Here is a 288,358-nt window from a genome sequence, read left to right as displayed (position 1 = left end):
AGTTATCTTTGCTTGAGCAGGGCTATCAGTTGGAGGGGAGGGATAGCTCAGTGGTTTGAGCATTGGCCTGCTTAACACAGGATTTTAAGTTTAATCCTTGAGGGGGCCACTTAGGGATCTAGGGCAAAATCAGTACTTGGTCCTGCTAGTGAAGGCAGGGGGCTGGACTCAATGACCTTTCAGGGTCCCTTCCAGTTCTATGATAGATAGATAGATAGATAGACACACACACACACATATATGTGTGGAGATATACCTATATTTTGGTAAATTTGTCCTTTGAAGAACCTCTGCATTGGTGACTTTATCCTGCTATTTGGTGTTGAGTATGCGGCATAAACAACATAGGTGGAAACTGTTCAACCTGATCTCCTGATGAGCATAAGTTGTCCATGTTTCCCCACCATACATGAGAGTGCTGAGGACACAAGCTTGGTACACTAGCATTTTGATCTTTATGGTCAGCTTTGAGTTGTTCCATGCTCTTTTAGTTAGTCTGCTAAAGGTGGTGGCAGCCTTTCCAATGCAAACATTTCGGTCTTCATCCAGTGAGAGGTTGGTGGTCACTGTAGAACCTAATAGCTGAACTACTTCTAGCTGGTTTGCATTTAAGGATCTTGTGGAACCCCCTGTCCTAATACAACTGTTAGTTGGAAAGTCAAAACCATTAGGTCATGTTAGAATTGAAAACCTGCTACCATTATGACCATAAGTGGTACAACCTGTACTGGTCAATGCCGAGTGCTGGGTGGTGGTTAATTAACCCAGAAACCTCAGGAAGCACCAATGGCTTTGGGCTGATGAGCACCTGATGAGGCTAGTGGAACCCTTGATGGAGGAAATGTGATCAGAAGGCAGATGAGCAAATTCACTCAGTTTTTGCCAACTACATCCACACAGGACAGATTGAGTCCTTCAGCTGTGACTGATAACCAATCTAGAAGTGGAGCCCTGAAAGGCAGGCAGATGGAAGATCACCACTACTCTAGCAACTCCTGCAGTGTAGCCGGTTCCAAATGTATCGACGCCTGTCCTTCCTTTGGTCCAAACCAGTTAAGTCAGAGGGGGACACTGACACATTGGCAAAGCAGTGCCTCCACATCAACTACCCAGGCTATTGTAGCTACATCACATAGAGAGGCTATTGCAGACCTGCAAGGATGGAGTGTCCTCTCCATGTGATGTGAGTTGGAAGGCTGGACAAGTGAGAATAAAGGGAGGTGTGTTGAGGAATGTACAGCTAGTGGAACTGTGACTACATGCATACACCAGACAATTATTCCAAACCTCTTGGAGAGAGTAGAGAGACACAGATGCCAGAAAGGTTGCTCTAGCCATAATAGAATGTTCAGTTCTCTGCCCTGTAACAAGCACATGTTAAAGAAAGAGCTGTCAGTGTTGCAATCCCTATTTCCAAAGGAAGGAAGGAAAGGATTAAATGTGTTGTCCATGGCTGGAACAAGACAGCCGAAGTCAGTTTTCTTGTGAGTAACACTCAGCTGATTCAGCTATTTTTTCATGTAATTAGTAGGGCACTTTTGTAATAGATCAATTAATTGCATTAGCAAGCAGCTGGTGAGACGGTCAAAGAGCACACAGGTGTGTTCTATATTTTACTGTTATTATGGAATTTCTATCCGCCCAAAACACCTTTCATGCTAATAGCGACTCATTCCTTTGTGTTATTTTGTTCCACTGTTTTCATTTTGGTTTTGTTCCACTTCTCCCCGAGTTTCCTTCTTAGAAGTGAGAGAATGTTGATGAATAAAGCTGGTACTGGAACAATAGCATGGACTCTACCTGACTGACAGGTTGAGTAAAACCAGTGCTTAAATGGCACACACATTCCACTCATTCATTGACATCTCAAGAGTCTGAGGCAGTGATTTTGTTTTCTAACTTATGCCCTAACCAGGCTGGAAATGTCTACAACTGAGGAAAAAAAATCTGCCAGTTGGTGGAAGGCAGCAGAGTGTACTTTCTAGTAGGTCACTGCATTCAGGATAAGGAATGCAGGTACTTAGTAGTTTCTCAAGAGGCAATTTTATCAGCCATTTGAACAACTGTTTTCATAGAATGGATAGCTATAACATAGCGATCCAGAGGTGCTTAGCACCTTTGGAGGAGGAAAAAAATAATTCAGCCAAAGGCTACAGTGAAGATGCTAAGCAGTCAGATACCATACACTATTATGGGAGAGCCTAGCTCAGAGTTTTCAAAAGTCATTGCACGGTGACCCACTTCTGACAACAAAATTCTACATGACCCGGTGGGGAGTGAAGCTCAGGCTTCCGCCTCAGCCATGGGTCCCAGCAAGTGTAAAGCAGGCCCTGGCAACCCCATTAAAATGGGGTCACAACCCACCGTTTGAGAATCACTAAAATTACCACTACAAACTGAAGTGGAGGCGGAGTGGTTTCTCTGCCCCCAAAGGAAATCACAATCTCCCCCCCCACCCCCACCCGATACTGCTAAGTCATTCCTACCGAATAGGTCTTACCACAAGGGCTCCTAAAAATACTTCACAGGAGCGCATCTCTTTTGTCTTTAGAATGGACCAGATTATCCCAAATGGCAGGTATCTTTAAAACAAACCGTTTACAGACAGCATAAATACAAGGCCTTTATACAAATAAAGGCACCTCACTTCAAATTATACAAATTTAACAGTTTAAGTTCAGTATTCTTAGTGCAACTTCCAAGAACAAAGCATAAACATTTCCAACTAATAAACTTAATACAAGTTTGTTTGCCCAGTACTTTCTTAAACCATAACGAATGAAGAAGGCGAAAGCATTTTCCTTTAAGTGGGGAAACAAATGAATAGATTCCCCAGCCCATTAGTTCTCCTGTCTATGCAGTCACACCCTAGGGATGCTAAGATTTATCCCAGGCTAAAAGGAAATTATGGAGAGCCCTTTGTTAAAACACTGGCAGCACATCAATCCCTGAAGCAGACCAATGAAAGAGTGGATGGGAACACAAAACACCTCCTGCCTAGAGTGTCATTAATGTCAAACCTAATATTCGCAATTCAGTCAGTGACTGAAAAGGGGAGGGAGAAGAAGAGAGAAAACTTTTGTTTTTATTTTTATAAAACCAGATATAGTGCTGTCCATCAGATCTGGTACCTTTACCAATAGTTACTACAATGTGTTGGTACCTGAGGGACCCATTTAGAATGGTACTTCAAATATGTAAACAGTGAAAGCCTCAAAAATGGGAGGAGCTAAGGAAGAGTTTAAGTTAAATACCAGGAGAAGTTCCTAATTGCTATAAGAGAAATTGGGCAGAAGAATAGATTCCAAAGGGAGGTTGATGTGGCACAATTACTACATGTATCTAAAAACACAGAAGATATTTTAACAGGAATTACGTACTAAGCAGCCACACTAGATAGCCCAAATAGTCTTTTTGACCCTAGTATTCCTGGGTCAAATCCTCATGTGTTCTCAGCATGTACAACTTCTGTTTGCATCAGTGTGAAGTGTGACTGCTCGATACCTCAAGATTTGGCCCTATATGCTGTTCCTTCCCCCCACCCCATAAGAAAAATTTTTATATATATATATATATACACACACACACACACACACACACACACACACACACACACACACATATACATATACACACACACACACACACACACAGCACCCAAATTCTTGTTTGTATGCCCCTGTTTTTTTTTGTTTTTTTTGTTTTTTTAAATCAAGGCCACGATGTCTGGTTTTTGAATATCATTTTGTATTCACAGTAGTGAGCAGCTGTTCTGTTGCCTAAAGTTGGAGAAATGAGGAGGGTGGCTACTAACAAGAAGCATTTAAATAAAAAGTTCTATTTCAGCTTCTGTTTCTAGCCAGAAGGGTAAGTGTGTAATTCTCAATCCAGCTTGCTAGTGTAAAAGAATATTAAAACAATCTGATCAGATGTAGGAAGAGGATTCAGAGTAGGGGACAGACACTTCGAGAGAAGCAAAGTGTAACAAAATAAGTTCAGCATCAAAAATAACCCTTTATGAACAGGAGGCACAAGGATGACTGAACAGTGATGCTGAGAAAATAGCTGCAAGCAGAGCTGGTGGTATAGGGAGAAATAGTAGGGATGTTTGTCACATATGGGATGTATTTGATCTCTCCAGCCTTAGCTGCAAATCCATTTGTATCACTACTGGGCAGCCAAATACAAGGCTTTTTGAATTAGGAAAAAAGCCATATTGATCATTCTGTAATAACAGCAGATGACAGTTGTATGGTCTCCTTGTAAGGTGCCATACTGTAAATGCATTTTAAAAAACAACAGATCCATATTCAAAAGCAACATGCCCACTTTGGGTCTGGGATTTTAATAAAAAAGAAAAATCCCTTTTCTGCTGACATTAAGAGGAGACAAGAGTATTTTTTAAAAAGTGGAGAAATAACCACTCTGAGTCAGATGGGGCTTACTATCACCTCCCACACTTCCTTACACTCCAGAGGGGCAGACCAGACACCGGCTTCCCAGTTTTGTTGTCATGACAAAACTATGATTAGTACTTGCCACCTTTACATTTTATTAAGACACAACTTTGCAAAAAGCTGTTATCGTCTACAGAAAATGGTGAGGCCCTGACCTACTACAAAGCCAAAATGAAGGTATGTGTAGTGAGTACTTTTGCTATTAAGCCACAGTTACCTCATGTTTTACTGCTATCTGTTTTTGCCAAAGGTCTCAACAGCTGGGTCACTTTATAATTAACAATAGGTCTTCCAGTCTATCAGGGAAAGAAGAAGATTAATTTATTTCTTCTTTCCCTATACAGCTTTGGGGGGAAAGAACCGGGGCAAAAAAAATAAGCCAATGACATACCTTAGGTTATCATCTACCACCATCTGCAGAGCCAGTACTGAGACAGTACTCACACTCTACATCCCCATTCAATTAGCTAGGCTTCTGGTCTACCTTTATAAAGTTTCCTCATGCCTTGGTAAGTTGTTAACTTGGTGCAGCTGAAACTCTTCCAGCTCTCAGTCATTAGTAGTCTTTGGCAACCAGCATCTAGTTCTCAGGTGCATGTATGTAGGCATAACTACCCAGATCCCCTCTTAAGGCACCCAAATGCCCTGTCACATGTAGCTAGCATTAACAGTCATGAAAAGGACAAATGTCCTTTACCAAGAGACTAAAGGTCACATTGTACCCTCAATCTTTTGTGCAAAACACCCCAGGACATCACTGAGGAGGGTAGAATCTAAATTTATGCTTTGGTTGAAGTGCTTGCGTGAGACAGGCAGAAGGAAGAGAGTGGTGTATAATGAAAGTACAGAGTCATTGGTCTGGGATAGCAGATGCTGGGGCTCAGGGCCCAATCCTGAAAGGTGATGAGGATCCTCAACTTCCACTGAAGCTTCTGGCTGAGGAAGGCATTGAGCCTCACCTTGCTGGATCATGTCCCACATCCCAAAGATCTTGCTCAGACAAAACTCTCACTAAGATAAGTGGATGCTTTGCTTGAATAAGGATTGAGCCAAGACTTTAGGATTTGGCCTGGGGAGAGCTGAGAGGTTAAAAAGCTATTGCCTTTAGTTTGCTTAAATAAGTTTTTAGTCGTTCATTTCAGTTTGATTCGGTGGATTGGTTTCAATTTTAATGTTTCACTGAGCTGTGATTACCATGAAAAACATGAGTTTAAAACTGCAGTTGCATGGTCCCTAATAGTATTACAGCTTGTTCCTCTAGAAGTCTGAGATATTATATTTCATAACAGTTGTGAAGGAGATTAGGGGAGAGGGAAGGCATGGGTGACAGTGCGGGCACACTCTCTCTCTCTCCCACTGCTTAGATAGAAAGTGACATGGGGCCTGATTCTCCAACCTGTTATACTTATTTTACCTTGGTGTAACACCATTGAAATCAGTGGAGTAATACGGATGTAACACAGTGGAGAATCAGGCCATAGTATTTAGAAGGTGCCCATCACTCATGTATTTCAGTAGGGAATGTACCAGCTGCTTGGCCAGCATTCTTCCTTGTTGTATACATGAAAGTGAATGGCAGAGCTGCAGTGTCTCTATATTCCTTTAGGGGCAGAACTGAGCCCAGATTTCAGCAGACCCCTTTTGAATAATGACATGCAGATTATAGTAGCCCACATAGCACCATGTTCTTTGAGGAGTTATGGAAGGGTTAGGCAGCAGGGGTGGCTAAGGTAGTTTGCCAGTAATAGATGCAGGGCTTTGTTATCCTGGAAGGGAATCAGGAAATTTGTTACTGGGAAGCTTAGGGGGTTTCCACAATAGGTGGGGAAGGATCTGGGAAATTATCAGTAGTGGGATTGAGAAAGGTTGAGTCCCCAAATTCATCTTTCAATGTGTCTGTCTAGAGTCAGAACAGACTTACAGGCAAGGGATTGTATAGATTTATTCCAGGACAGGTTGCTATCATATACTCAGCATATAGCTCCATTCTGGAGGATTGAGGGGGCTCAAACTGTTCTCAGTGGATACCCAGACATCTCTAAGACTTGCTGTGGCAGGAGACCCCTGCTTACTCTTACAAGGAATCACAGTTTCTTAAGGTGAATTCTTTGGGACACATTTTGTTCTGTGCTCATGCAGCGCCTTGCATAATGGGTTCCTGGTCCATGACAGGGACTCCTAAGAATCATAGAATCATAGAATATCAGGGTTGGAAGGGACCTCAAGAGGTCATCTAGTCCAACCCCCTGCTCAAAGCAAGACCAATTCCCAACTAAATCATCCCAGCCGGGGCTTTGTCAAGCCGGCCTTAAAAACCTCCAAGGAAGGAGACTTCACCACCTCCCTAGGTAACGCATTCCAGTGTTTCACCACCCTCCTAGTGAAATAGTTTTTCCTAATATCCAACCTGGACCTCCCCCACTGCAACTTGAGACCATTGCTCCTTGTTCTGTCATCTACCACCACTGAGAACAGCCGAGCTCCATGCTATCACAGTACTCCTAATACTGGCCTGTGTATTAAACGTGAATCCTGTAGTCTCAGTACTGTGTATTGCATGGATCACAGTAGTCAGGGGGGGAATATAAGTAGTTACATGTGTGTATCCACAGGAATGCCTTATATGACAGTGAACTGGATATGGTCAGATATATTCAGGGAGCAGAACAATCCCACCCATTCTATAAGAAGTTTGTTTTAATAATAATTACACACACACACACACTTCATTCCATCTTGCAGGGTCAGAAATCCTTGCAGCTCAACTGGACTTCACAATATAACAGTTCTCTCTCTTTTCAGAGAAGTAACAGATCTCCTTCCCTAACATACTCTGGAGTAGTGTAGTTTTAGCACTAAATACAGGGGTTTAATTTAATCTGCACAACTACCATGAAATTTGGCCTGTTGGGACAGAATGTGAATTAAGTGCATTCTACTATGAATATACTTTCTCTAGCTTCCTGTATCAATCAATCTGAATCTCTCTATGAACAAGTAGGCTCTCTCTCTCTCTCTTTTTTGTATTTTACTCTGTGGCAATTTTCTGCTGTTAAATCCTCACACACTACAAGTAGAACTACTGCTAAGTCTGAACAAAAGCCTTTGTACTCCATGTACTCAAAAGAAACTGCCCTGAAAAGCAATGCATGGATTTGTTCCAGTTGAGAAAATAAGCTAATATTTCCCTTGCTGTTAAAGGAAATCAGATGTATAATCTTTGTTCAAGAGTTAATCATAAATTCCTTTGAAAATACCACCACTTAGCAAAACGGTGCTGATTTGTAACCATTTAAAGGTATGTGCTTTTCCCATTCTTCTCTTGACACCCTTTTAAGATAGAAACTGTAATTATGCTTACATTTTAACTGTTTTACCATATTTCCAACTCCCTCAATGTCATTGTTAGTGTTGAATTCAACAACAGGAGTTTAATGTCTCTCTGTAGGCTTAAGTGCTCTCTTGAACTGAGGCCTAAGTACCTTCTCTAGAGTCACAGGAAATGAGTGGCTTCATACAGCTCAGAAACTCCTGACTCCTAGCCCTGTGCTTTCACCGTACTCTTCAGTGAACCTTGCAAGCCACTGAGAGCTCCTGGGATCACAACTTTTTTGGCACAACATACAGCTCTACGCAATAGTATTTTCAAGTTTGGGCACATTTTGCTGTCTTACCTTGCAATTACAAACATAAAGTAGGGAGGCCCTTGAAGTTTCTTACATCTAGCCTCTTGGGAGTTACATACAGCATAGCCCTAGGAAACACGAAACACAAGGTAATTGGAGACAAGATGAAAAATGACTAGGAGAGCAAATTTAAAAAATACAAAGGGGCTAGGGGACACAAAGGTTTCCTTAAAAACCTAAGTTCAGATTTGCCTTAGGTCATGACTGAAATTTTTTATGTGGTTTCAGTTGAGTCCCATGTGGAAGAGTTCTGGTAAGATAGTAATATGGACACAGAGAAATGTTCAGAACTGCTAGTCTCTGCTCCAGAGAGAAGGCAGTAGTTAAAAAGCAGGGTAGGATAAGGTGCATTGGCAGATATGGACCATCTTGAAAAAAACCTGTGTGTGTGAAACTAAGCAGTGCTAGCACTAGTCATGATCATGAGCAATAGCAATTCACCAGAACTAGTAAATACAGTTTATAATTGAACAAACAGAATGAATCTCCCTCGAAGGGAAGCAAAAACCCTGGATCAAACATTCCCTCCCTGTTCTGCTGCTTGCAGAATGGAGGGGAAGGGAACAAAGGTGCACATGTACTGAGTGGCATGTGTAAACAGTGTAAATAAACTAGACATCCAGAAGCTCTCATTGTTCAACTGACTGTTGGGCACTTTTAAAAATCTGACCACTTCATGTACGCACCTAAATAGGAACTGAGTTCTTTTGAAAATCTGACCTCAGCTGTGGGTGCAGACGACTTCTGAAAATCTTCGCATTTACTGTGAACAAACAGCCATTCTAGGGATTTTTTCACAAAGGAAAAATGTTTGTATAATCAGCTATGTTGGCAAGATTTTTATAAGTGTCACTAAAATGTAAATTACCGCACTGACTCAGGGCAGCAAGACTGAAAAAGGAGACAGAACTTTCTTATTTGCATTTAGCAGGGGAAGACAAATGTTGCTCTCGCTCTTCCTCTTAGGCTGAAATTGTTGGCTCAGTGGCAGGAGCACTAGGATGCATTTCTGCTTCTTGGGACCAATGGGTTAGTGCCAACAGGATGAAATTTGCATCTTGAGCTTGTCAGTGAGCTAGTTGTTTTGGATTAGTGCAGTGTACATTGCTCCAGGAAATTCTAATTCTGGATAGGAAGGGGTTTATGGATGGAAGTTCGCAATTGGAGGTAGTCAATGAAAAACAAAGGGTGGACTCATTACTTTAATAAAAGAAAGGGAGGTTAGTTGCTGAGCTCAATTCCCACAAGTAGAGCCCTGAAAATCTGCAGCTGTCCGTAGACCATTTTTGCGGATCGCAGATCAGATGCAGATAAAAATTTTGTATTCACGCAGGGCTCTACACACAAGTTTTGGTTGCGCTCCAGACGTTTTCTCTCCAAGCTAGCATTGCTAACAAGAGCATATGCAAAGTACTCATCTCTTTTTGCAAACACACTATAGAACTTGAAAGCTAAAGGGAAGGACATAAGGCTAATCTGGTGATGGAAATGAATAAATTAGAGAAGCAGGTTAAAACCCCTTAACCTCTGCAGACTGGGAAAAAGGGACGTCATTGGGATAAAACCAAACTAAAAAAAATCTAAGAAATGTTAGCTGGTGTTCGCAGGTTTGAGGGAATATAAACCAAAGTAAGAAGAAAAATCAGAACAGATACCGTATTTCATGATAAACTAAAACTACTACAGAGGTTGTTGTGGAAGAAATAAAACACTAACAATCCCTAATGAAAATATCGGGGGGGAATCCTTGTCTACATTATAAATGTGTTCTTTTCTGTTTTAATTGTGTTTTCCTTTTTTAATACAACCCATGTAATATTAATCAAAAATGTCTTAGCTTAAGGAAACAGATACAATGTTGATAATTCAAAAGATCAGGAAAGGCGCAGCAGAGAAATAAATGTATGCAGAAGCAATACATTGCCGCATAACATAAAGCAGAGCGTCGGGCAGAGATGATGCAATGTAGCAGAATATCAACTGTGTCGTTTTCTTTGGAATCACAAAACAAATAGATGATTGCAAGGAGTTAGAAGTTGTCTGTATCGTGTTTGTTGTTTTAGAAAAGTCATGTTTATTTGAAACAAAATGATAACCTCACCCCGATCTATCCGAATTCACTGGCTTGTTGGCTCACCAACTCAGTAGGCCAACAGAACCATTTGTTTTCAGGAGACTGCAGTGCAATTAGCACATTGCCGGTCTTTTCAGCAACCACAAAATAAAGTATATGACTGACAGCATTTTGCCAGGCTGGTTCTAACAGAGGTCAACATGGGATTCCATGACTGAACAAGCCAAACAGTGTCACTGTCTGAGGTGCATGTACACTGGTTTTTTTTCTGCTTGCAGGAGGGATTTTTGTTTTGTATTGATACTAACATCATAATGGTTTGATGTTCAGAAAATTACCGTGTGATAACTGGTAGCACTAATACCATGCTCTCACACAAACGAGCCCACAGGGAGGGTACAGATAGGCCGATAGGCATGGACTTCTTCTCTATCCGGAGGTACTTGACCTCCCCTCCGCCCCAGGCCTGCCCCCACTCCACCCCTTCCTCTAAGCCCGCGCTCCTGCCCCACCTCTTCCTGCCCCTGCTCCGTCCCAACCCCCACTCCATCCCTTCCCCCAAGGCCCCACTTCTACCCCGCCTCTTCCCGTCCCCACTCTGCCCCAGGCCTCACACCCACTCCACCCCTTCTCCCAAGCCCCCACCCTTGCCCCCATTCCACGCCCCATCCCCTGAACACCTGATCCAGGTGTGCAGAAGGCACTAGGAGGGAGGAGGCGAGTTTGGGTGCTGGTGGGTGCTAAGCACCCACTAATTTTTTTCCGTGGAGCACCCACAGAATTGGCGGCTAGGGTTAGACCTTGAACTCTGTAAGTTCCCAATGCATTATCTAGTCAAGGGAAGGGGGCAGGGTTAGCAGTATTGTGTCGGAGATGGGCTTCCAACCATAGGGATATCCCATGATTCATTGCAAAATCCAGGAAGGGACATGTCCTCCTGGTCTTTAGCTGTATGACTCCACTTCCCTTGAGACAGCCCTTATTCTCCAGCATGGGGTTTTAGCACCATGGAGCAGGGCTCCACAGAATTTCTCTCTTGCCTGAGCCAGCTCCATGAACCTCTAAACAGAGGAGCCACAAAGTTCATGTCAGGGCGTATTCACCGAGAGGGGCTACTGTGGGATTAAAGATATGAGGGGGAGGGGAAGGAAATGCTGTTTTGATTCTGCTTTCTTCTAGTCTCATCCCATCTGTGTTTTGTCTTGGAGGAGCTTTAGTTTCTACACTGTTGAAGAAACAGAGAACAAAACAGAATATTTATTGAACAGCATCTTCTTCTACCACTTCATGTCCACATGTCAGCCTTGTCGCAACATGCAGCTTGCAATGAGAAAGCCTTGTTCTGACAGAACTGGCTGCATTAGAAATGGCAACTGCTCTTTATTAAAGGATGGCAAGTTAAAGTTAAGATGAAGGCTGGGGTGAAGCAATCCAGCTTCCGATCCATCTTGATTTGGGAACACAGTACAGCAACTAGTTGTGATAATATATGCACATAAACATGTATTTGCAGGAGGCAGAACAGGGTTTGATACATTTATGTTAAATTAGCTTGAATATATATAGTAATTAATAATAATAAGGGCCAAAAGACAGTAATTAAGGAGTAAACCTGAGTGTGAAAGAGTCATAGGGTATAACATTGAGCCAGCAGAGGTGTCCATTGTAAATGCCATCAACATTTTCACATGAATGTTCTGCCATTCAAGGGTCCTGGACACTGAAATACTCTGCTTATCCGCAGGGCAGGTACAGCGCAGGCCTCCCTCATGGCCCCACACACATACTGCAACCATGCCCTTGAAGTAACTGCCTCTAAGCATAAGAGAGGTTAATTCTCTCAACCCGGTCAGGCTTAACTGTGCTGAGACACCCAATCAATACTATGGTGTTCTTTGTGGTGTGGATGTTCTTTCCTTTGGGAACTGCTGGGAACTTCCCCACCTCTGTGGACGGGTGTGGGGTGGTGGAAGATTCTGCCTGCTCCCCATCCCAGCAGGAGAGTACAGAGACAGCAGCACCAGGGCTCCCTTGAATGCAAGGACTGCTGTTGTGCCAGACCTTTATGCAGGCCTAACAAGTGGAGGGGAAGGCCCCTGCTCATTGCACACCTGTGCAAGAGTTAGGCCCACTCTGGCCCAAAGAGAGGGATGGGCTGTGGTGCAATTTAAATAAATTTAAATGTGAAACAAACACAAACCACAAGTGAATATTCAACCATTCATCATTCATTAGCTCATTCCTTCCCTCACTAATTCATTTGCTCCCATAGTAATGTTCTGTGTCAGTGAGTATTCTTGAGTTGAAGAGACACTGCTCATTGACTCAAGAGCACCAGCTAATAAACATATAATTTCTATTCATGACACAAATTTAGCAGGAATAGGAGCCGTTATAAATAACCTGGCTGTTTATAAATGCTGTGGGGTGTTCATGAAAAATGAAAGCAGCAGAAACAAACACAGAAAGAAATGTCACAAATGATTGTACATGGACAGCTGCCATATTCCATTTATGCTGAGTAGAAATACTATGAGGCAGTCATGTCACCATGTTAAGTGGGGAGGTGTGGGGGCAGCCTCAGGAAGAAAGTGTGTTTGGAGCACTCCTGTTCTGAGAGATGCCCCTTCTTACACTAAGACTCAGATGGTCTTAGTCACAATATTATATACCGAAAACACAGGATCTTCTGGTCATTCACGTCTGATTGTATCTGAACCTGCCTCTCCCTTGTCAGCATCGCCAAGAAAAGAGGTTGTGCAGTCAGAATCTGCTAGAATATGGTAAGTAATTCAGATTCCCAGAGTGCCTTGGAAGAGAAATTGCAATCTATCCCAGTTAAAGTTACTAATTAATAATAAGGTTTGTCTAGATCAGGGGTCGGCAACGTTCGGCACGTGGCTCGCCAGGGTAAGCACCCTAGCGGGCCGGGCCACTTTATTTACCTGCTGACATGGCAGGTTTGGCCAATCGCAGCCCCCACTCGCCGCGGTTTGCTGTCCCGGGCCAATGGGGGCGGCGAGAAGCGGCGCAGGCCGAGGGATGTGCTGTAGTGAGTAGGGAGAAAGTAGCCATTGCATTCCCAGAGTAAATGGATTGCAATTCTGCCTGGTACTTATGCAGGCCAGGCTAGGGGGATAGGAAGGTCCCTTCTCTCAAAACCGCACACCTTTGTATAGCCCAAGTAAAATCTGGCCTTTAAGAATTAATCTTCTGGTCAGTTCCTTAGCTTTCCTGGATGCTGTAAATTAGGCTATATGTCCCCCACCCAGCTTAGCACTGCAGTTCTATCCGGGGTTGCCTTGCAAAGGGCAAGGCAGTTCATTAAAAAAAGAATACTCGTTGGATCAACTTTCTTTATATGTTCTTAGAATGATAATGAACAGCTGGAAAAACAAATAAAATGCTGAGCCAGATTAAAACAGAAGGACTGTCTGCCCTTTATTAAGAACTCCCACCATCAGGTCTCCTAGCTATACTGCAGTTTTACTGCTAAGAAGAATTTCAAAATACAACATGGTAGGAAAATTAGAAGTAATATTACCTCAAATAGTGTAAACATCTATTGAAATTTAATCTTGATGCATTTATGACAGGGTTTTTAAGTAAGCTTGCAACTGTTTCTGTCACTATGAAAGTAAAGCTGCATGGGAAAATACAAACATAATAAAAACGCAGAAGTCTCAAACTGTTTTATCTAGTCTCTATTTGGGTTAGACAATCTATTATAAACAACATAACAAAACAGACAATTTTTACAAAACTCAAACTCCTGAGAGTTTTCTTTGCTTACCAAATGTTGGCACCATTGGGAATTATACTCTTTGGTTCAGAGACATTAATAAGCAGTTTGTTGCATGCCTGAATCATTTCTGCAATGCTGCTTTTGTATGAAGTGTAATATTATTGATCTACATCATGATTGCACTAAGCTGATAAAATCTGAAAGCTACTGAAGATGCAGATTTGCCATCCCCGCCCCCCACACACACACTTTTGAATATTATATTTAATGAGCATTTTCATTAAAAGACAAAGTGAAAAATAAGATGATGGTAGTGGTCACTTACGACATAACACCTGCGCCACCCGCCCTCCCCCCCCCCAACACACACACCTTAGGATTTCAAATAATGTTTCCCCATTCTGAAAAATAAGAAACGCTATTTAATGGCCTACTCCTTCCACTTTTACTCATATTGAGTTGCACCTTTCTTCAACAGGCCCAATGAAATCACAACTCAGAGCATGTATGGGGATGAGACTCTTACCCATAAGCATTAAGGCCCGATTCTTATACCACTTTTACACTGTTGTATATCCGTTTACTTCAAGGAGGGTGCTCTTGATGAAATGAGAATACATGAAATACATGAAATGAGACTCAGGCCCTAAGTCAGAAAACATATGAGAGATGTAAATATTACAGAGGAGGTAACAATACATGAGGCAACATAAGAGGGGGGAAAGAACATATAAATTGTTTAGTATTCAATAATTATGGTAAGAATTTGAAGTCACCCTCAATCTCTCTATAGTTAAAAAGAGTATAATTCACTATAGTGTAGACTAAGACCCTCAAAATGGTAACTTCTGTCATGTATGATTCCCACTCCTACAAAGCTGCTCGGAAAGCCAAAAGTGCTTAGCCCCCATTGATGTCAACAACATTCCACTCCTTTTGATCTTTATAAATAGTTTGCATTTCACTAACCCCAGCCATAAAATACATTTTAGAGAGAGTTAGATACCAAGAGGCCTGAAGCACTATTCATTTTATCATGAATTTGCCTCCACAGAGGCTAAAATCCCAGACATGACCATGTCTGGTAGGACAATTGAATCATTCATGCCTTCAACTCCCATTACTAGGTTTCAGCCTCTGTGGCTGTAACACCCAACCCAAATTACATCATTTGGGGAGAGCTGATATCCTTGCCTGGCAAGTCTACTAGAGTCAGTGGACAGTGTTCCCTGCCACGTAACATGGGTATTTTGTAACCCTGACCCATGTCAGGTGATACGATTATTACATGGACAGGGTCTCCTTGGCTGATTGACGGCTAAGGAGACAGTGAAGTCAACAAACTCCACATTCTACCAATTCCAACCTGTAGAAAAACACACAGCCTTGCAAATAAGAGATTGCGCTTTATTTCCTGGCCCTCATCACTTGACATGGTGTTATAGAAGTATTATTATTATAGAAGAGAAGGAGAGAATGTTTTCCAAAGCCAGCATCTATTGAATTTCTTTTGCATACACTACATTTTTAGAACTGATGAAATAACAAGATTAGATATTAAATCTTCATTATTGGTAACTGAAATTCCACAGGTCTATGAATTTTTGATGTACTCATCATACTTTACATGTGGCATCAATACTCAATAAACATATAGGGGAAAGTTTTAACAGCACAGAGAACTCCGGTCATTCTCCATTTGTTTTTCTGAATTCATTCTATCCCACTGGCATTTATAAGCTAGCCACCATCCTTTGAGAAAGCCCCAAACAGCCAAGAATCTGATGCAAAGCTTAAATACAAACCCAATAATGTTTTCAATAACAAAGTCAATCAGGACATATAATAATTTAATTAAAAAAAAATCAGTAAAAATGCCCATCTGGATTCAAGGCTAAGGGCCAACTTCATCCCTACTGCAACTCTGCTGTCTTAGTGGGGTTGCACCAGGGTTGAATCTGGGCTTAAATACCTTATATTTTGACATAGAGAATAAAAGCCTTATTAATTTCTCTTCAAGCATAAGTGGCACACTGGCCTTTAACACATATGCTGCTCTTCTTTCTGCTCCTCTTATTTTTCCATGTGTTGTTTATTTTACCACATGTTGCATAAAGATTGTTGCATTATGTAAAAACTGTACTAAGCTGGAGTAGTCTTCAGGGGGAGCACAAAAGGATCTATTTAAGCAGAAAGGTTTTGTAGTCTAACTATTGTAGGAATCACTAAAAGCTGTCACACTCCCCACAATGAACACAGGCTATCATATGGAAGCTTTTAAGGAAGCTTCAGACAGGTCTCCTCTTCGTTTCATCTTGCAAAAAAACCAAAAAGTTTATTTAGCTCTTTTCAGTAACTAAGAGCTTTGAAGTACTCCAATGTACACAGTCTTTTAATTGAAGCCTTTTCATTTTTAGGGCTACAAATATATCCTCAGGCTTCTGTATCCCAGAGTTTTAAACTTTCTATTGCATCCAAGTATTATGCTGTGAGACTTAACTATTCCCCCTCACACCCCGATCTTCCTCATTCTTTGTATTCATTTGTATCCCCTGCAGTTCCAAAGGTTTGAACTGGATTCAGTCATGCAACTCCCATTAAAGTCAAGAAGAAAAGTCAATGGAAGTCATGTGGCTAAATCCCATGCACCTCTTTTAACTGGGGTATATGTCCTTTGTACTGTACATTCCTGTTTATAAATGTTTTTCTCCCTCACCTCAGTACCAAATATACCTATCTGTTCAATTCCATAAGTCAATTGTCTGTGCATATTCCTGATCCATCCTATTACTCCTGATCCTGCTTCCCTTTCAAAGTTTGCTTCCTTCCAAGTTAGTGTTGTACAATAATAAATAAAATTAGATAATAACAATAATAATAAAACTAAATCCTGGTCCTTGAGGCTTTTCTGCCATCTCCATGCGTAATTCAGTGTTTAGATTGCTAAATTGTCAATTCCCCAACCTAGTTCCTTATCCACTTTAGCAGCTCTTCCCCTAGAGCTAACTTGAACCTTGCAGATTAGTCTTGGGTGCGGAACTGTTTCAATAGCATTTTGAAGTCCAGGTTAATTATGTTCACATTTTAACACCCCTGTCAATTCTCTATGTTCCAGAACTTCCATCTGGCTTGCTAGTTTAGCATGATGTTCATTTTGGGAGTCCAGGTTCTCTTTGGTCAGTTCTGTATACATGTTCCTTCATCGTGGCAGCTCTCAATCTTGGGGCCACAGGCTCAAAATTGATCTGGGGAGTAGCGGATAAGTTGGAGGGTTACAGCCAAAATTGTCTCATACCCAAACAATTGGAGACAGCTGCTAGCACACAGGGAGAAAAGAAATTATTCTTTCCTTCTCCTGCAGCTATCCAATCCCCACTGTTGTTTCTTGTGCCTCCTCCTCTCCTTTTATTTTTTCCCCATAGTAATATAGCTCCTGCCGTATCCCAGTCCCAGCTCTGGTGTCATTAATCCAAACTAACTGGTCTGTTTATTGGAATAGTTACCATGTATGTATGTGTGAGAGAGACTGGCAGGCAGACACAGACCCTCCCTTATTCTTTTGTAATTTCATTTAACATCCAGGGGTTTACTCTGTTTCTAATGACTAGTTGTAGCTCTCAGATGTAGGCCATCCATCTTTGCTGAATTCCACACGGAACTCTGGGATGGAGCCCTCTTGGCTCTGCTGCCTTAGCAATCATCAAAAATGCAGCAAGGTCGATGAGGTGATAATGCACCAACAAATAATTTGTGCTACACGAGCACTTAGTTCGAAAATATACCTTTTCTATACAGCCAGTTAGCCAAAGCTTGAACGTTATAGATTATTTGCTGGTCCCATTAAAGCAGTCACATCATCTACTTTGATTCCTTTTTCTTAAGGACTAATATTACAAGTAGTTTTGTGTATCAATCATTAACCCTAGCTTCTTTATTAGAAATCATACACCTAGGGTGCTATCAGCCCCTCTGTTTTTGTAAGTGGAGAGGAGATGCTGGGGAATAGAAAAGAGCAGTGTCATCCGTGCTGCAGCATCCTTCTGCCTCATAACTCTGAAGAACCTGCTCTGTGCAAGGACCACATGGAGAGTGGGAAGTTGTGCTGGGGACAGGAGGATGAGGGGCTGTTGTTTGCAGTGTCCTCCACTCCAGGTGCAATAGCCACTTGGATGTCCCCGCACAAGTTAATGCTACTCAGAGAGAGAGAGAGAGAGAGAGAGAGAGAGAGAGAGTGTGTGTGTGTGTGTGTGTGTGTGTGTGTGTGTGTGTGTGTGTGTGTGTGTGTGTGTGTGTGTGAGAGAGAGAGAGAGACAAGGCAAAGGAGAGCCAACTGTGCCAGACTGGGGTTCCCATACCATCTCTTTCATGGCAAGCTTAGTCCTTTCACGCTGTCTTCCATTCTCACCCCAGAAGGAAAGATCTAAGGGAAATGCCACAAAGTCAAACTCACAGAAGTATGCTGAGCTCTGTGTCTCCATCTGCACATGTTTCTGCGAGAGGGTTCAATATGATTCCTAATTTGCTTGTAATTTAGTGTAATGATGAGCGCTAAGAGAACTGTACTGATTTGCATAAACTAACCACAATACTAAATTGTTTTAAATTTCAAGAAAACGTAGGTTTAACCACAAAGGAAGAGCATTTTTGCCTCCCTTTACTTGTTTCAATTACTAAAACAACATGTTACCATGATAAATAGCTTGCCAAGATCCTAATACAGCAATTGGTTGAAAAATTAAAAGACGAACAAATAGGGCCCCAATTTAAAAATAAAATGCTGTTGTTTACATAAGAAGATGAATGAAGTTGCTTGCCTAATTTGCAGATGTTTGCATGGCCAATCCAATGTATTAATGCAAAAATGTCACTTTTTCATCTAATTGTGTGTGCGCAAATACCTAATCTGTGACTACAACTTTAGTAATCATGTAAATAAATTAGGCGTATATCTGCAAACACAGTTTTACATGCGCAATTGTATGCATACAGTTTTGAAAATCAATTCTGTAACACAACCTATTAGCATCCTTGCCATTTGGAATATTATGGAACTGTATCATCTGCCTCTCTGCAATTTATGTTTGTAAATAATTGTGAAACTTAAAGATGAACAGATAATGAAAACACTGGACAATGATAATTTGCTTGAACATTCAAGTATTGATTGCTCCTACCAGGATCAGTAGCTGGTGAATAATGGAAGCTTTTTCAGATATTATGAAGGCAGTGTGAAAGAAATTACAGAGAGCACATCTTTCACTGATGATATCCATTTCATATGAAGTGGAGTAGTAAAAATGCCATATTATGCCAGATTCATCAGAGGAAATGGGGCCATAACTAATGTAGTCAGCAATCAATCATAAATTAATGTATTATGCTTCCTTTGTCACTTTATGTTTCAGCCACTGTAACTTTCTAGGCTTGGTTGATATTTGTTTCTGTTTTGTAAATGAGTTTCTGGATAATCTAACACTTGACAAAGTAGAACATTAGGAATAAACATACATTCATTAGAGATACCCTAATCTTCCTTAACAGATTTTGTTTATCCTGTACTAACACAAAAGATGAATGGAGGCAAAGATCTTATTTTGAGCCCTATCTTGCAATGTGTTAAATCAGTAAGAGCGGAGAACTGCTCAGCACCTCAAGTAAGTTTTCAGTGCCTTGCAAGATCAGATTTATTTTCAGCAAAGTCACAATCCGTACCCATCACAGATACTGCCTTTCTTGACCCTGCCCTTAAATCTGGTGTTTTATGAGATTATGAGATAGCCTCTTGGTTGGCTGAATCTGTGAACTCATCCCCAGAACAGGGTGTTTGTATCAGAAAGAATGAGACAGTAAATAAGAAAATACTAATCTACAGAATCCACCCAAAAATGTGAAATGTTCTTTATTTCTTGCATTCTATGCCATATCAGTGCATTAATGAACAGAGATAAGTTGTAAAGTAATACTCCTTGACCCATGTAATATCCAGTTGGACCCCAGAAAAGCCAGTTTTAAAAAGACACTGTAATAAATCTCTATACAAAGCATAAACATTTAGCATGTGTGTTCAGTCCTATGCTATGTAGTGAACAACTGATAATATTTGATAGCACAGATCTCCAAATGATGACAGCGCATCTGGCTATCTGAGAGGGCAGAAGTTCAAACAAAATTTTATATCTGCATCATATTCACTAGGGGACAGATTATGACACCCTTATTCACAGTGAACAGTAAAATTACTCTGGATGCATTTCCATTCACTTCAATGAGACAGCCTATAGAAGAAAGCAGGGGCTCTCGTGACCCCATGTTAGAGTAGAAAGAAATGTTAGGACTCCCCTTATGGAGTAGCCATCAAGCAAGGGAGGGTGTTCATGACCCGCTGAAACTGTTTGTGACACCCCAAGTTAAGAGCGAGTCGTGTAAGAAACTATTTGACATGAATAAAGAATGTATAACCATTCCTAAAAGAGGTTTTAATGTTTTGTTCTAAGTTAAGGACTGTGTGTGCCTTTAATAAAAACTGGCAATTACATCACCAACTATCCATCCAAGAAGGCATTTTCCTGCACAGCTGGATTTACAATGTACTGCAGAGTTCATGGATCTGTAAATTCTGATAAATACCTGTTTGGCCACCACATCTATTTAATGCTGTGTATACCACATCTGCTTGAAGGCCATAGGATGGTTGTGAGTTTATATGCTACTGCTTTGTTCCTCTCTCTTTTAAGCAGAGCCAGAAAGTGCTGCTGGTTTCTTAATTAAAATGGTGCTTAATGTGTTGGTTTCTTTCCTGGAGATACTGTGCGGTGTTTCAGTGCCCATTATGATACGGTGAGTTCTTGCTGCCAGTAAAGTGAAGCTGTTTTTAGTAAAAGCGAGTGGACTATTTTTAGTCAATTGAACAGTCAAACCAGTCATTACAGTGCTCTCACATGTAATCCTTTTGGAGTTGTAGATTTGTAAGTCCACATTCTCCTAAGCATTCATTTGGCTGCTGTTCTGGAATATGCAAGTGCCCTAAGGCACAGATTCTGAATTCCTAAACTGGGGCCTATTAAATAGGCTTTATACAGGAGATCTATAGAGAATTTTATGGCAGAAGGATCAATTACAGCCCCTAGACTTAGCTCTTGTTTCTGGTTTTGATAAATGGATCTTGGTAGTTGCAGATCTAGTGGCCATATACCTTCCAACAACATATACCTGTCCACCCTGCCACAAAGGCAACCACCATACAGAATGGCATTTCCACTGCATTTAGGGTTTTCAATGGCTCCAGTGCTCCTGGAAGGATTTCTTCATAAGAGCATAAATACATGATATGCTAAGCAGTGGATTTCCCAATCTTCTGCAAGGATTCACAGGGAGATCAGAGTCACAAAAAGTTGCCACCAGTATTGCTGAGAGAATAGACCCCATTGTATTTTGTTGAGGTGTAGGGTGACCATATTTCCCAAAGAGAAAACAGGACACAGCACAGGACTGGCCTGAACTGCTCGCCCAAGCCCTGCCTCCCCCTCTGCGCGAAGCTGGTATCACTTCTCGCCCCCTGCATGTTCCTCCACACCCCACTTTTTGACAAAAGTGGGCATTTGTCCCATTTGCTCTTGCCAACTGATCAAGTTGGGAACAGCAAATGGGACAAATGCCCACTTTTGCAAAAGAAGTCAGGACAGCCCGGATAGGGCTTTAAAAAAAGGGACTGTCCTGGCCAAAACGGGATGTATGGTCACCCTACTGAGACAGAGAGTACTGCAGGCATACTGAATTTTATTTTTACCTTTTACTCCTGAGGCTTTGCACCAGTCTCATCAATGGTATCAGCAGGGATGAGTGCCCCTCAAGGAGCAGCATTTGCTTGTTAACACTCACACACTATATTTCTGGCATGTCACATAAAAAAGGTGTCTATTTCTCAGCTATAATTGTATTTAGCTGGTGATAACTTAATGGAATTTTTAAAATATAAGGGAGTTGACACTCCACATTTTTAACCTGCTTCTAATTTAGGAATGTATCTTTGAAGCCTGAACTTGCTTGTGCATAAAACGTTGAGTTGTTCTGCACACACCAAGCCAAGTTGTAATACATGCAAGTATCTAATTTGCTTGCATGAATATCCATTTACCTACTATGTGCATACATGTTTGTGCACACTTCATATACAAATTTAGAGACCATCTTGACCCAGCTATAAATCTGGTTCAACGGGAATCTTTCATACAGTTCTAGTATTGAAGCACATTCTGAATTGCCCTGTGTTATAGAACTCCTTAGAAAGAGGCTATGTTTAGTTAATTTGAATAGGTGTACTTTATTGTTTGAGATAAGTGGATCTGTTGACCCCTTTATGAATGTAAGAGTGTAAATCTTATCTTCCAGCACTTACCGGTAGATAAAATGTATCATTAAGACAGATAAGGGGGAACATTGAAGAGAGGGTTCAGCAATTTCTTTTCTAAGCCATTTTTTGTATTGTATTTTGTTAATCTGCGATTGTGGAAGCCCTTGCTGTTAAAAACTGAGGATGGAAATCAAATTTGCCTTAATGTACATTAAGGAAAGCCAGGGTGGAAGTAACCTACTTCTGTTACAAAATTGTTTAATGTAGCTCAGTCCAAATGTACTTGTCCAGGCACTTGAAAGTAACTAGAGCAAGGCCGTTCTCCCTATCAGTTTAGAGGTCAGCATGTCATCCTTATCAAGAGACAGACACTCTGGATTGGCTCCTACCCCCATAGTCTGCTCCCTCTGCAGCTCTCTGCCAGTCTGAAAAACCCTTGGCATTCCCCCCAGCGTGGAGAAGTCCTCAATGGACTTTACCACTACCAGTCTGTCGCAGCCCTCCGTGTATAGAGGATATGTTAAGGGAACATTGTGGAAAGAGAAGAGATGCAAACCAGACATGCCAAACCCGTGGGGAAAAAAACATGCAGAAATTGGGCTTGTTTTTGGCTTAATTGGCTTGTGAGTTGCTTGTTGGTTAGTTTTTGGCTTGTAGCTTGTTGCCTTTTTTTTTTTTTGGATCGGCTCCCAGCAAGCAGGGGCAAGTGGGGTAAGCAGGGGCAAGAGGGGGAAGAGAGTCAGGGGTGCACAGCGGACCCACCACCGTCTCAGACCGCACGCCGGGGAGGAGATCTAGTCACATAGAGTGTTGGGGTTCATGGGGATTGGCTTTTTTTGGCCTTGCTTTGAAATGGGATTTTGAAAGCTTGATTTTCGGCTTATTGTGAAAGTCGGGGTGCTTATTTACCACGTGAAAGTTGGCAACTGTGATGCAGACATAGCATGTTGTGCTTGGATATCTCCAGCTGGCAGACAGCTCAGTGGGAGCTGCTACCGTCTGGCATGCTGCTTTAATCTCCCACATGATGACTTAATCTCCACCATGCCCAATATAAAAGCAGCCTAACAACCAATGGGGTGTACCAATTCCCTGCCATACCCTGTGGTACCCCCCCAGAGACTGTGTACAGCAGAGGATCTGGGCCTTTGATACAAATGGTGTTTTAGGATTAGGTGTCCACTAATCATACAGAATTGCAGTGTTGCCAACTTCCAGCTGTGATATTTGGCATTTTTCTTAAATCCCCAGGTCCTGGAATCACACGAGAATCTCAGCTTTTATTTTTAAGACATTTCTAGCCCTTATGGTTTCAGAAAAAAAGTTTAAAAGTGTGACTCAGGTGCCCCCTAAAAAAGTTCAAAAACCAGAAGGTAAATAAAAAGAAGCCAAAGTGTATTTTGAAACCTCATCATTTTTAAATCTGTCTCATGATTCTGGGGCATCTGATATGATTTTTGAACTCTTGGTGTTGGCAATATTGGAACCATCATGGCCAAAATTATACTATAATCTGCACGCAGTGCTAGGAATCATGAATTTAAGAATGTGAACTATAAAAACCTTACAAAGGTCAGTTCCTTATTCATTCAAGGTCATTGGGGAGACTTTCAGGGACACATGCAAAATACAAAGCATACTACACAGGGGTGGGCAAACTACAGCCCGCGGGCCGCATCCACCTGCCAGCCAGCCATTTTAAGCCAACCCTCGAGCTCCCACTGGGGAAGGGGTCTGGGGCTTGCCCCACTAAGGTGCTGCAGCCACCTTAGTATAGCGCAGGGTCGGGGCTGCCCAACGCAGCTCCCAGAAGCTGCGGCATGGCCCCCATCCGGCTCCTACACGCTCCAATGGCACCCTCCGGTGCTCCAATGGGAGCTGCAGGGGCGGTGCCTGTGGACAGGGCAGCACGCAGAGGCCCCTGGCTACACCTCCACATAGGAGCCGCTTGAGGTAAGTGCCGCCTGGAGCTGCATCCCTGAGCCTCTCCCCACACCCCAACCTCCTGCCCCAGCCCTGATCCCCCACCTGCCCTCCGAACCCCTCGATCCCAGCCTGGAGCACCTCCTACACCCTAAACTCCTCATCCCTAGCCCCCCCCCACACACACCCCACTCCAGTGCCCGCTCCCGCATCCTGAACTCATTTCTGACCCCACCCCAGAGCCCACACCCCCAACTACAGCCCTCACCCCCTCCCGCACCCCAACCCCAATTTTTGTGAGCATTCATCACCCGCCATACAATTTCTATTCCCAGATGTGGCCCTTGGGCCAAAAAGTTTGCCCATCCCTGGCATAAAGGGTCATGGTTGGCCTACATTAATGAGTTTCCCACAGTTAAACCCGGGCCTATGTTTACCTGAATAATATGTTATCCTTCTATTCAAGGATCTCCAAGCACTTTCTAGGTGTTCATTAACCTCATGACACCCTAGGGAATAGTTTGATTTTATTAGCCCCATTTTCCACAGGAAGTAACTGAGATAAAGAGGTGTTATGCGACTTGCCCAAAGTAACGTTTTCTGTTAGGGAGCTGGGGGCAAACAATCCAGACCATCTGAACACTGGATCAGAACCCAAAGGTCCTTCTTCCCTAGCTGAACTATTGTTGAATTACTTGCATATGTATGAAATGACTACCATGCAGTATCATTAGATCAAAAACTGACCTTTAACATTAGACTAAACCAAAAACATGTCTCTTTGATGTGCATAACACCAGGGAGAAGAGCTGCATGCTATTTCTCTCTCTTTGTTGTTGCAAACAGTATCATTTAAACACCTCTTATTTATGTCTTCTCATTAGATTCATCCCTGTACTGCATGTTAATTTATTTTTCATTAAACAATGGCCTGTTTTGTTCAAAATGCCCTATAGGGTTGCAGTGTTCGGAAAATATTCTGTATTTCATTTCAGATTTTGTCAAGTGTGCTATGTGAGTACGGCTATAACAGGAGTTCAAACACATACGGAACGCCATTCATTATGAAAGGATTATACATCTTTTGTCCATCCTAATGTAATTAACTTCCCTTAGACACAAAAATATTTAAATAGGACCAAATCTCAGAAACAATGTGCTCACAAGGGAAGGTTCTATTTGCAGGCTTATTCTGTATTTTGCTTGCTGGTCTCCATTATATTCTCTCTCACTCTAGTTCAGCAGCAGTGATGTCAGATCTGATCAGTACACACTGCCATTTCCTATTGCTTTTATAAGATGGCATAACTAAAAAACAATCCTGTTCTAGGTTCCACCTAACCTGGTGCAGGGAGGAGAAATTTACAACCAGACTGGACTGGGGTCCAGCACAGTCAGCAGGTGGTGCTGCCAGTGCACTCTCCTCAGGGCATTCACAAATGCAGTCAGTCTCTCAGCCACCCCTGCACAAGTCCCGTCTTCAGCCATCATCACTTCCTATTTTGTGTCTCCCACCGGGAGAGTAAATCACAGACATTTCTCTGCAAACTGGACTCTCAGCAGATTTTGTGCCAATGGGGATCTCTGAAGTTGTCAACATAAATCCTAGTGAAACCGGGCTTTAGCTGGGAACAGACACACACACAATATATGTATGTTTTAGGAATTTCATTACTTTAAGAAATCTCTCTACTGTTCCTATAATACTGGATATTCCATGCCTACATCCCACTATTCATTGAGTTTGAGGCAGACTGAACTTGTAAGATTAGCCCTGTGCAATAGCAAGTATCTGTGCCATCCCAAGAGAAACAATTCTTGTCCCTGCCTTCCCCTTGCTCCCAGGAGAAAGTAGCTTTCTGCAGCTCTTTAGTGGTTACAGCTTACTTCCTTTATGAACTAGCTCAGCTCTGCTGGCCAGTGCATTCGGGGAAGAGGTGGAGCCAATGCTCTGCCCACTCCCAGGCCCCAGGCCAACCATCCACTCATGGGTGAATGTATTGCATGCAGAGAACCTACTTCTCCTCTTCCTTTCCTGTCAAAAATCATACAATGGGAAGAGCCCTAGAACAAGGGTTAAGTCGGGTTACTCTCCTGCAAGACCGCATGAAGGCCACTTACCATCTGACCCTAAACTCAGTTGAAATCAAGCTGTTCTATTGTTACCAAGAAGGACATACAGTAATTCAACAAATAAAAATCATGAGCCAGGCCAGTTGGCCCTCAACATCATACCTTTCCTCAGTGGTGCACAAGGATACAGAAGTTAAATGGTCAAATATTATAAAGGGTTCTGGGGGTTGGGGGGAGAAGCCACAGAGGGATTCAGACAGGGCATGGTACTCTGCAGTGAGACTCCATAACTGAGAAGAACTCGTCCCTTGCTCCATTCAAGGAGTTATTTTTGCCCCACCTGCCAAGTGCATGTGGAATGATATTTTGCTCCTGGTAAGTCCGGTATTCCTGTTCACAACACAGAACACTTTAAGGGCAGATTTCTTTCCAGTCCTGAAATTATTCACAGCCATCATCATTTCAATTTCTGCAGGAGACCTTAAAGTATCCTTAAGTTTTGGTGACTCCAACTAAGGGTGGGTGATGGCAAACCCATGTGAGTTTCAGTATTACTTAATGAAAGGTTTCAGAGTAGCAGCCGTGTTAGTCTGTATCCGCAAAAAGAAGAACAGGAGGACTTGTGGCACCTTAGAGACTAACAAATTTATTAGAGCATAAGCTTTTGTGGACTACAGCCCACTTCTTCGGATCCGAAGAAGTGGGCTGTAGTCCACGAAAGCTTATGCTCTAATAAATTTGTTAGTCTCTAAGGTGCCACAAGTCCTCCTGTTCTTCTTTTTTCAGTATTACTGAAATTCCTGCAGCTCTCAACCAAAGTCAAGGTGCTATTGATACAAAAGCTGAATGAATGAAATAAATTCCTAAGTTTTCATAGCATTAGGAGAAGGCTGACCTATTCTACTCCTGTTTTATGCTAGGTATGCAGTTGGATGTTGGCATTGCTCTTTCATGCTTGTGAGGTACTAAATGTTGATTTATTGCTCTCTGTCACCAGTAATAATGACTCACATGACAGTACATAGTTTCAAAGTCATTTTAATCCGAGCATAAGTTTCAAATCTCGGAGCTGGAAATAAAAAAAGATTCACTGTCTTGAGAGAGAAAGATGTGTAGATTCAGACACTTGCTAGTGAGCTGTCTGCCTGCTCGTAGCTGCTTCCACAACCAACTAGCATAATATTTCTACTGCTACTAAATTTTCTGTTAAGTAGTAAGGAACTAAAAGGTAGAAATGTCAATCATATCTTCATGATTTTCCCCTCAGTGCTTGTCACCCTTAAACACCAGGGGGTTGGGAGTAATGAGGGGGTGGATAAGGGGAAGGCACAAGGCAGCAGCAATCCAAGAGAAGCCCAGGGAAGAAATTGTGACTCAGGAGTTGTCATGTGGACACTTGTCCCCTGGAAAGAGGTTTGAGGCCACTAAACAGTATTGTCAACTCTCGTGATTTCATTGCAAGTCTTACAATATTTGATGTTTTTCTAATAGCCACCATTCATGGAATCATACTCATAGGAGAGAATTTCAGCTTTTAATAAAATAAGTTTTCTACCCCTCATATTTGCAGAAAGAAGCTGAAAAATGTGAACCTAAATGTCTCAAACAACAGAAGGCAAGTAAAACAATCCAAAAACATTTTTAAAGCTCATAATTTTGAAGCCAAGCATATGATTTTGGAGGGGGAGGCTAAACCCCTGATTTTTCAATGCATGGGGCTGGCAATAATGCACTAGCAAGCCGACAGCTGGTAACTACTGGGCACTCCTAGAGCTGGTTGGGAATTTTGAGACAAATGTTTGTTTGGTTTAAATGAAAAATGCAATGTCTGCAAAATCAGACTTTTACATGTGAAAATTTAGATTTTGCAGAATTTTTTCAATAGGAATTGGGCTCCCTGGCTGGCCTACATTTCCCATGATGCATCACTGTCTCTCCTCTGGCTGAACCACCATGTGTATCAGATGTAGTCAAGCCAGGGAGCCCAGCACACAGAGGAAAATGAGGGCATGAGGCACCTGAACTACAGTGCCCACAAGGCACCACAGCAATGGAGATAATTCAGTGTTGAATCAAGATGAAACTAAGGCCTGGTCCACACTAACCCCCCAGTTCAGACTAAGGTACGCAAATTCAGCTATGTTAATAACGTAGATGAATACGAAGTACCTTAGTCCAAACTTACCGCGGGTCCAGACGCGGCAGGGAGGCTCCCCGTCGATGCCGCGTACTCCTCTGCCGAGCTGGAGTACCAGCGTCGACGGCAAGCACTTCCGGGATCGATCCGGGATCGATTTATCGCGTCTAGACCAGACGCGATAAATCGATCCCAGAACATCGATTCCCTGCCGCTGGACCCGGAGGTAAGTGTAGACGTACCCTAAATGTTTCAACAACTTTCCGTCCCCTCCAAAACCCCCCACATTATTTTGATTTTTGGGGGGCTGAATCAGGACGAAAACAAAATGTCAAAATAGCAATTTCCCATGGGATAGAGATTCCAATTTTTGACAAGCTCTGGGCTGGATTTAATCTGGTGATGCTAATTTATTTTAGCTGGTTAACAGACTGATATAACATCTTACCTATTTCTAAGACCTAATATGGTTTATGGAAAGAAGAAATAGTAGGCTCAAGTCCTGTTTATAAAACTGCATTAGCTCAAAGTTGTTTTAGTAGGAGAAAAATATATATATTCTCCACCATAAGGTGAGCTGCTTTGCCTCCAGAGTGATTTGTTTCACTGTGGTGGTATTTATCATGTTGATAAAAGAGGCCATGGTTCTGAAAATTGGAAGATTTTTCCTGTTAATTTGAAACAGCACCTATACATGCTGCTGTGACATCAACATAATACCTTAAAGCCAGGAGCTCTGAAAAGATTTATTTTCTGAGCCCTTATATGCAGCTGCAGTCTCTTTGCTTCTGACATTCTCAATTTGCAGGCTGCTGGTGATCCAATCTTATTCATTCTGGCTCTATAATAAGGATGTCAATGCAAGAAGAGAAAAGTCATTATCTGATAGCTAGCAGACATGATAAAAAAGGCAGTGTTAGATATCTCAGAGGGTGGACCACCTTTGTGGTGTTGGATGAGCTTCTCAAGGTCACTGGTAGCTTTTGTACCTGCAAGTATGCAGCAAATTCACTTAAAGCTATCTGTACCGAGTGCATCTGATAAACCTGTAATGCTCCTAATACTCTCAGTCGCATGTTTTGAATTAGATATTGATTTGTTGGTTACTACACAGTGGCAAAGTTTTAATTATAATTAGAACATATAAACGAAGAGGTGTGCCAAACAGGTGGTGGTTCTATGTGGAGCAGGTTTATTTTAAATTTAGGGGTTCTGTCCAGTTCATGGCTATGGTTCACGTTTTGATTATACAATGCTGAAATCTCTCCTCAAATAAAGCAGAACTCTTATGCAAACAGCTGCTTTTCTAAGTAGTGATTTTTACCACATCCTATCCCAAATTGAAAAATAATAAACGTGCCTCAGAGCTGGAAGGAGTGCACATTTAATGTCCCAGTTGTGGTCCACCACTAGTAAAAAGCATGGAACTGCAGTACAGTCATTGTAAGAATATTGTTTAGGGTGCTCAAAACCTAAGATGAAGCATGTAGGTAGATGAGACATAGGGGGATTTTCAAAAAGGACCCTAATACTGTTGACTATTAATGAGTGTTGGATGCTTAACTCGCTTTTGCTCCTTTAAGAATATCAGCCTAACCTCTTTGGAGGTGGGTATTTTCCCTTTCAGCTAACATAGCTTGCACCCTTATGATTTTTCAAATTTCTTTTTTCTCTTTCAGTGTCAGGGATTTAGAGGTATTTATTTCTCTTCTACTAGTCATAACTGCCATACCCAAGACTTGCACAAATGGGCTCTGATGTTCATATCAAATTAGTTTGCATGAAAGCACTGTGGGAAAAGCCTGCAAGATTCTTGTTCTAAGAACTGAATGGCACTTGAAGGCAAAGATCTTATACTTGAACCTCCTGTTGATTTCTATATCACTCATGTGATTATGAAACAAACAAAGAGGAATACATAAAATTGATCAACAGTCAGGACAAATGCCAATCAGTGCATTAGGGGAGCTTGCTCCTACCAAGCTATTGTGCATTATTTCCCTCCCCTTCAGTCATGCCTCAAATATTATAAAGTATCTTGTGGGAACATTGTTTACCATTAAAAACCTGATCCTATGATCCTTTTGAGCACACAATTCCTACTAATACCAATGGGAATTTAATGACAGGCTGGACTCACTACTGGAGTGCCTCCTTGTGGCTGAGCATGGCGTAGTCTCGCTCTCCTCTGGTCCTCCAACGGCCTGCCTTTTCCTCTGACTCAGCCAAGGTCATAATTTATGTCCATTCCTTCTGGGGTATTAAAATCCAGAAGTAAAGTAATATTATGAACTCAAAACCAGGGTCATCTAAGGAGTCTGCAGCAGGAGCCCACCCTTCTACTTAGGGCTTGTCTTTATGCAGCCAGCCCTTTCAGTCTGCCTGGGCCCAGTCGTACCACACATTGGGAGATTCAGCTAGGCAGCAAGCTGTCTCACTCTCTTGGTTGAAACCCAGTTTCCATCAGCAAGACAATCAGAGCTCTGCTGTCCTTCCTGGTCAGCCCCAAACTGATCTCCCCTCTCCACTCCCGATATATGCTACAGGTTTAGTGGGGCGGGGCCAATTGGGTCCACCGGCCCACATTAACCCCTTCATTTCCAGTGTGCTCCATCATCACACAGGGCCCAAATAAGCTGATCCTCCTGTAAAGTCCTAGATGCGAGTACATGGGCCCCTTCTGAAGTAGGGTATTAATTTGATCCCACTTTTACAAAAAAAATTAAAATATCAAGCTGAGTCCCTGTCAGTGCAGGCGAGTGACCAGCACAGAGAAAGTCCAGGGCCCAGCTGGAAGAATGGATCCACCCAGCGGGTGTGTTTGAGGCTGGTTTATATCAGGATGTTTGTAGCAGGGTGATGGGTATGAGGCTGTGACGCTGGAGACACCAATGAGCCCAGCTCAGTCCATGATGGGATCCGAGACTATGGCTCCAGTCACTACCCAAGCTTTGAGGCAAAATTCCTGCAGCTGTAGGATGGGATTGGATTGGTCTGCAGCTCCCCCACAGAGGCCCAGCAGCACAGACCCAGTCATGCTTGGGGGCTGGATACAGAAGAGGTCACTCCATGGCTAAGGGGAACCCCCAGATGGACAGGGCCAAGTCTATTCGTACTGCCTTCTAGTGGCAATTAGGAGTGGGAGAAGATTTGGAGGAATGATTTTACTTCTGAATGTGGTTGAGATTATACGGGGGAGGGATAGCTCAGTGGTTTGAGTATTGGCCTGCTAAACCCAGGGTTGTGAGTTTAATCCTTGAGTGGGGCCACTTAGGTATCTGGGGCAAAAATCAGTACTTGGTCCTGCTAGTGAAGGCAGGGGGCTGGACTCAATGACCTTTCAGGGTCCCTTCCAGTTCTAGGAGATAGGTGTATCGCCATATATTAAATTACTGGAATACTGCATCCAGTTCAGGTGTCCATGTTTTTTAAAAGGACATGGAAAAAATTGGAGACAGTACAAAAGAGCCACAAAAAATATTTGGGGGGATGGAGAAAATGCCTGACAGTGAGACAAAGAGCTCACTCTGTTTAGCTTATCAAAAAGAAGATTGAGATCTGATGTCTTCGGATCAAGACCTAGTCAAATACAAGTTATTGGGCTCAATCCACAGGTAACTGGGTGAAATTCTATGGCCTGCTTTATACAAGAGGTCAGACTAGATGATCTAGTTGTCCCTTCTGGCCTTAAAAAAAAAAAAATCTATTAATTATCTAGAGATATACATACACAATACAGGAAATAAGTAAAGCTTGAAGCAGTCTGATGGTGCACCCCATAAGGCTTTATGGAAATATGCTTATTAATGTATATGACATAACTTGAATATGTTTTATGCTACATATGCCATGTAACATCTCTCTGTAAAGGCTATGTTCATCATATTTGCATGTATGTGTCATTGTTGTATTCAAAGTTATGAATATTGGCTGTGTACTTGCTGGATTTCTAAGTAGTCTTAGTAAAACATTTGGTCAGCTTCTTGGGAAAGGAATGTGCAAATTAAGTGCCCAGTCAAGAAACACTTAAAGGCTCCAATCCATATAAGAAGTCTACCTGAGGACATTCAGGGTAGCATGTAAACAATGACTCCTGCCTGTAAAAACTGAGTCATTTATGGACATGTGAATTGCCCATGTGACTCCAAAACTCCATCTTGGAGCTGGACTTTGCATAGGAGAGAGGAGAGGGTCACCACCCACAAGAGAAAGTCTATTTATACCCCTGGGAGGCCCCTCCATTTTGTCTTCAGCTGGCTCAAGAGATAGGTATCATTGGAGGTGGAGAGGCTGAGAGAAACTGGAACAAAGGACAGTAACTACAGGGGGTGTGAATGATTGCTGGACCCAGACTAGAAGGAGATTAGTCTGTAAAAGGAAGCTTGCTAGAACACTTCTGAGGGTGAGGTTCTCTCTCTATTCAGTTTTCTTACTGTATTAGACAGACTTGTGTGTTATTTTATTTTGCTTGGTAATTCACTTTGTTCTGTCTGTCACTACTTGGAACCACTTAAATCCTATTTTCTGTATTTAATAAAATCACTTTTGACTTATTAATTAACCCAGAGTATGTATTAATACCTGGGGGGGGGTCAAACAGCTGTGCATGTCTCTATCAGTGTTATAGAGGGCGAACAATTTATGAATTTACCCTAAGCTTTATACAGGGTAAAACGGATTTATTTGGGGTTTGGACCCAATTGGGAGTTGGGCAGCTGAGTGTTAAAAACAGGAACACTTCTTAAGTTGCTTTCAGTTAAGTCCGCAGCTTTGGGGCACGTAGTTCAGACCCTGGGTCTGTGTTGTTGAGCCAGACACGCCAGTCTGCTCCAAGACAGGGTGCTAGAGTCCCAAGCTGGCAGGGAAAGCAGGAGCAGAGGTAGTCTTGGCACATCAGTTGGCAGTTCCCAAGGGGGTTTCTGTGATCCAACCCGTCACAGAGTCTATGTACAGTAATTATTGAGTGTGGGTTATAAGCTTAAGAAACAGATGGCTTTTCAGCTGTTTCATTTTAAAGGTACCTGTGTGTGAAAGAGAGGTTAGATCAGCTCTTAGACATCCTGAGCTGGGAATTCCTATTCCCAAACTATTTTCTGACACTTGTTAAGCTGATTTATACTGGACAGTTTCCAGATGATTCTATTTTTCCACCAATTTACTCAGCTTTGCTGGCAGATAATGAGTACAAAGGCATAGGGACCAGCAGAAGCAAATATGCCTGACAATGGAGGGAGCCTTCAGGTCACAAGTTCACAGGATCAAAGATCTTTTATTCCTTCTTTAGATATTAGGCATCTTGAGACAGTAGTTATCTGCCGTGTGTGTGTTAAGATTAATACATAGGATTATTGTGTTGCATGCTGCTCCTATTGCAGAATTAGTAGCTTTTTGAACTGCAGATGAACTGTATATTGAGGCACTGTTATTCACACCACCATAGCTGTGTCACTGCTAGTGACAAGTAAATCTCAAAGTTCAAGGGGTTGTCTGGTTAAGCATCCAAATGTTGCACAAACTTACAAGGGCACTACCCATCAGTCTCACTCCACAGAACCCCCTGCTTTAACCAGATCTGCAAGACCTTTTCTCTCATTTTCCCCCACTGATTAGCAGATCTTCCGCCCCCCAGATTCCCATAATAGCTGGTACCTCCCCATGAAATCCTCATTCTCTACTTCCAAACCCCTCTGGCCTCTTGTTCTCCCCACCTTTGACCTCTCACACGGAGGCTGCACTAGATGTCCGAGGTCCCTTGCCACCCTACATTTCTATAATCAAGCACACTCAGTAGACTGGCATATGCCAGACAGTATTGTGTGTCCATTGCCCAACCAGGAGGAGAGTCTCTTGGCAGGAGAAAGCACTGGTCAGTGGGATTGGGGAGGTACCTATATGGTTATTTAGCAGCAAGGGGCTGGGAATAGCTGCCCATGGGCATAAAATTCAGACCTAATTTTCTCCATGTCCTGTTATTAAAATAAACACAGGTGGTTTTAGGGTCCAGTTAATATCACTATCAGGTTATTTATTACTGAGCAGCGCTCCAAGCGTCCCTTAGTAGAAACGTGCATGCAGAAAACTCTCAAACATTCACTCTGATCTACAATTTAGGAAAGACTAGTATAAAAACTAAAGTTTTTCTGCTTTATGAATGGCAAAAGCAGCGTTGCGCCTTTTAGGCAATTTATGAGCCCTCTAATGCAGTCGTTCACAAACTAGGGCCGCTGCTTGTTCAGGGAAAGCCCCTGGCGGGCCAGGCCGGTTTGTTTACCTGCCGCGTCCGCAGGTTCGGCCGATCGCGGCTCCCAGTGGCCACGGTTCACTGCTCCAGACCAATGGGGGCTGCAGGAAGCGGTGCGGGCCGAGAGACGTGCTGGCCACCCTTCCTGCAGCCGCCATTGGCCTGGAGCAGCGAACCATGGCCAGTGGGAGCCACGATCGGCCGAACCTGCAGACGCAGCAGGTAAACAAACTGGCCCGGCCTGCCAGGGGCTTTCCCTGAACAAGCGGCAGCCTAGTTTGAGAACCACTGCTCTAATGGCACCATCACACATGACTCCAAAATATCATGAAAATATTTTAAATGCTTTCACTACAATTCAAGATCTGAAAGATTACTAAGAAGGTTTGTCTTTTTAAATTGCCAGCTTGGTTTAAAAACCTCTGCTTGAATACAAAAATGCACCCCAGAGCTCCATTTTGGATTTTAAATTCAACTAGCAACCTGTTCTGGCACACAAGTGAAACAATAGGCCAATTATAGTCATAAATCAAATATAAGCCTCTCTGGATTTACACTTAGTATAGCAGAGGGCCCATGGACTCTGCTGGACAGGAGACCTCTTGGCATGTCTGGCCTTATGGACAAGACCAGTCTTTCTTTCTGATCCAAGGTGTAGTGTCTTGGAAATCAACAGACATATTTTTCTAAGATCTAGCCCTGATGTGGCCATTGCATGAATGAGTTAAATCATATCACTTCACCTGCGACAGTGCTACTTGGCACACAGCCAGTTCGCTGCAGTTTGAAGTGTCAGATTATTTTTGTAATGCACCTACTCTGCTTATTTTGTGGTTTCCTGCATGGAAGCTATAGGAATAAACAGCGTGATAGCAGTCTGATAGCTGCGGTAGCCAGAGGTTTATTTCACAGTCCAGCAGAGAACACAGAATCCAATTGGTCACTCTTGACCGAACTAAATCATCACTGAACAAGAACTGCTCATAAAGCAGGAGCAACAAAATCTTTATCAGTTCTGCTAATTTGCCTTATCTATCATTCCTTCTTTACCATCTGTCAGTCTTCTCCCCTTGATTAAAAGGCTGCATATTCAGTGGTCTGTCTCATTCCTAAAAAAAGTAATTTATCCTAGCTAGAGAAAATGAGGTTCTTGAAATATACTTTGAATAGCTTACACACGATGCACCTTATTGTGTTAAATATGGCACCTACTTACATTGTTTATACAATGTTCAGTCCTATAGGGGTTTATTCAATATATTTAAAGCTCATGGAAAGTGCTGGATTTATAGTCCTAGTGGATGAACTTTTCTATTAATCCACAAAACAAATTCAGCATGGGCAGTGTCAATGCAGTATTGTCTCAATATGCTTTAACTCTGAACAGGGAAGCTCTCTAGGATAAGAGATTTGCTTTCCATGATCATTCAGTCCTTTACCTTCTTAACTGACATTGGCAACAATTGTGGCAGTCGTGGTTTTTATGATGTGTTCATTACTTTTTCAGGGGCTTTTTTCCCCAGTCACGCCACACAGAAAGAAGACATTCTAGCCAGCCCAGTAAAGCAAGATCTGCTGTTGCCTACATTCCTGGCCCCATTCCTGCCTTAGTTGTCCGACTGGGAAGAAATGCCAAGGAGGCCAGCAGGAAGAGCTCACCTCTATATGCCAACCTGCAAAGGCAGAGGAGGCCAAGGAACAAGTCTCTAGACAGTGACTGGCCTAGCCCCTCCACCTGGCCCAGGCTGACAAAGGCGCTCTCTCGTGTGATGTCACTGCCCTCGTGTGCGGAACTGACGACAAGGCAGAGGCCGTTGGCAGTAAGAGGATTCCTGCACAGCAGGGAAAGGCCATGTTTCTGCCTAGTTTTGAACAGAGGACTTAGTGCATGTTAGGTAAACATGAAAACCACAACACTACATAAATCTTGACCAGCTACTCTCCCTTTCTCCTCATTGTCTATCCACTTGGCAACCAACTCATTGCTTATCGGGTTGGCTAGATCTTCTTTTAAGGTTCCACATAAAACAAAGATTATGCCCTTCAGCACAAATTCTGGATACACGTTACTCTAAAGTGGACATGCATTCAGGAAATAATTTCAGTATGGCCTCTATTCTGCCCCAATGACAATACGAACTGCAAGAAGGGGAAAGCCAGTTTAAGCCCTGTTAAAGGGCTATATCCTGTGAGGTGTGAGGAGCCTCACCATCCATTGAAGCCTTGGGAAGTAAGTGTCCAATACTATGCTAGAGATGCTGTGTACCAGGTTAGGATCAGATTCTAAGTGACCCAGAATAGCTGCATTTCCTTCCCTCAGGTAAATTGGAACAGTGTAAAAAGGTTTCTCTTCAAAAGAGATTCATGGTAGGGGAAAATGGCACCACGTGATAAAGTTTCCAAAAGAGTTGCATCTCCCCCAGCAGAATGGAGTTGGGTGTATTATAAACAGTCTGTTAAGAGTGGTGCAAGGGCTGTGGTATTAGAGAGGTTTTGCAGAAAGATGTTGCTGTCTAGAGTCTAGAATAGGCAATTTTCCACCAATATTCGTTCTCATTCTAAAGCAAGCTTCACCGAGTCTGCCGCATTTGCCCTCATTTCAGGTTTGTTTTCTGTGGCTCTGAAAGTGGCTGAGCTTTGCTAGCACCAAAAAAAAAAAAAAAAGAGTCCAGCTCAAATGCTTGAATAGTCAAATGGTGTATTTTGCTGTGTAATAGGCTTGGTCTCCCACAATGCCCCCCAAGGGTGTGAGGGAGCCCTGTACTCACCATGTCAGCAGCCTCCCACACTCAGGTAGTTGTCAGCACAGGCCAGGTGTGGGAGATTCAGCCCTCAGTCTGAGTCCATAGGAATCTATCCCTTCTGGGACTATCAAAGGCCGCTCCCAAGCGCCAAAGAAAGAAAAGAAAAGCAGAAGCTGACAGCAGGCCTCTGGCTTTGAAAGGGCTCCAACTACTTGTAGTCCAGTTCAACACCCTCACAAGAATCACTCCTAGCAAGTGTGGCCCACCCAGGGCCGGCTCCAGCATTTCTGCCGCCCCAAGCAAAAAAAGCCACGATCGGCGGCGGCAGTTCAGCGGCAGGTCCTTTGCTCCTAGAGGGAGTGAGGGACCTGGCGCCCCCAAATTGCCGCAGGTGCTGCCCCTCTCCCTTGGCCACCCTAAGCACCTGCTTCTTAAGCTGGTACCTGGAGCCGGCCCTGGGCCCGCCTTCCCTCCAAGGGGCTCAGACTGGCAGTGCTCGGGGGAACAGTCCCAGATCCTCTTTGGGAGCTGAAATTTGAAGGTGTGTTCCGCTCCTCAGCCAGATGCTACCGGAGCCAAGTTTCCCATGTTAGGCCTTTCTTGTAGGCTCGACATGCTTGCACATGTGACAAGGTAAGGCTGCTTGAGCCCAGAGCCGTTCATTAACCCTTGGCTGCCTGGTATGGAGTTTGCACATTTTGGCTATTACAGCCTGAGCTGGGATGTGCAATTTGCCCCATTATCAAATAGAAGTAATTTGATGTGATTTTTGTAATCAACAAGGTGCAAAATTTTGAAGGACTAATATGGAATATTCACAATGAAGTATTTACAAGCTACAGAACAACAACTGGATGAAAACATTTACAAACAGTTTCGCATAATGGAATAACTAGGAACTTGGTTACAGATATTTGTGGGTTCAACGCAAGTATCCATATTCCTAATAATTATGAAAGGGGAAGTTAGTTATTTTGCCATGCATAAATATGCAGATTACCAACTGAGAGGAATTTGGTAAGAGAAAAATATAGAAGGTTGACTTTATTCTTTGCTCTGAGTAGTACGAATATATTTTGTTTTCTGAGATTGTTAATAGAAATTCTTAATTTTCAGAAATAAGAGGTCTCATTCTGTCACTCACTCTCTTGAGTGCTCCCATTGAACTCAGTGCTATTCAGGAAGTATAGTCTAGAGGATTAGGCTCAGAATTTAATACTGTAAAAGAAAGATTATCAACTGCATATTGTTTTAGAAGCTGGGCTAAGGGCAATTCATTCCTTTTAATAACAGTAATATATCGTGCTTCTGCCAGAGACTGGGTTCAACTAGATTAATATGTATATAAAAGGGGGAAGATTCATGAATATGAGTAACAGGAGATAAAAGGATGAGAGTTTGAACAGCTTGGGCATCTTCAAAGCTCTGAGGGAGTGCTAGATAAATGGGCTCTTTGTCTAACAAGAAGAAATGCTTCTTTGGGTACAAAATGGGAATGTAAAGTTCAGAAATGATTTCTTTTTCCACTCCTTGCCAATGAGATTTAAACTCCTATAAACAAAAATAGGGCCAGATTCTGATACCCTTACTTTGACTTTAGTGGGGATACTCATTGACAAAAGTGCTATGCAACATGAGTAAGGATATAAGAATCTGATCTGTGGCTTGTATAGCTAAATTTCTAAAGGTTGTACAACGCCAACCCATCCTTTACTTTGATAAACACTTTCTTTACTAGTGAGGGCAGCTATTAAACTTATTGGGGCTAATAGTAATTCTAGTAGCCATTTTTCTTTTAGAAAGAATCAAACACACACACACACATATAGATATATAGAGAGAGCGCGCTCAGACTTTTCCAGATCTACAGTTATTTAAAAAAACAGAGCATCACAGTTTATGAAATAGTTCTGCACCATAGTCAATACATTGTACACCCAAATAATGGTTTGTGTTCTTCAGTTACCCATTAGGGTAAGTGAAATATTTTGGTGAAAGGAAATGGTCAGTGCTTCTCATTTATTCTTAAACGTTGACCAAACGAGTCACAGAATTTTGTTCGGTTAGGCATAACGATGGTGGGACCCAACACCAAAATTAGAATGCTCTGTAAAGGCTGTATATTCTAATTTGGCTATTGGAATTATTGGAATAAATTCCACCTCCATAAAATTGGTCAGAACCCTCTCTCAGGAGGCATCTACGGATGCAGCATTTCCGTTACACATAGAAATATAAAATTTCTCACTTGCAGTAATCTTCTGAGCTTGTTTAGCTGATAAAGAAAATTATGCGAGAGGAAAGAAAAGAAGTTTTTAGATATTCAAAATAGTCCACTCTACCTATATTCTTAAACTAATGCAAATCCTTAGGTCATGATCCTTCCAATGATCCCAGCTCAGTACTCTGCATATTTTTTCCATATCCTTATCACAAGACTTTGTATGCCTTTTCCCTTGTACTTTTTACTACTCTATGATAGTGATTAATGTGTACATATTTACAATGAGGAGCCAGGTTTGTTTAAAACTCATCCTGAGCATGTGAAAGGGAATAGACTGTCACATAGGGCAGGATTTTCAAAACGGCTCACCGTAGTCAGTTTTGAAGTCTATGGTAAAATTCCCATTCAGTTCAATGGGAGCAGTGGTAAGCCAACAATGAGTGCTTTTGAAAGTCCCACCCATAAGCCTCTCCTGGGAAGTCCACAAAAGTTAATCCATGTCATCCAAAATTCTGTAACCCACTCACTCCCAAAAAGAAGAACAGTATTAACCTGGGGCCTTCTTCTGGATCTCCCAGTAGGTTTCTAAGTAAACAAAAAGGGCGAAAGTAGGTCTAGGACATGTGTCAATCTCATTCAAATTCACTAGCGTTACTTCTGGTTTACACCAGCATAAGTGAAAGCAGAATCGGTCCACTTCTTTCAGGGTCTGGAAAGAATCAGGCACATTATTATTTACTGGTTAAGCACAAGCAAATAGATCAAAGACTTGGCCATGAAGTTTAAATCTAATCTCACTCTGAATCCTGCACCAATTACAAACGAAAAAAATCAATCTAATGAAAAGCCTTTGACATATTCTTGTGGACTTGCCTAGCATTCAGTGAAATTCTAGCACAATTAATTCTAGCTCTGTGCATTATGCCAGTTTTTCAAATGTGAAACATCTTCAGAGGGCTGACATTTTTTATCACCAACCTGCTGTATAATATCAATATTACCAGTGCCACACCTAATGTGAAAGTATTAAACTTGCCTTATGAAACAATTGACTGATAAAACGAAGGCATCAAGGACAAGTTGCAAGTCTGTAACTCTCTCCTGACCTTCTCATTTCTGCCATCAGAGAACATTGCTTTTATAAGATCTCTTAAATGGTTGGCAGTTGATTATAGTAAGTTGCTTTTAGCCAAACTGACAGTAGAATCTCTGCTTTAGTAATGGCATATTCCCATTTGCCAATTGGTTAAAATAAATATTTGGAGGTCAATGTGCCAATGTCTGTGTGGTTTTAATTCTGTTCTGCTTCAAATGGCAGACAGTCTACCTGGTATTGTCTGTTGCCACATCAAGACTCAATCTCATGTCGTTATGGTGGATACTACATTAACACCTTCCTTTCATCTTTGAAAGCTTGCAGAACATTTGTGCAAATCTGGCTGCATATACCTTGGCCTGATTGTCAGAGCGGGACTTTCCAGGGTTTGGCTCTTGTGAAAATGCTTTTCATTTTTGCTATTCAATCCTGCAAGAATTTAGGTAGTGTGTATTAGGGAGAACAAAGTCATTGCAATCCAGTGTAACCTATACACCTTCTGGGTGTGGTGTTCTGTCCCATCTAGTGGCACAGAGAACACGTACTTCGAGAGAGAGAAAATGAGTCTGCTTTACAGCCTTAGTTAACAGCCAGTTGGTTTTTAGCTCATACAGGAGAGCAGTGGTTCTTAACCTTTACTGCAGCCTGCACCCCTTTGGTTCTCAAAATATGTTCTCGCACCCCTTATCAAAAATCATTGAAGTAGGTCAGTTCTTTAAACCTAGATAGATCATAACTATAGAATGAAAGATATATAATTCTATTTATTTTAATTTTGCAGTAAAATTAAGAATATATGAAAAAAATCACACACTTTTTTTTTTAGTTTACCGGCACAGTGACTTCTGCTGTTGCTTTTGTTCAATGATGTTCAAGAAACGAGGAACTTTTGAAATAGTCACACGCATGTCACCACTCGCATTTAGGTGGTTTCTGGCCTTTGTTTTGATGTGTAAGAGTAATGAAAATCCTATCTCACAAGTATGTTTCGCACCCCCAGAAAGGGCATCTCACACGCCCAGGGGTGCATGCACCCCAGATTAAGAACCACTGCAGTAGAGGCTCATGCACTAAGCTTCAGAGGCCCCAGGTTCGATCCCGCCCACCAACAACCGGAGTCTGTCAGCGTTACGCCAGCTTGTTGGAAATGTTGCAAAGTACTGCTGGTTTAACAACAAAAAGTTCCTGCTTTTTTAAACAATTTCAAAATTTTATTTTCAATCAAAACATTAACATTTTACCAGCTTCAAAGGGTGTGGGGGGGGAGGGGGGGGGGGAAAAAATCACTCAAAAAAAGTTATACATCTTTGTTCTAGTGTAGTGCCAGATTTTACTTTATTCCACCTGAAAAGGTAATAGCAGGAAAGCTACATTGTAAAAATCAATCCTCATTTTCTGTGAGCTTCTTATCATTGCTAGCCTTTAAAGCTTTCATATAATCAGTAGCCTATGGAAATTACTAGAGGTGAGATCTCAATCTTCAGGAAAGTTTGGTGCAAATCTGGATTCAAACTTTGCAGCTGGCTCCTATCTTTACAATCAGGGCCAGCTCTAGGTTTTTTGCTCCCCCAAGCAAAAAAAAAAAAAAAAAAAAAAAAAAAAAAACACACCACACCACACACCTCCAAGAGCGCCCGGAATGCCAGCCCCAAGCACGTGATTGGTTTGCTGGTGCCTAGAGCTGGTTCTGTTTACAATGAGCCTGTGGTTCAGAAACAGATCCAAACTTTGCACTGTGCACCCATCTTTAGAAGTGATATTTATGAACTGGCTCCTAATGCAACATCCACAATCTCAACTAAACCCAAATGCATGTTACATACTGAGAAAGTGGTGAGCCAAGAGTTTTCATTAGTGTAAAATTAGGATAGAATTAAAGACACAAACACACTAAGGCACCAACTTGCATACCAAAAGTTGCATTATCCTAAAGAGTAAGGCTTCTTAAGAGCTCCGTTAAGTTTTTTGGAAAGCGGTCTTAGATGCCCATGAAGATTCTCAGTCAGCCAAGTGCTGCTAAAATTAACAAACACACTGCACGCAAATTCCCAAGGGTTTTTTTTCCCCTAATAAACGGAGCATCAAGCTTTCGTCACTGATGGCGTGAAGCCATCATGTAGTATTGCTCCTCTTTGCAAGCTCAATGTGGCTGCAAGACACTAAGAGTATCATACAGTAGCAAGAATTTGATAAATACTGCAGAAAATTATCTGTTGACATCCATTCCAATAAAAAGTGCATATATACCTTTACGGGACTCACCCAGCATGTTTTATTTGCTTTACAGGAATATTTGTAGGAGCAAAGTTTTGTTAGCAAGAATGACTACAGAAAGGGAATATGCCAGAAAGGGAATCGCCCATTGGTACATAGAAATGGTGCATACACAAATTTTAAGTGTGCACATCAGCCTGTACCATTTTTGAAAGTTTGTCCCAATGGGTACACCTGCAAAAATGTAAGTTGCACTTTCTGCAGCCAGAAAGCCCTGCATGGCCCCTCCTTCCCAGAGACAGCCTGATCCAAAACCCATTACCGTCAACTGGGTTTTTTCTGCGGATCAAGGCAATATGGGGTAATAGGCTATGAAAACAAATGCCTGCTACAGCTAGCTTTAAAACTTTGTCCCTGAAATGTTGACAGTTTTATTTTATGTCCCACTTCCCCCCACAGCTTTACTTAGTAGAGGACCCTATCAAGTTAAGTGCTATGCCCGTTATCCAAGCCCATCATTTCTAACACTTTCCATTTTTTAAGTATCACAGTGCTTTGAAGATCAACTCTGTTCAACACATGCCCATCCACATGACACCAGTAGAAGCTCTAGGGGAACCCAAGGTTAAACTTCTGGTACAGTCTCCCTAGATTGTCTCTGAATGAGATTTGCATTGAAAACAATTGCAGTCATTCTAGCGCTTCAGATTTGTTGTTTTATTCAACTTTTCTGTTAATTATGTCTCTGGGTGTGCTGTTGGAGGTAAATAATCTAGAAATGGAGTTGGAAGATGCAGAGGTTTTTTTTAAAATAACTTTTCCTATATTTGGTGAGAAATCATTTTTTAATTGAAAAAAATCATAGTAGGAAGGAAATGTACCAGAGACAGTGCTTTCTCAAGGGGTAGCCAACACTGTGGAACAAACTCCCGCGGGAACTAAAAATTACCACAAGTCTCACCACTTCCGCCTTAAGTGCAAGGTACATTTCTTTGACCTCGTCTTCTGGTACATAAACATATAGGGGTGTGTGTGTAAGTAATATATCCACAACACTGCACACACTTCTCCCCCAGGGAGATGAGGAGCACTCGTGGTATAAAAGCCTATGTAGAATAATTGTATCCTATCTGGAAATTTTTTAAGAACATTAAAGTAAATATACATCCTGAAAAATTTCAGAAATTAAAAGTTTCTCAAATAATAAACATGTAAAGCCAGAAATGCATTTATTTACACTGTTTTCAAAGTCACACAGTAGTTTCAACATGAAATAAGAATGAAAGAAGTGCTCAGAAAATACACTAGGGGGAAAAAAAACAAAAAGCAACTCCCTGCATGACTGTTTAGTAGACTTGTTCATGGTATTGGAAAGCTTTTGTTACTGGTAAAGACAAACGATAAACATAATACTTATATTCACCCAATATTGTTAGTCCTCACTTGACCTCTAGCCAGTTTGACTTCCCAGCCAAAAGCAAACCTAGGGTCTCAGTTCTGCAGCTTACACCAGGATGGTGGCCAATGTGTTTGAAAGCTCTATACCTGTCCCCGCCATATCATGAATTAGAGCTGCTGAGATAGAGTGAGGCCCAGAGACCCCAGCTTTCATATGGGCTAGGAGAGCAGTAGCTGCTTGGAGTGAAAGGAGAGTGGGACTAATTAGTACATAAAGCTTAATATGCTGAAATCCAATTGTATGTAGGAATCCATGCAAAGTTTGTAAGTCCTCCAGGAGGCTTGGTGGATCTTTTAAACCTCACAGGCACCTATGGAGAACTGGGTTAGGGAAGTTCACAGAAGTAAAGTTTAGGTACATTGAACATTTTATTTGAATTATTTTCAGCATATAAATACCTCTGCTGATGCCTATTATATAACATCTGTATAGACATGTTCATGGCTGAAATTTTAAAAAAAATAGGAAATTCCCAGGGAGGAAAAAAAATAGTTTGAGGTTTTGGTTTGGTTTTTGATTGTGCAATGTGATGTATTTGTACTTCAGGCATTTCATAGAATTTAAGGGCAAAAGGGGGCATTATGACTATCTTGTCTGAACTCCAGCATAACAAAGACCACAGATTCATCAATTGCTTCTAGCCCACTGCTCCTTATAAATTTGTTTTAGAAACTGTATGAATTATGAGGGTATTTATCTTCCTTTCACTATTCATTGCCATAGTTTAAATACTTAGATTTCCCTTAAACTGTAAAGTTACTTATACATATATTTTAAATGTAATGTTAAAGTAATCCTTATAATGTAACATTGTTTGTTAATGGGGTGGGTATTAATGTAGGACTTGTCTAGGTAATAAGGTCACTCTTCATAGCACATGTTCCTTGAAGCCATACCGAAGATTGGGCAGGAGAAGACAACCTTGTGCTGTTAAACGGACATGCTTAATGACTAGATAATCAGGACTGCTAAGTTAGAAGAGATACTGCAGTACAGGCGCACTACCATTAATTGCTGCAGAAAGAGTAGGCTAGCTGGCTGATTTTATTAATTATTTTAATATTTAACATACCATACCAGGCTGACCAAGCGCCCATATTCAATTATATGTCCACCAATATTGAGAGAGAACTCATCTCTCAGACGAGCCAAAAAGGTTTATCCAAGTATCACAGGCGGACAAATTATTCAGATTCATGGCAGTTATTTCCATTGTAGAGATCATTGGAACTTGTATTATTTGCTACCAGAATAACAGAAATAATAGAAATAAAATAACTATAATCTTGTGAAGATGATGAAGCAATAATCAGGAGGGGGGTGTACACATACATGACAGATAGCGTTTAGCCTTTGAAGTGAGTATGTGCATCGCTACACAGGAAGTTTTACTGGCTGGGAGCCAGGACATTCTTACTCTTCAAAGATCTTTTGAAAAAATATTAACTATTTCACAAGGAGATCTTTGGGGCAAGATGTAATCTGTACAAACAACTGTCCACGTTGAAATCCATTTGTAACTTGTTGCTCTGGATATCTGTTGCTTATGCAGCAGCTTTAATCAACACAGTCTGTTCCTTTCAGGATCATTTATGCACTCTCTCCTCTCTCTCTCCTGTGTAGAAGTTCACTTGAACCAGAGCAGCCCTATCGGTGAGTTTCCCGGCTACAGTGAAAACGGCAATGACACCAGCTTGCTGGTCTCCCCCCTCCTGGTAGCTGGAGTAGTGATTGGACTTGTGCTGTTTCTATCCTGTGTGACCATCATTGTTGGCAGCCTGAGAAAGGATGGACGCTTAAGACACCCACACCTGAGGAGAGAAGCTAATTATGGTGAGATAGTGCTTACGTGCCTTGTTGCACTGCTCCTCCGGATAGTGAGAGCAGGCCGCGCAGAAATTGCAAAGCAAACATTAAAAAGACAAAGGAGGCTACAACTGGCTTTCTTGTTTAGTTGCATCTCTGTGCTGGCACTGAAGTAAAGTAATGAAAGCTACATTTAATATTTTAAGGGGTCAAAATGAATGTGTGAAAGCCAACTGCATAGCTCCTGTTTGCCAGGCTGCTTAGTCTTCTTTGGTATTGTACACATTTGTGTCTCCCTCCCTATAGTCTCCTAATTTCCTGCTGCACTCTGTTGAAATCCCATTACTGCCATTGGTCTGTGGGCCCAGTTGAATTTCTCTCTGCTAGATAGCCAGCATATAGTAGTTTCTAGAACAGGAAATAATGGAGTTATCAGTCTTCAAATCTGTACCAACTTGAAAATTGCCCCTTTGTTTTCTATAGAAGTGAAGCGTTCCACGTAATGGTGCTGCGCTGGCAACACGGCAGGACATCTGGTTACATTAGACTTTAAGCTCCTTCCCAGCAGCACTAGTCATCCCACCCCCTACCACCCAAAAGTGTCCCCATTTTTTCTTCCTGTGACCAAAATCTTTTATGAATTCAAAGTATATGAGATATGAAGGGGCCCAGGATGACTTTTTGGGCCATTTTGAGGCTGCAGATCAGAAACGCTTGAGAGCCAATTACACTAGAAAAACCGACAGAAGATGCGCTTCTGTAGTTAAAAAGGGAAAATATTAGGGATGGATATAAAAAGTGATCCCATTGGCCAAATCTTCCACTGCTGCAAAGCACTGTAGCTCCACTGAAGTTGAGGATCCTTTAATTTAAATGGTGCATTGGCAATTTACACCAGCGAAGGATCTAGCCCCACAAGTTTGCAGTTTGTCATAAGACAGTTAATTTATACATTTTTTAATTTTAGTTATTCTCAAGGGGTTGTTCATTTAGGATTTTACAAGAAAAAAAATCCTCTAAATGTTATAATTTGGAGGAAAAGCCACTTACCAAAAACAAATATACCCTGTTTTTGGAAGATGCCTCTCAGGCCACTTAAAAGTACATTGGACCAAAACTTGAGCCTACTGGGGTAATTTACAAAGCTCCCATTGAAATCAATGGGGCTTCAATCTGGGGCAGTATTTCTCATCTTCATTTTAATAATTATTCATTTTATGTTTGATTTGTGTTTAATAGAGAAGTGTCTACAGTCAGCTTCTTCAAATAATTCAAAAATTGTCAAGGTTTTTGGACCCCATCTTAGAGTCACATTTTTCACCTCTTTTAGAATTGCTATATTTAATAAATAACCAACCTTAGTCCACTGGAGATAAATTACAAGCAATGTCTACTGTTTTCGTAAGACCTATTTTTTTTTCTGCTCTTTTTTCTGGCTTTGCAGTAATTAGAGCGCTAATCCCTGAGCTGTACAGTTACTGTATCATCAGTAAAGCTGGTACACAGAGGTTTTGGAATTATAAGGTGTTGTATATTATATAAGATGAAGTTGTCATTGTTTAAACAAAAATGCCTATGTTAATATTTGAGCTTCATACCAACACAGAAGGTGGGAGGTGGCAAAGCCCCCAGAGAAAAGGACAATCTAAAGAAGAAAGCTATTCCCCCCCCCCCAATCTACCACCTGATTATTAGAAATAAGTGTCAAGTTGTACGAAAGAGCTTAGCAGCATCTTTTAAGAAAACAATCAAAATAATAATCATGAGCTCAGTAGTGCTCATCTGCCTATCTTAAAGGTTTTACCTTAGCAGCCATCACCATAGCATCTGGGCATATTTCCATTGGCTCCAGTGGTAGCACCAGGAAGCACTGTGAATTTGGCTGACTAAGTTTACGAGATGTTTAGTAAACAGGGGCAGCTCCAGGCACCAGTGCATCAAGTGCGTGCCAGGGGCGGCCTGCCGGTTGCCATGAGGGCGGCAGTCAGGCAGCCTTTGGCGGCATGCCTGCGGGAGGTCCGCCAGTCCCATGGCTTCCGTGGCGGGTACGCCGAAGGTGCGGGACCAGCGGACCTCCTGCAGGCATGCCGCCAAAAGCCGCCTGACTGCCATGCTTGGGGTGGCAAAATACATAGAGCCGCCCCTCATAGTAAACATGGTGCCCTGAATTAATCCCTGGTGGAGTTCCACCAGTAATAAGTTAGCCTATTAAAATGACCCTGAACAATGAATTGAAAATGTACACACAGATGAAAACTGCTTGAGGAAGGCACAAACAGTCCCCAACTTGTTGAAGTATGTCCCAACCCCTATCCAAAAAGATCACTACTCTGACAGAGACCTCCCTCAAAATAAAAGAAAAATATTGATCCCTATATACAGTCACAGCCCTAATTCATGGATCTATGGTGATTTGCTTCATTAGAGGGCACAAATTATATTCTTATCTTTTCTATCTACAGCTCAGAACACCTTTAGGAAGTTTACATCACTATTTTGAGTTTCAGACAAGTCTTCTCAGGGTAACCCATAGCTATGAAGATTTGCAGAATGTGTTTTTGGTAAAGAAAAGCCTAATTTAAATCTGATATCAAAGCAGTGGTGCCAGCAATGAGCGCAGACTCCAGGGCCAGATCCTCAACCAGTGTAAACTGGAATAGTTCCACTGGCTCTGATAGAGCTATGCAAGTTGATATCAGCTGCAGATCTGGCCCTTAACTGAGTAATCATTGCAAGTAACCACTTTGCAGTGCACCTTATAGATATCTTAACAAATGGGAAGCAGGCACACAGTTCACAGTAGCTACTTTTTATTCACAAATGAATTTTTATCCACACTATTTTTCTACATCAGTGAGTTAAACCGCCTCTGTGAAACATGACTGCCCTTGTCAGCTCACAAAAAAAAACCAGGCCTAGCCTGCCTCTGAGTAATGCTGACATTCCATGAAGTGCACCTGGTTGTGGAGTAACCACCTGCAAAAAATCACATTGTGGATGATGTCTCTGACATAATACCAGACAGGCAATAAAATCATCATCTTGTTAGCTCCTTAAGGGAATTGGGGACAATTTGTCCTGGTTATTTTTGTTCCTATAGAAAAGCCATAGGAAAACTACAGAAGATTTTGAAAGCTCTGTCTGCAGCATTTGTGGTGCTATTGTACATGAAATTGTGACTAGCTTTACTGGTAACTCTTACAGGACAAGAAGGGAGGTCTGACAACTACCATTAGAGCTGGGGAAAGAATACAGAAGTTCTTTATTAGATTGATTTTGCCTCTGTTCACGAAGGGGCGGGCTGGAGTTGGAGCTGTGTGGGGTGGAAGCATCAGGTCACTGGAGACCTGCTGTTGTATTCAATTTCCTACTTAGTCCCCGGGAACTCCCTTCATTCTAGCTGCCACATGAGCTGAGCTGCTAGGAAAAGCTGCAGGGGGTCCTGGATAGGTGCATAGACCACCTGCAAACACTCCCCCCTTAATAGAAAAGTCTGGAAAAGACACCCCCAGGGGAATCTTATAGTTTACCTCCCTCTGTAACAAGCCCTATCCCATTTATACCTAACACAATCCATTCGTTTTCACTCTACCTCACCCTTCATATTCGTACCAGAATTTTTTAATGACACCCTGGCCTCTCCTAAACTAGTGGTTAAGCAGTGTTCTTACAAATGTCCGATTTTTTAGATAAGGCTAGGTATGCATTAGGCAATATTGAGAGGAAAACAGCTTAAAAAATTATGCACCTTGTAGGCCTACTGTTCCCTCCCCTTCCCCCCACAATCTTATTTTAGTGCATTGATTATATATATTTGCTGAGGCTAAGATCAGACCTTATTGCTCTGAGTAACTCTCCTTCAACAGAACATGGTGCTTTTAACAATAGCTATGTATTTCTTGGCTCACTATATTGATCAGATGCTTCATTATTAAAAACACGTGGCCGTTCTGCCTAAAAATTGACTTGACCTTTCATCACTGATCCCTTCATGCTATGGATTGCAGGGAGTAGGTATTTTTAATAGATGTTACTCTGATGCCATCACTTCAAACTTTTACACACCCACGCTCCAAAAGAAACACAGTCTTAGCTTTCAACAGCAGGAGGAATAACTGCATAATTTACAAATTACAACCCTGGTGTTCACTTTTCATTTTGTGGGACCTTTCATGTGAGCTGCCTATTCAACCCAAGTCTTATTTTACTACCTACCAAAAAAGAAACCCCCACTTTTGTTTTTACTTTCAAACTACAATTATGCAAAACAGTGTTTTATGAAGCAGCTCCCTACAAAATCTCTAGAAAGCCGTTAGCATTGTACTTTTTGAAGTTACACACAAATATACTTACTGTGGGAGTAAAACAAATGAATTGTGTAATCAGTTACCAATGGAAGTAGGTGCAGGGAGGGGGAGGAGGGCTACTGTCTAGGCACTGGTGGGTTTGGGGAAAGAGTCCCTGACTAGGCTTCTCTGGGCACCAGGTTGCCCCCAATACAGTTAAGTTAATTCAGACCAGATGAACTCTCCCCTACAGTTCAGTTACATTTAGCCATCTGCTGGGCTCCACAGCTGTGGCCCCACAGAGGTGCTGGCTGCTAGCTCCTCCTCTTCTCCCCTCCCATCTGTGGAGCAGAGAGGATCCCAAGCTGCTCAAGAACAGACTGTTTTCCATAAGGGAGGGAGGGGGTTGTAGGGCAGCCAGCCAGTGAAGCCTCCTAGCATCTCAGGGCCTGCTCCCCCTTCCCTTCCAAGAGTAGCCTCCTCACCCTTGCCCTACCAAAAACAACATCAGCTTCAGACTCCCCTCCCTATGGGCCTCTCTCTGGTGCTTGAAGAAAAAGGGAGAGGGGCCAGGAGCCTGGAACTGCTGGAGGAGAATCATCTCCCTTTTTTTCAGCCAGCCAGTCACTGCTGCTGCTCCTCTGGCCCTGTGGGACACAGCCAGAGAAGCAGAGGCCATGCACAAAGTGGTGCAGCTGAGAAGTCTGGGTGTAGGCCCTTCACCTGCCCACACAGTCTATGCTGGTATTCTCTCAGTTATGCTACTAACCCGACTCAGGGACAGCCTATGTGCAGGCAAGCCCAACACTGACTGCAGAGAAGAAAGTGCCACCAGTTTCTCTCTTGCCTCTTTAGATTTTGGCACACCCTGAGGTGTGTCAAACTTCCAATGGAAGACTACACCCCTTTACACAGCACTCCCTGCTTGTACCCTGCTCGAACCAGTTTCCTGATATCTCTGTGGGAGCCACATACTGACTGCAGCTCTTCTTTTCTTTTTTCAGTCCCGTTCTCCAGTTTCTTTTCCTCTGCGAGTCCTAGTGTTAAGGACTCAAATTAAGGGTATGTCTACATTGCAATCAAAAGTGTGACTGCAGCACATGTTGACATACTCATGCTGACTTTGATCTAGCTAGTTCAAACCATAGCAGTCAAGCCATGGCAGCATGGGCAGCCACACAGGTTTTACAAGCCCATTCAGGACCCAGGATGTGTACTTAAGTGGCTACCCCTGTGCTGATGCAGCTTTTCTGCTAGTGTTATTCAAGCTAGCTAGATCAAACTAGTCAGATGTGTACCTATTCTGCAGTCACACCTCCAACCACAGTGTAGACATACCCACAGGTGCCTAAAGTTAGGCACCTAGCCCCTTATTTAGGCACCTACATAGAAGTGATCTGGTTTTCAGAGGTGCTGAATATATGCAGCTCCCCAATAACTTCAGTGGTTATGAAGAAGCAGTGCTAACATTTGAGATTGTGTGCAGACCTTGTATTCTATTTGGGTAGAGCACTGATGACACTGACAGTTTGGGGAGTTGCATGGGGTGTATATTCCTAGCTCCACACCATGATACACAGTAGCTTGAATTTAGTTGGCAGCCATCCCTGACAGGGAATTGTTTTATTTCCTTAAGACCTGCTTACCATAAAACCCTAACAATCCTGCTGTCTCATTTGTGGACTATAGGTATAAATTATGGCAGATCAGCAGAGAAGCCACCATGGAGAAAAGACTCAGTATTAATTGCTTGTTTTATAGCTCCAGATGGCTTCTCCTACGGTGGCTCAATTGGAGAACTGAGATCCACCTGCACAGAGGAGTTCCCACCAGCTTTTGACTTTGGTTCCTACATGGAGACTCTCTCTCAGGTCAATGTCATGTATCCTGACTCACCTCCATGGTAAGCACATTTCTGGGTTTCTGCCAGCCCTTTTTATGGTTATTTACATATTATAGGTACAGGAGTGGTAGTTCTTTTTGAAAAAAAAAAAGTTGATTATATTTGTATTTTGCTGCCTGAGCCTCTGTGAAAAGGGACTGTTCCCTAGTCGTAAGTAAATACTCTTTTTAAGTACTCCAAAAGAGGCAGAATAAATATATTTGGATAATAGTCTTTAGTATAAGGTAATAAAATTAACAAGGACAAATAAAAACTTGTAAACAGAATGTTTTGGCCACCCTGTTGTGTATAGTAGCTCAATATCCTCAAATTGTGTTTGAGAAGACCTTCCTGGGAGTTCTTGGGGCCACCAGAACTAACCAGACACATTCCAAGATGGAGAGAATTGGATCAATGGCAGAGAAAATGAGCCATGATCGGACATCTTCAGTTGCAAGTCCATAAAACTTATAAGTCCATAAAATGGAAATATGCAAGAACCTGGTAAATAGGTACCACTAAGTCAGAAGATAGATAAGGTGAATAGACACGTAGATAGACATACAGCAATACAATCAATGTGCAAGACAGCTCCATGATTAGTACATGATTTGACCAGCGTTTTGCCTGCTGGCACTGCACTTGTTATCTGCTCTGATTGTGCTATGGGGGAAGGAGGGAGAAGCAAACAGCCAGCTTTATCCCATAAACCTGTTTTACAGTGGTTAGGTCCCTATTGCTTCTGGCTCTGGCACCCATTTTGCCATTTGTTGATCCCTCCAAAGGAGCTATTAACTATCTCAAAGCCATACCAAGCAAGAAATGCTTGTTTCCTGATACGTTTTTTTCAAAACACTTATACTAGAAGTGTGAAATCAACCAGAACCCTGCATCTAAATCCACAGAACTGTACATAAATCCACTTACAAGTATACATTGCTCTAGGGCTCACTCCTGAAAACCCTTACTGATCAAAGCATATCCACTGACAGCAATGGGACAACTTATATGTGTAAGGTTAGCTGTTTAGTTTGAACCAGCTCAGTACAAGGAAGAGAGGGTTTTTTTATTAGCAGATAGTTTGCACAGCATTGGAAGTGCCATCCTCCACTGTCAGAAAGCTTCTTAACTGGCCCCTCAAGATATCCCTTGCATAAGGGGAATTGCCAGGTGACACACAGTTGCCATAATAGTTCTACACCATCCCTTTGGCACAGGGGTGCATGGCAGGAATCTCTCTGAGCTTTGGCAATCCCCAGCTGCATTTGGGCTCCTGGGGCCAAGAGCAACTTTGTATCGTTTAGAGCAGCCCTCAGGGTACTCTACACTAATCTACATTGTACTTGGGGACCAGCCAGCACCTTGATAGACCAGGATCAGAGAGGCAGAAAAGTGGCTAACAACCACTTTCCCATTCCCTATCCCAGTCCTGAGCTGTACGAAGTGCAGCTGTTGTGTGGCCCAGTCTCACTATCACAATAGTTAAATATTCAAAGCAGAAAACACTGAATAGTTCTGACAAATATTCAAAAACTTAAATTTTATATCTTAGCAACATGGTTGCGGCCAAATCTCAGGAAAAATAGAGTTTAGCAGATAGTTCAAAGTAAAATGTGGAGAATTATGTAGTGAGGCATTTAAGCTTTCACTGAATGCATTATATATTGCTGTGTAAACTTCAGTTCACAAAAGGGTTGCAATACAGAATACAAAAATATTAGTATGATGGGTAAGTGTGACAGGGAGCAACTCACCTCCGCAGCACCCCCTGCTGCCCATCCTGGGAATTAGTTCGCGGGGGAGGGGGTGCCAGTATGCCCTCCTCAGGTGGTGTCTCGGCCGTCGTCTCAGCTGTCTCCACCTTTAAGACTCACGTCGCTTCCCGGACAACAGCATCTTCTTCTGGGCACAGCCCTTCGGGGGAAACCAGCTATCTAGTCCATCCACTTGCCACTGTGGTCTACTGCAGCCTTCGGTCTAGCCCGTCACCTGCAGTCCGAATACTGGCCACCCCCTCTGTGGCAAGTGGGGGGAAAAGGGTGGTCTCGCCCGCTACCTCAGGCCCCGACCCAAAGGTCCTATAGCTGGCAGCCACGTCCTGCTGCTCCTCCAACTCCCACGCCTATTTCCCTGTAGCCCTAGCATCTTCCTGGCCCTTTGTATCAGGGGCCTCAGTCTGGCAGTCCTCAGGCTGGAGCACCCTATTGTTCCCCTGACCAGCACTGCTCTATCTAAGGTGCTCAGTGCTTCTCCCTTGCACTCCAGGGAGAGGCTGCCCCTGTTTTGTTGAGCAGCCCATCTTATATGGGCCAGCCTGGCCCTGATTGGCTGTTCCAAAAAAGCTTCTCCTGATTGGCTGGCACGATAAGCCTTTTCCTCATTGGCTGCCTCCCACGCAGCCTCCCCAAGGTGGCTTTACCCCTTTACCTACCTGTGAGGGGCAGCCACCCCATCACAGTAAGATTCAGTATAGCTACTTTCATACCATGGCCACATGGCATAATGGTCAAGTGTCTATTTTCTGACTAGTAGAGAGTGTTAGAACCTGCCAAGTTATTGTGATTTGGATTGAGGGCTGTTCTCCAAGACAATGTGTACTGAGAGATGCTGTGTTCTACTGGGTTAGGGCTGGGCCTGCGAGCCAGGGGAAGAGAGTTCTAGGTCTAACTTTTATTTACTGTTTGTCCTTGTGCAAGTCCCAATAAAATTTAAAATATTAAGCACAAACTTTGCTATGTACTAAATAAAAATTTTTAATAATAGGTATAGCAAAATGTCAGGTTAGCTGAATTACTGGAGTTTCTCCTTCTAATTCATAGAGGAACATGTCATGTAAAACTAATCTAGGGCACCAACAAATATATAATGATGTTGTGGCCTAAGCATGAGGGGAAAGGGATGAGGAACAGAAATAAATGGCAGCCCAGACTAGATGTCATTGCATTAATAGCAGTGATAAATTAAAACCTCCCTAGCACATACCTGAAGCAAGAGGCTTCTACGGGTGTTCTAATGCCATGGGCAAGCACCAGAAAAGTTTGTTTCAGTTCACAATGTTCTAATGTTTTGTCCTGTCAGAGGCAGAAGTGCTACATCACCCCCACATGTCAGTTGCCACTGAGTTGAGCATTCTTGAGCATATTATTTTTTTCTAAAAACATCCATCTGAAAAAAGTCCTGGGAGCAAGAGTAAAGCCACTCTATGCCCAAGGGGAGGGATAGCTCAGTGGTTTGAGTATTGGCCTGCTAAACCCAGGGTTGTGAGTTCAATCCTTGAGGGAGCCACTTGGGAATCTGGGGCAAAATCAGTACTTGGTCCTGCAAGTGAGGGCAGGGGGCTGGACTCAATGACCTTTCAAGGTCTCTTCCAGTTCTAGGAGATAGGATATCTCCATTTAAAAAAAAAAAAGTGATTATAATTGTTTCAGACTATCATTTTCATTAGGTTTTGTACTCAGGTCTTAAACCAGAGAGAGAGCGGGATTAGGTAGTTTGGTTGGAGAAAACCAAGAACATAAGATAGATTTCCCTTTTTTCTGCAATTAGGGGAGGGGTAAATGTTGTGCTAATCAATCATGAGCTGGAGGAGACATTAACAGCCTCTGCAATGGGTGCATCATTTGTAATCCCAAAGCTAGACAGCATCCCAGGATCCCGGTGTGCCTGAAGTAGGAGAGATGTGACTTCCAAAAGCCACAGCACTCAGATTATACAAAAAAGCTCTCTGGTATTGCAGGTGAATTTGTAAAGCCATGGCATTATTCAGATATGAAAGCATACCCTGAGGACCAATCCTACAAGCCCTTACCCATGCAGATAGCTCTGTTGAAGTCAATGGGACTGCTCATCTCAGTAAGATTTTGCACGATCTGGCCCATGCTACTGGCACCAGGGCAGCAAGCAGGACAATTTCCCTGGGCCCCATGCCACAGGGGGGCCCACGAAGCTAAGTTATTTCAAACATACAGAGTCGCTGTGGGTAAATGTAATGTGAGTATTACTGTAATTTAATCTCTAAAAATGGAAATAAATCACACTTAGAGGTTTTCAAACTGGAGCACGGCTCAGGCTTGGGCCCCACATGGGGTGGGGGCCTGCTCCTTAGTTTTCACCCTGGGCCCCAGCGAGTCTAACGCCAGCCCTGACGGACGCCCATTCTGAGGTTAATTTGCACCAGTCTGAGGGAAGACAACTTCCACATGAGGCAAGGGAAAGGGTTGCTTTGTGAGCAGAGCACAACTTTCCCTAAAAAACAAGACTAGTTCAGCCAAAGAGAACAAGGATCTTGAGGAATTAAACCAAAAACAAAGGTGCCCCGAGCAACCAAGAAAAATTACAACTATATACAAGGTAAAAAGTGTTTGCATGTAAGCAGGTAGGAATAAAATTGTACAGCTGCCTACAGCCCCTGAGAGCTGTAGCTCAGGATTGCCAGGGCAGCGGGACAGCCCAGCCATGCCCTTTCTCCTGACTATGCCATCTGCCTGGCATAGGAGTAACTAACCTGAGAATCCCACTGCATAAGAGAGATCCTCCTGGGGCCAGCTCAGGCAGCACAAAGCTGTCCTGATGCAGAAGAGTATCTGGCATTGTATATTTAGCTCAAGATCAGAAGAGGAGCATTAGTAGGGAAAAAACAGAACCGAAATACCTGTATATGCAATCTGACCTTTCTCTACATCTCATGAATCTTTCACAGAAAGACAAAGTTCCACTTGATATCTCAGCTCAAACTGAGCAGTGAAGAGCACAACACCCTAGATTTCCTAGGGGAACAGTCCACAAAAATCAATCTACACTTTGCTATAGTTATGCAAGGTGCCGCATCCACACATAGCTCTCCAGTAGGATGTCCAGTGAAGAATACTATTTATATAACCTCTAATTGGGAAATTTATGAAAAATGCCTTGGGATGTTAATAATTTAATTGCTTTGATGTCTGAGCTGCAAATCTCATTTAGGGCTCAATTTGATTATCGCTATAGATGCTTTTTCTAATCATTTCTTACATTAGATTTAGAGGAATACCAGGCACTCGGTTTTGTCATAGTCCTGCCACACTCACGGGGCAGTTAAACAGAAGCAGTTTGGTCAATTTGCCTTGACAGCCCTAAATATATGGTGCTCATATCCATAAACATCCCTTCAGGAGATGTAATGACTTGCTAATGAATCTGAGAGCTGCGTGAATGTCTGTCAAATTGATTTTACGTGAGAAGAAAAAAACTGACAGGTCTTAAACGAAAGAATCAAAATGGTACTTGGATGCACTTCATAGCCTGTTCCTATCATATACAAATAAGATTTACAATGCTGGGGCAGTTTTATATGGTGTTAGGGCATCCTAAAACATTTGAAGCCTCTGTTACAAAAGAGGGCAAGATATTTACTTCCAAGAACGTGAGCCATTATTGCTGAGAAAGAAGATCCATGCCACTTGGCACAAAGAATCCAGAGCATGGAATTCTCTTCCACAAGAGTTACAAAAAAAGAAACATAACCAAACACCATCAGGATAAAATGCAAGATCCAGCCCTTTGCCAGAGGTCACCCATCACCATAATATGAATTTGCAGTGTACAGCAGCAGTTGAAAAAGCTAACAACGGGGCCAGCTCCAGCTTTTTTGCTGCCCCAAGCAGTGAAGGGGGGGGGGGGGGGGGATGGGAAACAAAAAAAAATAAAATGAAAAGATAAAGCCACGATCGGCGGCTGCTGTACTGTGCCGGTTCATTCTTCAGCAGCAATTCGGCGGCCGGTCATTCCCTCTGAGAGGGACTGAGGGACTCGCCGCCGAAGACCCAGACGTGCCACCCCTTTCCATTGGCCGCCCCAAGCACCTGCTTCCTGCGCTGGTGCCTGGAGCCGGCCCTGGCTAACAATGTTAATAACCATTAGAAGAGGGATATATAATAAGACAGAAAATATGATTATGCCACTATATAAATCCATGGTATGTCCACACCTTGAATACTGCATGCAGTTCTGGTAACCTCCTCTCAAAAAAGATATACCAGAATTGGAAAAGATACAGAAAAGGACAACAAAAATAATAAGGGGTATGGAACAGCTTCCATGCAAGGACAGATTAAAAAGATAGGGATTGTTCAGCTTAAAAAAAAAGAGATGACTAAAGGGGGATGTAATAGAGGTCTATAAAATCATGAATGGTGTGCAGAAAGTGAGTAAGTGACTTCAGTGGGCTTTGAACCAGATCCTTTGCCTCTGTTTCACAATTTCTCCTGTAAAATGAGTCTAATAATATCTACCTCAAATAGAGGCTGAGAGATGTCATTAACGTTTGAAATTCAGCGATAAAAGGCACACTGTGGGTGTGAAACTCAGAATCAGCCTAACTCTGCTCCTATTTGAGTAAAATGGTAAAATTCCCATTGACTGCCTAACTCTGATCATATTGATAACACGGAGCAGTTTTTCAAAACTGCACCATAGAAGTGCCAATTATTATTAAATGCAATATGCTGCAGCACTAAAAGCAGCAGTACCTCATAACCCACTGGCACCCCAAGATTTTCTAGCCAGAAATCCATTGCACTATGCAGTATGGCCACAATAAAGTTAAGAGGCCCTTGAAAGTCAGAACTGAAAAAAGTAAGATAGTTACCCTCCTAGGAAAAAAAAATCCTTGCTGAGTTCTCCTCTGGTTTTCCACTGGCTAAAACATGTTACCTACCAAACTGGATATTTCTGTCACCAGCTGGAAAACTCATTTTTAAATTAATCAAAACAAAGCCCTTTCCTATAAGCATGATCCTATTCAGAACTTTACACACTCACCCATCATAATGTGGGTTATTTTTCAGAGGTCCTCAGATATGAGAGGACACTAACTACCACAGTGATGATATATTAAAATGAATATTGGTGTCTCTTAGGATGTTTATATCCCCATGTGAGGCCTGGAAGTTCTAATGGAGGTAAATGCATAATGGATTATTTTAAGAAGGCACAATTTTCTTAATTGGTTTTGATTACTGTAGCAGTGCCCATAGCTTCACTGTCATTTATAATGGTAATGCAGACACTCACTAAACACTGCTTATCAAGGGTTTATCATTTGTATGTAAAAAAATTCTTTCCAGGCTGAAATTTATCACACAAAATTTTCATCACAAAATGATTGATTTTCTTTGGAACATATTTATTTTAATTGCTTTGATAATTTTAAAGCTGCATGACAATATACAAAATAGCAATTTATCTAGTTAAGCTACTGGCTTGCATGTGCTTCCATTGCATTTAAAAGCTCTCATTTGACAAACAATTTTTATAAAAATTTTAAATGTCCATGAGCCATAACTGTTTTCTGCAAGACTTTTTTCCCCCTTCCATGCATATTGCAAAGTAAGGCCTCAGTCCTGCAGCTTTTAGTCATCCAGATAATCCCACTGAAAACACGAGCCTAATACTATTTGTTAGACTCCAATAATATACTACACACCTCCCCCAGGATTGGAGGACTGGAACCCAAGTACAGTGCTTTGTCAGTATGACTGTTCTAACTACATCTTGAATGAAAAATGTCTACAATCAACTTCAATTTTCAAGAAGAGAAGTATTTTAGCTGATTATTAACTATGAGAGAACAGAGACACAGAAAACTTAAGTGACTTACACAGGACCAGTCTTTTGCAGAGATGGGAACAGAACCCATACTCAGGTATCTGCTTGCCCTATACCTCCCACATCTTTCTACTCTTCAGAGTCCTGGACAGTCTAAAATGGGAATTACCATCATTATTTGGTTTTGGTCACTGCCAAGATGTGATCAGCACTTTCTAAACAGAGATCAGGTACAGTTCCTGCCCTGAGGAGTTCAGAATCTAGACAGTGCACACACTTACCACAACACCAAGTTTCACAGTCAATTTCCTGTAAGTAGGATCAGAGTTTAACTTGCAGGTTGCCTCCTCCCCTCACCCTTAACATTCATGGATTCTCTCACTGTTTAGTATCAGAGGGGTAGCCGTGTTAGTCTGAATCTGTAAAAAGCAAGAGAGGGTCCTGTGGCACCTTTAAGACTAACTGTTAGTCTTAAAGGTGCCACAGGACCCTCTATTGCTTCTCACTGTTTAGATTCCTTTTCTCTGAATATTCTATGTTCTCTAAGATCTATAACAGCTGCTGTTTATAATACTATTTTGTAAAAAAAAGACACCAAAAGTCAAAAGAAGGGGACTCATTACCCAGGGCCGGCTCCAGGGTTTTGGCCGCCCCAAGCAGCCAAAAAAAAAAAAAAAAAAGCCGCGATCTGCGGCGGCAATTCGGTGGGAGGTCCTTCACTCCAAGCGGGAGTGAGGGACCGTCCGCCGAATAGCTGGACGTGCCGCCCCTCTCCGGAGCGGCCACCCCAAGCACCTGCTTGCCAGGCTGGTGCCTGGAGCTGGCCCTGTCATTACCAACAAGGCTAAAGAAACAGCCATTTTCCCACACTGCTCTGCATTTAACTGCTCTTTGTTTTTCTGATTTATTTTTCTTTCAAGTGTCTATTTTCCCACCTGTGAGGATTGGGGCTCTCCTGAGTCTCTACCAGACCCCAATTCAGGTTGTTTGTAATGTCCATCCCATTTGTAGCATACAAGGGATTTTCCCAAACAAAACAAAACAAAACAAAAGGAAGATCCTAGTCTGTCTCTTTCCCTTGAGAGAGGGGGTAAATCAGAGTAAAAGAAAAGCAAAGGTGGTCTGTCCCTCAGGCAGTCCTTTGGGGCTTGGCTTATCAGCTAGTACAGTGTCTTTAATTAGGGTTTACCTCCAGCCCCTCCTCTTGGAGTACCTGCTTTATAGCTGATCCATGCCATTTCAGGGGCAGCAAGGCCTACAACTGTCTCCTTCTTTGCTGATCTGATTCAAACAATCAATAGTACAAAGGTCTTCCAGTTCAAACTCCCCTCACCATGGGGGGGGGGGTCCCTCTTTAAGCTCTCCGCCCTCCAGGCAGTGCAAGCCTTACAGGTGTGCCTGATTAGTGCTAAACCAGCCCAGAAGAGCTAATTAGTCTCTTCTCTACTAGAGTGAGAGTGCACCTTCACACCACCTTTTTATTTGACTTCAGTTAAGCTTTCCAAAAGTCTCTTGAGTCTCACAAGCTTATTCACTCAGAGGAGATAGCTAGTTTCTCCCAGTTCTAGAAAAGAGAGTCAGTATTCCTTAAAGGAGAATTTTCGGTTTGGTTATAGCCACCTGTGTTGTGCATGTGTGGCCAGCTTATTGAGAAATTGATCTGACTGCCAATAGAAGAACACCCATTGATTTTAGTGAGTGCTGGATCAGTTTCTCAAGCCTCAATACTGCATGGCTGGGCATACTATCAGTTCTTGTTGAAATCAACGTGGATTGAGAGATCTAATACCTTATTGGCTGGCACTCGTCATTCCCAAACCTTTACAGCATGCTGACAATGGCATTGCATTAGAGTCACACTATCATGATTCAACCTTTTTAAGTCAGAGGATCATCATATCCCTGGAACCATCAACAGAACTGGAAGGACAAGTCATTGATTCACCTCTAATTGAAGTCTTATGTATCCTGCTCTTGCTTCACAGTTTTCCTTTGTTTACAGTTTGTCTTTCACTCAACTTCTGGGTCTAGCATTAGTGAGACTGTGTTACTAGATGTCTCTAAGTCATGGTACATGAATGTCTGTGCCCTGTCGAAGGGTGCTGTAGATTTGCTGGAAATGAGGTAATGGCAGAATAATGACACTGTTAATTATCACTTCTTTTTTTCCCTGCTTCAGGGCCAATCATACTAAAAATCCTGACCTATTATTATTGAATCTCAGAGAAAGATGGATATTAATATGATGAGGCTGTAGCTGGGAGGGCAGAAGCAACATGAGTATATTACAAAGGTGCATGTTACAGGTGTTATGTCAATGGATACTGATATCTCCAGAAAGGGATCAAATAGTTATTCGAATAAAATAGACTTTCATGACTTCATTATAGACTAAAGTTTGATAATTAAATCAGGTGGATGGTGACGCAGAATCCATAACTGCTATGGTTTACATCAAGTGGCACAGGCGGGTGATGACTTTTAATATGGCCAGCACTTCCAATGGATGCAGCACTCCACAAGCACCTGAAATCTGTCCATGTGGAGTGGATTTTTTTAAAACTTCCTTTGCATTTGAGAAAATAGTACGTTAATGCTTACTCAATCACCAGCAAAATAGAAGCCTATACTAAAAACAAGATCAAAATACATTTAATAGATTTTTTTAAATCACTCAGACATCTCAGGTGTAGATTGTCTCTATTTAAAAATATGGACAACTAGGAAAAAGCCACAGTCCAATAGCATAAAAAGTTTCACTGATAGGTAAGAGCAATGCTATCACAAATTGACATTTCCTTTCCTATCATGATCAATAGCCCCCCAGCACGCCTTTCAAGATCCATAAGTCCTACACATGCCTATCACAACCTGTGGTGTACTTCAGTGGTTCTCAACCAGACGGCCGGGGCCCCTGGGAGGACACGAACAGGTTTCAGGGGGGCCGCCAAGCAGGGCCAGCATTAGACTCGCTGGGGCCCAGGGCAGAAGGCTGAAGCCCAGGGCCCTGAGCCCCACCACCCGGAGCTGAAGCCAAAGCCTGAGCAATGTAGCTTCACGGGGGCCCCAGGCAATTGCCTGGCTTGCTACCCCCTAACGCTGGCCCCGACTTTTATATGCAGAAAATCAGTTATTGTGGCACAGGTGACGTTTTTATAATATGTTGGGGGGAAGAAAGAAAAAGGTTGAGAACCCCTGTACCTTATGCAGTAACTCAAATGCCCCAACAACAAGTATGTGGGTGAAACCAGACAATCACTATGCTCTCAAATGAATTCACACAGGAAACTGATAAAAGACGAAGAGCTCTATCCAGGGGTGAACACTTTTCACAAAGTGATCGCTCCGCATCTGACCTCTCAGTCCTTGTCCTCAACAGAAACCTGCACAACACCTTCAAAAGACAACTCTGGGAAATTAAATTCATAACTCTGCTGAACACTAAAAACCATGGACTTAACAGAGACACTGGTTTTATACCTCATTACAACAAGTTGTAACATACTGTACTGCCTGCTAACCCTTAACTGTACACTTCATTCTGAGTGATCTCCAACAGTATGTATGACCCCATTTGCTTAACACTGTCCCGCTTTATATTTAGTTTGAACACTCTGGTTATCTTCTCCAGACCTGAGGAAGAGCTCAGTGAAGCTCGAAAGCTTATCCCGTCCACCAACAGAAATTGGTCCAATAAAAAATATTACCTCACCTACCTTGTCTCTCTCATATCTTGGGACCAACATGGCTACAATAACGCTGCAAACATTTCCTCATGACAGTTACACATAACAAAACTGTATATCAATTTTAAGAAGAAACACCCAAGAGGAAATAATGACATTGATTTTCAAGCCACTGTCCTTCAAACCCAAGGAGTTATAAAATCAGATGAAGCACCATCACCATCCAGACCATTCAGGTTAGCATCAGTCACATTACAGCTTTTCTTTTCATGTTCATTTTAGGAAGTTACAGCATTTTCAATCGAGATTCAGCTTTCCTTTATTAGGCAGCAACATCATGTAGACCTCCTTTATTTTGAGCTTAATGTTGTTAACAGAATTATTATCTAGGCATGGGTGTGTGGTTCTGTTTACTAGATTTTAAAAGAAAAGAGTGGATCTCCAGCTAAGTTACACTAATATGACACAAGTAACTTCAGTGGATTTATGCCAATGTACTGGAGTGGAGAATCAGGCCCAGTGTAAGCTAACAAGGAGCCCTGTATATTTCATAAATTTTTAATCCTTTTTGAAGCACCCCTTCCTCCCCCATCACCAGATTATTTTAATCAGTTTGTTTGTTTCTTAACAAATTCTGCTAGCAGAACCCTCTTCTCTTCCTAGTGAGAAGATCATAATTTATGAATGACAACCAGTTAAATAAGCTCTTTTGTGTTTCCTTGGCAACAAACCTATCTTAATACTTATTTCAATAAGACCTGACAAAATCATGGAGTGATTCCTTCCCCCCCCCCCCCTCCCGCCGCCCCCGCCCTTTAGAACAACTACAACATTTGGAGTTAACGGGGTCAGCTTAGAGATCCACTGCATTTTTTTTTTAAATCAGAAAGTGATATTTTTCCTTTGGAGAATAAATTTGCTTCTGCTAAGGATGGAGGTACCAGAAATCATCCACCTTTCCTCTCCTTATGATGAATAAGATATCATCTCTTAAAAGATGATGGCAAAGAGAAGGCTAAAAGAAGAATGAAATTATCATTCTGTCAGAAACCAGGCCAGAGAAATATAGATTAAAGCGTGCTTCAAGGTCAGTGACCCACTTGCCCAGTCCGGAAAGCCTTGTACTGTATCTTAATGTGCTGCAATTAAGAAAATAATGGATTAAAGTAAATGCTTCATAAAATGCTGTAACTGAGGAGTCAGGAAACGAACGATTAACTGATTCTGCAAATTCTTTCAGGGAGGACAACAGCAGCATTCAGGAGAGATGCATGTGTAATAAATTCCCATGATCCCAATTCATTATGTTGCAATAACACAGTCATTCCCAGAAGTATATCCTTTTTTGCTTAGAAGGATTTCTCTGTATGTATGCAACATTGAACCTCACGTGCAGACTATGTTTTTAAAGGTACAATAACTTTGAAATGTTCGTAAATTAACAAAACTTTAGGGTTGTTCTTTCAAAAGTTTACAACTGAACATTGTCTTAATACAGCTCTGAAACTTTACTATGCAGAAGCAAAATGCCTTTTAACCACCTTAATTTAAATGAAACAAGCACCAAAAGTTTCCCTACCTTGTCAAATCTTGTTTTTAAATTTTCCCTTATTTTTTAGTAGTTTAAGTTTAACACAGTACTGTACTGTACAATATTTCCTTTATTATTATTATTAGTCTCTGCTGCATGATTGCGTACTTCCGCTTCCAAATGAGGTGTGTGGTTGACGAGTCAGTTCGTAACTCTGGTGTTCATAACACTGAAGTTCTACTGTAGTAGTCTGAAGCATGAATGTCCAGATAAAAGATCATAGGAGTTAGGGCGACCAGACAGCAAGTGTGAAAAATCGTGACGGGGAGAGGGGTAGGTAATAGGAGCCTATATAAGAAAAAGACTCAAAAATCAGGACTGTCCCTATAAAATCAGGACATCTGGTCACCCTAATAGGAGCATGAAAAATCTGAGTAGAATGTTAACAAATATTATTGGTCCCCGGCCAGGGCCGGCTCCAGGCACCAGCGCAGGAAGCAGGTGCTTGGGGCGGCCAACGGAAAGGGGTCTGGGTCTCCAGCAGCAGTTCGGCAGCGGGTCCCTCAGTCCCTCTCGGAACGAAGGACCCGCCGCCGAATTGCCGCCGAAGAATGAAGCGGCAGCAGTAGAGCTGCTGCCAAAGTGCCGCCGATCGCGGCTTCATCTTTTTTTTTTTTTTTTTTTTCCCACTTCACCGCTTGGGGCAGCAAAAAAGCTGGAGCCAGCTCTGTCCCCAGCTAATGTCAAATGACACAAGTTTCATCTTCCTAATATCAAATTATGTCTCCGAATGCTCACTACTTTAGGCATTGTGCACTTAAGTCCAATCCTGCCAACACTTACATTCATGCTTAGCTTCACTATTGTAAGTAGTCCCATTGAAATTGATGGGGCTATTCATGGTAGTAAAGTTAAGCACGTGCGTGTTTGCCAGATTGGGACCCTCCTTTGTAGAATTTTACACCTTTTGACATCTATTTTCCCCTTTCCCCTTATTTAAAAGGAGAATAGACATTTTTTTCTTTTATACTGTCCTTTAACAAGGTGTGTAGGATGTCACTGATGTGGTACACATTGACTTTTTTTTCCCCTGTGGTAGCCACTGTAGAATGCAAACACAGTCCAGTGGGGTATTTCCACTTTGAATCCCAGGGAAAAGCAGGAAGTGCAAAGGAACACAAAAATGAAAACAACCAGGAAAAATATTAACCACCCTTTTTAATCAACACCAGGTTCCATTTTCTAAGGGTCAGTCTGGTTTTTATTCTATTCAAGCCAGTTCAACCCTTCCCTAGTTAGACTGCTAGGCTGTTGACATTTCTGTTTAACCTGAATGTTGTAAAACATTTTACGCTACAAAATAAATGGAACAAGAGCACCAAGAATAATGTGACTTTTGTTGCTAACATTTAAAAAACCAATTTAAATGCTGGCTGTAGGTGAACTCTGGGGAGAACAAACAAGAACCTTGACACTGATTCAGGCAGAAAAGTGAGTTGGAATGCATGGCATGACTGAGGTCTGAGTGAACTGAGCTCTTGACAAATCCTACACACCATCTCAAGTTTAGTTAAGATATAGAACTGGCAGCTAATATCAAGAACGGGCACTGACTCAGCTTAGTATAGTTAATTAGATGGCTGTAAAATGAAATGTATACTGTCTTACTAGGGAAGTAAAAGGATAAATAGAGCCAAGCTTGAGAATGCTAATTATAATGTAGAGAGACAAGGTGGGTGACATTATATCTTTTATTACACCAACTTCTGTTGGTGAGAGACATGCTTTCACAGAGCTCTTAAAGCTTGGTTCTCTCCCCAACAGAAGTTGGTCCAATAAAAGATATTACCTCACTCACCTTTGCTCTCTAATATCTGGGACCAACATGGCTATAATTACACTGCAAACAACAATGGAAGATTTTAATGTAGTCCTTCCCCAATCCCACCACAGCGACCCACATGCTTGTACCAAACTAATGAAAATAAATTTGTAAACATCCTCTGTGTGCTGTCCACTAATGCAGTGTAGCTGTTTAATAAACTGCAGAAGCTACTATGCACCTTTGACCACCACATCTACCCTCTGCCCATGGATCCATCTCCCAAGGACTTGCTGTGCCATTCCAACACACCCCACCCACCCATCAGCTTCAAACCACCACCAATTTTTAATCAACCTGACATAGAAGTATTTGCATCTCATACCCTCAGCCTCCAAAACATCCAGTGTGTAACACAAGTCATCAAAATGTGTGACCAGTGACCAAAATGTGACACCTGAGTTTTAGTGTATGTTCCACCATAATTGACTTATTATAGTGTTTTTTTTAAATGCAAAGCCTGGTTTTAAGGGTGTTTTCTCACCAATGTGAATCAATTAAACCAGTTTTGTGAGTTGTAGCAGCCTTCCTCCCCAAAAATCAACCTCTTAGAGACTGCAAAACTGAATTCACACACTGAGAAAACAAGTTTCACACTTTAAAAACATTGTAATCTGTCAGTTATAGCAAGACAGGCAACAGTGCACAGGGGTCCCACATGAGCGTTTGGAGCCCTTGCCTAGGCTGCCCCAGTTCAGTAATGCAGCAGTCCTATTCCCTCCCCCCCTTCACACAAACACACACACACAAACACAAACTGGTGCCCACTTTCCTCCTCAGTTACTGCAGCTACACATGCATACACAATATGTCAGCTATTATTAATGCAAACCCGTCCCTTGACACACACACACACACAAAGATGCCCATTCCTCACCCCAACCCAATTAATACCACTCCAGCACACACATTCATGCCATTCCTCCCCCAGTTACTGCTGCTTGAGTCTCCGTACCTTGCTGCTGTACACCCACTGTCTTCTTGGACCTAGAAGCACCATATGCCTCTCTGTCCCAGAGCCAATCCACTCCATGGAGCAAAGAGACTAGGGCAAGGAGCAGAGTAGGAGCCAAGCAATTTCAGTTGGAGGCAAATGGAGCCAATGCCATTGTCACAGGTGCATAAAAAGACTCCCCCCAGCTCAAGGCTGGCCCTTCTCATGTCCCTCCACACCTCTCTGGTGTGATGAACAATGTATCAGCCCAGTAACTTCATGCCTCTTTGCCCCACCCCTATTTAAAATGCCTTGGTGGCTGGGCAGCTCCCCTCCTTCCTCTGTGGGTCTGTCTGCTGGAGTGCAGGAAGCGAGGAGCCAAGGAGCAGGTGGCCCAGAGGTGCAAGCTAGCAGGGCCTACCCTGACAATGCCAGGCAGCCTTCAGTACAGTGGAGGGGTCTGTTCCATTTTCTGTCTCCAAATGTAGAACTTCACCCCACAATTACCCCAGCCAGAGGCCAAGAATAGGGGAAGATTCAGCCCAGGGCCACTGACAGCCTTTGCATACATAAATACTTCATGGCTTTAAAACACATCATCTCACAACCTCTGCAGGGCTGTTGGGAAAGGCAGCTTTCCAATAGGACCCAGTGCTCAGTTCTAACCCTGGAAGAGCCTGATAGATCTGACTTTAAAACTGTGACCTTTCGATGTATTAAAAAAAGCTCGTTAAGATCATATTTAGAGGAGTTTGTTACTCTGTGCCATGTACAGTGTGACTGATGGTAACTAAGGCACTGGCTTTGCAGGTGGAAAGATGCAAGAAATAATCCCTATTCAATTGCTTTAAACTCCCTAAAAACTCTTTGTGGAGGAATGGTTTGTGAAACACACGAGGCATACCCAAAAAATATGACTGTGTGGAGTGGAATAAATGTGTTAGCAACACTCATTTGAGATGATCTATTACTCCTGTAAGTAAGGACTACTCTCATGACTAAGGGTTTGCAGAATGACGTTCATATAGTGTGAGTTCTTTAGAGCGGGGGCTGTGTGTTAGTGTGTGTAAAGAATGAGTCAGACCTGTGATATTGCATACATTAGTACAGGGGTCGGCAACCTTTCAGAAGTGGTGGGCCGAGTCTTCATTTATTCACTCTAATTTAAGGTTTCACATGCCGGTAATACATTTTAACGTTTCTAGACAGTCTCTTTCTATAAGTCTATATTACAGAATTAAACTATTGTATTTAAAGTAAACAAGGTTTTCAAAATGTTTAAGAAGCTTCATTTAAAATTTAAAATTAAATTAAAATGCTGATCTTACGCCACCAGCCTGCTCAGCTCGCTGCCAGCCTGGGGTTCCGATCACCTAAGCCGGCAGAGGGTTGATCAGGGCCTGTGGCCGGGACCCCAGACTTGGGGGGGGATTCAGGGGTCAGGGCAGAGGGCTGGGGGGGGTGCAGGGCAGAAGGCTGGGGTGTGTGGGGGGGTTCAGAGATCAGGGCAGAGGGCTGGGGGCTGCGGGGGGTGCAGGGCAGAAGGCTGGGTGTGTGTTGGGGTGTGGGGGGTTCAGGGCAGAAGGCTGAGTATGTGGGGGGGGTTCAGGGCAGAGGGATGGGGCTGTGGGGGTGCAGGGCAGAAGGCTGGGTGTGTGTTGGAGTGTGGGGGGTTCAGGGCAGAAGGCTGAATGTGTGCGAGGGGTTCAGGGCAGAGGGATGGGGCTGTGGGGGTGCAGGGCGGAAGGCTGGGTGTGTTTGGGTGGGGGGGTTCAGGGCAGAGGGCTGGGGACATGGGGTGCAGGGCAGAAGGCTGAGTGTGGGGGGGTTCAGGGCAGAGGGATGGGGCTGTGGGGGTGCAGGGCAGAAGGCTGGGTATGTGTTGGGGTGTGGGGGGTTCAGGGCAGAAGGCTGAATGTGTGTGGGGGGTTCAGGGCAGAGGGATGGGGCTGTGGGGGTGCAAGACAAAGGGATGACTGTGTGTTGGGGTGGGAGGTTCAGGGCAGAGGGGTGGGGGGTGCAGGCCAGAAGGCTCGGCTCTGGGGGTGCTCCCAGCCCCCTGCCCTGAGTGGCTCATGGCAGGGGGCTGGGAGGGATATGCCCTGTTCCACCGCCTTCCTCCAGGCTCCATCCCTACCTCTCTCTGCATCCTCTACGGAGCTGTGTGCACGCTGCCGCTCTTCCACCTCCCCCTTGCTAGGGCCATCAGCTGATTGGCGCAGGAACGGAGAGGAGGAGGGGCAGGAAAGCACCACACTGGGGGAAGAAGAGGGGGAGGGGGAAGCTTGGCTGCCGCAGAACCAAGCTTCTGCCTCCTGCCCCCACAGGGGAGAGCGGTGGGCGGGGGGGCTGAGTGGGGCTGGGGGCCGAGTGGGGCTGAGGGCCGGGACCGCAGCAGGGAGCTGCGTGCCACTCAAAATCGGCTCGTGTGCCTGTTTGGCATGCGTGCCGTAGGTTGCCAACCCCTGCTTTATTATATGTATTACTGCAGTACCTCAATACAGCCCCCCCCCCCCAAAAAAAACTGCATGAGAAGAAAGTTATGGTTGCAAAGTCAAGCACTCAAAAGTTAGGAAATGCCTGTGTAATCTTTGTTTGGCCCTCTTGTGCATAAAGCATGTACTGTTCTTTCCTCAAAACCCTGCCTCATTCAGTGCACAGGACAGATGGTGCTCAGTGAATGGGTAGCTATTCAATATTTCTCTTTATTCTCGGCATCCAATAATAGAAAATTATGGGCATTCAATTATTGGCATCACTACCTGCGCCACCTATGATAAATAATAATTATAGCTGTTTGCAGGGTTAATTGTGCATTGTAAGCTAATGAAGCACCATCATTAGCCAAGAACAATTTATATACTGAACACTTACAAATTTTCAGAGAAGACTAATTCAACATTAATATCAAGACCCTGAAATGCAAATGAAACACAACAATGTATTTCTAGCTTCCAGAGTAAAAACACACTCTTTGAATGATTTATAGTTGCCTGCGTTGCAATGATAATCTGCGAATTCAGCATTGAGAGTGCCAAAATGATATTTAATTGAAAAACCTGGCAAATGTTCCCTATTAGATTTTTAAAATGTAATCCTGATTACAAAAAAAAAAGCAAGTTGATTGAATCTGCAGTGGTGGTTTGTTTGTTTGTTTTTAATTTCTCCAGAGCATATATAGCGAAACAACATATTGCTATTTTACATAAAATACACTGAAAAGCAAGTGTTGGCTATGGTCATTTTGTTTCTGTTTCATTTTGATGGTTAAAAGCCTGCTTAAAGTCTACTTCACAAAGGACCATTTTGATGTTTATCCCACTCAGCATTTTAGTTTTACGGAGCTGCGCTACAATCCATCACAGATATTAAAAGAGATGATTTTGAATCCTAGCAAAGGAATTTTGATGATCAGATAATAGCAATGACTAGGGCCTTGATCCTGTGCCCTGTCCCATTTTAGTCAATGTCAGAATTCACAATGACTTCAGTCAGGCACTAGAACTGCTGCTTTCTCCTCTCTGTCTGGTCAGTAGCATGTAAACCTTTCCCTCACTGCCCTGATCCGACCTGTCCTCAGCACTGCAATCCACTCTACCTTGCACTGCAGTGAAAACTGAGGCAACCTTCTTGCTAAACCAAGTCTCTCACTACGGGACACCCATGCTCTGTGATCGGCATTAGCTGCCTCTTGGTTTCTGGGTAGGATTTCAGGGGTTGGTTTTGACTATAAAGTTGTAACTATCTTGGGACCCACTTATTTGGGAGGCTGCCTCTTCCTGTGCAATACTGACAGTTATAACAGTGGAGGATCAGCCAGAAGGTGGTTCGCTGGGAAAGGTCCTCAACCTGATTATTCATCCCCCCCCTTGCACGGCTGCTTTGAAATAACTCAAACATACCCCCTGCAAAGGCTGTCTGTTTTCCCTTATGCAGAGGGCTGAGATACTGGGGCTGGTGGAGAGTGAGAGTAGACTTTGGATGGGCTCCAGATGACTTCTTGTGACATGAGTTGAGATATGCGGTTGGAGAAGCTATTGGGCTCGATAGCTCTTGTAAATCAGTGTAACCCAATTGAAATCTATGGAGCTGTGTCAATTTACAGTCAGGTAGTATCCTGGAGCTATTCTTTGCTTCGTGGATTGTGTTTTAGAAGCTGTTCAAACACCTGCAGCTGGATAGAAACTCTATCAGCCCCATCAAGTCCATTGCAATCAAAAATCAGAGGGGTAGCCGTGTTAGTCTGGATCTGTAAAAAGCATATGTCTGACGAAGTGGGTATTCACCCACAAAAGCTTATGCTCCAATACATCTGTTAGTCTTAAAGGTGCCACAGGACTCTCTGTTGCTTATTGCAATCAAAAAGACTCCCATTCACTTCAAGGGCTTTGATTCAGGCTCTGTATCCTTCAAAATAAACATGCTGTTCTAAATACCTGTAAAAAAGTCCAACCTTGCAAGGTGCTGAGTAGCTTTCACTTCCATTGACTTAACTGGGAGTTGGCATTTTGCAGCATCAGATTCTTAATCTTTAGCTCAAGGTCTGATTTTATTGAACGGAAAATCAAATACATTGGGAAGCTTCAGTGGGATTAATAAGGAATGGACCAAGTTGGTTTCCAAGTGACATATGAAAAGAACTCAACCTTTTATCTGCTCGGCTTTGTTTCTGAAAAAAAAAAAAACAGAATTTTTGCTCAAGGTGTAAAGATCACAAGTTAAAACAAAACAATTATTTTCTTATAGGGAAATCTGAATTTCAGAGTTTAAAGGCATTTGCCTCTTCTTAAAGGGACAATCCATGAAGCTAAAAACAGAAACATCCACTGGATTTATGAGCTGTTTGTTAACCAGATATATTAGCAATGCAGGCTGCATTTTTTTCACTCCATCCTTTGTCTGCTGCAGCCAGTTTTGCCACCCTTGTTCATTCTGAATAGGATACGTACACCCGCAAGCAGTTTCATTGAAATCAACAAGACTACTCATGGACAAAAGTATTCTTCACCATGAGTAAATGTGGCAGAATCAAGCCCCTTCTAAATATTACATAGTTCAGGAAGTGGCCTGTGACATCTCTCAGATGCTAATATGATTGAGGAAATAGATTCTTAATGTTTCTGGCTCCAGCAAAACTGGCTGACAATTCAGTTGAGCAGGATGGGGTTTGGACAGGAAATTTCAGCCTATTTATTTGGGGACAGATTGCAATTGACCCTCAAGCAGTCAGGCACGGGATTAAGGGGGAGTAAGACACCGAACCCCAGCATGGTCACACTAGAAATTCATGCGTGATGCTCTCCTTCCTCTACACAAGCAGGTGGGCAGGGAAGAGAGACAGAATGGCTGGAGGTTTAACCTCTGCACCTCCAGGCCAGCACAAATGAGCTAGTCCAATGGGGAAAATAAAGAGAGGAAGGATATTCTTGTGGTTATGGCACTGGACTATGACTCAAGAGGCCAGCATTCAATTCCTGGCTGTGATACAGACTCTGTGTGCCTGACTTTCTCTGCCTCAAGTCCCTGTTTGTAAAATGGGCATACTTCTTTTCCCGCCACCCATTATCTGCTTTGCCTGTTTAGATTGCAAGCTATTCAAGGCAGGGTCTGTCTCTTACTGTGTATATGTACAGTTACTATCACATAAAACAAAAAATAGGCTGCATAATTCTCAGGGCTGCGGTAAGTTGTTGGCTCATGCCACGCGAGGTGTTACTATGTGCTACCACTACCAGAAAGGGTTGGGCCTGAACACTCATTGAGACTCTGCTGCTTAGCTTGACTTTTTCCACTACCTCTTTGCAGACATGCATTTAAGTTTTCATGCTCTTAAGTTTCCAAAGTGGCAGGTCGAGGATGCAGCCTGGAGGAGGGAATATCAAATAATCGCTTCCCCTTTATTTTACCTGCCTCTTTTACATTGAACACAACTGTCTGATATATTCTGCCCACACACCTAATATTGAATTTGTTTTCTTTCAGCTACGATGAGTGCATTGGGCCTGGAGCGACACAAATCTATATTCCTACAGATGATCCTCCACCGTATTCTCTGACAGATCCTTGTCAAAGGAATGAATTGTCTATAAACATTAGCTTGGAAGAGGAGGCAGCCTCTGGGACTACAGGAAGATCTTCTAATTATCCAGTCAGACTGCAGGACTTGCAGCAGCCCATCTCATCAATTTCTTTGACAGCACTCACTTTTGAGGCTGCCCCCCCATATGAGACGGTTGTGTGCGAACAAAATAGCCCCATTCCGCTGGTTCCAATGGATGTGCTGAAAAATTCTTCAACTGACTGTCAAACCCTTCTCAACCAAATCATCTAAATGAAAGTGGCCCTTTCCACCCACTCTTTAGGAGGAGTCTGTCAGGATGAGAAAATGGGGTTTAAACAGATGAATAAAACCCATAAAACTTTTATCTATTTTATATCTTTAAATGAGGCTGGATTTTTTTAACAGTGAATTTTGAAAGTTTAGGGAAACTTTTATCTTTGGGCTTTGAATTATTCCCTGGTGTCTCATATAAACAACTGCAGAATAAAACAACAGCAACTGAAGCAGTGCATCCAACCTTTTTGAAGCATCTGAAAACACATTCAAGTCAGCCACTGTTAATGTAGATACATGTTAGCCAATTGACACTATTTGTCAATGTTACGGTATTTGCATGTTGTAGAGCAAAAAGAGGAAGAAGAGTTTTTTGTTGTTTGTGTACGTCATTGGTACATTATAACAAATATCTTAGAAATAAGAAAAAAACTATAATTTATAAAGCATTTTTTATTTAAATATATTTCAAGTAGACAGGCTGGATAGTATCTGGAAAATGTGGTTATCATAACTACTCATCTACTCAAAGGTGATGAAAGACGGTATTTTGCTATTCTTAACCTTTACATATATTGGCTACCATGATTTTGATGCCATTCCAAAAAGTGCCAATCCCACCTCAAAATAAAAAAAATATAGGAGTGCTAGAAATGTCAATGGAGTCTCAGAAATGCTCATTGGCTAGACAGCAATGGATTTCCAGAATTGCTAATTGATGAGGAAGGCCTATGACAGTCTTCCTAGAAGCTCTTCCTGGTGGGGTTGGTACCTGTGAAAAGTCCATCACAGCATGGTGGCTTGGCATAGCCATGGCGGGAAAGGTGTTTTGAAATACTAGCAGGTAGGTTAGGCCTGGTTCTCGTGGTACAAAGCTGCATTTCCAGGCATTAGCTAGTTGTCTTTCTCAATTATAAGCCTACAGTACGTTCAAGGGATCATGACCTTTCCCTGCAGTAATTGCCAAAGTGCAAAGTAAATAATAGATGCCAGGACTTGGCATGCACAATGACATAGTGAATCTTATTTTGCAAAAACCCCTTTAATCATTCATGATCTCTTTCACTGCAATTTAGCTGTCCATAAATCTTGTATCTGTTCTTAGATCTCTATTACTCATATATCTGAGAGAAATTGACTCATTCTACCAATAACAACAGAGGTAAACTCTGTAAATATGAAGACTTGACCTTACTTGGTATAGTGAGCATACACCCTCTGTAGTCCAGATCCTCAACTGGTGTAAATCAATGTAGCACCTTTGAAGCCAATGGATCTAGCCCATTTTGGTAAATCTCTTGCATAGTTCTTCAGTTTTCACATGGGCAGAAAGGACCTCAGTTTAATATCTCCTCTGAAGGACATGTAATTACTTCTTATGAAAACGAATACAGTACATATGTTATCATTGCTTTATGTTTTCTTCCAGATCATTGATGAAAATGATGATCCCCCATTTACAGTTACATTTTGAGACTATCAGTTAACCAGTTTTTAATGTGTGCCATGTTAATTTTATATTAGTCTAGTTTTTAATCAAAAATGTCATGTCATACCAATTCAAATGCTCTACAGAAGTCTAAGTATATTACATCAACACTATTACCTTTATCAACCAAACTTGTAAGATCTATTTTCCATAAGCCCACGTAGAGCTGTATAAATTTCATTTCCCGCCTCTAGTTCCTTACTAATCCATCGCTGACAAGATTTAAATCAAGGGTGGATGTTTTTCTAAAGTATCTGCTGTAAGAATTATTTTGGGGGCAGTTCTATGGCCTGGGCTAAACAGATCAGCCTGGATGTGCACACTAGCCCCTTCTGGCTTTAGCATCTATGAATTTAGTAGGACCTTACCCCATGAATAGTCCTACTGGAATCAGTGGGACTACCTGCAGAATAAGGTACTAGTCAAGTAAGGGTGACAGAATCTGACCCATAAATATTAGAAAGTAAATGAGAGTTTAGAAAATTCTTTCCTTTGTAACTATAAAATTGTGGTGCTGGGAGTGTCTCTTGAAGCTGAGAGCACTTTGCACCTCAGAGGATCAGGCCCCCAATCTGTTGTTAGGACCATACAGCTAAGAAATTACTTTTTAAATATTATTTTTAACCTGACAGTGTCCCTTTAATTTATTTCATTCCCCTCCATTAATTTTCCACGTATGGTGAAGGGCTAAGATTTTCCCCCCAAAAAATCTCATTTTGATGAAGGCAGTGGTGAGAACGGCAGATTTGTATTTTGTCTAGTGAGGGAGATGTTACCAGCGCTGAAACTGTAGATATCTAATCAAACTCTCTGTTCAGACACTAGAGCTAAAACGTTCTTAGTATTGTAATCTGGATTACAGGTAGCAGGATTGTTCACAAATAGCTGTCTGCTCCCCCTTATGGTGTATTGTTTAATAAAATAAACTCATCTGTTTATCATACTATGTAGACATCATTCAAAGGGCCCAATCCATCAAAAATATGTCCAGCTTGTTTGTCAGAGAGGGACACAGTAGCCAACTAGAACATCATCTTCCATACTCACATTTGGCATAAAAGCCAGGCACATACTTCTGCTGGTTTGGGCCTTAACAATGATTAATTGTTTATATGTTTTAAGTAAAATAAATACTACTAACAATAATGTAGTACTTCTATAGGTAATTTAGCACTGAGTGCACAGGTATGTTATCTTGTCATATACTTACTATAAAGGAATACTTGCTTTCTGAACAGTGACCAATGAAAAAGTGCTTCTTTTAGTAAATAGTATTTAACTGATTTTTTTAATGTCCTCCAAATTAGAATTAAAAGTAAAAGTATGTTATTAATTGTACTAAGTAACTTTGCAATTAGTATTTCACTAAAATGAATTGCTGGAGTGACTTTTTAAAACTTTGTTGGTAATTCTTTTTAAACATGTGAAAGCTAGACATTATGTGGGAATAGTTGGACAGGTCTGAATGGAAGTGACCCAGATACTATTCAGGACAGAGAATACCATTAACAGACATTTGTATGCAACTATAACCTCTCTCCAGTAGATTTTTACTACCACCACCAGAGTAAGAAGCGTTGACTATAGTTCTTTTTAATTATGTAATAGAGAAATCTAATTTCTTAGAGAACACAGGACTATTTAAAGGTCCAATCTAACCCCTACTTACTGAAGTCAACAGGATTCTTTCTCCAGAGTTTAATGGGAGTTGGGTTAGACCCTAAGAGAACTATATCCTGCTATCAGGTTTTGCCCCAGACACTCTCTTAACTTCAAAGGGTGCCCTATGGGCAGCTGAGTGCAGGACATGGCCTTTTGTTTATCTCACTATTGTCAGGAAGAACAGTTTGGACACAATGTTTCTTGCTGTTAACATTGGCACATGTCTGTATTCATCTCCTTTATTTGGGGTATTTTTAGTATACTGACCTTTGCAGACTGAACTTTTAGTAAAGAACATAAATGTAAATCATAGAACTCCTGTGCTTTTTGTTGCATCTGTACTGATTTTGGACCACTCGTTATTTTCTTCAGTTGTCTGCCAATTGACTAGGTTAATTCAGGGCAAGATTATGGCTCCCTCTACACATCTTCTGTGGGAACTAAGGGGGAGAAGCCTATCCTCAGGCTACTCACACTGTCAGAGCACAGGGGAGGGCAGTTTCCAAAGAGTCACTCCTCCTCCTTCTGCACAGTTGGGCGGGGATTGTGGGTGGAGCTTTGATTCTATTTCCCTACCCCCAGTGTACTGGCCAAGGCTGCAGATTACTTCACCTGCGCAGCAAAGGGGGAGGATCAATTTCCTCCCTTGTCTGTTCCTGGGGCAGTGCAGATACATGCTACTCTTCGGAAATAAACAGACTAACCCTTACGTTTATGTCTGAGTATTCGCCGACTGCCAGACTCAGGCGTATGATAGTTTTTCATCTAACCCCTACAAATAATGAGTGGCCCTCATCTAAACCAGTCTCTGCCCACCCCCTTAAATAAATGGCCTCTTCAGCAGCTGGATCTAATTCCCACTGAAGTAAACTGTAGCCTTTCCATTGACTTCACTGAGAGCTAGATCCGTCTCAAAACATGTAAGAGCTACAATTACAGCCCCTATAGGAAATGAACATCTTATCAAAACCACAACATGGTCCTAGTCTTATAGGATCCACAAATGTAGATGTTTCCAGCTGGGCACTAGGGAAGCCTGTTCTTTGTGAAGAGAAGCAGTATCTTGGTCTCCATTCCACGAATAACAATGGAATTAGCGGTGCCTTTTCTCTTCCCCAACTCGTGTATGAACCGACTCCCTCAGAAATTATGTTGAAAGCATGACATACAGTTGAGAGTCAACAGCAGCACAGAGAGTCCCTTCTTGCCAGTAATGTTTAATTTCAGTAAATGTGTTTCCTTCATCAGAAAAAGTGTTATCCCAGTGCACATTTGATAGTAATTAACTACTGATTGCTTCATTCTTAAGTAGCTAAACTCACCAGTTATAGCACTGAAATGTGTTTGAGCTGTCCTCTATTACTCTGTTTCTCAAACACAGATTTTTCACAACTGCAACTATTTTCATAGAAACTATGCACAAATAAATATGGTGACATTTGTAGCATCTGCACAACACTAATGTATATTCACCTTGAATTTTACACTTTTTCCTAGATCTTTGGTTTTCATGCATTTAAATAACTGAAATGTGCAATATATTTCACCACATTTGTTGTTAAGCATCTGTTCAAATGCCTTCCCATTATGATATGGAGTATTATTCTACACAATGGTACATTTCAGGCTTCTTCTAAGCAAAATATATCCTGTGCTGTCACAGGTTCAGAATGAGGCACACACAAGAAAAGCTTCCACATGTTGTTAGTTATCCATTGTCCCTTTTTTGAATCACTGTGAAAGAGGACAAAGTGTGGAGTAAAACAGATTGTTTAGGTAGGATACATTTTGAGGCAGCAAAGTAGTTCTGCATGCTCATGACTAGAACGTTTTCATTTGCCTGTAGGTCAAGTTGCTTACTGTCAAATCATTTAAAAGGTGTCTTTCTTTTAACTCCTCTGCAAACAGGTGAGGGCATCAGTGATGTACATGCTCGGAACTGCTTTCTCCTTACACGTTTATCAGGTCAACTTTATTAATAGCGATGCTCTGTGTTAACCAATGTTCTAGTTCTTAGAGGAGATGAATGAAGAAATAGATCCTAATGAAGAATAAGTGCAGGTGTAAACATCCCAGTCCCATTCTACCCTTCTGGAAAAGCCCTAGAATGTAACAGAAAATTATAAATTTGCTATAGCTTTTTTTTTTTAAGACAAACAATTCCATTTAATAGAGAATTATATCCCTGCTTTAGAATTCTAGAGTATGGTTCAAAAAAACCCATAGACAGGACAGGATCCTTTGATCAATTCTACAGGACTTTCCCAGAAGGCCAACAATAGAACAATTTACAAGAACCTCTTGCTATCCCAGCCATGCCTTCAAAGTAAAAATGTCAAGCCAGTCACCTTACAATTGTCGATTATTTTTTGCTATTCATTGTAAAGTGCCAGCTGTGTAGACCTAGCCTAAATTTAGTCACTTGCCATTGGCCAGACAGGAAGTCTGTTGCTGAGTCAGAAATTGAACCAAAGTCTCCCAAATCGCAGCCCAATGTCCTGTCCACTAAGCCACCTTTCCTAGCCTTACAGAGAACAGATCCAAGTTCAGACCCTTACTACTTGACTTTGCTGTTCTATAGGCAGCTCGCTTCCTCGCATGCCTGAGCATTCGTTAGTTTTTCAGTATATACAGCAATAGGCATCTCTCATACAGCAACGTCAAACTCTACATCCCGGCCCAATTTCAGACAGGTCCGTTTCGGTGTAAGCATTCTCACTTCACCACAGAGAGACAGAACGAGCAGGAGTGATGAAAAGGCACATTGGCTTCAACGTTCAGTATGGCCAGAGATAAGGATGGTATTTAAGGGTGTCTGGAGTGAGCAGACAATTTGCTCCCAGCTCGTTTTTAGGGCCTGATTCCCCCCCACTTTACACTAGTTTTACTCCTGATAAATCCATAAAGCCACTGATTTTAATAACATCCCTCTGCTGGCAGAGACTGGCCTGATGAAGAAAAGAATCAGGCCTGCAGGGCCAGATTCACAAAGGGACTTAGGCACCTAACTGCCTCTTTAACTGCCGCTGACATTCTCAGTATCACCACTCAGCTGTTGCCTAACCCTGTGGGCATGCACAGAGCCACTAAATCCTGATGCCACCGCACAGCCAAGCAGCTTGGAGCCCTCGCTCATGTAGGCATCTCCCCTACCTCTCTTCCCATCAGGGCCCAATCCTGGAGGTGTTCTCGGCGCACACAGACAGGATCAGGTCCCATACAAAAGATAGCCCATGCAAGCAGGTTGAGAATTGTGTGCCTAGTTGTCCCTGGAATAGCCAATAGCCCAGCATTCAGAGCACTCACCAGGGATGAAGGAAACCCAATTTCAAATCCCTAAGTACCTTTGTGAATCTAAACCTTAGTCACCAGGTTCAGTTCAGCTCTGGTGTAGGTGGGCACAATACCTCTTGGATTCCATGGGAATTGTGCTTGCTTATGCAAGAGCTGAATTTGGTCCTCAGTTTCCTCAGAATCATCATTCTTTCTCTCTTGGAACTGCTAACCAGGTTTTTGCTTAGTTGCAGTCTTTGGAACATAAATATTACACTAATCATCCCAGCAGTGACAAGCACTTGTTTACCGCTATATATCTGGTGAGCTCTCTCTACTCTTTTGCTCTGAATGAATCCAATAAATTCAAGGTGGAGAGGCACTTTTTGCCAAGTTAGATGCCAACAAAGATGAAGCAATGAAAGATCCCTGTAAAAACAAGATCGTTGTGTCACAGCTTTGCTCCCAACGAGATATTTTATGTTGGCGTGAGGTTAAAGCCAGATTTATTTCTGTGTCACAAACGGTAAAAGAAACGGAGGAAAGAGCAAAGCACGGACTGAGCAACAAACTCTTTCATGTGCTTTTGATTAAAAAAAAAAAAAAGGATGCATCTAATGGGAGTCTGTTTGGCTTAAGGAATTGTAAATGGACTATTGCACCTTGCACAGCTAAGTCACCGGCACAAACCCAGGCCATGTTGGGAGTGAGAGCTGGCATCAACCAAGTACCATCTTGTGTTTTGCGGTGGTGATCTCAGAAATGTTTTTGGAGGCCAGATTTCTAAGCCTTTGGAACAATCTGTGGAGACCTTTAAAGAGACAACAGTAGAAAATATAGTTCAGGGAACACCTCTCAACCAATGCAAGACTGGACTAGGTGACTGTCAGCATGTTGTGTGCATGCAAACACCCACACCCACACCCAGCATTACTGCAAAGTAAATCTGGCCGCTTGGCGCAACAACAAAGCAAGAGTCTACCTCCTGCCCTGCTAGAGTACTTCAATCCTGACCAAAAAGCACCACCTCTGTCTAGGAGAATGTAATACAGGAGTTAGAATAAGGGACCTGCTTTTTATCTTCCAGCTCTAGCTCTGATCCCCATAACTGGACGTCAGCCTCTCTCTGCCACACTCATTCATACTCCATCACATCAACTCTCAGTCCTGGCTGCTTCCCCTCTCCTCCCTCCCACCAGTCTTTAACGCTCTGTCACAATCCAGAGCGCACCTCAGCATAATGGTGGGGGAATGAGCAGCAACATGGACACTGGACCCCAGTTTGGGTCAATAGCTGTCTGCATATGGCGATGGTGCAGCAGAGCTGCCTGTAGGCTCCAGCGGTGCCATGTCTCTGACTCCAGGGGTTGGGAAAAGGGGTATTGAAATAGTGCAGCAGATGGCCAGCTGGCCTCATTCTGACATGTCTTTATTCCTAGCTAAATCAGCAATTTCTATATAGCAATTATCCATGCATGATTTCTACATAAGAAATTCTCAATGACATTTCACTTGGAATGATTATCAAGGCACATGTTTCTAGGAAGCCTGAGAAGTCAGATTCAAAACTGGTTCGATTGCAATAGAGCACAGCTGTCTTGTGCATGAGAAGATAGAGCAGCAAATGACTGTGTTCATGTGAATCTGGGATTTGGCACAAAATTAATCAAGGGGAACCATTTATTCAAAGGGATTAACAAGAAAATGGTGTTTAAAAATGAATAGCTATCTTGTAACTGGGATAATCGATTATGAGTGACGTCATTAAGAATTTATGGAGCCAAATTCAGACCTGGAATCAGCAGGTGCAGTTCCAAGGCCATCAGTGCAGTAAGGCTGAATTACACTCTCTCTGATTTGTTCTTAATATAAATGGCAGTCCTACAAGACCACTAAAAGAATAAGGAGAGCAGACATTAACATTTGGGAGAAGACTGGCACAAACACTGTGCTGGCCAAAGAGAAGGCAGCCCAAATCCAGATTCCAAATGCAAACACCACTGAATTTGGGAAGTGTTTGGATCCAGATCTGAATCAGTCTTCTAGGTCAGGGATCTCAAAGTCCCGGCCCGCAGGCCATCTGTGGCCCAAGAACCTCCCCACTGCTGCAGGCCCGGCTCCAGCTTTTTGCCACCCCAAGCGGCGAAGCAAAAAAAAAAAAAAAGCTGTGATCGGCAGCACCTCAATCGTGCTGCTCCACTCTTCGGCAGCACTTCGGCAGCAGCTCAAGGAGGAAGAGAGGGACTGAGGGACCTGCCGCCGAATTGCCGCCGAAGACCTGGACATGCCGCCCCTTTCTATTGGCCGCCCCAAGCATCTGCTTCCTTCGCTGGTGCCTGGAGCCAGCTCTGCACTGCAGCCCGCGGAGAAGAGACGCATGCAGCCACACTGCTGGCAATGTCTGCTGCAGGCACCGCCCCCCACAGCTCCCATTGGCTGGGGGAAAGGGACAGAGATACCATCACTAGTCGCCAGGCAGAGTCAGCCATGGAGGCAGCATCATTAGTTGCCGGGCAGAGTCAGCCATGGAAGCAGCGTCACTTTTTTCCACATTGAATATAAATAAGTCAAAATACCAAACACAACTACCTGACGCACACCTTGCTGCAATCCTGAAGGTTTCAACTGCTCAGTCACTGAGCCAAACATCAGCAGCCTGACAGAACTGAGCGCTGCCAGGTGTCTGGCAAACACTAAAAACTCTCTGGCAGGCGAAGAACTGTATAAAGTCATATGATAGTTTTATTATTTCTAAGAAATTCGAAATAAAAAATACAACAAACGTTTTCTTTTCTGAACACCTTCTTCGATGACATTATTGGCCTGAGGGGAGGATTTGAGGACTGGCCCTAAGGTAAATTGAGTTTGAGACCCCTGTTCTAGGTGTTGCATCCACAATCCAGATTACAAAACTACCCCACCAAAGAAGGTGAGAGGGAGAAGGGACTCCTAAATCGAGACACTGCTCACATTTGAATCCTGGCAATGTAGAGGCAGAGTAAAATAAACTGAATGTAATGTCAAAGTAAATAGCACAAAGAATAGGCTGCATTATTCACTATTTCATTCAGACCCTCCGGTCTTTAACGTACCTAAAGCTGCTGGAGAGTTTCTGGTCTGCTGCTGAAACCCAGGGCATCCTGTAGAATGAAGGTCTAGCTTGGCATGGAACTCACGTGACCTTGTTCAGACATATCCACTGAGCTGGGGACAGGCCCAGTAGCTTCTTGCTATGGAATTTTGGATCTGGATATTTAGTCCGACCTATCAGGAGTGATGACACCGCTTCCCAATTGGTGTGACCCCTTAGATTAAAACAGCAACAGGTTCCTCTTCCTGTTGGGAATAAAAGTAAACAGTGAAGGCAGGTTTCTAATGCAACAGCTGCTTTTATGATATAAAGGATGAAAAATAAAATGAATAAATAAAGGTAACAGAACTTTACCCTTCCTGCTGCAAACTACTCAATATTTTGTGGGCTGCGCTAATGACATTGTCCAGTCCACTTGCATCCCACCCCAGCCATCCAATCCTGCACCAAATAAAGTCAACAGGAGTTTTGCCTGCGGCACTGGCTCAAAATGCTGCAGTCACTGCTGCAAACTGTATTCCTCTGGACTATCTGCACTATTGTAGAATACTGCAGTGTTCAGAAGGGGAAAAGTGCAACAACTTTAGTGTTGCCAATTTTGGTTAGACATATTCCTGGAGGTTTCGTCACGTGTCAATCAGTCTTTAATAAAGAGTAATCTTTAATTCCTGGAGACTCCAGGACAATCCTGGAGGGTTGGCAACTGTAGCTTCAGGTATGTTATTGATTGGAGGTCTGAATGAACTATTATGAATAACGCCGCCTATTCCTTGCGCTGTTTATTGTGTCATTACATTCAGTTTGTTTTACCGGGCCCCTACATTTCCAGGAGTATCCCATTATTGTGAGTAATCACAGTGAGGAAGCTGTAGGCACAAATGGTGAACAGCCGGAAAGCAAGTTTCACTTTTGCTTTGGACTTGTGTTTTTACTTCCTGATTCCCCAAGAGCTGTCCTTGTAATTTGAGCCTTGACTGACACACAATGTGACCACTTAATTGTTAGCAGTGCCATCGAGAAGCCAATACCGGATTAGACAGAAGAGACTCAAGCAAAGGTAAAGCAGGATAGCAACTTCCTCATTTACAATTCCATAACGTGCTTGAAATTTAAAGAGCAACATTTGCTAGTGTGGGACTCCTGCAAACTATGAAGGAGCTTAAAGCAGCAGCACCAGCCAAACAAGACATTTTAAGAGACTATGTTGCATTCTATGGCACGAAGTGGTCGGAAGGAAAACTTCTGATCTGCAACGAGACAACGATAAAAGCAAAAGCTAAACACTTCCTGGAGTCTGGTGCCTGCCCTGCTGAGAGATTTAGCAGGTTTAGCTTCTACAGCATTGCAGAAAATTGTTTAAAGATGAAAAAGCAACAAGGAGGCAATGTTTTCAAAAACCTCATCCAAGCTTTCGAGTTCCTGGAGCTGCTCTGCATCAACCTGTTCCTCTCTCCTTGGAGAAAAGAAATAAAGTCGCTGAAGGTAGGATATGAGATGAAAACAGTGGCATAGCAACAGGATCAGAAAGCTATAAATCAAATCCTCAGGGTAGTGCTTTATTCCCAGTGTGCTGCACCTTTAATGAAATTAATGATTTACAGCTTGATCCCAAGTCCCCTGAAGTCAAGGGGAAAATTTCTATTGATGTCAGTGGGCTTTCAATCAGGTCCATTATGCGCAAGTGATAAAATTTTAAAAAGTGCCTAAGGATATGTCTATATTGCAATAAAACATCAGTGGCTGGCCGATGTCAGCTGACTTGGGCATGTGGGCTTGGGGTGTGCGGGGCTATAAAATTACAATTAGACCTTCAGGCTTGGGCTGGAGCCCAAGATCTGGGACCCTCCCTCCTTGGGGATGTCCCAGAGCCCGGATGTCTATGCTATAATTTTATAGCCCCATAGCCTGAGCCCCATGTGCCCAAGTCAGATGACATGGGCCAGCTGCTGGTGTTTTATTGCATGTAGACCTAGGTGACTTAGGGCCAGATTTTCAAAGGTAGCTAGTTGCCTAAAGATGCAGCTAGGTGCCTTGTCAGATTTTAAAAAGGACCTGAGCAGGTTAGCCTTTTGGGAACCAGGTGCCTAACCGACACAGGTCCTTTTTAAAATTCACGTGGGTGCATAGCTGCATCTTTAGGTGACTAAATATCTTTGAAAATATGGTCCTTAGGAGCCCAAGACTTTCAATGAGACTTCAACAAAGTGCCTAAGTCACTTTTGAAAACAAGTTTTAGGTGCGTTTGAAAAACGTTGCTTACGTAGCCTGCCTTGCTAGAGGGGAGCAGCATGCTTTGCACTATACTGGTGAGCAAAAGCGATGTGCAGTCTGTTTATTCTCTTCTTTGTGAATGGACTGTTTGTCCTTTGTACGTCAGCCACATTGCAGTAATGTTCTAACGTAGAAAGCATAAACATTAAAACAAGCTACATGAACATTACAGCTCTTCCTTGGCTACTTTTAATGCAAATTGGGTTCTCTACAGATCAGACAAAATGAAGCAATTCTACATAATGTCATCATTCTAAAAGTGTGGGTCCCAGAGCATGAGCTGTGAAATGCCATTTAAACCCTGCATGGCTGCCAGTTTGGATTCATTCTAATGCTCAAATAAATATCACACAAGACAAATCAGTGCACAGACTCAGAGGGACGTGGCATGGTGGGTGAGCCAGCCCCACTCCAGAGCTAGGAGGGGGCTGGAGGAAGGATGTGGAGGGGCATCAGCTCTGTGCAGGGCTTGAGCCACAGTTTTCAGCAGTTCTGTGCCCTATACAGATCTTGCTTACTCTGTTCCCTGCTCATTCCACCATACGGTGCAGACACTGGCCTGATCCATGGAAGGTGATGATATGGGCAGAGTCAAACAGTTCCCGAAGAAGTGGGAACTATCAACCACGGAATCCACAGAGATGGGCTGGCCTGACTTTGCTAAGCACGAAGCCTTTTAGCACATGTTGTTTTCGACTGTCACACCCTTGATTGTGGATTAATTACCCAGCCTATGGACTATGCCCCTCCTCCACAACCTGTTGCTCATCTGTCCATATTGTTCTCCAGGCAAATATATAACATAAACTATCAAAAGGCAGGGGATAAGGAAAAGCTAAACAAACGAAGAGGAAAATAAATGCCACCCTGAGGGAATGGAAACTTTTGATGAGGGAAAGAGAGTCTGAGGAATATGGAGCCTGGAACAGACTGACGTAAAATGAATACAGAGAGTATCCTCTGCAAGACAGTTGCACAGGAGTTTGCTTGACCAGAGCGACTACTCCAGCTACATAATGCTATGATCTTTGAACAACCTTTCTAAATATTTGTCACAATTTTGAGTCGCCACCTCAGCTCATTGGAGCTCTTTGTTATATCTTTAGACTAGGTTCAGGGGAAATGAGGGAAATCTAGTGTTCTAACACCAAGGAAGCTCCAGAAACAGACGCACATATATTCATACGACTCATTTAAATGAACCCAACAATGGCATTATGATTTGTATCAACATAGCCCCTCACAGCCCCAGTCATGGACCAGGAGTCCATTGTGCCAGGCAGCATGCAAAGGCAGAACAAAAAAAACCAGCCCCTTCCCCAAGCAGTTTACAATGGGAGTATAAGGCAGGAGACAGGCAGATACAGGTAATGGAAGGGATTATCAATAATGTTTACATGTAAGGCTTTAAACCGAGATTTTCAAAAGTAACTACTGATTTTGGGCCCCATTTGGCACACTTAAAAGAGGCCTGATTTCCAGAAAGGGTTGAGCACCCGGTGATGCTTTCTCAGGGGACCCAGAACTGTAAGCCACTGGGATATCCCTCTGCCTCAGCAAGGGAGTTTTGCTGGAGTTTAACTATGTCTCAGCTCCCTGCCACACCCGCCTGTCCGCCTCACCAGCAAACACCTCAAGACTCTGCCAGTCTTAACCTTGCCTTGCAGGTAACATTCAGTAACCCCCCTACAAGCTCCTCTGCAGTACCCTGTCCCTATCACTGCAGAGTCTCCGAAATTACCAAAGTTTGCTGCCTCCAAAGAGACAGTGCACACACCAGCTTGTTTGTTTTGCTGAGGACTCATGCTTTACTGTAACACACAGCACTGAGATGACTTTATGGTAAAACCAAAAATAAGTTTATTACTAAAGAACAGATTTAAGTGATAAGCAGAGACAATAGAAACTGAAAATGGGTACAGATAAACCATAAATAAAATACACTTTCTGGTGTCTAAAATTTAACAGATTACAAGCCTGGTATGGGGCAATTTCTCACTCACACTCAGTTCTCAGTGTCCTTAATCCACATGGCTGCAAAATACACCTTTCACAGATTCCAGAAGTGCTGGCCCTTTTGTCCCTTAAGTGATGTCTTTTTCCTCTTCCTTATAACTCAGAAAAATCTTTGAAACGTTTTTTTTTTTTTAAAGTAACCCCATACAAAGTTCTTCCCTACTGCTTGTTCCGCAGGGTGCAGAGCATGTCCCTTTTTTGTCCTCTTGTTAATTAACTCTTTCTGGTGGGTTGATTACTTTGTTTACCTTAGATGCAAATATACTCATTGTCTCTAGCTTACAAAGTTAGACTCAGGCAGATGGGCAAATCCATATTCCTTTGTATAAGACAAGCCTGTTTTTCCACTCTACTCAGATGGTTTGGTCTGAACATATTTTAGGCCACATCTACACTACAGACCTAAATCGGTATAAATGCGTCACTCAAGGTTGTGAAAAATCCACACCCCTGAGCGACACAGTTATACTAACCAACCACCCACACACCCCCATGTAGACAGCGCTGCGTCGATGGGAGAGTTTCAGTGTTCAAGGGGTTTCTATTTTTTAAATTGAAAAAGACTTTGCTCTTGAATGGAACACAAGAAAAGGTGTTTGATAGTTTTATACTATCCTAGTCTGGCCACGAAGATCTTCTGCTGCTGCCACTGTCCTTTTCAATTAGTGAGGTAACAGGCCATATCCTCAGCTGGTGGAAATTGGCGTAGCTCCACTGAAGTTATTGCACTTGAGCAAAACAATCATTTTCAGGAGGCTCCCAATAATGCTGGTATAAAACCTCAAAATTCAAAACTCAGTGACACCAGTTTGGGGAAATAGTTGTTAAAAATTAAATAGTTATGAACTTGTTTAAAAAGCCCCTTCCCCTGCATGATTTCCCTCAATGCCCATCTTAATGTTTCTTTTTTTTCCCCCAGACGTTTACAGGTAATTTTGTCTACTGTGTTCAATCAGTGCTCCCAGAAAACGTAGTAAAAACAATACTGGAGAAAATAGGTTACATTGCAACAACAGCAACAGAGTATTCACTTGTCAGAAAGATAAATGAGGAGGAAACAAAAGAGACTGCATTTGAAATATTTCTTGCAAGAATAGAGTGTGAAACCATCCTTGAAATGATAAACGAAGTACAACACAGTGATTTGGGAGATATCCTACAGAAGAGAGCACAAAAGCATTGGTATCATGAAGAGAACAAGGAGAGAGAGAGTCAACCCTTCCAGAGAGAGGACCCTGAAAATCTGGAAAACAAAGAAAATAATGAGATTTCTTCATGCCTTGGTGCTCAACAGAAGTCCTCAACAAAGAGTGAGAAATCCTTTGAAACTGCTGGAAATAGTAAGATCAAAGATGAATCCCATTTTAAACCTCCTGCTGATGTGCCTCAGTTAGCATCTACTCAATCCACTAGCAGGCTTCAAGTACACCAGAGGCAAGTGAGTGAGTCAGCACACTCTCATGGCAAATGCTCAGATAGCGAAGACTTCTTGAACAAATACAGTGACATTGTCATAGGACAAAAGCCTATCTTCAGTGAGAATTCTTCTCAGAAAGTGTTTGAAGAGAAGCTAAGAGGCGATCAGCGTGAAGAATGTGTTTTGGTGATCTCAACACCGTTGACAGCAAACGAAGCTGGCCCCAAACCACTCTCACCAGGTGCAAGCGGCCCACAGGCCTTTGCAATATTTACTGACGCTATTCCTGAAAGCAGAAATGCCCTTGATAAATACAGAGCCCAAGAGGTCCCTGAAGAAACCATCGAAGCAAAAATCAGTGATGCCATGAATTGCATAGGCACCTCCACAAATCCTGCAGATCAACCCCAGGAGCTGAAGCCCCTGTCTCATGGCAATACAGTTGTTACAGAATGTAATTTAACCAGAGAAGACAAAGTTTGTGAAATGTCTTTATCTTTTAGCAAACTAAAAATCCAGGAAGCCAGTGATGAAGAGCTTATGTATCCAGTAGAGGAAACTGCACAACCTGAGTGTATAACGAATGTAAATACAAGTGATAAAGACATCAGAGAATGGAATCACTCCAAGATGAAATATATATATCCAGCTAGGATTCAGACAACAAATAAAGCACCTTTCAGTGTTGGTCAGTCTTCCTCAAACCTACTTGGTAATGCCACTGGGGGCCCCGAGTGTCCTACCACTGGCTCGGATAACAAGAGACTATTAACAGATACTCCTGGTACACATGCAACTTCGGAGGGTTTCAGACACATCAGAGAGCCACCTAATCTCACTTACATCCCTCCCAGAAGTATTTATGATCCACCTTCAGGCCATAGCGCCACCACCGTGAATTGTAGGAAGAGCCACTTACAGCCTGAAGGAGGCTCGCTTGAGTCCTCTTCATCTACAGAAGTGAATGAAATTAACCAAGAGGACTATGTAATTATCAGCACGGATGGTGAATAAGGAATGCCAGGCCCATATGAGTCTGAAAATGCCCTTCACCATTGGTCTACAACATACATGTATTTCCAGGCTGGTCTTGGTCCTCTCTTGAGCAAAGATTCGTCATACCAAAGCACGTGCTGCTTTTGGGTAGTGAAGAAAGGGTCCATTAGTCTGCTCTAACTATTTGTCTTCAGTGATCACACTGATACTCAGGTGCTCAGACCTGAATGGTCACCTGTCTTTAATTTGTGTGTATTAAAAATGAGGATAAATTCACAAATGTATTTGATATGATGTATAAGTTAGACACCAGGGCCTGCTGTATTTGGCTTCTGACAGGTTTTTCATATACATATACTGCCACTTTTTCTCTCTCTCTCTCTCTAACAAGTTATTCTTGCAGCAAGGCAGCAAATTTACCTCAAAGAATGAAATAAAGTCTAAAATGTTATGCAATGGGAAAAATAGATAAATGATTCCAAATGAAGGTTCACTGTTTATAGCCTCTCCCATGCCTCATTAAAGTTAAATTTGAAGCTCATCTCCAGTTGCGCATAACATTTCAGTGAAGTTAACTTTTGAGCTAATATTCCTTTTGCTTGTACTCAGTCCTAAGATTGATTTAGAAAGTTTGGTAAAATTCTGTTTGGACGTTCGGGGAAAAAAAAAAAAAACGGAGGTAAAACGCACTCTGCCAAGACATTTTCAGATGTATTTTTGCGTTAGAATAATCCTGTGGGTCTTCTAAATATACTTGATTCTGTACAATTATAGGTTTTGATACTTCCCTCTGTTTGCTACCACCAAATAATACCAAAAGAAAAAAATGTTTTGTCTTAAGCCCCAGTTCTGAAATTTGACTCTCTCAAACAAACCCTTATGTCTGTACAAAATCCTGTTGAACTCCCTTTGCAGGAAAAGGGATGGCTGGCTTGGGGCCTTAATGAGGACTAGTGCCTTTAACCAATATGACAAAAATTGTTTATTAATGAAGTTATAACCTTTTGAAAACTACATGCTTTTCTTGCACTATACATTGTTTTCTACTAACTTTTTAGCAATATAATGAAGTTCCATACTCCAGATATACTCTCATGTACATATACACCAAGATTTTCAAAAATACACGCTAAAGTTAAAACCAAAGGTAAGCTCCTAAATAAGTAGCCTGAGTGCTGACCAGCAACTGACTTCAATGGGAGTTGGTTTTGGTCACTTATTCGGGAGCCCTCTGTTGTCAAACTTAAGCATTTAAAAATCATGATTCAGGCCCAAACGAATAATGGAATTTTTGTGTGTATATATTTCAGTTTCTTGCCTTGTCTTCTGGGTTTTGATTCTTTAGGGTTCACATTTTCATTTTTTTCTCCATGAGGGCTAGAAACACACTTTAACCCCCCACTCCCACCCCCAAAGGACAAGACAGAAAGTTGAGATTCTTACTTAACCACATGACTTCAGGGGCTGCGGATTTAAGAAAAACACCAACTATTGGGAATATTGCAACAAAATAACAAGAATTGGCAACTCTGTGAGACTAACTTTAAGTTCCTTATATGGAAAATCTTGGCTATTAAGTGTAAATACAAACATGTGCCTGAAGCAGTATGCAAATATTACATTTATTTGAATTGTTGTTCATTTAGATACACATGCTCTTATCTGATATTGCATGTTAACAGTACATTTGACTGCTGAAAGTATCTTTTTTCCAAAATAGTGCTTAGATATTTCCAATACCAATTCTTTCCTAGAGTTGCTTATTTGTATATAGAGAAATATTTGCTGATCATTTCTTCAAGTTCTTTATAATGTCACCATCTGGATTGTAAAACGGTAGTTCTGTGCCAAGAGAAAAAGAAAAACAGGATTCTTATGGGGTGAAAGAAAGAGTGGGGCTATCAGGAAAGCTGAAGAACTCACACAGGGAAAGCTCTGTACTTTGAAAAAGTCACTGGAGAATCCCTGCAATAAAGCTCTTAGAAGTCTTAACAGTAGCGGGTGTAAAACCCGGACTCCATTGAAGTCAATGGCAGGATTGCACCTAAGGTTTGAGGGAAGTTTATGTTACACACACGAGCAGATATTCCTGTGTGCATATATGTCTTCCAAGTCCACATTCATGTTCTTGCTAAACTTTGTTTCGTTTATTGTGTTTTTATAAGATGCAATTCCCCCCTCACCCCCCATTGGGGATTATTAAAGTTCCTCTTCTGTTTTAAGCTTTGTGTCTAGCAAAAGTTATTAGGGGAGCTCTGACTGGGAAGTTGCAAAAGCCGTCCCCACCACACATGAGAATATGTACTGTAGACACATATGGTACATCTCTACGGCAGCTGGGAGTAGGCTTCAGCCTGGATAGACAGACTCACGCTAGCAGGGCTTGAGTGGCCATGTGGACATTGTGGCATGGCCTGGAGCTTGGGCTCTTAAACCTTCGGGGGTTGCAACATCCACAAAGATTTTTTTAGCATGCTACTTTGGGCCCTGCTAGCAGAAGTCTGTCTACCTGAGTTGGGAGGCTGGGTCTTGGGTGCGGTGTAGAGATACCTAGAGAGGTGTAGAGATAATGCTGCTGGGAGAGAGTGGGCCTGAGTGGGCCAGGTTGGCTGAGGGAGATGACTGTGATAAAGACAATAGAAAAAGTTACCTGTTCCGTAACTGGCGTTCTTCGAGATGTGTTGCTCAGGTGTATTCCACTATAGGTGTGCGTGCTCGCCACATGCACCGGTGCTGGAAGTTTTTCCCTTAGCAGTATCCATAGAGGGGGAGCACCGCTGCGACCCCTGGAGTGGTGCCAACATATCGTGCCATAAAGGGGGCTGCGTGCTCCCCCACCCTCAGTTCCTTCTTGACAGACAACTCCGACAGAGGGGAAGGAGGGCGGGACGTGGAATACACCTGAACAACACATCTCAAAGAACGCCAGTTACGGAACAGGTAACTGTCCTTTCTTCTTCGAGTGATTGCTCATGTGTATTTCACTATAGGTGACTCCAAGCTATCCCTGATGGAGGCGGGTAGGAGTTTAAAGAAAAAGATTTATGGGTTACCCGGGCGGAGCACCACCCTACCAAACCCGGCGTCATCCCTTGTTTGGGAGATGATCGCATAGTGCAATGAAAAAGTGTGGCCAGAGGACCACGTAGCAGCCCTACAGATGTCCTGGATAGGGGGCATGAGCCACATAGGCCGCAGACGAGGCCTGGGCTCTTGTCGAATGCGCCTTCACTATAAGAGGCGGGGGAACCTCTGCCAGGTCGTAACAGGTGCAAATGCACGAGGTGATCCATCATGAGATCTGTTGGGTGGACACCGGGCGTCCCCTCATGCACTCGGCCGAGCAATAAAAAGCTGGGGGGACTTCCTAAATGACCTGATTCTGTCCAGGTAAAAGGCCAGCGCTCTGCGCATGTCTAACATTCCTCATTGGAGGAATGGGGCTTAGGACAGAGGACCGGAAGGAAAATATCCTGATCCATGTGGAAAGCCAAGACTACCTTCGGCAAAAAGGAGGGGTGAGGGCGGAGCTGAACCTTGTCCTTATGAAAGACCGTATACGGCGGTTCAGAGGTCAGGGCCCTGAGCTCGAAGACCCGGTGGGCTGAGGTGATTGCCACTAAGAACGCCACCTTTCACGACAGGTGGGACTACGAACAAGTGGCTAAGGGCTCAAAAGGTGGCCCTGTGAGGCGGGAAAGTACTAGGTTCAGGTCCCAGAGCGGGACCGGGGGTCTGGCGTAAGGGAATGCCTGATCTAACCCTTTCAGAAACCGGGCCGTCATGTGATGCGAGAATATAGACAGGCCCTGCACCGGGGGATGGAAAGCCGAAATGGCCGCCAGGTGCACTCTGATGGAGGCAGGCGCCAGCCCTTGGGTCCAAAGGGACAGGAGGTAATCAAGGACAAGCTGGATAGACGCGGAGGAGGGAGAGAAACCTCTATCCCTCGCCCACATAGAGAACCTATACCACTTAGCCAGGTAGGTTCGACGAGTGGAGGGTTTCCTACTCTCCAGCAGGACCCTTCTCACATCCTCAGAACACCTCCCCTCCTCCTCATTTAACCACGAAGCAGCCACGCTGTCAGGTGGAGCGCGGCTAGGTTGGGATGGAGGAGATGACCTTCCTCCTGGGAGAGGAGGTCTGGGCATAGCGGCAGCCTGCAAGGAGGGGCTGCTAAGAGTTGCAGCAGGGACCCGTACCAATGCTGACGGGCCCAATCCGGGGCTATGAGGATAATCCTCACCCCGTCTGACTTCACCTTCTGTAGGACCCTGCCTATTAAGGGGAAGGGCGGGAAGGCATACAACAGGGGCCCCGACCATGGGAGCAGGAACGCATCTGATAGCGCCCCGTCGCCCTCTCCCGCTTTGGAGCAGAATTGAGGACACTGACGATTCTGGGCGGTGGCAAACAGGTCTACCTGGGGAGCACCCCACTGTAGGAAGATCCACCTGGCCACCTCCTTGTGCAGGGACCACTCGTGCTGTTGTAAGAATACCCTGCTCAGGCGGTCCGCGAGCGTGTTGCTCTTGCCGGGCAGGTAAAAGGCCCGCAGGAGTATATTGTGGGCTATACAGAACTCCCACAGGAGTTGGGCTTCCTGGCATAAGGCCCGGGAACGCGTGCCCCCGTTTGTTGATGTAATACATGGCGGTCATGTTGTCTGTGAGGACTCTGACCACCTTCCCTTGTATGTGCTGGCGAAATGCCACGCACACCCGGCGTACGGCACTGAGCTCCCTGACATTTATGTGCAGGGTTAGTTCCTCTGGTGACCACATGCCCTGGGTCCTGAAATCCCCCACGTGGGCTCCCCAACCCAGGTCTGAGGCATCCGACATTAGATGTAGTGAGGGAGGGGGCTCTCGGAAAGGAATACCCTGAAGCATGTTGCTCGGGAGGGACCACCATTGGAGGTCTGCCACCACCTTGGGCGGCACCGTGACCACCTTGTCCAGGCCATCCCTGGCCTGGGAATACCGGGAGGCCAGCCAGAGCTGAAGGGGCCTCATCCGAAGCCTGGCGTGTCGCACCACATAGGTGCATGCTGCCATGTGGCCTAGAATTTGAAGGCACACCCGTGCCGTGGTTAACGGAAAGGCCGTGACCGAGGCGATGAGAGCTTTGAGCGTCTCGAATCTGTCCCGTGGGAGGGAGGCCATGGCCACCCGGGAATCTAACAGCGCCCCTATAAAGCTTATGCACTGAACCAGAATTAACGTAGATTTCTCCTCGTTTACCAGTAGGCCTAGAGCCGCGCAGGTGTCTAGCAGGAAGCTCGTCTGCTGCTGCACCAGAGAGCGATACTGGCCCTTGAGCAGCCAGTCATCGAGGTAGGAGAAGATCTGCAGTCCATTCCTCCTGAGGTGGGCTGCCACCACCGCCATACACTTTGTAAATACCCTGGGGGCAGTAGAAAGGCCAAAGGGGAGGACCGTAAACTGGAAGTGGTCCTGACCCACTAGGAAACAGAGGAAGCGCCTGTGACCCTCGAAAATATGGATGTGAATGTACGCATCCTGGAGATCCAGCGCAGTAAACCAATCCCCTTGGTCTAGGAATGGAATAATAGAGGCCAGGGACACCATGCGGAATTTGCAACGCACCAGGAACTGGTTGATATTCCGCAGGTCGAGGATGGGCTGAAGCCTGCCCTTCGCCTTGGGGATGAGGAAATACCTGGAGTAAAAATCCCTGCCCTGGTATTCCCAAGGTACCCTTCCCACCGCTCCCAAAGAGAAGAGGTGCTCTACCTCCTGGCAAAGGAGGAGGGCATGCTCCAGGACCCCGGCTGGCTGCCCGGATGGGGGACAGTTGGGAGGGGTTGAAACAAACTGCAGCCTGTACCCTTGGGAGATGGTGCTGAGGACCCATTGGTCTGACGTTATGCGGGATCACTGCAGTTGGAAGTCCTTTAAATGGTTTATAAAAGGCAACTTTATTAACTGGGTGGGGGGTACACTGGCAACAGGCCCGGTGACCCCCCCTCAATGAGTCAAAACCGCCGTTTTCCCAGCTGTTTGGCCTTTGAGGCCCCAGGCCGTGGGGCCGAGCGGGATTGGCATTGGGACCGACGCCTTTGTTCCCTCTGCCACTTACGTGGGGGTTCATATCTGCCCCTAGCTTGCGGAGCAGAGGGTTGAGGCCTGGGCTTGTCCTTGGCAGGCGGGACATACAGGCCTAGCATCTGCAGGGTGGTGTGGGAGTCCTTCATCCCATGCAGACAGGTGTCTATCTGGTCCGCAAAAAGGGCCTTGCCATCAAACAGCAGGTCCTGCATTATGGACTGGGGTTCTGACGACAGCCCCAAAAGCGAGAGCCACGACGCCCGTCGCATGGAAACCGCGGAAGCCATCGAACAAGCCGCTGTGTCCGCCGCATCCGAAGCCGCCTGGAGAGCAGCTTTGGTGGCAGCCGCACCCTCCTCAATCAGCACCCGGAACTCCTTCGCATCCTTGTCAGGAATGAGGGGCTCAAACTTGGGGAGGGATCCCCAGAGTTTAAACTCATAACGGCTCAGAAGCGCCTGATGGTTGGCCACTCTGAGCTGGAAACTCGCTGACAAATAAACCTTTTTTCCAAAGGTATCAAGTCTACGAGCGTCCTTGTCCTTTGGCGTGGGCGCGGACTGGCCATTCCGCTCACGGTGGTGAACCGACTCTACCACCAGGGAGTTTGGAGCTGGGTGGGTGTAAAGTTACTCGAGACCCCTCACGGGGATGAAGTACTTCCTCTCGGCCTTCTTGGAAACAGGCACAAGAGAGGCCGGGGTCTGCCAAAGGCCAGTGGTGATATTGGTGACTCCCTGATGGAAAGGGAGCGCCACACGCCCCGGTACCGAGGAGGCGAGGACATTGAAGAGAGTATCGGAGGGCTCCTCCATCTCCTCGGCCCGGAGCTCGAGGTTGGCTGCCACCCTCCGAAGCAGCTCTTGATGTGCTTTAAAGTCCTCTTGGGAAGAGGGAGGCGGTACCGCAACCGAATCGCCCTGTGCTGAAGAGGTGGAAGGTGCGGTGCCTTCGGTGGCCAACAGCATCGTGGGCTCTGGGTTCGGTGCCGGAGTCGGTGCCGGGGGTTCGGCGCCCACGGCCTGATCCCGGTGCTGGGGAGGTGACGCAGGGTGGCCCCAAGAGGCTCCCGCCACGGAGCGAGGTCCTGGCTGCGCAGATGCCTGAGGCCACGGTGCCCACTGGCACCATTGTCCCTGCCAGGGCACAGTCTGGAACGGAGGCGTATCAGGTGGCAGGACTGGTTGCTCTTGCGGCACGGTGCAGCCCAGGGACAGACGGCTGCGTATCAAAGCCGAAGTCCTGGAAGAGTGCACAGTGCCATAGGAACGACTGGAGCGGTCTCTATTGTGATGGCTCCTGCCCCGAGACTTTGACCGGGACGATGTTGACAGGTAGATGTCCAAGGAACTGTCTCTGGATTCCCTGCGGTGCCTGTGGCCACGGGGCCGCAGTGCCGGGGACTCTCAGGACACGTGATGGGCATGGCCTCTGCGATGGCGGACGCTCGAGTACGAGCGCCGGTGCCGACGGCGTTGAGACCTGTTCCTCTCGGAGCAGCTGGAAGAGGAACAGCACCGTCTCTTGTCACCTCCGCGACGGTGTCTGAGAGCAGAGGAGTGGGATCGGCTCATCAAAGTGTCCGGACGCGGAGTCGACGTACGTCTCGACCTCTGACACCTATGGGGAGGGCTGATGGGTGTCCAAAGGCGGCTTCCCACGAGACCGGGGGCCCGACTGAGGCAGCACTCCCGGCACAGGAAGCGCTAAGATGTCACGCGCGGCCTGAGCTGCCTCTGGCGTCGAAGGCATGCGTACCTCCGGAGAGGCTTGTGCAGACGGGACTGGACTACTCCGCTCAGCCCGAGTCGGAGGTCTCTGTCCCGATGGGGATCGCGGGCTGCCCAACTCAGGTCTGGCCTCACCCGTCCTTCTCTCGGCACCGCTGAGACTTCCCTGGCTTCTTAGCTGGGGAGCGGTGCCAGGACGTCGACAGCGCCTCGCTGCGCACCGAAGACGCGGTACTGGGTGCTGCTTCGGAACGGCGCATCGGAGGCGCTTTGCCACGCGCCGAAGACGCGGAGCCCGGCGCGGTGTCGGCTCGACGCGCCGGTGCCGGGGCCAATGACGACTCCATTAACAGAGCTCAGAGTCGGATCTCACGCTCCTTCTTTGTCCGTGGCTTGAAGGAGCGGCAGATCTTGCACTTGTCACTAATGTGAGACTCGCCCAGACAGCAAAGACACTGATTGTGTGGATCGCTTCTGGGCATGGAGTTGCGACAGGAGTTGCAAAACTTGAAGCCTGGGCCACGGGGCCTGCCCCGAGCCAGGCACTCTCGAAAAAGTTCAGCAAGGAAGTGATCAGTGAAACTGGATACCACTAAGGCTAGAAATGCTGCAGCTAAGCTAAGCTGGAGCAAGTTCCGACTACCTTCACTGGCGGCAAGAAGGAACTGAGGGTGGGGGGAGCACGCAGGCCCCTTTATGGCGTGGTATGTCGGCGCCACTCCAGGGGTTGCAGCGGTGCTCCCCCTCTACGGATACTGCTAAGGGAAAAACTTCCGGCACCGGTGCACGTGGTGAGCACGCACACCTATAGTGGAATACACCTGAGCAATCACTCGAAGAACTTAAATTATTATTTGGAAAAAGAGGCAAGGCTTAAAGGAGTCCAAACAGAAAGCATAAAAAAAGGGTTGTCTCAGCTCAGCGACAGCAGCCCCAGAACACTACATCGGGTCACCAAATCATATCACTGAATTTGCTTCAATAATAAAACTAAAGTGAAACTCATTTTGAACACATACCTCAATTACACATAACCCAGCAGATCTAAAGTGGCCATATTTTGAGATTTGAACATTTGATGACATTTGTGCGATTTGGGGCACAGCTTTAAACCACATAAGCCACATTTTTATATGGGCCTTGAACTGTGTTCCATTTGTGTGCATGCAACTTCATGTGTATTCTCACTGCACCTGTGGAATTGCTGAGATGGCCAAGTAGCAGCTACACAGACCGGACAGAGGCCGTCTGTAATTCTATTTTATAAATGGACAGAAAGAGAGGCAATGCCTGGGGCAGGGGGAGCATGGGGTCGTGTGCCCCCAACCCCCTGATTTCTACCAGGGTTTATATGCCCTGCCCTGAACCCCGCTGCATACCACCAGAACGTTTAAATCAAAGGTTTTCCAACTGTGGGGCATGCTCCCTATGGGGGCACAGAAGAACATTCAGGGGGCAAGCAGTGGCTCAGGCTTCAGCCCCACATGGCAGGGCTCAGGGAGCACCAGCTCTACCCCCTGTTTCACCTATTTTTGTCTGGGTTGGGGTGGGTGGGACACAACCAAAAATTGTTACTTGGTGGGGAAGGGGAGGGCTCAGCTCAAAAAGTTTGAAAACCTCTGCTTTAAATTGTGCCCCCTACTATCAACAGTTATGCATCATCTCTGGACAGAAACTGAGGACAGACTGCAAGGGAGGTTTCTAAAGGGCCAAGCAATTTATGATCCCATCGGCCAATGTCCTCCTGCATACAAGTTCTAATGAATGCTGCACCTCTCTTTGCTTAGTTAAATTACATCACAGTCAGCACCTGAACTTAGCTGACAACAATACCAGGGCTGCACATGTCTCTTGCTAAAGGGGGGGGTCTATTTGTTTTGGTAAAATGTGTGCATATCTTCTTGCGAGCAGCTGACTTTAATTGTGCTACAGCTGGTACTGATTGTCTGCGGATTAAATGGGGATTTACTTACTGACTGGATATCTTTCTGTCACAAATTTGAGTCCCAGCCTATTCCCAAAGTGACATGCTACACAGAGCTAGCCCCTTTGAATGGCTCCACTCCCTTGCCCTGGATTACCACATTCTCTTTTGATGCCTACAGAAGCGGCTCTTAGGCTGTGGAATCTGGTAGTTGGCGATACTACTCACTCACTCACTCACGCTCTCCCTTTGGGTGTCTTGAGCTAGTCATTTTTCCCCACTTAACATTCATATCACACCCATGACCCTGCACTGTTTAGAATTAAGGGTGCTGAAGAAGCATAGGTTAGCTTTAGAACAAATGTTCTTGAAAAGGTAAGAATCAAGAAAATTGAATTTCAGTGCAAGGAAGATTAAAACACATTAACCAAAGACAATAGGGGAACACTAAATTAGAATTTGTTTAGGGATATTAAGCATAGGTTTAGAAAGCAGGAGATTATGAAACAAAATGTTTGAGGGAGAAACAAAAAAGAATTGACAGGGATTTAGGAGAGCTTGTGATACTGTCTGATAGAGAGATTTAGGCTTCCAGTGCCCAACCAAGTCAGTTTTTAATAACACTCAAAATAGTAGTTCCTAAAACACACTACTCTGATTGCCAATGTTCAGAGAAAAAAATATGACAGAGTAACCACCAATAATTTGAGCAAATAACCGAAACAATGCCATTCTGCTGCAATATTTTAATTTACACAGTGAATTTGGAATCAAGACTGAAAGGAGTAAAAACTTCCCTGCTCACGAAAGGGTTTCTATTAAGGAAATATATATATATATATATATATATATATATATATATATATATATATATATATATATATAATTGAACATTTCAAACATATGGGACAATCTCCAAGGAGTTGGCTGTTTTTGGTCTCTCTTTGGTCAGCTTGTGTGTTTTCAAGAAACATTCAAAGACTTTTCCTTTACATTTAAAATCTTTAATTAATATACTTAAGCAGTTAGAAATGTTGGATCTTATTGTTCAGCTAGTACTAAAGCTTTAGAACAGAACCACTGAACCTAGGCACTGCATTCACATAATTTAGAAAATGAATTTAGTGTTGCACTCAGAAACTCTTTCTGCACGACTACCAGCATTGGTTCTCTGTATAAACAGAACAAAAATCTTGTTTGATGTTAAAAAAAAAAAAACTAGAAGAAAAATCAAGGGTGTGATGGGTGTTCTCCTCACCCTTAACTGACAGGGTTAAGGTAGTTGGGAAGCAGTTAATTAACCTGACAGCTACACCCGGGAGAGAATTAGGCTGGAGAGGCAAGCCCTAATTAAAGCATGGCGCCCAGCTGGAAAGGAACAGAGTGGGCTAGTGTAAAGCCAGGAAATTGGCAACAGAAAAAGACTGTAGTGAGGGAGCCTCTAGTCACTTTCTGGATGTTAGAGAGGGAGGGAAGGAAGGAAATTCAGGGAGAAAGTAGAAACCCCAGGGGATCAAGGCCCAGAAGGAAGGAAGGGTTTATCCAGAAGGGTGGTGGCTCAGAGAAACAGCAGCAAGATTTAAGATGGTACAGACCTTAGCATCTAAGTAGAGGCGCTCTGAGTTAGAACCTGGAGTAGAGGGTGGGCCCGGGTTCCTCTACCAGCCACTGGAAAGTGGCACAATCTGGGTAGTGATGGAGAAGGCTGCTGGAGACAGTTTGCTATGGAATGACTTTGATACCCCAGAAATGGGAAAACACAGTGACCTGACTGGAGGAACAAGCCATGAAGGGAGAGTATCTGGAGTCAGAGGGAGAGAGACACAGCAGGGGATGCAAACAAGCATATGTTGGACCTGGAAAGAGCTATTCCCTATAGCAGCCAGGAGGAGGCGCCCTAGTAGTGAGTGGACCCCATGACACAGGGCCTCCTCTCTTAGCAGCAGTCCAATTCAAGTAGAAACTGAATAAATAAAAGACTACAATGAAACTATAAATTAACTACACATAATTACAATGAAAATTAAAGATACACCTTTGTGTAGTATCTGATTGTTGTTATTCTTAACCAAAATGACGTACACAACAGAATTCTGTATTTGAAAGTTACTATCCTCTGTGTTTCTAACACGTTATAGACACTGATCACTGCATATTTAAATTTATGAAAACATCTTAGCTGAGCTAAACACTGAGCTAGTTTTAAGACTATACAGTTATGACACATGCCAGTGAAGTAAATGCTTTTTTTGCTATGTTGTTTTAAGCAGAGGTGTTCCTGGAAGAATTTTTAATTTTTCTGGCACCAGTTCAAACAACCCAAACTTTTATAGAATAAACAAAGAACCATCCCTTCCAATTTAAAGAGAAAATAAAGTGCAAGTAGTCCTAAGACTGCGCCGTTAAAAGTGCCAACATGAGGACAGCACTCGAGAGGGTAAATAATAAGTGATCTATAAAAACACCACAGAGAAGTTTAAGAATTAAAGTGAGAATTTAACTTTCACTAGATGGTCTCTGCTCTCTTCTTGATGTCTGCAGCCAGGAGAAGCTGTGATCAAGGTGACCGTATGTACCGCCCCCTCACATGTTCTTAAAAAACTTACACATGAGGCAAACATCTATTAGAACATAATAAAAAGTTCAAGATATCAAATAATCAGTATCAGAATTATTACCCAATTTCAATGCATACTAAGAAAAATTCTGGCACATGATAGAAAAAGTTTTAGGGACAGATTTTCAAAAGAGATTTTAATTTGGAGTCAGAATTTCATTGAGAGCGGCTAGATGCTGAACTCTTCTGAAAATCTGGGCCAGAGAGCCTTAGACCACAAATTCTTATAAAGCCTGGGTAACTTTATGTACCTGAGTTGTTCCATTTAATTCAATAGGACTATTCAGATGCATAAGTATTTGCAGAATTGGGGCTTGATTCTGATCTCATTTAAATCAGAAATGACTTCAGTAAAGCCAATGAAGTTACATTGGTGCAAGTGAGATTAGAATCAGGTCCATAATTAAGAAATGAACTGTTTAGTTTTCCTATTTTAAGTGCAATTAAAGATATTTTGTGAAAATGGTGGTTGAGAACAGTAGCATAATTAGTTATTTCATTGCTTTTCCATTGAAAATTGTTACAAAATTGGATTGAATTTGCTCACTTACTGACTACATAAGCTTGACTTATTCACAGCCTTCGAATTACATGAGAGGACATATATGGGGCTATTTGGAGTGAATGAAAGCACATTATCATGAGAAAATGCAATATCAGAAAGGTATTTATACAATGCAGAAGTGAAGTAGGGAAATGAGATACAGCAGCTTCCTGTCAGAGGTAGTCTGAGATCAGTAAAGCTGCACTGGAACTTAAAAATGCAAGAAGCTGAAGGTAAACAGGATATGGCCTGTTTGTGGCCTTTTCCTAGCTAAAGTCATTGATACTTTACAAGACAAAATCTCAACCAAGAGACCACATCATAAAAAGAGTTGGGAATGTTGATCAGAATTCCCCTGATGGACATGTTTTTTAAAGCATGACCATAAAACTGGATTTCTACAGACAGTGTTGTATATTGTACGGGGTTAATATTCGGTCCCGATTTTCTTCATACTTTTCTATCATTTTCTGCATGTCATTGTCAGCTGGAATCACCTAGAAAACAAGAAAATGAAAATTAGAACAAGAGACCCTATAAAAATCTGTATATTCTTTCCAAAAATCATTAATTTTGCTAGCATTTGAAAAGCAAGAAATACTACCACTAATCCCAAAATGAACTACTCCTAGGCACTTGGTCAATTTGTTTTCAGTGCAGGGTTTGGGATGGGTTTTTACAAGCAATGGGTCAGATTCTGCAAACACTTACAGACAAGCATAATGCTTACTACTGTAAATAGCCCCTTGGGTGATGAAGTAAGAGTCATTTGCAAGATCAAACTCTAAAGCTGTATCCTATTGAGAGTCATGAACACTTCTTGAAATTTTTCTTCTCCAAATCATATTAGAAAAATAGATTTTGCCTTTACAACTAAAGTGACATTTGAGAATTGAAATTTTCTCTGTGTGTGCGCGCGCTTACCTGGTTACAATTGATAAATATATACTTACAAGCACTGGAGAAGGAACTTTAAACAGTGTTTGTTTAATAAGCCACTCCTCATAGAGCTGATGGATAGCTTCTAAATATTCCTATAAAAAGCCATTCAAAACAAATGTTTACGGAGGTGAAACACATACTGCGGTTTCTGTACTTATATTTTTTAAAGTAAACCAAATCAGCTAAGAGGTCAATGACTTCAACCAACTGTGTATAAATAAGAAAGCTACCATGAAACACTTGATACTAAAATCCAGGTTTCAGACATGGTTTGACAAATAAGGCAGGTCCTTATTATACATTGCATTGTGACTACAGAATACAGTACATCAGAAACTTTCACCCAACATTTCATTTGACTGAAGTCAGATACTTTAAGGCCAAAAGGGATCATTGTGATCATCTAGTCTGACATCCTGTATAGCACAGGCCAGAGAGCTTCCCTAAAATAATTCCTGTGAAGCATTTCTATTATTCCCCTAGCTCCAGTCTATCATCCAAGCTCCACTAGCACCATCATTCCCATGGGATGCCATCAGGGCCGGCGCAACCCATTAGGCGACCTAGGCAGTCGCCTAGGGTGCTGTGATTTGGGGGGCGGTGACCGCGGCAGTATTTCCGCTGCCTCTGTGGGGAGCAGCATTTCGGGACAGGACCTTCTGCCGCCTAGGGCGGCGGAAAAGCTGGCGGCGCTCCTGGATGCCATTGCCACTTCATGGCGAATCCACACAGACTGGGCAAGTGGAATCTTTGAATTTCTTCCTACTGGCAATGGCCACAATTTATCACTGGTGTTAGGATTTAACCTATGCTGGATCTAATCCACTGAGTCAATGGGACTAGAGAGCTCTCAGCACCTTGCAGGATCAAGATCTTTGTTTTAATTCCCATGGGAGGAGTCTGACTTAAACCTTACACAGAGATGAATAGACAGAAGAGGAAAGAACAAACGGGAAAACTGAAATGAACACTGACTTCAGAGATGCTTTTTATGTGGATACGTTTTTTCTACATTCCCAGTTGATTTTCTTCAACTTCCACTCACGTCCTTTAAAAGCATTTTTGCTTGTCAGCAGCTATTAGATTTTCATGAAGAGGACTTAACCTTTTTCATTCACTATAGGTTTTTTCCTCAGTAACAGAGAAAGACACTGCAAAGTGCAACACATGATGTCTCTTCAAAGCCAGTGTAGTAAAATAATAGCTAGGGCTTATTCACCTAGGGGACATTTCACATGGCTCAGGATTTAGCTCTTGGCTTTTATCTCACCATATATGTTCAACCTACCCAACTGCTCTTACTAAATCACCTTACAATAGAGGCACTTTAATAATAGGCAGCACATTCCTTCTATTACCCCATTTATTTCTGGCTTAGGGATTTATTTAAAAAGACCTGTTTGAGGCAGGGCCGTCACATAAACTATTGTTTAGGAGATGTAGTAATCTAATTGTACAACTTATTTTTATTAGGTTCCTGTATCACTGCGTGCTTGATTTTTCAAACAGTGCCTTCTTTTGGGGCACAGGCAAACACCTGCAAGGGCATTTTTCAAGCCCAAACACCTCTGCATACAGCTGATGAAGTTTGCACATGTAAATTCTATTGCCCGCATGCATAGGGGCTCATACTCAAGAAGTGCATGCGGAAAAGGAGAGCAGGCAGACACCCTTTGAAAATTTTGGTGGTGAATATCGTTTTCTTCCCCATGTTCACTGAATTGTATTGTACTGACCTACCAGAACTGCAAACATGTAGAACTTGGGGTAGTCACTGTCCAAAATTATTTTGATTTTTAAATAAATAAGGATTAACTTGTCTTTACTAGACTATAAAGCTACAATGAACCTTACACACTCTTCCTAATACTAAGTTGAACCCATCAGTGGAAACAGGTGGATTACATTGTGGCAAGACCCTGACTTTTATTAACTGACTACAGTACAAAATTTTTATTTAGAGGGAGAGGAGCTACAGATTAAAAGCTATGAAGATACAAGCACATGATGCCCTGAAAGGCTCTACTATGATGAAAGATTTCCTTACCATAGCAATGATCTTTTCCTCTTCTCTGCATCTGTTCTTTAATCTCTCATAACAAGTTTCAGGAGAAGTCTGTAGATAAACTGCCATTAACAAAACATTGGAATAGTTATTTTCAGGGGTCAGGTTAGAAAGCAACGTAGAGCAGAAATCTCCTCCACAACCAACAGAAAAGCAATCTGTGGTAGACAGATGGATGGATGTCATGGATCTGACATGGATATCAGCCACAAACATCCACAGTGGCTCCACTGCTGGTCAATCTATCGGAGGAAGGTAGCCACCTCCAAACGTCATGGATATATATAGATGAAGTATGGCAATGTAACAACAGCACCAAATCTTCCAAAGGCATGACTACTGTTTAACGTGTACACTAGAAGGTATTTCTTATGTCACAGAAATTTAGGACACAGGAAATAGAAATAAGAAAACATTTTTTCTCCTTTTTCATAATACAATACATAAAAAATACTCAATTTAAAAAGGGACCAGTGTCAAAGAAGAACATGTTTTACCTATCAAATCAACTGAAACATCAGTGTTCTTCGTGATCCATTCAAACCATTCAGTTAGCACTACGTAATCCACTTCTGGCATTCTCCCACTGCAACGATCAATAAGAAAATGATTTTTTATTACCTCTTTTACTACAAAATCATACAGTGTACAAGAGGGCCTGATTCTGATCTCTCAAATGATTTGCACCAGTATACCTTTGACCTCACTAGAATTACTCCCGATTTACACCAGCATAAGTGAACTCTCAAGACCCATAATGCCTCTAATCATACAGAAATATCTTTCATGGGTCAGACATATGAAAAACGTTATAAAAAGAAATACTGGCTAATATAACCCTCAGTTTTAACAGTTTTTGTAACACAAATTAGTATTTTATGCTATTTCACAAAAACACAGTTACTTGGTGAACTAAGTAGGAAAATGTTACAACATCAATATCTATACTGTAGATACAGTAAATTAGCATCAATTATATTTCTAACATTTTTCACAGTGGGACTGTTACGAATGTATTTAAACTGTTGCACGCCATGCTGCCATGAACATTTGATTGACTAAGCAACATCGACAATTTGTTACGGTTGCCAAAAGAAAGAGCAAGAATAATAATGGCATAATGTAAATTACACTTTACTTTCCATGTGAGAAGTATTTATTAGGATAGAGGATTGTTGAAATATTCAGGAAGGTTAATTTGAGCTCTGCATTCCATCATATAGAATAAGCAATATTATAGACAACTATCCCAAAATGATCCCCTGTGGGTCCGGGGACAGAATAGGCCCACTGCTCCTCCTGCATGTCATAAGAGGCAATTAAAAGGGGGCTGCCTGGAGGGATGGGCTGTGCCAGGTTAGAAATTTGCCCGAGACACACCATATGATGAGCAATTCACCCATGTCCATACCGCATTGGTCGCAACCCGGGTTAATAATGACCGCGCCATCCATCTCCCACCAGGGCGGACGTGACAAGTATACTACTGGTGTAACCCCAACAAAGAGGATCCATGGAAGAGATGATATCACTATAGCCACATGGAATGTAAGGACACTGAGACAAACAGGGAGGTTGAAAAAATTCACGTCGAAATGGAACAATACACCTGGCACCTCCTAGAAATCTCTGAGGTCAGATGGAAGAACTTTGGAGAGGCACTAACGGAAGAAAGCCATGTACTTTATTACAGTGGAGAGGACAAACGTGTCAACGACGTAGGATTTCTACTGCATAAAGATATCAAGAATTCAGTATTAGAATGCCGCCCAATATCCAGCAGGCTTATTTCCATCCATCTAAAGGCAGTCCTGTTTAATGTCACAGTGGTACAAGCCTACGCCTCTACAACAGACTATGACAATGAGCAAATTGAAGATTTTTACAATCAGCTCCAAGACATCGTTGATAAGGTACACAAGAAAGATATCCTGGTTGTACAGGGAGATTGGAATGCTAAAGTGAGTACTGACGCACAGGCAGATTGGCAAATTTATTGTGGCCCTTTCTGTAATGCGGTAGCCAATGAGAGAGGATTGAGACTTTTGGAGTTTTCCAGCTATAAACTATCTGGTTCTTGCAAACACATTAGGAGCACATAAAGCATCCAGACAATCAATGTGACATGCACCTGATGGTCTACATCACAGCCAGATTGACTACATCGTGGTGCAAAACTGATTTTGTTCTGGGATTAACAGAGCTAAAACAAGGAGCTTCACCGGTACTGATGTTGAAAGTGATCACGACCTTGTAATGCTAAACTTTTGGCTGCGGCTAAGGAAAATCGTCAGGCCAAAGTTCACCAGAACCAAGTTTGACTTAGAAAGACTCAGAGACTGAAACATTGCAGTCATTTCAAGCAATGATTGACGGAAAATTTGCCCCACTGTTTGCACTAGAGAAAGACGTAGAAACAATGACGAACAATTTCATGAGGCAGCAATGGACGTCCTTGGGAAACACCGTAAGAAGACAAAACTCTGGGTCGCAAATGAAATACTACAAATGTGTGGCATTAGAAGAAAACTCAAGAGAGACAGGAACAGCACTAAGGGAGCTGATAAATACAGAGCGATTGGCAGAAAGACCAAGAAAGGAATGAAGGTGGCCAAGGAGATATGGATTGAAAAACAATGCTCTAAAATTGAAGAGTGTATCAAAAATAAAACTAGCAAACAAGCCTTCCGGTTGTAAAAGATCTGATGAAGGAAAGATGGACCAAAGCTAATGCAATTCAAGACAAAGAAGGGAATAGTCTTACAGAAGAAAGGGACATCATCAATAGGTGGACAAACTACTGCTCTGATCTATACAACCACCAGACAAATGGAGATCTTAGTGTTATAGACAGACCAGATTCAACAGAGGAGGATGACTTTCCAATAATGCGTGAAGAAGTGGAGACAGCTGTGAAATCACTCAAGATCGGAAAGGCTACAGGTATTGACAACATCCCTGTCGAACTGATGAAATTTGGAGGAGAAATAGTAATAGATGCACTCAACAAGATCTGCAACAAGATCTGGCAAACCGGTGAGTGGCCCTTCACATGGACACAGTCACTAATCATCACTCTGCCAAAGAAAGGCAACCTGCAATTGTGTCAAAATTACCAGACCATAAGCTTAATTAGCCATCCCAGCAAAGTGATGTTGAAAGTCATATTGAACACATTGAAGCCACAAGCGGAGAATATCATCACTGAAGAACAGGTTGGCTTTCGTGCTGGAAGAAGTACCACAGAACAGATTTTCAACCTTCGTGTTCTATGTGAGACGTACTTACAACACCAGCAGGACATCTACCACGTCTTCGTTGACTTCAAGAAGGTGTTTGACAGAGTATGGCACAAAGCTCTCTGTGCAACCATAACGAAGTAAAATGTTGGTCGTAAGCTTATTCTTACCATTAAACAACTGTATGCCAAGGCCAGCAGTGCAGTTCTCATCAATGGCACAATAGGAGAGTGGTTTTGCACCACTGTTGGGAGTCGGGCAAGGCTGCCTTCTTTCGCTCACACTGTTCAACATCTACTTGGAGCGCATAATGACTGATGCCCTAGAAGATCACATATGCACAGTCAGCACTGGGAGTGAACAATCTCAAATTTTCAGTTCACTGATGACACTGATGGCCTGGCAGGCAGCGAAGATGAACCTCCCAACCTTGTGAAATGATTGGATGAAACCTTCATAAAATACGGCATGGAAATCAGTGCAGAGAAAACCAAGCAGATGACAAATAAACATGACGGAATTAGCTCACATATCACTGTCAGTGGACAAGAACTGGAGACAGTGAAACAGCACAAGTATTTGGGGGCAATCATTACTGATGAAGGATCAAAGGCAGAAATTCTGGCAAGAACTGCGCAAACAACTGCAGCAGTGGAAAAGCTAAAGCCAATCTGGAGGAATAAGAACATCTTCCTGGAATCCAAACTGAAACTGCTGCACACATTGGTCATCTCCATTTTTCTATACGTGTGTGAGACATGGACCATTACGGCAAAACTTGAATGGAAAATACAGATAGTAGAGATGAGATACTTCCATAAAATCCTGGGCATCTCCTACTTTGACCACGTCACTAATGAAGAGATCCGCAACATCATCACCCAATGCGCTGGATCATATGAAGACCGTGAAGAAGCGCAAGCTGAAGTGGTACGGCTATATAACATGATCATCTGGCCTATCCAAGATCATCCTCCAAGGGACAGTACAGGGGAAGAAAAGAAGAGGTAGAGAGAAGAAGAGATGGACTGACAACATAAAAGAGTGGACAGGAATGGATTTCGCAGAGACTCAAGCACTGACACACAATCGTCAGGGGTGGAGACAATTGGCTGATTGCTCATCAGTGATGGTACCCCAACGACCAGTGGGGTTATGGGAGTGATGATGGTGATGATCCCAAAATGATCATCTTGATAAGAACAAACAGTAAAATATTAAACATGTAAATGAGTACAAGAAGTACTGATGTGTAGAACTCCTAGTAGACCTATGACCATTTGCAGCTTTCAGATGAGTTTAAAAGAGACAGACTTCTCTGCCATTCTTTTGGCAACATGTTTGGGTCGTCACCAGGGTGGAGACAGCAGCATATAAAGATATTTGCAATATCTATATTGGAGTTAAGAAAGAAAAAGAGCAAAAGCTTGCAGAAATTATACTACCCCCATTCCTTGTCTGCCATCCAAATTAACAGCTTGCCTCCACAATTTGGAGAAAGACAAAGGGAAGGGTAACAATTCATTGTGAACAAACAACTGTTGTTTTTCAAATACCCGTAATTAGCAAATGTTTTTCCGTGTCACCATCCATAATGATTTTATATTTTAACTGCACAAGCCAAGGGAAAAACAAACAAACCAAGGTTGATTCTGCCACTTTTCCCCCAAGACATATGAGAAAAGGAGGAGTGGCAAGGTTGGATAGAAATGGAAGTACAAAACAAAAACAACAACAAAACCCAGAATTAAATATATACTGCAATTGAGAGCCAATCCTGAAAACCTCTCATGTGCAGGCAGTCTGTGCTTATGTGAGCAGGGCCATTGAAATCAATGGGAATACTTTACATGAGCATCTGGAACAGGCTCATGGAAAATACAGGTCATGTGTAAGAATCAAAGCAGAAGTCCCTCTATCTCAGCTGAAATCTTGCTGACGAGGACATGACTCTTCCGAAGTAAAAGTTCTCATTGCCAAGGTTATATAGGACTGGGAGCAACTTCCTAACCCAACTACTAATCTGATTTCAAATGGAAAAATTAACTTAATTATGGTTTAGTCATAAAAATCATACACATTCAAATGCATATGTCTAAAATTGCTAAAAACCAAACACATGCTTCTATTTCAATGCTAAATATAGAGTTGTAATAATGATAAGAATGCAGAATCATTTGCATTTCTGTGGCGACTTTCATCATAGAATCTCATGGCAAATGCAAATGAATGGAGCCTTGCAACATCCCTGTAAATATTCTTCAGTTTTTTGCTGACAGGAGTGCTGAAGCACCGAGAGTTAAAGTGACTTTGAAAGCCCACACCTGGAGTCAATGGCACCACTGGGAACAGCACCCAGAATTTTTTATCTCCCAGTCCCTTGCTCTAACAATGAGAAAAGGAAGGAACTATGTTGAGATTAGAGATATGGACCTCCGCTTGCTCCATGGCTTTGAGTCAGGAACTCATACTATACCCTGTTTCTATAAGCAAAGTCTAACCTCTGTTCTGATACAGAATGCCTATCCACCTCTGAGCAGCCTGGGTCTTTATTTCAAAACATTCAAGGTCCCCTTTTTTAACACAGTTTTTAACAAAAATGCCCGTTTCTTGTAATTGATAGCAAACCCCTTAAATAAATATCCCCTTGCACTGATATTAAACTAAAACTCCTCTTCTGCCATCCAGTTTTTATACTAGGTAAACAATCTTTGCTGGAAAGGTTAGTTGAATAGCTTGGATCTGGACCTCTCAGTAAAATTCCAGCAGCCTGAACCTGAAGATGTCACTCCAGTTGGTCTGGTTTTTTGGAAGCTCATCATTCTGTTGATATACTCTTGGCAACTACTGTTGGATTCCCTTTATGGCCCTTGGTCGGTTTACTTACGACAGCTGATTTATGATTTGCCTAGGGATAAGGATCTTTAAGCCTATCTGACCTGAATATGAGAATCCCCCAGGGAGTAGCTAAAGGCAGAAGAAATTGTTCCTTTGGCTCCCACTTGGAAAATGAGGTATACTTCTTTATGAAGACTATTAGTTAAGTAAATGGTTACACTCCAGACCAGTTAAGATGGAGCTTTACAAATTCCAAAAGTTCAATGATTTTCTTTAATCTCACTAACTCTCATACAGAGGTTGAAAGGACCCCCATTAACTGAAACTACAGCATAACTCATCAATGCAGCTAAAGAACAAGGGCCGACTTCCAATCACGTACCCCACACTGCATTATTGAAAAGCAATTTGTTTTATACCTTCGGGCAACCAATGAAAGTAGCCATACTGCTAACAACACACAGCTCAAGCTCTCCATTAAACGATCTAGAATTGTGCTAAAAGCTTCCACAGCAAGGACTTCATTCTAGCTAATACAATAATGTATATATCTCAGTGCAACACGCAGGTCATGACTCTCAGAGCTAATCAATACAGAACAACCCTCAGAACTCTCTCTTCCAGGATATCTAGTGCAGGGGTCGACAACCTTTCAGAAGTGGTGTGCCGAGTCTTCATTTATTCACTCTAATTTAAGGTTTTGTGTGCCAGTAATACATTTTAATGTTTTTAGAAGGTCTCTTTCTATGTCTATAATATATAACTAAACTATTGTTGTATGTAAAGTAAATAAGGTTTTTAAAATGTTTAAGAAGCTTCATTTAAAATTAAATTAAAATGCAGAGCCCCCTGGACCAGTGGCCAGGAACCGGGCAGTGTGAGTGCCACTGAAAATCAGCTCATGTGCCGCCTTTGGCACGCGTGCCATAGGTTGTCTACCCCTGATCTAGTGTATCGCTTATTGTTTATCTACTGAACATGAGTCGGAATTCTTCTTCACATCTCTGGCTAATGCCACTGCACCAAAAAATGAGTTCACATGTCACACAAAATGGGGCAAGGAGAATGGACAAACCACTGGTCTTAAAAGCATTAAAATAAACGAAAGTCTTAGAACAAAACAAACAAAAATCTTCTCTGCATTGTTGTGCAGTGTGCTATGCAGCAGTTAGCTACCACCCTCCACTAGAAGTGGCTGCATTTCCAGATTGCGGTGGGCTATACAGTAACTGAGGATCTTTCTGGACGAAAAGGTGCTATCTAATAAACGTAAGATATTGTCATTATATCTTTGTAGAATGGGTCTTCAAGAAGTAATTTAGTTACTCCCTGGGAAGGAATTAACAGAGAACAAGGTTCCAGGAAGAAATAAAGACAGAATATACAGTACAGACCCATTTACGCACGAATCCACTTAACACGCGGTAGCGCCATGCCTCCCAGTGCTACCTATTTAACATGCAAGACTCGTTAGCATGCGGTACAGGAACTTGCTATGTAGGGCTACAGATTTCCTCACTAACTCACTGACATAGAAATCGACAGGAAGTGCGGAGCGGAAACGTGTTGTACATCTTTACCGCCGGCAGGGGTGGGGCAGCAATGTAAAGCGCTGCCGCGGTAAAGGACCCTGTAGCGTTTTAAGGTCCCTGCCCCTTTTGCCCCCCCTCAGCCGCCAACAGGCGGGGAGGGGCAGCAAAGGGAGCAGCTGCCCCAGGGCCGGCGATTTAAAAGGGCCCGGCGCTCCAGACACCGCTACCGCAGCAACGGTATCCAGAGCCCCGGGCCCTTTAAATCACCACGGGAACCCCGGGCAGCACAGACCAGGCAGTCCGGAAGGGGAATGCTGACCCTCTAGCCCCACCCATTCCACCTGAGCCCCCGCCCCTTCCAGAGACCAGAGCGGCCCCTACCCCGTACTGGTAAGTGTCCTGAGTTACTTTCACCCCTGTGTAGTAATAATAATGGTTTTATTAGATTACACATTTGAATTTATATTCTTGCAAAGCACAGTTAACAGATAGGCCTGCAGTATTTGAGACGCTGTGAATACATATGTAATCCTAGATAATTATACATGTATATATAGATATTTTAAGGTATTTCAGCATGGCCTTCTTAACCCGCAGTCCTTTAACACGCGGTTGTGACGGCTTGACTCCCGACATCCGCGCATGAACGGGTCTGTACTGTACTTCAATATCCCACCAGTACACCAGATTCACCAGTGCAAGAACAGTCTCTCTTCACATGCATGCTCACAGGCCACTAAACTCTCAGCATTATGAAGTGACAGTCCTCGGGCTACCCAAGCCTGCGAGCCACCTTGTTACCCCTGCCTCCAGTGAGAGGGAGTCTTCCTTGTGGTAGCTGGGTGGCAGCTCACAGACACCACAGATAACCATCAGACACCATCAGCCCTTCAGCCACTCAAGCACTGCTCTCTGGGCTTATGCCAGCCCTAACTTCCCCTTGCAAGTTAACAACAGCTCCACCGCAATCCCAGAGTCCCTTTGAATTGTTCTCCCGTGACATCCAGTCCCTGACACTGGCTATTCGCACAATTTCCAGATCCTCTGCACACAAAGGTGCAGTTGACCCTATTTTACTGGTTCTTCCTTAAACCACCGTCCCTATTACCCACACAGCACTTATAATAAAACAAAAGGAAGTTTACTTAAGGAAGAATAAAGATTTAACTAGAACCAAGAGTGTGGAAACAGGTGATTACAGTACAAAATAAAATCATGGACCGTGAACCTGGGCCTATACTTATCAATAGTTACCTTTCCTATCTAATAAGTACTTTAAGGAGTTTGTCAGGTCTGAGGTGAGAGCAGTTTATTAAGACAGAGACCTCTTGGCAAAGAGTCCCCTGTTGTCACACATGTAAATAGAGAATGCCTATAGAATTAATATTCCCCATGTCTCAGAACCATAACAGTAGCAATACCTATTTAGTGTGGGGAAGATTTTCAAGGTAATGACGGCAGTTGTGTGTCTAACTCCCACTGATGCCTCTGAAAATCTCCTCTTATCAAGACCCAGAATAAGCAATATGATTGCCATGCAAACTTGGTAAGTAACACACCTATGTCAGGTCAAAGCATAGCTTTATTTTCTTGATATTTGTAGGGAAGAAACCATTTTGTGGTAGCAATTTCAGTGCAACTACTGCACATCTCAGATGGTTTAAAATCATCAGGGCTTTGGTTTCATGCCTCAGGCTTATTCCCCTCTGAAGTGTTTTATAATCTTGCCTCAGTGAGGGGGGAGGGACTAAATGACCTCTTAAGGCCAGCCCTATAATTCTAGGATTCTACAAGAAAACAGAAATACACATCTTGGTGTATCTTAGAGTTGAAAACTAGTTACACTGGCTATGTAATACAAACATTTCCTTAGTCATAATCACATATGCACTAAGTAATAAGATTGCCTGTGGTTACAACATGCCCCATTTTAGGAGATCCAAAGTAGGTCCTAAACTACATATAACGTCATCTATTAACTGTCAAACCACATCTATTGATTATAAAAGACCAACCACTTTTTGTCCCTCTACCTCACTTGTCATGTCTCCTTTTCCATATTCTATGAGTTCATTTCCCAAACACCTAAATATCCATTCACAGACTCTGACTCGTTTGTTTAATTTGCAACCAATTTTGCAGTAATGAGGCACAAAGTAAATACCTGATCCCCAACACTAAAAAAGATACAAAAACAGAAATGCCAAGAGCCATAGCTGCCTGTAGAAAATACATTACAAAGTCAAGAAATAAAAGTCATTGCACGTTATACTTAGCCTTTTAGCAGTAGGCAAGATTTTCAATCCTTATGACACAAGCCTTTGGTCCAATAAGAAAAGAACTAAGTATAGTCTTCCGAATACAGACTATGATAAACAGTGACTCTTACTATTTTCCACTGTTTTTACATGCCTTACATCTTAGCTTATCACTTATGTAAACATTCAAAGTAACTCAGTAACAAACACAATTGAAGAGTTTGTGTAGCATGGATGCCATCTTGTGGATCTACTGGCAAGCAGCTGTTTTCCCCACAGATTTGGGCAAGAAACATTTTTCCTATAACCAGTCTGAGGTTTCACAAATTATAACCCATTACAGATTGTTTCAAATATATTAAAAAGCCAGCATAGAATCACAGAATTGGAAGGGACCCCAAGAGGTCATAGTCCCCTGCACTCAAGGAAGGACTAAGTATTATCTAGACCGGGGTGGGCAAACTTATTGGCCTGAGGGCCACATCGGGGTTGCAAAACTGTATGGAGGGCCGGGTAGGGAAGGCTGTGCCTCCCCAAACAGCCTGGCCCCCGCCCCCTATCTGCCCCCTCCCACTTCCCGCCCCCGACTGCCCCCCTCAGAATTCCCAACCCATCCAACCCCCCCTGCTCTTGTCCCCTAACCACCACCCTGGGACCCCATCCTCTATTTAACCTCCCCTGCTCTCTGTCCCCTGACTGCCCCGCCCCCTATCCACACCCTCGCCCCGACAGGCCCCCCGGGACTCCCACGCCTATCCAACCCCCTCATTCCCCGTCCCCTGACTGCCCCCCCCAGAACCTCCGCCCCATCCAACTGCCCCCTGCTCCCTGTCCCCTAACTCTCCCCCTCTCCAGACCCTGGCCAAATCTAGTTTGTGTAATTAACGTACATTGTATCTACTTAATTTCCCTGTTCCAATTGCCTATAGTTTTATTCTTCGTGTCCTGTCCTAAATGGTAGTGTATCTTTCTGAATACTACTAAACAGCTATTTTGTTTCAGCCAAAAGAAGACTGGATTGAATGTGTATGTGTGTGTTTGTGTGTGTGTGTATATATACGGCAGCACTGACTGAGTAAAGAACCACTAGCTCTCTAATACACTTCGACAGGTTTCATGGATTACTGAAATGCAAATTATCATAGAAAACTAAGATGATCAGTTTATTTAAAAAACTCTACAGTTAAAACAAGACACTAAAGTAGTAAACCATGTACTGTACCTTCGATACAAGTTTTCTACAAAAATGTGTTTTGCACTGTGAATTGACCTCTCCATCATTCTTAGCGGGGAAATCTACAAGATAAAAACAACAGCCGTTCACTAGTTTTGCATTTTCCAATGTTCTTAGTTTCTTTCACCCCCTAATGCTGCATAGCATGTCCTTTTACCTCCATTTTTTATTAATCTTCTTCATGGTCACTACATTATTAAACTCCTACTAAACTATGCTGATTGTAACACAGACTAATTGTTTGGGCAGAGAGAAAAAATTACTCTTACTCAGGAAACATTTCTGACAGGTTTCAGAATGGTAGCAGTGTTAGTCTGTATCAGCAAAAAGAACGAGGAGTACTTGTGGCACCTGAGAGACTAACAAATTTATTTGGGCATAAGCTTTCGTGGGCTAAAACCCACATTATGTATAGAAACCTGGGATTCCAGAACCAGGAGTTTCCTGACACACTAGACTTATGGAAGATGTCTGAAAGCTAACTGCAGGAGCACCAAACCCACCAATACCAAGAAGTTAATCACTAGATACTTGACTAAAAATAAACTGCAGTCCATTAGAATGTGCAGAGCAATGGGAACTGTTACTGCCTGAAGTGGTGCCTCCTCAGATATGTTACTGAGCTTATTACATAGGGCACCGATCAGAGACACTATAGAAAGAAAACAGGATTTTAGAATTGTCTCAAGTGTGCTACTCCTCCTTCACGGGGGCCAAAGCAGTCACTGTAATTGGCAAAGTATCTCAGCTTCATCTGATCTACCACCCAAATGGGCTTCAATTTTGGTGAGTGAGGATTTCCTGCCATTGTTTAAGCTTTTCTCCCTGGTCTCTAAAGAATCAGGTAGTGCTTGAGGAGTTCTTTCCAATCAGCTATTCTGCACAGAGTTAACGGTCACACAGTCACAATTGCTACTGCAAGGTTGACACAGGAACTGGCAGCAGAGTACAGATTAGAATGCAGGGGAATTCTTGGGAGCTTTTAATGAGCTCTTAAGAGACACTGGGACTTTTAACATTTTGCAAATCAAACAAAAGAACTCTCTGCACTTTCAAACACATCCAAACCTTTTGGGTATTTTCCACAGCTGTGCTAGGAAATACAAAGAAACTGAAAAGGCCTTCTGGGTACTGAGCACCCCCAGTTGTCTGCTACTCAATATGCTCCTTTGCATGGCAGCTCTTTCATCTCACAACTTTCACAGAAGTGATGGTGCATGGAGCACTTTTCAAGGTGCTTTGCAAGACAGAGCTCTGGAAGGCTTCCTGCCTCTTTAGCCTCCTCTATATCTACAGGGAAGATTGAGAGAGAGAGAAAAGTTCCATCCACCCTGAAGCTGGACAACACATGGGACTCTTCTGTGGCTGTGAGAGCCAGAGCAGTGCTACAGGGCATGGGGCACAGAGGGGTAGAAGTGGAAGGCATTTTGCCCATGGAACACAGAAACAGACTGAAGAAACACCTGAGGATGGGGAGGGAACATGCTCAGAAGTGGAAATGATGACACCCTCTAAATGGGTGAAGCACGCACTCTCCCAGTGCTCACTGTTAACAGTGCAGAGGAGAATGGGATGTGGATTTCACCCCACTCAGCCATGCTCCCCTGTGGAGTGCCTCTGGCCACACTAACCCACCTCCCTCATACTCACTTAGCACAAGACCAATGTGCTAGCTGCCTCCTTCATTAATGCACAAGATGGAGAAAGGTCTCCCTGTGACTTCTCTTCCCTGTGTATCTGTGCAAAAACAGCCACAATCTGGTATGTTCTGTTACTGCTTTAATCCAGACTAGGGACATGGCCATTATAAAAGGCTACTGTCTGCTCATTTTAGGAGACTAGTGTCTCAGCATCTTTTTATTGAAGCTATCAATCATATCCTGTTTCCCTCTTTACATGCCAGCCAGGATACAGGTATAATTTTTATTTGTGTTTTCATCCAAGAAGAACCCAGCATTATGGTGCAATAGTCTCATAACACACACTGAATAGAAAGTTAACAGGATCTGTCCAAATCTTCAAGAGTGCAGAGAAACGAGAACTGGGCATACTTCAAAACTGGAACTTGTAAAATGTCACTTTTCTGAGAAGGAAAGGAAAAACTATTTCCAGAAAGCCTCAAGCCACAGCCTTATATAACTATTTTGTCAAATTACTATTAATCATTTTCATTGGACCATAACCTTACATGGGACTTTACAAAGAAACACCCCTACCCCAAAGCAAAGTCAGACAATATGATACAATAACAAACAGTTCAGGTATAGGAGTAACTGGAGATGCTATCAAGTGGGAAGGAAACAATAAATGAAGACTCCAAGGCAACAACAAAGGAGTTTCAAGGGGGGATGAGAAAGGGAAAAGGGAGGATCCAGCCCAAAGAGTGCACATAGGAGAGGACTGGGAAGAATGTGAAAAGGGAGCAGAAGGAAAACGGATGAGGAGAAAGAAGTGTAGACAATCCAAAAGGAAGAGGTAGATAATCTTTGCAGAAGTATTTTGGATGGGTTAGAGTGGGAAGAGGTGAGAAGCAGGAAGCTGCATTTGTGTTTAGATTACATGAATCAGCAGGAGGTATTCTGAGTGACACCGGCCAATGTGTGATTTTGAATAGTCACCTTTAAGATTACCATATGTGAACCCAGAGTTTGAGGTTCCAACAATTCACATACCCCAAAAAATAAATAAAAAGGCAAAGATAACAATCAAGCTGAGAGATGACCAATGCATGAGCCAACATTTAACAGTAAGCAATACTTGATATGGGAATGAAACACATGTAAATATAGGAGGTAAATGCCCCAGCCCCCACTGAGCATTGACTTGAATATATCAGTATTGCCTTTTCACATGGAAAGTCCTACTAGCTTAGGAACACAGAATGAAAGTCAACCTAGGGTCTTATCTTCTGGATGCAGGGTTATCAAATTATTTTGATCGATAAATGCACCTTAATATCTCTGCTTCAGATTAAAAGAAAAAATCTTTAAATTACCATTGGCCTGGTATGCTGATCCAACATGGTAAGCTGTATGTATGTCTGCAACGTTATCCCCCACCGTGATGAATCTTGATACATTAAACCCTGGTGTTGGGGATGGGGGCAGAAGAGTGAGAGAGAAATAAAACCACTTTGACTATACCAATTAGTAACAAATAAAGCTAAGCTATATATTTTATACCTGCTCAGAGTTACCGAAATAATGGCATTAAGGTAGCAGAGACCAGCATTATTACTCCTGGGGGCATTCTGCGCCAAAACATTAAAAATTCTGCACCAAAACATTAAAATTTCTGTGCACAATATTTTAAAATTCTGCAAATTTTATTTGTCAAAATAACACTACATAATCACACCAGTTTCAATTATTTTGGAAATTTATTTCAAAATACCTGTCAGCAAGTATGTCTGTCAGCAAGTATGTATGCCAGGGGACCAGATACTAATCCCCCCTCCCCCGCAGTGCACAGGCGCCAACTTCTCCTGGTGCCGGTGGGTGCTCAACCCCCCCCCAGGGCCCTGCCCCTGCCCCAACTCCACTCCTGCCCCATCCTATCCCCATTCCAACCCCCTCCCCAAAGTCCCCGCCCCAACTCCGCCCCTCCCTGCCCCTATTGGACTCCTTCCCCGAATCCCTTACCCGCCTCCATCCCACAGCTTGTTACGCCGCAAAACAGCTGTTTTGCAGCAGCAAGCACTGGGAGGAGAAGCGGGGATGCGGCGCACTCAGGGGAGGAGGCGAATGGAAGGAGAGGGGAGGGGCGGGGAGCTTGGCTGTCGGTGAGTGCAGAGCAAGTGGGCTGTAGTCCACGAAAGCTTATGCTCTAATAAATTTGTTAGTCTCTAAGGTGCCACAAGTCCTCCTGTTCTTCTTTTTGCGGATACAGACTAACACGGCTGCTACTCTGAAACCTTTCAATTTTTCCCTGTGGGTGCTCCAACTCCGGAGCACCCATGGAGTCAGCACCTATGCCACAGAACCCAGCTGTGGCCCACCCCCCTGCAAAGCATTTCTCTAATCTCCAGGACTCCCACCCCGCTTCAATTCTTTACACCAGTAAATATCAGCCTGTACCATAAACCCAAAGAATAACACTTGATCCTAAAAACTCCCTTTTTACTGTAAAGTGTTGGTTTGCAAAACGGCTTAATAGCAAACATCAGGGTTTAATGATCTGAATTGCCTGCGGACACAGACTTGGCCTCTCCCCCCACCTCAAAGAGAGCTGTGAGGCAGGTGGTCTACTGCTGAAGATGTTGGTGACACAACAAGGCTTGAAGCGGGGCATCCCCCTGCTACACTGCCAATGGAAAAACAGAAAGCGGAACATCAGTAACCTCCACCCAAGGGAATTTGCTTTCCTCAGGACACACTGCTACTAGTAATGGAGCCAAAATGCATATTGTGAGTACAAAAGTGCAGGTACTTTGAACAGGTTGTTTGTGCAATTTAGGCTGGAAGTGAAATTTATTCATTTACTTTTATTTCTGACACACACACACCTCCGTTTTTTTCTTACCCCACCCCCGGCCCCGCCTCAACTCCGCCCCTTCCCCAAATCCCCAGCCCTGCCTCCTCCCCCCAGGCTCTCAAACCTCGGAGGGAAGGGGAGATCCTAAGCGGCCGCGGCGCGCGAATCAGCTGTTTCACACGCCGCAGCTGCTCGGGGTCTCCCCCTTCCTCCCAGGCTCTCAAACCCGGGAGGGAGGGGGAGATCCCGAGTGGCCACAGCACGCGAATCAGCTATTGCGCGCGCCGCGGCCGCTCGAGATCTCCCCCTCCCTTACGGGTTTGAGAGCCTGGGAGGGAGGGAGGGCGAGCAGCAGTGCGCGAGCAGCAGCAGCGGAGGTGAGTTAGGGCGGCCGGGGCACATTTTTAGGGGCGGCATGACCCGCGCCAGAATGCCGCCCCTAAAAATGTGCCGCCCCAAGCACCAGCTTGTTTTGCTGGTGCCTAGAGCCAGCCCTGGCTGCATCACTGCATTAAAAGTGTCTGATTCTGTGAGGTGAGGATGACCCTCAACTCTCCCCATAGTCAATGAAGGCACTCAACATCTTGCAGGACATTGTCTCAGCAGTCCCTGACTGTCAAATCAAACTCCTTTCACCTTACTACACACTCTACCTGTATTGTATTGTTTAGTATTAAAAAACACTTTGAAGGAGCTGTCCTAGCTTTAGTTTGTTTATGAACTAAAGAACTCACTGCCAGGTAGTAACAGACCCATTGTGTCTCTGAGATCACTTTAAGACTCCAATCCTGCAACCTGCTCCATGCAGACAGACCTTTATGCCTGCACATAGCTCACTGATTTCAAAATGTGACTCACTGTGGGTGCAGTGGCCATCAGCATGGAGCTGCTTGAAAGATCGGAGCCCAAGTCCTTCTCAGGACTACATTTTGCACACAATAGGTTTAATGCCCATTCCTCAATAAGAGAAAAAAAACAATCACCATCATGATATTCATGTTCGGTTACATAAGATTGTGAACATATCCTTGCTAGGGACTTCAATGCATCTAAACCTTCACACAGGACTTTGAGAACATCAAGGTCCATATTTTTAACAGAACATAAATCACAGGATTAGTTCCTGCCACTTACCAGAAGATTGTGACCACGTACATTTCTCCACTTAGGCACAGGTTCCGTCAAAACCTTAATTAAAAAATGACATTCATTCCATGTGACACAAGCAATTTCAATTTTTTTATTTTATTTATCTGAATCTATCAACATATTCATTTATAAAAATGGTCTTGAATAATAAAGTGTCTGTACTGGAGGATCTATCCCCCTTTTTTTTTTTTAAAGGACTGATTTAATGAACTACACAATTTAATATTTAAGAGCTATTATAAAAATGAAAAAGATGCATTTAATTACAAAATGTGATGGTTGGTAGTTTTATTATTATTATTTTTATCAGCCCACCAAAACAAAGCAATGGCTGACTAATCCCACGTAGAAGGCTGTCATTTATCAGTAACGGTGTAAAGAGAGAAGAACTGACAGCTGAATGTAGAGGGTATTTCATGCGAAAGATCTGCTCACAAATTAAATTCCCATAGGACAAAACAGAGTGGCAAAGGAATAAAAGCTGAAGATCAATATGCCATTATACATAACTCTCATTTTATTTCTGTGGATCAAAAAGAAATGCAGTTAGAACTTTAATAATAATCAAAATTAGACAGAAAAAGAAGGTCTATTCTGCCCTAAGTAGCTAAAACCACAAGAGTCTCCAGGGGGGGTCTCCATGTGGGCATGAGGATCCACCAAACTACATGATCAGGGCATAAAGGACTTTTAAGATCTTAGTGTGAGTTTGAGATTAGCTAGCTAAACTACATGCATTTACTTTTTAAATTTTTGCACTGTATACATATTTAAAAAAACATTTTGGGCTACTGGCTAGTTATTCAACTCAATTCATTCCTTTTAAATTACCAAGGACCCTCTTAATACTAAGTATCCCTACGAAGAATCCTAGATTTTTGTATTAATATTCTTCTTAGCAGATCTATCAACACCTTTAAGATTTTATGTACACATAAATAAATGCTTCCTGAAGTTTATTCTGAATTTGTTTTGGTTAAAGCAATTACAGTATTAACAATAGGTTTGTGTTTTCCTCATCCAAAAGCATTTTGCCTATGGAATATGGGATCAAATCTCATGTTTGTTTGACAAACTTCCAAAAAGGAATTCTACAAATGTATTTTTCCCAACTAACCAGCATATCTTTACCTGAATTATTTTAGTTATATGGGACTAATACCTTTTAGCTTCATTACGTGAATTGTCTCTGACTTTGCTTATTATGAGATCCATTTAAGATTTTTTAAAACGCAGTGAATAAAAATGGTAGTTCTATTGATTATTGTTAGTTTATTGAGGGACAACATTTGATCTACAGAATATACTATCAGAGGGGTAGCCGTGTTATAGTCTGAATCTGTAAAAAGCAACAGAGGGTCCTGTGGCACCTTTAAGACTAACGGAAGCATTGGAGCATAAGCTTTCGTGGGTAAATGCTCACTTCTTCAGCGTCTGATGAAGCGGGCATTTACCCACGAAAGCTTATGCTCCAATGCTTCTGTTAGTCTTAAAGGTGCCACAGGACCCTCTGTTGCTTTTTACAGAATATACTATGTTCCATTGTTGAATATTTTTGAATTGTATATATTTTATATCTGCCACTCAACAACTAAGAATTTTCCTAAAATATATACTGCTTCTTCCACTGATTGTAGCAGCAGTTTACAATATTCCAAGAAACTAATACTAACTTAGACTTTGATTATGGAAACACTCACAAATATATATTTAATCAAGTAGGCAGACCCAGTGCAGTCAATAGCCTATTTTACATGAGCAAAGCTATGCATGTGTGTGATTGTAGGATCGAGGCAACAATTAAACTGAGCACAAATGTAGTAAAAAATACAATACATCATACTGGCTTCCATTCCATTAACTAAAAACCAAGGAAAATTATTGGTTGCCAAATGAAAAAGGGCAACATCAAGAAAGAAAAGTATTGTTTTTAAACTTCTGAGACTATTGCTAAGAGTTTTAAAAACTAGAAAATGTTTGACAGTGTGCCTTTAAATATATCTTACTCACATTTAATCTTGGGAAATACTGCAGTAGACTCAAATACTGTCAATGTTATAAATAGAAAAACTCTTGCTGACTTGATTGAACATTAAGACGTTTCAAGCCCCATACCTCAATGCTGGTAGTTTTGGCAAAATAATCCAGGCATGTTGTTTTTCCACTTGCAATATTCCCCTCAACGCAGATCTGGGGAAAGAGGACACCAACCTTTCAATACTAAATGAATGCTACTGCAAAGAAATAACTGACAGCAAATGTAGAAACACATACTTATAGTCTAAAAATAATCCATTAGCATTATAAATACATTAGAGCAAATTCTAGTGTCAATATAGCTAAGGCATTTCCAAGAGAACTTCAAGAGTTCGGGTCTTGATTCACTATTGCATTGTACAAGCTTTACAATGGAGTGACATGTTGAAAGGAATGGAGTTTTATGCTGGAATAAATACGGAACAACACAGTTGGGAATCAGACCTTTAATATCTAAAGATATAAGTTGCCAGTAGAGTTTTGGGCCTTACTTGTGCAAACTGATACATGTTGGCTTCAACTGGCCAGATTTTCAAAACCATGTTTGCAAATGCACATCTGCACCCAGTCCCATATGCCCTGTTACAGTTAGTGTGGCTATTAAAATAATAAGAGTTTGATTCAATGCCTGCAGGCTTTGGGCTACTGGATCTGCACCATCCAATCCTAACTCCCCACCACAACATCCTTTTCAGAAGTGCAGAACCCTTTCCATGGCACGCAGGGTTGCAGAGGTTTCCCTGCAGTGCTGCTGCACCTTTTACAGCACCCATTACACAGCCAGCCACACTGTGTTAAATTTCACCCCGAAAGGCTTTAAGCTTACTTTGAATACAATTTACTGTACATTAAATGTTATCATGTCTACACCCATAAATAGATTTTTCTCAGGCAAATTAAAATTTCTTTTAGCCATCTAGGTTTCTAAAATGAGTGAAAAGTATTTTGTCCAACCATCTACTAATAGTTCGTAAAATAATTAGATTTAAAACACCATGAACTGAGTACAGTACTTAGAATTTACAGCCAAAATACATGTCATGTAAATGAAGGAGGCTACATTCAGAATGCTGACTATTACTTCTGTGGCCCTGATCAAGCGACGTGTGTTCCACACGAGCAGCCCCTGCATGAAACCCTCCTGATTTTCTTTTAAGTTACCTCAATGATTTCAGCAAGGGTCTGCCTGCCTGCCTGGAACAAAATGCAGGATAAGACGCTAGATTTGTGCACCAGCTCACACCAAGACCCAGTCATTAGCCTGTGGACATTTCCATAATATAATTATATTGCAATAATAATATACTAAATACATTTTTCTGAGCAAAATATTATACTTACAACTGTCTTTTTCTCTCCTTCATTAATGAGGTGTTTATCTAGAACAGGAAGAAACACTGTTAGAAGAACTAGGAAACTGCTCTTAGATTGTATATCCAAGCCACTATCAGGACGCTTGTAAGAATGAATATATTAATGAGTTTTAGATTTAGGAGTTATAGGGTACAGTAAACATGTTACATTAAACTCCCATGGCTATAATTCATATGCTTTACTTTATATTATTATACACTACAAGTAGTCAAATGGCTGGTTCCTACCTTCATTGAGTAGGATTATTTATTATGTATGGTTGTTTCTTTGTTAGCTCTTATTTTCACGGTAAGAAAATAGGCCCCAAATCTGCAATGAATTATTGGCAGATCCCTGTGCCTGAACAAAGCACCATTGACTTCACAGTCAGCAGAGCTCTCTGCAGGATCAGGAACTTGGATACTAAGGAGTCAGTTTCAATTTAAAAGTCACTCGACCATCTAAAAATTTGTACCTACTATTGTTACAAATAACATCTAAGATAAACTATCACTGAAAAGAGTAGAGAAAAACAGATACTATGCACCTTTGACAGAACTTTGTGTGCAGAATGACAAATCACAGTTCCACAATTCAAACTGGTAGTGCAGACTCCAGAGCCTGTGCAAAGTCAGGTTCTCTCTATTTGTTTGGGCCTCTCTCACAGTGGAGGGAAACCATATTAAAAACAGGGAATTTTGTGATTGTAAAAAAAAAAAAATTAAACTGACAGGAGACTCAGAACAGGTATAATTAAAACTACACCTCTACCCCGATACAACGCTGTCCTCGGGAGCCAAAAAAAATCTTACCGTGTTATAGATGAAACCGTGTTATATTGAACTTGCTTTGATCTGCCGGAGCATGCCGCCCCCCCTCACCTCCCACACTCCCCCGGAGCGCTGCTTTACCGCGTTATATCTGAATTTGTGTTATATCTGGTCGCGTTATATCGGGGTAGAGGTGTACTTTTAACTCATTTTCTGAAATTGACTGGATTGCAATTTGATAATGTCCCTTTACAATGCACCTTGGTTCACTGTGTATAGCTGAGCAAGGACTCAGGGCATTTAATTACAGTATATTGTTCATGTGTGCATTTTAATAAAGAAGTAGAGATGGGTACTTGTTTTACAAGTACTGACTAGTGCCATAAAAGGGTTTTGAAAGTTCCTGATTGCTCAACCTTTCAAAAACTGCCTCTTCCTTTCTACTGGGGGGGAAAAACACCATAGTTCATCCTGTTCTCTAAAACTGAAGAGTGGGGGATATATTTGCAAGGCGTGACACTTTTTCAATATATTGCATTTTTTTTTAACTTCCCCATTTGGCAGATGGGTTCCTTCTTCGTAATAGCATGAGTAATTTGCGGGAGGGCAAACACTGAATAGAGGCTGCCTATTGCGATCAGCAGATTTAATGTACATACAGCTACATACTTCAGAAAAGATAAATCAAGGACCACAGCAACAATGTTTAATAAACTACCACCACCATAGCCACTAGATCAAATGCATTTTCTCAAATACCTTCAAATAAGCATCAGCTACTTCTTTGTGAAAAGCAATAACCATCAACCTATTTCGGGGAATGAAGTGGTGTTCGCTTTTTCTCTCTCTCTACAGTACTTTCATCTCGAATAACAAACCTATTGAGAGACAGCGCGAGAGATTCCTGATGCTACAAATACCAGGGCGCAAGGGTGGCATCAATAATCTTTTTAAACAAAACTAAACGGTTCATGCTGCAGAAGTACCAGACGTACATGAGGCGTCCTGGGAGCAGCCGGCCATGCAGAGGCTGCGATTAGCCATCAGTGGATGTAGCAATTGCTTCCGCTGGCGCTTCCAGCTACAAAACCCGAAGCCAGATTGAGCGCCCCTGGTACATTGAAGGCCTAGGAGAGGCCGGATCCATAACGATTTCAATAACCACATGGCCCATCTCCGGTAGCTCCGAGCTCTAAGATTTAGGTACAAGACTCGAGCCGCATTGAGCTTCCTGGATCCCAACAGGTCGCATTTCCGCTGCTGTAATGTTTTGCTTCCTGTATGATCCCACTTCCGCTACTGTATTAAGCACTGAGCAATGCATTGAGCAACCACGCTTGGCAAACTACTGCCCCAGAAGCCTTCCAGCGTGGCCCTTAAAGACACAGTGCACTCTAATAATGCTCCTGTTTTACAAGTTTATTTCTTATGTTTTGGCAGATGCTCATTCATTCATTCAAGAAGGTGGTTGCATAAAAAATTCTGCTTAAGTTAAAAACACCAACAGAGGCTATTCAAACTAAGAACTGGCATGCTGTTCACCCTGCTTGGAGCTTCTTTACTTTTTTGCAACTTAGGCTGGACAATGAAAATAAATTAATCAGTTTCATTTTTGTTGCTAGTCAATTACACGTTCTAGTTTTCTTACAGTGCGGCAATGTTTCGATTGCAGGGCCTGCAGGGGAACCTTTCTGCGTTTGTTTCCAAGTCACTTGTTTTGTTCCCCGTCTGCTAATGGAACCTATATACAGTACCTGATAAATGGTGAACGCAATGCAGTTGCAGGAAGTTGGCGCTAACCGGGAGGGGATTGTTTATACAGGAGGTGGAGGGTTGTAGGAAGTTGGCCGGAGGGGTGGGGATGGAGGGGGTTAGCTACACACGGGAGGGGGGCTGGAATGTTGCAGGGGGTTGTTTATACAGGAGGTGGAGTTGGCTCTATGCGGGGGGCTGAAGGGGGTTAGCTATACAGAGGTGGGGTTCTGGAGAGTTGGGGGGTTAGCTATACAGGAGGTGGAGGGTTGTGGGAAGCTGGCTCTGCGGGGGGCTGGAGAGTGGGAGGGGGTTAGCTATACAGGGGTGGGGTCTGGAGGCTGGGTTGTATGAAGTTGGCTCTATGGGGATGGGGGCCTGGAGAGTGGGAGGGGTTAGCTATACAGGGGTGGGGGTCTGGAGGCTGGGTTGTATGAAGTTGGCTCTATGGGGCTGGGGGCCTGGAGAGTGGGAGGGGATTAGCTATACAGGGGTGGGGGGCTGGAGGCTGGGTTGTATGAAATTGGCTCTATGGGGATGGGGGCCTGGAGAGTGGGAGGGGTTAGCTATACAGGGGTGGGGGTCTGGAGGCTGGGTTGTATGAAATTGGCTCTATGGAGCTGGGGGGGCTGGAGAGTGGGAGGGGTTAGCTCTACAGGGGTGGGCTGGAGAGTGGGAGGGGTTAGCTATACATGGGTGGGGCTAGAAAGTGGGAGGGGATTAGCTATACAGGGGTGGGGGTCTGGAGGCGGGGTTGTATGAAGTTGGCTCTATGGAGATGGAGAGTTGGGGCGTTAGCTATACAGGAGGTGGAGGGTTGTGGGAAGCTGGCTCTGCGTGGGGGCTGGAGAGTAGGAGGGGGTTAGCTATACAGGGGTGGGGGTCTGGAGGCGGGGTTGTATGAAGTTGGCTCTATGGGGATGGGGGCCTGGAGAGTGGGAGGGGATTAGCTACACAGGGGTGGGGCTGGAGGCGGGGTTGTATGAAGTTGGCTCTATGGAGCTGGAGGGCTGGAGAGTGGGAGGGGTTAGCTATACAGGGATGGGGCTAGAGAGTGGGAGGGGATTAGCGATACAGGAGGTGGAGGATTGTGGGAAGCTGGCTGGGGGGGATGGAGAGTGGGAGGGGATTAGCTATACAGGGGTGGGGCTAGAGAGTGGGAGGGGATTAGCTATACAGGAGGTGGAGGGTTGTGGGAAGCTGCCTCGGGGTGGGGGGGGATGGAGAGTGGGAGGGATTAGCGATACAGGGAGGGGGCTGGAGAGTGGGGGGGGCTCTATGAAGTTGGCATACAGAGGTGGGGGCTGGCGAGGTGGGCGGCAGCAGGCTGGCTGTGCCTCAGGGCTGGGTTTAGGTGACGCTGGATGCACAAGGAGTGGGGCGTGCACGGGACGCGCTCCACGAGCGACCCTGGCCTCCCCTGCCCAGCCCCTTCCGTGCGCGCGGGCCAGAGCGAGCCCCTCCCGCGCGGGCCGCTAGACGCGCGCGTGCCCAACGGCCGCTTCAGTTAGTTCCGGCACCGCCCCGCCGCGAAGGCTGCACAGCGGTACTGTCCCGCGCGCCATGGTGGAGGTGAACACCGGCTACCCCCGCTCCCTGCCGGGAGCGCTGAAAATCGCCCGCCTGGTACGAGGACAGGCTGGCTGGGCCGAGGCGCCGGGCGAGCCCCTGGGGCGCGGGCGGGGCGAAGCGAGGCGGGACGGGGCGGGCTGAGGGTCCGCAGCGCCCCACTGGTCGGAGCGCCGTCCGCTAAAGCCCACTGTAGTAAATGAAGTGCCCTAGTGGCTTTAATGGGCTTTGGGTCAGTCCTTGAATGAGCAGAGACGGGGCCGATGCGTGGGGGCAGGGCAGCGGGGAGTTTTGCAGAAGTACATTTCGGCACGGAGCACAATACAGAGCAACATGTTGACCACCTGCTAAAATGACATTGGAGGACATTAGTAAATACTGTCGTTATTCTTTCAGGTTGTTGCATTTGTAACATTCATCTGTTTTGCTGCCTCGAAATCCCATGAAGCCTTTATAGCACTTGCAATCATGGAATTTGTCATCACTTTGTTATTCTTTGTGCTATACTTGCTAAAACTAGATAAAAAGATGAAATTCTTATTTTGGCCTTTAGCTGTAAGTATTGATTTGTATCTTTTAAAATGCAAGTGTATGTATGTATTCTGTGACTTATGCATAAAAACAAGTGTTGTGCTAGTGCCTTCTTAATTAACAGTTGTGGACAGGCTCCATGTTATTTCAAAACAATGTAAGCACAGGTTCTGCAAAGGTAAGATGCAGCTACAATTCTGCCTATGGAAAAAAGATCATAATTGCTCTTGTATTAATTCTTTTGTTTTAAATTGAGCTAGTCTTTTAAATAATGAATACATTGGAATTACAAAAACTCTCACTACTAACAATATCAAATGAAAAAAGAACAGGAGTACTTGTGGTACCTTAGAGACTAACAAATTTATTAGAGCATAAGCTTTCGTGGACTACAGCCCACTTCTTCGGATGCATACCCGAAGAAGTGGGCTGTAGTCCACGAAAGTTTATGCTCTAATAAATTTGTTAGTCTCTAAGGTGCCACAAGTACTCCTGTTCTTTTTGCGGATACAGACTAACACGGCTGCTTCTCTGAAAAATATCAAATGAATAAAACACCCAGGCGTAAATTCATAGTGTAGACCAGGGCTCAGACAAAGGGGATTATTTCAGGAATGCAATTTTTAGCATCATGCCACTTGGTGTCACTCTAGATCAGATTTGGACATTACCTTAATCCCATTTCAGTGGCAAAAAGATTTTGTTTCTTGGCAGGTAATAATAATGTTGGGAATATTTGCAATCATTTAATGTTTTTCAGCTTGACAAATATATTTTGTTTTCACTGACTTCCTTCAAGGAGTAAAATAAGACTGCTATATGCTACAAGTATTCACATTTCAGTATTTGTTAGCCATGTACTTTAATGAAAGTTAATTATGTTTTATAATACATTTTCAGGATATTTTCAACTCATTGATTGCAGTTTTGTTCTTTATCATTGTGTGCCTGTGTGCAATAATAATCAAGACCACGACTGGGACTCTGGTTGGAGGAGTAAGTAGGGGAATTTATAGTATTAATAATAAATTAGACCATTAAAATTGAGATGGCTTAAATGTTTAAATATTTAGTTATCATTCTCATGTAACAAATATTACTGTTCTTTTTTCCTCAAAATAAATCTGTCCTAATTTTTGACACTTTAAAATATGTCAAACAATAAAAACCGGAACTCACACTATGACTTTATACATACAGCTATGAGCCATAGTGTGCAAAGCTATCATTTTGTTCCAGTGCTGACAACTGAAGCAAATTAAAAGAGCTTTTACAAATATTCCAAAATAAGTGACTGACTGTGCTGGATTAAATATTGTCTCCTGTGTGAGCAATTTCTAGAATTTAAAGTTGAGTTAAAAGCTATAGCAGGAGAAAACACTGCACATATTCAGGATAAAAAGATTGAGGACTTATTATTGGCTGCCACAATGCAGGAGATTTAAAGCCAAGCCTAATAAAACTGATATTTGGGCAAAATGAATAAGGATATTAAGATTGCCAGGAGGAAGAGAAGCAGATTCTCTCTCCCCACCCCTTACACACTTGAGAAATTGGTTTTACAAATCTGGATTTAGTCATGTCTGAAGACCCAGTTCATCCTATAATGAGCAGGTCATTTACTAAAACAACAAACTCCCATTCTAAAAGAAATTAAATCTTCACTACTACACTTAAGACAAGTAATGCATTTTAGCAGCAACCGTGTCACAGAAAGGTGGTGCACTTAAGAAAACACACCAGATTCTTTTCAGAACTGAGTCCAGGCACTCAAGCCAAGTGATATACACTAGAAATAGTAAAGGATAGTTTCCTCCTGGGTGACAGCTAAGACGCAGTCATTCTTTTTCTATCTAACAGAGAATGACCATGTCAAAGAAATCTTGGGGGAGTGAACATTCTGAAGAAAAACTGAAAAAGGCCCAAATTGCATAATATAAATAATGGTTGTGCACGACTTGCTAAGAGTGAACTATTAGAGCAATTGAAAAAGGTTCTTGGATTGTTTTGTCTTTGAGAACATGAGAACCTATAATTTTTAGTCAGAAGTGTTTAACTTGTTTCTCTGGCATTTGCTTTCCAAATGTCTCTCATGATTAAATATAAAGGGCCAGATTCTTAGCTGATGTTAATTAGCATAGCTAGTTACCAATTTTAACCATCTGAAGTTCTTGCCTACATTCAAGAAAGAGGAATGAGGTAAATTGTCTCCTTCAGATAATGTTCACCAATGATTTATTATTACTAAATTACTATTATTTTGAAACTGTTCATATTGTGTAGCAAATAGCATTGAGTTGAAAAGTTAGAATTCTAGATGACAAATATGTTTTAGAATGCATCTCGTTTAAACTGCATTTGCTAAATTACCTTCACTAACATAAATATTAGACATCCCGTGTGTTATTATTTGATAAAGGAACATCTGAGTTAAGAGTCAGTACTTCTCCCCTCCTTCCAAGTACAAATGGAGGACTGTCACAAAGAAATGAGTAATAAGCAAATAAAGTGTAAAAGCAGAGCAAATCTTAATATATAGCTTTAAGATTATCACATTTAGCTAATTTATTTGCAAAAGAATACTTAGTTTTTTTGTTTTTGCTAAAGATGACGACAAAACAGTTTTTAAAGCATGCTTGTGATCATGGTCCATTCCAGTGTTTATAACTAAAATTAGAGAAAATACTGCCACTCAAAGAACATATTATCTAGAAGTAATTTATGTAACTTTGTAGTCTAGCACACAAAGCATCTAACAGGACTTCAAGTGATACTGAGAATACATGTGCCCCTAGCTGGAGAAGTAATTTCCAGCTCGAGTAGATGTATGTGCATTAGCTGTGAGACCACTGTTGTAGCCACAGTGGTACAAGCTGTGGCATAGGCTAGCTGCCCAAGTACCTAGGATCTGGCGGGATCGTTCTTGGGATGGCTAGCCCATCACACTGTCCACACGGGTGCAGCTACACTATTGTTAGCATGCTAGCACACGTATGCTACACCTCTAGCTCAAGTATAGATGTGGTCTTAAATTGCTAATACACAGTAACAAACAGGTGCTAAGTGCTGCTAGTTGGGTTGGTGATTGAAGGGTACCTGTTCACTGCAGAGTTAACTTGAGTGATTGCTGCCTAGATATGAGCAGCCACACTGCAAACCCCGACTCAAGTTACTGCATATTTCTACCCAGCAGCTGGGAGGTGTGATTCTCAGCATGGGTAAATGCACGCATTCTAACTCAGCTCCAATTAACACCTAAAATTAGCAGCGTGGTTGCGGTGGCACAGGCAGTGCCTCAGGCTAGCCACCCGAGTATGTACCCATGGAGATTGTACTTGCTGGGTTAGCCTGAGCTGCTACCTGTGCTGCTGTGGGTACACTACTAGTTGTAGTGCACTAGTTCAGAGCTAATATGTATATCTACCCTCACTGGTACCCCACTCATCCACATGTGTTGCTAGACCTCTGTGGAGTATATCCCAAGGTTGCTGTGATAAGCAGAGCTGCTCCATGATTCTTCCCCAGTGAATTGTGGGAGAACTTGTCTTGCCTTCTGGGCACATGGAAATTGTGGGAAGGCACTGAAAGAGCTATCATCACTTGAGGGATTTGGCTTGCTTCTTCACTGAAACTTGGGTGGGTTACCAGCCCAAGTTAAAGTGGCACCCGAGGTCTAGCCTGTACACCCAGCCAGACCACCTAGCACAGGTTTAAAGCATCACCAAACTTTGGTGCTTTATGTATGGACAGGGAGGGGCTTAGGGCAACACCCACATAAGAACCCAAGTTAACTCTGCAGCAAAGACATTGCTAAACAGGACTCTTAGGTGACACTTATTTTGCTTCCTTGTGACTGAAATTTTATAATGAGTTAGCCCCACATTTTAATAACAAGTATTCACATTTTAAACATTAAATAAGGTAACTTCCTGTCAATTCAGTGTTTTTCATTTCAAAACTTCTGAAAGAGAAAAAAATCTTTTTCTTCTAGCCTTGCATCTGCAAACACTGAGTTTACTGCAGTCCAAAACCATTAAGTAGATCATCCCTTACACAGACATAAGAGATTTGGTTCTGGAGGAAAGCATAATCTCACATAAAGAAGCATGTCTGTAGTCTGGTTTCCATGGAGACTGAGTCACTTCCTATTCTGAGATGACAGATGAAGGGCAAGCAAGGTCAGGGTGAAGATGATTGCCAGAGCATAAGGGGAAAGTCATTTTATGAGAGATTGCAGCATATCTGACCTAAAGTATGGAGAACACTGAATTTCTCAATCATCACAAATCAAATATTCATCCATAAATATTTAGAAGGGCAGGACCAATTTAGTGATCTGTAGCAACTGCATCTGCTCAGAATTGGTAATGAATGAGTTATTACAATGAAAGGTAAAGACGATAAACAACTAACTGTGATGTGCATAGGAGGAAACAGAGTTTTCTTTTTATTTGCAGGTCTTTGGTCTTCTGTTGGTTGTTCTTTGTATTGCAGATTCTGTCCTTCTTTTCAAGAAGATTACATTTAATAAGCCAAGAGGAAGGAATGTTATTACCAGATAAGAATGACCAATTTACCAAAAGACTGATTTATTCTCCACTTTAAATGCCTATTGATTGATAGGATACTTGTTTCATTCTTAGCCTATGTATTTTTCTTAAAGGGTTTAACATGTTCATCTTAGAATTACAATATTTTCCTGTGTGTTTTTTTTTAATTAGTTTACTTTTTCACACATTAACATTCTTTAAATTCCTATGTATTTTTCTAGACCACACATTTTTACCAGTGTTGACTTTAAATATTGTCCTATGTGTTTTAATAAACTTGATACATTTTCACTTGTTAAAAAATCTAATTTTCTACAGAAGTGCTTATATAATAAAATTGAAAATACAAATGGATCTAAATGTATTATTTCAGTAGGTAAGTAGTAACTGTACTTCAAGCAAGAATTATTTGAATTAACACGAGTCTTTTCCTGCCAAATTTATTTAGGGACTGATTTTGACAACCATAGTCATGCTGAATAGCATCTTACTCTACAGGTGGGCCAGTTAATGGGATCACTGTGAAGTAAAGTATTATTTGTTGTGAGTAAAGGTATCAGAATCTGACCCTTAGAATTTGTCTTATTTCTCATTGGACGAGTACAGCTCCAGTTTGATGCTATGTAACCCAAAACAGACTTTGAAATACCATTCCTTTTCTTAACTAAAGATTTAATGATTGTGTTCTTTACAATTTCTGTAAACTCAGGAGTTTTGTTCACTGAGACTGGATGTTTTTCCATCTGGATAAGTGCAACAAGTATGTTCATTTCTTGCCTCTGTGCATGGTTGCAATATAGTTTAATTTTTTTTCAGCATTCTCAATAGTTTTGCCTTCCTTCTCTAGCAATGATGAGCTATGCTTTCAGAAGTACTTGTATGTTTGAGCCGCTGTTTCCACAACCTACATTAATATCTTGTTCCATTCTCTTATTCTTACAAATATAAAGTTATCTTCTGGTATTCCCATACTTGACTCCTAGTCAATCAGCACTTAATCTGCCAGTTTTTACTACTTCTAGTGAGGGTTCTGTTGCTATTCCATCCACTAAAATAATAATACCCTGATTATTATTTTTGACCAAAATAACAAATAAATATATAAAGACTGAAATGTGAATTTCACAACTTAAATGGTGGTCAGTAATGGAACATCTCAGGTAAGAGCAGGGGTCGGCAACTTACAGCACACATGCCAAAGGCAGCACATGGGCTGATTTTTAGTGGCATGCTGCTGCCAGCCAGGGACCCAGCTGCCAGCCCCGCTCAGCCCACTAGCGGCCTGGATGGACAGAAGCAGCGGGCTGAGCGAGGCTGGCAGCCGGGACGCCGGCTGGCAGGGGCCAGTGGACGGAACCCCAGACTGGCAGCGGGATGATTGGCTCAGCCTGCTGCCGGTCTGGGGTTCCGGCTGCTGCCCCCGCTGCCGGTCTGGCACGCGAAACCTTAAATTAATGAAGACTTGGCACACCACGTCTCAAAGGTTGCCGACCCCTGGGTAGAGAATAGTTTCCAGCACTTTAGCTGTATGTACTTTGAACTAATTAAGTTTACTGCTGTGTCAATGGTATGGTTAGTGTTGCATGTAATGGAAGGAACTTGAAATATGCATTGCGATCTTGTTGATGGTGTTTTGCAGCAATGTTGTACCATGATGTACTGGAATTGGGATTATTCTGGGGGCACAAGAGAAGTTGCATAGATACTAAATTTAGATGGTAAAGACTGGGAGGCTATGCAGCCAAAATTAGCGAGTTTGAGGAACTAGCTCTGGGGTTTTGTAATGCTGTGGCACCAGGATACATTGGCGTTCAACTCTGTGCGGAGGAACAACTACATTTGTTTTCTATTTATTTTAGACATTGGGATTTGTGGAGTTGGGCCAAAAATTAGCTGGGTCCAGATGTTTCCAGCACTGTCATGCCACGGAGCATCAAAGTCTGGGTTTAATGTCATAGGAGCCACTACACTTTTCTATTTGGCGTTACCTGCTTGGGAGGAGGGGAGAATAGCCGGATCCAGGTGCTGGCGCGAGGTTTTTGCACCGGGATGTATCAGGAAGTGGAAGTTTGGGGGCGCAGAGACAGTACAGAGGGGTGGAGCTGGGGTGCAAACCTTGGCTGCCTGCCAGCCCAGCGCCCAGAAGGCGGCTCCATGCAGCAGGCCGGGCAGGGGGCGGAGGCGCTCGGGCCGGGCACTCCCTAGATTTGCAGATGTTAAAAGTTTTTTTTCACATTTCCGCAGTGTCACGATTTCCGTTTCCCTCCTTACAAAAAAAAAAAAAATCCAAGTCCCCAGGCGCTCAGCAGCAGCCCGAGCCGCCCAGGCGAGCCCCGCTCCGCTCCCGGCCATGGACCTGCCCGCTTCGGAAGATCCCGATGCCCAAGCGCCTCCGCCTGGCCTCCGCACGCTCCTGCCCTCCAGGGAGTTCCTCTGCTCCCGCAAAGGGCAGCTCCTGCTGGCCGAGTCGGTAAGGGCTCCTCCGCAGCGTGGTAGGCACGGCCCGGGGGGGAGGGACCACAGCGGTTCTGCGGTGGCTCCGCGCGGGCCTGGAACGGCTTCCCCCCGCTGCTCATTTAAACAATGGGAACTCACCCACTCACCCACCGGCGGCTCCGGGCTCTGCCCCAACTCTCCCCCGCCCCGCCAGCTTCCATACTCCGGCCAGGGGGGCCGCAAGCTGCGCTCCCTCCCGCCGCAACCCTGCAAAGTAGCTTAGTGCCTTGTCCAGTAGCAGCAACAGCCTTGGCTCCAGCCCCCTAGCTCGCCCGAAAGAGCTCAGCAGATCGCGAGCCCCGAGGCTGGCAACACACTCACTCAAGGAAATGGGAACCAGCTGACAGGCCCATTTGAATGGGTATAGAGGGGGGAGGAAGAGGCTCTGCTTGCAAACAGAGGACATGCCCGCTTCCATTCTCAGCTCCCCCCTCACTCCAGTGAGTGACTCTAATGGATTTACTCCAGTGTAAACGAGAGCAGGATTTGACTCTGTATTTGGCTTTGTTTGTAAGTTAAGTAGGAGAAATTTCTCCCAGTAAAATGCACGTCCTTTTGCTAGCAAAAGGCACACTAGGGATGACGGGCAGACGCGCACACACTGAAGTGAAAACATAGCACACAATGCCAAAGCTAGGTACAATGGGGAACCTCAGGATTAGAAGTCTGAGGTACTGTGCCTGGGCACGATGGTGTTTCCACCTTCCCAATGTAATTTCCTTTTGTAATTTTTCATTAACGTCTTGTGACTGTTTCATAAGCTTCCACTGTTTACATGTTTTTATGTGTGCACATTTATTTGGGAGTGATCCCTTTTTCAGTTTAAAAATCATCATTGATTTCTAGCTCATAGCATAACTTGTGGTGAAGTTCCATTTATTGCTAATAAATAAAGAAGTTTGCAGAGACAAGGCCAGATACCCATTTTATGCTAAGGGAAGGATGCATTTGATCTCCTTTACAGAGACACCATTTAGTCTGCTGCCAAATCAGCATGAGCATGTAGTGACTAAGAATGAGGTTATGGTATCCATTGAAAATACAAAAGTGTTTGTTCATTTTCCCAAAATTATACTGTAGTCTTTCTCCAGCTCAAGATTTGAGAGCTGTGTTGGGTGTGAATCTAGAACTTCAGGTTTTGGTACTGTCTATCTGACACTATACTTACTTATTTTTAAGTTTGACAGATGGAACAGCACCACATTGGTTAAGCAGGAAAAAAGCATTAAGATTGTTAATCATATACTCTCTTGCAATGAAAGAAATTAACATATTTGAATCTCTATTTTCAATCAGTTACTCCGGAAATAGCCAGAAATTTAAGCACCAAGCTCTTTCTGATTTTTTTCCTATTGAGTTTAGGTAAAAGCATCACACTTGAAAAATAAATTTTTCTTCTTGCGGGGAAAAATACTGCTTTTTATTTTTTAGATAGAATAGGCCAAGAATGGGAACCTATCTACCATCTTTCATGCCATCAGGAAAAAGGTGTTTCTAAAAGAAACCCTCATTCTATACTGACAGAGCACATCAGAAATGTGATGCTGGAATGAGTTATAATCCCCTTTTTTCACACACTCACAACTCACAAAACATTCACCTTTGGACCTGAAATATTCCATGCTTGGATCCCAATCCTGCACCCAGATGTGCAAGCAAAGAGCCCTGTGCTCACATGGAGTTCCATTGGCTTTAGGGAGAACCTTTGCATATGCAGGGGTCCATGTTAGCAGATCTCAAGGCAGGATGAGTTCCGTAGTTTTTTCCCAAAAGTAAATTGTTTTGAAAAGTGAGGAAAATTCTTTCAGCAGTTTTTGCATTGCAAGAGGATTAAACACTACACTTCTCCAGTTGTAAAAACGTTCTTCATTTTTTCTTCAAAACAGATGATCCTTTATATTTAAAATATTAATGTTAACTGGAGTTGTGAGAACTCAGCAGCAGGTGCTCAACCACTGAGGCACCCAAAATCAGTCGGCATTAAATATATAGATCATCGCTGCATGTGAACTCACCCACTAGATCAGCTTAGGGGAAGGAAACTCATACAAGGAAAAGGAAGTTGGTTTGTAGAGCAGCAACATGCAGCAGGACATCACACTCTGGCTGTATTGTTTCCAGAAATCTCACACTGTGAATGAAAAGGGTAATAAGACAAATGGCTGACAGCATCTCTCTTTCCTGTGGGTTTATGGTCTCTGCCGCTGGGGTTAGCGTGCTGTCTGGTATAGGGAAAACAGAGGCAGAGAGAGGCAAGAGATTTGGTTGGATAGGTGGAAAATGTCATTAGGAAATAGGGTTTGGTTTTGTAGCGTGTACCAGCTCCATTGATAATTCTCATCCCTTTACCTTCTTTAAAAATTCCAGGCAAAAACCTAACCTTAAGGCAACATTTCAGGATGAGCGATCTCAAGCATTTAAATTTGCTCCCTTGAGCATATGACTTAAAATATTCTCTCTCTATCATTATAAATTGTTACATAACACAATGTAAACTGGACTTTTCTATACCTCCCTACATGTAATGAATTGCAGTCTTGAGACAACATGGCTTTTATGTCTGCAAAAGACATGTGTAAGGCATATTGTTTCAGTCATGGGGCCAGATTCACTCTTCTTTGGAGGTTAGTTGGGTGAAGACAGCTTTAAATCCTATCAGTGAAGGCTGCAGCCTGAATTTACTAGCCACGCTCCTTCCCTAGCCAACCCACATTTTGGGCTGCATTGGCCCATGGGAGAGGGCAGGTTGCAGTAGCTATCCCTCCATTCCGGTTGGTCTTTGCCACCAAGGCTCTGTTCTTTGATCTATCCTGGCAGAAGCCAACAGACCCCCAAATGAATCTGTTCTGTGAATGATTATAGTTTTTATATGGCCAAGTTTAAGATGGTCCCATGCTTTCACATTTCAGATGAGGCCAGTGTGAAAATAGTTGAGAGATTGAGACCATCTGTCATGCAAGCCAGCTCAGAAACTATGTTGCTACATTTAAAACAATCCTAACTTTGAGGCACCTGACACTATGTTGCTCCAGTTGTAAAATGATCTAAAAAAAAAAAAAAGGATGAAAATGTTTCAGCTTGCTAGCTTTGGGTGTTCCAAGCTTCAAAATAATTGAATTGAATTCAGACATCTCAGACTTAAAAATCAAGCTGTCTCCAGAGTGTATGTGCTGCAATTTACTGGATACAAGGAGATAATAAAATCCCATCCCACATTACATTCTATATAGTATTAATTCACAAGTAATGTCAAATAGCACAAGGCCATAATTTATGGTGTACACACAAATGGGGAAAGTTAAGACTGAGCTTTCAGCCATAACTCTGCATTTCCTGTCCAGAGTGCTTGATCTCTCTGCCTCAGTATTCCATTCATATTAAGAGGGATTTCTGCATGGAATATGTAAATAAATTAAAGGTGGGATGTTTCAGAATAGGAGTTTGAATAAAATGAGACTCTCAGTGCTATAACTGAATAGTAGTGTCGCGTTATTCAGTGGCTTGGTAAATTGCGGAAATCTATTCAGTTTGTGAGGATTCAAAGCCATGTAGTTACTAGCATGTCTCAGCGTAGACTAGAATTTCTCTGTTTAGTTATAGTGAGTGTATCTCACGGCTCTTTCAAAACACTCAAAACCTAAACTGAAAAGTTGAAAGTGATCAACACCATAGAAAACGAATGTTAACAACAGACCTTGAAGAAGTTGGATGTGCCGGAGTTACACAAAGGGGGCCAAAGCTGGCCACAATTGTCAGTTTGCAATTCCATCCAGTGCAGCTCCTATCTCAACCATTGCCCACATCTCAGTATAGGAGGGCTGGAACACAGCCTCATTGCACCAATCTGCAGCTGGTATATGGTCAATAAGTTAGAATAGCCCCTCAGCAACTCTTAACTTACATCAGGGCTGGGGCCATTTGAAAATCATAGAATCTCAGGGTTGGAAGGGACCTCAGGAGGTTCTAGTCCAACTCCCCGCTCAAAGCAGGACCAATCCTGAGACAGATTTTTGCCCCATCCCTAAATGGCCCCCTCAAGGATTGAGCTCACAACCCTGGGTTTAGCAGGCCAATGCTCAAACCACTGAGCTATCCCTCCCCCCTGGGGAGCCATAACTGCTTCCCCCCCCCTCCTTTGCTAGCATTGCTCAGATCTCAGCACAGGAGAGAATCTGGCCTTTAAGGTGGCTAAAAGGCACTCAGTCTTTAGTCTAGTACAGCATAATGGGCACACAAGTTTGCAGTTGCCATACATCCTGCTGTGAGTTACAAAGTGAATCACATCACTAGCAGTTTAGAGAGGACCATTGTGAGCTCTGCTCTGCTAGCGAGCTGCATGCTATTCATATTGAATGAAACAAATGCTCATCATGGCTATTTACATTCATTTTTTAATAAACAGGTTTCATTTCCACTCTTTGGCTGTAATTTCTCTGTCAGAGGCAGCAAAGTGGAACATACTTTGAGAGTTCCCAGCTTTGGGGAAATCCATTACTCCATTTAGCAGAAGTTAGGCTAGTGCTGAAGCTAATTACTGCCAGAAGATAATTACTATCCTAAATTTTATTCACATAATGAGTTTCCCCCCTGCTCTGTCTCTTTCGGTCTTATCTTCTTATTTTGATTCCACCTGGAATAACTGCATAGCCACTAAGAAGCAATAATGAGGTACATGAATTCAGATACATGAGTTTTGCCTTCTCCCCCGATCCTGCTCACTCTTACTGCCTCTCCTCTCACCCTTCAATCAATCACTTATTCTCTGTTTAATTATTTTAATAATCTTCCCCTTTTAATTGCTCCTTTTCCCCTGTTCCTGTTTGCTTTCCTTTTTCTCTATCCGTTATATTTTCCAGTATTTTCCGTTCAGTTTTTCTGCAAACCATTGTCCCTTCCCTATCGAAGATTTTGGAATCTTTTCTAAGCTCTGTTTTGCCCCCCTCTATCCCCCATACACACACCCAAAAAAGACATGCCAGGAAATCATGTAACAGACAGCGCTGCTGCTGACTTCCCTAGCACTGACCCAGGCAAGATTCCTTCTCATCCATTCTGCTCCCCACTCCAAATATTTAAGTCAAACCTTCATGGCTGTCTTGGTCACTGCTTCTCTATTAAAATTAAGTGGTGCATCCCAACTCCTGTATGCCTGATGTCCCCCCTCTGGGAGGCACTATAGATTTTTGTAGGAACACCAGACAAATACTGCGAATTGCCCCTTCACAAATATGGTGGATGTTGCGACACAAAGGATGCAGAAAAGGTGATGTTTGTTTTTCTTGTCTGCTGTCTTTCTTCTCTCTTTTCAGTCTTCTTCTCTGAAGTGAGCCCTATAACTGAAACTTCCAGCTGAAAAGGTTGTGTAATCAGTGCCTCTTCTGGAGAAGACCCCTACGACTTTCTGTGACTCAGTAAATAGAAGATGACCTCTGCAGCTAAATCTCTGGGGACAGAACTTCATTTCTGTGTCAAATATGGTGGAGAATTAGTAACTGAGTACCATCAAGTCCACTCTGTGTATTTGTTTCTCCCTTTGCATGAAGTGTGTAGACAAGATGAAATAGGGAAAATTAGAGCCGCCGGTGTTTACCCGCTGACTAAAGGAGATCTTCCTTGACCATACTCAACAAGCAATGTGAATATGCAAGGCAGCTCTTTCCCATGAAAAGGGAAGATAACATGTGTTTGAACATTCAGGCTGGTGGATGGTGGCCAGTGAGCCTATGTATCACTGTGCAAAGCTCTAAACTATTGCCTGGCCCTCAGTATGATCCCTGATTAACTGCAGTGGAGGGTGTACTCAGTACAGAGAGGCTAGAAATGTCCTCACTCTGCTCGTGACCTTCATTAATAGCAGCATAATCCACTAACCTTTTAAATTATATTTTATACCTGTAACTGAATGACATAACTCTAAGAGGTAGGAATTATTACTGATAACAACTTAGGAGCCTCAGGCACATAAGATTAAGAAAGTTTCACATAGAAGAAAAATATCTTTCGGAATGCAATAATAAAAAATAAAATTAGGCTCCTTAATGAAGGGACTGCTATTTAATATTAGCTGTTTAGCCTGTTCCCTTATGGTGGGACCCTTTTTACAACAGGATATTGTTGTTGTTGCGGTCCTGTCTATGGACTGTTATGCTAGAATTGTCAGCACACAAGTACTCCCACACAGTGGAAGGGGCAGCAACCTGGCTAAACTCTCAACAGCAATTTTAGGCGCAATAAGCGTTCTAAGTGATCTCAGTACTAATAAGGAGTGATCCCAGAAGTCAATCTTGTATTTTGGGGGTTATCATGACTCCCGCTATGCAGAATACGTCTTCTCTATGAAAATGTTCTACCTTTGCTTGCTCTGATTAAGGACAATTTGAATAACTTTCAGGAGCAGTTGAGCTTTCAATGGTTGAATGTCTTAGAACAGGGACTTGTGAACTCTTCTCTGGCTAGAACAAACACCCTCTCTCTATTTTTAGCATAGAAATAGAAAACAGAAATTTTTAGAAAAATTGACCAGTTACGACCCCTTGGCCCCACTCCCAAAGCAATGGTTAAAGATGGGACTTCAGAGAAGGGATGAGTATTACATAAGGTGTCTAACTATGAAACATTCAGGTACAAAAATCACAGGCATCTCAATATACTCAGTGGCATTACAACAAAACATACTGGCTGTCCAAATCCTTTTGCAAAATGAGATCAGGTTGTGGCCAGGATAAAAGTCAGTCCCTGAATTTTATTGTCCTTTTGGATAAGTAAGACAAGCCAAGTAAGAGTGAAGCAGATAGAAAACCCCTAGTTGCATTTGCAAACTTTGTCAGCAAATAAAAAAATGGTTAGATTACAATGGTTTCCATTTCCTTTCTGCTTTCTTCTGAACGTCTCTCTTTCTCATTAAAGTCCCCAGCTATGTGCATTGGAAGTTAATATGAGTCTTTCCATTGACTTCAATGGCCGTTGGATCAGGCCCATATCCATTATAACCACTTCCTTAATATGACAGTAGAGCACAGCACAGTGGGGGCCTATTTACCATGAAAGAACTGGCATCTCTCCCCAGTTGGGGGAGGCATTAACGTTGCACAAAGAACTATTACATAATCCTATAATTTGTGCCAAATTTTGCTTCTTACAGCTAATTAAATGGGTCACTTTAACCCAGATGAATACATTTTCTATAGTCATAAACTATTAGAGAATTACCCTCAGGCATGTTAGCATAAATATAGGACCGTTTTTTCTGCCAAAGCACACACACTGCTCTCTTTTCCCCTCCGTGAGTTTGGACTATGGATCATTGTAAGGCGTCTACTATGACGTTATTTGTTAGAACTGTCCTGGTTGGAATCTAAAGAACAAAGCTTTCTGTTAAAAGTTGGAAGCCAAGAGTTTGTTCCTATATTATAAGCAATTGTACTGGCTGATGTTAAAACTGGTAAAACCATCACCTACCTTAGTGGAAAGAATTATTTATAGTATCTACTGGGAGTGTGCTGGTGATGCTGCTAATATTATCAAATGTAATAACTTGACAGGGCTGCAGAGTTCATAGAATTCAAATCTCTGTCAGACCCAACATTTACATCACTAAAAACAAGAGACAAGTAGCATTTCACATTCCATTAGTAATACCGACAAAATTCTTCAAGTTATAAAACACTGAATAACTCAGAGTCCACCCAGCAGTTACTTTTTTTAAAAGCCCGTTCTTTCCTGCTTTGTTTGACACTTTTGCTGGAGTCCCGAGATGCTGGGAAAACCCCATCTGACGATCTTTTTCTGTTTTGAAGTTCCCACATCAAAAGAATATAATTAGCATCAACAGAAATCTGAAGATAGAATGAGGCCAACATAGGAAAAGTGCATCTATATGGTTATTTCAAAACAAAATTCCTAGTGGATTTTGCCAGCATAAGGCAGACAATGTTGGTGATTTCATATATGCCTCTACCCAGATATAACACGAATTTGGATATAACATGGTAAAGCAGCTCGTGGGGGTGGGGAGCTGCGCACTCTGGCAGATCAAAGCAAGTTCAATATAATGTGGTTTCACCTATAATGCGGTAAGATTTTTTGGCTCCCGAGGACAGCGTTATATCAGGGTAGAGGTGTATTAATAGAATTTAAAGCTAGGAGGGATCATTAGATAATCTAATCCAACTTCCTGTATATCACAGGCCATTACGTTTCACCCAGTTACCCTTGTATTGAGCCCAATAACTTATGTTTGACTTGGATTTCAATCCAAGCACATACTGCCACTGTGTCACACACACACTAGTTTTGTGCCTGAAGGTTCAGAATCTCTGCTGATATTTGCAAAGGTCTCACTGAAAACAAGCTCTCTCTCCGTATATTCCTCATTTTATTCCTATGACTTCGTATCCTTGACTTTGTGGATTTTAAAGTACACTCCACTTCATTTGCCTCAAAGTGGGTTGCTATTTGCCTTAACTGTTGCCAAAAGGTTGATCTTAAGAGAATGCAAAGGCTACTCTATATGTCGAATCCACCTGAATTAGCTCATGCCTTTGATGGAGAAACTCTGCTCTGCTGGCGGGAATGACAAATGTGCACAATAAAATCTGGTGTCGATATGCTAAATGAATAGAGTCTGGTATAGAAGCTCTCTGTTATTTTCCTCCATTTTTATGGACCACACCTCTGAATTAGGACTTTTTGCTTTTTCTTCTACGTTCGTTATAGTATAATTCAGTTCTTAAATTGTGCTTAATACTTTTTGATAAGCCTAAGATATGAAGTACAGTTTGGGTCTAACTCTTCCATTATTTGGATTCGGAGGGCCCATCTTTTCTGCACCTATTTATTCTTGATTTGTTTGTCCTCATGCCCATACCTGCACCTTTCCCCATCCCCTCTGCCCTGCCTTCAGCCAGAAAAAGGACAGGAGATTTTAAAGAAGAGCAGTGAGAAATAATACTTCTCAGATTCTCAATATTATGGACCTTCCAACCAACTCCAAGCGAAACAGTGGGTCCAGCAAATGCAAGTGCAGCAGATATGCTTATAACACAAAGTTATGGGATTTTCTATTTCCTAGCCAGAGATCAGTGGCCAGATTTATCTTGGAGGAGAAGGGGGATAGGGGAACGAAATCAGCACTTTTCAATTTGTACTTCTACGGGGTATGTCATTTCTCATATTCCTCTGCACCCTCCCATAATCCGCAAAACAAAGACTTTGTCCTTCACTATCAAATGTGCACCCCTAACTTGAGTCACAAGAATCATCCACCACCTACGAACAGTATCAGTTTCTTATAACAGGTTCCTAAGATGAAACAAGAACAAAGTCATATACATATTTACCTACATCTTCCTAGGAATTTCATACCACCCCTCCAAGTCTACCAGCACAATTCTAACACACCAAGATATGTTCCATCAGAAACTGCCATCTTCCAGGCCCCAGAAACTATTATTCCTTCCATAAAAATCTCAGCACTCACTTGTCTATACTCATTAGGATCAGAGTAAGGTTGCACATTTGTGACAAAAGAAGCCTACAAGTAGAGGGTGGTGGATGGGAGTAGGAGAGTATCAGAAGTGACATATTCCGGGAGAGAAGGAACATAACTGGGGATATCCCAGGGATTATTTTAGGGATTGCATAGTTAGTCATTGAATTTAGCAACCTTAATTCTAAATTAACCTTTGTGTGAAGCCTCCAAATCTTCCTCTACGACAACTTCAGTGCTAGCTGGAGTTAGAATCTCTAATTGTGTCCCCCGCCCAACTTGGTTCTGTGTTCCTCATTAATCTTTACTATAGCACCCACCTCAATCTTTCATATTCACTGCTTAAAGTGGGCATGTGGAGGGAAGGGGCAGTTACAAGTGGCCACACACCTGGCCAAAAAAAAAAAAAAAAAAAAATCAAGCTAGGTCATTGAGGGGTGTACCTTAAGCACTGTCTTACGTGAGGTATTGTTCCCAGATGATGACAGATCCCTCACTTTTTTCAGACCACTTTAAGCACTGATTGTATCATTATAAATAACAAACATACCAAAAAAGCCAGCAGCTGAAACAGGGAATGAGATTACTAACAGTGTCTTCCATGGTATTCTGGAGGATGGGCTGAGTCCGTTAGATACATGAGAATCAAATGGAATATTATACACAGAGCATGAGGTTGAGCCATCACACAGCAGAACTGGATACAGGAGTAAGCCATAAGTATTACACACCAAATCATCCACTCCTTTATAAATCTGAACAAACCCATCTGATATTAAATGCATGGGATGATTTATTGCTCTCAATTATTACTTTCCCTCTACATCTGGTCACAGATGGAACAATCTAATAAGGCACTTAGCAATCAGTATGAAGGTTTGTTAGTTTAATAAATTAGTAAATAATCTCAACAAGATTAAACTGCTGAGCACTCTCTCAACCTAATGTGCTTTTCAGGTATATGTATTTGAGGGCACTGAATGACCTCTCACAGGAGCAATTAGTGACTTATATAGCAAATGTAACACTTCTTAATTGATGTACAACTGGGTGCAGGGAATATGTTGTAGCTGCAGACAGCCAAACCAATAGATCTGAAATTCAATGAGGCAAATGCATTGACCCAGGGCCGGCTTCAGGTTTTTTGCTGCCCCAAGCAAAAAAAAAAAAAAAAAAAAAAAAAAAAAGGCCCTTTGAAAAGTGCTGCCCACAAAGGGCCGGAATGCTGCCCCCTTGAAAAGGGCCACCCCAAGCACATGCTTGGAACGCTGGTGCCTAGAACTGGCCCTGCATTGACCCCTCCAATCTAAACACTTTCTGTTTTCAAGAAGCAGTGTCTCCTTTTCGGAAAGGGCCATCTTAACAAACAAACATGTACGCTCCTCACTTCTCTGACACTAAAGATGGGCTTGAAAACCTCCACATTTAGGAGGGGGAATTTGAACTCATATATTCTGATTTGACTTTTGTGGCTTGCCTATCGCTGTAATGATCTAGAAACATCACTGACCTATGCTGGGTTCAATATTTGGCTCTGTAAAGAAAGTCTGGACCCATCTGTATCAGACACCTGCAAATGCAGAAATTCTAAGCATAATTGGATAGAATCATGTTCCAAGGCTGTTCCATAGCATAATCACACTTCTGAGATTAAATGAACATTTCAAGAGTGCATTCCAATTAGATTTCCATTCAAAAAGCAGCCCCTTGTGCCCATACGTTTTTATGTTTGACTAATAAATAATAAACTGCCATTTAATTAAAACAAGACAGCTGTGGAGTAGTTTCTTCAAGCACAGACCACACTCAAACACAGCACAGACCTGTAACCCAGGACCAGAACCTAGCATACAGCATTTGTGAACTTTACTGATATCCTATTTTCCAGCTAGTGAATAAAATAATAATGAAGAAGGAGCACATTTGCTTCATTCTGTTTGAAAAGGAAGCTAGTGAAATACCAGTGATAATACCACCTATGACTATCTGAGTAGCAAATCTAAAATTTTGCATTTGGGAATGGTTCAGAAGAGGTGTGGCTTGCTGGGCAACTCAGTATGTAAATGTTGTGGCTTGGCATGCAAATCATTTTTTTTAATGACTATGCTAGAGATTTTTGTTATTAGATTTTGAAACCCACAAGTCAATTTGATCCAGAGAGAAGCCAGCAGTGCCACTCACCGCTAAATGGTGCCATCTTGGAATTCTGGGAGTGGAGTCCGGGCGTGCTGCTGCTTTATTGGCTTCCCATCAGTGCAGAAATGTTGTCTTGCAGCTTCCCATTGAGTTGCATTCAACAATTGCCAAATATTGCTTTATACTTGGTTTGATTGTTATGGCAGGTATGTCCTCTTCTTGTGGTTGGCCAGAGCAGGCTGAGAGAGAGAGAGAGAATGAATGTTGGTTTGGGGGTGAGGGGAGATTGTTTTAATGGTTTTAATTAACACACATCCTATGGGGGAAAATTAAAGGCGGAGAGGCTGACTGGCTACAGCTAAAGACAGACAGAGCCAGAGGTCCATAAAGTTGGTCTCCAACCCTTAGACAAGTATGTCAGGCTAGAACTTCTCAAAACAAACTAGGGGGTTGGGCGGGGAGTTATTTCTCAAAATGGGTGATTTAATTCATTTTTCACATGTAAAGGTAAATAAAATTTAAGTTTTAAAAGTATATACTAGACTCCATCTGTCCTTCCTCCCCTCACTGAAGTAAGAGTGTACAACCCATCTGTAAAACTAAAATGACAGACACTTTACTTACCCTCACAGGTGTGTCGTATTCGCGGCAGTCCAGTCCAACATTCTTTATATCTATTTTGGGGCTGCGATTCAGGTTGTGCTGTATTTTTTTTTAGTCACATCTCCATTGTAGAGCTTTCCTTTTTGAGCCATACTATAGCAATGCCTTTCCTTGCAGCTAGAGCATTGCTGAGAAAGTATCCATTTCTGTTGTTTTGGGGGTTTAAGGCAGAGTGGGATAAATACCCTTATACAACACACATAGTAGGTTCATTTTAGGTGAACCACCACCATCTCCTTCCTGAGAAAAATCTTATTCAAGTCTGTTTTTACCAAAGCAAAGCAGTCAGTACTGGAAGAAAAACAAGAACCTTTGACTCATGGGAACCTTTGAACATTAGCAACTGTCAAAGGTTGTGGGTGTGTGTTTTTTTTTTTTTTTTTTTATCATCATCAACAGAAGAAATTATATATTTTTTTCTTTTAATTTTACTGACAAGACTAGTACCTCTGGGCTATATGAGCAATGACTTGGATTTCAAATGGGAACTGCTTTGCCATGATTGAAATCTTAGAATTTATAAATTCATTTTCCAGCTTGATCACTTAATTATGTTCCCAGAATTGTTTACAAATCAGGGCCAAATGATAGGTGTAAATCTGGAGTGGCTCCCCAGAAGCCAACTTCAGAGCCATTGGAATGGATGGAGTTATTTTAAATTTACACAATTCTAAGCAAGAGGAGCATGTAGAAAGTAGCATTTGCCATCAGTCACTGGATTGACTGAAATATGCACAAGAAATCTCTCTTCAAAGCCTCTCAGAACTGACCTGGACTCTGTCTCTGCTGTACCATGTGAATAATAAGCTATGTTTTCCCTTGTACTCTAGGTGCTGTCATTTATCACCTTTATCTGTTACATTGCATCTTCAGCTGCATCTTTCATGATGGCACCACTCATAGAATTTCTGCTGGCACTGTTTCTTTTCTTTGCATACTCCTCTAAGCTTAATGAGAAGTTTAAAGGAATCTACTGGCCTTTGTCGGTAAGTGGGATGTGAAATTCACACACAACTTCAATTGTACAGTATGAAAGTAGATGATAAAAGGGATAGAGCTGCATTCTACACTAATTGCTAACAACTTGACCTTTATTATTAATACATTCTTTCTAGTGCCTTTCATCCCACAGGACCCAAAGTCACGTTACAAACGGCAAGAGATTATACACTATAACTTTGTAGCTACCATTTTTTATGGGAGGTAACATTGTAGTTGGAGCCCAGGCCTAGGGCCTACTGACTCTGCTGTGTAACTTTAAGGTTGTATTCTCAAAAGCACCCAGCCTCAGCCTAACTGAGCTTTGGGCCAGCACGAGGCACTTTTGAAAAATTCAACCCTTAATCTCTGTGCCTTAGTTTCCCCATTTTGTGATGTGAGGGTAAAAATATCACCTTGCTAAAATACTTTGAGATTCTCAGTTGGAATGTGCTATGTAAGTGCAGTCAGAGTAGCAGTTGCCCCGACAACACAGGACTAATGTATTTGTTGTGTGATGGCGGGAGGAGCTCTCTGACCCTTCTGGCAGTTGATACCCAATTTGTATGAAGAAAATCACCTTTAAACTGAAAAGCAGTGTATGTGATCTATAGGAAGTCTGCAGAAAGAGTTGCAGGTTATTACTCACACTGACCACTGGATGGCTCTGTTGCTCCAAACACTCTCACTACAGGGAACATTTATCTAGCAGGACAATTTATTTTTGCTTAGGAAAAAATCCCAACCTAGTTCAGTTTGGATTCCTTATTAGTGCAACGTAGGGATAGTTGGTCTTAATGAGTTTTGAGTTAAATATCGGTAGAGTCTTTGGTGGATAAAACTGTAGCAGTAACTTCATCCTCTCAGGGACAATGTACATGCTTTTAGAGCTTGTGCTCTCAGTTCCAATCTCAAGAGCCCTCTCTCCCCGCCCCCCCCCCCACCCCTTTTCAAATAAATGCTTGTCTTTTACTGTTTTATAGCACCCTTTACAAAACCATCTAAAAAAAATCAATTGCATATTTATTGTGTCCATTACGGTAATGTGTACCAACCTCAGAATTCAGATTGCTGACCACTATTTGACCTCAAAGGAATTCAATTTCCTTGAGGATTTGTGTCTTATGACAACATCTGAGTTGTCCATCTGTTTAGAAAAGACAAAAGAAGTGAATAGAGGTCAAGATATCAGTCCCGGCATCTCAGAACGTTTACAAGTGTATTAGCAAATCATTGTTTTTATTTGATGTACTATTTAGAGATGCCATTTCCACTGCACATTACAAACACTGATATGACATGTTCCCTGCCCCCAAAGAGCCTACAATGTCAACCATATACACAGCACATTTTACCTAGAAGAATGAAATATTTCATCTCCCTCCATCAATTCCTTGGTAGCTTGGATACTCTACATTTCATAGACTGAACAATTCTCTCTCAACCTTTCATCCTTTACTTGTCAGTACACATTTAGTATAAACTATAGCTTAAGCTCTAGGCAAACATTTCTGATCAGGTACTGAAGATAATGTTTTCATTTATACAGTGGGAAATATTTAAGTACATTGTTGTGCACTTGCTGTGCCACTCAGTCTCCTGGCTGGTACAATTGTTGCCTGGGGAGAAAATAATCACATTGATTTGGACACAGTTTCTTGTAATGTAATTAGATTCTCAGCTGTATAATTTATTCTTATTACCATCTAAGGAAATCACTGCATACAAGATAGAACCAGCGGAATGGAGGCACTAGAAATATTTACAAGTAGAATAGGTAATCCAGTGCATGGCCCAGCCTATACGCTATGTGCTCTTGTCCTTTGGCCATCTAGTTGGTGTCTCAAGTGGCAGGGCTTTCATAATTTCCATTATTAGGCTATCGGCAGTCTAAATTGATTCCAGTTGGAAAGCTTCTGTTAATCATTTCTAGCTGTCAAACAATCATGTTCCATGCACAATCATTGACGACAAAGCACCAATTTCTGATCTCAGGAACAGTAGCATAAATCCAAAGTAATGCCTCTGTTCCTAAGTGAACTCAGTGGAAAGATATCCTTCTCGATCCAATGTAAGGTTTGCATTGATTTCCGTAGGCTAGCTCTGGATTTGTAATATCACTGAGATCAGATTCTAGCTACTGGAGTCAGGATCCCAGGCACATTAAAAAAAAATTAATTTATTTTTTATTTTGATTTCTCAGATATATCAAGAAAATAGCAGGTCTACATGCAGATACTAAAATAGTTATAACTATATAATCTTGAAATTCTGATGACAAAAATATTTTTAAAGTCCTCATTTTAAAAGCAATGGTAATAGGACTTTAATGTGTTACAATAATTTGACTATTTAAATCAGCACTGCATTGTGTTATACAGGATTTCTTGCGCTGTGTCACTGCCGCCATTATATATTTTGCCATCTCAATCGCTGCAGTCTCAAAATATTCTGATGGAGCATCCAAAGCAGCTGGAGTAAGTACTAAAAGGAGAAAAGCGATTTCCACTTCTGCATCTTGGTGAACTGTACTTCAATATATTTGAGAAATAGCCTCATCTTGATCTCATTGAAATCCATGGACCTTTTGCCATTGAATTAATTTAGGCCAGGATTCGGCCCAAAGAGAGGAAAAGCGATTTATTGTTTAGAACAAGGAACTGGGAATCAGGGGATCTGGGATCTGTTCCTGATGTTGCCACTCACTCATTGGGTGACCTCGCTTACTCTTGCCTCTGTTTCCCCATCTGTAAAATGAAGATAGTAATACCCATTTCTGTAAAAAGCACTGAGATCCTTGGATGAAAAGCCCTATATAGTGACCAAGGGTTGTAATTCTATTTAATAAAATATGATCCATGATGCAAATAGTTTCAGACTTGTGTCTTTGCTGCCTGTTTTTGCACCGAGCAGCTAAGACAAAAGCAATGGCATTTTCCCCTTTAAACACCATGTCACCAGCACATGGACTGTGAAGTGCTTTTCCCAGGGAGATCAGTGTCAGCATTTTGTGCTCAGAACCAAAACACACTCTCTTTCCATTTGTAACTTGAAGCCAAAAAGATATAAATATTTTATGCAACATAAATAATATAAATCAAATTTGCATAATAATTTAAAAGCTATCTTGGATTCTTTACTCCCTGTCAGCCAGACACCTTAACCAAATAATTGGAAAGTAAATACAATTTCATAATAAGGATTTGATTTTCAATCTACCTTTGTCACTATTTTTATGCATGGGAGGTATCATATATGCTAGATTCTTAGTTTGCTTAGCTACAACGGCCTCCTTATCCTGTTAATCTAAACAGGCAGCTCCAGAGACGCTGCACCCAGCACAGCTCATTCAACAGCAGATGAGTAGCCTGGCAGAAGGCCTTGCAAAAAGGCAAAAACTATGGAGACTGGAAAGGATCTTGATCTCCCAGATGGGAATTCCTTCAATACAAAGGGGTTTCCAGAGTCATGCTGGGTCCCGTGGGACACCTTTTGTATCTCCAGACATAGGGGCATGCCAGGTGCTCAATGGTGCATGTGGCTAGCGCATTCTGGCTGTTCTGAACTATAGAATGACCCAGAAGTGACTGGGGGAAGCCTCCTTTTAGATCTTCCTCACAAGTTGTTAGGCCCTCAAATACGCTCCTAAGCCACCTTTGCCTCACCACCACCCTCCAGTTGCCCCATGTTTCCGCAACAATTTGCCTATTGTTAGTTCAGATTAGCCCATTTTTGTCCTTGATGGTTGACATGAACTGCTGATGAAGAGACTATCCTTCTGTTGTATAGGTATTTGGCTTTATAGCCACAATAGTGTTTGCTGTTGATTTCTACATTACCTTTAATGACCTGGTCACGTTTCTCAAACAAGGCGGTTCCGAAAATGCCACTGAAGCACAAAAGTCAGAAGGTAGGTAAATGCCTCCCTTATGTTTTACAAGTGATCATGCAAAACCTCTAGCTCTTATTTGACAGATATGTGAGAGTTCCCAGCATTAACTAGTCTACACAGACTCAGTTCATGATGACCCAGAACTCGTGTGTGTTAACTATTCTATGGTACGAAGCCATTGCAGTCAATAACATAGTAACTAAGGCTTATTGATTAGAGAAAGTTAAGTCTCCACCCTGTTTTAAAAAAAAAATGCATTCCCCTGTGTTTTGTCTAGTCAAATTTTAAATGTGTCTACTGATGATGCTTTCTCTGGGAGACTATTCCATAGACTAATAGATCTGACTGCCACGGAGTTTCTTCCTTGCACCCAAAGGACTGTTTTAATAGCTAATACCCGTTAGCCTTAAAGATTTTCATGCCATGCATTCCCATGGGCTTTCTAATTCTTTGCCTTCAAATAAACTCACGTACTGTATTGACAATATGAATAGGAGCCGAGCCATCTAGGAAGACAAGGGACTACCATAAAAGCAAGAAATGGGTACTCTCGTTGGCAAAATACAAGGTCTATAAAAGACAGCGCAAAATTTTATAGAAGGTCTTTAATCAAACTCACGTCTTTTGTGAAGGCTTCCTTTTCGCAGTGACCTTGCCAATGATATCTCCACAACTTCTTTCGCTTGAACTGTTGTCCTTTGTATTGTATTTGTCTGAGACTAACTCCTGGGCAGGACTTTGAAGCACCACAATCATTTGCAATGGTATGGAAATAAAAGCTGTAATGAAAGAAATCCTCATAAGACCCTATTTTCTTTGAAGCAGCCCCCTAAAATAGAGCAAGAAGTCTATTTGAACAGGAGTGAAAGGTGACACTGCAGCTTCAAGCAACAGAGGGTCCTGTGGCACCTTTGAGACTAACAGAAGTAAACAGAGGGTCCTGTGGCACCTTTGAGACTAACAGAAGTACTGGGAGCATAAGCTTTCGTGGGTAAGAACCTCACGGTTCTTACCCACGAAAGCTTATGCTCCCAGTACTTCTGTTAGTCTCAAAGGTGCCACAGGACCCTCTGTTGCTTTTTACAGATTCAGACTAACACGGCTACCCCTCTGATACTTAACTGCAGCTTCAATTTACTCACTGCCCCCCCCTTTTTTTTAGATGAGGCCTCTGATTCGGATTCGGACTGAAGAACAGCGCACCTACGGATTGTGAAGTCAAAGGGAAGAGATGACCTAGTTCTTTCCTATTTGCTAAATGCACTGCCAGTTGAAATGTTTCCCTTTCTTGTTTTGGTCTCAGTCACCAGTACGTTCTCTCTCTTTTTCCATCACTGTTTACAGAGTTACAAAACCAGTGACACAGTGATGTGGGGGAAAGAATATTTCAGTGTCACAGAACATTTCTTTGGAAACTGGCCATTTTGTAGGTGTGCAATCTTGTACCTAGATATTATCTTTTAATACGCGTTATTTCAAACTTTACACTAGATTTCTGAGTCTGAGCTTTCTTACTACTTTTTCCCTCCCCAGATTAAGACGCCAATAGTATTCCTTTAGATAAAGTCTCACTACCTCTATCTCAAGCATTTGAAGGCACAGGTTATATTGGATGTGTAGGTTTCAGAAGGCATTTAACTGTATGTCTGCAGCCTATGTGTGACCATGAAAATGGCAGCCGGACATCCGCAACATGAGCAAATCTGAAAATGCCTCAGGTTAGCTGGTTTAGTGGACATTCAATTTTCTGTCATTTTGTAAGATTTTCTGAGGAGAAATCACCCTCTTTCTAATCTGCTTCTGTGGGGGCACATCACGCCCTTCAAATTTTATGGCAAAAACGAGGCTGAGCATGAGACACATTGTTTTAACCTTCCCTTCCTACCACCAGGGCAGAAGCCTCTACGTGCAGTCTGCACATTTAGCTCCAGTTTCAGGGGGCATGGCCAGATGGGCCTGGCTCAGAGCCATCCACATGACATCTCCTACCACATCAAGCCTGTAAGGATTTCTGCACGAGAGACCACTGCACCATTTCTTGCTCTATGCTTTTAACATCAGTCCTCCAGTCAATAGTGTTTACCCCAGGTAGGAAACCACAGGGCTTACAGCTCCTGATAAAGCCAGAGAATGGAGGAAACAACCTTATCTATGCTTTTGTGGTACAGAAGGGCCATACCACTGTGGAGATGCAAACCCAGCCTCCTGACAGAAATCTCAGTGCAGCAAGTCGCACTTTCCCAGCCCTCTCTGGTTTTTCTGAGAGGGCAGATTTGTCCCTTCGTGTGGAGTTTCTAGGAAAAACTTCTGCATTTCAAAGGGTTCTCTTTAGAGAGAGGGTAACATAACCTGTCTGCAGTAGTCGCACCTTCTGACAATGTCTATATACATCCCAAACAATAACTTAGTTAAAAGAATGGCAAACTCCATGTATGGCATTTGATATGCTTGTTTCAAAGAAACTCATATGTTAACAAGTATTTCATATAGTCACAGGACTGGTGGCTTTTCTTCTTTCTCTCTCTCTCTCTTTTTTTTTTTTTTTTTTTTTAAAGACCTCATGACATAGCAGATGGTACCAATAGAGTAAATGAAAACAGAGCTAAAACAATAAAAGCAGTTTTCGCTGGGAATAAACATATCCCACTGGTGTTTCAATGACCTGCTAGCAGCTGGCTGTTAGCCGTCCAGAAGCAAGGTACCGATTAGCAGCGTAGAGGTGTTTCAGACAGAATGGTCTGGCTTAATAAGAGGATATCTGAAAGACAACCTTCCCATTCTCCACAATCCCCATTTCCAGACCACTGAAGGAGTAACAACAATGAATGTGAGAAGTAATCAGCACTTATCTCAGGAAAGAGCCCTTTGGACTTTTTCCAGTGTGGAATTCTGCATTTCCGTCATGCTTCTCTTTTACTGTAATACGTTTACTGGCGTTTACTGTGATGTTAGGCGACCTGTGGTAATTTTTACACTTTTTGTAATTTTAAATTCTTTTTTACAATTTTTTAAAAATGTACTGCATGTGAAACCCTGGAAACTAGCCCAAGATTAACATTTATAAATGACCCTGGATTATACCCTCTTTAACAGAAGCTGAGTTTTGTGTTTTCCTTTACATGTTTTTTATTTTACAATCTCATTTTATAACCTTTCACTCTTTAAACCAGATACAATAATACGGTTTGGATTAATCATGCACAGAGCATTGTAAGGGGCAGTGAGAAACGTGCTGCCTCAGCACTCGGAGATTGCAGGCTCACTGCTATATCTTTAAAAGCAGCAAGTTAGGCACCTTATAGACTAACAGACATATTGGAGCATGAGCTTTCGTGGGTGAATACCCACTTCGTCGGATGCTGTATCTTTGTAGAGTATAGCACACTCCTCTAACCCATGCATAAAAGGGATGTCACCATAAATGTTATGATCTCTTCAGCAGTTTTTGGAAGTAAATAAGCTGCTGTGTGTTTTGGGATCTGATACTGTCATTCTTGTACACAAATCTGCCCTTTAGATTTGCAATTTATTCACACACTATTTCTGGAATTCAGGAATTATTCCTCAAATAAAATGAAAATAGTGGTTTTTATGCTGATGTTCTCAAAATCAAGAGATGCATACAAAAATACTAAGAGATTTCAGTATTACTTCAATAATATATTGTGTTGCTTGCTGTCACGATTTTATATTTATTGTTGAGATATTTGGTGTTTTTCTTTAGCCTCAGCTCATGGAGTCACATGATTATGTGAGACTGTCAGCTGTCATTTACAAAATTTCTAGCTCCTATAGTGGCTGGAAAAAAACAACCACCACCAACTGAAAAAAATCTAACTCTGAAAACCCAGGAGTCAGATAAAGGGAACCCAAATTTTATTATTTTTGAAGTCAAGTGATTTTAAAGCCAATCATGATTTTTTGGGGCCTGACTCAAGATTTTTGAATGCTTGGGACTAGCCATGCTGCACTAAAGTCCTGAGTTTTTGACACGTTCAAGTCAATGAGACCTCTGGTTGCTCAGGACCCCTGAAAAAAAAATCAGACCTTGAGGGAATCAGCTGTTATTCTGAGTGCAGTTTTCTTCTACTGAAATTGTCAGTGCAACAGCTTGTTATGATCAGGGTCGGCTCCAGCTTTTCTGCCATCCCACGCGGAAAAGAAAAGGGAAAAAAGAAAAAAAAAAGCGGCAGCACTTCGGCGGCAGCTCAATCGCGCTGCTTCTTCTGCGACAGTTTGGCAGTGGGTCCTCCTTCCTCTTCAGCGGCACTTCAATGGCGGGTCCTCCCTCTCTTTCTCTTCAGCAGCAATTCGGCGGCAGCTCAAAGAGGAAGAGAGGGAATGAGGGACCCGCCACCGAATTCCCGCCGAAACCCCGGACGTGCCGCCTCGATACCGGACGGACTGCCGCCCCTTTGAATTGGCCGCCCCAAGCACCGGCTTCCTATGCTGGTGCTTGGAACCAGCCCTGGTTATGATCATACTGCTGTTTTCTGCATTTTTAACCCCCATACATTTTAGTTCAATAACAATAATTAAGGTCCAAGCATTTACAAGCTGATATAGGTATCACTTCACCTACAACTGAAATGTAGCTATCTAGTGTGAATTTCCAGAATTCTGGAGCAGCACTTAGCAACAATACACAACAAATGAGGCTAGGAAGAGAAGCAAGCTTCCAATAGCAAGTGCAGAGTGAACTTACATGTAAATTTAAAACACCACTCACAGGATTATCAAAGTTATAGGTAAGGAGAAAAAGAAAGTCTCCTTTTATACCACATTTGGATGAATTCACAAGGCACTCTCACTGTTTTATCTCTGCACCTTATTCCTTTGTTCCAGTCTCCTGAGTCATTGTTGTACAAGTGATAGCATAAGAATATTACCTGGCATGGAACTCAAACCCTTTGTAGAGAGCCTTTTTAGACTGTCAGTTAACTTACAGGCTTGCCAGCTGTGTGACACTAAATAAGTGTTTAAGGAAACATTTAGAAGACTCTTGTCAGTTACACCCAGGAATTTCACGTTTCATGGCAAGAAAATTGAGCTATGATGATCACAACTCTAGAAGTCCATCTGTGATTTGTATCTCAACTCTCCACCCAAGGGGGCATGTCCAATACATTAAGTGAGAAACAATGTTTCTTCAGACTGCTGTATTTGAGAACCACAACCCCACTAATCTGGGACCTTTGAAAGCAGCAGGCAATTTAGAGTTCCGGATAAAGAGCAGACAAACTGGTTTTACTATGCCCTTGATCACGTTCATTGGTTAGTCACAGATTTCAAAGCCTGTATTTATGTCCTGTGCTTTGCTGGATACAACAGTGGACAGTGCCATTGAACCCTGGTGTTGGATGGGATCCTTATAAGAACTTGCAATGTTAATAGTAATAGTGGATGCTTCTGGTAGCCCCAGCCTCAACACTCCCTGGAAACGTAGGGTTATACACTGTACAGGGAATTCAAACAAGTTTAATAAGGGTTTTTATTTTCAAGGTGTTCCTTTACACCAATGCAAACATATGTTTAAAAACATGACAAATGAAAAGATGTTTCCTTTGAGCAGGGGGCTGATTGTGCAGTTTGACAGCATCCAAAAATGAAAATCAAATGAGTCAGGTATTCCGTTAATCTGTTTTACTAAACCAGAAGTCAACTTTTCCCCGGGGCGAAGGGGGATGGTTAGAAGAATTTAAATTAAGACTATAAATTGCACTTTTTCTGCACAACAGCCAGGCAAGACCTCTTGTGGTGATCACCACACCCTGCAGGTTACAATACCAGCAGCAATCTGCCCATTGCCCAGCATTAAATCTCTTTGTTCTTTTTGTACCGCATCTAGCACGATGGATCATGATCTGTGCCTGAGGCTCCTACATGCTACAGCAATACAAACAAAAACCCATTGCTGACCTCATCCTTGCCCAGCTATCACATCTCTAGCTCCCGTTACCTGTGAAGCCCAGACAGAAATTGCAACTGGTCTATCTTATAGTAGGCCATATTTTAAGTGGTATATTTTGGAAAAAAGCACATCACACCAGTGCTTAACACTCTTCAGTGAGTCCCTCCCCAAGAGATTCATCCAGCTTAGCAGGCTGTGATGGATAAAGGGCTTAAAAAAAGAGCTCCCAACCACCTGTCACTCTATAAGGTATCTGTGAGGGATTGCTTGAAGGTGCCTCCTAAGCGTCCCAGAGTTTTTCACAACATTCATTCAATGAGCAGATCCCCCAAGAGGTGTCCTACCGCTAGCTTCTTGCTTTCAGAGATTCAATGCCTTCATTTCATGCCTGAAGCATCTAAGCAATAAAGAAATTCATCTTCCCACTTCCCAGGATAATATCTCATGCCACTTACACTCTGAGGTGGCAGAAAGTTATCCATTTCCTCTAAGATTTCAGTCTCAGGCTTATTTACAATTCAGAGCACAACACTGCAAACCACAGTAAGTAACAGCATTTCATTGTAGAGGACAAAAAAATCCCTCAAAAGAGATCCTGCCACAAACATACACCGTGGCAACGAGGCTGTTTGAGCTTTCTGCTACATGGAATTTATCAGGGACTACTTACGTGTTTGTTTTTTTTAACAACTCTCTTATCCACAAAGAATCTCTTTCCTGGTGCTTATCATCCTCACCAATTCAATCACAACAATTTTCTTTACGCATCGAATTAATAAACCAGTTTATACCTGCTGTAGTAGTGGATGGCAATTTCAGATAATCATCAGCAAAGATGATAAATAACCAGCCATGATACCGAGTACTGAATGTATACATTACATTTACAGATAACGACAAAATGTTTTAAACACTTTAACATGTCCATTTATTAAACAAGAAATCCTTCACAAATGATTCCGTACTATACTGATCAGAAATTAGTGTTCAGAAAACTATTTTCCCTACATACAAAAATACAGATTTTACCACTATGAAGACAATCAGAAGAGTACCATGAAAATTTTTAGAACATTATCTTGATATATCAAAAGAACAAAGGAAAAAAGCTAGCAAAGAGACAACAGCAAACTCAAAAGGCAGCACAAATACTACATTTTAAATTGGAAAATTAAAAAAAAAAAATATTGTGCTCATATACAAAACACTGAATAAGCAAAATGACATTTAAAACTGATAAAATACACCATTTAAGTTGTGTTATAAAGGCATGTGTTTTAAAAACATATAGACAAGATCAAACAGCAAGTTAGAGATTGCCTTCTATATCACATTAGTAAATTTATTACAATCCTTCAACTTTTGTTTATACTAGAACATTAATTAAAAAAGAAAAGAAGTGCATAACATATAAAAGAATATCAGCTGTCTCTATAAAACAAGTTTAGGAAGCGTTTGTTCTTGTATGATTTTCTTGCCTTTAAAGTTGTCCAGAGCATCAATAGAATTTCTTTGCATAAAAAGCCTGACAGCTACTACACTTACTGTATCAGGTTAAATTAGTTACTGATACTGTGAAGAAGGTGACACCAGTTTGGATTAGAGGGTAAGTACCTGTGCTAGAAACTTTCAATATTATTTGTTGACCATCTTACTTATGTTTTTTTGCTGATCTAAAATAGATCTAAGAACATCAACCAAAAATACAGTTAAATTGTATCAGATTGTAAATGATCTTTATACATAACATTTTGCTTGAATTCAATTTTCTTAAAACTAAAAATTCATTTGTCAGAACATGCTTTTATACCTGAAGGCGAGATAATCACATGGGGCCCGAGCCTACGGTCCTTGAAGTCAACGGGGAGTTTTGCCTGAGTAAGGGCTGCAGAATCAGGCCCTGAATCTGCAGTGGCACATACGAAAATGCTTAAAGTATTTTCCTTGGCAGAAAATTACAATTTCCTTATCCCAAAGGGGAAACACACAAGGGTATCACACAGGGGAGTTGTGCTAATATTAAAAAGTGGACCAACTTTGCCCAGCCCAGCAGTCTGCAAGTTCAAAGACAGATAATTCTAACTCTGATTTAACTTACACACAGATTTGAAAATAAAAAAAAATAAAGATTTTATTCTAGATGGCATTTCTGAACCTCTTGCTGTTCACATTTACAACTATGGTAGCATAGGAATAGATTCCCTGTCATTTAAAGTCTTTCAGCCACGACAAGAGATTTCTTTTTAAAATTTATATTCTGTCTTAAGTAGTGGTCTAGATGCAGGAATGTTGGATCAGCCCCAGTTGCATATGCATCCCACAAATGGGGATCTCTTCAGGCGTGTATTAAAGGGGGGAAGGGGGGGAGTATTTTCAAGTATGTTTCTCCATTAGTCAGAGTTGTTTTTCACCGTTCAGGTTACAGTTTTGAGCAGAGCAAAATAGGTACAACTTTCCTGTTCCACCTTGAACTCAGAACTTTACTATTAGTGTACAAAGGGAAAAAATGGCTGCTGTTACCATTAAGGCTAGTGTTAGTGAAAATAAAACACAAAGCTGGAAATGTGTTAGTAAGCCATGTTACAAAAATAGTGTTTACTGGTTTAATACATTACATTTCTGTCTTTATGACTGACAAAGTACTTATACCAAACATGGAAGGCACCCTAGGTGAAGTAGTTTGTCCAATATTTGTTTACAAGTATGTGAAAAGGCATAACAAATGTCAACTTTTCAAATCAAAACTGAGCAATAAAGTGAGTAATAAATACATACTTTACTATTTTATTCTGGGTTCCTGAACCCTTACAAACTTCAACATATACAAACAGTTTCAATGGACACTAATGTAGAAGAGGAGAAACCTGGCCAACAGAACACCTTTCAAGTAGCTATATCATTCATTCCAGGATGTCCTAAGTGTTGTATTTTAAATATAGGAATTATTTTAAAATGCATTAAATTGATCACAATACAAATAAAAAGTACTATTCTCACTATAAGTCTGCAATGTGATTTAAAGCTGCATGAATGGTAGTGATAAGATGCACTATCCCTCCACAATATCCAATTGCTAGGAACCAGTAAAACATTCAAGATCTAAAGTATAAAAAGTAGAAAATTGAAGGTAGCAAATCTTCAAAATACAAGGCTGCTAGCCTGAACCACTTTAAACCTATAGACTTCAGGAACACTATAGCACTGCTAGACTATTTTACTTTTGGGATTAAAAGATTACTAAAAGTACTAAGTCAAACTAGTTATAGATATTTCCTTTCAAATGTGAAGCTTTCAACTAAATATGTCTATTAAGACATTTGTCTAAAAAACAACACCCTGAAATTTACTATGTTCTGGATACTCATCAGGCCCTTGCAAGTCAAAAGAAGCAGATGTTTATATTTCATCCTGTTCCCTCAGTATTTCACATCCAGAGGTTATTAATATAGTTGTAGGGACCAGCCCCAACAAAACCCCAAAAACCTGTTTACAAGATCTGGACACTGCTTTTTCAAATGTTTTTAAGTCTTCATTATGAATTTATGACAATTTCCATATCCTTCACTATATGTTAATTAGCTTTTACTTAGCTCATGAAATCCATGGGACTGAAAACCTTCATAGTAAGTTCAAAGCTCTATGTTATAAATATGTCAATCAAGGTAACTAGGTATATTGTATATAAAAACAAAATTAAATATTTTCTTTGCCAAGTATAATTTAAAAAGGAACACCTGTGACTAGTTATACAACAAATATTTATTAGCTCATAGCTACTAAGAAACAAAATTTTCACTAGGTCATTCATCCAGCAAAGCTGAATGAGTCCGGTGGGATTGTGAATCGGTAACTATAGTGGATGCCAGCGCAAGATGTACTTCATCACATTTTTGGAAAGAAATGGGTGACTTTCACTTAGAGGCATAAATAAGAACACTTTTGAAGCCTGCATGTCCCTAAACAAAACTGACCTGTGTCATCTACTCTAAATCAAAGAATATTATAAATCACAGCCTGAGTAGATTCTCTTTTAAAAGTGTATTTCACGAACATCAATGGGTACATGAGGGTCAGAGATCTTTTTCTTTTAACTTTCACAAAAAATAAACTTTAGGGCCAGACTATATCCTCCTACTCTCCCAGCCAATTTGAAACCTCTCTGCTCCTGTGAATGGATGATGGACACTATGGCGATAGTAAAGACAGTGCTAATAAGAAAAATTCTAATGAAGTATCCAGCGAATTCTTGAATAAGGAGAAATAGTTTGTAAAGAGCGATTTAACTTAATCCTGCTTCTGAGTCTTGGTAACTTCCCCTACTAAAAGGAAGAAAACTCTACCACTTTTATTAGCAGTTTTCAAATATAATTTCTTTCCAGATCCTTACTTGACAAACATTACAGCATTCTGCTATTTTTGTACATATTTCAGTTTCCTTTCAAAATGATATTTTTATGACCACGAGGCCTAAAATAAGTTTAAACACAATAGTTAAAAAACAACCTTCTATCTCTGCATAATGTGTCTGATCCTTAGTTGACTCCAAGGCCATCCCAACAGTCCACCACATTATGAATGGGGCTCATAGCTAGGGACTAAGTATCCTGATCTTGCAGAGACCTACACACTTGCTCAATTTTACACAATGTAAATAGCTTTGATTTCAGCGGGACTACTCAGTGTGTACAACTTTGCAGGATCGGTGCCTCAGACGGGGCACATTTACCCTTCTGGTGAAAGTAGGACTTGCATTCTGTAGTGACTCCTTTGACCAACTACTGACTTTTAATTGGGTTGTTCGATAACCACACTGGCTGATATAACAGCATAGCTCTGACACAGATTTTAAAGTATACTGTTCACAAGCACAGAATCTCTCTGATTTAGTATCTTATTTCTTGATTAGGGATGGGATGTGACCTAGAGGCTGGGAACAAAACAAAACAAAACAAAAAAATCCAGATTTCCAAACCTGTTTCTACCATTGATTCACTGTCTCTCTGTCTCCTCTTCTGTGAAAAGCAAAAAACACCTCCCTTCTCCTTCCCAAGGGCATTGAGGATTATTAATGTTTACACATCACTTGGAAAATAAAGAGTTATGTAAAAGCATTAACAGATTTTTCTTAGGTTCATGGTCAGATTCTACCAGACTATTTATTTGTCCTAAATAGCAATCAAAAACCTTTGGCTCCTGAGGTTTCAGCGTTAAGAGCTTATCATGTTTATGCTATTTAGACTTGGAAAGCTATTCAGTCTTTACATCACATCTGAAGAGGATGGTTGATGCTATTTTTAATAGTGTTTGAAATGCAGAGTGCCTCCGGCTTTTTGTGACGGGTGCTCTGCAGAACCACTGTAAGGAAAAGGGTGAAAGAATGTTTATTAAAAAGAGAGTCAGAAAAGACGACACTAGGCACAGAGGTGGGGAGATTTAAGACCAGGAAACGATTCCCTGTTGAAAAAGAAAGCTGGTATTACCAAAATGATGTGATGTGGGTAAGTTAAGCACCACTTGCTCTGCCTGTATGCCTCAAACCAATGTAACAGATGGGGTAAGTAGCATAAGGGAAGATCTTCACTTGTTTAAGGAGGCCAAACTGGACATTTCATTGAAAACTTTAGTGATTAATTCTACAATCCAGTTGCACAGGACTACCTGGGTCCATTGTCTAGAACAGCAACTCTCAAACTGTAATCCAGATCACAGAGCTCTATCTAGTAGTATGAATGAGAGTATTGTAAGACCCAGTGGATCTTGCAGTAACAGGGCAGGACCATGCCAGGCTCTCTATCTTATGAAGCAGTCCACAGAAAGAAGAGTTGAGACAGTCACTGATTTAGAAGAGACTGGAGATAGCCAGCTGTCCATCTCTCCCCCCTTCCCACCAAAATTAACTATCAGGTACAAGCGGAGAGAACAAAAAAGGTCCAGACTATTCTAAGTGATAGGCTACGGAATTAAGCGATATGATACGAAACCTAAAAGGAAGAGTAGTTTCCTTGTTAATGGAAAGTTAATTTCAAACAGAGCTTTATCTGCCAATCCTGATGGTACACTAAGGCTCTTTAAAGCTCTTTTCTGATGTCATTCACGTCTTTGCCTAACAGACAATCTACCACCAAGAAAGGAAAAAGTAATAAACTTTGCTACCACAGCCAACCAAGCTATAACTTGTATTCAAAAGGCTACAAGGACTGGATGGACAGCACAGACACTGTGGGACCAGGGCCACTGTTTCAGAACCATCAAGTGCTAGAGAGCTTGGGGTCCTCTGAAGCACTGGCATGAGATCTCACAGCTATCTCTCTCTCTCTCTCTGGAAAAGGGAAAGAGTCTTCCATTCTTTTCACCTCTTCACCCAGTTCCTACTAGGTTTCGTGTGAAATTATTTCTATGGCAGAGTGGTTTCCATGTTGCTATAGTTACAGAGAATGTGACAAGTTGAACAAGTGGCCAGGCTGACAAAATTGAATATGGGATTGACAGAAAGCCGTGTACAGAACTATTTAAAAGAAACAAACAAAACCAGAAGTCTGCACGTGTAGCTGCTACCATTAGTTGTCTATTTCATTCATGTTCTCTTATGGGTCGAGTCCTACCAGATTCACAGCCGTCACGGACCGTGACATCAGACCTTTCCAGTGAAATGTAGCTATTGGAGGGGAGAGAAAGGAGCAGGACTTGGGGTGCCCCAGCAGGGAGGCTCTTACCATTCACCGGGCGCTTGCGGAGGGACAGGACTGCCTCTTCCCCTGCACAGCTGCTCTTGGGAGGAGAGACACCCACCTCCAGGTACCTCCCCTGGCTGCAGAAAGATCCGTAGCTGCGCTGCCTTCAGAGCCCAAACAGCAGCCACCAAGCTTCCTGCAGCCAGAGAAGGTTCCTGGAGGTGGAGGTGGGTCTGATCTCCCCTTGCTGCTGGGACCGCCCCAGCCAGGGGCTCCTAGCTGCTAATCCCAGCTGGTCTGGGGAGGGACAGGACATGCTCTTCCCTTGCATGGCAGCTCTGGAGAGGGAGGAGGGAGAGATCAGACCCACCTCTGGGTACCTCCCCTGGCTGCAGGAAGCTCCATGGAGCCCAGCTCTGACGGCAGCGTGGAAATGAGGGCAGCAATCCCACAACCCCCACTACAACAGCTTTGCGACCCCCCAAGTCTCATTTTGGGTCAGAACCTCAATGGTTACAACACCGTGAAATTTCAGACATAAAATCTGAAAAGGTGAAACTGACCTATTTTAAAACCCTCCAGCTATGAAATTTACCAGAACAGACCGTAAATTTGTTAGGGCCCTATTTATGCACAAATGTGGCAAATTTTCCCCTCAGCTACTCATACACACTGAAATACATTGGAATTGCATATCCGAGGACAGGATTTGCCTTGGAAAGAATGCCCAGATGCCTAAGACAATTTCAAGCACCACATTTCCACATCGTTGAGAAATGGTTTAATGGTCTGGTTTTAATTTGAGCTCTATTTACAATGTTGTGGATCCCTTTGTGGAGCAAAGTAGCTCTCTTGTGGACTAAGGAAGTGGTCCCTTTATGTTTAACAAACGGTTCAAAGTGAGACTAACCGGTAGTAAAGCAGAACCATAATCTGATAGGGGGAAGCACTTTAACATGAGTTTCCTGTGTAAGTTTCACAAAAGTTAAACTTTCTGCCCCATTTTTTACATAGAGGCCAAGATCAGTATCTGCATTTTGGTTATTAGTTTTTTTAATTTGTTGGCAAGATGCTGATATTTCATTAATATATGCCACAGTACACAATCCAGTCTGGAAAAACCAAATCACTGTGTACATACTGTAGGATATCAGTATATGAATTTTAATTTTCTATCATAAGCCAAATGAATTCATCCCCTTTAACTTACATGACAGTCATAAATAACGTTTTCCTAGACTAACAAATCTCTAACTTAGTTTTTAAAAGAAGTGTATCTATCAACACTAAAATAATCTTTGGTTCCAAAAGTTATACGGAAGTTACATCTATTTTTCTGTTGGTTTACAGTTATTTAAGATTTGTGTTCAGAAGTGGGTTTTTAAAATTTTTATTCTGTCCTAGCTCATCTCAAAAACTTTATATCTTCTTCTATAATTGTGCTGACCATGTAATCATGGTGTAAATAATAAATAATGATATTTTGTACTCAGCACATCAAAGCCATTGTATCTCATGTGTAATCATATCATACATTTGCTATATGATTGTACAATATACTATATTAGAGACCATTGTATCAGATTACTGGGAAAAAAAAAAAAGTAATTCACATTAACTAGCCAGACCAAGCACGCACTTTAACAAAAACCTTCTGTGATCTAACTCTGACAAAGCACTATGCAGTTTTCCCTCCTTTCCCATGCAGTAAAATGCACATAACGTTAAAAGATACCAAGAAAGTACATAAAATTGTAAATGGATCTCTGTCTAGATCTCGAAGTAACCAGAACATTGCTTAGGGTCAGAAATTAACTAGAAAAGCACAAGGGGATTGTATAATATACCATTTCATTCCTTCTACTGATCAGCTAACAGGATACACTTTTGCTATGCTGAAAAGTCTTCGTTATTATACCATACACTGGATTCCTCTATTACTTGACTTCAGCGGAAGACCTCACCCATGAAATATTAATATAGTGCTGGATAATGCATCTTCTGAATCCCTTTTTAGAGGGTTTCGATAACATTTCAGTATATTCCTTTAAACTAAGCTGCAAGTCTACCCTAAAGATCACTGCGTTTAGTTTTTAAGGTTTATTTATGGATTTTTTTTTTTTTTAACTGCAGCATCTATGAACTACCCCAATTATATCATCCCTCCAATACTTGGCACAGCATGCTGAAAAAACAGCTTATCCAATGGGCACAGTGCACACCTCCATTCAGCACTGCTAACCATACTGAGTTATAGGTCAGTTTTCATGTGACACCCCATTAAAGCTAGCTTTCACTGGAATTAATTAATAAAATGGCTATGTTCTTAACCACTCTAGAGGATCATTAGAACTTCAACTATTAAACTCTAAATTCAGCACTCCCTTCAGTTACAACTTTCAGTGAAATGTAAAATATAACATTTAATATGATAATATGATAAAAAGACCTCTATCAGGTTAAAAATAAACTATTAGTTTAATTTAATTATTAAAACAGAATTTTAAAAAGATCTAGTTTATGTGGAATGATTGCAAATAGCAAACAAGTTGGAGAATGACAAGAGAGAAACAATTTCACTTTCTGGTTTTCATGCATCAGCACAAGGCTTGCATTGCCTGAGAAGTGAACAGTGCAGAATGTTCAAATCTAGAGCTTTCCCTGTTTCTTTTGGAATTACAAAAAAAAAGTTTCATGTAAACATTTCTATTAACTTTAGGACTGGTAAAACTCTGTTTGGGAAAAAAAAATCTACATTTTGCATTTAAAATTGACTTGACAGTGTCTTTACGTAGGATTCCAACTATGTATTGGTGTAAACATCAACCCATGCTGGGAATAGTTACACATGAATAATGCTAAAAGTCTGTGGAACAAACTCAGATCTGGTGTGAGTGTATACAACTTCACTGACTTCCATGAAGATCTTACTCATGTACATCAGGTTTATATTTGACTCCACTGGGGGTGCCGCGGTGTTTTGTTCCCATCTACAATAAATGAGAAAGCTGTTGTAAACACTTATCCATATGCCAACCCATTATTACATGGGACACACACATTAATCACAGACCATACAAGATATTGGTGAAGTCTCCCTAATAAAATTATGACTAAGGTTCTAGACATATTTTTGCAGAATTCAATAACCAGAGAATACAGTCTTCTCTTCACTGAAAGTTCAATGGAAGTGAGAAAATTTGAGCTAGGAAAATGGTCTGTAAACATGAGAAGCAAACAGAGAAAAACAATAGGTTCAACCACTCATATGTCCTCGTTACCTAAAATTAGCTTCAAAAGGAACATTATAAAAATGTTTTATAGCTATGCCCAATTTATGCATTAAACCAAATTATTTTACCTACTACCAACCAATTTTAATTTAACAGAACCACCAATCTAAAACCAGAATATGCCATAAAATGTATTTATACTACACAAAACACGTCGTAGTCTTGGAATATCCTACAATATATACATCGTGCATTTTTGGTGGCTCCTGATTTCCTTAAAATTCCCAGATGACTGAACCTCAAAATAAAAAATGAACCTTGATTGGGATGTAGAGTCTATTACTTGACAAAACCCCAAAAGTATTTCATGAATTAAAATCATGTAATACATATTCAAACACGAGCAGATACCTACATACTAGTGTTGGATGGGTTGTGTTGACTCTGCAGCAGGTGAAAAAGTGTTAGTCTTTCACATGTAGGAGCCCCAATTCAAAATCTGGTTGAGGTCATACATTAAATGAGTTTGGTGGTTTTAGGATAGTCCATAGTGTATCTGTCCATATCACCAATCCACCAGCCCAAATATCTGACGTGATTGCCGGTGTCAGCTACAAGATGCACCAAGGATGGAACTGTGGGAGGTCTTGCAGGTGAGAAGTGAATTGCATTGGCAAAGCTGCATGAGGAAGTGTATAAAGTGTTGGCGTACGCTCAAGCTGGCTTATGTTATTGCTATTTGTCCCTCACTTTCTTTTCATATGCAATAAAATGTATTTAAGTTTTGGAATATTTCTTTCTTTTAACAGAACGATATAGTGTTGATCATAACATTCCTACTGGGTGATGAAATAGTGGCAGTGCGCGCAAGTTTCTCTAGAGCTGGTACCTGGAAAGAAGTACTATGCAGGTGTTTAATCTAAAATATTAACATACATCAGATACATATGTAATCATTGTATAGATCGTACTTTTGAATGGCCAATAATTATAGCCTCCAAGCCAATAGCTTCTGAATAAATGTAGATCAACATCTCTCTCTGTACATATAAATGGTCAGCTTATCTCTGCCAAGACTCTTCCTAAAAAATGAAAACTTCAAACTATATAAACTTCATTTGATGAAACAAAATAAAAAGTTGCTGTTTTCTATCCCCTCTTTCCAGTCCCACTCAGCTGTAGTTTTCACGCATCCAGACGCTGAATCTCAGGGTGGTGATCTACTTCTCTTGATTCTGTCCGAGCACGAATGTAATCACTTGTCTGCCGGCTGTTCTGCTGTCTGCTGTTCATTCGCCATTTTTTAACAGCTAAATACATATTCACAGCATACACGATCATCGCCAAGAAACCAAATATCTAAAAGAAACAGCAGCAAAACTTTGTCAAAGGCAATCTTCCAAATCAAAAACGGTAACAGATTCACAACCAAACTGTTAGAGCTGGATGTTGTACTTAGCATTGACACATTGTTGTGGCCTATAAAAATCAGCTCCAATGTCTTTTATTTTAAATGAATTTTAGCATTTGTGAAAGGTACTAGATTAATGATCTTAAAGATTGAAGGTCTCTAGACACAGAACACCCTTGACATTGGCAATACAAGACGATGTTCATGTCAAAGGGACCTCTAAAGAGAGAGAGGATAGTTCTTTCCCCATTAAATCCTCGGCTTTTCTGCTGGATTTAACAAGGATGCCAAACACAGATTGTGGGTTTTGTGAAACTGAGTGAGAGAGAAGCTACCAGCTTATTGCTTATACAAACACTCAGCAAATGGTAGTGATTTTGCTCACTATGGAGCTAATCTGGCCTCAAGCCAGTGATGCAAACATAAATGACCTAGTGCCACAATGAGAATTCCACTCTTACTTATCTATTAGGCTGTGAAGCAATGCAAATTAAATACTGCTACTCTACCATATGGCACTGAATGGCAAGGAGGGAAGAGATCATTGTCCCAAGATCAGGCCCCTCAAAGCACAGGAAATAAGGAGTTAATTTTTACTTCTCCTCAACTTCATCCCTGCAAAATTCTGTGGAGTAGTTATGTGACTTTAACCATTATTATACCCAGCCTTGCAAAACTCATTAAAATTTGCCAGTTCAGGCACAAATCGATTCACTTGCCCTTATGATGGTTGTGGTAATAAAAAATGAATACTCTTTTACGAACCCATAAAAGAAAAACTTACTAAAGAGTATGCAAGTAGAAAGTTGTCTGTAGCAACTTAAAAATGAGTCTGATTTCATGCATAGCTGTAACCTTTTATTAAAAGTAGTAAATAATAAAGTATTTGCAAATGACCATTCAAAGTTACAGAATATCTGATCAATTAAGCCTAAAACTTAGTTTCTTTGGCTCTCACCATTAAAACTTTTTGGGGAAGGGCTCATCCAATATCACCTCATGTCATAGAGGGAGAGCTGATTTCCTTGAAATCAAAACATCGCCACTAGCCAAAAATGTGTAGATGATAACCATTAAAAGTACATAGAGATGTGTGAGCAAGGGTGAGGGAAATATCCAATGGGGTGCAGGAAAAAGTCACCCTTTACTTCTGATGAAAAATAATTGTCAAGAGTAAAGAAATTTGAATTGTTTTCTTACCACAGCAGCAATTTCTGCTCCAGTTTTATGGTTCAAAGCAGCAAGTACTACAGATGCAATGAAAAAGAAGAAAGTGCTGAGTCCAGTGTTGACAAGATCCTATAAAAACAAAGTTATTAGAATTACACACAATCATCCTTTTTTGTTTTATACTGAATGGATGAAACACAGAGGAAGATCAGAACAGAATCTGCATTAACACTCTCCCAACTTTAATGTAGTTTATCCTTTTGCAAAAAAGGCAATGATACTTATCCAGGAAGTACATTACACTCAAAACATACATGTACACACAAATATATACATGCTATGTGAGCAAAATTTGCAAATCGCTGCAGATTCAAAATATGTTACACCAGTTTCTATTCAGAGTTAGTATTTAGAAGCAAAAAAGCACTGCTAGTACAAACTGTGAATACAACTATTTTACTACAGCTGACATTAAAGAAATCTGCAGCATTCCAACTGCTTAACCTTAATGCAGCTCTCATGTGTGACTCAAACTACTGCTCTTTCAAGCCACTGGAGCCAGACAGTGTCTTGTTTGTAAAAGTACTCCACACTTTATGGCATTATGTGAATAATACAGAATGTCTATTATTCTCTCTCTCTCTCACACACACACACACTTTTATTAATATATGTATTGGATAGGCAAGTATGTAATATTCACACACTATTTATATATGTCCATGAAAAAACCCACATACTCTCTCCAAGAGGTTACCAGGATTAGAAAGAAATCTGATTTTTTTTTTTAAATGTAGACACACTTGCAGCAGCAACATATGCAATTCAACTAACTAGACTTTGTGTTGCTTAGCAATGAAGTAGTCATGCTGCTAAGCTTCCAGCATTCCAAATCAGGTCACTAACATACTGCTGTCGACACAACTACAAATTCTAAACTAGCAGCTATTGACAAGAGGGCTATTTTCTTCAATGTTCCACTCAACTGCCAACAGTTAAAAATCACAAAAGCAAGAGATAAAGTACCAGAAGAACAGAGTGGTAGAATCATTTAGTTTATAAAAGATCCCTAGCGTGTTATTTAGGGCACCCTCCTGCATCATTTTAAGGGAAAGAAGCCATTAGTGTTGCCTTGGAATCTAGCTGCTCAGACAGCTACGTTACCACCAGTTCTTCAAGACAAGCAGAGTGTAATTCTGAAGGTGAGGGAGATAGGGGCAAGGAAGAGCATGCAATGCAGCAGCTGAGGACAGGGCAGGGTAGGTAAACGTAAGGAACATGAAGTAATTGGGAGAAGGGAATAACACTAACTGAAGGGACAGAAGGATCAGCTTTGTACAACCAAGGCTGCAATGCAAACCATAGTTTCAAATTCAAATGCGGCAACTGATAACTACAATACAAAATGTTTTGGAGGTATTTCAAATGTGCCCATCACTGTATTATCTGTAATTAAAATGCACACCGTTGTCCATAGTGGCCTCTGCTGTTAGTCTTTCCTACATTCAGCACTTTGCTTACTGCCAATTCCCACTCTCCATCATTTACTGCAGCAACATTTTTGCAAAAAACAAGACTTGTTAAGTGCTGTAAAAATGGTTATGCTTGGACTCAGACATACTTCTTCAAGTGGGGCATTCCATGGACAAGGGTCCTTGACTAAGCTCCAGGAATCTCAAACTTTGACCTGGCCACAGCTAGCTTCACTATGAAAGCAGCTGTCACTTTGGGTTGTGAAAAGACATGGCAAGGCCCCAAACTATTTTCTGCCTTAAAGGCCAGGGATTTGAAAAACACTGGAAGGACAGATTATAGAGGGTGCAAATCACTGGCATGATTTATGTGCTCAGCTGAAAAAATTTCTGAGAAGAAGGGCTACTACATTCTGTACAAATTGGGGTTGTGTTGTCTTTGATTTCAGCCCAGGTACAGTAAATTACAATGAGGTGAATACAAGGATCACTGTGGCCAGATCCTCATCTAAAAGGAAGAGACAGTTTCCTGACACGTTGGAGAAGAATCCATTGTTCACTACTGTTGCAACCTGTATCCAGAATCAGTAATGAATGTAGTAAGACTGCCAGGCTACCTTGAAAAATGGAGGGAAAGGTCAGTGACCAAAGATATCAAAATGTTTGCACGTGACCAGCACCTGTCTAAAGAGCAGCTACTTCAAATTATACCCAGGCAAGTCTGAAGTGATGGTGGTTATATTTGCCAAGGAGTATTACAATCAAGATCAGGAGCCTAGGCGTAGATGTTGAACAAGTATATATGAAGGCACAGTTCCTATTTTGAAGGCCTTACCATCCAAAAAATAAAGATGTCCATTTACTGCTTTCTGGGAGCAAGCAGCATTTCACCACCTCTCCAAGTGGAGGAGAAATATACAGTACTGATCCCTGTGACTGCATGAGAGCTGCTCAGTACTAGTCTTTAGGTCCTGTTGGAGGGGAATGACTCAAGTCATCATAGTGTTGCACTGTCCACTTCAGCTAAGTCTTGTGAAGAGGTCAGTAATACCTAGGCTTGATGCTATTCAACATTTTCATCAATGATTTGGAGGTAAATATAAAATCACTGCTGATAAAGTTTGCAGATGACACAAAGATCAGTGGGAGTGGTAAATAATGATATAGGTAGGGCAATCGTTCAGAACAATCTGGATCGCTCGGTGAGCTGGTCCCAGTCAAACAAACTTCATTTTAATATTACCAAATGCAGAGTTTAGCTTAAAAAAAAAACCAAAACAATTGAGAGGTGACTTGATTACAGCAGATAAGTAACTTCACAGAGAGAAGGTACTAAAAGTCTCTTTAATTTAGTACAGTATTTCCCAAACAGTGGGTTGTGATTGGGATGGCTGTAGATAGGTTGTGGGCCCAGTGCAGAGGCCCAGCTAGTTGGGTGCAGTGGGGGTGGTTTGGAGTTTGAGAGCAAGTCCACCCTGCAATGGTGGCACCTGTCCTTTCCAGGTGTTGTGACCTGGTTCAGAGATTCTAAGGTCAGAAGGGACCATTGTGATCATCTAAGTCTGACCACCTGCAAAATGCAGGACATAGAACTACCTCAAAATAATTCCTAGATTTACTAATTCCTAAATCCCAGGGTTACGCAACCTATGGTACGTGTGCCAAAGGCGGCACGTGAGCTGATTTTCAGTGGCACTCACACTGCCCGGGTCCTGGCCACCGGTCCGGGGGGCTCTGCATTTTAATTTAATTTTAAATGAAGCTTCTTAAACATTTTAAAAACCTTATTTACTTTACATACAACAATAGTTTAGTTATATATTATACACTTATCGAAAGAGACCTTCTAAAATTGTTAAAATATATTACTGGCACGTCAAATCTTAAATTAGAGTGAATAAATGAAGGCTCGGCACACCACTTCTGAAAGGTTGCCGACCCCTGTCCTAGATCATATTTGTTAGAAAAACATCCAGTCTTGATATGAAAATTGCCAGTGATGGAATATCCACTATGATCCTTTGTTAATTGTTCCAGTGATAAATTATTCTCAGCATTCAAAATGTACACCTTATTTCCAGTCTGAATTTGTCTAGCTTCAACTTCCAGCCATTGGATCGTTGTTCTACCTTTCTCTGCTAGATTGAAGAACCCATCAGACCTTTCTCTGCTGGAGTGAAGAGCCTGGCTCTCTGCTCCAGGTGCTGAGACGTAGCATATGAGGCCTCAGCACCGCGAACTCAAATTTGGTGCAGCCACCCCTCCATCACGACGTGTAGAGCAGGGATAGGCCAAAATACCCAGAGCACATAGCTGGGCCCAGCCTTGCGGGATGAGCTTGCTCTTTTCCCAGGCTCTCCTCCACTCCGGGCCACTAAGATTGTAGTGCCGGGGCAGAGGTGGTTGGTGTCAGTATGGGCATAGTAGTCGGGCATCACAGAAGGACGACGACACCGGTTTATGATTTTGTGCCCCTCCTGCAATTCCCCGTGAAGTTGGATCTCGGTGGGTCACAAAAAAAAAAAAATTTGCATTTGGTGGGTCGCCTTAGTAAAGAGTTTGGGAATCACTGACTAGTGTACAAAGGCATAACCAGAACCAAGGGCTGAAAGCTGAAACCAGACAAATTCAAAGTAGAATTAAAGCACATATTTTGAAACAGTGAGGGTGATTAATTACTGGATCACACTGCCAAGGGAAATGGTGAAATCTCCATCTCTTGATGTCTTTAAATCAAAACTGGATGTCTTTCTGGAAGGTATGCTTTAGCCAAACAAGTTATTAGGCTCATCACAGGGGTAACTGGGTGAAATTTAATGGCCTGTGGTATACAGGAGATGAGACTAGATGATCTAATGATCTTGTGATCTTCAACTCTGTACCTGAACATCCAAGTAAAAGGATACCGAGTAGTACAGGCAAGGAGTTCTACCCTGTCCATAAACAGAAAGACCAATCAATGCCTCAAGACCAATTGCCATGTCATAGGCTAGTCTGAAATCTGACTGTGAGAGGTCTAAGACAGAATGTGAAATACTGCTGAAGTTAGACTGTCCCGACATTTCTCCATGATTTTTCTGAGGAAGGAGGCTTTGAGGCAGGGTGGTAGTTGGAGAGACTGTCTAAACTAAGGCAAGTATTTGTTATCATATTCTATTGAATTTTTCAAGAAAGTTGTCAAGTTTCTCCCTCTGAAAAAAGCAGTGCTTCTCATTTCAAATGAAAAACATGACAGCCTCAAACTTTAAATGCTAAAATCTGGTTTGAAGAAGCTAAAGCCCAAAGGAAGAGAGAAAGCTATGGTGAGGATTCTAGAAGCAAAAGATGTTTCGTAAAAAAAAAAAAAAAAAAAAATTATACATTAAGATGACAAAATGAGTAACCATAACAATAAAAAAGAATAAGCTAATTGAAAAAAGATGTAGTTTCAAATCTGGCCATGATGTAGCTGAAGTTTTTACTATTGTATTTATAGACAAAGTAAAACCACATCACACAGATAGAAGAATTTCAGCTTAAATTACAGCAACCTCATGAGACAGCATGTTGCGCCATAAAACGGTGTTCAAAGCTGCTGTCCATAACAGAATAAAGTCTAGGATCTGAATCAAATCCACTCTAGACTGCTACTGATCCTTTACTCTCTCAGGAATAATTTAATGTTAGATTGATTTGCTGTTGCTTGCTAGTGATTTGTTATCCAATGGTCATATTAACTGTTCTAATCAAAATGAAAGAAGTATCTAAAATTTGTCAGATAGTGTCACTTTCAATGTCTTATCCATGGGGCAGATATCTGACTGACAACAGTAGGTCCACAGGGCTATATTTTCAAAAGCCGGATTCCCATTTTATGCTACACATTTAACACTGTGTCACATTTTTTGTTCCCGCAACTGACAGAAGGTGCACATATTAGTAACTAGGTGCAGGGCCGGCGCTTCCACTAGGCAACCCTAGGCGGTTGCCTAGGGCGGCAGGATTTGGGGGGCGGCATTTTGCTGTCCTCGGCGGAAATTCGGCGGCGGGGGGTCCTTCCGCTCCGGGTCTTCAGCGGAAATACGGCGGCGGGTCCTTCACTCGCTCCGGGACTCGCCGCCAAAGTGCCCCGAAGACGCGGAGCAGAAGGACCCCCACCGCCGAATGCTCAGAGGAGCACTGCCGCCTAGGGCGGCAAAAACCCTGGCGCCGCTCCTGACTAGGTGGCAAACTACCTGATAAGGATGGGCATTGCTCTGGTTCAAAAATCTCGGCAATGCTGGATGGCAGAGCAGGGGACAAGAGGGGGGAGTGATCTGGAGTTATTACTTGTAGTACCACAGTAACTAGGAGCCCAAGTCACAGATCACGACCCTAGGTGCTGTACAAACACAGAACAAAAAGAGTCTCTGCGCCAAACAGCTTACAATATAAGACAAGGACAACAGATGGATACGGACCAAAGGGGGAGTACAAAGAAACAAAACAGTATTTGTCAGCATGATAAACAGTAGTCTCAGAACACCAGCAGCCTGTTGTCTTTTTTTTTTTTTTTTTTGTAGGCATCGTGGAAAAGGAGAGTTTGGGGAAGGTTGTGAAAGACAGTAATGAGTCAGTTTTGCAGATGCTTACGGAGGTATTGCCTTAGAACAAATTATACTCTTCCAGGCAACTGTACTAGCAGATTACAATAGTGGCTGCACAGATAAAGGTCTCATTAAAAAATGTTGTGATCCAATCTCAGCCACACTGAATTTAACTGTGTGTGACCTACATTACCACCCAATTTTTCAACTGTGAAATTAAGACTAGGTTTAATTTAATTGTATTTCTGTGTCTTCAGACTTCTTGTCCACTTCCTGAGGCAGGGCTGAATGACATAAACAGCACAGCAGGGCACAGCAGGGCACAGCAAAGCAGTATCCAGGCAGCTGACAGAAGAGGCAATCCAAGGATGCTCTAACGTGCAACTTAATCATCTCATAGACCAGGGGTAGGCAACCTATGGCACGCGTGCCGAAGGCAGCACGTGAGCTAATTTTCAGTGGCACTCACACTGCCTGGATCCTCCTGGCCACCGGTCCGGGGGGGGAGGGGGAGACGACTCTGCATTTTATTTTAATTTTAAATTAAGCTTCTTAAATATTTTGAAACCTTATTTACTTTACATACAACAATAGTTTAGTTATATATTTTAGACTTCTAGAAAGAGACCTTCTAAAAAGGTTAAAATGTATCACTGGCACGCGAAACCTTAAATTAGAGTGAATAAATGAAGACTCGGCACACCACTTCTGAAAGGTTGCCGACCCCTGTACTAGACTTTCACCTTTAAGAGTCAAGCATGGACAGGCAGAGGGAACCACAGGCCTAACTGTAGTGGAGAGACTGAATAGAGTCTGTGAATTTGAAGAAGTCTGTTGCTGCTTATAGGCAGGAAGTAACTTCTGAAGAGCTGCAAAGGAACAGATAGGGAAAGAACCTTTCCCTTAAGCATTACAGATTGGGTCCGTTGCCAGTCACTGGCTCTCTTGCCCAGTGGTGGCAATGGCAGCCACGTGCCCTCACCCACTCATCTCCAAACCTGAACATATGTAATTTTCCAGGAGAAATTCTGGATGAAAACAGACTGCACAAGCCATCAGAAGCTATGTAAAGGCAAATCATGTATTTTTTAAATTCATTTACAAGGATACTTATTTTATCAGGGCATTTTTACAGAATCCTTCTCTTTGCCATTCAATTCTTGAAATCCAAAAAGCTTACATTTAACTATTTTAACTTCCATCTAAATGTATATAATCTGGAAAAGAAACCTGCATTTCAGTGGGATGAGTTTGTCAAAAACCTGTTATAGAAGTTTGAGGTCTACCACTCTCCAAGTTAGTTTCTGCAAAATAGAGAGCTGAAACTAACATTTCCTTTTAGCTTCATTTTCATTGTCCAATGTCTCTAATTCTTTCCCCAAACCATCACTTTACTCTACAAGGTTTGGGCTGTTTTCTCCTTGTTCCTGTGTGTAGCTATCAATTTGAAGTTTATACACATACCAGTCAGTCTGCTGAACCCAATCTCCCTGATCACCCCATAATTTTACTGTGTAGTCATGTTATTAAACATCATATGATCACTCGCAGTGCAGTTAACTAATGGAAATATGGTTTGCAAAGTAAAAATGTCATATAAAGAAATAACCAAATTAAATGTGTTAGAATCCAATTCCCACCCCTCTCACCTCCATATTAATTTATTTTTACCCATGCAACAAAGGATGTATTCAAATACTGGATACTGCAACTAAAAATTCAGGATTCATGTTAGAAATTTGTCCAAAGGGGACAGGCTCCCATCCATGGCAAGACAGTCAACAGCCAACATTTTCAGAAATGACTAATGATTTTGGGAGTTCAGCACTTTCTGAAAATCAGGCCACTTTAAGACATCTCAAATTGGGCACATAGAAAAATTAGGTATCCAAAAATCACTAGTTGCGCCTGAAAATCTTGGCTAATATTTTAAGGGACAAGACACGATTTTGTGGCATTGGAAGAGGCGGTCAGGGTCAGATGATTTCATCCTTAGATGGCTCTCGCCATTTCTGGGTGTTTGCATAGGCTTTGCTGGAAGCAGTGTTTCTTGTACAAGAGTGACAAATGTGCCATTTCTATTCACTGTTTTCATGTTTCCACCTCTTTATTTTCTAACTTCTCTTCGTGTATGTGTGTGGTTGTTTTTTAAATTCCATGGTGTTCAGTCTCCTGTTCCCGCTCAACCCCTTGCACCTTACTACTTACCAATTCTTCTGCCAAGTGTTTGTAATCCTAGACATTAACAGACGTTACTGTCTACTGTTATACACATCACTAGCAATAGAGGCCAAGTGCCAGTAGTACTCCTTGTATTTAAGCTAGTTTTACTAGGGCATCCTTAGCAGAAGAATGCACCACCCATGATGATTAGAAAATTGTGAAAAATCAAATAGGGATGGTGCACCTAGAACACAAGCCTGCAGCATATAATAAACCCTGCCAATGGTTCATAAATTAAGAATATGAAAATGATGCATCTTTTTAAAGGACATCTTTGTGACAGATATGGCAATTTCCTGCAGTATCCTGGATAAACTTTATTGAATTAAGTTAAACCTTACTCAATTAAATTTATATATCATTTTGGGCCAGGGATTGTATGCAATTCCATAGGGGAGGAGGACCACAGCTCTCCAAGAACTAAAAACAGTGAGCGGCGATTAGTCAAATTCACTCAGATTGTAACACCTCACAAGAGGTACCACCTCCTGGTGAGACTTGTATATCCTGATTCAAACTGGATTCTCCAGCGAACCAACAAAAAAAGGACTTTTGGATAAACAGCCTGAGTTTAAACTGATTCAGGGCCTGATCGAGCAAATGGACAGGACCTTCTATCCAAAGCAGGTATCAATCCGCCCTGGAAAGGGTTGGAAGAACTTGACCTATTGATGGATGCTCTTGTTCTGAGCCAAGGTAGTTATGAACTTGTAACTGCAGAAAAAACCCTTGGTGGGTTTGAAGAATTTATCACCTATGAGAACAATTTTTGGAGCTGGGGTGATCTCTGGTAAGTTTACTAACATGTGTGTAGGTTCTTTTATTGTTTTTAATGTTTTCTCCGTAATGCTTTCACCTTAAGAATAAGTGAGCTTGCTTAGGAAAAGCTGTGTGGTATCTTATACCTATGGGCAATTATGCGGTTTATAGCCTTTGAAGAAAAGGCAAAGCAGGCCTGCTGAAGCACTCTGACTTTCTCGGGAATTCCCAACGTAGGCATGGAACTGTGCAGTCTGGAAATACCCCACTCAGGAAGGAGAGAGACCCATGTCTCTGCCCAAGAGAGGTATGAATGGGGAACCAGAATCCTAAGAACAGGTGCCTCTCTGGGCCACGGAGGCAGAATACAGGTATAGTTGCCCTGAACTGTGACCACCTCTTTCTTGGCAGAAGTAAAAAATAAAAGACAACTTTTTCGGGTTCCCATGCAATATCTACAAGTCGAAAAAGTCTGGTGTTCTTTAACCGTCTCCTCTGTGATGCTCTTTAATCTACAACTTTGAAATGGAGATATTTAAAGCCAAGACCGATACAATAAAACAGTTTCTTCAGAGCAACATCAATTATTTTGCTGTCACCTACTTGGACATTTGTACCCATTGTTCCTCTCTGCAGCTTTTCTAAAAAACTCTGAAGCATGTTTTCAAGCAACATGAACATCCAGTGCTCAATCTTCATGTTCAATGAACCTGTGTTTGTTAACTAGTATCTGACACAGAATTGAGGGAGACATGAGCCAACACTGCAATCCAGACACATTTGATTTTAAAAACCTATTACATAGGGTTACCATACGTCCGGATTTTCCCGGACATGTCCGGCTTTTGGGGGCTCAAATCCCCGTCCGGGGGGAAATCCCCAAAAGCCGGGCATGTCCGGGAAAATCGGGAGGGCTCTTTGGCCGGGGCCGCGGGGCCGGGGGCATGGTGCCGAGCCCGGCCGGGCGCGCGGTGCCGGTCCGGGGTGGGCGCGGGGCCGGGCGGGGAGCCGGGGGCGCGGTGCCAGTCCGGGGGGTCCGTGGGGCCGCGAGCTGGGGGCTCCGCTGGGCCGCGAGGTCCGCTGGGCCGCGAGCCGGGGGGTCCGCGGGGCCGGGGGCCAGTCCGGGCCCGCAGGGCCGCGAGCCGGGGGGGCCGGGGGCTCCGCTGGGCCGCGGGGCCGGGAGGGGCCGCGAGGGTCCGCTGGGCCGCGGGGTCCGGGGGGGCCGCGGGGCCGGGAGGTCCGCTGGGCCGCGAGCCAGGGGGTCCGCAGGGCCGGGGGCCAGTCCGGGCCCGCGGGGCCGCGAGCCGGGGGGGCCGGGGGCTCCGCTGGGCCGCGGGGCCGGGAGCCGGGGGGGGCCGCGGGGGCCGCTGGGCCGGGAGGGTCCGCGGGGCCGCGAGCCGGGGGGGCCGGGGGCCAGTCCGGGCCCGCGGGGCCGGGAGCCGGGGGGTCCGCTGGGCCGCGGGGCCGGGAGGTCCGCGGGGCCAGGAGCCGGGGGGTCCGCTGGGCCGCGGGCCGGGGGGTCCGCGGGGCCGGGAGCCGGGGGGGGGTCCGCTGGGCCGCGGGGTCCGCGGGGCCGGGGGGTCCGCGGGGCCGGGAGCCGGGGGGTGCGCCGGGCCGGCAGTGCTGGGCGGGCCGGGGGTGGTGGGCCGGGGCCGGCACCCCAGGGCCCGAGCCGACCCAGGCTGGCCGCCTCCATGGGGCCAGCCTGGGCCGCGCCTCCTCCCCCCACACCACCCCTTACCTGCTACAGGCTTCCCGACTCAAATTTCGCGGAAGCAGGGGAGGGGGCGGAGACTTCGGGAGGGGGCGGAGTTGGGGCGGGTGCGGGGCTGGGGGCGGGGCTGGGGCTCCTGGGGGTGTCCTCCATTTGGAGGCACAAAATATGGTAACCCTATATTACATGCTGATCTTCTAACATTCTTGACAATTGTTGACCTTGTGTTTGTTTTAGATATAAACAAATCACTAACATGAATAGATATAACCAAGGTCAGATCATCAACAGACAGTATAACAAACATTCTAGTTGGAGCAATTGGTTATGTAAGTAGAAATTAAATGCGAATACTAAGTCACAAAAAAGTCCATTTTACTGATGGAATAACTAAAGATCTGTATCTGCAACAACTCCGCTCATACTCCCTCATCCAAGAGATTGTTGAACTTCAGCATGCTGGACTGCCTGCCACAACAATTAATGATGACCTGTAAGTTCACCACCCCCATCTTTATTGGGGAGGTTTTGATTTCTCTTAGTTCTGACACAGACACATTGTGGCTTTGGGAAATTATTGGAAATTATTGTAAAACTACTGCAGATCTCTGCAGTAACAATCATCCTCTATAGCAACATAGGACAAGATTCTAATACTGAGACTATATACCTGGTAACCCAGGTGCAGGGCTTTCAAAACTTCTAGATTTTTATGTTCTTCTGTTACATTTTCCACTCTTGGTCTTAACTAGTCATACAATCCTTGTTTATGTTCCATGCCACTGTGTGCTTCAACATAGTTCTGCCAAACCATGACCCTTTGTATGCAAACCCACAACAAATTCCACTTGTACCTCACTTATGTATTTCACCCTGTCCAAGCAGCTTATGCTTCAAATAATAAACAGATAATGAACACATTTTGCCAAATGTAGTTATACTAACCCACTTTGTTATAAGTAATTTGTTTGAAATATTTCTATGCAGTTACGATGCCTATGGATCATCTGGAACATGTGTCGAAATGTACATTCCTTGCTGCTACATTCAAGTATCCTTGCAAAATAGCATGCACAGCTCAGCTGTGTATCACAGAGGGAAATGGAAATTTCCACTGTCATTTCCCCCAAGTCCTCACATCTCATGGTAATGTTGATAATCCTACGCAGCACAGAGGAATGACTGATCCATTCTTTTATCTCACTGTCACAGAAACACAATTTTTAGCTCTCTTTCCAGAGAAGTTTCTTTCCTAGCTTCAGAAATCCCACGTTTCTTTCAGATACTGTATCTCAATAATATTTAGGTGGCAGTTGCATTTCTAATTAGGATGAAAACAAAACACTGTTGCTGAAATGGCTGAAAATGTAAGAGCCACAAAACGATGGATTTTGTAATATTTGTGTATCTGTGCTAGATGTCGGCAGACTGATGCATTTTTACGATAGACAGAGGAGTCAGGCAGAACCCAAGGAGCATTTTTTCTTATTTTGGCAAACATTGGTGTTGCTAGTAAGGATTACTGTCACTAACAGGCTGGCCTAGTTAGGGATAAGACTGATGTAAGGGCACAGAAGGAAATTCGCTCCCCAAAGAAAACCCAATATTTGTATGCTGTAGGCTATGGATTTCAAGTACTATTTCAATGAACAGATAGAATGGGGGTTAAAACAAAGACATAGCCTCAATGTTTCCTGATATTAAATGAAAAAAAGGTTATTTACTGAAAAGCTGCATAATCTCAGTTTGCTATACGCAACCAGCAGCAGTTGATGTATCTTTGCTGGCACAGATGCCCAGTTTGCTACCATCTATGACCCATGGTAAAATGCTGGGGCATTGATCAACTGATCTATAAAGAAATACCAATTTTTACAACATACTACAGAGGGCCCATGAGAGTGGACTAGATGACCTAATTATTTTCCTCTTTAATTTCTAGGCTTATTGAGGATAAACTGTTTGCACAGGAAGTTTGTTATACAGATGGGTGCATCTCAGATAAGGTTAGGAAAGAGTCATAACACTACAAACTACTCAAAAGGCTAAAAAGAATGTGGCATGTTTGAACCTCTGTACTGCCAGAGCAGCCTCTGTAATTATGTTACATTAAACTTCAAAAACCTGCAGTTAGTCTTTAGATAAGGAAATACGATCCTGAAATTGATGATTAACTGAACAGGTACTGAAGCTAATGAGACTGTAAATAGATAGGAATACGCATGTCTCCTGAACACTACTGAGAAATTATGATGGTTGTCATTATTGAAAATGCTTTTAATAGATTGTGTCAAACATGAAAGGCTGCATAATTCCTAAATAACTGTCAAACTATAGAAAAAGCACCACAATATTTTCTCTGAGAAAAAGTGTGAAGCACACAATCTGCCACATGAACAAAATAAGGTTAATATGTGTGTACAGCCTGTATTAGAAACATCAAAGATATTGCATCGCTGAATTGCACAAGACAAAAAATCACTGTAGCCAGAAAGCACAGATAAAATTCTTCCTGTACTACAGGGGCATCCTAACTTTGCCCAAGCTTGCCAGGAGCTTGAAGGCCTCAATTTGCATGCATACCAGAGCAGCCTTGAGCTATCCTAATTATTAAGATTGCAGCATAGAATTCTCCAGACCACAGGTCCCAACAAACTATCCTGCAGGCACTTACCTCAACTTGGAGATCTGGGAAACAAAGATGGTCTTGGATTACTGGGAGTCAGTAATTTCCAGGTCTATTTGCAGCTCTGCCACAGATTTCCTGTGTAACCTTGGAAAAGTCATTTAACCCTTCTGAGGGCTTGTCTACACTTGCGGCACTGTGCTGTAGCGCTTAGTGAAGATGTTACCTACGTCAACGGGAGAGCTTCACCCATCTACATAGGTATTCCACCTCTCCAAGAGTGATGTAGTTATCCTGACATAAGTTGGTAGTGCAGACCAAGCCACAATCTCAGTTTCCTCATTTACATAATGTGAGTAATAAAAAGTACTTATCTCACAAGAGTAGTAGTGCAAAGTTTACTTGGAGTTTATAAAACACACTGAAATACTTGAATGGAAAGTAGAAAAGCTACTGAAGTATTACTGTATGTCTCTGTTGACCACACCTATGTAGTGATGCAAGGGCATCTGCAACCCACTCCATTTGAGACCTTCAGGCTGCGCTCTGGCCACTCAATACAGTACTGTATACCTTATACTGCACTAAAATAGTACTTATGGGCAGATAGACTTCAGCATAGAGTATTAAGACAAGAACTAGAAATTTAGTCAAAATACCCTAGTCAAATCTGTTGAATCACAATTTCATACAAGGTAGATCCATGCACTACACAGTCAGGTATTACTACAAGCTCTCCCATGTCAAACATTACTGTGTACGTATGAAAATCTGGGGGAAATATCTTCAGTAAGGATTCTTACTAAATCCAGTACTACAGATCATAACTACTATATAATTGAGATTATACCTTTAAATTTGGGCAGATGGAAAAAAGCCTTAAAATAAACCTTCTGTTCACTATTATAACAGCAATAAAACAAACTTCAAAATAAATAACTAAGATGAGTCCAAGTTACTTTCCCAGATCAAGTGAAAACCCAAACAACAAAATGCTCTATTTTTAGTTAAAAGATTTTAAATCCCTTCTTTTCAAAGACCTCTATCAGAGTCTTATGCTAGAGATGGATTTCTCATTCTGAGTACAACTATTTGTCATCGCTTGAACAGGGTTATTCAAACCAATAAGTACCAAGAGTGGTTGAAAGGACCTTGTAGTTAAACAGTTCAAATTTATTGCATTATTTGGGGAGGGGAAGAAGGGGAAGGGAAGCCTCAGTCAACCTTCTCTACCCACGTGCATTCATGATACAGTTAAAATCCTCTTGCAAGCAGTAAAAGCACTAACATGCAGGGCCAAATCCCACCATTATTTACGCTTATGTATACAAAACCACTGAAGTCAATGGAGTTACATGGCTGTATACAAGGGCAGATCTGATCCACACATGCAGATTTCTTTCTATCAGAAAATTAAAAAAAATAATAATAATAGATGTTTGGGCTTCTTCAAGAAGCAGTCTTTAGCGGAGTCATGAAGACTATCTGAACAACCCAGCAGTCGCTGTCAGGCTTGCTTCACTGTAATATATATGAAATCTTGTATTTACCCTACATCCTAGGCAATAATGAGGTCATCATAAGCAGAGCTGCCAAGTCTTATTTATTACGTGACGTTCTTGTGCACTTGGCAGCGCTGCCCGACATTCCCACCTCACAGTGGAGACATCATGCATCCAGTTGGGCTACAAGAATGGCCTGCCATTGTTACTATTGACTGCCAATGGCCACTGTGGTACAAGCAGCCAGCCATCTCCCCTCTCCTTGCTGAATCCAAACAGGATAGGAGCAGTCAGGAGGAGCAGGCAGAGCAGAATGGAGACAGAAGATGAGGGGCCCAGGCACAAGCCCCATGTTTCCTCAACTTCCCTTCCCCAAAACACCTCATTCAGATTCCTCCCCATACATGCTTTCTCCATGCATTTATGCATCCCCAATTGCCAGTTTGGGGGCATCTCCATTTCCTTCTACCAGCATGGTTCAGGACTGGGTGTGTTGACGTTTATGGATATATGAAAGTTGTTTGCAAATATGCAAATTTGTCTGTTAAGTAATTTGCACAAAATGTCACACACTGAGCAGCAAAAATCTGGCAGCTTTGCTAAGGTTAGGGATGGCTGATCCACTGGGACTGCACGCCTAAATGTACAACTACAACAGCAATTTATACTAGATTACAACAGTGCTGGTGGTAAGGCAGAACAGAGGCCAGAACAAAGGAGCATAGACTCATTTCCTCAGGTGAACTGCATACAGATATGTCCAAAAGTTAATACGGATGTAGGTGCTCAATGGATCTACATGCTGATCTACCTGCTCATTTCAGGCAACCAAGTCTGAAAGTTAGGCTCATAGCAAGCAAGAAAATGAAGATACATCCAAAATGAATGAGAGTTTCTGGCAATTCTTTCCCCACACCCACATTTCTTGTATTTGTGAACATGAGGACTGCTAGTCTATGTTTCTTATAGTCTCTAGGTACATACCAAGTCAACGGAGCTGACTTCTCCTTGCCAACAGTGCAATTTCCCCCCAAAATAACATAATGCTTGTGTTCATGTTTACAAGAGATTTAGCATATACCCTCACTCGGAGTGTCAAAAAACAGCAGCAGGTTATTACAAACATATTTGCCATACATTTCAACAACTTTTTGTATTGATTTACAGATCTAATAAAATGGATTCCTAATTCTTTTTTTGGACAGCATTTCTCAAAGTTATACAATAAGAGTATTTTTGCCCACCTCAGACATAAATAATAAATGTTGGCACTGCTAGAAAGGCTCTCTTTCAGAGGAGGAGAAATTGCTAGAAGACAATTCCAGATTTATTTAATTTAACATCCTATAATCTCATTACATTTCTAAAGACACACTACGCCGTGGGTGTTCAAATTGGACATAAGTAAGATATATATTTTACTCAGTATACATAGCATTTATTCAGGATCTTAAATTTCAGTAAAAGACAGGCAGAGTTTAAAGAACAAACTTAAAATGTTTATTCAGCTATTTTTACAATATGAAAATTTGGATGAGAACTTACTGTAAGATTCCAGTTGATCTGTGGTATTCTTGTGTGAAGATTTAGACTGAACATAAGCAATAAAGCTCCAGTAACTACAAATGCACTACAGCTCACAAACTCAAAGAAATAAAGGCCTTCGCAAGGGGAGCATTCCATGATGGTCTCTATGCAGATGAATGCAATCAGTGCCAAAACCTAGGGAAAAAAAACAAATGGAAAAAATATAAATAGATTTCCACATTTTGAAAATAGCCACAAGTATTCCTGAAATTTCCATTGGGAACATGATCAGTTTACTCTCAAGAATGTGCAATTTTAGTTTAGAATAGGGCACTATTTGAAAGCAAGAATAAAAGGAATTAGTGCAAGACTTTTTGGGTACTTCATGTATTACAAAACTTATAGTAACAAAATTATACTGATCTAAAGTCAACGTAGCCATGGGCTACCGAAAAAAGAACCTCCTTTTCTAAGCCCAACAGTATAAAGTGCAAACGATAAAGCAAACATTTTATTTCCTTTTTAAATTATTCATATGTCTTTTCAGAACTTGGAGAAAATATCCAACTGATTTTGCTTATTAGTGCCAACATCCAGATCAATACCATTTTAAAATGCCTTTTCCCATTACATTTATTTCAAGGGTCGGTCAACTTAGAAATGTAGTCAGTTTAAATAAAAATTTTAGAATAGCTTCAAATGTTCTCCACGGGCCTCACCCCATTGTTATGATTTGAAAATTCCCTACTTCTGCAAATACTTAATTCCCCTCTCCCCTCCCCCATCCTTTGTTGTTGAGTTACAGCCTCACATAAAGGAAAAAGAGTCTAAAGTCCTGATCCTGCAAATGTTTACACGCTTTAAACTTTGCGCAGGGAGCAGTCCCATTGAATTCAATGAAGGTGTAAAGTTCAGCACATGCGTAAGTCCTAAGTGTTTGCAAGACTGCAGGGGATAGAGTGAAATATACTCTGTAAAATGAACAAAACTAAAATATGAGAAAAAAGGAATCTCTCAGATAGCAGTCTTAACCATAATAGGTATAATTCAGATATAAATGCAATTTTCATGTTGACAATTCCCCTTTAAAAATAACTTGTGGGGAAAAAATTGGGCAGGTGCCTTCTTGGTTCTTTGTATGCTGTGAAAATTTGGGAACTTTATCTGTACAAAGTAAGAATCCTGGTTTTACTATGAAGTTATTAGAAAATTGCTGTATCAGGGAAAGCCTCTATGTGAATGTGGAATCTACCCCTTGCTGACAAGGACTGAGTCCCAACAAGGCACAATGGAGAGTTGTTAACCTTAACAACTGCACTCTGACTGAACCACTGGTATGCTAAGGAGGCTGTCTGGAACAGGGAGAAGCTATTTCTTTCAGCTTGTCTGCAGGGGGCTGAAGAAGTGAAGATGGAGAACACCAGCAGCAGAACAAAGGAACCAGGTGTTGGTAGGGGGCCACAAACTTGAGAGACTCTCTGAGGCAGGGACAGGAACTTTGGGGAGGAGAGGGGAAAGAGACAGGCAGGTTTTCATAGCAGGGAGTACTGTTTGACTGCAACTGGCCACAGTCAGAGAAAGCTGACCTAGAGGGAGGCTCCATGTCTCTGAAGGGAAGTCATAAGCTGGAGAGGAAGGATCCTGGTCACCCCAGAGGGCTCTTCCCAAACCCAAAGAACACTTCAGAGCTGTGAAAAACCAGAGGCAGGGAAATGCCTAGAGATGTGTTTATTATTTTACATGGATTTGTGTTTCTCATGCTATAAAGTAAAGAACAATGGTATTTTAGAATCCTGTGCCAAGTCTATCTGTGTCTGTTCACTTCACTATCACATGCCCCTGAAGAGGTAAACTGTAAACCCAGGGTTCCCACATGGCTGGAGTTCTGGGAGAGAATATGTCTAAACTGCGAGGGAGTCTAAGGGGCCAGCACGGTCCCAGGAGCTAGGCAGTTGGTTCATATGGTCTCAGTTCTCAGAATGGGGTGCTAGACAGAATCTGTACCTCAACAGCATGCCTAGAGACCCCACGCCAGGAACAGTGTCTGGACTCCATTCTGACTCTGGAGGCTTAAAGCACAGGGGGCCCAGTGAGGTGGATCCCCTCACAGCAGCCTTGTGAGTGTCCAACAGGAGTTCAGCCAGATCTGTGACATCTATAAAGGCAGCCTGAAGGATGTTTGATGTTGATTACCCACCTCACCCCGAAAAAAGGCGTTTCCCCCCCGCTTCTCAGAAATTCTGTTTAGCCTGGAAGACTCTACAGTGACTGGAGAACTAGCAAGACAACATCACTAGAGTCCTAAGAGATGAAATTGAGCAACTATGGGGAGGTGGGAGTTTTTAGTCAGACTGTTTAAACTCTATTTATCTGTTAGTTTCTAAATGTAAAACACAAGGAGAAATATATCTTTTAAGCCTTCTTTATATATCAAACAGCAAAGAGTATCAAAAGACTATTGCACCCATAACAGAAGGGAAAATTCTATCCCCACTGAACTTAATTGCAAAACTTCCAGAGACTTCAATGGGGCAATGCTGTGCATACAGTTCTCTTCTCATATTCTTACCCTAGACTCTAAACACTGAGTCAGTAATTACAACTTTGGCAAACCCTATACAACCCTATTCCAAGCACACACTTTTCTCCTCTGGCCTGCCTCAAGGCTAGTATCACCAGTTTCATCAGTTCAGTCAGGCATGAGCAGGACTTAATCAGGCTAGCACTTTTTGAAGTGCTCTCCCATTTCAGCTCTCACAACAGTTTCTGTGAGGTCCTCACATCTGTTGTAGTTAGAAATGTTAAGTTAACCAGGGCAAGTCAGCTATGGGATCGTAGGACTTCTGCCAAAAGGAATGAACTGGTGAAAACAGAATTGTTCATGTCCAATATCCCTTCCTATACCGGTTTTAGATCTCCTAGATGATTTTCTGTAATTACGGCCTAATGCCTTTAGAGATTTAAAAAAAAGAAAAACATGAATATTTTATGTTCTGTTCTTTGTTCTTTCTCTATAGCTCCTCTAAAACACGATCCTTGATTAAGGTAGAGACTCACCTCTCCTCATCTGAGAAACCGTATTGTGAGAGGAAAGATGGTCCAGTGCTTAGGGCACTAGCCAGGGACTCAGGAGACGGACTCAATTTTCTGCTTTGCCACAGACTTCCTGTGTGAAATTGGGCAAGTCACTTAGTCCTTCTGGTTCCCAGTTCCCCATCTAAAACAGAAATAATAGGACTTCCCTCCCTCAAATGGATGTCCAGGGTAAACACACTAAAAATTGTATGATACTAATGTAATTAGGGGCACATAAGCACGTGTAGAATATATATATAAAACTAAAGAATTAAAGTTAGCCTAAGTTTAATTAAGAAAATAACATTTTCTCTTTATAGTATGTGGCCAGGAGGGAAAAGGTCCCAGTCAGCAGGTAAATGAAGGCTATGAGAATAGTAAGTATTACCTGTAGTATGGGAAGGATGTATGGTTCCAAAAGTAAAAGTAAAAGAACTGCAGTAACAAGAAAAACTATCTTAAATAAACAAGCTCAAACCTTACTACTGGTCTGCTGGTAAGCAAGGGGGGGGGGCGGGGAGAGAGAAGATAAGAAAGGAAAGGCCCTGGGAAGAAAGGAGGCTGTGAATCTAGATTAAGACTGGAAAAAAGGGTAAATTGTCTCAAACTGGTTTTTTGCTGAAGTCAGTAGAGTAATTGGCAATGACATCACTTGTTTCTTAAAGGGTATAAAAGGTAAACTCTTAAAGGGGTTCATTGCTAATACCTGCCTGACCACGTTGGAGCCGACCAACATGGGTCTAAGCACACCAGGTTTAGCCCGTTTGTAAGTATCTTGATCAAATGCTTATAAATGTTTTGTTACTGTTTTGATGTAGTAAATTGCTTATTAGTTAGGCTTTTTAGGCATATTTACAGCAATTGTATAAATACCATTTGGCTTTTGGATTTAATGAAGGAATTTATGGTTACATTAGTGTTTGATGGTTTCCCGTATCAATATTAATAATTTCAAGGAAACTCAAACTATGTCTTGTTTCTGTCTATTTCTTCATTGTGGTGTGACTATACATTTAGATTTAAAGAACAACATAGGCACTTATTAAGACACAACTCAATCCAACCCTTATGAACACAATCTCTCCATCACTACTACAAAAAGCACCAGTCACAAAAAGTCACGATCAATTTCTGCTAGCTCAGGTATATCTACACATGTTGCAATCACAGGTATGTCTAAACAATATTTTTTAACTGAGCACAGTGTAAGCAAACAGGTTAAAACACTGAATATAACTGCAAGGTTTGGGTCCAACCTTGACATTAAATAGCAAAAAGAAAACCTGTCAATCACAGTGGCTGTATACAAAAGTCAAACGTCGAGGTGAAGAGTCTGCTAAACTAAAAGCAGGATTGTCTGCCGGGAGGTGGCCTGATCTTGCATTAACAACACATAATAAAGTCTAACATTACTGTAAATAGCTGCCTCACAATTGACAGTAATTTGAATTACTAACTTCAAAGGAAGAGAGCACTTTTATGAACCTTCAATTTATTAATGAGCATTAATATCAAGCTTTTGCAACTAAACTTGAGCTGTTAATTGGCTAACTTCTACACTCTCTTAGAAGTTACATTGAACAGCCTCACACATCGTGATTTATATAACTGTAGTCCAAAACCAGCTCCAACAGCCTTTTTAAAATGCTCTCAAGTGTTTTATATTATAATAAATGTATTTTACAACATTCTCTAGATTACAGTACATGATTCTGTGCAATTCTAACCCCATTCCTAAAGTATATACAATACAGAATTGTGCCAGAGTAACCAAAAAAATTCGATAGGAGGAGCTAAAAACTGGGTCAGATTGATCATTACAACTGGCAACTACTGTGCAGCATATGGGGTCTTTTTGTTCTGCTGATGAACTGCTTTTCCCCTACGTATTCATCTCAACAGTAAGCTTAAAAGGGAACCATCGCCTTATTCAAAATTAGAGACAAACATAGGGTAAAAGAGACACCTAGCATGATGAATTTTGCACAAAATGTGTTAATTTCCTAGTCCTGAGTTATGATGGATAAGAAAGTACTAAAACTTTTGAGCAATTATTACGTGTAGACTGCACTTTATTATTCAATATAGGAGAAAGGGCATTAACCTATGACACACACTACTGTAAGTAAAGTGCTATTCCTATATGAATGGACTGAAAGCAAAATCATGTGGTGTTAGCATAGTCATTTAAGCAAACTTTTGTTGCATTAACTTGGAATTATGCATGTTTTCTTGGAGTGGGCCAACATTGATCTTTCTTGGAGGAAAAACATGATTAAAAATTGATAAATAATTGCAACTGCTTCAGCTTAAGGTACAAACATTGAACATAAAGTTAAAGGTGAGATTTTCAAAAGCATTCAAATGTTGGCATAACTCTGCACCCACTTAATGGAATTTTACCACTGCCTTTAATGGAGGAAGCATTAGGCCAGTGGTCGGCAACGTTTGGCACGCGTCTCACCAGGGTAAGCACCCTGGTGGGCCAGGCCAGTTTATTTATCTGCTGACGCGGCAGGTTCGGCTGATCGTGGCCCCGGGCCAATGGGGGCAGCGGGAAGCCGTGGCCAGCACATCCCTCACCCGCGCCGCTTCTCGGCGCCCCTATTGGCCCAGGACGGCGAACCATGGCGAGTGGGGGCCGCGATCGTCCGAACCTGCCACGTCAGCAGGTAAATAAACTGGCCTGGCCCGCCACGGTGCTTACCCTGGTGAGCCGCGTGCCAAACGTTGCCGACCCCTGCATTAGGCCAACACCTAACCTGTGAAAAATCGGAGTATCCCTTCTCTCAGATCCAGTGCATGTCAGCCATTACAGAGAAAGTCCTTTTGAGCCCCTGTACCCTTGGGCTGGACCATGCTCAATCACTTTGGAGATGATGCACGTGCATTTTGGTCAGCACAAGAAGCTGCAAGAGGCTTGCACATGTTCAGTGAGAATGGAATCTTTCAAGATTTTAGCTGCTGAAAGTCAAAGAAGTCTCTAATGAGCATATGGAAACCGCAATTTTTCAAAGGCTTAAAACTTGGCCAGATTGGGCAGATTTTCATAGGGACGGCAAAAGGCACAACCCTAAAAAAAAACCCAAAAAACCATTCCCCGCCAAATTTAAAGTTTCTGCTCCAAACCATGGGGTATTAGAGCTGTTCAAAGAAAAAGGTCACTAGAATTTTTTTTTTTTTTTTTTTTTTTTTTTAAACACGGGCAAATCACTATTTCCCCCAGCCTGGTTTTAAAAAACAGCTGAACCATTTTGCCTAACATTTAAATAAATAAATAAATTCTGCCCGACATGAAAAATTTCAGTTCAAACTGTTAAAGATTAGCAAAATTAAACGCAACTGAAAAACAGTGTTGTATAATGGGAAATGTCAGGCAACATTAATAGGTAGTGCTACCAGCCTGCAATAACGATAACAGGAATATAAAATGTCTTCATACACTTAGTTTTATAGAGAAGTTATTGGAGAATAAAAATGTAAGGATTAAGCTACAAAGAAAGTGGAGAGGAAAATTTTAAAGGAAAGTACATTATTGGGCAGAGGGTTCTTTCAAGCTTCTTTTACCCCCTTCAGGCAGAAATCTTGTGTTTTTCAGTAGAGAGCCAGATGATCTGGAAGCTATGTTAGGGTATGTCTACACTACGAAATTAGGTCGAATTTATAGAAGCCGGTTTTATAGAAATTGGTTTTATACAGTCGATTGTGTGTGTCCCCACATAAAATGCTCTAAGTGCATTAAGTCGGCAGACCCCGTCCACAGTACTGAGGCTAGCTTCGACTTCCGGAGCGTTGCACTGTGGGTATCTATCCCACAGTTCCCGCAGTCTCCGCCGCCCATTGGAATTCTGGGTTGAGATCCCAATGCCTGATGATGCAAAAGCAGTGTCGCGGGGGGTTCTGGGTACATGTCATCAGGCCCCTCCCCCTCCGTCAGAGCAACGGCAGACAGTCGATTCGCGCCTTTTTACCTGGGTTACCTGTGCAGACAACATACCATGGCAAACATGGAGCCCGCTCAGCTCAGCGTCACCATATGTCATCTGGGTGCCAGCAGACGTGGTACTGCATTGCTACACAGCAGCAGCTCCTTGCCTTTTGGCAGTAGATGGTGTATTACGACTGGTATCCATCGTCGTCGTATTCCTCAGTGAGTTCGGTCAGAGGCACCCGGGCAGACATGTTTTGTCTCCTGGAGACTCAGTCCTGCCGGCAGTCCTATTGAACCGTCTTGACGATGATGGCTAGCAGTCATGGTACAGCATCTTCTGTCAAGCACCTAGAAGATGCCGATGGCTATTCAGTCATGCTGCACCGTCTGCTGCCAGCTTAAGATGTAAAAAATAGATGGACCAGATTTGTTCTGTATTCATTTGCTTCCTCCTCCCTCCGTGAAATCAATGGCCTGCTGAATCCAGGGGTTTGAGTTCAATCTTTGGGGGGGCCATTCTGTGTGACAGTTGTTTGTGTTTCTCCCTGATGCACAGCCACCTTTGTTGATTTTAATTCCCTGTACCTGTAAGCCATGTCGTCACTCGCCCCTCCCTCCGTCAGACAATAGTTTCACGCCTTTTTTCAGACCAAACGCCATAGCACGGGGATCATGGAGCCCGCTCAGATCACTGTGGCAATTATGAGCACTATGAACACCACGCGCATTGTCCTGGAGTATATGCAGAGCCAGAACATGCCAAAACAAAACTAGGCGAGGAGGCAATTGCAGCACGGCGACGAGAGTGATGAGGAAATTGACATAGACATAGACCTCTCACAAAGTACAGGTCCCAGCAACGTGCAAATCATGGTGTTACTGGGGCAGGTTCATGGCGTGGAACTCCGATTCTGGGCCCGGGAAACAAGCACAGACTGGTGGGACCGCATCGTGTTGCAGGTGTGGGACGATTCCCAGTGGCTGCGAAACTTTCGCACGCGTAAGAGCACTTTCATGGAACTTTGTGACTTGCTTTCCCCTGCCCTGAAGAGCCAGAATACCAGGATGAGAGCAGCCCTCACAGTTGAGAAGCGCGTGGTGATAGCCCTGTGGAAGCTTGCAACGCCAGACAGCTACCGGTCAGTTGGGAATCAATTTGGAGTGGGCAAATCTACTGTGGGGGCTGCTGTGATCCAAGTAGCCAACGCAATCAAAGACCTGCTGGTATCAAGGGTAGTGACTCTGGGAAACTTGCAGGTCATAGTGGATGGCTTTGCTGCAATGGGATTCCCTAACTGTGGTGGGGCGACAGACGGAACCCATATCCCTATCTTGTCACCGAAGCACCAAGTCAGCGAGTACATAAACCGAAAAGGGTACTTTTCAATGCTGCTGCTAGCCCTGGTGGATCACAAGGGACGTTTCACTAATATCAACGTGGGATGGCCGGGACAGGTACATGATGCTCGCATCTTCAGGAACTCTGGTCTGTTTCAAAAGCTGGAGGAAGGGACTTTCTTCCCGGACCAGAAAATAACCGTTGGGGATGTTGAAATGCCTATCGTTATCCTTGGGGACCCAGCCTACCCCTTAATGCCATGGCTCATGAAGCTGTACACAGGCAGCCTGGACAGTAGTCAGGACCTGTTCAACTATAGGCGGAGCAAGTGCCAAATGGTGGTGGAATGTGCATTTGAACGTTTAAAAGCGCGCTGGCGCAGTTTACTGACTCGGATAGACCTCAGCGAAACCAATATCCCCATTGTTATTGCTGCTTGCTGTGCGCTGCACAATATCTGTGAGAGTAAGGGGGAGACCTTTATGGCGGGGTGGGAGGTTGAGGCAAATCGCCTGGCCGCTGATTACGCGCAGCCAGACACCAGGGCGGTTAGAAGAGTACAGCAGGACGCGGTGCGCATCAGAGAAGCTTTGAAAACCAGTTTTGTGATTGGCCAGGCTACGGTGTGAAACGTCTGTTTGTTTCTCCTTGATGAACCCTCCACCCCGCCCCCCCGGTTCACTCTACTTCCCTGTAAACTAACCACCCTCCCCTCCCCCCTTCAAGCACTGCTTGCAGAGGCAATAAAGTCATTGTTACTTCACATTCATGCATTCTTTATTAATTCATCACACAACTAGGGGGGTAACTGCCAAGGTAGCCCAGGAGGGGTGGGGAAGGAGGGAAGGAAAAGGACACACCGCAGTTTAAAACTTTAAAACTTTAATACTTATTGAAGGCCAGCCTTCTGATGCTCGGGCAATCATCTGGGGTGGAGTGACTGGGTGGCTGGAGGCCCCCCCACTGCGTTCTTGGGCGTCTGGGTGAGGAGGCTATGGAACTTGGGGAGGAGGGCTGTTGGTCACACAGGGGCCGTAGCGGCGGTCTCTGCTCCTGCTACCTTTCCTGCAGCTCAACCATACGCTGGAGCATATCAGTTTGATGCTCCAGCAGCCGGAGCATCGACTCTTGCCTTCTGTCAGCAAGCTGACGCCACCTATCCTCTTCAGCCCGCCACTTGCTCTCTTCAGCCCGCGATTCAGCCCGCCACCTCTCCTCTCGTTCATATTGTGCTTTTTTGCACTCTGACATTGACTGCCTCCACGCATTCTGCTGTGCTCTGTCAGCGTGGGAGGACATCTGGAGCTCCGTGAACATATCATCCCGAGTCCGCCGTTTTCTCCTTCTAATCTTCACTAGCCTCTGTGAAGGAGAAACATTTGCAGCTGGTGGAGGAGAAGGGAGAGGTGGTTAAAAAAAGACACATTTTAGAGAACAATGGGTACACTCTTTCACGTTAAATTTTGCTGTTCACATTACACAGCACATGTGCTTTCGTTACAAGGTCGCATTTTTCCTCATATTGAGGGCCTGCCGGTTTGGTGTGACAGATCACTCATGCAGTGCCAGATTTCGGCTTGCAGGCAGCCATGGTAAGCCACAGTCTTTTGGCTTTTTTAACCTTCTTAAGATGTGGGAATGGTTTCAAACAGTAGCGCCCTCATTTCCCATACCAAGCACCCGTTGGGTTGGCCATTTAAAATGGGTTTGCAATGTAAAAGGAGGGGCTGCGGTTTCCAGGTTAACATGCAGCACAAACCCAACTACCCTCCCCCCCAACACACACACAATTCTCTGGGATGATCACTTCACCCCTCCCCCCCCACCACGTGGCTATCAGCGGGGAACATTTCTGTTCAGCTGAGCAGGAACGGGCACTTCTGAATATCCCCTTAATAAAATCACCCCATTTCAACTAGGTGACCGTGAATGATATCACTCTCCTGAGGATAACAAAGGGAGATAAGGAATGGATGTTGTCTGCATGCCAGCAAACACCGGGACCATACACTGCCATGCTTTGTTATGCAATGATTCCAGACTATGTGCTACTGGCCTGGCGTGGTAAAGTGTCCTACCATGGTGGACGGGATAAGGTAGCCCTCCCCAGAAACCTTTTGCAAAGGCTTTGGGAATACATGAAGGAGAGCTTTCTGGAGATGTCCCTGGAGGATTTCCGCTCCATCCCCATACACGTTAACAGACTTTTCCAGTAGCTGTACTGGCCGCGATTGCCAGGGCAAATTCATCATTAAACACGCTTGCTTTTAAACCATGTGTAATATTTACAAAGTTACACTCACCAGAGGTCCCTTGTGTGCCCTCAGGGTCTGGGAGCACGTCTTGGGTGAGTTCGGGGGTTACTGGTTCCAGGTCCAGGGTGATAAACATATCCTGGCTGTTGGGGAAACCGGTTTCCCCACTTCCTTGCTGTGAGCTATCTTCCTCGTACCCCGAACCCGCTTCCCTGTTGTGTGATTCTCCATTGATGGAGTCAAAACACACGGTTGGGGTAGTGGTGGCTGCACCCCCTAGCATGGCATGCAGCTCCGCGTAGAAGTGGCATGTTTGTGGCTCTGCCCCGGACCTTCCGTTTGCCTCTCTGGCTTTGTGGTAGGCTTGCCTTAGCTCCTTAATTTTCACACAGCACTGCTGTGCATCCCTGTTATGGCCTCTGTCCTTCATGGCCTTTGAGACTTTTTCTAGTATTTTGCCATTTCGTTTACTGCTACGGAGTTCAGCTAGCACTGATTCGTCTCCCCATATGGCGAGCAGATCCCATACCTCCTGTTCTGTCCATGCTGGAACTCTTTTGCGATCCTGGGACTCCATCATGGTTACCTGTGCTGATGAGCTCTGCGTGGTCACCTGTGCTCTCCACGCTGGGCAAACAGGAAATGAAATTCAAAAGTTTGCGGGGCTTTTCCTGTCGACCTGGTCAGTGCATCTGAGTTGAGAGTGCTGTCCAGAGCGGTCACAATGAAGCACTGTGGGATAGCTCCCAGAGGTCAATAACCTAGAATAAACTAGAATTCCATCCACGCTACCCCAAATCCGACCCGCAAAGGTCGATTTTAGCGCTAATCCCCTCATCGGAGGTGGAGTAAAGAAACCGGTTTAAAGGGCCCTTTAAGTCAAAAAAAAAGGGCTTCGTCGTGTGGACGTGTCCATGCTTAATTTGATTTAACGCTGTTAAATTTGACCTAAACTCATAGTGTAGACCAGGCCTGAGTCTATGGGCAGGTCTACACTACAGCCAGAATAGACGCTCTGAGATCGATCCACCAGCGGTCAATTTAGCAGGTCTACTAAAGACCCGCAAATCAACAGCAGATGGCTTTTCAGTTGACCCCTGTACTCTACCCCCGATGAGAAGAGTAAGGTAAGTCGACGGGAGATTTTCTTCCGTCAACCCCCCGCGGTGTAGACCCTGTGGTAACTCGACCTAAAGTACATAGCTGGAGTTGCGTAGCGTAGGTTGACTTTCCGCAGTAGTGTAGACATAGCCTATGACTGCCAGACTCTACAGTGCTCAGCTCTGCCCAACACGAAGACTGGTTGCTGCAGGAAAACTGCAGGTTTCATTCTATTTTGCAGTGGGTTTCATTATGTAGGGTTTTTAAAATGCTGGACTCTCAGCATAGAAGAAAATTACTCTTAGCAAAGGAGTCAAATGCCCTATGACCAAGTACATGGATTACAATTGCGTCAGTTACGCATACTCATACATTTTAAATACAATAATTGATTTTGTCTTAAGTGAAATAATAAAACCTGTAGCAACAGACACCAAACTTGAACAGGAGCTTTTTGAAGATTATTGACGGCACATTTTCCTATCAATGATAAAATATACTGTGTGCTTTATTTTTGCGTATCAAACAACTTAAGTACTAAAAATAAAGGCTGGTTCTGTAATGAAAACAGACAAAGTAAAAAGCGAGTTTTCCTGTTTATCTAAAAGCACCACAGAAAGCCTTATTGTCTGGTTAAATGACATAATTGCACACGATTTCAGAAAAACCACAAAATGGTCAGCATTTTTTCTGCCTGAAAAATACCCACAAAATTTTAGTAATACTGTCACACTACCAAGACATTTTTTATTTCCAGACTGTTTAGATTAGTGGTACAGTACAATACATACATACAGTATACAAGGAATAAATTGCTTTTACAAAACTTTAAGAACATGAAAAAAAATATAAACTTTTTCTTGCATTCAAATAGATATATTGTTTTCATTTTACTTGACCCAGTGGTCCTAACTCAATGTATGAAATCAAGTCTCACTCCTTGTAAAGCACATGCATTCCCCACATCTAAAACAGCAGGCACAAATATGACTTTAACACAATACTGCTTCTCCAGCAAAAAAACACCTTTTACCCTAAGCAAAAGGATGATTGATTTCCTGCCCACTCCTACTCCGCATCACTAAGGCTATGGCTACACTACGCAGCTTTTAGTGACCCAGCTGTGCCGCTAAAGCCGTGCTGCTAAAAGGCACTCACTGTACCTGCTGTTTGTAGGCAAGAGGGAGCTCTCCTGCCGACAAAAAACGTTCACCCCCAACAAGCGGCAGTGGCTTTGTTGGCAGGAGTCGCTGTTCACACCAGTGCTTTTTGTCAGTACAACTTTTGTCATTCGGGGGGGGTGTTTTTTTAACACCCCTGAATGACAAAAGTTTTGCCAACAAAGTGCCAGTGTAGATAAAGCTTAAGATTCAAAAACTCAGTTACAATGATTGCAAAGAGCTTGAACTCTGCAAATAAAGTTGGGATTCTATTCTTAAACCTGGAAACTTTAGGTGAAAGGTGTTAAATAAAAAGGAAAGGTTCCACAAGCACTAGTAAGTCAGCATCTTAAATAAACTAAATTGTGTTCAAGGTACACAAAATGAAATAGTGAGCAAGGCCCAAGAGACCAAAACCAGAATCTTGAATAAAACCTCCTCTGAACTGTTTTTTTTTTTTTTTGTGGTGGAAGTAACGTAGTTAAGTTTGAATCTCCAGAGCCTAACCACACTCTGACACAGTTTTGGTGCCAAGTTTGATCTAGATCTGAAAAGTGTTTCATTTTCTAGTTCCAGTTTGGATGTGATAACAGCTGTAAAGTTTCCACCATTCAAGGTTATGGAAGTCTTGTGAGTTCAGCAGATCTAGTAATATTTCCACCATGTTAGATCAAATTTACTCAACGACAGTTTCCAAGATTTGGGCACTACAGGGAAGGGACATATGTGGGAAGCTGTCAGTTTTATCAGTTTTTTTTTTAAACAATTTGTAGAAGGAAGTAGCTTTTTTGTCAATATCAGAAAGTTTACATGCAACTTATTTCCAAATATACCATTACAAAGGAGGATAGCTAGTCTGGTAGCAATGTCACATAATCTTAGGCCTGGTGTACTGGGCCTGGGGGATGAGGGGATTGGGGTGCAGGAGGGGGCTCCAGGTTTGGGGGGAGGCTCAGGGCTGGGGCACGAGCTTACCTCGGGCAGCTCCCAGCGCAGTGGGGCTAAGGCAGGCTCCCTGCCTGTCCTGGCTCCACGCTGCACCCCGAAAGTGGCCAACAAGTCCGGTTCCTAGGCAGGGGGGCCAGGAGGCTCCACACAATGCTCTCGCCTGCAGGCACTGCCCCCCCAGCTCCCATTGGCCGAGATTCCTGGCCAATGGGAGTGCGACGCCAGTGCTCGGGGTAGGGACATCGCATGGAGCCCCGTTGCCCTCCTCCACCTTCCCGCCTAGGAGCCAGACCTGCTGGCCGCTTCTGGGGTGCAGCGCGATGCCAGGACAGTAGGGACAAGCCCTGCCTTAGACCCACAGCATCGCTGACTGGACTTTTAACGGCCTGGTCTGCGGTGCTGACCGGAGCCGCCAGAGCCTCTTTTCGACCGGGCATTCTGGTTGAAAACTAGACACCTGGCAACCCTAGATGGGATTTGAAGAAATGGACATTTTCCAGAAGCAGGACAAACAAACCCAGAGGGACTCAGGGACAGAGGAACAAAGACATGGTTTCATAGTAGGGGTGTCCTTTTCTAACTGTGGCACCAGCTGAGGAAGAAGGAAGCTGGCTGGAGAGAGGCAGAGATTCCATAATTCAAAGGAGAAGCCGTATGTAAGGAGAGGGGATCCTGGACACCCTCAAGGACTCTTACCAAATGCAAAGAATGCTCAAGAGCAGGGGTCGGCAATGTTTGGCACGCGGCTCACCAGGGTAAGCACCCTAGCGGGCCGGGCCAGTTTATTTACCTGCTGACGCGGCAGGTTCGGCCGATCGCGTCCCCCACTGGCCGCAGTTTGCCGTCCCGGGCCAATGGGGGCGGTGGGAAGCCGCGGCCAGCACATCCCTCGCCCGCACCACTTCCTGCCGCCCCCATTGGCCCGGGATGGCAAACCGCGGCCAGTGGGGGCCGCGATCGGCCGAACCTGCCGCGTCAGCAGGTAAATAAACTGGCCCGGTCCACTATGGTGCTTACCCTGGCGAGCCACGTGCCAAATATTGCCAACCCCTGCTCAAGAGTGGTGAGGAACCTGAGGCAGGGACGGCATATAGGTGTTTTATCTAGGTTTGTACATCTTTTGTGCTATCTAAAGTAAAGAGAGATTGATTTGAGAATCTTTTGCAAAGTCTGTGTGTTACATGCTTCATCTACATTTCACAGGTCCCTGAAGGGGTAAACTGTAACCAAAATGCTCACAAAGATTGGAGCTATGGTAAAGGATGTTGGTAAGCACCTGGGGTGTTTATGGCGGTCAACATTGATCCTGGGGGCAGGTCCATTAAGATAAATTTAGGGTGATCATGTTCACTGGGTCCCCATCTCCTCCCATTTCTTTATTTACAGACATTACAAATGTTTGGCGGGACCCTGAGCCTCACAGCCCTAGAAAAGCTGCCCCCCCCCCTCCATCCCACCTTTTCGTCAGCCCTGGCTGGGGGTATAACTAGTTGGACTCTGAGGTCCCATTTCCATAAAGGGGTAGCAGACAGAGAGCACATGCCCAGGATGTGTACCAGAGAGGTCATGGAAAGACAGTGCTGGACAGTGCTGCTACTCAGACTCAGGAAGTTTAAAGCACACAGGTCTAGCATGATGGGACCCAAACACAGCAGCCTGGTGAAAGTCTGGCTGAGGAAGCTTTGCCAGGACTGTGACACTGACATTAATCCAAATGTCTTATTTTAGCAGGACTGATTTGAGATGAATTAAAAAAAGATTCTTGACTGAGGTGGAAATAGATTACTTTTAAAAATGTAAATCACCAATACAACCGGAAAGAAAAAAGTGCCCCGGTGCAGTAATGAGTTAGTTTCTGTTAAACAGTGTTCTATACTGTTTGGAAGCATCTCAATTCTGAATGTCCTTGTTCTTCCTTCATCGGCAGACTTGTTCCATTTTAAATACTATTCTATGAATAGTATTTTGCTATAAGGGAATATTTAACTTCCCTAGTGGCCTAATGTCAGGGAAATTTTTAATGTACAGACACAGCTGTTTCCTTCATCATGAACCCAAATAACTTCCCTAAACTTTTGGCATGTTACGTTTGTACATTATTCTAAGTAAATCCTCTAACACTGTATATAATAAGTTCACATTTTTTACATGACAACTGTCTGCATGTATAAGGCTACAGGTTTATATTATTGCTGCATGCCTTAGGCTCTTTTGGAGCCGTCACAATTTAATGCCTATGACCAGAACTTTGAACCAACAGCCTCTGTGGCTAATGCTACCTATTGGAATTCACCTCCATCACTATATTTGGACCTTCGGGTCATCCATCTCTGCAATCATGATGATCTGTATTAGGATCTTGAATCCATAGTTACCTGCCATCACCCATACTGCTGCCTACAACGACAAAGATGCTGATAGTTCTCCTTTGAAATTTCAGGAGGTGCTAAATTTCATTCACAACTGTTCTTACACAGCTCATATCATTTTGCTCAGAAGACCAAGGTTTTGTCTTGTCTTGCTTAGTTAAGCCCCACCTAAAATCAACCATTTGTCCTAGTCAAGTTAAAGTCACTCTCCCATTAACTCAAACTTTACTTTTTACCGGTTCTGCCTGCAGTGTAATCATTGAAAACTATTCAAATTTTTTGCCACAATTTGAATAGCATTGGTCTACACGTCCCTCAAACACACACAAACGCTAGATACAAATTTGTCACAAGGATGTTCGTACATTGCTTCAGTGTTGCATTAAATATTGTGACAGGTATGCAGATTCATTCCCTTGTGTCTTCTTCACTCATGTCCAGCTGTAAGAGCTATGACATCTGAAGAATAAAATGTTTTATCAGAAGTCCTATTTGCACTAGGCATTATTGAAAAATAAGAGAGATATACAGGATGGAGAGTATTTTTATTAACAATCACATACATTCCCTGCTAAATAATAAGTTTTGAAAATTTGAACTGTAGTTCTGAGATAGTATGAAATAATCAACTACCATAAAATTTAAGTCTAAATAATTGGCTTCTTCCAGGATTCTTTTGAAACAAATGATAGTATCTCTTCATGGTGATCAAATCAGTACAGCTTCACTTTGCCATTTAAACCTGAGTTACTACTTGGAATTAAAACTCGAGACCAGGGGTAGGCAACGTATGGCACGCGTGCCAAAGGCGGCACGCGAGCTGATTTTCAGTAGCACTCACACTGACCAGGTCCTGGCCACCGGTCCAGGGGCTCTGCATTTTAATTTAATTTTAAATGAAGCTACTTAAATATTTTTAAAACCTTATTTATTTTACATACAACAATTGTTAATTATATATTATAGACTTCTAGAAAGAGACCGTCTAAAAAAGTTAAAATGTATCACTGGCACGCGAAATCTTAAATCAGAGTGAATAAATGAAGACTCGGCACACCACTTCTGAAAGGTTGCCGACCCCTGGGCTAGACCCTAGGCTGATGAAGAATGTGTACATAATGGTGCAGACTCAGTCTTTCATTAAGAAGAGATTGCCAGCTGCTCTATTCCTCGATGTCAACTGCCATCCAGCCTGAAAAAGGTAACAGTACTGGTTTCCACAGGAGCTACCTACCTGCATGCCAGCTTTATTGAAGTAATAGGCCCTGGGTATGATAACAATTGACCACTACAAGACTGAATTAAAAACTGAAAAATGCTGACTACAAGACTGAATTAAAAACAAGTTACCATTAACATTCTTTTTTACAGTATTAGGAGATACAAGGAAGGGTCCTACATAAAGCTTCAGACTAATTGTGATTTTATTAACTGCCTGTCTTTACAGCTTCTATATTAACCAGGAAAGACGGGTAGCTTCCAGGAATAAACTGTCAATATGACCCTTGCTTAGGGGCTGCTCTATGTTTTTTGCCGCCCCAAGCACAGCAGTCAGGCGGCCTTCGGCAGCATGCCTGCGGGCGGTCCACAGCTCACACGGATTCGGCAGCGTTTCTGCGGGTGATCTGCCGGTCCCGCGCCTTTGCCGTACCCGCCACTGAATTGCCACCGAAGCCGTGGGACTGGCGGACCTCCCGCAGGCATGCCGCCGAAGGCGGCCTCACTGCTGCCCTCACGACGACCGGCACACTGCCCCCAGCGGCTTGCCACCCCAGGAACACGCTTGCTGCGCTGGTGCCTGGAGCCGCCCCTGCCCTTGCTGATGATTAATAGAATCTATAAACTTAAGAAATAATATAGGTGTGTGAACTAAAGCCCTGTGATGTCCATGGCAGTCTTTAATCAGCTCTAAAATGAAGAAAACATTTTAAAATCTAAATGTTCTTCTGAACAGGCAAATTAGATCATAGCAATATAACTCCATTTATATTATGAATTATTGCCAGCACTCTGTTGTATCATTTAATTCGGAACCCTTTTATAACATAATATTGTTTTCTCCGTATATTAAAAAAACAGAGGCATAGGAACAATACAATTTTCCACTGGATGCTGCTAAAGGCAAACACTTTAAAACAGATATTATTCTCATCCTCAATACTTCCGCTGACTGTTTACTCAATTTCATGATGCAAAGAAATTCTACATTCAATTTAGTATAGAACATACAAAAAGCAACATAGGCCAATTCTTCCGCAGGAAACATCTCTATAATAGCAGTTAATGCACTCTACAACCACCTCAACCCAAACTTCTCTTCACAGCTTCACAATATTAACTCTGAAGAATTCATTTTTTCCTTCTCAAAATTATTAGACCAGCTGTTTAACATCCAGATTTCATTTGTAGATTAAGAAAAGGAATTTAAAGAGGGCTGTGGGGATCAGAAGATTGTTAAATGGATATTACAGCCACCCACCTCTAGGTCACCAGTCTGCAGCAACCAAAAGTTGCAACTATCTGAAGGTCATTTTAGTAGGCAAGGGACTGATCCAGAGCCTAGTAAAGTCAAAGGAAGTCTTTCCATTTACTTTAATGTGCTTTGGAAATGGTTAAGTGCCTGCATCACAAAAATGACTAACCCCACCAATATTTAATACATAAAAATTAACTACATTTTGTTTGGGAATTATACTGAAAATTTTAAATGCTTTTTCTTGGAAAAATATACAGAAATAAAAATCCACTTTGGGCCACAATCTGGAAGGACTGAGTGAGCATAATTCCCACTGCTTTCAATGGAAATTGTGTGAGGAGGGCCCACAGGACGAGGCCCTATGCGAAATTCAGCAAGTTGCAAAAATAAGCATTCAGTGATCACACTTTGCTAAAAGAACTACAGTATAACCATTTCCTTTTAATGGTACTACAGTTAACGAGAATTTCTTGACATTTCTTTCCCTGTTTTTGATTAAGCAGCTATGAGAAATAATTACGGAAAGATGTCTATTAAGTATTTTCCCCCCAAAATTGACATTTTTGATGATTAAGAAAAATATATATATAACTTTTATAATTCCAACTATTCTAGTTAATTTCTAGAATCAAAGATAGACACACAGAGATTCTAAGAAATATTTTCTATGGTCAGACCATAAAAAAGTGTATAAAATATGAATATTACAACTATTTGACCTAGTTGTGTTTTCTTACTACAGGTTCAAATAAAGGCAAAACATGAACTTTGTAAAATAAAAATTGGTAATGAGGAACAAAGACAGATTTTGGCAACTAATATACCTATTACATCAGTTAACCTCATACAAAGTACTTTTTTTGTTTTAGAGTTTTTACCAGTTTGTTAAGAATCACCCTGCAATGACTTACAATACCACAAAAGTTTGGAGGGAGAATTAATGAGAAAGATGATCTGAAAACAAAATTAATGCCATCTGGAGTGCACCCTTCAAATTATAAGCTATCAGGCACACAAACTTTGTTACGCTGACCCACGAGCTGTCCCAGAACCATGCCAATGGAAGACGAAGACACACACACACACACACACACACACACACACACACACACACACACACACACAGAGTCAACTGGCCTTCTGTAAACTGAAGGAAGAATGAAGTACAAACCCAATTCTAGTAAGCCCAGACTATGACAAACCATCTAGTAAACCCAGACTATAACAAACCTTTTATGGTTTCACAGACAACTCTGACACGAAGTCAGGGCTGTGCTGATGCAAAGCAATGGAAAGAGGGAGACACATCCCACCATGTATCTGAACAAAGCATTGCTCCCCTGAGAGAAAAACTATGTAACTACCAAAAAAAGAATGTCTCACCACAATGTGGACCCTTAGCAAATTATACTCCTATATGTTTGGGCATTTCTTCACTGTATATACTGACCATTCACCACTCACCTGGTTGCATCAAATGAAAGGGACTATTGTCAAATTGCTAAGATGGAGCCAGGTGCTCCAAATGTTGATATTGAGGTGGTCCATTTTGAAAGGAACTGCAAATCTGGCAGTTGATGCTTTGTCCAGGAGGTGAGCATCTGGGTTCCCCAGGATGCCAATTAAGCATCCTAAATAAACCCACTTCTTTATGGGGGAGATGTGACAGATATTGCAGCCACACGCAGTATCTTTGGGGACTACTGTATTAATTTAACAATGTGATATTTAGGCTTGGTAAGATTTTATTTAAATCAACAGATGTTGGTAAACAGATTTCAGCGGACACACTGAAATCGATGAAAAAAATATCCATTAATTACATCAGTGTAAGTGCAGCTTCCTTGTAAGTACCTTGCACCTGGAGGGATCAAGTACCACCAATCCTGCAGCCATGCAGAAAGCCCTATGCCGGGGTAGGCAAACTATGGCCCGGGGGCCGCATCCGGCCCTTCAGACATTTTAATCAGGCCCTCGAGCTCCCGCCAGGGAGCAGGGTCCAGGGCTTGCTCTGCTCCGGCACTCCCACCAGGGAGCAGGGTCAGGAGCTTGCCCGACTCCGCACGGCTCCTGGAAGCAGTGGCATGTCCCCCCTCTGGCTCCTACACATAGGGACAGCGAGGGGGCTCCGCACGCTGCCCCCATCCCAAGTACTGCCTCTGCAGCTCCCATTGGCTGGGAACTGTGGCCAATGGGAATTGCAGGGGCAGCGCCTGCGGATGAGGCAGTGCGTAGAGCTGCCTGGCCACGCCTCTGTGTAGGAGCTGTAGCAGGGACATGCCGCTGCTTGAGGTAAGTGCCACCCGGATCCTGCACCCCTGACCCCCTCCCATGCCCCAACCCCCTGCCCCAGCCCTGATCCCCCTCCCACCCTCCGAACCCCTCAGTCCCAGCCCGGAGCACCCTCCAGCACTCCCAACCCTTCATCCCCAGCCCCACCCCAGAGCCCGTACCCCCCCCAACCAACCCAGAGCCCCCTCCAGCATCCTGAACTCCTCATTTCCGGACCCACCCCAGAGCCCGCACCCCCTCCAACTCCCCAACTCAGGAGCGGCGCCAGGGTTTTTGGAGCCCTAGGCGGGGGTCCTTCCGCGCTCCTGGTCTTCGGGGCACTTCGTCGGCGGGTCCCAGAGCGAGTGAAGGACCCGCCACAGAATTGTCGCCGAAGACCCGGAGCGCGGAAGGATCCCCTGCCGCCGAATTGCTGCCGAGGGCGGCAAAATGCTGCCCCCCCCCAAATCCTGGTGCCCTAGGCGACCGCCTAGGTCGCCTAAATGGAAGCACTGGCCCTGCCCCAACCCCCAATTTCGTGAGCATTCATGGCCCACCATACAATTTCCTTACTCTTTCCCAAAATTTGCACCTGCTAGGATCAGACATCACCAGCCAATGGCAGCAAAGGTTAGGTTGATCACTGTGGGGTAGGGAGTGTATTCTATGCTATGAAGGAGGGTTAACGGCAGCTCCTCCAGGAACTAAAAACAGCAGGGGTAAACAGCTCCAGAAAAGTACCATGCCTGGAGTAGTTTGCATATACTGGCTCAAACATGTCCCAGATGCCCAAGGAGACAAAGAAAGGGCTGTTGGTATAAAAGGCTGAGGGCTTGTCTACACTACAAAATTAGGTCAACTTAAGTTAGGTTGAACTACAGACACCGCAGCAATTAAAGCAGTTGTTGGTGTCCACACTGTCCTCCCCAGGAGCACCTTTATCGACTGAAGTGGGGCATTGTGGGGCACTGACAACCAGAATGTGGGGCTCATAGCTGGAGCCTCATCACCCCAGGACTGTCAGCCTGAGCTGTTAGCCTGGTACCTGGCTCAATTTCACAGCAGGGAGCCGACTTGTGGTGAAATTGACAGTCTTGTAAGTTTCATGGCTGCTATTATTTCACATTTTCACCAGCTCTGGCTGTCATCCCCATGGCAGGTGGAGGTTCCAGCTGTGAGCCCCAGGCAGAGCCCAAGAGCAAAGGTGAAATAGCAGCAGCTGTGAAACTGACAAGAATGTCAATTTCACTGCTGGTCCGCTCCCTGTTGTGAAATTGAGCCCTGCACCAGGCTCATAGCTGAGACTGTCAGCTATGGGAGGGGTGGGGGAGGAGGGGGGAAAGAGGGCTACTGGTGAGAGCCCCATGCTGGGCTGGCAGCTCCAGGGCGGGAGGGGGGTTCCAGCTGTGAGCCCCACACAGCGTTGACACCCAACAGGTGATGTAAGTAACACAGTGTCTACAAAGACACTGCATCACCCTAACTACATCGATCTAAGCGCTATGCCTCTCACGGAGGTTGAGTTATTAAGTTGATGTTGTGGGTGACTTACATAGGCAGGAGCACTGCTGTAGTGTAGACACTTTCAGAGTTAGGTCAACATAAGCTCCCTTGCATTGACCTAATCCTGTAGTGTAGACCTGGCCTGAGTTTAATCTGACAGAGAGGCCTTCTTTTTGATTCAGAGACACATGATCTTTTGCCAAAGCAGGGACTCGGCTCTGCTGAAGGCCTGGAGGGATGGGATCCTGCTGGGGTTTCCACTGGACTGATGGGGAGCTACTGTTAAAGCATTTAGACGCTTTTAATGTTTCATTTTTTAAATTATTTTTTAGGTTTTTGTCCTTAAATAAATGTATTCTGCTCTGAGAGCTACATGCTGGCATACATGATTCAAAGCGCTGAGAGAGAAAGCTAAGTGCAAGGGCTGGTCTTTTGGTCAGACCGGCTAGGAGAGTCACATTGAATTACAGGAGAGCTGTAGCCTAATCCCCCAGTCAGAAGGAAGAGGGGCCCTGCCCAGGGAGAGGTGACAGCTAGAGGCCTGAAACCTTAATGGACATTCCTTGAGCAGACCATGAGGGAGAGGTGTGTGTGAGAAAGGGGCAGTTACCCCGAAACTCTGACAACACACATACACTGCTGGAACATAGTAAATAAATTTGTGCTTGTGTGATTGTTAACAGAGTATATGATGTCAATCACTCCTTCACTCATGGAATCCTGAAATCGGTGCCTGGAGGGAGCAGTATATAGGTCTTCTCAATTAATTTAAACCAAAAAGCATTCTCTATTTTGTTCTTTAACTCTGAAGCCCACACCAGGTGAAACTGACTTTCAATTATTCTGTTTTAAAATGTAGATTTTTAATGTTTAAATCAATATAGTTCTGTTTAATCAGGAATAACAAGGTTTATTTAAAAACAAAATGTAAAAGCTTTGAAATTCACTTCTCAACAAACCAAAGAACTCTTTTAAAGCACCATTTAAAACTAACAAAATCACTTCATTCCCTTTAGAAGTCTTGTTTAAGATTAGTCATGAGTAAATATCAAACATCCATCCTACCAATGCTATACTAAGAAAAGAATTTTAATGGATAAACAATCAAGAACATAAAGTCGTCCAAAAATGGATCCATTAGAGCAAGAATTTTAACAATAAAAAGGAAATGGTGCAAAACGTACTTGTAATCCCAAGCATCCGAAAACTGCAATCTGATGGCCCCCTCAGATGCCAGGCCTTAAAAGGCTAAACAAGTCTAGACATACTGGTAAAACAGAACATTAAAAAATAGATGTAGGCCACAACATTAAAGAGCACTGCCAGCTGTGATGGGAATGCGTAAAGCTTCAAGCTTGCCCTGCCACTTACACAGCTGTACGACAGAGTTAGTTTGGATGAGAAAGCACTATATGACAGGAAAGAATCTTATCTTATAGCCGGTAAATCACAGTGCTGCCAATTCTTGATTTTATCACAAGTCTCACGATAGTTGGGGTTTCTCTTAAAGCCTCAGCTACAGAAGGCACTTGTTAGGGAAGAATCTCAGATTTCATTACAAAAACTATAAGTAAGTTTCTACTCACAGCGTCGCAGAGAAAAGCTTGAAAACGTGACCCAAATCCACCCTTAAAGACTTAAAAACCAGAAGACAAATACAAAATCCAAAGTGGTGTTTGTTTTTTAAAAAAGTCTCTGATTTTTAAATACTTGGAATTGGCAATATTGAAATTGAAATGACAAGTAAATGTCCATGAACATTCACCTACCTACTCTCAAATCAGAACTGGAAAATAACTACATAATGAGAAGAAAAATGGGGGTATCCTGTTCAGATTGGAGTACTGAAGCTCTTGGATAGTAACAGTTTTGGAAAGAACTGTGGTTACTTTCCAGCGTTTAATCAAAAGGTAGATTGTGCCATACCAACCTGATCTCCTTCTTTGACAAGATAACTGATTTTTTTTAGACCTAAGAAAATGCAGTAGACCTAATCTGGATTTCAGTAAGGCATCTGATACAGTTCCTCATGGAAAATTATTAGTTAAATTGGAGAAGATGGGATTAATACGAGAATTGAAAGGTGGATAAGGAACTGGTTAAAGGGGAGCCTACAACAGTCATACTGAAAGTGTCCATCTGGAGGAAGGTTACTAGTGGAGTTCCTCAGGGATTCGTCATGGGACCAATCTTTTTTAACATTTTTATTAATGAACCTTGGCACAAAAAGTGGGAGTGTGCTAATTACAGGGCCGGCTCAGGCACCAGCCGACCAAGCACGTGCTTGGAGCAGCACCTTGGGGCAGGGCGGCGCTCGATTATTTATTTATTTATTTGATTCGGCGGCACGGCGCTCAGAGGGGAGGCGGGGGTTTCGGGCGGCGTGGTGCTCGGGGGGGGCGGGGGCTTCGGGCAGCGCTCGGATGGGGGGCGGGGGCTTCGGGCAGCGTGGTGCTCGGAGGGGGGTGGGGTCTTGGGGGGGCGGGGGCTGGCACGGTGCGGCGCTCAGAGGGGGGCGGGGGCTTCGGGCGGTGCAGCGCTGGGGGGGCGGGGATTTCGACGGCGCTCGTGGGGGGAGGGTACGGCGGGGTGGCGCTCTTCTTTTTTGCCTGGGGCGGCAAAAAAATTAGAGCCGGCCCTGGCTAATTAAATGTGTGGATGACACGAAGTTGGGAGGCATTGACAATACAGAGGAGGACCGGAATATCATACAAGAAAATCTGGATGACCTTGAAAACTGGAGTAATAGAAATATGCAAATAGTGCAAAGTGCAAGGTCATGCACTTAGGGACTAAGAACAAGAATTTTTGCTATAAGCTGAGTACTTATCAGTTGGAAGCAACAGAGGAGGAGAAAGACTTGTGTGTATTGGTTGATCACAGGATGACTACGAGCCACCAATGTGATGCGGCCATGAAAAAGGCTAATGCATTCCTAGGATGCATCAGGCAAAGTATTTCCAATAGAGACAGGGAAGTGTTAGTACCATAGCACTGGTGAGACCTCATCTGGAAAACTGTGAACAATTCTGGTCTCCCATGTTTAAGAAAGATTAATTTAAACTGGAACAGGTGCAGAGAAAGGTTACTGAGAAAAGAATCAAAGAGCTTGGACTGGTTGGCCTCACCAAATAAAGTCTGAGTGGAGATATGTTGACGTATTTATAGAAAGCAGAGGGATAAATACCAGGGAAGGGAAGGAATTATTTAATTTAAGCACCAGTGTTGACACAAAAACAAATGAATATATAGGCTTGAAATTAGATGAAGGTTTCTAACTACAGTAGAACCTCAAAGATACAAACAGCAGAGTTATGGACTGACTGGTCAACCGGATACCATGTGAAACCGGAAGTAACAAATCAGGCAACATCAGATACAAAATATAAAAGAAGCAAATACTGTACTGTGCCTATATTGTATCTTAAAGGTAGGCACATCTGGGCTGCCTGTCCCGACTCCTACCCCTATCGCCACCCCTACACACGGGGTATCCACTTACTGCTAGGAGTTGAAGACGCTGAGATTCACAAGCAGAGCTCTGAGCCCCCACTGCCAGCCCAAGGCATCCGGGGCCCCAGGCACATGGGCTGGTAGCGGGGCCCTGTGTAAAATGTGGGGGAGCTGCAGCACCCTCCCCCACACCGTAGTTCCCCGCCTATGTTGTGAAGTCCTTAACCGTTAAACATTCAACCAATACAATTTTAATAGTTTAACCGGTTACTTTTTTTAAACGCTATTTAAAGTAAATAAATGTACTGTTCTGTGTGGAGGCTGACAGGTCACTAAAGTCATAGACCTTGGGAGACGGCAGAGCAACAAGGACTGAAGTAACATCAGACTTGTGGGAATAAGTACAGTAAACAGAAGGGGGACTACAAGCCTAGAACACGGACTGGTCTGATGTAAGAGCATACGTATCTGGTTTGCTTTTTCCTCATGCAAGTGACCATATCAATTATTGGGTATCACAATATTTGTTTTTACATGTTGGTAGAACTGACATTACACTTCCTTGCAGAATTTTAGTCTGAATTTTGATATGCAGTTTTTAAAGTATTTGAAAATCAACACAACTTTTATGTTGTTAGTTATCGTCTCATCTGATTATTGCAGCTTAAAAATGTGCAAGAATAATGAAAATTTCTAGTATGAAAAAGCTTGTAGCTGGTTCATAAAATAATATGCCACTAGAGAAATTGCCAGAACATCATGAGAGAATAGTTTACACTAAACAATCTAATTTTCTAGCACTATAAATTTGACAGAATGTAGCAATATCAGTACTAAGTCACAGTGGAGGCATTACTTCATGCAATTCCAGATGTAAGTATGGGATGTATTTTCATATATTGGATAAATTGTCACTATACTTTTAAGCTGTTCCTTAATGAAGGATACTAAACAAAATAAAGTTAATCTTCAATTTAGACTATATAAAGTTTAGCTCACTTGTAAACTGAACAAATGCATGAAAATATATACTTTATATTTCAATTAAGCTGTAAAACCTCAGATACAAGCTTTGGCATCTGAATATCAATTCACAAATAAAAAAGTTCTTTTTGAGTATATATCAAAACCTATGGGTAAAACCTTACAGGAATGTTGTAATTGTCAAACAAATATTTTTTAAAAACTCCAAGCATTAGACACATGGGTCACTCTGAGGATTAAACCTAGCAGAAATGTTTGACTACAATGGACTTAAGACACTGGCATCATAAATACAAGTCTGTACAAGCTGTACAGAATAATCTCCAAATTTAAGATTCACCCTCCAGAGATAAAAGACTTTTAAAAGCAGTTATTTAAAAAGATGTTAAAGGGAAATGGACCAATGGCAAATCATTAGAAAAGACGAGTGAGGGGGGATTTGATAGCAGCCTTTAACTACCTAAAGGGGGTTCCAAAGAGAACCCTCTGCACTGCATTAGTACCAGAAATAACCTAACTTCCACCCATTGGTGGAGACTGCGGCATTAGAAGCAACTGCCTGCACTTGCCATATGAAAATAATTCAAAAGTGAGTCATTTTATTATCAGAATATCAAAAGAGGAAGTACCATTCTCTGTCCAGTTATAATTTAATAGCAACGGCTGCCTACTATAAATCTCTAGTCTTTTTCCTTATAGAGATAGATCTCAAAAATATAACTAAGACACTAAGAAGGCTCATCAACAAAAAAGGAATTTTTCCACCAGAAGACTTACAAAGGGAACCAAGAGAGTAACTTTTCAGAATACAGTCACACTTTAACCACACTCTTCACTATGCTAATATCCATTAATCCCAGTAGTAAATCTACATATAGGACAAAAACAGAATATAATAGCAACCTCAGCCAAAAAAAAAGAATTTTTTCAGAGACGTAGGATTTAAAACTATCAGTTAACTTAGACAGACATTTAATATACAGTAGGTTGGAGCGTATCTATCACCATATTTCAAAAACAGACAGAATATTTTACAGCCAAAGGCTGGCATTATTTATTCTGTATTGTTGCTAGGTGGCAAGAATGTCTGTCAAAGCAGAAGAGAGACTAATTCACTCTTCTGCATGCAGAGATCACCCCTCTCCAAAAGCTTCTCTTTTCTAGCTGTGATCAGGAGCTTTTAAAAAAATAAAAATAAAAAATTGTAAAGAGTTATTTTGTCTTTCCTTCTCCTTGACTAAGTTCTATGCTAAATATGAACATAAAAATCTTACTGTATGTTAAAGTGGGCTCAAAACCTTAAAAAGATTTTTTCCCCAAAGGGAAATTGTCAAAAGAATTTCAAAGAAGTGAAAGAGATGTGATTTATCCCAGTAGGATTATTGAATGTGTTTACAACAGAGATATTTTATCTGTTAGAAAAAGACTACAGAAATCTCACCTCAAAGAGACCATTTATAAAACTGATGTCACAAATGCAATCAATATTTAGGATAGGTGATGAGCATATCCTATACTAAACAATAAAGTATCAGCTCTAGGGACCCATTACTATTTTTATAGTGCCAAAAACTGGACTAGGCACCTTACAGGTAAGGTGACACTGTCCCTGCCCAAAGAGCTTACACTCTAAATAGAGCAAAAAGCTATACTTATGAAAATTGAAAGTAATATCTAATAACAGTACTTAAAATTAGAAGCAAAAACAAAGTAGGAATACAAGAATTGTCAAATCCAAGGTCCAACTAATCCAGTATCGCATCTGTGATAGGAGAATCAGATGTTCCAGAGGAAGGTGTAAAGAACCCCATAGTAGACAAATGTGGAATGATCTTCCCCCACATTAGACCACGTAATGATCTTTAATAATTAAAGACTGATTTAAGCCCTGATGCATGAAGTTTAATATCCATTCTGACATTTTTATCATTCAATATGACAACTCTAGACACTCGATCTCCATACAGTGTCCAATCTTTTTGAATATTGCTAGTTTCTTGTCCTCAATGATTTTCTGTGGCAATGAGTTCCATAATCTAATTACCTGTTGGTGTGAAAAAGTATTTCCTTTTATGAGTTTTGAATTTTCCACTGTCTAGTTTAATTGAATGTTCCCTTGTTCTTGTGTTATGAGCCAGGGAGAACAGAAAATACCAGTTTACCTTCTCTATATCATTATTTCATTTACCTTTATCATGTCCCCTCTTATTACTTTCCTTTCTAAATAACCTTGGACTGCATGGGTAATGATGGTAACCCATGGAACAAATCTCTCCTATGTTGAATAGCCAGCCCAATGGTTAAAATAAAGTAGATAAAATAAAGGAGCAAAGATGGAACGTTGTAAAAAATTTAAATCCACCTGAAGAGACAGGAGCTCTCACTGCATCAAGGTCTGAATTACTGACTCGCCTGTCTTTCATTTAGAAATTAAAGTAATTTTTCTCCAGAGTGTAATTACTGATTTCTCGCATAGCAATTAGCTCTAGTAAATGGTAAAGAGGTTCAGGGGATGCCACAAGATTATATCATGGTGTAGGAGGATTCAGGTTCTCAATACTTAGATAAAAAACAGGCATCAAGTCATAAGAAACAAACACCATAATCCTGCTCTGGTGGCCGCATTCAGTTCCAGCACTGCAGTAAAACTACACCCACTGACATAGCTTTGATGTTGACAGAGGAATGCTTCAGTTGACGTAGCTTCCATCATTCAGGGAGATGGTGTTCCTACACCAATGGAAAAAACTCTTCTGTTGGTGTAGGCAGCATTTACACTACGGAGTTATGCTGACATAACTACCCCCGTGTAGCTAAACTGATGTAGTCCCCATAGTGCAAACATACCAACTACAGTATTTGGGTGATGGAAAGAGAAATTTAGGTTGCACATAAAGAAAAATGTCTTCATTGGGAGATCTGTTCAATGGTGAAGTAGTCTCTAGAGAAAGTGGAGATCCCCAACTGCTTGAGAAATGTACAAGCAGACCAGAGAAAGCACTGAAAATAACCACTAAGAAACACTTCTGCAAAAATCCCCAAGGATGACTGCATGAAGTTTCAAGTCTGATAAGGAAGTATTCCACTGAAAAGTCACCAGGGAGATTTTTTCTTCTGAATTTTAATTTCACAGAAGGGAAAAGGTGTTATAATCACATAGAATTAGACTGGCTTCTCTTTGCCTTTCACTTCAAGTTTAAACTCTTTGTCCTCCCCCAACTTTGAGACTCTCTAGAACTCAGCACCTGCCTTCCTCTTCATTCCCTCTCTATACGGTCACATAATTAATCATTCCCTTCATATTTATCACTCTTTCTTCACCTTTTCTTCCTTACAGCTCTCTCTGCTTGAAATTTCCTTCCTTACACAGACCAACACCTCCAACTCTCTTACGTTGTGATGTTCGGGGGGGGGGGGGAAATGGTGTTCTCTTTGTTATCACACTAGTGTAAAAACAAAAGAACGTTAAAGATGCAATTTTAATTTGGATAATATAGACATCTGCGAGAGACTTTTTTGGAGAGGGAAGATAGGGATTAACTCCTGTTTGTATGGAATTGTGAGAACTTAAATATGATTGAAATGAATTATTAGGTAAATATGACTGAAAGACCTAATTTTTAAACACTTATTTCTCTCTATATATAAAAAAAAACTTTTAAAGAATCAACTTGAGTTTAAACTTTTTAATCTTCAATCTGGCTCCTTTTTTACTTTTCCTCTAGTTTTACAGTTATATTAATTAACGATTAAACAGATTAATCAGAGTTAAACATGAATAAAAAATGCCAGTGGTATCAAAATAAGATTTCCTGTGGTTATACACTCAATTTAGAAACTAGCAAAACTGCAATCATTTAAACTTTGGGGGGGGGGGAGGGGGAAACAGGAGGAGAAGGGACGGTCAAGGTAAGGAAAAAGTTATAAACATGGATCACATCACCAAATCCACCACTAATACAGCACACACTTTCAAAGGACAGTTTGTGGTTTATCCATTGATGTATTACATTGAAGATTTTAAGATGTTATAAGACACATTTGACCTTAAAAATATTCCCTGGTTTATTAACAAAAATTTAAAATATTCTTCATGTCTAAAGTGTCATGCTCCTGTTTCATCAATGACATTCAATTATGTAACAATATTTTGAATCGATATAGACTTCTTCTTTTGAGGAAGAAACAATAAAGTTTTAGAACTATTTGTACTATTTTCTTCAGCCACATTTCCTTTCCTGTCCCGCTTTTCTTTTGACAAACAAAAATTTACATTTGGATGAGCAATCATTTCAGCAGTAATGACAAAGAGTTAAAATTCATGTTTGCTCTGGGACTCTGAGTTATTAATATTAATTAAATAAATTCTTTTATTTGCAAATATCCAGAAGCCAAATATGCCAAGCCATTGTAAATCTCTATATGTCTTGGTAAATTCTGGCCCACCTTACGTGACAAATAGACTATGTTTATCAAAAACACACAAAGCATTTTTTTGGTTCCACTAAGGTTAGTTCACACACATCTTTTCCTCAACAATGGTCTAAATGTAGCAAAATATTTGCTAAGCAGATAAGAAACCTCTTACCTTTGTAACTTAAGTACAATGTGTTCTTCCTATTTCTTTCCTAGTAGGATTTTTTTTTAAAGTTCTTTTATGAAACATGCTGATTATGCCTCTGGGGCTTGCTCTTTCAAATAAAAATAGAATTTAGAAACCTATTTATAGTCTTCAAATCTTCATTTAAATTTTAAATAATTAATATGACTTACCAAAAAATAAAAATAAAAAAGTCTACTGCAGTAACTGCAGGAAGAGCAAATAGTAGACCAGAGAAACAACAAGATTATTTCAGCATGTTAGAAAACACCCCCCCCCCAGCACTTCTACCCCCAGAAAACACCCCCCTCCCTTCTGTAGCTAACACTTCAAAACAGGTGGATGTTGCAAACAGATGACAGTTTCTTAGGCCCAACCCCCCCCCCCCCCCCCCTACACACAGACATCACTAGTCCCATTAATTCCAATGGGGCTACTCTCACTGGTAAAGCTAAGCATACCTTTCAGTGTTTACAGGGTATGGGACTTCAGATGCTCATGGCCACCTCCTACAGAACATGATGTATTTGAGGGGGAGGTGAGAAGTGAAAAGGGAGACTGACAATAAAGTAAGTGTTCTTCTTTATTCAGATATTTGATCTTGTAACCTATTTGTAGAAGTATTCTAGAATCAACATATTTTACAATCATTTAATTCAAACCTCTGACTTGAAAAATTAACATCTGCCTGATATTGAAGCAAAAATACCCTGAATATTTTAAATGAAGTCAAGCAGATGGAAAAGACAAACACTAGCATCCCAGGCACGCGCGCGCGCGCACACACACAAAAATTGGAAATCACCTCGAAAATCACAAAAGAGACACTATCATCTTAATCACACTTCTGTTCAAAAATGTTTAACACACAATTGTTAATACATGAAGTTCATTATCTAAGGGAAATTAGAAAATTATTTCTCTATTTCTTCAATTTGTTTTCTTTGTGCATTTGACACCACTTCAGCCAGTTTGGGCCTGAACTTGCAAGCACAGAAGTGAGTAACATGTATTCAGGCAAGCAGTGCCCATCGGAACTACTCCTGTGAATGAAGTTATTCACCTTTATGTTGCAAGATGCAACCTTTCTTTAGTGTCCTCTGCTTGTGTTTGTCTTCCACAAACAAACAAGGACAGAAAAACAGTTAAAAACTAACCTACAAGAATGAGGACTTCTTACTGGTAAAATTTATTTGATTTACAGTTACTTTATCCTCCCCGCCTTTCTTCTCCCCCTGTTTGTTTCCTCTACCCGTTGAATCTTGCCAGAACTAAGGTCCCAATTCTGCAAAGATGTAAGCACATGCTGCAAGTAGTCCCACTAAAGCCAAGGGAACTACTCACGCATGTGCTAACTTTACACACATAGTCTGTGTAGGATTGGGGCCCTAGATTGTCAAGTCTGAGCAGAACCTGTCCTTTTACTGCATGTCTATACAATGTGTAGCACAATGGGTGACTGATCCTTGATTAGTCCCCATCTGATCCTCCAAATCAAATAAAAAAAGTACAGGTGTAGGATTTAAATCTTTTGAAATTCATTTCGTGAGCTGACTAGAGTTCAAGTTGTAGTGCTGCCTTAAGTCAAATAGGAGTACAACCCATATAACAGAGCAAAATTTGGGCCTTACACAGTCAGCTGCACAACTAGTTACTCCTTCAATAATCAAGAAATAAGATACCAGGATAGTACAGATATCCAGGTGTACAAATCCTACTTCTCTTCAGTCATATTTAAAATAAAAAATAATATTCTTCTTAAATTAAAAAAATTCAGGTTAACTGGTCCTGGTTCAGGTTAACCTTCATACATTGGACAAACATTTGCAATAATATAAAATGCTATGTATTGGCTGGTGACAAATCTGTACACATACAGTTTGTGCTGAATCCACCCTCAAGCAATTTAGGAAAGTGAAAAAATGGGATCTGAATGGCATTTAGGAAAACAGACGGTTTTAAAAATGGAGTTTGTGGCCTAAACACATTTTTAGTAAGACTTTCTAATATACAAAAGATGACAGCATTAATGTGATCACTTCCACTTGACCTGAACCACTGTTCTTGGGGTCCCACATCTACACTATAGAGCTCTAACATGCAAAGTGGTATGTTGTGAGTTTATACATCTTTACAACCAAAAGTACACTAACAACTGAGTAGCACATGTACACATAGGCGAATCCAAGCTAGTCTGGAGTTGGTGAATACACCTAAAAAACATCAAAAACACCCTCTCACGCACACCTTTGATTCAGCTACCCAGAAACAATGGGCCAATTGTTACCAGATGATGAATCTAGGGGAGGCAGAAAAGGGACTCACAAACTTGCCCCTCACCTGCTGCCTCATATATCAAAAAATCAAAAATCCCAGGTCTGTCTCAAAAATAAGACCATCAAGTAACCATTAGCAAGAGTGAAACTAATCCACACCAAGAAAGGAGGTGGAGGGAAGGTAGAATTTATTACCGACCCCGATGGGATTTAGAACACCCAACAATAACACAACTTATTACAGGTTTCTTTTAACTTCCCAGACTAACGTGACCTAAAGGAGGTGGCAGCGCTAGTACTTATGAGCAGGACCATGCAAGCAGAAACCTTGCGTGGAAGTAGGGCGGGATGAAGGACAGGGGGGTTAAACTCTCACCTGAGGAATGAAGTGCAGCAGAGCTCGTCCTCCCCCTCCACCTGTGAGCCTCCTAGACTGGAGGAAGCGCGGGGCCGGGAAGGGGACAAGAAACTGCCTCCTCTGGTTGTACCCCCGACACATGCACCCTCCTCCCCGCACAGCGAATAAAGGCGCCTAGGCAGTGCGGGGAGGAACAATACCCCCGTTGGGTAAGGAGCCGGATACCAATGCCCTCCTGACGGCTGCCGCGTCCCTGGGCCTGCCCGGGGCGCAGTACCTACCACTTCGGTGATCTTGATCTTGCCGAGAGCGCCCCGCAGATAGTCCAGGTCGCAGCGGAGGCCGCCCAGCCCGTGGCGCTGGCCGACGGGCTCGGTGGTGGGCTGGTAGGGGCTGCTGGCCCCGGAGATCATGGAGGTGCTGGACGCTTCGCCATCGAAGCCTTCCAGCTCCTCGCCGTTCCTCATGGTGCCGCCGCCCGGGGTGAGGCGCAACGATCCCCGCCCGTCAGGTCCCGAGCCGCTGCTGGAGCCGGGCTCGCCTAGCGGAGCGCCGGCAGCATGGCAGCACGGGGAGCTGGCGCGGGCTCCCTGCCCTTAGGCGGACGGGCGCGGGGAGAGCGGGGGCAGCATGGTGCGGCGCCCGGCCAGGGGACGCCCCGAACCCCGCCTCTGGCACCGCGATCCCCGGGGACGGCGATCAGCTCCCGGGGCGCCGCTGTTGTGGAGAGCGGAGCCGCCTCCCCGCGAGTGCCGAGGGGGAGGGGGTGTGCCCGGCGCTGGTAGCGGGTGGGGGCGCCCCAGGCCCTCGCCGGATGGAGCCGCCGGGCGCTCCCTAGGCCGGCCGGGCGCGAGCTGCCCTGCGGGGCTCCCCTTGTTGTCCTACGCAGGGGCAGCTCCGGCCGGAGAAGCGGCTGCTGCTGCTGCTACCGCCGCCTGCTCCTCCCCCTGCCGCTGAGCGGAAAGGGCGGAGAGAGCCCGCCCTGAGGCGCGCCGGGGCCAGGAGGCGCCTGCCCCGAGCGGGAGCAGTTACCTGCGCGGCGGGGAACATCCCCCGCCCCAGAGAAAGGGCTGGGTACAGGCACCCAGCCTGGGGATGGCACATAAGGGCAGCGCGTAGAAAGAAGCAAAATAAATGTGGTTTGGAGCAGTCCACGTCCATATCTTCGGGGAAGAACGATTCGTGCCACAGGTGGGCTGAGAAGGAGTGAAACCAGGGAGGCAGAAGATGATCCTGGGGTGAAGACAATCCCTTGCCCTTCATTAGTGCTGCTCCCCACCAAATACCCCCAAACACTTCACAGACATAAGGGCCTCAATGTCTCTACGAGTATAGCTGGTGGGATGATCCCACTTCTACAAATGGGGCAACCAAGACATGGGACGGGCAAGTGACTTTGTGGCTTAGCCAAGGTCACACAGGAATCACCTGGCAGAGCTGGGCAAAGAACTCAGCTCACTCACTGACTCCCACTTTGTCTTGCACCACAGCAAGCCAGCTTTCCTCTGTATAGGAGAGCAGACTGCAAATCACACACTATTTTATGAAGTGATGTGATGTTAATATTTAAAATAAAACCCCAAAGCAATAATGGGTCACAGACTGTATGAGCAGGGGTCACATGAAGGAAGCTTTTTATACAGCTCTGGGGTGACCACAGCTGAAATATTGTGTGGTCAGTTCTAGATACTTTCTTACTGAATAAATGGGAGTATGGAGAAGAGTAACAGGAATTAAGAAGCTGGAAGGACTCATTTATAGAGAATTAAGACCCCAATCCTAAAATGAGAGCTGTGCGAAGAGAATGGGACTCACCCAGTGTTCATTGCAGGATTGGGGCCTAAAATAATTGTCATGTCGTATTTTACTAAGAGGTGTTGTTGTTCTTATTTGGCTTATGCAATTTGGTTAAGCCTAGCCACAGCGTTCTTATCAATGATGTTCAAGGCACGAAGGCCTCCAGGAAGCTGTCATTTTGCAGTCCTCAACAATATGTCATGGTTTGTGGCTGCACACACAGACATAGTAGACTATCTCTAAAATGCCACTGAAATTCTGCTGCAGCACAAATTCCATGTCCGGTATGAAACTGGTTCAGAAGGCTTCATTGCCTTTGCGTAAATCAAACCCGGCTTGACATTGAGTGGGATCCGAGACAAGATAATAATTTGTCACTTACTTTGCAAACCATGAAACCCATTTTGTGTCCTCTACCATAAATCCCTCACTCAGTAAATTTATCCACAGCAGGCGATGTGAGGGCAAACGACCATGTGATGGATTAAACAAGTCTTTAACAGAAGATATGGCATATCACCCAATTTCGTCATGAGCTTTGCGACACTTTCTGAGAACACTGGGCAGACCAATATTGCAGAGAACTGGTAACCAAGGTAGAGGAGATTTAAGTGAGCCTGAAAGGATACACATAGTGGAATTAAGCTGTATGTTGATCATCTTTGTATGAGATGAGTGAGCCCATACTTGTGCGCAGTACTCCACCGCTGAATAACAGAGCACCAAGGCTGAAGCGCATAACATTTGGGTGTTGACGCCACATGTCGTTCTGGCCAGTTTTCCGAGCAGATTGTTGTGCATTGACCTTAGTTGTTGTCTTATCTAAGAAGTGAAGGGGGAGGATTATGAGATCAGTTTGCAAATATTTACGAAGGGTAAACAAGAAGGAAAAAGAGGAACTATTTATGGTAGTAGATGGCAGTATAACCATGGCGCCATCTACTCTGTGGTATGGCAGTCAGAAAACAAATCAGAATAAAATGTAGATAAAAAATGGGAAAATATCTTACAATGTTTTTTCTTTTTTCCAGCCTCCCCTACTCTGTGACAAGCTAAACTTCAATTCTGCAATAGTCTGGCACAGCAAACTGGTAGTTTTACAATAACACCATTTAAGTTAAAAAGATTAAAGATTTAGGGTGGGATTGTCCCACAAAAAGTGAAAAACTGAAAATCAGAGGGAACTGAGGTCCAGATCCTCTGAAAGATCTGGGCCCAAGTACTTAACTTCCTTGGGCAGTTTTGAAAAATCTCACCCTTAATCTTCAATAAAGATTTAAAACTTCAATTTAAGTATACATGTATTAAATCCAAAAATGAATACAAATATATTAAGTCAGTATAGTGGCCTAATGTGTTATTTTGCTACTAAATTCAACTTATTTTGTGCTGTCCCCTCCACACTTTCAATTTTCATTTTGACATAATCTTTTGTTTGGTAACACATAACAGTGCAAATAAATCTCAGTTGGCTATTACAACCATTTGGGAGGAGACTTTTGGCACCCCGGGAGGGATCAGAGGCAATTAAGTTGTGTGGGATAAACAGATTTGTTGGATATTTTACTGCTGATCAGCAGTGATATTTAACAAGGTTGAAAATTTTCAAAATTTTCTTTAGGTTTCAAAGTTGATCCATTGAGATATATAGGGCAGTTTAAGCCTCTTAGAACTCCAGTTACAGAATGTTCGTAAACTCAAGAAGACACCACTACATTAGTTTGTACTCTGAACACTTTCAGCAACATCTTCTATGAGGGCTAGAAATATTTTCAAGTAAAATTTTAAATTTGGGAAACCCAGTGCAAAGGCAAGGGGTAGATTCCACAGCCACAAAAATCACTGTGTATGTACGGACCAAGGAGAGAGAACACTCGGAGACACATTCAATTTTTTCTATAATTTTCACAACAATGCTGTCATCATAACCAAGGAGAGATGTACAACATAATCTGCCAAATAAATGTATATAAATGCAGCTGCAGACATTTTCTAAAATCTTATATATTCAGAGAGTGTGTACACACTAATAGTACTGTCGCAGTGACTGAACTGAGAATTCAAACGTGGAGGGCTAAAACCCTTACATGGTCAATCTCTCCTATGCAAAATATATATTTGTAATTGATACCATTAGGTGTATTCCAAAAGCAATATTTGCTCTTCTGACATATCTTTATCATCCAGAGATTTGGTCTTCATTGGCAGTGAGTGATGTTTTAGCAGTAGCCAGAGAAGGCTGGGCAATCCCCCTTCTAATTCCCCACATTCACTTTGTATAGCAAAGTTGGGGTTTTTTTCGTGAAAGGAGATAATGTTCGTACACAGGATATGTGATCCATAGAAGGCTTGATTTCTAGAAAGCAGGCAAACTTTCATTTAGGTATCCATCCCATGCAGAAAAAGAGACAAGAAAGTATGTAGTGAGGAGAGAGGGAATGATCCTACAACAACTCACTCAGAGTCCACTACAGAAATATGAACATGGGCAGGAAATAAGACAACAGAATAGCCATAATTAATAATAAGAAAGCAGGTAGAAACTAAAGAAATGGCACTAATATACTACAGTAACCAGAGTAGACAACTAGCAATATTAATACTATTACTCGAAATAGTCTATTTTTCCCAATGTCTGCAAAGGAACAATAAACAAATACAGAACTTAAAAAAAATTATCCTAGAAGTTGCCTCTTTCTAGCTTTTTGGCCGCTTCCTCTCCTCTCCCTTCCCATCTCTCACTTATTCTCTGCCTTCTCACCATTTTTTCTCATTCACATTTCTATACAGTGTATTCTTTTATATTTATTAGTCCTTTCAGGATTTCACCTTCTGTAGGACTCTCCCTCCCCACCACCATCTGTCAACTGTCTTCTTCCCTTGACCCCCTTGGATTTCCACATTTAGGATTTCCTTCTTTGCCACCTTTGTTCCTCTCCCTGTCTCCCAGGATTTTCCCTCCACTCTCCACCCTGGGATTCTCCCCTCCCCTCTTTTGGATTCCCCTTCATCCTCTCTTTCCCTCACTCCCATGGGATTCTCTCCACCATTCCCTCCACTACTTTCCTGGAATTTTCTTCTCCCCTTTTGTCACTCCTTACAAGGCCCCAAGAGGCAGGACTACAGTGATAGGAGAAGAGAGACGGAAAGAGGCTGGGGACCCTCCAAGGCAAGGGGTATTTCTCTGTCTTACTCCTCACACCTTACTCTCCTTCACTGCAGGGTTAGCAATGTGAGGAAAAAGAGACTAATGCCGACAGGCCAGTGGGGGTTGCCATAATGCTCCTCTGCACTTTGCTGTGGTGCTGGAAATAGCTTGAAAAACAGCTTTTTGACCTCCTCCCAGATGCTGGATAAATGTGGCGGGGGGAGGAGGGGGAAGCAACAGGACCACAGAGATAAATGCAGAGCTGTCCTACAAGACTGTTAGATCATAGAATTGTCCCACAAGGGAAATAACATAAGAATGGCCCTACTGGGTCAGACCAAAGATCCATCTAGCCCAGTATCCTTTCTTCCGACAGTGGCCAGTGCCAGGATCCCCAGAGGGAATGAACAGAACAGGTCATCATCAAGTGATCCATTCCCTGTTGCTCATTCCCAGCTTCTGACAAACAGAGGCTAGGGACACCCTTCCTGCCCGTCCTGGCTAATACCCATGGATGGACCTATCAATAGTGGGATCCCCATTGCCTGGGACATATATGCCAAGCATGGCAATGTGCTAATTCAAATCCTGCACTGGCAGGGGCTGGACACGGTAGACTAATAGGTCTTTTCCAGCTCTAATTTCAATCCAGGGAAATCCAAGTATATCTCACAAAGCTCCTTGGCTTGCGGTAACCATCAGAGCTAAGTGGTTGCTGCTGTATGGTAGCTTCGTTCTGGATTCTGTTTAACATAAATAGGTTCCACAGCTGCTCCTGAAGCACTGGGGCTTTCACAGCTCAAAGGGACATTGTCAAGGCCACATTTCTAATTTGTTAAGGAGTGGGTGGAGTGGACTTCTTACAAAATTGCCATGAACAGAATGGTTTAAAGCAAAACATTTACAAAATCAGTTAACATTATTTTGAATTATCCCTTGTCATTTCAGTCAGAGCATAATAGCATGCTGCAGGAGAACCCGCTGCCTGCTGCTGTGGGGGAACGTGAGTGAAACACAAGTGGGAGGCCACAGCCTTCCTGTGTGGCCTTGGACCAGTCACTTAACTCCTCCATACTATCGCTCTGTGAAATGGGGAGCAGGGGGATGAGGAAAACTTCATATTTATAGAGCATTTTGAGAACTGTGGATGAAAGCACTGAAGTGCCCAGTATTATTTATTATCAAAAGTGAGCAAACATGGGGAGAAGAAAGCATGGTTAATATTCTTTCCATTCAATCTCTGATGATTTCTAACAATGGTAAGGAATGTTTCCCAACAAGCTATGTTGACAGTGTCCTTCTAACCGTGGTTTAACAGACGGGGCACCAGCATGCACAGCACCATGATCAGTACAGTGCAGTGTGCTTCCTGGATTGCCATAGGGGTCGGCAACCTTTCAGAAGTGGTGTGCCGAGTCTTCATTTAGTCACTCTGATTTAAGGTTTTGCGTGCCAGTAATACATTTTAACGTTTTTAGAAGGTCTGTTTCTATAAGTCTATAATATATAACTAAACTATTGTTGTATGTAAAGTAAATAAGGTTTTTAAAATGTTTAAGAAGCTTCATTTTAAATTAAATTAAAATGCAGAGCCCCCTGGACTGGTGGCCAGGACCCAGGCAGTGTGAGTTCCACTGAAAATCAGCTCGTGTGCCGCCTTCGGCATGCGTGCCACAGGTTGCCTACCCCATAAAGGGCATGGAGTCAATACTGAGCCGTACTGGGGGATCCCTTGGCATTCTTATGGAAAGGCGGCTGGGCCAGCTTCCCTGGACCAACTTGGCAAAGGCTTTTGTGGTTTTTGCTGACATTTAATAAAGGAATCCTTGCCTGACACAGAAGCAGCGCCTTTATAGATTTTGCTATATAGTGTTTGAAGAAAAATACATACATATTAAATGTATAAAATATATTTCATATATTGATCCAGGGTAAAGTTTATTACATTCATCCAAAGCAGATTGTTACTTTAAGATAACTTTTTAAAATAAGATTGTGAGCTCTTTGGGGCAGAGTCTGATTTCAGTGTGTGTGTTACGTACATAAAGGAGCTAGCGCAATGAGACTCTGATCTATGACTGGGGCGTCCAAGCACTACCACAATACAAATACTAAATAAATAATAAGACCACTGCATCTTTCCAGGATAATTTCACATCCAGCTGGAATTTAGCAATACCTTAGTAGGAAACAAATAATGCGGGAGAGGGGAAAGAGGGACGGAATTTGATGAACGGATCTACAACCAATGGATAAGGCTGAAAAACTGAAGGGCAGTTATCATTTTAGGAGAATAAAAGTTATAAAGGAGAGAATGCTGAGATCAGGCACCGAGCCTGGTCAAAGATTCACATGAGCACAGAATAGATAATCCAGCCTTGGACAGAATTAACTGTTACCTATCAGAAAGTATCTCCAGTACTATGGCTATAGCATAAAGCCAATCAATAATCCAGGCACAAAGAGCAGAGGGAAGAGAATCCATAACCATATGTCACTTAGCTTTACAAGTGATCAAAATGTACCAGCTGTTCATATATAAGATTTACAGCCTTTGGTAAATTGGACAACTTCAGATTAATAGAAACCTATATAAAAATGAAGCAAATATTAAATATATTGAACATCACAATAATTATATTGATTACATTTTTAAACATTCTCAAAGTTAAAATATTTGATTCAATTGTAATTAAATACAAATGTCAACCTAAGAACTAATTTTAAAAGTTGTATTTTTTGGGGTTAATGCTTTGGAAATATTTTAATAATTACATATAAAATGCTGTAGATGTGAATAGTGCTTATTTCATGGAAAATGCAATTTGATTTCTGAAGCAGTTAGAACCCAATTCAAACAGGAAAGTAGCATCCGTGTAAGTACTTGAAAAGAGCTGAGAGTTTCTTTAAGAAAACATGCTAGTATTTCCACATGACCTACTGAAGGGAAGGAGCACTGGTATGCTGCCAAATTCCAAGAGAGCTGAGCAGTGATTAGAGTTTAACTCCAGCATAGGAGAGAAATGTTTTCCTTTGATATCCCAACTCTAAAAAATTCCACAGCCCTCTCACTTCTCAAGTTCAAAAACATCCAATAAATACCAGTAAAGGAATTTCACTTGGGAGAAACTTTCAGTGTATTTCAATTTCTTAATTCAGCAAAACATCCAATAATTTTTCACACCATGCAGATACATAGTATGCCAATTTGTATGTGTGTGTGTGTGTAATTCTGTAGCCCTGAGCAGCATGGGAGCCAGGCTAATTTTTTTTGCTAAATCAGATTTAGAGATTACTACAGTATGTGGCAAGGACAAAGGCCCCCATCCTGCTCCCACTGAAAATTCTGGCACTGACCTTCAGTAGAAGCAGAACTGAACCATGGATGGGGACTGGTGCAGCAATCCAGTATTAACTTGTGGGGGAAGAGCGCAGCTCACGGCTCTAGCTCAGTCTCAATTTGGCTGCGGAAGCAGCAGACAGAACCCCCAGGATGGGGGCAATGCTGTGTGTCACTTAGTGCCGATCCCTCTGGCCAAATCAGGAGCAGTTTTGATGGACCTTGTAGAGAACTGAGTTTAGTCCTCAGCTAAAGGGTTAGGCAGGCTGACAAGGGTGGGGGAAAGAAAGTACTGTGGGGACAGCGTGTGGAAAAGAAGGATCCTGTGAGGATCCCTGAGAGGCTCAGACATTGTTGAAAAATAAGTACTCTTTTCTCAGACTTTCTGCCTAGCTTACCTTGGAAATGTACTGAACAGCTTTCCAAGGATGTAGAACAACAGACAGCGTTCACCAGTGTCTGACAGGCTCTTTGGCCAGATAGCCTCATCAGAGCTTGCACATGTGACTTGTGCCTGAAAGTTCTGCCAAATATAGGCCTTAAAGGAAAACTGCATCTCATTTGTTCATCCCACCTTTTACAAGTTCACATGGTAAGCAGACCTGATCTCAGTGCATAAATAAGTGAGGGCCTCAGCTGCAAAACACGAATCTGGATTTAGATTTAGATTCCTTACCCAAACAAATGAAAAGGTCTGAGAGGTTTGGTTCTCTCTATGAAAATGCTATTGGTCAGTTAGAATAATCATTATTTTACACATTTGTATTTATTTCAATATTTTACAACGCACTCATGTTAGAGTATAAAGAGAGGCTACCGATTAGGAAAGACAATGGCAAACATCCCCAATGGAGTTGCCATAAAGTCACATACAAAAACTATTCTCAATGGGTCAAAAAGTTCAATAAATGTTCTTCTCACAAGACAAAAACATTTCATTTTAGGAATAAATCCCAGGATCTTCAAACAAGTTCATGAATACTACATAGTGCGAGTGCAGATCCCCTAATAGGGCTAGTCAATCCTATTCATCACCATATTCTATACGCTGTGTCAGCTACAACACCTCTACCTGTATAATTTGTATGGTTGAGCTTCTCACCTCTGCTTCAGCCCCTCTGAGCTGAGTAAAGGGCCAAAGCAGCCTAAAGGGGCCCTAAAATCCCTATATGCAGCTGGGGACAGAGTTCCCCAATGCAGACACTGTGGGAGAAAAGCTGCCCTCCCAGGACTCCCTCACAAGCCCTGGTGTGTGGAATATGCTGGGGAGGGGGTTACAGTACCAGTACAGCAGAGATTTCAGGCAGTGCTTTAGCTCAAAGGGCATGCAGGGGATGCTGCTGTAACATAGCCAGTCCCCTAGAGCCAGTCCCCTAAATTATGCCAGAGGCCTCTGCAACTCCCAGAACTGCCCAGGGGCAGGAAGGCCCAAGAGTGGCTTTAAGCCACCATAAGCCCCTCACCCTCTGGGCTGCAAGTTCTGTGCTACACCTGTTAAAGCAGGGATGGCCAAACCTTTTGGCCCGAGGGCCACATCTGGGTATGGAAATTGTATGGCGGGCCATGAATGCTCATAAAATTGGGGGTTGGGGTGCAGAAGGGGGCAAGGGCACCAGAAATGATGGATTCAGGGTGTGGCAGGGGGCTCCGGGCTGGGGATGAGGAGTTTGGGGTGCACCAGGCTGGGACCGAGGGGTTCAGAGGGCAGGAGGGGGATCAGGGCTGGGGCAGGGGGTTGGGGCACAGGAGGAGGTCAGGGGTGCAGGCTCCGAGCGGCGCTGGCCAGGTGGCTCTGCGCGCCGTCCCGTCCGCAGGCGCTACCCCTGCAACTCCCATTGGCCGCGGTTCCCGGCCAGTGGGAGTTGTGGGGGTAGTGGTTGGGGCGACAGCAGCGTGCAGAGCCCCCTGGCTGCCCCTATGCATAGGAGCCGGAGGCAGGACATGCTGCTGCTTCCAGGAGCCCTACAGAGCCATGCCACATGTGGAACGGGGAAAACCTCCAACCCCGCTCCCGGGTGGGAGTTTGAGGGCCGGATTAAAACATCTGACAGGCCTGACGGCCGTAGTTTACCCACTCCTGTGTTAAAGGAACAGCAAAGAATCTCACCTATGTGTTTAAGTAATGGCAGAAGATCCAGAGCTTTTGTGGATGCCTTTTTATCCTTTACCAATAACTGTCAAGAAGTTCCAATATCTTTCGAGCATATCTAGCTGCCCCCCCTTCAAAAAAAAAAAAAAAAAAAGAAGCATCACAATTAGTTAATTAGATTAGTTTGGGCCTGATTCTGCAAAGATTTATAGATATGCCTCATTTTATACACTGTTCGCAATGGGACTAGTCACAGTGTGTAAATCTTTGCAGGATCAGGGCTTTCTTTTGTATAGAGCTTGGCAAAGGAAAGAAATCTACTACAAAAGAGTTACATTTGAAAGTGTTTCAATAGAGTCCAATGGGTCTGACATTTCCCCACTGACATTGTCATTCATTATCACCCTGAAAAGGTATAATAAATATTTGAAACAGATAAAGCTCCTTTCATCTCCAAGATCTGCAAAGCACTTGCAAACTATACACACTGTTTCATAATGCCTCCGCCTCTGGGTGTAGGAGCTGCATTTTATAATGTACTATGAGAATTAATGTATGATTTGATTTCATCCTGTCAGCCATGCTTTTTGAATAGCAGAAAGGAATGACAGACCAGAACAATCCTTATGACTGATTATGGTCACCCTTTTGTTTTAGGATAAGTTATAATGTCTACTATGGTTTCCTATATGTATAACAAATTAGGAACTCTAGTTAAATATACATTTATTTGTTTTAAGGTTTTAGTAAATAAGAGACAGGATCTTGTATTGTATCTATGTTAAGAAGATTAGAGGAATGTTGAGGGCCTGAAGCCCCAATGTAAATTGTAGGCTTGATTCACAATGTATTCTGCTGAATATAAAATGCTGTATGTATTCCTTTGAAGGATTCTATAAGAGATTGTTTGTATGAATGAGGAATGCATGCATCAGGAAAAGATAAGGTGTGAAAGCCATCACAAATATCCAGATGGTCAAGAAGAAGTGAGAGACTTGGAAAGACCAGGAGACAATCAGAAAACATCCATTGTATACATGTTAGCAGCATTGAGGACCTCAGAGGTGAGGCAGGCACCCCCGAAGGCGAGACAACAAATAGGAGATAACGATGGGAAGCCGAACAATAACCATCAAATGATAACACCACTTAAGGACTAATGATTACAGGATGACACTGCAAAATGCATTGACTCAAATGGGAATTTACAACTATAAAGCTGGGGTGTTTTGCCATGGAACTCTGGGTTCAGTCCTGCAGAGCCTCAGATCGCAACCGACAAGAGCCCAGCTCCACACTGGCCATTAGATTGACTCGAGCTATAACAGATTGGTAACTATAAACATCACTGGCAGGAGAGAGAGAGAGAGAGAGAGAGAGAGAGAAAAGCATATGCTAGCTGGTCTATTTTCAATAAATGCTGCGTATTTGCCTTCCTCTATAAAGATCCCGTGTGTTTTGTATGAGCATAACATGGGTTGAAGGCAGCAGACCAGTTAACAGCTACACAACTGCGAAGGGAAAAGAAAGAAATTGAGGCAAAAATTCCTACTCTTATGAAAAGTGCCACGGACCCTTTGATGGTGCTGGAGAGCAGACAAGACCTTGAGTTAGAATGTTTCCTCTGAAAGAGTCCAACACAAAGTGTGTTGAAAAAATAAGCATATTCGATAGCTTTCTAAAAGTGGGTTGGGACAGGCTGCTATGCTTAGTTTATTTATGACAAACTAAGCCTCATATCAGGGCCTCTTACTTTGAGAAAATACGTACCATTGGGCAGAGAAAAAGGGTACAGTTTTCCTTGAACAGTCACATGAAAACACAGGCACAAAGGGCAAGGTCAGAAAGCAGTGTGGGTGCAGTCATGCTCTCCATGTGATGTGTAGTATTTTTATAGTGAGAGAATGAACAAAGTGTATAGGATACAGCCAAGCTTTTGGAATAAAAGTGCTTTTGGGGATGGGGGTGGGAGGGGGAGTCAAAGGGAGGAAGCAAAATTATGTAAACTGTTTTATAAACTGTCAAGAGTTTTAAAGGCCCCATAGCAGATTTGAAGAAGGATGAGGTTCATTTACTACATTCTTTATTTCCATAGACAAAAGGGGCCAGTGAAAATGATTGACTGCAACTGTTTTATAAGAGTTTGGTGTTATGTAACGAATCCAGTTCATTCACTGTTCAGATGGAGAAATGCAAATATTTATTTTTAATGCGGTTGCTGTTAACTTCAACATCATTTTTCTGTCTCACTGTATTTTAGCTACTATTGTTACAAATGACACCTATGATTACTGTAACTGAAACAGACTAGAGAAAAAATATTTCCTTGTTTTTTCTGTTTTTAATTTCTACATTTAACAGCAATTTTTGTACAGTTTGGCTGTTTCCCCTGTATAATAATTTCTTCTGTTTAGGTGCGTCTTTCACACAGCAATAGAGGAAAGGGGAACATTTAAACAAATAGGAAAATAGTAGCAAAACTGGCTGAGACACTCTGAGCCAGGTGTAGGACATGAAATCTAGTCAAATTAAAAATGAAAATAAAAGTAGCTTAAAGTTGGCAGCAACCCTTTAAATGTGGGTGTGCTGTATTTGTTTGCCATTCAAATTCAGAAGTGGTTTGAGGAGGGTTGGTAGCCTTTTGCTTCCACACCCAACAAGCGGCATTTGTGTTGTCACCAAGTGAGCACTCCTGCTGACAATGCGCTGTTCACACTGGCACTTGTCACGGCAAAACTTTTGTCTTTCGGGGTGGGAGTGGGGTTAACACCTCTGAAAGACAAAAGTTTTGTCGTTCAATTGGCAGTGTAGACCCCCTCCCTATCTACTGCCTTCCGGGGTGTGTGGATTACTTACATTGGGAGGAAAATCCCTCCTGTCTGCTTGGCTCTGTTTCTGCATGTGGGCGTAGACAGAGCCTGCTCTCTCACTCCAGCCAACCATCAGAAAGTGGAGTGTTTCCCATGTGTTGTGAGTACATAGCCATCATTTGAAGAAAGTGAATCAGTAATTAGGAACCAGGGCAAATCCTATGTTCCTCAAATGTGTAAATAGCTGGTTGCTTGCTTTGTGTGCCTCCCTCCCTCAGTCACTGTGGTGCTTGCCTCACTCTCTCTGCCTCCATGACCATCTCCATCCTCTCCTTCAGGGATTCCTCCTAGTTTTCCTCTTTTCCTTCTCCATCGTCCTATTAACTCACCCCCTTCTATCACTTCCCCTCACTCCACACAAAAAAGCCTCTGGTTTTGGGGGTGCTATGGATCTAACAAACTGAGTGCCCTTCACCCTGAACCCTTTGCTTGTATGTTTTATCCCTTTCCCAAAGAGTTTACAATCTCATGCCACACTCCTGTGAACATTTATGCAACTGCATATCTTTATACTGACATAAGGGCAGTGCAGGCAGGTGGGGAGAAGAACTCCTTCCTCAGCCCAGCCCAGGTGCGCCAGAGCTGCCGGGGACAGGAGCCTCCTCCGGCCCGGCCCAGGCCTGCCGGAGCTGCCTGGAACAGGAGCCCCTCCCTCAGCCCAGCCAGGAGGCACCTCTCACCGGGCCCTGAGCTGCTGCGGCGACAGAGGGCTGGGGGAGTCCTCTCTCCCCACTACAGCCTGCATCCCACACCCACGGCCCCACCCCAGAGCCTGCACCTCAATCCTGTGCCCCAACCCTGAGCCCCCTTTGCACCCCATACCCTCATCCGTGGCAACACCTCAGAGCCCTCACCCCTAGCCGGAGCCCTTACCCCCTGCCCCAGCCCTGAGCCCCCTCCCGCACCCCAAACTCCTCATTGCCAGCCCCACCCCAGAGCCCTCACCCTCCCTGCAACCCAACCCTCTGCCTCAGCCCCCTCCCACACTCCGAATCCTTCGACCCCACCCCACCCCATAATTTTGTTATGTGCACCAATATGAAGGTGATGTGTCACACATCACCTCCATATTGGTGAACATAATTAAATTCATTCTACACATGGACATAAAAAAATTAGAGGGAACACTAGTTACCTCCCTGACCATCTTGACTAATAGCCATTGATAGACTATCCATCATGAACTTATCTAAGGGAATGTCTACATTACACAGCTTTTATAGAACCCGAACCACCAAAAAAGAAAATCAACCTTCTTCTGGTGGCATCTGACGCAGATAATGAAAATGAACATGCGTCGGTCTGCACTGCTTTGGATTGTTATCGAGCAGAACCCATCGCCAGCATGGACCTGGAACGGTGGTTGAAGCATGAAGGGACATACGAATCTTTAGCACATCTGGCACGTAAATATCTTGCGTTGCCAACTACAACACTGCCATGAGAACGCCTGTTCTCACTTTCAGGTAACATTGTAAACAAGAAGTGGGCAGCATTGTCTCCTGCAAATGTAAACAAACTTGTATGTCTGAGCGATTGGCTGAATAAGAAGTAGGACAGAGTGGACTTGTAGGCTCTAAAGTTTGATATTGTTTTATTTTTGAATGCAGGTTTTTTTTGTACATAATTCTACAGTTGTAAGTTCAACTTTCATGATAAAGAGATTGCACTACAGTACTTGTATTAGGTGAATTGAAAAATACTATTTATTTTGTTTTGTACAGTGCAAATACTTGTAATCAAAAATAAATATAAAGTGAGCACCGTACATTTTGTATTCTGTGTTGTAATTGAAATCAGTATATCTGAAAATGTAGAAAACCAAAAATATTTAAATGAATGCTATTCTATTATTAACAGTATGATTAATCATGCAATTAATTTTTTTAATCACTTGACAGCCCTAAAATATAGGAACTGAATTATAGCTATGTGTTAAGCTGCGTGTTTGTTTACACCATGTTCTGAGTGCCTCCCCCTCTAGATTTCCTTGGGACCCTTCTTCCCTGCTCTCTTTTAGATTGTAAGCAATTTAGGTCAATGGCTATCTGCATTATATTCTTGCATCATATTCAATGCCAGACATATTTCTATGCTTCAAGATTCTTTAGAATGTCTATTTTTCTACCAAAGTAAATAAAATTACATAAAGATTAATGTAAATCTGATGTTTGCCCCTCACTGAACAATCTGTCAGTTTTTAAGAGTGCATATGCAAGGGTGGATAATAAATCTGGTAAGCTTCACACTTTAGAGATCATTGCTATTTCCCCCTTCAACACATACTCATTTCTCATATTCAACAGGTTATATTCAAGAATCATGAGTTACAGCTGCAAAAATAATTAAAACTAAAAGCAAAAGTCAGAGCCAGCCTTATGCACACGCAAAGCTAGCAGCTGCTGGGAGTTTCAAGTCCCCTGTATGATCTGCAGAGATCTCCTTCTGCAGTGGGAGGAGGCAGCTCCTCACTGCTTTGATGCTCTTGGCTGTGTAGTAGCCCAAGTTTAATGATGGGCTTGAGCAACACTGTCCGATAGCCAGCTCACAGAGCAGCTTCTACTCCTGTACAGCTAATACTGACTGCAGTAACGTTTTACTTGACTGCCACACCCCACATTAGCTGATGAATACCTTATTTGTTCTAAAAACCTTGATGAAACCTTAATCTGAATGTTATTTTTCAGTTGTCTTTTGGGGTCTGGCAAATTGTTTCTTCATCAATTTGATGGTTATTGAAAATTTTGCCTATTTCCAGCTACATTCTCTAGCAGACAACCTTCTTCCCTGGAGACATTTTTCCTATGATCAGCAAGAAAAAAAAATCAGTAAGTGAACATGAATAATTAGAGTAAAAGTTGATTAAGATTTTTAATGTATTAGATGGAGGAAGTAAAAACACTGAAGTTTGGCTTTGTCTGGATGAGAATACAGGAGTTAAAACAGACAGTCTGGAACAATGTTCAGTAGAAGCCACTGCTCCTGTGTATGAACTGAATAGACACACTGGATGTATGGCTTATTACAACAATCTGTAACCTACTTAACCCCTCCCCCCAGCTTTTTTTTCTTTTCTTTTCCCCCTCTGACTGGAGGGGTGTTAACGGACCACTCCCCTTTGAAATGTGTTAACTACTTATGCTAAGCAATCTGCTCCACCTTCTATTAGCTGTGACACTGAGTTCACTTCCCAGACCTAAAGAGATGTCAAAGCTCTAAAGCTGGTTTCTCTCACCAACAGAAGTTGGTCCAATAAAAGATATTACCTCACTCACCTTGTCTCTTCAGTGAAGACACTTCTGCCATTTGCCAGGCTGAGCCATTTCTCTTTCAAACTGTGGTTAGCATGGGAAAAACGGCTTCTTTATGCTCAGAGTAGGATCCTGATCAACAGCAGCAAGGTAACAGGCATGATCTGGGCATTCTTCCTTTTTCGCCAGTGTTTTCATGCTCCTTTTGAAAACTGGAACTTCAGTGATGCTGCAGCTGGAAATGGAAAACTCTTCTAGTTGCCTATAGTACAAAGTTCTGTGCACAAGAATGCACATATTGGGTAATTCTCTTACTGCTAATAAACAGTTCATGTTCTTTGTAAATTTCACCTTATTGGTTTTGTCCATTTCTTTTCACGGTTTGCTGTGCTACATTCTTTACTGTACATTAATGAACTAAAATTTAAAAAGTGAGACATGCTTAAGTTTATCCTCTATAATCAATATCTCTCATTATTGCTGCACAGGGCTTCAGAAGGACTGAATTCAGCAAAAACTCTATGGTAGAAATCTGTCAATCTTGGCGTGGAAGGCAGTTATTTTAATGGGAAAATGACCAAAGAAATCTTGGATTAATGTTGGACTAACCAGAATTTTGGTGAGTGACAAATAATGGAACAGGTGTCTAAGGTATAAAAGCCAGCTTTCTTAGAGAATACTGAATTCTTGAAGCCTAGGAAATCAAGTAAGAAAGGGTGTGCACTGAAGCCAAAACGAAATAAACTTTTAGCAGATTGAAGGAGGGGCAGCTCTCACCAGATCAGCCCAGGAGAGGGAGTTGTGGTGGAGCACTGCTTGCTCAAGACAATGAAAGGAAGGGGAGTTACTGCTTTTAGCGGAGAATGGTGAACTACACTGCCCCTGCAGCTCCTTATTTTAACCCCTAGTAACTTGGGTTCTAGTCCTGCAAACCTAAGGCCAAATCTACACTTGGAACGCTTTGCTAGTATGGCTATAATGGTATACTATACTGGCAAAGCACTCTTAGTGCGGATGCAGCAGGTTATACTGACAAACTGCTTTTGCTTATTCCAGCCCCTCTCCCGCACCCCCCCAACCAAAATAAGCTATACTGGCAAAACCTGCCCAGCTATGTTGGTCAGAGATCACAACATAGCAAAAATGCGTAGTATAGCCATGGCCGTACCCACTAAATTCAATGCAGTTTTTGCACGAGTAAGATCTGCAGTGGGACCTTTCAATAATAAAGCCAGTGACGTTTCTCAGCTATAAGTCAATCATGCCTGTTACCTACATGCCTTAAGATTCTGCCCCCTCAAAAAAAGTACTAGAATTTGTCTTGTTTCATAAAAAAGGCACAACATTTTAAGCAGTCTGGATTCGTGTTTATTGAAGCCAGTAACTAAAGACATGTCTTCATTTTTGCCAGCACTAGAAAGCAAGATTCCACATGACTGCATACTGCACCTGGTTAAAGCCATACAACTGGACTAAGGTTTGTGTTTGATACATCTGCAGTCCTAACTGTAAGTTAAAAAACATCAATAAACTTAGTATACAGGACAGTTAACTTTCATTTACAGCATGTATATTGTTAAGTTCATGATGTACAGAGCAGTCACCTTCAACGTAGTTAAATTAAATAAAATATGACAAATTCTGTTCAGTTTAAACAGTTTCTAAAACGCCAATAAAAAAGTGCAAACTTAAAATCAAGCAGCATAACCATAGCATTTTTATGGAGGGCCAATCCTTAACCTCTATACTTGCCTTATCTTCAAGTTGAAAAGTTATTTTATTTTCTTAAGTTTAAACAGAACAGTAGATGCAATCATTATAATGCATATAAATAGTCATATAATAGTTTTAACAGTCTACCATACAAGTGTATCCTGCAAATAAAATTAATTTTATTTTAAAATGTAAAGGCTGTTTGCAGTTTGGCCTTTGGTTCCAATGCTTGAAAACACCAGAAAAACAACTGTGCAGCTCTCCAAAGTTTCTAGACTTTGGCAAACAGTGGACACTACATTACTTACAACTTTCTTCCAATAAACTAGGAGCATTGACTTGCAATGAAGAACTGGAAATCAAACTTCTGTTTTGTCAGAAACATCTCTTTACACAAGTGACAAATTGTATAATACGTTACTGGCTTTTGCTCAGTTTTAGGAGATCTAACAAATTATACTTAAATTGTAACTTTTAGCCATATTGATACAGAAAGTGCTTATCAGTTCAAATGACAAAACATTAATACAAATATGCAGTTTTGCACACGTTTCATTACAACTGTATACCATTAGAAATGCATGCTTTTTCAATTTACGTGTCTTGCTTTTGATGTTTTATTCCCTAATCTCAATATCACAGAATTACATACTGTCCTTTTCTTCTGGTGTGGTAACAGGATTTTTTTTTAACTTCATCTTGTCACTGGCACCTGTTACACCAGGCAGAACAACCACACAACCTATCTGCTGTCCACAGCCTCTCAGTTTTCAACCATTTAGACAAATGTGTAACTCAAGGTCGTAACATTAAAAAAAGTAAAAAAATGGAAAAAATATAATATATTTTCAAGAATAAAACTGGCACAAGTAACATGCTTTTATGTTAATGTTTGTCAAAGAGGCAAGTAAATACTCTTAGCTTTCTAGATAATGTTTAGACAGACATACAAAACAGGAAAAAGCCAGCCTCTTGATTTAACATAGGATTTGAAGTTATGTCCAGGACTGTGTTAATGGTCAATCTAATTCTGTATATTTAAGTAATGATATATATTAGGGAAGCTATATCCAGACATCAGATTTAGTACAACAAACAAGTTCATATCAATAAAAAGTAAACTCTGTATAATTCAAATTGTGGTTTTTTCCCCCTTCAAAGCACAGAATATGCTTGATACAGTTCATTTATGGTAGTGTTTATGTGTAAAACAAATATACCGTGATAAAATCAAAGTGCCATTTCAGTAACTGAAGAAGTGTTTTACGGAACATTGGTTTGACGTGACCAAGGACACTACTCCATATAGCAACAGGGGACAACTGCAACTTTCCATATGAAAATGCTACATTTAGGGAAAAATACAAACTGAACAGTCACTGGTTCTATATTCTTCAGTGTACATATTCATACTCTTCAATTTGTTAGAATTGGAGAGTCTGCTGCAGATTGCAGCCTACATGGCTGGAACAAGAACCTTGAAAGTCTATAAAACTTCCATAGGTATAAGGCCGGAATCAGTGTGAGCTTGGTAGCCATTGTTTAATTACAAACAAGAAGTATTTGAGTATTCTGTAGCACATTTCATTATGGGAAAATGATATGTCACCCATCACTCTTAGGTTAGCCTCTTGGCATTTAAAAAAACAAGGCAGGAGCAATCAGAAAACAGGATTTGAAATTAAATACAATTGTTAAAACTACTGATTTTAAAATAAAACCAAACAGTGACTGTTTGTACTACAGTGCACAATAAGTTCAAGCACCTTCTAAAGACATCACACTTTGTGCCAGGCACTTGGATCTAAGCAAGTTGTAGTTTCTCCCTGTGTTAGCTATACCAAAAAGGTCATCCCCCATTTTATACACCTTTTGTTAAAGTAAAGACGCAATTTATAACAAGCATAATTCCCATGATGCTTAGTGTTTGGCTTGGAAATTCTCTAATTTTAAGAAGTCTTTTTAAACAGTGATTATTTGCCCTATGTTGACCACAGGATTTAGTAACTGTGTTCCCTCTCCAGTCCAGTCAGCATTCTTTATTCCTACTGAGCCAAATCTCGCGTCCCCCTACTAGTGCTGCATTTCCTACCTGGATTTCTCTCTCCTCCATCTAATTACTGCTGTGCTGTATCACCACCTTTCCAAGTACACCAATGTGTTTGCTAACATACAAATGGCCAATTCCAGTAACTCTGAAAAGGGATTTCATGTCTTTCTTGCTTTGTGTGCAGTCAGTAGTAGTATTGCAAAAGGTATTCTGCATTTTGCTTCTCTGTGCTCTTCATAACAAGAAATTCAGCTGCTGATGTACCTGCTTATCTCCAAAATCAAGAGAATTGCCCTATATAAACTCTAAATGGTTATCTTATACAGAGGGATTTTATACGCAAACTTCCTGAATGTGCACTTTATACTGGGACAAGCCAATGAAGTTTTAAGTTCATTTCCCCTGCCCCAAGAAAACTTATAGCATCTGCCATAGCAGAAAAATCCTGGTCTTATCAGATCAATATACATAGTTATTTGGTCATTTACATATACATTTTTTAAGCGCTATCAAGCTTCATTCTCTGTTGGAGAGTTTGCTGTTACCATGGAATCGGGCTTGCGAGTCATTCTATCCAGTTCTTCTTGAACATTTGTCAAAACAGTCTTTTGCCCTAAAGAGAAAGGACAAATAGTAAGTAATACAGTTGAAATGCATTGTTTGAAATATCAGCAGCACAAATATTTATAATTATTGTTTCTGCTGGTATTTTATTTAACTTCTCATTATTTCATCCATCTTCATAGGGCCTGATCCAATTATCAATTGATGAGTATAGAAAGACTCCTAATAACTTCACTGAGAAATAGATTAGGCCTTAAAATAAAAGTGAGATTGCTGTATAATTCAGCTTTTAAATATGCATGATGATGTACATTGTTATGACAACTGAAATTTTAACAGCAATCATGTTAAGATGTTTCCTCCAAAAAACTAATAAGTAAACAATTTTTCCATCATTAGGATGATCATAGTATGTCTGTCATATCGAAGAGTATTTTATATGGAAATCTTTAAGTATTTAATAAGTTGCACAAGAAAAAAACATGATATATGTGGCACTTGCTACAAAGTGTTGTTACTTTGGTTTTAATCACACTCATTGTTTCCTTCATTATTAACTGTATTGATCTCTCTCAGGAATCAAAAGTTTAATTCATATTGTGAAATTTGTGCCCTTCAAAGAAAAATGGGAAAAATGCAGATTCTTTAATACCGCATGAAGTGTTAGAATTTAAATGTGTTGCATTCATTAATTAAAATCAACAGATACTTCAGAGTAGGTGTGCAAATGGGAGATTTTACCCTTCTGATTTTTATACATTAGGATTAGTATTCAGTTCAGTTATAGACAGATAACTAGCAATTTGTAGTTAGTTTTGTTTTCTTCTCTTTATGCTTAATATATGAATTTATATTCATTTGTTAGCCTGTTTGTATCCTGGTTTATCACTGTCTGAAAATGGACTTGTATATGATATAATATTTTTTCAAGTTAAACTACGCAAATGCTAAGGTATAAATGCAAGGTTTTGAGACAGGCACTCAAAATAAAAAATAGATTAATTATATAAATAACTGTACAGCTTCCTCCAATAGTCTTTTTCATAGCCAAAGAATTTAACAAGCATCTGTTTCCCAGCTCAGAGATGTGTGTGAAATATTCGGTGATTTTTTTCCCAGGGTACATGCTGAAAACATTAAGTGGCAAGGTATGACTGCTCAGAGATTTTCCAAAGGCATGACCAAGTTAAAAACAGCTATCTTTAATTTTTGCAAAGGGCTAAAATACAAACTCAAGTTACAGAGTAGCACCGTGTTAGTCTGTATCCACAAAAAGAACAGGAGTACTTGTGGCACCTTAGACTAACAAATTTATTTGAGCATAAGCTTTCGTGGGCTACAGCCCACTTCTTCGAAGATGGATTTCCACTCCATACGGCTAAATGCAGTGCCTTGCATAATGACAGGTTTCAGAGTAGCATCCAAAGAAGTGGGCTGTAGCCCACGAAAACTTATGCTCAAATAAATTTGTTAAACTCAAGTTGAAATCCCTTAGCAATATTCATATCAGCAGTACGAGTACTGAAGCATCTGTTCGAACAGTACCTATTTTCAAATACACACAAATATTAATACAAAGCCCATTTTTCTTGCATCTTATTAACACCTTTGAGTTAAAAAGGCACAAAGAAACCCTGCTCACAAAACAGAACTAGGCCTACGTTTGAAGACATCAAAAAGTAAATAAGATGTGCCAGGAGCTGGCTGCACGGAAGGGAGGCAAAGACTTTATGAGCAGCATCTGCCGAAGTGAGGAATTTCTTTCAAACATGAGCTGAAAAAAGTTTTGGAAAATAATACAACTCAAAACCATCCTGACGGACTGACATCTGTGGCATTTTTCTCAACCCAAGACATAACCCTATAATTCCTCCCACTAAAGGTAACACTGACGGATCTCTTCAAACAATACATTGAGAATAAGTTTACTACTGAAACAGATGTACTGAAGAAAGTGAGAGTTCCGACATCTTACACTGTTTGCTACTTTGATTAAAATAAGTGAAATACTCTAAACAAATCTGACTGCTGTGACGTAAAGTAGTTCAACAAAACTGTCTGGAGAAAACCTTTGTCTATATTTTAGCAACTAGTAATTTTGGGTACTCAACTTGAGGCACTATAAAGTGTCTTGACTTTCAGAAAGTACTGAGAATCCCTCTTCTGAAAATTAGGCCCTTCTAAGGGGTTTTCAGGTTGGGCACCTGAAAATCACTACACCAAGACTACTTTAGCATGTTTATTAGTGTAGAATAGGGTGCCATAGAACACCACACTTTCTAATCCGACCAACAGTCATTGTCATTTCAAGATATGCTCCTCAAGGACCATTTATGGAGCTTTCCTTGAATTTTTTTCTCTGTATGCTGAACTTCACTGCCTCACAAACCAATATTAATCTCTTACCTTAGCTGAAAGTTTAATTTTGTGCTGCTTGAATAGAATCAAGAGCACATACTGTCAGACAGGAGGTAAGATTTTTCTTGTGACGGAAAGTCCATTGTGTCATTTTCAAAAAGCTATTTATTTTAGGTTTAACACCCACTTCTGCTACATAATGTACTAACATACATTTTACTTTTACACTATCCACCCATATCTCATATAGAACTGTTGACAATGTTTATTTTATAGCTAGTGCCTAATAATACCCTCTGGATCGAGTTTTCAAGAAGTTTCCATTTTACTGTTTTGTTTTTTTCCATATAAACCTTTACAAAGTATACATCATTTGAATTGAATTTTTTTATGCTCAATCTCTGCCTGAAGGGTTTTTGTTTTAATTTTTGAGCAAAATCCTCAACTATTTGAGCTATGAGAAGATGGAAAATAATATGCTGGGGGGGAGGGGGCGGGAAGAGACGACTTTTGAATTTTTAAGTTATACCTGCAAAAAAAATTACATGCCCCTACTCCATGATAAATATTCTATTCTAGTTCCTTTATTACAGCTATCATATTGGTATCTGAGTGACAAAAAATAAAAAAAGAAAGTTTAAAGTTTGGGCTTAGTCAGCCCTTTTAGGATTTAAACCTGTGGTAATACTAAGTGACTTGAGAAATTTGAAAAAAATAAACAGGAGCCATATATTTATCCACTGCATTATGAATAGGTTTTCAAAGTACATAGAAGCATGAATTCAATGGAAAAAGAAGAGAGGAAGCCAGTATCAAAGTCGAAAGGAGACATGGTTACAGCAGCAGTAAAGGAAGGTAATCTTGGGGACTGCCTTTTGGGTGGAATTATTATGCAACTATGTATATTAGAAAACTGAATTCATTCATTTTTATGATGTAGGTGCCAAAAATCCTGAAGGTTTAACTTGTGTTCCTTCAACCTACTGTAACTGTTCATTAGAGCCACAACTACATATATATGATTGAGTCTTTGATCAAAGCTGACAATTGCTTTTGATGATACTTTAAACAAACACTTATTACTGCAGTTTTAAGACATTCCTTCATATTAGTTGCTACGTACTAATTTAAACTTGAATGCCAGAGAGATTTTAGGGATTTGATTGGAAACAGCAGGCTAAAACAAATAAGCTAAATTTCTTCCTCTCAGGTAAGTAGTAGCGAAGTGCCACATAGATAGAATTCAGAAATAAAGTTTAAATTACAAGGTAGATTAATACTTTCCGAATACAATCAAGGCTCAGTGCAGTTTATTTCCCAGCAGTGCAACTTCATTAAGAGTCAAGCTATAGAAAGTTTAATAGCAACCCCAAAGTCTGCAAAACTGTAAGAAGAGACTTTTTATCCTGGCTCCATATCATATTCCTCAAGTTCTGTTATTTGACTGATCAGCTTAAATGATAAGCCCGTTGATTTAAATGTGGTCCAAGTAAAACATTAAAAATATGCAAAACATCCTGCAACAACAAATTTTCAATACCTGATTTTTTGGCTGTGGTCTGCACTCCTCCAGCTCCAGGACTCCCAGGAGGGCCAGTCTTTTTACTCAACAGACTGTTAAAGAAGCTAGCCAACACACCTTCACTTGCAGCATTGTCTAATTAAAAAACAAATAATCAATAATAACTTATTACTTTTTGGAAATCATAAATTCTAAAACGTATGTATACCTACATTTCTCTAAGTGTTAGGAAAAAAAATATGTTACACACACACTAGCCAAAAGAGAAAAATCTCAAGTATGGGACAGACTGTCTCACTTATCCAGCCCATATTTGCTGCTAGTTCCTCCTTTACCGCCCTCCACACATATTTCCACTCTGGCACAGGAGGCATGTAGGGACAGCGCTGTAGCATAGATTGCCAAGGAGGATTCTGGGATGCACGAGCTCCTGAAGTAGCCCAGAATCCCAAGATGTAAGGGTGCCTTAAGGCACCTTGTTTCTCCCTGACTGTGCCCTCTGTGCTGAGCAAAGGTGCAGCAAAGAATTTCAACCTGAATCTATGCGCTTCAGCTTTTTCTTGTCTAGATGGGAAATGGAAGTCTCATGGACTAGATGGTGTCTATACACCAGGTTTATCTAAAGATTTTTTTAGCAAATTAATTGTCCTAGTATTTCAGCTGCTGTTTTTCAGCCTCATTCTAAAACAGGAGTGGAATTTCTGTGGAGAGGGAGGGAGAGGGGCACAAACTAGTTGGCTGAAACAGGCATGTTACACTGTTTTAGGTAACTGTTAAACACTAATGTATTTGAATTTTGACCAGCTAGACAACAGTGCAGTGCTACTTGAAGCAATGAGTGTCTCAGAAGACAATTTGGAATTCAAAGGATTTGACATCTTTGTGTGAGTTGCACGAAGCATAAAGTATCAGTGAGTCAATCTCAAAACCAATGTACACAGGTTTATCAGGAAATAACACATTTTTCCCTTTTTAAAGGGAAACAAAAAATGCCTGGTAAAATACCAAAGTTGTAATGCATACTTTTAATATTTGGATCTGGTTTCTTAACTGATGTTATTGGTGAGGCACTGGGTACGTTGACAGGACCAGCTCTGCCTTGGTTCTTGGGGATCCTGAAGGTCCTCTTGCAGGAGATTCCTTAGATAAAAACAGTCCAAATCCAAGTAAGTGAATTAACAGATTAATTTATAACCATCTATAAATACTGCACTACATACAAAGCTCCTACTTTTACCTTTTTTGATATTGTGATGTATATACACTTTTACCCTGAAAAATTATCAACTATAAGAGCCAATCTTGGGAGAGTGCCTCTGCATGAATATACACGATAGTTACCACAGCACATGATCTTTCAACTCATTCCCAATTTCCAGATTATTTAATGCCATGTTTCCACAATTATTTGTTAAAACCATTCTGTCACATGACATCTGAATACCTATTGACACTTCACGATTTCCGTGGCACTGGAAGATTTTTTTATTATGTCATGATTGCATTTATGAACTGCACGCTATGCCCCACACAGATTAGAACCATGCACTGTGAAGGAGGGCTCATTTTTGGTTGTTCAGAGAAGGCGCTCTAGTCTGTACCTTGTTTATAGACCAATGAATAGCTTCCTAGTCTAGGAAAAGCCACCCTCGTTTCTTGCGAGGCTACTAGTGTATACTTACTGATGCTCTTGTAGGCGTGGCTGGCTGCTTGGCAAGTAAAGACTGCAAAGACAGAACAGTGATTTGTAAATATACCTCAGCAAAACTACACACTTTTCAAAATAAAAGCAGGGAAGCAGACTTTGGTTAAATTAACATATGGTCATTCTGTAACATTTAGATACATTTCCAAATTTTACCAATAGAGGGCACTACAATTAAAAGAACTAAGTACTGTGTGTTCAATACACAAGAGCTTCCGTATACACTTTCACTAAAGCATCTCAATCCTAACCTATAACATTCCTTAGAGCTCAATTTAGAGCTTCTCAAGCACGTCCACTCAAATGCATTCAACTGTAAGGCACTGGTATGTTCTCATTTCTTTACTGTATATATTTATTACTTAATACACAGCATGTCTGGAGGCTGGCTTTATTCATGCCTAACACCTTGAAAGCTCATGCCAAAGTGTTTGCTTGTATATTAAAGCCTCTGATGGATCAGACATTTTAATTGGGAGGTTGGCTACTGCATTATTATTGATGTACAAAACAATTTCACCTCATTTTTAGGGTTTACATATCTGTGTAGCAAATTTCAAACATTCTGCTATTACTTCTGCTACTATGTTAATACCATTTATTTTTCTTCTCCGCTGTATAAATTAGTATTCATTTGTACCTGTCTGGTATTTTCCCATCAAATGGGAAAATATGCTAATGTAATCCCAGCATGCCACACCCATTCACAGCCAAGCTTCTTAAGGTACACCTAATATTTTCAGTTATGGCAAACATCCAAAAAGGCCATAGGATTCCATTTTAGAAGACACAGGCACACATTTTCCAACTTGATTGCCCAAAATTAGGCCACCATATCATACTTCAGCACCAAAAAGTGGCCTTATTTTTCAAGTGTGCGGAGTATCCCCAGCTCCTCCTGGCTTCTCAAAGGCACTCACCCTCAACTAACAGGTATTCTACGTTTGAAAACGGTGGTCAGACTTTCTATTCATATGCAGGGAAGTAAAATAAAAATGGACATTTCTTAAGCACTCAAAGATTTATGATATCATTTTAATCTGCAAAACAGAATAATGGATACCCATTCAAAAATGAAATACTAAAAACAATGTACCTTGCCCTAAACTTCATATAACGCTGAAAAGTTCAAAGTGAAGCATTGTTTATTTAAGTAATCTTTCAATTCAAACAGTTTCATTTTCACATTCTTACCTGCTGCTTCATAAGAAACACTTGCTCATCTTCTGCTGCCAACTCTTTCTCATGGACTAACTGTTGAACAATGCATTTCTCTTTAGAAACAAAGTGGTCACCCAAACTATTACAATTACAGCAGCATATAAAAACAAAAGCCTAACTTCAACTTCTTACATCCATTCTATGACTTGTGGCTTATTTCAGGTGCAGAATTACTACTAACTGGGCAGTAAGTTTGCTATGTCCTTCTGTCTGGCTTTCAAAAGGAGGGACTCTTTTGCAGCAGTTACCCTTAAGGAAATACAGGACCAAGATTATAGCATTTTTTTAATAGTTAACAAGTGTAAAATAACAGTGACAGGATTTAATATTGATCCCATGTAAACTTCAAGAACAAACATGTATATGCATCCCTAATCCATGCTTTTGCTGGTTAAATAGGCACAGCTGTAAAAATATTTTAAGTGGTTTTGTCCTTTCAAGAAAGGAGAGTATAGAACTAGCTCAGTGCTGTATTTACATGCAAATATTTGATCTTCCATCAAATACCATCAGCTTTTTAATATCTGAAGCAAACTATTTCATGCATATACATAAACAGTGTAGCCAATTAGCGGCTTCACTGCTGAGCATCCACACCAGACCTATGGTGCAGATGCATTTCACTAGAGTCCTGATGGGCAGCTGAACCCATCAGAACTGAACAGTCACTTGCCAAGTACATTAGACCACAATAAAGACATGCTGCTTTTATGTTTTTAATAGATAGCTCTACCACTTTAAGCAGCAATGAAACTACTTCCAGTAAAAGCTTTGGGTTCAGAATGACTGGCCTGGCATAGTTGCAAAACAATATTTTCTGAGGACAGTTCCCTGGATAATATGAGGTACTGGCAGTGGGCTGTATACATATTTGATAAATAATATTCATATTAAAATTTACTAAAACCAGCAAAGGTTTGATGTTCAAAGAGGATGGTTGCCTGAACTTTGGAGGGCTGCCTCTCCCATCACTCCAACAACAGAGCAATAGATGCCCCCACCTAAAAAAAGAGAGTTGCCAGTGGTGTGCTATATCTTTAAGGGAGAACAATAGGCTCATTCCCCTCTCCTCCTTCCTTCCCGCAAGTGTCTTCAAATGTCCCCACTCTTCTTTTCTTTCATTTAAGGGTTTTACATGTTACTTACCCTACTCCAGCCCCTATCTGTAATAAGTTACCTGACCATGGTCCAGACAATTATTAGTCTACAGAATATTTATTTGTACTCCTAGATTGTGCTCCACATCTACTCTACAAATAAAATTTTGTAGTACAGAATATATTTTGGTGATAATTTAAAACAAGTACGAGAATAAATAGGGGCCCTTCTGTAGGACTCAAATTACGGACTCAATGTGATTTTTGCATGCGCATATCATCTGAAGTTAGAATTTTAGGTAAAATTAATATTTTGGGGGCTGCGATTAATGTTAGTGTTAAAAAGTAACATTCTGACACTAATGAAAAATACCTAGACCATCTCCCACATGACCCCACCCCTAACCCATTATCTCCTCACATGATCCCTCTCCGTGTAACCCCTACCTGCTCCTAGCCCGGGAGCCCCCTCACTCTTCCCATCCCTTCCCACCTTACCTGGGGCGGGCCAGGGGAGGATGTCTCTGGCCTGGCCGCAGCCTGCTCTGGCAGGCTGGGCTGGGCGGCTGCAGCCTGCCAGCCCCAAAGCTGCAGCTGCTTCGGAGGCTGGGGAGAGAGCAGCGTGGCCAGAAGAGGAGAGACTCTGGCCCTGCCTCTTCCCTTCTGGCTCTGCTGCCTCTCCTTGCCCCCTCTTTTGGTGGGGGGGGGGGGGAGGAGGGAGGGAGGGAGGGGACTATATCCCACCTCTCCCTCTCTATACCCGTTCATAAGCCGACCCCCTACTCTGATGCTTCCCTTTTATACTAAAAAAATTTGGCTTATGAACAAGTATATACGGTAATTTTTTTTTTGAGTTAATCGCGTGAGTTAACTGCGATTAATCGACAGCTCTATTAAGAGCCTCTGCCCTATACCACTGGAGAATGTATGCACCTACTTCAAAAGTGGTTTAACATTTAAAAGAAAAGCATATTACTTTACAAGCTGAAGTTCTATATTATTAATAGTCAATATCAACCATTCAATTATAGTGAAGTGATTTGTAGTTTCTTTACACTGAACTTCAAAAATTAACTCTTTTGTACCTTTCTTACTGGAGGTTTTACAATGAAGTCTTCATATGCATCTTCTGGTTTCACCGTTGTGAAGTTTTCATGTAAAATAGCAATTTTCTTTTCATTGTCCCAACCAGCAGGTCTATAGGGAAAAAAAGTTTTAGGGCAAGGTTTGATTTTTTTGACTCAAAAGATTGTTGGCACAGCACATGCACATTTAAGTAAGTAATCGTATTACCATACTACTGTACTTCCTCTGTAACAGTTTTATCATGTCATTAAGAGGTCATTGCACAGTCCTCACTCTGAAAACAGGCTATGCTTACCAAGATGTTGAGATGGCATTATCATTCTGGGTAAATAGACCTATAGCCACTATGCGTTTTTAAGCTAATGTGGAACACAAGAATGTCAGATTATAATAAACCTAGGCACTGAACACTAAAACAATGCAAGTACAATTTTTTTTTTTTCTTAAAACCCAGAAAGTGCCTGCTGGAGAACCAGTCTAAATGATGTTTCCAACTTCCTTCCAGCATGCTGAATGTGACTATTAGATATCAGATTCTTTACAAATTTACTTCATTCCAATAAGTTATAGTATGAAATGCTCCTACAATTAAACAACCCTTTCAATTAATTATCTTTAGCCCTGTTTACGTATGGAAAGTACATTTAAGTAAATGATGCAAATTATTCCTTTTTTGTGAAATATGATTTTGGAAGGCAGACTTCTACCCAGATATGGAAGTATTTCACAGAATGAGACAATTATATGGGGGGGGTGGGTGCGCGAGAGAGAGAGCGTAAGCGCTATTATGGAGCTAATGATGAATTGTTTATGTGGAAAGAATTTTTCATTCTACTTTAACTAATTTAAATTCCACACATTAGAACAGAATATTTCACATCCAAGTGGCGATTTTATTTTCTGTTGAAGAATTAAATGCACTAAAGCTTGGGGTGTACAAGTTTCACTTGTGTTCATAAGGAAATACAACATTTCAGTGATAAGGGCATCAGACAGAAACAAAAAGTTTGAAAAATATATTTCTTACATCAACTTACATAAAGACTGCATCCTTTTCTACCACTAAGGCAGGTGTGGTAAAGTGAAAACCATATGTTTTATGTACAATGTACTTATACAGCAAGTCAAGGTTCTTTTCTTCCTTAACTGATGTATAAATCAAGGCAGCTCCATCTAATTACTTCATTTAAGGAAAACTATAAATTACAGTACTTAAACATTAAATTAAACTGAAATAATATTTGAAGTTTTCTATTGAGTAATAGCCAAAATTTTCAGAGTAGGATGCTTAAAGTTAGGCACCTACTGGCTCAATTTTTAGAGGTCAATGGAAATTATAGGTGTTCAGCACCTTTGGGAGGGAGGGAAAAAGAGGATGAGAATCATGTCACTTAGGAAACAGATTCAGCTTTTAAAATGTTGACCAATATAGACACCAGAAAGCTGTTTTAAAAAAGTCACAGGGTGCAAGTTTAGTATGGAAATCCACGTTCTGGGAGAAAGAGTAATGTGGTGCATCTCAAAACTGAAGTCCCTTGCCAAGGAATGTAACAGACCCTAGATCAAATGTATGGCTTCAGATAAAAAAACAAAAAAACTTGACAAACCTCTTTATATTTTCATAACTACACTCCAAATACTATACATGAAGTTAGTAAATAGCAGAAGTTATTTTGATATGCAGTTTCTCCTTAGGTTATTTTATTTCCCTCACACACTATAATAAAATACATTTCCTATCTTCCAGATTTTATTCTGCCACTATCCTCAGATTAGGAAAGGATACACTGTAAGCAGAATCTACGAATGTGTGACTGAATGAAGTCAAAGTGTTCTTCTCTGTAGTCATGTTCCTTCTCTAGTACACTCACTGCATCACACTGGAAAAAAAAAAAAGCAAAGCCACTTAACACTTCCTTGCATATAACCTGCATTTTCTTCAAGCTTTTAGATATACAGTAGAATCTCAGAGTTACGAACACCTTGGGAATGGAGGCTGTTCGTAACTCTTATCTTCAGCTTATCTGAACAAAACGTTATGGTTGTTCTTTCAAAAGTTTACAACTGAACATTAACTTAACATAGGGTTACCATATTTAAAAAATAAAAGGACACTCCACGGGGCCCTGGCCCCGCCCCTTTCCCACCCCCGGCCCCGCCCCAACTCTGCCCATTCCCCACCCCTTCCCCAAAGTCCCGCCCTAACTCCGCCCCCTCCCCTGAGCACCCCGCATTCCCCCTCCTCCCTCCCGGCCACGCGAAAAGGGCTGCCCGAGCGCTACCGGCTTCGCGGTTTGCCGGGCAGCCCCCAGACCCTGCGCCCCGGGCCGTCGCTTCCCCAGCACAGCTAGAGCCCGGGAGGGGAAGCACCCAGCCGGGGGTGCAGGGTCTGGAGGCTGCCTGGCAAACCGTGAAGCCGGTAGTGCTCGGGCTTCGGGCAGCCCCCATGCCTCCGGACCCTGCGCCCCCAGCTGGGCACTTGCCCTCCCGGGCTCCGGCTGCTGTGCTCCTCCCCTGACTCTTCGGCTCTGTTTAAGAGCCAAGCTGCCCGAGCGCTACAGGCTTTGGGCAGCCCCCATGCCCCCAGAGCCTGGGAGGGGAAGTGCCCGGCCGGTGGCACAGGGTCCGGAGGCATGGGAGCTGCCCAAAGCCGGTAGCGCTCGGGCAGCTCGGCTCTTAAACAGAGCCGAAGAGTCAGGGGAGGAGCACAGCAGCCGGAGCCCAGGAGGGGAAGTGCCCGGCCGGCGGTATTTTTCCCGGACGTGTTCGACTTTTTGGCAATTCCCCCCGGACGGGGGGTTGATTACCAAAAAGCCGGACATGTCTGGGAAAAACCGGACGTATGGTAACCCTACTTAACACAGCTTTGAAATTTTAGTATGCAGAAGAAAAATGTTTGTAACTCTGAACAAAATGTTATGGTTGTTCTTTCAAAAGTTTACAACTGAACATTGACTTAATAAAGCTTTGAAACTTTACTATGCAGAAGAAAAATGCTGCTTTTAGCCCTCTTAATTTAAATGAAACAAGCACAGAAACAGTTTCCTTACCTTGTCTAATCTTTTTTTTTTTTTTTTAAACTTTCCCTTTATATTTAGTAGTTTATGTTTAGCCCAGAATTGTATTGTATTTGTGTATGGGGATTTTATTTATTTATTCTCAGCGCTGCCTGATTGCGTACTTCCGGTTCCAAATGAGGTGTGTGGTTGACTGGTCAGTTTGTAACTCTGGTGTTCGTAACTCTGAGGTTCTACTATACACATCTTCCCTTGTATTCATCAGCATTCAATTCACGCTTTTTGTTGGGGAGACTGCACTAATTAACCAATGGGTAAAATGCTCACAAGGTACCAAAGACAAAAAGTGTCTAGTTAAAAGTTAAAGCCACATCAAATATCCATTCTTTATGCCAGAAATTGAGTTGATGCCATAAATGTGTATTTTTGAAATGCTATTTTCATTAAGTCACTAGTTGCTAAACACCTTCTCATGTGGTAACCTAGGTAACTGTATGATGTACAAAGATAACTTGAAAGTACCCTTCTCAACTGACTTTTTTACATTAGAAATTCAGATCTCATCTACACTACCACCCATATACTATTTAAGGAAAGACTGAGATACTATGCAAGTGAAATCTGATGGGAAAAGGAAGCATTTATTTCAAATGCCTCAAAACACTGGGAGAAAAGTTTTTTTTGATCAACATCTTCTCTTTTTCAATTAAGAATGGAGAAAGTCCACGTTTTAGACCTCTAATATGTCTTTCATCCAAACTGAAAAGACAAGACTAGTCTTTCTCAATCCTTCTATGGTAAAGAAAAAATTAAAAATCTAACACTTTTAAGTCTTGTTTATACAACAAAAAGGTTTTTTTTTTTTTTTCCCTTCCCCAGGGGAAAGCACGAACGCAGTCCACCACTAGCACCAATTATGCAGTTGAGTTTCCCACATTTGGGGAAATCGCAGGGATCAGCACACCTGCAGTGCAAGGGATGAGCCTCACCCTGGGAAAGCCACCTTTTTGATCATGGTATCTCCCCTGCCAGGTAAGTTTATCTACTCTAAATCCAGAACTTTCACTTCCAGCTTGCAAACATCTGCATCAAAGTATCTTCCAAAAGGAAAAGTAACTAACCTTTCTAGTAAACTCAAGTTCAAGCTCACCTTTGTACAAACCACCAGCACAGGGATCCCAAGATTGTGAGTCAGCACATTCTCTCCAAGTGGCAAAGTAATATTTTCATCTTCTTGGCCAGATGATGAAGGACCCCTTCTCTGTGGTGATCCTTGGTAGCCTTCTTCAGGTTCCACATACTCCTGGAATTCCTTTATAACTATGAAAAAAGATCTTTGTAAGGTAAGAGACGGGAATACATTTTTAAAATTTGTATTAAAGTGAAATAGTTTCAGACAATTATATGTTTATGAGCAGCTGGGACATCTTCTCAACAACCTTTTTAAGGTAACGCATGAATTGAGAACAGAATTTGAGCTTCAAAAAATTGTACAATTTCTATTGAGCCAAATAAAAAAAATAAGGTTTTGGAATTTGGCTATTACTAGCTTTCAGCTTTTGAATCCAAAGCACATCTCTAATTTAAATAGAAAGGCCAACATTTTCAGGAGAGTTTAGTGATTCTCGGTGCTTCAATTTTTGCGTACTCAACTAGACAGACTGTGGAAGTTTGATTTTCAGAAAGTGCTTAGCACTTATCCTCTGAAAATTAGGATCCTTTAGGGTGTCTCAACTTAAATCTCAACTTTTCTAAGCATCAAACCTCTTAGTAATGAATATGAAAGTTTGCAAACCCAGATTTACTTAATTTTATTTCTGTATCAAGCTATCAAATAGAAGCACTTAATGACAATCCTGCTAATGTAGCACTTCGCAAAAACAAGTTAGAGTATAAGGTTTTGTGGCTGTTCACTTAAAAAAGTTGGCATATGTAACAAGGTCTCACCACTGACTGAAGTCAATGATAATATAATAATAATCCATCCATTACATCAGTGGTCCCCAAACTTTTTATGTTGGCCCTCCCCCACCCATAATGGAATCTGTCCAGGCCCCCTCAGGAGTCATGGTCGTGAGCAGGGCTGAGAGCCCCAGCTGGGGTTGCAGCCAGGAGTGGAGTCATGGCCAGGAGCAGGGCCAGAGCGGAGCGGGGCTGTGTGGTGCTCCCTCCCCATGCCCTGTCGGGGTTGGCCCGGGCCCTGCCGTACCCCCCTGAACCTCCGTGCCCTCCTAGGGGGATGTGCCCCACAGTTGGGGACCACTGCATTATATCATCATGGTACTCCTCTGAGCATGTACGGAAGCATGGTAATATAAAGAATGTAAGGAAAAGTATTACATGAAATTCTGTACATTGGCTAATGTTTTATTAAAGGAAAGTGATATTGTTCCCCAGATTTTTAAAGCAGTGGTGCTTCCCATCTCTAGAGCAAGTAGTGCTATCACCACCAAACAGTGCACTATGCTGTTTTGGGGGGGATTAAAATCATGCAATATCAAATAAGCTTCCATGCCACGAAACAATCCAACAACTTGAAGTGAACTCTGAAATTATATTTATGGATAACTTGGACAATGTGAAGATACTGAGCTTTATGTTTTGTATTTGCAGGGGGAGCCAATGGAAACATAAAAATAATCATAATCTTAGTGGTTAAAAAAGAAGAATTAATGTGACTGCTGATATTCAAATCTAGAAACAGTTAAAAAACGGAGATCACAAATCTAAAGTACAAGTGCCAAAAATTCAAGAAAATAAGATGAATAACTACTCAAACAAGTGATTTCTAATTTGATATTTTAGGAGCCTTGCTGAACAAAAATTTTGTTTCTGAAAAGTGGTTTCAGGCTCAGAAAAGCTACACATTCAATTCAGGGTACTGAAGGTTTAAATCACAACACACACAAAAATAAATAAGAAATCTAGAAGTTAAGAGCTGAACATAGAAGTAGCACTCAAAGCAAACAAACTTTGTAGTATTTTTAAGTGTGCACTGACAAAAGCATCAAGAATAAAAGGGTTCTTCTGGTAGTTCAGGCCCAAAAGCCCCACACGATAGCTTTCTGTGCCTTTACATCAGACAGTTCACTGTAACTTACAGCAAAGCAGGGCTGTAACTTGTATTCACTACAAGCCTACTGAAAGAGTTGCCATCTATAACTGCAAGCAAATACTATTTAGCCATACCCTTTGGAGATAAGCTTTTTTGCAAAATGTAAACAACAAGTACAGAAAACGCCAAATTAAACAGCCACTCCTAGTTTACAAAGCAATTCTTTTTTTGCTGTTATTGTCTCTTACAGGAAGTCAACCACTATCTGCACACTGAATGCATGATTATATTAAAAGCTATTTTTAGTATGTGAGACATGAAATCTAAATCATCTGGAAAGGCCCCCATTTATGTAGCAGAGCTGCAATGAATTATGTAGACAAAATGAGATTTGGCAAAGATCGTGGTTCTAAAGAGACTTTTTTGAAACTGAGTATTAAAATAATTCAAAAATGCAAAATGAAAATACTTGACTCATACAATATAGCAATACCAACTGGTATTCTGAGCTTTGTGAAGTGGAAAAACCTTTGAAGAGGTAATAAACCAATGCTCTCAAAATAAAACCACCATAAGCTTCTAAAGAAGAAGGGTGCCCCCCATGTCTGAAGAAGTTGTGGTAGGAAGACCAAGGAAAGAGGAACCCAACACTACACAGTTTGCTACCACCATACATCCAAAACAGCAGGGGAAGAGGGAAGGGGAAACAGTCCACTACTTACTTTCAAGGTGACATATTGAGTTTTTCAGCCGCCAATTCCAATTATCACCATTAACTGAACTGGCAGCCAAGAGAAATTCAGAAATACAATTTTCTTCGAAGGCTATTTATTAACTCCCCCCTCCATTTAAATAGTAGATATTGGAGACAGATCTCACAGCAGGAAAAAAAACACATCTCCAAGTGCATTTTCCTATATAGACGATCTCTCCATACCGCATTGCTACTTGAAGAACAGTTATTTTTGTTCCAAACTAAAGTGAAGCCCTCTCACGTGCACGTGGAGGCCACAGCAATACTGGTATCAAGGAAAGACTTTACTCTTTTGCACCTTTGTGATCAAACCACATGGAAGTTTAAATTCCAATACAAGTATGGAAAGCACCAAAAACACTACATATAGAATATACAGGAGTATTATGTATATTTACACGCACAAGTTTAGAGGAAGTAATTTATTCCAAAGCATTTAACAGGGATAAAGACCAAAAAATATGCATCTCATTTTACCACCGAATAATCAGTTCACGGTTTCTCTCATGAGGGAAATGTGAAGTGATGTAATCCTTCATGAACACAAACATTTTTGTGACTAAAAGAAGTCCTTTCTTCCACACACAATCTTATACTACTGGTAGGTTTAAACCATGATGGGGTAACTTGACAATCACCATAAATATATTTTAATACTATTTTGTGCTCAGTTTAAATTATTGGTAACAAAGCAAAGCTATCAGTGGTAATCTGCTAGATCAAGGGTTCTCAAACTTCATTGCACTGAGACCCCCTTCTGACAACAAAAATTACTACATGACCCCAGGAGGAGGGACCAAGGCTTAAGCCCGCCCGAGCCCCACCGTCCCGGGTGAGGGGGCCAAAATCCAAGGGCTTCAGCCCCAGGCAGGGGGCCTGTAACCTGAGCCCCACCACGCAGGACTGAAGCCCTTTGGCTTTGGCTTCAGCCCCAGCCCCAGCAAGTCTAATGCCAGCCCTGGCAACCCAATTAAAACAGGATTGGGACCCACTTTGTAGTCCCGACCCACAGTTTGAGAACCACTGTGCTAGGTTGTGTTCACATGATGGTAGGATGTTTTCTTTACAAAAGAGTGGCTTTATCAAAAATCTTCAAATATGAAAAAGTCAAAGCCTTTCAAGATACCAAACGACTGCTATTATACTAATAAAAGCCACTGAATTTTCAGTAAAAGCAACATGGAGCCTCAGGGCTCAGTTAGTAATTGTAACAAAAAAGTCTACCCTAACAGGCCCAAGCCTGCAGAGGGTGTCCAGCACTCAATTCCCAAATGCCTTTGCAGGATTAGGCAGTGTGCAGATATAAGTGGAGATGAACTGGTGTCAAAACTGTTAAGAAGCTCAAACTATTGGCTGTCAAGTATCAGAGGGGTAGCCGTGTTAGTCTGAATCTGTAAAAAGCAACAGAGGGTCCTGTGGCACCTTTGAGACTAACAGAAGTACTGGGAGCATAAGCTTTCGTGGGTAAGAACCTCACTTCTTCAGATGCAAAACTATTGGCTGTTAAACTTAGATATACTTTGTTTCTGAAATACCAATCTCCTAAATGAAACACTGTCAGTTGCTTGTACAGCTCAGATTTGTGCCATTTTTTTCAACACCTGTTTGCTAAATTCTGGAGTCTTTGTTCTTCCTTAAACTAAATGTTGGGTTTTGTTTAAAATGCCAGAGATCAGCCCTTAATAGCAAGCTGCATTCATCAGCATTCATATGAAACAGAAAAAACAAATTTGTTTAAGAACATTTATTTCAGTTTCAATATATAAAGGAGCCCTTTAAGACAGCTTTAGATACACTTAGTCTTTGATGGATCAAACAGCAGTAGCAGAATAGAGTTTTTTCCAGTGGGGTATAAATTATTTTGCAGACTCTGATAGGAGCGCATATATACATCCAAATGACAGAAATAAACTTTGCAGGTCATCCAAAGATGAACAAAATGTTTCCAGAGTCCCTCATGATTTACAGAATCAAAAGGTTTAGCTAAATTGACTTATCATATAAAGAGCACGGTTTTACTGCTGGCACTTTTCCTGAAGCTGATGGAGTGGAGTGATGCTTGTTCATCATAGACTAGAGAAGATGTCATGTTTGTATCTTTCCTGGGTGTCAGAGCAGCCCTATCTAGAGAGTGCTGTTTCTTCAAATGGAGGAGAGGATGGAAAAAGATCCCTAAAAAATACTTGCTCCTCCCAAATCTTTTGTGCTAGCTGATTCAGGCTCATGGGGCGTAGGCTAAGGGGCTATTTCATTGCAGTGCAGACATTAAGGTTCAGGCTGGAGTCCGGGCTCTACGACACTGCAAGGTCTGAGCCTGAACATCTACACCACCCCCTAGCCCAAGCCCCACAAGCCTGAGGCTGGGTCTTCACTACCCGCCTGAATCGGCGGGTAGAAATCGACCTCTCGGGGATGGGACGCGACAATCGATCCCCGAACCGACGCTCTTACTCCACCAGCGGAGGTGGGAGTAAGTGCCGTCGACGGGAAGCCGCAGAGGTCTATTTTGCCACCGTCCCTACAGCGGGGTAAGTCGGCTGTGATACGTCGAATTCAGCTACGCTATTCACGTAGCTGAATTTGCGTATCTTAAATCGACCCCCCCCTGTAGTGTAGATGTAGCCTGAGTCAGCTGGCATGGGCCAGGCACAGGTTTTTAATTGCGGCATAGACATACCCTCAGAATGCCATACTTGACTGGTCATCCAGCTTTTCTGAAATCTAAATATAACGAAGACCCAAATAAATTTTGCAACTTGGAATGTTTGCATGCTCTGACAGAGATGACAGAACTGAATGTAGAACTGCAACACTCAGAGTATTGGCACGGTACAATGTGGATATTGAAGCACTCAGTGAGACAAGACTTGCTGGTGAGTTGCAGCCAGAAGAAGGTGCATCTTTTATTGGACTCGCATATCTGAGGATAAATGCAGATGCTTTGGTGTGGGGTTTGCCACTTGCTTTTTGATTGCTTGCAAACTTGATGCCCTGCCAAATGGTGTCAACGACAGACCTATGCTTCTCCACACTGGCCTTTGTGAAAACTCATTATGCTTTGATCATCAACACATGCACTGAAAATGATTAATCCAGATGAGGATAAGGACTTCTATCAAACCCCGGATAGCATCATTACATCAGTCCCATGTAATAAGCTGACCACTTTAGGTGATTTCCATGCCAGGGTTGGTTGTGACTGCATCCTGGGGCGACGTGATAGGTTGTCATGTCTTGGTAACAAGAACTCTAATGGCTTGTTACTACTTTCCAAATGTACCAAGTACAACCTAGTCATCACTAGTGTTTCAACAGGCCAACAAGTATAAGACGACCTGGACGCGCCTTCATTCAAAATAGTTAAATTATTCTATGGCAAAGAGAGCTCCATGATGTCCTCATATCAATATTTCAAGCCTTGAAAACTAGGACACTTAATTCCAACAAAAACTCATGGAAGCATTTCCCTCAGTGACAGAAGCCTCAGTGGCTAGCCTGGAAACATTTTTGGGACTTGACATATAATATGGCTGCTGAAGTTCTTCGCTTTGTTTAAAAGGAAACATCAGGACTACTTTGATGAGAATGACCTTGAAATATGCCAATTCTTGATCTGACCGCATGCTACCCAACGAGCCTACGTAGTGGACAAGTTTCAGTAGCTATGAAGGCTGCATATCATTGAGCAAAACAGATGGTTCAGACCGACTTCAGCAAATGGAAATCCGGTGGTGGAGTGTGGCAGGGTACTGGCTGAGAAGCCTTTAATCAGCTCCTGCCACTCCAGCCCCAATCAAGGATGGGTGAGTAGCCCCGTGCCTGCCTGGTAACTGGCCGCACCTGCCAGTCTTATTAGCCCAGAACTATAAAGACTGTGAGAAAGCCAGAGAAGGGGGGAAGAGGGAAAGAGAAAGGTCAGGCACAGAAGGAAGTGGGAGCCTCCTAGTCTGTTGCTGGCCAGGCCTGTGGTAGGCAAAGTAGCTGTGACGCCTGTATATAGCTGGGAACTGGTGGTGGGAAACTTTCTGAGAATGAAGAGCTCGGGCGTTGCACCAGACTGAAGTGTCCCTGACTCACTATAGAGGGAGGCCCAGGGGACGAATACCCAGGGGTGCAGTGTGAACCCCGTTACATGGCATTACAACTGGCAGCAGACTTCAAAGACAGCAAAAAGCCTTTTTGCTGTATATCAGTGGTTGTCAACCGGGGATCCGCGAGCCCTTTCAAGGGGTCCCTGGGACCCCACAGCTGAAGTCCTGATCCCCAGCGCCTCCAATGGGGCTGAAGCTGGGAGACGCAGGGCTGAAGTCTTGATCCCTAGTGCCCCACACAGGGCTGAAGCTCTGATCCTCAGCACCCCCTCGCAGAGCTGAAGCTGGGAGGCGTGGGGCTGAAGCTCGGATCCCCAGCACCCCCGCGCGGGGCTGAAGCCCTATCCCCGACACTCACCACGGTGCTGAAGCTGGGAAGCATGGGGCTGAAGCCCTGATTCCTGGCGCACCCCGTGGGGCTGAAGCCTGGAGCCCACAGCCCTGGTGTTCCCTGTGAGCCAAAAACTCTGAGCCCATGGGCAGAGTTGGGGACATGGAGGGCATCCCCCCCCCCCCCCCCCCAAAACCTGCAGCGCAAGATCACGGCAGTCCCAGGGGCATCACCACACCTTCCCCCTTCCTCTCCCAAATCTCCACTCCCCGCCCCTTGTCCAGGTCAGAGGTGGGAAGCCGGAGCCTGACATTGTGGGACAGCTGCTGCCGAGGAGCAGACAGCAGCAGCGTTCCTTCCACTCCTGCTGGTGCCCCAGGTTGAAGCTGCTCCTCAGCTCCCAGCCCCCATTGCTACCGCAGATGCAACCGGTAAGAGTCCCCCGGGGTGGGGAGACCCGGCTCCGTGGCTGGCAGACCCCTCTGGGAACAGGGACCCACAGGGGAGTCCTCCCAGCACACAGCCCCTAATACCCATCTCCCTACATCCTGAGCTATGCTCTCCCTGCACCCTAAGCTACCCGCTGCCTGAACACAGCCTTTAGTACCCCTCTCCATACACCCATAGCCACTCCTGGGCACACAGCCCCAGCTACCCCCTCCCTGCAAGTTGAGCTACCCCCTGTCCACACACAGCCCCTAGCTACCTCCTCCCAGCACCCTAAGCTGTTTTCAAACTTTTTGAGCTAAGCCCCCTACCTTTGAGTTATAACTTTTGGTTGCAACCCACCACCCAACCCAGATAGGCTGGGTGGCCTACTAAGGTTAGTCATGGGGTGGAGGTGTGGACAGTACTTTGTCAGTGGGAGATGCTCTCCTGCTGACTAAGCGACCGCCCCTCGTTGGGGGTGGTTTTATTTTGTTGGCAGGAAAGTTCTCTTCTGCTGACAAAAAGCAGCTACACTGCATATCTTACAGCGGCACTACTGTAGTGGCACAGGTGTATTGCTGTAAGGTGTGCAGTATACACATAGCCTCAGTGTGGATTTAGGTCTGCACAGGGCATTCTAAACATGATCTTCACAGCCTGTCAGCTTCAGAAAAAGTGCGTCCAAATAGCGCTTGATACAAATTGCAAGTAAAAACATAATCACTTAGTAAAAAGTTAAGCTACATAATTGCTTAAATAAATATGCATGAATATAAATATCTTCCTGGTTAGCAAAAAGCAGCATCAAATTTAGTGTAAAGTCTATATTTAGTAGCAAATCAAATGTTTTAATGATTGCCAACCAATGAGAATGAACTTTTCTTTAGAGGAATAAGTACAAATGCAAACATTATTAAAATTGATTATTTAAATTAAAGTTTCCTGCTTGCTGACTTAAATTATTATTAAAATCAGGGATTTAAATTGCTTTGATTTATCCACCCTCCTACCAAGACCATGAAGGTCACTAACATTTCCCCATAACAATCACCTTCTCAGAATCTGTTATAGTAAGGAGCAATACAAGCTTCTCATTCCAAAAGGTTTGATATACAGATCCCAAAACAAGGCCACTATGATCTTTCAAGATCCTCACACTGTACACTAACAACTTTGCTTCAGCTGTATCTAGACTCAAACTGACTTACCCTTCAGTTTACAGCTCAAAGGACAGAGAACGCATCCTCAGGCTACCTCAGCAAGTCTCTTAACCTTTGTGCTCTGCTATCTCAAAGTTCTGATATGTTTCAGGGCTGCTTGAAATAAAAATCTTGCGCTAGCACTAATTTATTTAGATGTTGGCAGGGGAGGATGACCTATGCAAGGGGTCCAGTTCTCCTGACACCTAGTTTTATGAACAGAATTATACAGCAGAACCCAGTTTATTCTGATCTAATTGGGACCAGGACCAGACTGGATAATTAAAAATCCAGATAAACCAGAGAATGTGACAATGCCATTCTGCAGAACTTTCTAGCAGTCACAGGGGAGATCACCTGCTTCTGACCCTGGAGTCCTGGTTGTCCAGTTAATGGAGGGTCAGATAAACAGGGTTCTACTGTACACCCAACAGTATTTTAAAAAGCACAGATTCAAACAGAAAAAATGTCTGGGAAAAAAATTTCAGTTAAACTAAAGAATCAGTTACAAAAAAGATCCTTTTCACCTTCCCTCCTCATTTCCAGGAATGTATCCTTAGCCTTCTCCAAAAACACTGCCAAGTGGCATTTAATGGAAAAGACAAGTTGTGGGTTTGAAGTGGTACAAATGAATCGATAACTTTTCTTTTGCTTTGAATGAGAGAGGTAGAACAAAATAGGCTCCACACAATAGAGGGTACCACTATGATGGGCACATTAAAAATGCCTTTTATAGGTTTAACATTATCTCCTTAACATGGCCAGATCCATCCCCCACCTCACCACTGGCGTGCAACCTTCAGCTGGACAGCTCTGCGCTTGCAGAAACGGGGGGGCATGTAACCCCATGTATTCCCCCACGCCTCGCCTCTGTGTGTGTGTGTGTGGGCAATCCCCCGCAAAACCGCACACATCGTCCCCCCGCCCCGGCCTCCCTTTGCTTCCCTGCTGTTTTCTGCTCTTTTAGTGCTCTTTCATGTAGCAAACAACCCTGACTAATTACAAAATGACATTCTAGAGTGACAAATACATTTAAAGAGTTCCTCTCAGAATATTAGCCATATGAATATACCCAGGAATGTAGTTCTTTAGAAAGTACATTACAGGGAAACCACTAGCCTCAAAATGATAGTGTGTTTTAGTGTACCCTTCCTCTCAACACCATACTTAAGATTTGTGGTTGTTTATAGCCTGCAAAATCCTATTAAAGCATTCTTTCACCTAGATCATAATCCAGAGTTTGACACTGGAATATACAACCACGGATACTCAACCTTAAAGGACAGGCAAGTAGACGAGAATTAGAGAAAGTATATATTTGTGAGTATTGTATTTATGTACACACAGCTACATACAGAACAGTGAGGAGAGAGAAAAGCGTAAGTGTTCTGGTAGATTTTTTTTTAAAAAAGCTTGATCATATTTAAAGTTGGCTGATTAAATACTGATCTATTTCAATGAAAGCACGAAGGCTCAAATACAAGGCAACTTGAAATATTATATCCCTTACTCAAAGAGTGATTAACTCAACTAGTATTCTGATAGTGAATACAAGCAAAAGCTGGAGGAGTTCTTTAAAAGCTTGATAAAAAGTCCAATCACTTAAAATCAGTGTTGCAGTCAAAACTTCAACGTTTACATTTAGCCATCTCCTGCTTTTAAGTACTATGCATTAGGAAAGTAGTACAGCAAGACACGGTTTAAACAAACTGTCATTAAGATGCAAAAAGCCATGTAAGAAAAATCATACCAGACTTACATTTTTGTTCCAGGTCTCTCATCTCTTCCGGGGGAATTTTCAGCTTATCAATGTGCTCACGTAAGACACTGGCCCATTTTTGTAGAGATTCCATAACAGTCCACGGTCTAGACATATCTGCCACAAAGACTACTAAGGTCTCTTGCAGGTTTTCTGCAGAAACAGCAAACTTCAAGAGCCCTTTATGATACAGGTCTCCATCTAGAATCCAAACATTACAGCGAGTCTGATCTGAAAAGGAAAAGAGGCAATTATACCTCAAACTAACGTGCCTTTTGCTGCAGCCACGTTAGCCCATCAGTAAGTAGCAAACCAACATGGTATTACAGTGCCAAATTGAAGATGAGTAGAAGCTAGCTACCAGCAAGTCTAGCCTGTTCGCATTTAACATAATGAGTATGTGTACCGCCCATCCCTTAGGGAAAAAGAACACCAACAAAGCAATTTGGCAGCGTCCCTGTAAAATGAGTTGTTGCTTTCTGTAAGAATCTTGGTTTTAACTTAGCGGCAAAGAGGTATGAACATCTGTATTCTCTTGCTTTTCCTAAGTACCCATTTCATTTTTATAAAAGGATACTTTCTGCTTAATGTGTTACAATCATTCATTTAATATATTATACAGGACAGCTGAATTTGGCATATGTATTCATACTTGGACTCCAAGTATGTCATGAGATTATTACAGTTGTGCCTATAATTAAGGCTTCACTGTGTTAGGTGCTAGTATATTTAGCCAGAATCCTGCAAAGTATTGCAAGTCTAGCATGAGAGGTTAAAATACACATTTATAATAATTTTGAAAATGCAGATATCAAAGTAATCAGTTTATAAACAAGTCCAACTGGAATTGCAATATAATTTAACCCCTACTCCACCTGTACATCTAATCTTTATGCAAACCAATATTCTGCCAAGAACACTGAAGTATCTAATATTAGCAATCATTGGTCTCCATTCTTGTAGCAAGATGTGTTCTCACATGTTGCATATAAGTATTGTCATGAAAATTTGAACTTTCTACTGAAGATGTGTATGTATTGTAAATTCAGTAGATATTTTAAGTCACGTGCCCCCTTTTGCCCCTAATATAGTCTGCCTGCACCTCCCCAGCAGTCGCAGACAGGAGCTGAGGCTGTGGGAAGGGCCAGAGCAGAGCTGAGAGCAGAGTGGCACTCCCTCACCATCCGCTATGAGGGCTGGCTCAGGCCCCTCCGCATTCTCCCAAAACATTCCTTCACAACCCCTTAGGGGGGCATGCCACACAGTTTGGTACCACTGTTCTAAGATGACTTCACATTTTGTTTTTTAAAACTCAGTTGGTGCAAGCTGCACTTTAAATAATCTAAAGTATAGCAAATGTGGCCATCCTCACATGGTTAAGCCAATGAGTCACAAACCTGAGACTTCATCAGGACACTTTAGAAAGATGAAGAGGATAAAAGACTGAGCACACGGAGAACATATACAGTTAAAAATATTACCACTTTTTTAAACTGACTTTAAAAATTAACAACTCAGGAAACAGTCAAAAGTTGATTTACTGCTTGACTTTGGTTCAGTTACATTATCCAAGTACCATCAACCCAGAAAATAGGTCAACGGTTATGCTTTTAATTAGATTAAAGATGTCTCGTCTCCCATCTGTGCTTCCTCGTAGTATCCACTTACTTTAAACAGTTACTCATCACAGTAACTGTGGTTCTTAGGGAGATTTGTTGCTGCATATTCCCACTTGAGATATATGCCTCCCCCAGAACCGATCACACTTCTGAAACTTCTAGAAAGCAGTGCCCCTTGGGGCCACAGAAGTACTCTCACAGCACTGAATGTTTGGAGCTGAAATTATAGAAAGGCCAAGCAGTCCTACTGCCTCAGTCCCTTCTGTTAAACCCAAAAGTCCTATGAGAATACAGAGGGGAAGTCAGGCTGAGTAATGTTAAACAACCACTTTCTATTTTTTAGAAGTGTCATCTGCATTTCCAGTTGTGGAAGTATAGCAAATAGTACAAGCTCCAGGAAGGTGGGCTGAGAATATTTAATAAAAACATGAATTGCAAAATTACTTTTTGAAAGTTAATATGACCAACTTGTTCTAGATACCAGTCGAGTGGTTTTGTATACATTCAGGTACACACTTCCAGTTAGCAACCCCACAGAAACGTTTAAATCGATGTTGACTTAACTATGGTACCATGAGCTCTAAGACTCTCAATAATAAATCATGTCTCATTGCACAGCCTAATCCACTGAGCACATGCCTAAGAAAAAATGGCTTTATACTGATTCCAAATGGCTACACAGTCTTATTTATCTCCTAAATGCCTTAGTCCCATCCAAACAGCAGCTCAAAGCCATCTTAGCATCCAGTATATGGAGGCTAGTTTACTTAAGTAAAATCAAGTTGCTGGGAAAAACAGTCCAATTTGTGTCAAACTTGGTCACCTTTTCAATTTAATGAGAGATGAAGATGAAGGACAAAATTTGTTCTGTGTTCAGTGGGATGATCAGTAGTAAAGCTTGCAACTCATATTTCTTTCAGGTGTAACTACTTTATAAACAAGTAGTATAAAGAGCATTCTTGCCAGGGTTTGAATAGTGTGCCTATCAACTTTATCAGCGTCATTGCAACATCCCACCACTCAGAACCTATTCCATGATAGGAAGATGTTAACTAGATCTTTCTGGAAAGTTGTGACAATGAGATGACTGAATAAAGAATCAAACATTTAGCACATCATACACTGAGATGCACACAGCTGCAACTTGTTAAGATAAAAGGACGACAAATGTATTTAGGGTACAATAAATAAAAATAAAACGATGCATTGAGGCAGAATATGGAAACAGATTACAGGTAGCAGGATAACTGAGAAAACCATCTATGGTGAATTGTTACTCGAAAGGGGAAAAGGCTCTCTCATTGCAGCTGAATCTCCTGTATTTACATGTGGTGTATCAGATCAAAAGGTAGTCAATCACCCATAAAGTGAAGCAGCTCCAAATGGGATGCAAGACAAGATTGTCGTCCTGAGATGGCAGCTCCAATGACATCAACAAGAGCCTCCATTTCTGCTGTGATGAGAGGTATGTGTACTAACAGCATCTGTTTCATGCTGGAGCAACAAGCCCAACCAGCACACATCTGTGATACAATCTTGCCCAGAATTGCTCTGCAGTTAAGACTACTAATCTCTGTTACAAACAGCAATGCAACCGTAGAAGAATGGTCCTATTTTAACCAAGTCTACCATGGTCAGAATCTGCTTATATTGCCCCTGCAGTGTGAAGCAGTCTGATAGCATGCTCTTTCTACATGTTATCTGTAGTGTAATACACTGTGCATCAATCCCACAAAGCCTTTGTCTCCTGCCACTTCACTGCTTGCTGATGTAATATTCTGCTGTCTTGTCCATTATCACTTAACAACGCTGCCCTTGATCGGTGTCAGAAAAGATTTTAAAAGCCACTTTATAAATAAATATGCTGTAACAGAGCTATATGGAGCTCACCTTCCACACGTTCCACTGATTACATCAGCTTTTGACAATGTGCTCCTCTACCTAGATGAGATGTATTAGTGGTGATTACACAGCCAGGGAAAAGAAACTGAAATGAACTCCATCACAATCCCTAGGAACTCTCACCATTAGAGGGTCTGGTAAACTTTCAAAGGAATACAAGGCTTCCAGGTCATTCACACTGAGTGAATTTTGCTGACAACCAATGTTCAGATGAGCTGAAGTGTCACGTATGTGGAAGAAGCGACATTAGCTTCAGGTACAGGCTCACTGACCTTGGAGGATCCTCTTGCTTGCCAAGTGTCCCTGAACCTCTTTTATGGAATAAATCCCTTGGCCTAGGTACAGTAGGGGATAACACGCTATGAAGGAGATTCTTCAGGTAGAAATAAAGTAGTGGATTTGTTCTAATATGTCTGGAGACCTACAGATCAAAATAGTGTGCACGTAATGTTGAACAACTAATACCTGGCAATAACTGGCCTGAACTGGCCAGTTATCCAAGAAAAGGACTACATGAATAACTTGGCACCCAAGAGAGATGTCAGTCACTCCCAAGAATTGGGCAGAAATCTCTGATGTGGTAGAAAGGACAAAGGTAAGTACAACAACTTCAAGGTAAGTCTCTAGGGCCTAACAATCTATAGCTATTCTACTTGAAGTTGCAAGAAAATGAACTAAATGCTCAAATGGGATTTTGGAGGGAGGGAAGAGGAAAGCAAAGGGTGAAAGAAGGAAAGTAAGAGTTTATCTGACTCATGAGCAATCAAGTTTATCATCTTGCTTCTAAAGGCTAAATTAGGTAGGGAGGGAAGACAAGCCAGTTCTCTGCCCAACATATTTTGCTTTTTCCTCCCAAGATTAAGACTCTTCTGGACCCAAGTCTGGAAACATGAAGATACCAGATAATGGTCTCTAGAACCAAAGAAAGATGCAAAGGACATTCTCTTCTTGCTTCAATGAAAGAGTTCCAGGGACCTAATGTTGACTTGGTGCCCTTCATTTTCCTCTAGAATCTTGTTGGTCTTGAGGAATCCTCTCTTTTGACACAGGCCTGAGTCCCTGATAAAAGGCAGATGACCTGACTCAGACATACCATCTTAGAAAAGACACTGATGCTGCTGTATAAGTCAAAGTCTGAAACACTGTAAGCTGCTCATTGGATGTTACTCAACACGGCATTTTTCTCACTCCCCAGTTCCTTTGCTCTCTTTTTCTGCTCCTCAGAAAGGTGGACGACTAAAAAGAATGGATCTCCAAAGAGGAAAGTGGTGCTTTGCCAGTTACCCAGGTCTATAAGAGAGACTGAGGAGGGAGCAATCCTTTCCTGCTGGTTGAAAGTACTGTTGCAGATCGCAAATTCCTTCCCTCTGAAGGAGGCAAGCAGTCAGGAATAATGGCCAATAGAAGAGGCACTACTGCAGATGTGAGTATCCATTTGGGTGGCAGAGGAGATAGCAGTGAAGATAACATCTTCACTGCTTTGAGAGAGACAGATGGGTAAGTTGCAGCAGGTTTTATGTCTGATTAATTATCTCCAGACCCCCAGGCGTAAGGAGGACCACCTCTGCCAGCAAGACCACATAGCCTATGGGTCAAATATAGTACGACAGCCTGAAGACGACTTTAGCTGTCTCTGGATTCAAGGAGTATGACTCATAAGGAAGTACCGAGCCACTGCTGACTATCGATAAGAGCATGAGGTGTGTCAGTCCTACACACAAGCAGCAATGTGGCCAATGCACTTCTCCTAAGGTCCTCTATTTTCAGGGGCACAGAAGAGCAACACCATTATCACTTTCGTCTAGAGAGCTCAAAGCATTTACAAACAATGGTTGATATCAATATTCTCACTTTATAGATAAGGACACAGAGGCACAGTGACTTGTGCAAGATCAAACAGCAGGTCTGTGGCACAACACCAAGCTCTCCTGACTTTCAGACCAGTGCTCTACTTCCCTCTGAAGAAGGCAAGCAGTCAGGAATAATGGCCAATAGAAGAGGCACTACTGCAGATGTGAGTATCCATTTGGGTGGCAGAGGAGTGGACCATGCTGACTCTTTTAGTTAACCTGTCTTTTGCCTCCAGTGTGCTGGAGAACAGTTGCAATGAAACCAGCAACAAGTTTTGGGAAGTGGGAGAGGAGGAAAAGAGGAAAGACAAGCCCCAGTTTGGAGAAAAGGAAATATTGGTTCTGTCAGTGGCTTAAGATCTCCTTTTCACTCACCTAACCATGCTTACTGGAATTTCTCCATTATGTAGACGATGGTAACAACCTAACCAAAGACACAAGATACAGAAGACTGTAACCTACATATAACTTATTTTAAAAAGTTTTGGCTACAATAAGAAGTTATGAAATCCATATTTAAGATCCTGGTTGCTCTTGGATATGTTAAGAATCCTTCCTGTAGCTCAAGACTTGATATGCACCTTTATTTGAGTGTAGGCAGGATGAATAATGTACTAGTAAATCAACATCAGCAAAATGTCATCCTGCAAGTAAATGGATCCTCTGAGAACAAGTTGTCCTAATGTATTTTTCCTTAAAGAGCCCAGACTCTGAGAAGGGCAGAGAAAGACACAATACTCTACGTGTGAAATGCATTTTTCTTTTATGAGCCATATCAATTTCTTACAACGTATACAACAAGGGAATGCTGAAACAGCTACTTCACTGTAATCCAAAGATACACTAGGGACACCCATAATGATTATGAAAATGTGTCAACTACTCAATTTCAGCAAAAGACTACATGTGAAAGCATGTAACTTACCATCTCTGTCTTCATCATGAATATTTAGGTACAAATATTCCAATCCTCTTCCTTTCTTGCTGTGCTCTGCTCCTTGTACTTTAGTCATAAGTGTTGTTTTACCTGAACCGTCATCACCTGCCAATAAGTTTGTACAGCAAAAAGATACATTCAGAAGTGTATTCGTTACTGGAAAGATTTTCTAAGCAAACTTAAGAGGTTACAATTTTTTGTAAAGGGGGTCTTGTGTTTCCCCATTCCTCAAGTTTTGGGGCTAAATTTGTCAATTTGTAGGTTGACAAGTGAGAAGAGCAGCTGCACTATTCAAAAACATATTCCATTAGTTTGAATATAGAGTCTAACAGCATGAGGCTAGACAGTTCACTAGTCTGGGGACAGGGACATCACATAGCACCTCATGCATTTAAAGTAAGTTTATCTATATCTTAACATCAATTGATGTATTTGATATTCCACCTCTTAATTCCCAGTATAAGCAAAGCCAGTTCCAGAGCAACTTTTCAAGTTCCACCCAACTTGGGGATCCCATACTTACTACATCTCTGCTGCCTGAAAGAAAAGATAAAATTTATGATCACCCATGATGGGCCAATTCTACTCCGACAAAATGGCCTTGTCTACCCATTTAAAGTTATTTTAAAAACACATTAAGTGAAACCAGTGCAAATGCAGATCTATATTTGCCCTGCTATATTGGGTTAGTTTGCACGTATACATTTACCAATGCAAGCTAAACTGATATAAGCCAGGTTTAAAGTCAAATTAAGTGCATCAACTCATGGTTTTGTCCATACAAAGTTTTGAACCAATTTTGTTAAATCATTTAACTCCACCTCTCTCCCCCTCCCCACCAAAAAAACCCCTGTTGTGTGTGAGAACCATACTTTATTATTTCTAAGAAATCAACCCCCTCCACTGCTTGAAGATACTACTCACCAAAAACAAGAATATTTTTGCCTGATGGTAATTTAGACCTGGACCGGGTGGAAACTTCACTCAGTATTGAGGACCTATGGGGACAGCACCATTTGTTAGTTTGCCAGTGGGGCACCCAAAAAGAAAGATCAGGTAAATGTCAGCGCCAAAGCCCTTATTAGCAGATATTTAAACAGAGCTGTCAAATGTCATCCATTCAGAAAAGATATCTACCAGCTATGAAATCGCTAAATAAAAATATTCAAGACAGATACCTCGCTCAGATAATCTGAAAGGCAGCTATCAGAGCTGCTCACTTTTATGACAAAGAATGTTGCAGTGCCTCAATGACACATTTAACAGCAAATCGTTTTTTACAAACTTGAACCTCTAATGAAGAGGCCTGCTAATTGTAAGAAGACCTAAAGCTATGACTGCTGACTGCCACTAACCTATGGTGAAGGCCTTACTCTGTTGCCTTTAACACCAGGCGATGAAATCAGACACATCATTTAGTGGTGAAAGCGTAAGGGCTGGGAGACCACAGAGCATCCCCAGCTCTGCCATGATTTCCTATGTGACTACACGCAAGTCATTCTCTACACCTCATGTCCCCACCCAGGAAGTGCAGAAGCGCTGTGGCCAGGGCTGCCGAGGGGCTTCAGTTCCTGAAATCCTAGGTCGCAGGGAGAGTCTCCCGAGGGGGCCAGGCCAGGCCAAAGCGGGTACGAGCCCACGCGCGGCGCCCACATATCCAATCCCTCCTCCCACCCACCCGGGCAGCGCAGGCCCCGCCACTGCGCCCCAGCTCCGCGGGTCAGCTCCGGCTGGGAGCCGTGGGAGATATTCGCCTGTCCTAGGCAGGGATGCTGGGGGCCCAAGCTGCCTTGCAGGCAGGCGGCAGGGGCCGACAGCCCCGCCCGGCCCCCTCCTGACACGGCGGGGCCGCGGCCAGGCTGCCACCCCGCTCCCCCGGGCGTCCGGGAGGGGACCCAGCCCCAGCCCGCCCCGCCCCACTGCGGGAACCGCAGCCCCGCCCGACCCTCGGGAGCAGCCCAGGCCAGCCCCCGGCCCAGCTCACCACAGGTTCTGCCCTTCCTCCTCCTCGCTGGGGATCTCGGCGGCACCAGCCGCCTCCGGCCCCAGCAACTTCTTCTCCACCGGCGCCATCTTGCCAACAGCAGCCACGGCCACCACAAAGAGTGACCTCACCCGGGCCCGCCGAGGACCCGCCTGACGGGGCTGTCCCACCGCCGCCTCCCACCCGGGAGACACCGCGCCCGCTCCCCGCACAAACCCTCAGCACTGCAGCCCGACAGAGTCCTCAAGGCGGGGCCTGTGGGGGGCCCGCCCCCGGACCGCGCGCCGCTTCGGTCAGGCAGCCACGCGGGCAGCTATGAGTTCCGCGGCTGGAGGAGCCGCCGCCTAGTGTCCCAGGGAGCAGCGCCCCCTAGCGCCCGCAGGGCTCTCAGACAACTGGATGTCCGTCCGAAAACAAAGCAGTGGAATTCTGACAACAAGGAGTCTGGTGGCACCTTAAAGACTAACAGATTTATTTGGGCATAAGCTTTCGTGAGTAAAAACCTCACTTCTTCGGATGCATAGAGTGTATGCATCCGAAGAAGTGAGGTTTTTACTCACGAAAGCTTATGCCCAAATAAATCTGTTAGTCTTTAAGGTGCCACCAGACTCCTTGTTGTTTTTGTAGATACAGACTAACACGGCTACCCCCTGATACTTGACAATGGAATTCTGAGACATCCATCTTTATCTCTTTTACTGTGCTCCTTACCACGGATTCTGTGATGTTGCTAAGGACGTGGGAAATTAGTGGTTCTTAAGCTTTTCCTTGCCCCAGTTGTTGCTGGTGAATGAGTGCTGGAAGAGGCCATTTACTTCTGCTCACCCTAACTTCCAGTTGCTGAAGAGGTTGAGAGGAAGAGTTTTGCTTTTTCTCTCCCCAATCCTTGCTTTCAGCTGCTAGGTGAGAAAGAAGAAGTTACTCACCTTGTGCAGTAACTATGGTTCTTCAAGATGTGTGTCCCAATGGGTGCTCCACTGTAGGTGTGTCTACATCCCCGCACCGTTGATTGTAGAACTTTGGTAGCAGTGTCCATTGGGCCTACACATGCACCGTCTTTCCTCATGCTGCGCCAGGAGGCTAGCCAACACGCGGGGGCTAACAGTCCTCAGTTCCTTTTCTACAATAGAGTCGTAAATGAGAATTCCGAAGTTGAGGGACAAGGGCAGGTTGTGTAGCACCCATAGGGACATACATCTTGAAGAACCACTGTTACTGCACACGGTGAAAGAGGAGATTACCTTAGGAATGAACTTTGGATGTGGCCTGAGTGTAACCTCGTCTGGGAAGAATATTATGTAAGGGGGATGCGCCATCAGAGCTGCTATTTCCCCTATTCTTCTAGCCGAGGTAATTGCTATCAGAAAGGCCATTTTCCTTGATAGGTATGTCAGCAAACTGGTGACATAGATTTGAACATAGATTCGAATGGGGGCCTGGTCAGCCTTTTCAGTACCAGGTTTAGGTCCCACAAGGGATAGGAAGTAGAGTTTGAGGGAAGTGGTTTGTTTGTTATACTCTTAAGGAACCCTTTGATAGGTGGGTGTGATAGTACTGAGTACCCCTCTATGGGCTGGTGAAATGCTGTGATAGGTGCTAGGTGTACCCTGAGAGAGCGCAGGGATAACCCAGATTTTTTAAGGGTCAAAGCATATTCCAGAATATGTGGGAGATTTGCTGACACGGGAGAGATTGGTTGGGATGTGCACCAAATCTGAAACCTGGACCACTGCTGCAGATAAGTGCATCACATGGAGGGCTTTCTACTGTGTAATAGAACTTCTTGTACTTCCCTTGAGCATGAGCTTTCTACGTGCTGGAGCCACCTCGGATCCATGCTTTGAGGCGGAGAATCCCCAAGTTGGGATGTATGGTACGCCCTTTGTCTTGTGAGAGGAGGTGCAGAGTGGTCAAAAGGAAGATTGTCGGGCACATCACAAGCTGCATCAGGTAAGGGTATCAGGTCTGTCTTGGCCAAATAGGAGCAACCAGGATTACGTGAGCTTCGTCCCTTTTTATCTTTAGCAGGACCTGCAGCAGAAGAAGAAATGGAGGGAAGGTGTAAAGGTCTTTGTCCCAAGGGGAAAAGAGAGCATCGCCCAGAAAGTGCTGTCCCATCCCTGCTTTGGAGCAGTATTGTGGACACTTCTGGTTCTAGTAAGCGGCAAACAGATCTGTGGAAGGTGTTCCCCATTATGAGAACAAGTTGTGAAGTACTGTCAGGTGCATCTCCCACTCATGGTTGTGTGGGAATTTGAAACTGAGCTTGTCCACTATCGAGTTCTGTGTGCCTGGGAGGTAAGCCGCAGACAAGGTGACATTTTGAGAGATGCACCAGTCCATAGCTTCATCGCTTCTGCACATCAAGAGAGATGGTGATCACTTTCAGCTATCTCTGGGCTCACTGAGGGGACTTCCCACTCTCATTTTTGACCTGTGAAAGGAGTCCCCATACCATTTCTTTGACCCACTATCCTACAAAGTTGAAGGTTGAGGGGGGAGACTCACACCTGCCGAAGGACTGGGGTAGGAGAGCTACCTCCATAAAGATAATTTTTTGTCAAAGCTCTCTGTCCTTGCAGGGTCTTTGGCAGAGATGCAGGCAGAGGGAGCATTTCTGCTGGATGTGGTCCTCACCAAGGCAGCAGATGCAGTGGTAGTGCTTGTCCGTGACCAGGATCACCTCATTACAAGTGCAACACTTCCTGAAGCCCGAAGAGCAGAGCATACTCTTGTCTGGGGGTTCCCCTCTCACTGGGAGTTGACAAAAGTCCTTTCTTCTTTTTTTTTTTTCCTGGCAATGGCCAAATAAACAGTAAAATGGGGAAAAGAAACAAAAGAGGCTTCAAAGGAAGCTAAAAATTAGCAATTGTAAAAGAGTTAACAATCCGCAAATGGACAGCTAAATCTCTATCTCTAGCCAGGGGTGGTTGAGAAGGAACTGAAGTCTATTAGCCCGCACGCACGGGCTAGCCTCCTGGTATAGCAGAAGGAGAGACTGCGCATGTGCGTGCCCAATGGACACTGCTACCGAAGTTCTCCGATCAGCAGCATAGGGACTCCGACACATCTACAGTGGAGCACCCACAGGGACACTACTTGAAGAAGAACATTGGTGTGGCCAGCAATAATACTATTAATGTGAATGTGGGAGGAGAAAGGAGGTTTATATATAAATTCCTGGGCTATAGTTACCAAGAGAGAGGTGCGAGCCGGAATATTGTCCACACCTTTGCTTACTGGTCATGGCCACAGCCATGGTTCTTCTTCTGGAGGGGTAAGGGTGGGGTGCCAGGAACTAAAAGACCAATATTTAGGTATATGGGGCTTCAAACAGTATCCTGGGGGAAGCGTATAAAACAGGCACTTGATGGTAACAGTTTCTGTGTTATCCTATTGGCAGTTGGTGAGATATTGATTTCAGGGTGGGATAGAGGCTAGAAGGAGGCCATAGTGTGTGATATCCCATACACTGCAGGAGTTTTGTGAGAAATGTCTAAGAACCTTTTTCAATCCAGTCACTGGAAGTCTTGATGAGAGCATCATCACTGCAGTACTATATAAATGTGTCCTTTCTCCTCTCTGAGAGATTAAGCAGTTTGACTTAATAGAGACAAGAAAATAGAATAACTTTCTCATAGAAATTTAAAAAAGTAAACAAGGAAACTAAATCATGCCAAGCCAATCAAATTTCCTTCTTTGAAGGGGTTACGGGCCTAGTAGATGGGGGGGGGGGAAGGAGTAGACATGATATATCTTTATTTTAGTAAGGCTTTTGACACAAACCTACATGACATTCTCATAAGCAAACAAGATAAATGTCGTCTAGATTAATTTCTATAAGATGGATGCACAATCTGTTGAATGACTATAAGAGCAATTATTAATGGTTTAGTATGAAACTGGAGTCCCACGGGGTGAGTCCTGCATCCAGTACTATTCAATATTTTCATTAATGGCTTGGATAATAGAGTGGAGAGTATGATTATAAAATTTACAGATGGGAGAGATTGTATGCACTTTGGAGAACAGGAGTAGAATTCAAAATGGCCTTGACAAATTGGAGAATTGGTCTGAGTTGATGACATTCAATAAAGACAAATGCAAAGTATTTCACTTAGGAAGGAAAAATCAAATGCACAGTTGTAAATGGGCAATAACTGGCTAGACAGTAGTACTTGCTGAAAAGAATCTGGAGGTTATAGTGGATCACAAATTGAATGAGTTATCAACGTAATGCAGTTGCAAAAAGGATAATATTCTGGTGTATATGAACAGGAGTGTTGTACGTAAGACACAGGAGGTAATTGTCTACTCAGCACTGGTGAGGCCTCAGTTGGCATACTGTGTCCAATTCTGGATGCCAAGCATATCATTATAAGAAGTGGAAGAATGGGGTTTTCCTTCTATTACAGGAAAACACTTTCAGTTTATTTGCATGTTAGGTACAAGTTGTGTGATCATGGTTATAAATTATTTCATACTGTAATTTTAAACCTATGAAATGTCCATGATGTTCTGAAACACTGGGGTAGGGAGAAGAAGAACTATTGTCTTGGTGCTTAATGAAAAAATTAAAAACAATTTACTTGATTTAAACTAGATGTACAACTCATTTACTCATCTTCCCAAATAGCCCCACTGAAGAGGACACCATTGTCCTTGGATCAAATTAGTGGCAAAGTTTATAATTTAATATTATGTTAGTGAAGTAATGTTAGTCTCTAGTCACTTCAAGACTTTAAATCTCACTAATGTAATTCCCATTTCTATGTGTGAGAAGAAGAGAGGGATGTTTAAATATTTGTCTTCTTCAGCCATTAGTCTGCATTAGAAGCGTGTTATTATTATGATCCCCTGACAGTGTAATTCTTTCCCCTCTTCATATATACTAATTGTAGCCTAATCAATTCTCATATAACAGATTAGGTTTCTCCACTTGCAGTTTATTTGGGTAGGGTTCAATCTTTAATAGAAAGAAACCTGAGAAGAGTCTCCTTAAAAAGGGCCAAATTCTGTCCTCACGTGTATGCCACTCCCAGTGACTAACTTTGCCTCTGATCGGCCCTGATCTAAGTGCTTAAGCTTACTAGCATGAGCAAGGATGCTGGAACAATTTGTGTAGTGGGGATGCTGAGAGCCATTGAACCAAACCGTGAACCCTGTGTATGACGGAAGCCACTTCAAGCCAGGGGGTGCAGCAGTACCCCAGCATCTCTGAGCATGAGTAGCATCACTGAGCGGAGTATTAATAGTAGTAAGTAAGCATCTTCGTAAGTGTATGCAAGACCTGGGTCTTTGAGGGTATGTCTCTCAAATAACACCTTTTGTAAGCTTTTGAAGAAAGATGCTTCTGATGCATCGATTCAGCTGATACAAAGCAGTTACTGTATATTATACAGAGCTAAAAACACAACAGCTACAAATGTTAAAATACCTATTGAGGATTTTTGAAAGACTTTTTGCAGCAGAAAACCAAATGTAATTTTCAGTTACAGAATTACTTCCCCCGCCCCTGTAATGATGTGTTAGTGCAGTATTAAGAAAACTGCACACCAAATAAAGAGAAACCTGTGTTAACTAACTATAGAATATTAACATTATTTGCATGTTAAAATTAATGATATCAGAGCATCTACATAATTTGAACCAGAAAATAAAAATGAAATATTAAACTTATCAATGAAAAATGAGGTTACTAATATTTTCAAAGCATTCTATAAATATGACATAATCAGAGCAAATAGTGGATCTACTCAGATTTCTGAATGTCATATGGTAATTTGTTCAATTGTAAGCAGAAGTCAAATTTGATAGTAGTTGCATTCTAATGATTTAGTGTAACATTTAACTAATTTTACATGGTACTCTGGACAGCTCCCCAGCCAATGCTAACAAACAAGGACTATTATAGCTGAACTCACCAGGGATACACCTAATCTTCTGTACAAAAAGTTCTGACCTTCTCTTAGGCTCTCTATGTAGAACAATCTAAACAATATATTAATTTTACTAATTGACTTCAATTTTGATAATTATGAGTATAAAACTTTCTCAGCAGTCACTGTAAACGCTTATACACTTAGTAGTGCCCATTTATATGGTTAGTCTTCTGTGGCATAAATTTAAACAGCTCTGAAATAGGACTCTTGTATGTAACAAAAGATACATTACAAAGCTTGTCTAACCCACAACCCTATCTCTTTCTCTAAACCTCCCATCTGTTGTTTCTAGACTCTGTAGGATGTGGAACTCTGCTACATTTGTTGCTCTGACTTCCCGGCAGCTTATTTTTTTTTACATGCAATGGTTTTATTAGCTTCTGTAATTTTCAAAAAAGTTTTTCCTTGAGTATTTAGACTAGTTTTTCACACTGCTAAAAGTTTCCATTGACTTCATCAATTCCTTCAATACACAGAACCTTATACACATTAAAGTTTACATACATCATTTGGAATTAAAGCATAAATTAGTTGGGGACCTGGTGTCACTATTCATAATTTTGCAGCAAAAATGCATCTACAGTAGAACCTCAGAGTTATGGAGATCTTGGGAATGGAGGTTGTCTGTAACTCTGAAATGTTCTGTAACTCTGAAGAAGAGGTTACGGACTTCAGCCACATGGGGGCTTGGGGCTGCAGTCGCAGGGTAGGTGGGGGGGTCAGGGCTCTGGGTGGGGGGTGAGGCGGAGTTGGGGCTTCTAACCCTTAGGGTGCCAGGGCTCCAGGCAAGGGACACAGGGGCTCAGCGCTTTAGACATGGGGGAGTGCTGGGGCTCGGGGCTTCAATCTCACAGCTCTGCTCCAAGTTTCAGTACCGTGGGGGGCACCAGAGCTCAGGGCTCCTCCACAGCTCCACTCCTGGCTTCAGGGGGGAGGACGTGCTAGGGCTCAGGGCTTTAGCTACGGGGGAAGCGCTGGGGCTGAAACTGGTGCTCCCCTCGCAGCTAAAACTAGGGTTACCATTCGTCCGGATTCTGCCGGACATGTCTGGCTTTTTTGAGTTAAAAATAGCGTCCAGGGGGGATTTGTAAATGTCCGGACTTCCCCCCCATGCAGAGCGCGCGCGGCAGACAGGGCAGCCGGCCAGGTCCTGCCACTCGCACGGGCTCCGGCAGCCAGAGCCCTTCCTTCACTTCCCCCTCCACTCCCCTGCAACTTGAGACCACTCCCCTCCTCTCTCTCCCTCCCCCCCCCTCTGCATTCGCAGATCGCCGGCCGGCCGTTCGCCTCGGGCCTCCGGCAGTCTGGAGCTCCGACCCTGCTCCCCTCCCCCTGCTGCCGAGCACGCTGCTCTGCAGCACGGTAAGGGGGCCAGGGGGTCAGAGAAGCGGCAGGGAGGTTCTGGAGGGGGGTAGTCAAGAGACAGGGAGCAGGGGGAGGGCTGGATAGGTCAGGAGTTTGGGGGGGGCTGTCTGGGGGTTGGGGGTGTAAGGTTTTGGGCAGTCAGAGTACAGGTGGGGGGGTCTCAGGAGGGGGCAGTTAGGGGACAAGGCACAGGGAGGCTTAGGCAGGGGGTGGGATTCTGGAGGGCAGTTAGGAGCAGGGGTCCCAGGAGGGGGCAGTCAGGGGACAGGGAGCAGAGGGGTTTAGATGGGTCAGGAGTTCGGGGGGGGCTGTCAGGGGGTGGGGGTGTGGATAAGGGTTGGGGCAGTCAGGGGACAGGTAGGGGATAGGGTCCTAGGGGGCCAGTTAGGATGGGGGGAAGGTCTCAGGAGGGGGCAGTCAGGGGACAAGGAGCAGGGAGACTTAGGTAGGGGGTGGAGTCCTGGGGGGCAGTTAGGGGCAGGGGTCCCAGGAGGGGGCAGTCAGGGGACAAGGAGTGGGGGGTAGGGTTGGGGGTTCTGAGGGGGCGGGAAGTGGGAGGGAGTGGAAGGGGCAGGGGCGGGGCTAGGGCAGGACAGGGGCGGGGCTAGGGCAGGGCTCCTCCCATCCTCTTTTTTGATTGTTGAAATATGGTAACCCTAGCTAAAACTCCAAGCCCTGGCACCCCCCACGGGGCTGAAGCCAGGAACAGAGCCGCATGGCTGAAGCCCAGAGCCCCAGCACCCCCCCCCCCAGTCTAAAGCCCTGAGCCCCGGTGCTCCCGAGGGTCAGAAGCTCTGCGGGCCTTCCCCCCCGCCTGGAGTCCTGATCCCCCCCACCCTGTGGCTGCAACCCCCAACCTCCTGTGGCTGAAGCCCTAGGCTTCAGGGCTAAAGTCCCGAGGCAGTATAGTATTTGCTTTTTTTTTGGTCTGTGCTGCTGCCTGATTGAGGACTTCTGATTTCACATGGCGTCCGATTGACCGGTAAGTCCATAACTCTAGTGTTTATATCTTTGAGGTTTTACCAGGGGCGTAGCCACGGGTGGGCCGTGGCCCATCCACTTAGCATCCAGGCCCACCCAAATCTGAGCGTCACTTGGGCATGTGAAATCCAGGAGTGAGCTATGTGCACGCCCTTCCGAAAGCTATGCTCCGGCAGCTCTGCCTTGCCATTTTTTGAGCCGCCCCATATGCATGCCCAACTCAGCAGGTGAAGCTCTGTGTCTGAGGGCACCAGGGCCAGGAAGAGGGCCTGGTGTTGGGGGAGAAGCTGAGCTAGCACAGTCTGTTTTTGCCCACCCACCCGAAAGTTGGGGCCCCGCATTCCACTGTATTAACAAATCCATGAACAAAAAGAAGGGGGAATTAATGCAAATAAACAGAGCTCATAGGAAATGGAGGGGAATTATTCCCTCTCAAGGTGCATCAGAATCTGTCTCTCCCTTCTCTCAGGAAAGGGCCATTGTGGAGCACTCATCTGAGGAGCTCCTACCTTCAGTCAGCCCTTTCCTCAGGAGTTGAGGGTCTGTTCTCTTACTGGTTGTGCCAACAGGTACGCTTCTTTGCTCCTCTTTTAAGCTCCTCCTCTATGCATGTGCATTTATTGCGGGTGTGGTATGAAGCTGCCTGAGCCCAGAGCAACTCTTGAGTCCCTTGTTGTCCAGAGTGGGGTTTGTATACCCCATCACAATAGCCTGCTGTTCTTGGCCTGCCTGAAGTCTTGTAGTGCATTATATAAGATCACAACAAGTGTGGCTGCTTAAGTCTAACACTAAATTATTTACTCTTATTGATTTGTGACATCTTACATGTGACTCAGAACAATATTACAGAAAAGGACAGATTCTCCTGTTACATGAGTAACTTAATTGATGTCAGTGGAGTTACTGTTCCAGAACCTCTGCTGCTGTAAATGAGCGTAGCATAATGGATCATTGTATTTACAAAGTTAAAGAATTTAGACTCAACACACACAATTAGGTTAGTGATAACAGTCATGTTAGTGGGCATATAGAAAGTAGATTAAACTGGGACAGGCATACACGTAGCAAGAGTTTCTTTAGAGTCAATTTAAAATATTGGCCTAAAAGTTCCCCAGGGAAGAGGACTACTCACAGTGCACCAAGTGTATGTAATTCTTTGCAGGATTGTGGGCAGAAATTGAAGTTGCTAAATGGGACATTAGGTAACTGTCACACTCTCTTTGGGGTTCTCAACATTGAGGATGGAATTTGAAAATAAACTGTCATACATTGTAGGTACTGTTTTATATCTAACTACTTGATTTTATGTATGTTATGACAAGTTCTATCAAAATGCTACTACAGAGAAGGTAAATTTATTTTCCTATGGAAACACAATGTATTGTTAGATGTATTATCTGCTGTTCAGCTGTGGTATACAATGGCTTTATTCATGTGCAGTTCTAGCTCTATCATCAGATTTTATGACAGAGTGAATGAAATACAAGATACACTTCAACCCACATGTCACATCTTGGTATTAAAAACCTCATCCTTTTTTAAACAGCTAGATAAATGTGGATCCTATTCATTCTTCTTTCTTGTTCAGATGATCAAAGAATTAGTATTAGTTACTGAGGGTATGTCTACACTGAATTAGACACCCACAACTGGCCTATACCAGTTGACTAGCGCTCATGCTGAAAGGCCTTTTAATGGAGGTTTAGACATTCAAGCTTGGGCAGGAGCCTGGGTTCAAGTCTCTGTGAGGTGATAGGGTCTGAGCTCAGGCTATTAAACAGCCTCTTAGCTCAAGTCAGCTGCAGGTGTCTAATTGCAGTGCAGATATACCCAAACTGACTCACCAGCTGATGCACCATCTTGTGGCTTGGTGCAGTGTTATAGGGCTTTTACTTTATGTAGCCCCACTGGCTGGCCATTCAGGTCTGCTGCTATCCCACCTGGTTTTGTGACTCAGCACTCCAGCCAGGTCGTGTTTAGTCTCACCACTTTCAGGGAAAACCAGTAAAAACTCAACAGTACTGCCATGACTGTACATCAGGTCATCAGCCCAGATCCGAGCTCAGTAGTCCTTCTGATCCTTTTATCAGGGGTCTTCATGCTAGCCTCTGTGGTGAGGCTGTACAGGAACCCAGTCCCTCCCTCCACCCTGGATTCCAAGCTCAGGGAGCCTGTAACAAGGGGTTGTTTGTCTGATCAGATCGCTTGCTTCTTCTGTGGACTGCTTCCTATGTCATCCCGCCTTATCAGGGGGTTTGCATTGTTGTCAGGAAGCTGCTCTAGGGCTAGGCCTCTAGTCCCAATTTCCAAAGTGACAAAGGAATGAAAACTAAATTAACAGAAATAAAAACTAGCCCCAGCCCTTCTGTCCTTTGAGGGTCTTTCAACCACTGTATTACTGCTCCCCATTTGCAGGAAACCTAAGATAGCTTGGCTCTCTGGTTTGCTTATTTCTGGGAGTTGAGAGTGAGACATCAGTCCAACCTCCCAGGGCTGGGGCCTTCTAATCAGGGCTTCTCCTGGCATTCCCAACACTATTACTACCATGTCTAAAGGGCATACAAGAACACTAGCTTAAAGTACCCACTGCTCTTCAGAGTAAAGGAAGAATGGCTACTAACACAAAAAAATGGAAATTAAATGAACATCCAAAACAGAATTAGTTTGATAGTAAGCTCCTAAAGACAGGGCCCATAACTGAGCTTTATAAAGGACTGCATATAAATAATGTTCTAAAAATAAAAATGGCTATATCCTGTTTTCCTATTCATTCTGGTATAGGTGTACATGATAATTGGGCTCCTTCAACTTTAGCAGCTTTCAATATTAGTTCTATATACACACACAGCAGGGTAGTTTGTGACACAGGCACCAACTTTCCTTGGCACTGGTGGGTGCTCGCACCCCCCGCCTCCGGCCCCACCTCCACCCCATCTCCACCTTCTCCCTGCCCCTATTAGACCCCTCCCCAAATCCCCGCCCCAGCCCCGCCTCTTCTCCGTGCGCGCCGCATTCCTCCTTCTCCGCCTCCCTCCCACCGCTTGCCGCGTGAA

General features: G+C 42.5%; 7 protein-coding genes, 2 long non-coding RNA genes and 1 other non-coding gene across 17 annotated transcripts in view; 4 read left to right on the top strand and 6 right to left on the bottom strand.

The window, feature by feature from the left end:
- Window positions 1-77,806, top strand: part of BEAN1 (brain expressed associated with NEDD4 1) — a 109,192-nt gene extending 31,386 nt beyond the window's left edge. Inside the window, exons 4-6 of the mRNA XM_005310869.5 lie at window positions 46,047-46,256; window positions 52,277-52,418; window positions 73,997-77,806. Of these exons, the coding sequence (XP_005310926.1) occupies window positions 46,047-46,256; window positions 52,277-52,418; window positions 73,997-74,345 (701 nt within the window). The 3' untranslated portion in view covers window positions 74,346-77,806. The remainder of the gene's footprint in view (window positions 1-46,046; window positions 46,257-52,276; window positions 52,419-73,996) is intronic.
- LOC112060589 (uncharacterized) lies at window positions 71,151-84,761 on the bottom strand. Its single transcript, XR_002889873.3, has 3 exons — window positions 84,218-84,761; window positions 83,865-84,108; window positions 71,151-72,683 (listed from the first exon to the last, which is right to left on the bottom strand). It is a non-coding gene; the product is annotated as an uncharacterized LOC112060589 (long non-coding RNA).
- A 115-nt stretch (window positions 84,762-84,876) lies between these two features.
- On the top strand, window positions 84,877-92,785 carry LOC101953869 (uncharacterized). The gene is made up of 2 exons (XM_005310872.3): window positions 84,877-85,345; window positions 89,070-92,785. The coding sequence occupies exons 1-2, from the start codon at window positions 85,013-85,015 to the stop codon at window positions 90,579-90,581; spliced, it is 1,845 nt and encodes a 614-aa protein (XP_005310929.2). The 5' UTR covers window positions 84,877-85,012; the 3' UTR covers window positions 90,582-92,785.
- Window positions 92,786-101,279: 8,494 nt separating this feature from the next.
- On the bottom strand, window positions 101,280-149,939 carry TK2 (thymidine kinase 2). 4 transcript variants are annotated; one of them, XM_042852150.2, is made up of 11 exons: window positions 128,338-128,621; window positions 128,102-128,220; window positions 126,561-126,598; window positions 125,298-125,372; window positions 123,168-123,221; window positions 120,556-120,645; window positions 117,549-117,622; window positions 106,957-107,045; window positions 106,442-106,521; window positions 104,406-104,486; window positions 101,280-103,949 (listed from the first exon to the last, which is right to left on the bottom strand). In XM_042852150.2, exons 6-11 carry the CDS (start codon window positions 120,637-120,639, stop codon window positions 103,851-103,853), a joined length of 507 nt encoding a protein of 168 aa, XP_042708084.1. In that variant the 5' UTR covers window positions 120,640-120,645; window positions 123,168-123,221; window positions 125,298-125,372; window positions 126,561-126,598; window positions 128,102-128,220; window positions 128,338-128,621; the 3' UTR covers window positions 101,280-103,850. The 4 variants fall into 4 exon arrangements, with proteins under 4 accessions (XP_042708084.1, XP_042708083.1, XP_005310930.2 ...); XM_042852149.2 differs by lacking the exons at window positions 128,102-128,220; window positions 128,338-128,621 and adding an exon at window positions 149,909-149,939; XM_005310873.5 differs by lacking the exon at window positions 128,102-128,220 and having other exon boundaries at window positions 128,338-128,704.
- On the top strand, window positions 130,381-136,098 carry CKLF (chemokine like factor). The gene is made up of 4 exons (XM_005310875.5): window positions 130,381-130,720; window positions 131,060-131,218; window positions 132,095-132,190; window positions 135,652-136,098. Exons 1-4 carry the CDS (start codon window positions 130,658-130,660, stop codon window positions 135,754-135,756), a joined length of 423 nt encoding a protein of 140 aa, XP_005310932.1. The 5' UTR covers window positions 130,381-130,657; the 3' UTR covers window positions 135,757-136,098.
- Window positions 137,459-158,491, top strand: CMTM3 (CKLF like MARVEL transmembrane domain containing 3). Of its 2 annotated transcripts, XM_005310874.4 has the most exons (5): window positions 137,586-138,214; window positions 151,357-151,512; window positions 153,886-153,981; window positions 155,294-155,414; window positions 156,559-158,491. In XM_005310874.4, the coding sequence occupies exons 1-5, from the start codon at window positions 137,648-137,650 to the stop codon at window positions 156,585-156,587; spliced, it is 969 nt and encodes a 322-aa protein (XP_005310931.3). In that variant the 5' UTR covers window positions 137,586-137,647; the 3' UTR covers window positions 156,588-158,491. The 2 variants fall into 2 exon arrangements, with proteins under 2 accessions (XP_065423321.1, XP_005310931.3); XM_065567249.1 differs by lacking the exon at window positions 153,886-153,981 and having other exon boundaries at window positions 137,459-138,214.
- A 10,522-nt stretch (window positions 158,492-169,013) lies between these two features.
- CMTM4 (CKLF like MARVEL transmembrane domain containing 4) lies at window positions 169,014-225,030 on the bottom strand. Of its 4 annotated transcripts, none has more exons than XR_257111.5 (5): window positions 224,561-224,896; window positions 190,199-190,375; window positions 173,823-173,921; window positions 171,627-172,570; window positions 170,643-170,968 (listed from the first exon to the last, which is right to left on the bottom strand). XR_257111.5 is itself a non-coding variant. In XM_005310876.5 (4 exons), the coding sequence occupies exons 1-4, from the start codon at window positions 224,744-224,746 to the stop codon at window positions 172,397-172,399; spliced, it is 636 nt and encodes a 211-aa protein (XP_005310933.2). In that variant the 5' UTR covers window positions 224,747-225,030; the 3' UTR covers window positions 169,014-172,396. The 4 variants fall into 4 exon arrangements, 2 of the variants coding, with proteins under 2 accessions (XP_005310933.2, XP_065423324.1); XR_006174920.2 differs by having other exon boundaries at window positions 172,183-172,570; XM_005310876.5 differs by having other exon boundaries at window positions 169,014-172,570; window positions 224,561-225,030.
- A 14,063-nt stretch (window positions 225,031-239,093) lies between these two features.
- LOC135975626 (uncharacterized) lies at window positions 239,094-241,009 on the bottom strand. The gene is made up of 2 exons (XR_010592603.1): window positions 240,799-241,009; window positions 239,094-240,325 (listed from the first exon to the last, which is right to left on the bottom strand). It is a non-coding gene; the product is annotated as an uncharacterized LOC135975626 (long non-coding RNA).
- A 1,110-nt stretch (window positions 241,010-242,119) lies between these two features.
- DYNC1LI2 (dynein cytoplasmic 1 light intermediate chain 2) lies at window positions 242,120-277,312 on the bottom strand. The gene is given in 14 exon segments (XM_005310877.5): window positions 242,120-245,150; window positions 249,000-249,116; window positions 250,005-250,085; window positions 250,088-250,121; window positions 250,664-250,705; window positions 251,881-251,940; window positions 254,090-254,201; window positions 255,128-255,263; window positions 255,877-255,970; window positions 258,258-258,427; window positions 268,726-268,956; window positions 275,022-275,138; window positions 275,958-276,031; window positions 277,018-277,312. Coding segments are annotated over 14 exon segments (1,461 nt in total). The 5' UTR covers window positions 277,107-277,312; the 3' UTR covers window positions 242,120-245,046.
- Window positions 257,984-258,147, bottom strand: LOC112060591 (U1 spliceosomal RNA). Its single transcript, XR_002889875.2, has one exon. It is a non-coding gene; the product is annotated as a U1 spliceosomal RNA (small nuclear RNA).
- Window positions 277,313-288,358: the final 11,046 nt, after the last annotated feature.

This window comes from Chrysemys picta, chromosome 14, assembly GCF_011386835.1.
Source record: "Chrysemys picta bellii isolate R12L10 chromosome 14, ASM1138683v2, whole genome shotgun sequence".
NCBI lineage: Eukaryota > Metazoa > Chordata > Testudines > Emydidae > Chrysemys > Chrysemys picta.
Note: the sequence above shows the minus strand (reverse complement) of the source record. Positions and strands in the feature narration are given on the sequence as shown.

What these genes read in the sequence shown, in the direction of transcription:
- LOC101953869 (XM_005310872.3), top strand. Translation starts at nt 85,013, where the DNA reads ATGAAGGAGCTTAAAGCAGCAGCACCAGCCAAACAAGACATTTTAAGA. An exon ending in AAGAAATAAAGTCGCTGAAG is followed by an intron (nt 85,346 to 89,069) that starts GTAGGATATGAG and finishes TTTTTCCCCCAG; the next exon opens with ACGTTTACAGGTAATTTTGT.
- TK2 (XM_005310873.5), bottom strand. Translation starts at nt 128,509, where the DNA reads ATGTGGTTATTGAAATCGTTATGGATCCGGCCTCTCCTAGGCCTTCAA. An exon ending in AAGGAGAGAAAAAGACAGTT is followed by an intron (nt 125,373 to 126,560) that starts GTAAGTATAATA and finishes CTCTTTCCCCAG; the next exon opens with ATCTGCGTTGAGGGGAATAT. An exon ending in TGTTTCAGTTGATTTGATAG is followed by an intron (nt 106,522 to 106,956) that starts GTAAAACATGTT and finishes TGTTAATGGCAG; the next exon opens with TTTATCTACAGACTTCTCCT.
- CKLF (XM_005310875.5), top strand. Translation starts at nt 130,658, where the DNA reads ATGGTGGAGGTGAACACCGGCTACCCCCGCTCCCTGCCGGGAGCGCTG. An exon ending in CGCTGAAAATCGCCCGCCTG is followed by an intron (nt 130,721 to 131,059) that starts GTACGAGGACAG and finishes TTATTCTTTCAG; the next exon opens with GTTGTTGCATTTGTAACATT. An exon ending in CTGGGACTCTGGTTGGAGGA is followed by an intron (nt 132,191 to 135,651) that starts GTAAGTAGGGGA and finishes TTTTATTTGCAG; the next exon opens with GTCTTTGGTCTTCTGTTGGT.
- CMTM3 (XM_065567249.1), top strand. Translation starts at nt 137,528, where the DNA reads ATGCTGTGGCACCAGGATACATTGGCGTTCAACTCTGTGCGGAGGAAC. An exon ending in AGCTCCTGCTGGCCGAGTCG is followed by an intron (nt 138,215 to 151,356) that starts GTAAGGGCTCCT and finishes CTTGTACTCTAG; the next exon opens with GTGCTGTCATTTATCACCTT. An exon ending in GAATCTACTGGCCTTTGTCG is followed by an intron (nt 151,513 to 155,293) that starts GTAAGTGGGATG and finishes TCTGTTGTATAG; the next exon opens with GTATTTGGCTTTATAGCCAC.
- CMTM4 (XM_005310876.5), bottom strand. Translation starts at nt 224,746, where the DNA reads ATGAGGAACGGCGAGGAGCTGGAAGGCTTCGATGGCGAAGCGTCCAGC. An exon ending in AGATCAACTGGAATCTTACA is followed by an intron (nt 173,922 to 190,198) that starts GTAAGTTCTCAT and finishes TTGTTTTTATAG; the next exon opens with GATCTTGTCAACACTGGACT. An exon ending in GAGCAGAAATTGCTGCTGTG is followed by an intron (nt 172,571 to 173,822) that starts GTAAGAAAACAA and finishes TGTTTCTTTTAG; the next exon opens with ATATTTGGTTTCTTGGCGAT.